The 281,172-nt window shown below is 48.5% G+C and overlaps 10 protein-coding genes, 1 long non-coding RNA gene and 1 pseudogene across 24 annotated transcripts; 5 read left to right on the top strand and 7 right to left on the bottom strand.

Moving 5' to 3' along the window:
• Positions 1–20,104: 20,104 nt before the first annotated feature.
• On the bottom strand, positions 20,105–28,421 carry TRIM56 (tripartite motif containing 56). Of its 2 annotated transcripts, none has more exons than XM_066274445.1 (2): positions 28,296–28,421; positions 20,105–27,221 (listed from the first exon to the last, which is right to left on the bottom strand). In XM_066274445.1, exon 2 carries the CDS (start codon positions 27,218–27,220, stop codon positions 24,929–24,931), a length of 2,292 nt encoding a protein of 763 aa, XP_066130542.1. In that variant the 5' UTR covers position 27,221; positions 28,296–28,421; the 3' UTR covers positions 20,105–24,928. The 2 variants fall into 2 exon arrangements, with proteins under 2 accessions (XP_066130542.1, XP_066130544.1); XM_066274447.1 differs by having other exon boundaries at positions 28,311–28,401.
• Positions 28,422–28,503: 82 nt separating this feature from the next.
• Positions 28,504–31,514, top strand: LOC136336402 (uncharacterized). The gene is made up of 3 exons (XR_010731444.1): positions 28,504–28,638; positions 29,912–29,999; positions 30,870–31,514. It is a non-coding gene; the product is annotated as an uncharacterized lncRNA (long non-coding RNA).
• Positions 31,515–57,479: 25,965 nt separating this feature from the next.
• MUC17 (mucin 17, cell surface associated) lies at positions 57,480–88,006 on the bottom strand. 2 transcript variants are annotated; one of them, XM_066274443.1, is made up of 12 exons: positions 87,885–88,006; positions 72,130–78,477; positions 68,458–68,649; positions 67,856–67,983; positions 67,482–67,540; positions 65,464–65,615; positions 64,923–64,991; positions 64,671–64,833; positions 63,492–63,653; positions 63,231–63,328; positions 59,721–59,800; positions 57,480–57,964 (listed from the first exon to the last, which is right to left on the bottom strand). In XM_066274443.1, exons 1-12 carry the CDS (start codon positions 87,964–87,966, stop codon positions 57,923–57,925), a joined length of 7,575 nt encoding a protein of 2,524 aa, XP_066130540.1. In that variant the 5' UTR covers positions 87,967–88,006; the 3' UTR covers positions 57,480–57,922. The 2 variants fall into 2 exon arrangements, with proteins under 2 accessions (XP_066130540.1, XP_066130541.1); XM_066274444.1 differs by having other exon boundaries at positions 68,458–68,646.
• Positions 88,007–108,070: 20,064 nt separating this feature from the next.
• MUC3A (mucin 3A, cell surface associated) lies at positions 108,071–123,568 on the bottom strand. The gene is made up of 12 exons (XM_066274442.1): positions 123,417–123,568; positions 113,590–113,702; positions 113,314–113,502; positions 112,212–112,327; positions 112,042–112,100; positions 111,253–111,407; positions 110,771–110,833; positions 110,272–110,434; positions 109,936–110,106; positions 109,756–109,850; positions 109,435–109,487; positions 108,071–109,256 (listed from the first exon to the last, which is right to left on the bottom strand). The coding sequence occupies exons 1-12, from the start codon at positions 123,446–123,448 to the stop codon at positions 109,215–109,217; spliced, it is 1,251 nt and encodes a 416-aa protein (XP_066130539.1). The 5' UTR covers positions 123,449–123,568; the 3' UTR covers positions 108,071–109,214.
• Positions 123,569–149,522: 25,954 nt separating this feature from the next.
• Positions 149,523–151,222, top strand: LOC136336400 (COP9 signalosome complex subunit 4-like; annotated as a pseudogene).
• An 11,672-nt stretch (positions 151,223–162,894) lies between these two features.
• ACHE (acetylcholinesterase (Yt blood group)) lies at positions 162,895–168,628 on the top strand. 6 transcript variants are annotated; one of them, XM_066274435.1, is made up of 7 exons: positions 163,788–163,921; positions 164,069–164,253; positions 164,556–165,642; positions 165,988–166,472; positions 167,247–167,416; positions 167,538–167,598; positions 168,288–168,628. In XM_066274435.1, exons 3-7 carry the CDS (start codon positions 164,578–164,580, stop codon positions 168,370–168,372), a joined length of 1,866 nt encoding a protein of 621 aa, XP_066130532.1. In that variant the 5' UTR covers positions 163,788–163,921; positions 164,069–164,253; positions 164,556–164,577; the 3' UTR covers positions 168,373–168,628. The 6 variants fall into 6 exon arrangements, with proteins under 6 accessions (XP_066130534.1, XP_066130537.1, XP_066130535.1 ...); XM_066274436.1 differs by having other exon boundaries at positions 164,553–165,642; XM_066274437.1 differs by lacking the exons at positions 163,788–163,921; positions 164,069–164,253 and adding an exon at positions 162,895–162,988.
• Positions 168,629–169,151: 523 nt separating this feature from the next.
• On the top strand, positions 169,152–169,759 carry UFSP1 (UFM1 specific peptidase 1). Its single transcript, XM_066274441.1, has one exon. The coding sequence runs from the start codon at positions 169,283–169,285 to the stop codon at positions 169,703–169,705; it is 423 nt and encodes a 140-aa protein (XP_066130538.1). The 5' UTR covers positions 169,152–169,282; the 3' UTR covers positions 169,706–169,759.
• Positions 169,760–169,897: 138 nt separating this feature from the next.
• On the bottom strand, positions 169,898–183,828 carry SRRT (serrate, RNA effector molecule). Of its 4 annotated transcripts, none has more exons than XM_066274431.1 (20): positions 183,519–183,828; positions 183,151–183,290; positions 178,023–178,151; positions 177,670–177,816; positions 177,234–177,422; positions 175,282–175,451; positions 174,966–175,150; positions 174,657–174,755; positions 174,456–174,573; positions 174,116–174,273; positions 173,341–173,402; positions 173,149–173,227; positions 172,340–172,528; positions 171,819–171,992; positions 171,577–171,730; positions 171,210–171,403; positions 170,876–171,032; positions 170,413–170,514; positions 170,170–170,296; positions 169,898–170,082 (listed from the first exon to the last, which is right to left on the bottom strand). In XM_066274431.1, the coding sequence occupies exons 2-20, from the start codon at positions 183,270–183,272 to the stop codon at positions 170,010–170,012; spliced, it is 2,628 nt and encodes an 875-aa protein (XP_066130528.1). In that variant the 5' UTR covers positions 183,273–183,290; positions 183,519–183,828; the 3' UTR covers positions 169,898–170,009. The 4 variants fall into 4 exon arrangements, with proteins under 4 accessions (XP_066130528.1, XP_066130531.1, XP_066130529.1 ...); XM_066274434.1 differs by having other exon boundaries at positions 170,413–170,502; XM_066274432.1 differs by having other exon boundaries at positions 183,613–183,828.
• Positions 183,829–184,999: 1,171 nt separating this feature from the next.
• Positions 185,000–189,477, bottom strand: TRIP6 (thyroid hormone receptor interactor 6). The gene is made up of 9 exons (XM_066274430.1): positions 189,038–189,477; positions 188,635–188,762; positions 188,417–188,542; positions 187,764–188,150; positions 186,674–186,767; positions 186,388–186,557; positions 185,750–185,928; positions 185,375–185,495; positions 185,000–185,266 (listed from the first exon to the last, which is right to left on the bottom strand). Exons 1-9 carry the CDS (start codon positions 189,144–189,146, stop codon positions 185,135–185,137), a joined length of 1,446 nt encoding a protein of 481 aa, XP_066130527.1. The 5' UTR covers positions 189,147–189,477; the 3' UTR covers positions 185,000–185,134.
• Positions 189,478–189,612: 135 nt separating this feature from the next.
• On the bottom strand, positions 189,613–200,900 carry SLC12A9 (solute carrier family 12 member 9). Of its 4 annotated transcripts, none has more exons than XM_066274429.1 (15): positions 200,691–200,900; positions 199,848–199,901; positions 199,252–199,474; positions 198,918–199,052; positions 198,331–198,462; positions 197,614–197,922; positions 196,872–196,979; positions 196,627–196,738; positions 195,924–196,081; positions 195,734–195,816; positions 195,441–195,565; positions 195,111–195,303; positions 194,801–194,975; positions 193,277–193,423; positions 189,613–190,897 (listed from the first exon to the last, which is right to left on the bottom strand). In XM_066274429.1, the coding sequence occupies exons 3-15, from the start codon at positions 199,430–199,432 to the stop codon at positions 190,008–190,010; spliced, it is 2,748 nt and encodes a 915-aa protein (XP_066130526.1). In that variant the 5' UTR covers positions 199,433–199,474; positions 199,848–199,901; positions 200,691–200,900; the 3' UTR covers positions 189,613–190,007. The 4 variants fall into 4 exon arrangements, with proteins under 4 accessions (XP_066130526.1, XP_066130523.1, XP_066130525.1 ...); XM_066274426.1 differs by lacking the exon at positions 200,691–200,900 and adding an exon at positions 200,195–200,314; XM_066274428.1 differs by lacking the exon at positions 200,691–200,900 and adding an exon at positions 200,191–200,303.
• Positions 200,901–216,702: 15,802 nt separating this feature from the next.
• On the top strand, positions 216,703–235,576 carry EPHB4 (EPH receptor B4). The gene is made up of 17 exons (XM_066274425.1): positions 216,703–217,207; positions 219,930–220,000; positions 220,591–220,878; positions 221,599–221,995; positions 223,674–223,829; positions 224,012–224,344; positions 224,660–224,784; positions 225,164–225,329; positions 228,189–228,291; positions 228,498–228,562; positions 228,677–228,790; positions 228,898–229,145; positions 231,673–231,888; positions 232,195–232,344; positions 232,745–232,938; positions 233,129–233,284; positions 234,498–235,576. The coding sequence occupies exons 1-17, from the start codon at positions 217,156–217,158 to the stop codon at positions 234,625–234,627; spliced, it is 2,964 nt and encodes a 987-aa protein (XP_066130522.1). The 5' UTR covers positions 216,703–217,155; the 3' UTR covers positions 234,628–235,576.
• A 1,869-nt stretch (positions 235,577–237,445) lies between these two features.
• On the bottom strand, positions 237,446–277,817 carry ZAN (zonadhesin). Its single transcript, XM_066276826.1, is given in 47 exon segments — positions 237,446–237,552; positions 238,395–238,461; positions 238,464–238,527; positions 239,871–240,005; positions 240,243–240,306; positions 240,309–240,432; positions 240,599–240,614; positions 240,715–240,844; positions 241,227–241,273; positions 241,474–241,598; positions 243,335–243,444; positions 243,447–243,524; positions 247,973–248,030; positions 248,087–248,342; positions 248,682–248,806; positions 248,987–249,151; positions 249,255–249,499; positions 251,055–251,199; positions 251,437–251,645; positions 253,107–253,283; positions 254,102–254,197; positions 254,613–254,723; positions 255,019–255,199; positions 255,410–255,657; positions 256,194–256,332; positions 257,913–258,115; positions 258,813–258,991; positions 259,093–259,200; positions 259,569–259,712; positions 260,318–260,463; positions 260,695–260,819; positions 261,665–261,781; positions 261,959–262,100; positions 264,976–265,160; positions 266,191–267,651; positions 268,120–268,204; positions 268,501–268,764; positions 269,664–269,818; positions 269,949–270,027; positions 270,208–270,299; positions 270,606–270,770; positions 274,156–274,308; positions 275,471–275,558; positions 275,737–276,008; positions 276,192–276,338; positions 276,828–276,890; positions 277,775–277,817. Coding segments are annotated over 47 exon segments (7,638 nt in total).
• Between the last annotated feature and the right edge of the window lie 3,355 nt (positions 277,818–281,172).

Here is a 281,172-nt window from a genome sequence, read left to right as displayed (position 1 = left end):
CTGGAGACCTTCCATACATCATGGTGCTGCTCAACCACTACTGCCCCCCCCCAAGGCCTCCCTGACCCTGAGGAGATCTCCCTGCAATGCCTTTCTCAGAATCTCGCCTAACTCAAAGGGCCATCACTTTCTCTCCTTTTCCTAAATCCAAACTACAGCCTTAACCCAATCACCTCTTTCACGCCTTGGCTTTTTTGTACGGGGTCAAATGGACAGAAAGAGAAAAGTCCCTGCTGTTGAAATAGCTGGATCTCTGATTTTCAGAGTCAGAGATAAGAGAGTGAGTTACAGGGCTGTGGGATTTTGGGGGAAGTTCCAGTTCCAGCCAACCGGGAAAAGATGTTCCCATCTGTCCTGCAGCAGGTGGTTTGTGACTAGACCACAGTCACACTTTCCATGACTGACGCCCCCCCCCCCACACCCACCCATGCCCCAGGAGCATGGGTTCAGTGGGGCCTCAGGGCCGCTGGTGTCAACCTCCGATCCTTCACCTCTTGCCCTCCAGCTGTCCTCTGTGTGCGCTGGGCTCTTCCCCTTTGCTTTTCCGTTGCTCTCCCAACACCAGCCATCTGCCTCTTTTTCACTTTCCCTTTCTTGACCTCTTCTGTTCAGCCCTCCATCTATTGTAGGGGGTTAGCGCCTATTTCTTCCCTAGCTCTTCAGGCCTCAGCCCTGTAGGCTCTCTCCCCATTTTCCCACTCTTTCCTTTCCACACTGTATGACTCAATCCCTCTTTCCCTCTCCTCTCCTCTTCCAGAATCCCTTTTACAGTCAAATGCTCTGTCCCAAGCCTTCCTGTAAGGAGGAGAGTGCTGCCTTCTGTCAGTTACACAGGCTCCCTGGAATGTCGCAGCAGGCCTCCTGATTCTTGGTGATTTCACTGGGAGATCCGGGGGTGGCAGAAGGACAGGGTCCGACTAATTCACAGCACTATTTCTGGCCTGGTCACTCTCCAAACAACACAGCACCAAAAATAGCCTGTGTTTGGGCTGGGCTACTCGTCTGCCTCTCTGGTAGGAGTGAGCTGGGTGAGAGCAATATGTCTCAGCCCCTTAAGCTCATGGCCTTGAGACAGCCTGACAGAAACAGGGACCCCTTGGCCTGTCCAGGGCTCTTCCTCACACTGCTGCCATGCCTGACTCCCCCTCCTCTGCCTCCATAGCCCCTCCCCATTCTGTGTTCTCCAGCCCCACCAGCCATGTCTCCTAAAACTTCTGTAAAGCTAAAACCTGTGTCTCCACAATGTAGCCCTTGCTTTCGGCGATTGCTTTTTTCTCCATGTATATCTAGAGTTTCAGGGGCAGGGAGGACTCTAACAACCACTCAATCTAGTCTTTTGAATTTTCAGGTGAGGGCTTTGAGGTCCAGAGAGGCTGAGTGATGTGTTTGAGGCCAGACAGTGACATTCCACAAATGGCAGAACAGTGCTCATTGGAGCAGACAGACCCAGCCTGCTCAGAGGCCTGACACTTAGCTCATTATGTGTCTGTAGGCAAAACCTTGGTGGGACTTAGTTTCTTATTTGTGGATAGGTGTGTAAATAGGGATTTATAGATAGGTAGATAATGGTTTCCATCCTTCGGGGCTGTTGTGAGGAGTGAATGAAATATTGTTTGTCAGTGTCCAGCACAGTCTAGACTCTCACTGAGTGGCAGCCACTCTTGGTTCGGGCAGAGCCAGGATGGGAACCTGGACAGGCTGAGCTGTTTTGTACAACACAAGCTCCTTATTTTAGACACTCTTTTTTACTTCCCCCGGCAATGAGCGGAGTAGATTAAATGCCTGTGAAGTGGATTGACTGGTTACCGAGAGAATGGCCTCCAGCCCCTCTTGTCCATTTCAGGCCGGAGCTTCCTGCTCCCGCCCTGGTGCTGACACACTCCCACAGGCCTCCTTTGCAGGTTTTAGATCCTGAGAAGATTTTCCTCTCTGGCTGCCGGGTCACAGGGGGACTCCCACTGACATTTGACACATGTCCTGATCCCTTCAGGGTGCTAGAAAGTTGGGGGGCGCTTGTTTTACCAACAGGGGAAACTAGAGCTGAGCTTGGCCTGCTCTCGGTCTCGGCCCTCTTGACCCACTCCCTGCCACCCATGTCTGCTCTCTCTGGTTGGTCCCTGTATTACATCTCAACCGTTTAACCACTTTTATGCACACCGTCCTGTCTTACACTAATTTCTTGACTTGTTCTTAAACTTACCATGGCCATTGCCATGTCTCATTTATCTTTATTTCCAAGGTTACGGGGAAGTATCCTCTTGAGGGGCCTCTCATAATGTCAGTGTTTGATGAGCACTAGAGACCCACACACGGCCTTCCACCCCCTACCCCACGTCAGCAGAAATGAGCCTCCTTTCTTGGGGGAAAGAGAGAGAGGGAACAAATGGGGCCCTGTAGGGCCACAGGGGGAAGTCTGGGGCAGGGAGGGTGGAGTGTGCGATGTATGGGTAGATATGACCACAGAGCCCGATGGTAACAGCCAGAATGAGGCAATGCAGGCTTCAGGGTCCCCTGCGCCACCCCCGCCTCATCAGATTCCGTCTGTCTCTCATTCCACTTCTCTTTACCTATGTGTCTGATTCCAACTCTGATTCACTTCTTGACCAGAACTTGTTCCTCATTCTCTATATTTCTGAATCTCCCTTTTTAACTCTCTCCGGACACATCTTGTTTTATTTTACCCTGGCTATTGTGTGAATCTTGGCTTCCCCAAAATGACCAAATATTTATTGGCAATCAACGCTCAGTAGTATGATTCAGAGAAATATAAACTTCTCCCTTTCTTGAGTGTATATTCTTACCAGGACAGAGATGGCATACATGCAATAACTATATAAAGATGTAAAACTGTCTATATGCTACACTGTAAGACCTAGGCTTCAGGATGCAGGTGGAGGGAAGACTTCTCAGAGGAAGAGGTCTGATGCTGGATTAGGAGGAAGAGGCAGGGTGGCCTCAGCAGGGAAGCAGAGGGCAATATGGCGGGCGGGTGGCAGAGCACAGAGCCCAGCAGGGGAAGGGAAGAAAATGTTCCTAGCCTCATTCCCCCTGTCTTCCTCTCTAGGGAGCAATCTTTCTCTTTCTGCCTGGGGCATCCGATCTTCATCTTGGTCTCTTTGTGGGCTTTTGTGTCAGAGGTCTCTTTCTGCGCCCTCCTCCCATCTTTTTGAAATAGGTTTTCTTATTCTCGTCTGGATCCTGGCTCTGGACACATCAGTGTACTGAGCTGGGCAGACGCCCAGAGAGATGATGACCCTGGGTCAGTGGGGAACCTGTGGGCGGCGGAGGTCCCAGGAATGAGGCAGCCTGGTGATGCTGCTCAGATGGAATTTGCCACTGGAGAGCCGGGGCCGTCCCTGACTCTTCCTCCTCTCTCCTTCCTCGCCATGTGGAAGTGGGCCCTTTCTCCACATCTCTTATTCTGAGTCACCCTGAGCTACCTCCGCTGGCTTGTCCAGCAGCAATGCAGTTGGGCTGCTAGCTTCTTTGCACCAACTTGGGCACAGAACTCTTCCCATGCCCCTGGTGGTTTGGGGCTGTAAGACCTGGGGAAGTGCGTATAGGTGTGAAGGAGAGGGAACAGGAGGACCTAAGCCAGGTCAGGGAGGTCAGGGCCAGCAGCCTTCCCCTGGTCTTCCAGCACAGCTGTCCTGGAGCAGCTCTGTGGATCTCTTCTGGTCCACATTTGATGTGACCTTCATGGATGTGAAGGTGGGCATGTCCTACCTTCAAGGAGCTTGGTCTGTCCTAAGCAGACCCTCTAGCCCCAGGCAGGCTGGAGGCCTCATGAAAGGACCTTCCCACTCTTCCCACTGGCACTTTCTCATCTCCTGTTTCTGTGCCCACCCCCTTCCCCTGAGCACCCAGATCCACTGTCCCCCACCCCTCTGTCCCACTGCTGCCTCCTTCTCCTGACCGTATAGAGCTACCCTGACTAGGAAAGGCCGCCCAAGGAGGGCCCCCACCACAGAGGATTGCCCTTCCTGCCAAGTGTTCAATCCAACCTGCTTACTGAGCCGCATGGGTTTGCTCTCAACACAGGATTCTCTGGTGGTCATTCTTGTGATCAGACGGTCCTGGCTCCAGTTACCAGGGTGACTGTGGGCAAGTCATTTTACCTTCCTAGAGCCTCAGTTTTCTCAGACAGATACCATGTGTTTGAATAAGAGTTTTTTTCTGAAGAAAGAGGCAGATGTGGCCTGAGGACTAGGAGGAAACTCTGAGCAACTTCCTTTATACCCAAGCCTTAATTTTCTCTTCTGCAACATGAGGAGAATGATGTCCTGCCTATAATACTGGAAGATTTTTAAAAATGGTGTGAATGAAATGATTAGCTATACGTATCCATAGAAAGTAAGTGATCAGCAAGTTTCAGTTGACTTTAAAAATTGTGTTGTGTGTGAGTGTGTGTGTGTGCCCTCTCTTGAGCCCATGGTTTCCTGAGGGTAGAGACAGGGCCTTGCGTGCTAGAGAGGGGTGAACTAATCAGGTCCTCAGTAAGGGATCCCAGACAGCCATTAGGTGGCGCTAACAGGGCCCGCCGAGGGCTCTGGCCCCTGTCTGGGTGGGAAGAGGAGACCCGGTCCTGCAGGTGCCTGAGGAAGGCAGATTACCGTGTTAAAACTTCTATCTAAAGCAGGTGCTCAAGGCTAGCAAGGCCTGCTGCTCCTCAATTCCCAGGACCCGGAATTATAACACGCCTTCCTCCTGAGACTGCTGCTTTTGGGGGGCTTGCTATGCACCCACAGCTGTGTCAGAAACTAACAGGACTGTGTGAGTAAAGGCTGATGCAGGCAGGATGAGTGTTATTCACAATGTAACTCTGCCTTGGGGGGAGACTGAGGTAGGGGCTGATGGTTGGGGTGAAGGGAGCTGAGGAAGCATATGTGAGGCAGTTCAGGTCTGACAGGGGGCTCCAGGGCTGGCAGGGCAGGCTGACCTGGGGGCATCTAACACCCCAGGAATCAGACGTGGGCTCTTACCTGGAGCTGGTGTGTAGGCTGGGGTCCAGGACAGGAAAGGGGAGGCATGAGCCCCACTCCTCCACACCTGCCTTTTCTGCCCACCTTGAGCAACCCTACAGGAAGTGCTATGGGCAGGGAAGTTGGCACAGATTGGACAGTCCTGCCCCCAGCCCCTGCCCTGTGACCACAATGGAGGTGGGCCTCAATCTTGGCCAGTCTGTCTGGGCTCCTTGCCTTTCCTGGTGCCAGGACAGTCTTGCACCAACTCTCAGGAGAAAGCAATCAGGGAGTATGAAGTCCAAGGTTGTAGGGTGTGTCCCCATCTGAATGGGACCTCCTCATGTGTCCACCCTGAGCTCACACTGCCCCACTGCGCACACTGCAGGCCTCACAGAAGAGGCCCCGAGACTCTGACCACTTCCTGCTTCCACCCTTTTCTGTCTTCAGCCCCTGACTCCCCGTGAATGGTCGAGGCCCTGGCTGGTCGCCAGCGCTGTCTGGACAGGAGGAAACCGGGAGATGAGGAATGGCGGCGGCGGCGGCGGCAGGAGCAACGCAGAACACTGAGTCCTCAAGGGCAGAAATTCCACCGGAAAGAAAACAATGCACAGGGACAGAGTCACCGTCCAGGGAGCACACAGGCAAGGAGAGGGACAGGGCTTTCCTGCCCCAAGCAGATAAACAAGCTTGTCCTGGGGAAGCCCCGCCATGAACCGTCTTCCAAGTATGGACGCTGCAGTGGCGAGGTGGGGGGTCTGGGTCCCACGTGGAGTAACTGGGAGAAATGGTCCCCAGCACCCTGTCTGCCCTTCTAAGGAAAGGAAAGACGGGGTCCTAGGTAGGAAAAACGGGGTCATCTGCTAAGGTCAGGAGGATTACAGGGAGGCTAAGGGCAGAATGGAAGATCATCTGGCAAAGAAAACTAGCTATAGCCACAGCCCCCAGGTGGCCAGCTGGCTGCCAGAAACCAAGTAAGACAACTCGAGGTTCTGGGGCAGGACTTTCAGAAGCTGGAAGCTGCAGGGGCTCCATCAGGGATGAAGGAGGTCAGGCCAAGTCCGCGTGGAAGCCTGCCCAGGGCTTCCCACTGTGTATGGTGCCAGAGGGGGAAGTTTCTTCCCCTTTCAGGGCCCAGAAGAAGTCTACATTTGGAAGAGACAGAAAGAAACAACCCCCCCACAGGGCTGCAGTGCCCCTGGGATCCCTTTCAGCCTCCTGGGCTGGTAATGCCTATGGAAGGATGGATGCTGAGGATCTGAAAATTTGTGCCAGGCAGACAGGATTTGTGTTTTGCCCCTGTTAATTTAATTTTATTTATTTAAGTGGTTTCTGTTCTGCAAATTCATTTATTTCTAAGGTGTTGTGGTCTACATGCCTTTTCTCGAGTTTTACGTAAAGCTCCCTTTCCCAAACTGCAACAGTAATGATGGCTAAGACTGGGCAAAGCAGCTGCCGTCTGCCAGGCCCTGTAAGATAGTACACACCTGATCTTAGTTCATTCTCATAAGGCTCAGAGACGGGGCATGGTGCTGTCCCCACTCTCTAGACAAGGAAACTGGCACCCAGATGAGTTGTGTCCCCTGCTCAGGGTCACTCAGCTAAGGACAGGAGCTGGCTCCAGTGTCCCCAGCTCTTAACCAGCCTCCACTCTGTTTTTGAGCACCTTGGCTGCTCCCCACCCCACCCCCATGTGCCTCACCTCCCTAACCCCCCAACACAGGAGAGGTCCAGGTCCCTCCCTCTGTCTGTGCCACTGCTCCCCTTTCCGTCCTGGCTCCCTCCTTCAGAACTCTCTGATCAAAGTGTTGTCCTCTCCCTCCCCCCAAAATCTGCTGCTAAGCAAGAAATGGATTCCAACTCAGGCCTTAACAAGTTACTGTTTTAAGCCTCCCAAGTGACACTCGCTTTAGAATTGTGACATTCCGCCTTGGTCCTGTGGCTCCCAGCCCAAGAGCACACTAGGCTCACCCAAGAGCTTTTGAAAAGTCCTGAGGCCTAGGCCCACCTCAGATGATTTGAATCTAGAATCAGAATTCTGGGAGACTGGTTTTGTCCTGGTTTTACTGGCTCCTCGAGTGCCCCCCGGGGTGAGAGCGCCCGAGCAGGTGGAGTGGACTTGCAGCCATCTGCTGCCTGGGGCGGCCGCGGGGGCGGGGCTCTCTCACCACACTGGGAGGCCGCCCGGCCGCTGAGGCTCCGTCCCTGAGGCCTTGGGGCTGGGTCACCTGCGGAAAGGGAGCAGGTGAGGACGGGAGGGGGACTTACCCAGCTGCCCTTTGACTCATTGGCTCAGTGAGCAGTTTTTGTGCCTTGTTCATGTCTGTGGGATGTTTTCCTGCTAGCCTTGGGCTTCAGGCTCGCCTCGGAGATGGGTGGAGATGGCATGGAGGAACTGTTCGCTTTCAGGGCCGGAGGAGCCAGAACACGCACTGACAGAACTGCATGTAAAATGCTCAGGAAGCTCCGTGTGGGGAGCTGACCCGTGACAGAGACTTGGGAGACCTACTGAAAATGCTCCTCTGCCAGCATTCCTGGAGACTGTTCTCACGGTGTTCTCTGCCCGCGGGGCCTGTGGAGGTGCTGGCTGGAGCTGATGGCCCCAGCCTGGAGGGACTCAGGGCCCGTTCCAGAGAGCAGAGGTTCCGAACAATAGAGTTCCTAAGAAGGGTTGCACCAAATGCCTCTTGAGTGACACCTGAGATCAGATATGGAGCCAAGGGATGTCAGAGCCTTGGAGCAGATGGGGAGAAGTCCGGGGATGTGACTTTTATGATGGGACAGAGGTGTGCGTGCGTGCGTTCGTGTGTGTGTGTGTGTGTGTGTGTGTGTGTGTGTGTGTGACACAGGGGTGGAGGAGTTGGGAAGACACGTCCACCTAGAGAAGTAGTCCTGTAGGGAGAAGCCGTGCGGGAGAAAGCCCTCACATGCAGCACACCACAGGGCAGGCCTGGGGATCTGCTCTGTGCGGGAGCCTGGCGGGGCCTCCCTGGGAGCAGTCCTGCGGGAGAAAGCCCTCACATGCAGCACACCACAGGGCAGGCCTGGGGATCTGCTCTGTGCGGGAGCCTGGCGGGGCCTCCCTGGGAGAAGTCATGCGGGAGAAAGCCCTCACATGCAGCACACCACAGGGCAGGCCTGGGGATCGGCTCTGTGCGGGAGCCTGGCAGGGCCTCCCTGCTCATCCATCAGCCACCCACCCAGACGCGCGCTCTTAGTCAGCCCCTGTGCCTGCTGCTCCTGCCCTTGCAGCTCTGGGGTGGTGATGAGGCCCCCGTTATTCACAGCCAGGACCGACAGCTGGCTCCCTTGGGCACACTCCCTCTTTCCCAGGATGCAGCCTGGCCTGCCAGCTCACCACCCTGTGGGCTCACCTCAGACCCAGACAGCCTCCCCAGGGCCAGCATTGGCAGGAGCCTGGGGCCCCTGTGGGTAGAGACCTCTCCCTCCTTCTGAGTCTTGAGCTGCACACTAGCCAGCTCTCTCAAAGGATGGGGTGGTCTCAGGAAGCAGAGGCATTTGCCTTATTTCCCAGGTCTATCTCCTGTAGAGGGGCCAGCAGTGGCTTTAGACTATAGGAAATTCGGGGACCCCTTCTCATTCTGAGCTCTTGCTTTAGACTGGCGTTAATGGAAAGCATTCTTCTCTGGCTGTATCAAGTTTGGTCCCTGAACTCATCTCCCAAAATGGGCTCAGGGGACCTTTGTTCTCAAGTCCTCATTTTTTCAGGAACTGGCATGGCAAACTCCATATTGCTCTTGTTTACTGGTGGTGGTAGCTTACTCAGGGAGATGGGGGTGGAGGTGGGAGGCAGCAGCTGAGCCCAGATGGAAAGCCCCTGACTCAGGAACTCTTTGTTATCACTTCTGAGAATCTCGAGGGGCTTGGAAGTGAGGGGAAGAGGTTGTGTTGTGTCTGGCACACTTGGCTGGTTTCCGGGCTGAATCAGGCTCACGGTCAGCGCAGCAGGTGGAAGGGGCAGGGCTGTCCCTCCTGGTGTGGGGCAGAGGCTCCCCGCCCTCCCTCCCTGAAAGGGCTTTCCTGCCTGGCAGACTGTTAGCTCTGCTACTGGACAGGAGTGTGTGTTTGGGTGCTTGGGCAGAGGAGGAAAGAGGTGCCAGGCTCCCTGAGTATCTTGGCAAGCCCAGGTCACCTGTGGGAAGATCGGCCGGAGCAGTCTGGAGGAAAGAGTGAACTGGGAGAGTGTTCCTACAGGGCTTGCCAGGGTCTTGATCTGCCACATCTGTCCCACTCCATCTACACCAGGGGTCTCAAACTCGCGGCCAGCCGAACAATTTTGTGCGGCCCGCAGACTAATCCACGAAGTTCAAAATATTTTGGATAAAATTAAGTAAGCCTAGGGGCCTACTTGTATTTTTCATTTCTCTAGCATCCTAGCTAGATATTAGCTTAGTTAACAGCAGTTGTGATGCGAACTACAGTTTCTGGTCGTTTTGTGACACTGAGTAAACTGCATGTACGATTGTGCTTGTTGTACTGATTTTTTTTGTTTGTTTGTTTTCAACTGCAATGAGAAAAGTGTTGTGTAACAGTTGCCTTTTGTAGACCTAGTGCGGCCCGCCGAACGGCTGTGATCTTGCTCTGCGGCCCACATGCTGAGTTGAGTTTGAGACCCCTGATCTACATGGTCTGATTTCTATTTTTCCCACCATCTCCAGGCCCTGGAGTGCACCACCTCCCCTGCTTTTCTTACGGAAATTAGCTGTCCATAGAGCCTCTCTGGGCGGCTTAGATTCCACTTTCCCCCAAAGCTCCCAGACTTTGGCCGGACCCTACACCATCTCTCGTTTGAACTTGAACACTCTCACAACCAGACCCACACAGTCAGACACACCATTGCATCACACGTGTTCATTTTGTTTTCCTTATGGGGTTAGAAACTAGGAGTAGGAGATGTTTGGATCTATAATTTGGTCCTGTCCTTTAATACTGCCCTGCATAGGTAGGACTCAGGGCCTGACAGCTATGTACCTTGAAGTTAACTTTGCCTTCTGAGAATTTAATTAGGAAGAAACTCAGTTTAGGAGAGGATATGAGCCCTCTGTAGAAATTACCTAGGAGACTGTCTGTGAATATCCCAAATCTAATGAAGGGGACCTGGGTGAAACCTCAGAGGTAAGATTGTGATTGCATGTTAGCAAAGTAACTGGATTGTCTTCCTCCTCATTGTAGGGGGAGACCCAGGGAGACCCAGCTTGGTGCTGGGCGGGAGAGTTGGTGCCCTGTCCTGCAAACATCAGGGACCAGGCCACGAAACAGTTATGTCCCAAGCTGTCACAGATGCCTCAGGCTGTCATCCAGCCATTAGATTTTCCAAGGCCTTGTCCTTGTTCTGATTCCATGCTCAATAATTATAATACATTTGGAGGTCCCTAGGAGTGCTGTGTCCCAGGGCCTGGGAACTGTGCCTCTGTGAATTACTAAGGCAGCGTTCTCGTTTGCTACTGTTTGTGTGTCCACTTCATGTTAGTCCTGAGATCGGTTTGTCCGTGGTCTGCACACAGTTGAGAACCAGGTGCTGGGCTCTGACAAAGCGCCGCAGTAAAGCCACCTTATCTAGGTGACCCGCTTCCTTCCCCAGCTGGCCATATCTTTCCCTGACATTTTTACACTTGCTGTTTACATTGGTTACTTAAAGGTGGGGCCCAATAACTACTTTCTGTGTGATAGACTGATGGATTGGTGCATAGGGTGGAGGGACACAGCCCAGCCTAGGTGTGTGGTCTCCAGAAGGCATGAGGAGAATCCCATGGTCTGCAGGGTGAGGAGAGGAATACATAAGTGGATGGTGATTGAACACCCCTCTGGGCCAAGCACTGGCTGAATGCCTTTGTATGCTTTATCTCACTTATTCATCCTGAAGGCCCTGCAGTGTATCTCACTGCACCCATTTCACAGATGAGGAATGGAGAGGTTCAGAGAGGTTAAGTAATCTATACAGAAGTCACCTGGAGAGTGAGTGGCAGAGCTGGGTAAATGCAGCTCTCCTCACCCTGGGGGTGGGGTGGAGAGAAGGCCCATGAGGGAAGGCCCACCTGCAGTCTCCTGTGTTAGAAGAGGGGCTTCTGGGTGGAAAGGTAGACGGGGCATGGAGGCCCTCCTGGAGGTCTCTGCTCCTCGCCCACGCCCAGTAAGTTGCCTATCAGGGACAGACTTGGCAGCCGTGGTCCTTGCTGAGGATTAAATGGTAGGAAATGAGCTTCAGGGAAATTCCAGTCTTGATTCTTCGATGAGGTGCAAGCTGGCACGATGCCCTGCCTGGGAACACCCTGGCAAGTCCCCTACCCCCGTGTGCTTACAGATCACAGACATAGCCCCTTCCCCTCGTCTAAACACCAGTATAGATGCCCTGCCGCAGCCACAGGCAGAAACCCTGTGAGTGATGCGTGGCACTGCTTCCCCAACACCAGGACAGAGTCTTCCCGACAAACCCCAATCCAGCTTCTGCCTCCCCTGACAACCCACGTGTAGCTGTTGCTCAGACCTCTCAGTTCCATGCCCTTCCTCTCTCTCTGCCCCGAGCTCCTGGATGAGGACAATATGGCATTGTATGTCCTGAGCATGGACATGTGTGGGCATCCAGGCTCTGCAGCCTTCTCCCTGCTCCTGATGTTCTTGGGTCTCCATTCTTTTCTCCAGGGATTACCTAAGAGCAAGTAGCTGGACAGAGGACAATGTCGACTGTCTGCCTTCACCACTCCTTGGCAAGGCACTGGATGTGAGGCCTTTCGGGGAAGCCAGACCCCACCGTTGGAATCCATGAGAGTCCGAAAGACCAGAGTAACAGGCTTTATTGAAAGGAAGAAAGGAACCCTGCTGGGCACTTCTCCTGGGGGAGAAGAGCACCAGTTACAGACTAGGGGCGAGTTATATAGTGTTTGGGAGAGCCTGAGGGGATACAGAGGCATGTGGGTGTTGAATCAAAAGTCCTGGTGTGTCCGGAGCCCCTCCTTGGGGCGGCTTCTCAGCTTTTTGGAATTCCTCTGTCTCAGGGGCAATAGTCCAGTAAGAGTGAGGTCTGACAGATTAACAGAACATCAAGAGGGCAGTTTGGAATTCACGTATCTATCACCCACCACATCACTTTGTTGGCGAATACTTTCCTTTATCTCTCTTCCCACCAACTTCCCATATGACCTCCTTCCACCCCTAAAACATATCTCTGCCTGAAGTGCAGCTTCTCTTCAGCAGGAGAACCATGGAAGCCTGAGGCAGTGCAGGGGCTGAGTAGCCTGGCCTGGCTCTCTCTGCTCAGGCCACGCAGAGCCAGGCTGGGAAGGAGGCAGAGTCACGGAGCCCTGATGCTTTGGGGTGGGCAGGACATTCCCTGTGTTCTAGTTCAGTTCTAGGCAGCAGGAAACCCACAGAGAACTATCTAGGGAGTTCAGCCTTCCCCCAGTTTGGGCCTGGCAGCTTCCCCAGCGGTCTGTGGGGTGGCAGGGAAGGAGATATTAGAGAGTGGGCTACAGGAACAGTGCGCACCCCCCCAACTGTGCAGGCCCAGGCAGGGAGAGCCAGACCCAGGGTCCCCAGTCCCCTTCTCTGTCCTCGGGCCTCCAAGACTCTCCCACCAGGAAATGTCTTTCTAGCTAAGAAGCTGCGCTTCAGGGCACAGATATCTTTTGGAGGTGTAATGAGGTCACGTAGGAAGTAGGTGGGGAGAAAAATAAAAACGTCAATCAGCAAAGATAATGTAGGGTGTGAGCTTCCCTGGAGGGCGCATGGGCAGCTCCTTGCCAGGGAGCAGCGAAGAGTTAGCCACAGGCCCGTACAAGTTGGTTCTGGCCACTGTCCAGCCACTTACCCAGTTCCTGGTGATCTTGTTCATGGTATATAAACTCTCTAACCTCACCTTCCTCACTTTAAAACCAGGGATGAGAGCATTATCTGCCTCTTACACCTGCTGGGGGCACTAACTGAGACGATGCCTGTAAAGTGCACAGCAGGCAGCAGGGGCACGCTCAGAGTAAATGCTCACCGGATACCATTCGTTCACTGTCATTCACGCACTCCCTTAGCACCTGCCTCATCCTGGGCACTGTTCTAAGAGCATAGGATATATCGGCGCACAAAACAGACCGAGTATCCTGTCCTTCTGGGACTTGGTTCTAGCCAGGGTGCACACTGGAGGAGGAGACAAACAGCAAGCAAGAAGCAGGATAAATAGCCTGACCTGTGGTGGCGCAGTGGATAAAACATCGACCTGGAACACTAAGGTTGCCGGTTCAAAACCCTGGGCTTGCCCGGTCAAGGCACATATGGGAGTTGAAGCTTCCTGCTCCTCCCCCCTTCTCTCTCTCTCTCTCTCTCTCTCTCTCTCTTTCTCTCCTCTAAAATGAATAAATAAAACTGTTAAGAAGCAGGATAAATAATGAAATGAAATAGTACGTTACACGGGTTAGCATGCTGTAAAACCAGTAGGCACGGCCAGGACCAGAGCCACTATCAGAGCAGCCCGACTCATGCAGGTTCGCATTGGATTCGGACAGTCGGTAAAGAAACCATGGAGCCAAAAACTGGTGGGCCATAGCCTTTAATCCTACCTTGCACCCGGCGGGCAAGTAAAAACACACACTGGGCTCCAAAACCCAGTCACACTCAGTGCTCACAAAGCCACTGACTTATCCGAGTTTCCTAGAATCAAAGGTTTCTAGCTCACCAGACTTATTCTCCTCAGTTCCCCATCTCCTTCCTTATCCCAAATACAAACTCTACACAAACTGGCATCTCACTCAGCACTCCACTATCTTGGCTGCTTCTCCTGGCCTCCTCCACGTGGCCTTTCTCTGCTCTCCTCTGCTCTCTCTTCTAATGATAATCTCAGGAACCAAGAGCGACAAACTCCCACTCCATTCCCATTTTATAGTGTAGAAATCCAAACCCTTAATCCAATATACATAATAGAGAAGTCTCTAATACAGAGTCACTTCTCTGAGGCATGATAGGATTGTACCACCTCACACCAAAAAGGGTGGGACAGGCTTAATCCCAAAACCAAGCCTCAGGCTACAACAATTCTCAACACACATTAATATCACCTGGGCAACGGCCTCCTCGTGTTATCTTTAACAAAGTGAGCATAATACATTTTATCTGCCCAACACATGCTGTGTAAAAAAAGTACAGACAAATGAGAATACTATCTTTTTTCCTGAATTTGGGTAACTTCACTTTTATTTTTGACTCGCTTCTAAGGAAAAGGATTAACTTCTTTTGCCTCAGGCCATGCCTGGTGGCAGAGTTGCCAACTCCTCCCAATACTGTATCTGACACAAATGAATGAAGGTGACTAGGTGTTAGCACAGATTCACTCATTTGTTCCTTGAACCAACAAATGGTTAGGGAATAGCTGGCTATGGAATGCTCAGCACTCTTGTCCAGCAGGTGAGGAAGGGTGTAGGGCCAGGAGCCGCCATCGTGGCCATTCACATGCAGGTTCCCATTGGATTCAGGCAGATGATAAAGAAATGGTGGAGTCGGAGGATGGTGGGCCATCCTATTTATTGGTGTCTCACCAAGACAGGCGAACCACAAAAGAAGACAAGGGAAAAGCAGAAAACCAGCTTTTCCCATGAAGGGCAAGGGATCAGGGAAGCCCCTGCAATTGTGATAGCAGGAACTGTGTGAGCCAGCTCCTGATCTGTCCCACACTATAGTGTAGAAAACCAAAATCCCTTAATCCAATATACAAACAAGGAAGTCTCTGATACAAAGTCACTTATCCGAGGCATAATTGGATTCCTCATGAGAGTGCGCCACCCAGATCATACAGTCAGTCAAGGGTGTGGGGAAAAGCCCAGTCTTAAAACTAAACCCTAGGCTACAACGACCCTGCCTGCCCACAGTCCGTCCCCCACACCCAACACAAACCACAAGCGAGCAAACACATATACCATATTTACAAACTCATTTGACCAACATTCCACCCCTTTTGCTCGCTTTACAATCTAAACCACAGGTTTCTTCCATGATGGTCACTGTGCAAGGAGTGGGATACATTGCATAAACAGAGATAGTACAAATACAGCAATAGGATTAACAGATCAAAAGCTATGAACGAAATGAGAGAGCTGTCAGTGGCACCAAGAGAGGCAAATCTTTTCCCTCTGGCAGAATACAGGCCAAAGTTTTGTCTGCAGACAGCACTGTAGCCCACATAGTTTTCTGTCCTGCATGGAGCAGGCGCCGGTGGAGCCACTGTGCCACATCACCTGCAGGTGCAGTCTCCAACCATTGCACCCTTGCCAACGTATCTGCCTCATCATTCCCAGGATGGGCTAGAGGGGCATGACCTGTGACATGATATACTGTCACCTGCTTCTGGTGTCCTATTTCCCATAAGTCCTGCCACATGGCCTGACCCCATAGTGGACGATGCATTACCATCCACCTGGTTAATGTGCCAAGTAGCAATCCAAAGGGTCAGGCCACGATAGACAGCCCAACTGTCAGTTACAGATCACCAGAGGTGAAGGTTCATTATGGGCAACTAGCCAAACAGCTCTTAATTCTGCCCATTGGCTGCTTTGGCCTGTACCCGTGTCCATCCAAATAGTCTCAGTGGCCGGATGGAAGGCGATAGCCATCCATTTGGCAGGTTGGCCCCTGCTGGAACCATCATTATACCAGGCATCCTCGGGGATGGGCACCCGCCTCTCCTGGTAGGGACTGACCTCAGGTTCTGCCTCCTGAGCCCCAGTTGCACCTGACTCTAAGGTCGCATAGGTGACTGGACCCAAGACTTCCTGCAGTTCTGCCCTCAATGGGCTGGTGCTAAGAGCACAGCGTTGCTGCAGGTAGGCACCCCACTTGGCCAGGGTGGGCATTTGGGCCATACCACTACGTGGTTTAGTTGCCCAATCTCTCACCCATCCAGCTATAGGGTATGTTGTTTTGACTGTAACTGGTGTTGTGGTTGTAATACTCTCAGTTGCCAGGAGGGCAGCATACACAGCTGCCAGCTGCTTCTCTACTAATGAGTAACGAACTTCAGCACCTTTCCACAATTGGGACCAAATCCAATAGGTTGCCATAGGTGCTCTGTTTGCTGCCACAAGCCCCATCCAAACCCTCCGAGGTTACATGAACATCCAGCTCACAGGGCCTGGCAGGAATCAAACACATTCAAGGCCTGTGCCACCTTGACAGCTCTCTTAGTAGCTGCAAATGAATCTTGCACGCTGCTCAGTCCAATCCCAGCGAAGCCCCCTTTCGAATAAGGTTGTACAAGGGCGTAGTAACTGAGCCAAATGCGGTATAAACTGCTCGCCAATACCCCAACAAACCTAAGCATTCCTGTAACGTTTTACCGTAGTGGGCACGGGGTATGCTAACATCTTATCTATAACTGCGTCAGGGATAACTTTTGTCTTACCCGACAGACAACTCCCAAGAATTTAACAGATAACCCAGGGTCCTTGTAATTGTTCTCGTTAACTTCCCAGCCACATGCTTTCAAATGGGATAGCAGGATAGGGACTGCTTGCTCCAATTCTGAAAGAGAATCACTAGTTAGCATAATATCATCAATATAATGGTACATGTGGACTACCTCTGGCTGTTTCCATTTAGCCAGGTCAGCAGCCACCAGCCCATGGCACAAGGTGGGGCTATGCAAATAGCCCTGGGGTAACACTAAAGGTCCATTGTCTCCCTTCCCAACTGAAGGCAAATTGGTCTTGACTCTCTGCGGCTATATCAATAGAGAAAAAAGCATTGGCCAAGTCTGCCACAAAGTGGTATGTCCCCAACTCATGGCTTAGCCGATCCATCATGTTAGCTATCGAGGGAACAGCAGCATGCAAAGGGGGGAACAACTTTATTAAGTTCCCTGTAATCTACTGTCATTCTCCAGGTTCCATCTGCTTTGCGCACAGGCCATACTGGGGAGTTGTAAGGACTGTGTGCTGGCCGGATGATCCCACCTTTTCTAGTTCGAGGATTGTCCCTGTGACTTCTTCATAACCACCTGGCAGGCGGTACTGCTTGGTGTTAGTCACACGCCGAGGGACGGGTAATTGCAAAGGGGAATGTGATGCGTGTCCCTGCAATCCTGCCGACTACGCCAGTTGTAGGGCCAGGAGCCGCCATCGTGGCCATTCACATTCACATGCAGGTTCCCATTGGATTCGGGTAGATGATAAAGAAATGACGGAGTCGGAGGATGGTGGGCCATCCTATTTATTGGTGTCTCACCAAGACAGGCAAACCACAAAAGAAGACAAGGGAAAAGCAGAAACCAGCTTTTCCCATGAAGGGCAAGGGATCAGGGAAGCCCCTGCAATTGTGATAGCAGGAACTGTGTGAGCCAGCTCCTGGTCTGTCCCACTTTATAGTGTAGAAAACCAAAAACCCCTAATCCAATATACAAACAAGAAAGTCTCTGATACAAAGCCACTTATCCGAGGCATAATTGGATTCCTCATGAGAGTGCGCCACCCAGATCATACAATCAGTCAAGGATGTGGGGAAAAGCCCAGTCTTAAAACTAAACCCCAGGCTACAACGACCCTGCCTGCCCACAGTCCATCCCCCACACCTAACAAACCACAAGCGAGCAAACACATATATCATATTTACAAACTCATTTGACCAACAAAGGGGCTGTGTGCAAGTCACCTAATGAGAAAGTGACCAGGCTTCGGAGAAGGGCTGGCAGGTGCTGGTGGAGAGAGGTGGGCAGTGTGTGCCCTACACGGTGTGTGCTGACCCACGCTGCCCGCCCTTCCCTGAACTCGGCTTGCTTTGGCCATTTTCTTCTGGTAAGTTTGACAGTCCCCAACTTAGCATGGAAGGGAGGGAAAATACACATTGTTATTTGTGAGGGGGGAGAGATATTTTCTAGGTTGGCCTTTGAGCAAAATAAAGACCTGAGATCCCTATCTCACCCCACCCCCACAGCAGGAGGGAAGTATTAGGTTAGACATGAGCCAGGACAGCCAAAGGGGGAAGGAATGAATTGCTCCCATGCATCCCTGCACGTCTGCAGGGTCTAGAAGAATCTTTAAGCCAGAACAGGCCTCACCACACCCAGACTGGTGAACTTGAGTTCCTTGATGCGGTATCAGCCGTAGCAGTACAATGAGGAAAGATAAATGAGAGGGAGGGCCTGACCTGTGGTGGCGCAGTGGATAGAATGTCAACCTGGAATGCTGAGGTCGCTGGTTCAAAACCCTAGACTTGCCTGGTCAAGGCACATATGGGAAGCAATCAATGAACGACTAAGCTAAGCAATTACTATCTTGCTCCCTTCTCTCTCTCTCCTTCTCTATCCAAAATAAATAAATAATTTTTTTTAAAAAAAGCCAGAGGGAGAAGCTGGAAAGGAAAAACAAACAAACAAATAAAACAGGAATAGGAAAGTCCAGGAAGTAGAAGCCCATAAATACCTAAATTCTGTAACTAATCGGGGCACTCATTCTCGTGAGTGAGCGGTCCGCTCGGGCCTTCCTGAGTTTGTTCCTGCACAGCCAATAAATACTTGCTTTGCTTGCTGTACTTTGTCTCTTGATTGAATTCTTTCTCTTGAGCAAGACAAGGATTGAGGTGTCGTCAATGCACCGGTAACAGTAGGATGCTGTGACCATCTGTGCAGTTGTGTGCCTGGCCTATGTCATGTCTCTGTCTCTCCACCCCTATATTCTGTCCTCTGTGGCCCTTATCTGAAGGCCAGCCTGGTTCTGGCAGAGCAGTGAAGGGGAGAGAGGCTGTATGGTCTGTGGCTGTGGCATCTTGCTGCAGATCCGAAGGCTCTGGGGCTGTGACTACTTAAATGCAAAGGAGGAGATACCCAAGTCTGAGGGAGGAGGCTTGGCCACATGGGTCGGAAACCGAGGCCGTGTGTGTGTCTGACCACAGAAGCAGATGCGCCGCCTTGGGGTTTGGAGCTGGGAACAGGCCGTTCTTCCCACAGTCACCACTCACATGGACCACAGTGATCTATTTCTCCTGCGCCCGGCCTCCTCAGCTGCTGAGTCATGCTCCCTGGGGTTTGCAGAGGCGCAGCTCCAAAGCCAGGCTGAGTCATCTGATGATGAATTGTGGAATTCTTATTCAGACTGTCACCACAGCAGCAGTGGGCCCTGATCCCCACCTCCTGCTCCCCCACCAAGCCTCTCAAAACATTCTCTCTTCACTTGTCATTCCTTCTTCATCTGGGGAGGGGGGCTGAGAGGGAGCACGAGACAGCAGTACGCTGCGTGAAGGTGTCTCTGGCTTCCCTTCTTGTGTCGGGATTCTGGACCTGTCATAGGGACAGGGATCTGCTCTGTCAGCTCAGGAAAAGACCGCAAATCTCATTTTATTTGACTCTCTCATCGACAAACAAGAAAGCAGAGGATTTAGAGTGGGTTGGAAGGGCAGCTTTGGAGTCGGGATCTAAATCTACTTACCACGAACAAGCCTTGCTAGGCTTCAGCGTCTCTGTCAAATAATGTTAACGTTTCTACTTTGTAAGGGCTGAGGCTGCCAGAAGTCATGGGTGAAAAGCACAGGGAGGTGGGTGCTCAAAAGCTGCTGTTTCATCTGTGTTTGATGGGGAGCCAGCAGCTGTACGGATTAGAAATAAGGACCTGAGGTCTTTCCTCTTCCTGCCCAGACATTGTGTGTGTGTGTGTGGGGGGGGGAGCAGGAGCTCCTGGAGGGGCTTGGGATACAGATCAGAACGGGTGGGTAGGACCAGCAGGCAGACACCCTACAGCCAGGTATCTCACAGCCCTGCAGGGGCCACTGTGAGCTTGCAAATGCAGCATGCTAGGTGTTTGTAGACGCTCATTTGGTCGTTCCCCAAACAGAAAGCAAGCAGAAACTAGTGAGGCACTGGCACCCTGACCTGGGTTCCTCACCCACACAGTCACACCTGTCCTGAGCGTTCATGTGTGTAGTCCTGCTGGGCCAATCACCTGCTGGCTCCTACCAAGGGTTGGCCTTGCCCAAGGGCCCCTCTGTCTCCTACAGGCAGGAGTGGTCCAGGACAAGTGGACCACAGGTGGTGACTGTGTCCCCCAAGTACTCTGTGTTGGCATCTTAGGAGCTACACCAGGGGTGGCCATATCATTTTCCCTTTGCCATCTGGATCTGCGTATCGACAGTCCTCCAAACCCATGAACCATGTGAAGAAAGGCTCAAAAATTTTTAAAGGCTTTATTAAGAATAAAGTATACAATTAAAAGAATGAGTTTACAAGATTTCTCAGCCCATTGCAACTAAGACAAAATTTATTGGGCTGACACCATGGATACCAAGGCCCAAATTCCATTCCATTCCATTTTCAGCCCTGTCTCTCTTGGCTGCTAAGCCAACCAGTTCAAACTTTCTCCTGAGACAAGTCAGGTGCCTTCTAAAACCTCCTCAAACCTCCTTCCTGATTGCCTCTTTATACAGGTCCTTCTCTGTTTGGTCCCAAAGATTCCTCACCTAGTGCTTCCGGTGAGGTCCACCCAACCAAAGGGGTCTGTGGCCCCTCGACGACCCTGTTTTGCTCTTGTCCTGATCCATTTAATTAAACTATATTCACGAACCAGTTGGGTAGGATGGCTCTACTACCTCTGGTCAAGTTACCAATCTTCCTCAGCCTGCATCGGAACTTAGTCTTTCTCTTGCTAGGAACATTTTCTTGAGTGCTCTCTCAGGCAGCTCTCTGCCCCAGCTAGTGCAAGACTGCATTCTCCCCAAAATAGAACTCTGCGCCCCTGTCCAATCTCCCACTTAATTTACTGAATAACTCTAGTTCCCAGCTGACCCACCAAAGAAAGATGGTCAAGCACCTTGATCCTGACACCTACCTTTGACCCAGCTCAGATTACCAACCTCACCAATTTCCTTGGAGGATTTCTGACTTCTCTGTTGGACTTCTGCCCCTGTGGAATTTTATCTCTGTAGATTTATTATATGGCCTGGCTTTATAGACACAGTAATAATAAGACTACAGTGAAAGGAGAGCTATTCTCTCCCAAATTACATTTTCTCTAAATTATCAAGAGATTTGGCCACTCTCACCATTTTGAACTTCTAAAAGTCTATGGTAATCAGTCCATCATTAGTACAGTCTGGTTCTCAGCTGCCTTTTAGGAATAGCATTGCGTCTTAGCAAGCTGCCCATTGGTCCCTTCTGTTCCTACAGTCATGGTTGTGTCATAGTATATGGCTTCTTCAAATAACTGCTGGAATGCAAAATAAAACAGTCTTCTCCAAAGGAGAAGCAGGTTACAGCTCTACACAGATGTTCTTGAGCTTTTACCTTGTAATATGTACACATAACATCCCATTCAAGCTTACACTGACATAAAAGTATTAGGCTACTATAAGTCAGTTAAACATTTTTCCAACCAATACCTCGGAGTTCAGCTTTATGGCATACAAAATACAAAATACTTCTCTACTTCTCACCCAGTCCTCACAACAACCCTGTGAGGTGGGCATGGTGGATATCATTATCCCCATTTTACTGATGTAGAAACGAAGGTTCGGGGAGGTTGGGGAGCCAGACCAGGATAACACAGCTATTAAGTAGAAAAGCCAGCACTCAACCTATGTCTCTGCATGCTCATTTACCTTTTTAGGTGCAAAGACTATGAAAGAGGTTTTCTACTCCCTTTCTCCCTACCTGAACTAATGGCATTCTCCTTTCATCAGTATGTGCACAATCCAGAAAGTTCCAAACAGGAAAAGGAATGACTGATCAGGTTAACTGTAGTAGTCCAATATGGGGTGAGGGTGTATCTTTCACCATGTTCCTGATTTCTTAAGATCTGTAGTTCAACCAAGAACTCTTTGTCTTGGTGCTGAGTGGTGCTTTCTGTGGTTTTCATTAGAATTCCCAGTCATAGCTAAAATGCTTAAGACTTTACCTCTAAATTGGCTCAATGCCGTACTTCCCATCTGTTTCATAATCTGCCAGTGTTCTGTGCCTTCCTACCCGTACCCCTTAATGAGGAAAATTTAGGATTTCTGTCAGTCTTCCATGCCTGGCTTCCTAGGAGGCTTACCGCTTCCAGGAAAGCCCTGCAGCTCCTGCATATCTGGAGCATCTGTGCTGTTATCCTCTGGCAGTCAGGTGACAGTTCCTTTCTAAAGGTCTCTCTCTATTCCTCCTTTGCCCGAGTGAGCCACCCCGCTGGAGTCATTCCAGCAGCCAGGCCCTCGGCACATGGTTCCTGTCCAGTTCTGCAGAGCTGTTGTTCCAACTCGAACGTATTTGACCCCCCAGGTCCCCCTCCACGCACATAAGCAGGACACCCCAATCTCTTTTGTGACTGAGAGCTGAGCTACTCTATGGGAAGCATATGGTGGACTGTGTCCACAGTGCTCCACTGCTAGAGATTTCCCATAAGCCAAGGTTTTGGACAACTTGGTTGGATAGGGCTATAGCATTTAAGGTGGCAAACCTCTGGAGCCTTACCACTGTCCCATCCCTTTTTACAAATATTAGTTCTTTTCATACACATTTAACTAAGCACCAACTACGAGCCATCATTTTAACTCTGCAGATAGAGCTGCGAAGGCAGACCCTCCCTACCAATGCAACTCATCCTATATATAATTGGTTCCTTAGAACTACCGCTTGGTTTCCAGTTGGTCTGAATTAGTTGGCAAACTCAGCAAGATGCTTCCCTGACTTCTGAACACTCCACAACTATCCCATCACCTTCAGGAACCACGTGACCTCTGTAAACCTTCCCGGGGAGGGTTCCTTGGTGAGTCACCAGATAAAGCCCTGCTGTGACGGCTTCCTCCCTGCCATGCCTACCAGCTGCTCCCCTCCCTCTGCCTCCTGCAGTCTCTGACTAGTTCAGTCTCATTTGGGCAGAGACACATCTATTCACAAATCCAGTAGCTATTCTTGAATATCATTTATAGAGGTGTACTTTTTAAGTAAATATTCAAGCATATATGTTACCTAATGGACAATAATAATAAGCAGAAATGTGCATATATGAATAATAGCACAAAATAACTCAGAAAGAACCCAATTTCCCAAATCACTGACTATTTACACAGTTTTGGACCTATCCCACTCTGTAACAATTCAGACATAATTTCACTTTGTTGCTATCATTATGTGATCAAAATCCAAAATTTTTTCCTTATGATTGCATCACATAACATAATCTTATAAATAGTTTTCATAGTTATCATACATGATGAAGGCAGGCGCTCACTGTCGTAATAAACCACAATCTATTTAGCTATACCCCCTGAGCTGAGCAGATTCCAGTCAAGACTAATTTATAGGGTGGCCACAAATACCTCTGTGCAAATACATTTTTTCTTTTGAATTATTTTCCAGAATGTATTCCCCAAAGGGAGATAACTGAGTCGTATAGTCATTTTTTTCTCTTACTCGTGTCAAATACTGCCAGATTTCTCTCCAAGAAGCATCACTTCGTAGTGCCAGGAGCCTATTTCTCCATGACATATTTTTTAAAAATATTTTTGACACACGGAAATGGCTGACTTTTAAAAACCTTTTCACTCAGTAGTCCTGGCCTGTGTGCATTTCCTGCTGGGTGCACAGCCTGTTTGGCCCTTTGACCAAGTAAGATATCTTGGTCACTGCATATAGTGGAGGCTCAGCTCTTATGCTGATCAATTCTACATATGTAGTTTTCTCACTTGATTGGTTTATTAAATCTTCATTTTCTTTGCTGTGTATACAATTTCAAAGTTTTATATAATTGAATTTGTCCATCTGACATTGATGACTCCCCCTATCACTTTAATAAACAAGTAATAACCTCCCCAGAAAAGGATTTTCTTTTCCCCACCTCCAATGCCCTGCGCTTTCCATCTGGACTTGCCCAAAATTCCTCTGGTTCCCATGAACACTCCATTGTCCGTGATCCCCACATTACAACTCTCTTAGGTCATCTCTCGACAGCCACCGGCAAAACCTGTCCGCCTCAGTCCCACCACTGCCATGGCCTCTGCAAAGGACCCGTGGGCGGCGTGGCTCACCTCCAACTAGGCCCTTCCCTCTGGTTTTCCCTCCTCCACCATCACTGGCCCACTGCTGACTTCTCAGGGTTTTCTAGCTGCTTCGTCTCCCCAGCCCGGTCCTGGCCTCCAGGGTTAGGCCTACCGAAGGACACATTCCTTCACCCCTTAGTTCAGCCAAATGAAAGCCAAAATTTTTCAAATGGAATTTTGCTGGAAAACTAAAAGGAAACTAAAAACAGACTCCAGGAAATGTAAAGATATCAACAGAGAATAGATTTTACATCCTACATAGGTCTTGGCTCAGAGGTGGCGGGCAGTCTGGGGGCACCCTTTCTCTTCATAGACCTTGAGGTAAACACCTCGTGGGCTCAGCTGGTGTCTGTCCTTGGTCCCCCTAAAGCCTACCCCTCACTGCACCGAGGGACGCCATTATCAGAGAAGCTCTACTTCCTGCCACGGCTGGTGGAAGATGCCTTTAACTGCCATTTCGAAATCCCAGGCCTCTTCTGACCTGGCGTGTCCCTGTTCCAATCTGAGGAGAACTGGTTCTCAGCTCTTCCAGAAGGCACGTGCCTGACATACCCTGAGCTCTTCTGGGCTCAGAGGACTTCTGCCCACCTCCCCAAGACTCGCTGGGCTCCTCCACCAGGAATGGTTTTGAAGAACACGGACAAGCTTACAAATCTCAGGAACTTAAACTATAACAGTAGCAGAGGGGTGGCTGCAATGGTGGGGCAGTCACCCACAAAAGCAGAAGGTGTGGTTAACTTCCAGCACCCTGCCAGCCCTCCTCCTCTGCTGCTGAGATCTACGGTCATGCCACAACCCTGGGTCCCTATCCCTGGACACCCAAACAGGGGTTGGCAGTGTGGCACATCACACTGAAAGGTTGCCAACACCTGCCCTCTGAGAAAGTGCCCTCGTCTACCACATCCCACAACAATCCTGCCTCCCTCCTCCTGCCCTGCTCCCACCCCAGTCCCACCCAGTTTCACCCCAGTCCCAGCCCTTTAACTGTCAGGAGAGCGTACACGGAAGATGTGGATGGTCCCATTACTGAGGGACACGACCAGGTACCTGCCGTCCACCATGGTCGTCACCCGGGGCTTTTCCAGGCCATGATAAGCTGTCAGGAAATCACCTAGCAGTGACCCCTTTGGGTCCAGGATCACCACCTTGTTGACCTCGCGAAGAGTCAGAAAAATGTAGCCCTTCTTATCCACAGACACAGAGCCCGGCTGGCAGCCATGCAGACCCGGTCCTCCATACTCCCCAATCACCTGACCCAGCCCGTCACAGACCACCACGCTATTCTGCTGCCAATCTGACCCCACAAAATTGCCCTGGGGGCTGGTGGTCAGAAACACCAGTGCCCGAAGGCCCCGGCTGGCCTTGCCACCAGGGATAAATCGGGTGGCCAGGCTGCCTTCCATGTTGTACACTTCCACGTGGCCCGACACGCTGACAGCCACCCGGTCCCCACTCGGCATTGCAGCCACGGCATGGCTGGCCTGGGAGAGGCTCAGGGCCCGGCGCCACTGCACCTCGCCGTCAGGGCTTATGAGGTAGAGCCGAGCCCCCGCTGAGAAGGCCACGGCACCCTGCAAGGCCGCCACGCTGCATGGGGAACAGCCCTCAGGGACAGGCACAGTGCCTTTGTAGTCACCATTAAGAGAGAAACGCTTAAGAGCCCTGTTCTGCTCATCTGCCACTAGGATCTCCCGGGGGCCAAAGGGACAGAGCCCAGTGATCCGGGGAGACCGCTTGTCCCCAGGCATCCGCGTGGGAAAGCTGCAGGAGAAGATGGGCCTGGGGAGGAGGCCAGAGCCCTCCAGGTTTGGCCCGGGTGCTGGGCTGGGCTCCCGGGAAATGGACCTGAGTCTGCCTTTGAACTTCCTCTTCTTGTTGGATCTGCCGCCCCTTGAGGTCTGGGCTTCTCCATCTTCTTGGGGCATCTGGGATCTGCTTTCTTTCAGGGTCTGGGCTCTCTCTGTCTTTGGGGTCTGGGCTCCATCTTCCTGGGGTGTCTGGGGTCTGTCCTCCTTTGAGGTCTGGGCTCCATCCCTACTGTGGAGCTGAACTGCACTTTTTCTCTCTGTCTTGGCTCCATCCTCTCTGGGGCTCTGGGGCTCCTCACCTCCCTGGCTTCCAGCTCCATCTTTCTCACTGTCCTTGGGCTGCTCCTTCTCAAAGGAGAGCCACAGCAGGTGGCAGTTCTTGTCCAGGAGCCCAGGATGGAGCTCCAGCTGGGGCAGCAGAAAGGGGGCTGGTCCAGACATCCAGGGACAACCCTGCAGCTGCCGGAGCCTCTGGGCAATCGCCCCCTCCAGCGAGAGTATCTCGGCCTCACGACCCAGACTGAGCACCCGCCGGGCAAAGGCAGCCGCCGCCTTGGCCACCTGCTCTCGGCTCTCCAGCTCCCCCAGCCTCTCCCGAGCAGCCTCCTCAGCAGCCTCCACGTGGGCCCGTAGCTGCCCCAGCACCTCCTTTTTCTGAGCCAGGAGGGCCCGGAGGACCCCCTCAGCAGCCTCCTCCACCTGTGTCCCCACCCTGGCTGCCTGCTCCCGCAAGCGGGCCAAGGCTTCCTTTTCTACCAGCCGGGCAGCCTCTAGCTCGGCCAAGTTCTTGTCCACACCCGCCAGTAGCTCCTCTAGGCCTGGTCTCCGGGCACGCACAGCTTCCGCCAGGGGCAGGCAGGGGTGGTCCAGGTGGGGGTCCAGGCGACACTCGCGGCACAGTAGCTGGGAACAGGGCTGGCACAGGAAGCGCAGGGCCTCCCCTGGGTGCTGGGGACACTGGGCTGCCTGGCGCTCCCGGGCCTCCTCGTCATACCACCCTGCCCGGTAGCCCACCAGGTCCACCACTCGGTGGGTGTGAGTCTGCCGAGTACAGCGGTGCCCATCAGCACAGGCCTGGCACAAATCATCAGCACAGTCGAGGCACCGGGCTGTCGCTGGCCCCCCGGCACTGGCACCGCCCCCCATCAGGGGGCACAGTGCACAGGCTGGCTTCCCCGCACGCAGGTCTCCACCAGCGCGGGCCCTCACCAAATCCAGGAGCCCATTGACAAAGAAGTTGGTCTTGAAGGCGCCCACACCTGCTGGTGGCACAGGCACGGTCTCACGGCACTCCGGGCACCGCAGGCGGCCGCCCTCGGCCAGCTGGGCAAGGCAGTCCTGGCAGTAGGTATGCAGGCAGGGCAAGGTCTTGGGTGCCCGCAACTGCTCCAGGCAGATTTTACAGGCCAGGAAGTCGCTGCTCAGGGCCTCCAGAAGGGAGGGCGAGGATCCCTGGGACACCATGCTGCAAGCAAAGGGTGCGGGTTAGAGGGCAGAGGGCACCCCCACAGGACCTCCAGCCTGCCCTCCTGCCTCTTCCCTACTCTCACGCCCCACCAGGTTGGAGGAATCACTTGAATGGCTAGGAATTTTCTTCTGGTCTTCCGGGTCCTCTGGCCACTTGAACTAGGGAGTTGCCCAGCGCCTTGCATACATTTAGCAAACGTGAAAAGGTCAGTGCTGCTTGCATGTGTGGCAAGAGAGGTAAGGAATGACAAAACCGAGAAGCCCCTGGCCTCTGAGAGCTAACAGTGTAATGATTACTATCTTCCACTGACAAGCCTTGCGGCAAGTGTGGTCCAAGCCCCCTGTGTGAATAGGTCCCGTGGATCCTGCTGGGGCTGAGGTGCTGAGGTGCTGAGGTGCTGGGGCGGGGGTGGGGGGTGGGGGGCACAGCAGAAAGTCCAGGTGGGCAGAGCTGTCTTGACTCCTGGCATTTGGGGCAACATAAGGGGCCCCAATTCCCCTGGTCCATACACCTGTCTTCTTCTAGACCTTGGGAGTGGCCTCGTGAGTAGTCGGCCCCACTTCCTGCCCTGACTTTCTGAGATGGGTTCTGGGGCAGGCAGCAGGGAGCTGAGAGAAAGAGGCTGCCCTGCCCTCTGCTTCCAGCCGCTGGACCTTAGGGTTACTGTAGCTTTTGCCTCAACTCCTAGAGCCTCTTCTTTCAGTCTTTCCTGCTGCGAGAGGCCCTCCTAGAAACCTCTGAAGGGTCCCAGTCGTGTACGGTTCGTCTGTGAACCCTCCCAGCACAGTAGCTGCGAAATACTTGATGAAGGGACTTGGGAATTTTCTCCAAACTTCCGGGAGGTGGGGGCTGGGAAGAGAGCTCAGAGAGTGGGAGGGGATCTTTCCCAGGGAAGCCTCAGCCCTCTGGCGCTCTGGGGTGAAGTGGGGGCTGCTCCCGCCCAGTCTCCCCTCTCCTCCTGGCTTCCGGGTCCCTTCCAGCACCCCCCCTCCTCCTGTGCTCTCTCTCCCTTCCCCCTACTCCCTGCAGTCCAGCTCTTTCTTCAGCTGCCCTTCCCCTCCCCCTCCTTACCTGGCCTGAGCTGACCTTGGTCCAGGAGCAGGAGTGGGGGGCTGAGACCAGGATACCGCTGTTGCAGGGTGCCTGGAAGAGAAACAAAACTGAAACTAATTGTACTTGTGCAACTTCCGTCCCAGCCCCGGGACACCGACTTGCACAGCCTCAGGCCCCGCCTTCTTCCCCACCCCGCCTGGACCTCTTCCTGGGGGGGCCCCACCCCCACCAGGGCTCGGCCCCCTCCAGGAAACTCCGGGGTCTGCCCATCTGTTGGAGCCTCAGGACTTGCTTAGCCAGCTAAGCGTGTTTGTTGCAAATGCAGGAAATCGCCTGAAGATGCGTCCTCTGAGGGAAAAAGGTAGAGCTCAGGGTGATTCAGACCCCAGTCCTCAGGTCAGGTTTCCAGTGCTGCAGCTTATCTGCAAATCCAGTCCTAGGGGAGGCCATTGGTGCCATACCTTCTGCTGCGCTGTAGGAACCAAATAAGAGACCTCCATCTGAGGAGGTCAGCAAAGGCTTCCTGGAGGAGGCATCACTCGAGATGAGTTTGAAGAGTGAACAAGGGTTTGGGGGTCGCTGGAGAAGAATATCAGGAAAAATGCTCTGGGAATCAGGAATAGCAAGTACATGGACACAGAGGAATGAAATGTCACAACCTTCCTGGGTGGCTCTAATAATTTAAGGTGGTTTGCGGGAAGGGGACATGTGAGCTAAGGCAGATGAGGTTGTAGAAGGAGGCAGCCTGGCCAGATCACAAAGGGCCTTATGAACTATGTGAAAGAGTCTTGAGTTTCATCCAAAAAAGCCAAAAGAAATCACTGAAGGATATTTTCCCCAACAGCTTACGAAAATTTTGAAAAACAATGAAATGGAAAGAATTGCCACAAAAGCCCATGTACCTGTGGGAGGCAGTTAGACAAACATGTGCAGAAGGACAAGGGGCCAGGTACAGAGGGGCACCTCGCAATGGGCACAACTGGGAAAACAAGGACTCTGCCCCCAGGGTCGCCTTTCCTTCCTTAGCATGTCCGTGGTCATGTGGGTTAGACCCCCTAAGATGGGGACAGCATAATAGCCCTTACCATTAAGCCCCCAGGACACGGAGGTTCTGACCTGCCTCAAATAGATCTAGGCCTCAGCTGTGTTTCAGCTCCAGGCCCAGAAAAGCAGCGAAATCAGATTGAACATTCTAATAAGATCCTCCCCTGGAACCTCCCCTTAGATCCCCCACTCTTAAAAGCCCTTGGGAGGGAAGATCCAGCACTCTCCCTCTTGGGGTGGCTTTTTCCTCCTCTTCTCCAAAACCCCGCAAGCACAGTCTTTACCCTTCTCTCTTAAGCTCCCCCTCCTTTTGCCTCTGTAACTTGTTTTCTTAGCCCATTGCTTCTATCGCTCACTTCTCCTACCTGTGACTTTCTAAATAAACTTCCTCTGATAGTTTGAGTCTTGGCTGTGAATTCTTTCTTAGCCAAAACTCAGGTACCGAGGTTCCTGAACTGAGGTCTAGTCTGACTCCACTGGTGCCATTTATACTGCTGCCAGCATACCCACCACTTCAATCCTGTAATCAATATTTTACTGTTGTTAATTCATCATATATCTACCCATGTACGCACGCCTTCATCCACAAGGACAGGATTTCAGCAGGAAACCCAACTGAAGAGAGCTCACTCTGGCAGCAATTGAAAGAATAGAGGAGAGCCTGACTACAGGACGCAGGTGAAAAGTGTGTGTGTGAGGGGGTGTTCTGAGCTGGCCTAGTGGGAAGAGGGACAGAGAGGAGGGTAGAAGATAGAAGCCGCACGTACAAATTATTGTTGAACGTGAAAAAGCCATGGGACTCGTGATCAGCCCTCGGAGGGAGCTGAAGGAAGGAGGGCAGGATGGCACTCAAGTTTTGCAGGGCTAGGCTGGCAATACCCAGGCTAGTGACTTTTCCAATGTGTATCTGCGGTTTTGACAAGGTCACTCAACAGTGTCCAAAGGGGGAAGAACAGGGCTGAGATGGTACTTATGGGGAACACAGAGGTTTAAGGGCAAGTGGAGGAACAGCTGGGGCTTGAAGGAGTCTGAGAAATAGCTGCCAAAGGGGTAGGTAGAAGTCCAAGAGAAAGGTCACAGAAGTCATAGCTGGAGAACGCTGCACTTCCGAAAGGAGGAGATGACCAGATGGTCAGCCAAGATGAGGACATAAATATGTACTGGTGCACGTATGCCCCTAAGTGTATGCGTACTCCTGCACATGCGTATGGCTGTGTGTGCTCGTTGTGCACATTCAGGAACGATTTGTTGAATGCCTACTGTGGTCAGACAGTGTGCCATGCACTGTGGAATATACAAAGATAAACAAGATATGTTCCCTGCCCACAGGAGTTTACAATCTAAAGGAGGGGTGGAATATGTACCTGGTGAAATATGATACAGTAAGACAAAATGTCATATTAAGGTATCAAAATAATCACCAGTAAATGGCTTCCTTTTTTATTGGGTATTTAGCACAAACTTGACATGGGGTGTTATAAACATAACGTGATTTAATCCTCACAATAGCCTGGTGAGATAAGTATCATTATTGTCTTCATTTTACAGGTGAGGAAACCGAGCTGGAGAAAAAGTGATTCACGGGAGGCCACATAAAGTGCTATGACAACACAAGAGAATGAGAATTTGATTTCTCCTGGAATGACGGTAGTGGTGTGGAAATCAGAAGGCTTCCTGAAAGAGGAGGCATTACAATGGCTGTCCTACCCCACTTCCCTTAATATTGAACAATTGTTTAAGGTGGTTATTGTGTGGCCAAGCCCAGAATGATAGTTTCTCTAACCTGAGAATAGGCTCCTAAACCAGGTGATAACTCAGCTCTGGCCGACTGATAAGCGTAGCCATGGAGACACGTGCAGGGGTAGAGGCATGGGGTTTGGGGTGGTGATAGTTGTTGCATGCTGAGGGTGCCTTATGATGACCCTTGGGGAAGGCAGTTGGTCTGATAGGACTGAAATGCAAGTGGATGGAGGATAGTGGCAGGTAATGGAAGTTGAGCAGGCAGACCAAACTAAAACTTCTTGTTTTTGTTTTTTTCCTGAGATTTCCTGTTTAGAATGCTATAAGGCCTTAAGGTAATGAGGAACTATTATAGAATTTGGGAAGTTTGGACTTTCTTTTGTAGGAACTTGGGGGAGAGTATGAGCAAAGATTTTTCATCTCAACTTATATAAATAATAAAAATAGTTTAAAATAAATTTTAAAACACATATCATCATTGTAACAAAGTATTTCTTCTGTATATATTTCCTTTGTTCACTGTCTTACAAAGCATATTTTACATGATTGTATTTATACTGTACATATACTTTTTGTCTACTTAATAACTTAATGTTATCAACATTTTCTCTGTTTTAACAGTCTTCATAGTTATTGTTAATGGCTGCATAATTATGTACCATAATTTACTTAACTAGTTAGTAATATGCTGGTAAGCCACCTTCCCCCCTTACCAGTTTCCATGATAGAAGTAGGGTACAAATATTCCCACCAGGGCTGATTTTATGCTACCAGTGATTTAACAACCGGCTCCACAATTCCTTTAATTTAACAATGACCTGTCAGGAGCCAGTGTTTTGGGGAAGCTTTTAGAATTTTCTCTTCGTCCCCAAAGTTCTGAATTTCTCAGTGAGTACATCTAGCTGGGCATTTAGTGCACTCTTTCACTCTGGAAACAGCTTCCCTTTGACTCTGGGAAATTTTCCTATTTTGTTGATGATCTTTTCCCGTTTTCCCTTCTTCCTCTTCTCTAACTTCCATCATTCTGATGTTGTATCTCTTAAATGAGTCCTCTAATTTTATGTGTTTTTTTTCTTGTTATTTTCCATTTCTTTCTGTTTTTGTACTACTTTCAGGGAGATTTTTTTTCAGTTGAAACCTTCCAAACTTTTTTCTATTGTGTTTTTCACACCTGTTGTTATGGTTCTAATTCATTCATTCCTTTTTTGTACTCGTGTGTGTGTGTGTGTGTGTGTGTGTGTGTGTGTGTCAGAGAGAGAGAGACAGAGAGAGAGACAGAGAGAGGGACAGATAAAAACAGACAGACAGGAAAGGAGAGATGAGAAGCATCAATTAACCACAACCCTTTGTTGTGGCTTCTTAGTTGTTCATTGACTGCTTTCTCATAATGTGCCTTGACCGGGAGGTTACAGCAGAGCAAATGACTCCTTGCTCAAGCCAGCGACCTTGGGCTTCAAGCTAGCAACCTTTGGGCTCAAGCTAGTGACCCTGCACTCAAGCCAGTGAGCCTGCGCTCAAGCCGGTTGAGCCCATGCTCAAGCCAGTGACCGCGGGGTTTCAAACCTGATTCCACTGTGTCCCAGTGTGATGCTCTATCCACTGCACCACTGCCTGGTCAGGCTGTACCTTATTTTTACTGTGTGGAATGTATACTTCTCCTATCTCTCAGGATATAAATGATACTATTGTGTGTGTGGTTTTAGTTTTCTTCACCTTGTATAGCTTCTGTTACCTACAAATTGTTTTCCTGCCCTCTCTTTCCTCTTTTTAGGTGACTGTGGTATTTATTATTTTGCGTTTTAAAATTAGTTTTCTGAGGTATAATTTACATATAATAAAAATCATTAATTTAAGTCTATAGTTGAATGAGCTTAGTAAATGTATATAGTTATCAACACAATCATATATAGGAATATAGTACAATATAAAGACAAGGAAATTGACATTGGAACAATATTATTAACTAGACTACAGCTCTTATTCATATTTCACCAGTTTTTACGTGCACTCAAGTGTGTATGTTCTACGTAGTTTTATGCAATTTTATTGTAACTGTAGATGCATGTAATCACCATTAAAATCAAGATACCAATGTCTGACCAGGTGGTGGCACAGTGGATAGAGAGTCGGACTGAGATGGAAAGGACCCAGGTTCAAAACCCTGAGGTTGCCCTGGCCGGTTGGCTCAGCGGTAGAGCGTCGGCCTAGCGTGCGGAGGACCCGGGATCGATTCCCGGCCAGGGCACATAGGAGAAGCGCCCATTTGCTTCTCCACCCCTCCGCCGCGCCTTCCTCTCTGTCTCTCTCTTCCCCTCCCGCAGCCAAGGCTCCATTGGAGCAAAGATGGCCCGGGCGCTGGGGATGGCTCTGTGGCCTCTGCCCCAGGCGCTAGAGTGGCTCTGGTCGCAACATGGCGACACCCAGGAGGGTCGCAACATGGCGACGCCCAGGATGGGCAGAGCATCGCCCCCTGGTGGGCAGAGCGTCGCCCCCTGGTGGGCGTGCCGGGTGGATCCCGGTCGGGCGCATGCGGGAGTCTGTCTGACTGTCTCTCCCTGTTTCCAGCTTCAGAAAAAAAAAAATGCAAAAAAAAAAAAAAAACCCTGAGGTTGCCGGCTTGAGCGTGGGCTCATTCAGTTTGAGCATGGGGTCGCTAGCTTGAGTGTGGGATCATAGACATGACATGGTCACTGGTTTGAGCCTAAAGGTTGCTGGCTTGAAACCCAAGGTCATTGGCTTGAACCCACGGTCACTGGCTTGAGCAAGGGGTCACTCACTCTGCTGTAGTCCCCTGGTCAAAGCACATTATGAGAAAGCAATCAATGAACAACTGTGGAGCTGCAACAAAGGACTGATGCTTCTCATCTCTCTCCCTTCTTGTCTATCTGTCTCTATCTGTTCCTTTCTCTGTCTCTGTCACACACAAAAAGAAAGATACCAAACTGTCCCATCAACCCAAAGAGACGTCCTTCCTCCATCTCCAACCCCTTGTAGCCACCAATCTGTTTTCCATCTCAATAATTTTGTCATTTCAGGAAGGTGTAAATTGAATCATAAAGTATGAAACTTTTGGAGATTGATTTTTTTCATTTACTGTTTTTGAGATCCATCCAAGTTGTTGCATTTACATAAATAATTCGTTGTTGTTGTTTTTTACTGCTGAGTAATATTCTATTAAGTATATATACCACAGTTTATTTGTTCTCCCATTGGTAGACATTCAGATTGTATACAGTTTTTGGTTATTACAAACATAACTACTATGAACATTTGTATATGGGTCTTAGTGTAAACATAAGTTCTCAAGTCTCTGGGATAAATGCTAAGAAGCATGATTGCTTGGTTGTGAGATTAGTGTATGTTTAGTTTTACAAGAAACTGCCAAAATATTTCCCACAGTGGCTGTCCCATTTTACCTTCCACTAGGAATGTATGAAGGGGCCATTTTCTCCACGTCATCATCAACATTTTCATTGTCAGGTTTTTAAATTTAAGTTGTTCTAATAGGTATGATATCTCATCATGGTTTTAGTTCGCATTTTCCTAGTGACTAATGATGTTGAACATATTTTCACATGCTGATCTCCAATCCACATATCTGGTGAAGTGTCTGTTCTTTTGTCAGTTTGTTAATTGAATTTTTAAAATTACTCTTGAGTTTCAAGAGTTCTTTATATAGTCTCAATAAGTCATATGTCAGATTTGCAAATATTTTCTCCCAGTCTGTACCTTCCATTTTCATCCTATTATCAATACTTTTGGCAGAGCAAACATTTTAAATTTTGATAAATACAATTTATCAATTTATTCTTTTATGGTTTATGTTTTGGTAACATGTCTAAGAAATCTTTGCCCAATGTAAGGTCACAGTGATTTTTCTCCTATGTTTTCTTCTTGAAGTTTAATAGCTTTAACACTGACATTTAGGTCTTTGATCCATTTTGAGTTACTTTTCATATGTATTTTGAGGTAATGTTTGTTTCCATATAGGTGTCTTGTTCCAACCACTATTTAAAAAGAAACAAAACACTTTTCTTCTTTGAGGTTTTTTTTTTTAGGGAGGAAAAGAGAGCAAACGAGAGAGAGAAACATCAACTTGTTGCTTCACTTAGTTTTTCCATTTAGTTGTGCACTCATTGATTGCTTCTCGTATGTGCCCTGACTGGGGATGGAACCCGTGACCTTGGTGCTCTGGGACAATACTTTTTTCTTTTTTTGTATTTTTCTGAACTGAGAGCGGGGGTAGGGTGGGGAGAGGCACACAGACAGACTTCCTCATGCACGTGACCAGGATCCACCTTGCATGCCCACCAGGGGGCGATGCTAGGCCCCTCTGGGGCATTACTCTACTGCAATTGGAGCCATTCTAGCGCCAGAGGTAGAGTCCATGGAGCCATCCTCAGTGCCTCAGGCCAACTTTGCTCCAATGGAGCCTTGGCTGCTGGAGGGGAAGAGAGAGATAGCAAGGAAGGAGAGTGGGAAGGGTGGAAAAGCAGATGGGCACTTCTTCTGTGTGCTCTGGCCGGGAATTAAACCCAGGACTTCCACACGCTGGGCCGATGCTCCACCACTAAGCCAACCAGCCAGGGCCTCTGGGACAATACTTTCACCACTGAGCAACCTGCCCAGGGTATTGAATTATTTTATTTTGTTTTATTTATTTATTTATTTATTTATTTATTTATTTATTTATTTATTTATATTAGCATCTTTGTCAAAAAGCAGTTGTCCATAGCCCAGCCCATAGTGACACAATGGATAGAGCGTCAGGTCAAGGCACATAAGACAAGCAATCAATGAACTACTAAAGTGAAGCAACTATGAGTTGATACTTCTCTCCCCCACTTCTGTAAAATCAATAAATAAAATGTTTTTTAAAAGCAAATGAGTCCTGGCCAGCTGGCTCAGTGGTAGAGCGTCGACCTCGTGTGTGGAAGTCCCAAGTTCGATTTCCAGCCAGGGCACACAGGAGAAGCACCCATCTGCTTCTCCACCCTTCCCCCCTCCCCTCTCTCTGTCTCTCTCTTCTCCTCCCGCAGCCAAGGCTCCATTGGAGCAAAGTTGGCCCTGGCACTGAGGACGGCCCCATGGCCTCTGCCTCAGGTGCTAGAATGGCTCCAGCTGCAATGGAGCAACGCCCCAGAGGGGCCAAGCATTGCCCCCTGGTGAGCATGCAGGGTGGATCCCTGTCAGGCACATGCAGGAGTCTGTCTCTTTGCCTCCACACTTCTCACTTCAGAAAAAAAAAAAAAAAAAAAGCAAATAACCATAAATACATTTATTTCTGAATTTCCTATTCTATTCCGTTGGACTACATGTCTATGCAAATGTCAAGGTCATGCTGTCATGATTACTGTATCTTCACAGAAAAAGATAGTCAGGTAAAGTCCTCAACCTTTCTTTTTTTCAAAACTATTTTGGCTATTCTGTGTCCTTTGCATTTTCAAATAAAGTTCAGAATCAGTAGGTCATTATTAAAAAATCTTTCTGGGATTTTCAGAGATTTCATCAAATTTATAGATCAATTTAGAAATAATTACAATCTTAATACTATTGAGTCTTTAATTTATGAACACAGTATATATCTCTCCATTTACAGGGTGGGGCAAAAGTAGGTTTACAGTTGTGATAATATGAAGCAGAGTTTATTCTTGTCTTATTATTTATTATTGTATTATTTTCCATATGAACAACTGTAAACCTACTTTTGCCCCACTCTGTATTTAGCTCTTCTTTAACTCTCTTGGCAATATTTTACATTATTTTTATTTATTTTTTTTTGAGAGAGAGATAGAGGGAAGGAGAGAGATAAGAAGGGAGAGAGATGAAAAGCATCAACTTATAGTTGTGTCACTTTTGTTGTTAATTGATTCTCTCTCATGTGCCTTGACTAGGTGGCCCAAGATGAGCCAATAATCCCTTGCTCAATCCAGGACCTTGGGCTCAAGCAGTGACCATGGAATCATTTTGATAATCCTACACTCAAGCCGGCAACCCAATGCTCTATCTGGTGAGCCTGCACTCAAGCTGGTGACCTCAGAGTTTCGAACCTGGCTCCTTAGCATCCCAGGTCGATGCTCTATCCACTGTACTACTACTGATCAGGCTCCCAGCAATATTTTTTAGTTTTCAGTGTATAGATCTTATACTTCTTTTGCTAAATTTGTTCCTAAATATTTTATTTTTGGATGCTTTTGTGAATGGAATTTTTAAATCTCATTTTTTTTTGTATTTTTGTATTTTTGAAGTGAGAAATAGGGAGGCAGAGAAACAGACTCCCACCTGCGCCTGACCAGGATCCACCCAGCATGGCCACTAGGGGGTGATGCTCTGCCCATCTGGGGCATTGCTCCATTGCAACTGGAGCCATTCTAGTGCCTTAGGTGGAGGCCATGGAGCCATCCTCAGCACCCAGGCCAACTTTGCTCCAATGGAGCCTTGGCTGCAGGAGGGGAAGAGAGAGATAGAAAGAAGAAGATGGGCACTTCTCCTGTGTGCCCTGGCCAGGAATCAAACATGGGACTTCCACACACTGAGCCAATGCTCTACCACTGAGCCAACTGGCTAGGGCTAATTTCATTTTTTGATTGTTTATTTTTATTCCTAATTTATAGAGATACAATTGGTTTTTATGTTTTGGTTTAATAGCACATAATCTTGCTAAACTCACTTATTAGCTGTAGGTGGGGTTTTTTCTTTTCTTTTTGTAGATTCTTTTGGATTTTTTATATACAAGGCCAGGTCATCTATGAATAAAGACATTTTTATTTCTTCCTTTCCCATCTGTATGTTTTTCACTTTTTTTTGCCTTTTTGTACTGGCTAGAATGTTCAGTAAAATGTCAAATAAAAGTGCTGAGAGCAGATATTCTTGTCTTGTTCTTGGCCATGGGGGAAAGCAGTCAGTCTTTCATCTTTAAAGTATGATGGTAGGCCCTGGCCGGTTGGCTCAGCGGTAGAGCGTCGGCCTGGCGTGCGGGGGACCCGGGTTCGATTCCCGGCCAGGGCACATAGGAGAAGCACCCATTTGCTTCTCCACCCCCCCTTCCTCTCTGTCTCTATCTTCCCCTCCCGCAGCCAAGGCTCCATTGGAGCAAAGATGGCCCCGGCGCTGGGGATGGCTCTTCGGCCTCTGCCTCAGGCGCTAGAGTGGCTCTGGTCGCGGCAGAGCGAAGCCCCGGAGGGGCAGAGCATCGCCCCCTGGTGGGCAGAGCGTCGCCCCTGGTGGGCGTGCTGGGTGGATCCCGGTCAGGCGCATGCGGGAGTCTGTCTGACTGTCTCTCCCCATTTCCAGCTTCAGAAAAATACAAAATAAATAAATAAATAAATAAATAAATAAATAAATAAAGTATGATGGTAGCTCTAGGGTTTTAGGAGATGTCCTTTATCAGCATGAGGAAATCCCTTCTATTCCTGGTTTGTTGAGAATTTTTCTTTCTTTGTTTCTTTTTTTTTGAGAGTTTTTATTTTGAATGGGTATTGAATTTTGTAAAAATTTTTGCATCAATTGAGAAAATTTTTTTGCTTTATTAATGTAGTATATTACATTAATTTATTTTTAGAGTTAAATCAATGGTACATTTTGAGAAAAAAATACATTAGTTATAGTGTACAATCTTGTTTATATGTTGCTGGATACAATTTGAAAATATTTTGTTAAGAATTTTTGTGTCTGTTTTTGTGTGATGTCTTTGTCTCTCTTTGATATCAAAGTAATATTAACCTCATAAAATAAGTTGGAAAGTGTTCAGTTCTCTGTTTCCTGAAAGAGTTTGTATAGAATTGATATTATATCTTCCTTAAATGCTTGATAGATTTCTCAGTGAAGCCATCTGGGCCTGGCCTTTTCTTTGGGAAAAAAAAGGTTTTAAAATCACTATTTTTTTTTTAATCAAGGTACTGATCAATTCAGACTTTCTTAATAGAGGTAGTTATGGTAATTTGTGTGTAAATAGGAATTTTTATCTCATCTAAGTTGTCTAAATTGTTAACATAAAACTCTTCATAACAATTTATATAATCCTTCTGATTATTTAGGGTCTGTAATAATTTCCACTCCATTATCAATGATTTTGGTGATCTTTTTTTTTTCTCTTTTTTTCTTAGTCAATCTTGCTAAAGACATCCAATTTTTTTTTTTTTTTTCATTTTTCTGAAGCTGGAAACAGGGAGAGACAGTCAGACAGACTCCCGCATGTGCCCGACCGGGATCCACCCGGCACGCCCACCATGGGGCGACGTTCTGCCCACCAGGGGGCGATGCTCTGCCCATCCTGGGCGTCGCCATGTTGCGACCAGAGCCACTCTAGCGCCTGGGGGAGAGGCCACAGAGCCATCCCCAGCGCCCGGGCCATGTTTGCTCCAATGGAGCCTTGGCTGCGGGAGGGGAAGAGATAGACAGAGAGGAAAGTGCAGCGGAGGGGTGGAGAAGCAAATGGGCGCTTCTCCTGTGTGCCCTGGCCGGGAATCGAACCCGGGTCCTCCGCACGCTAGGCCAATGCTCTACTGCTGAGCCGACCGGCCAGGGCCAAGACATCCAATTTTATTGGTCTTTCTAAAGAACAAATTTTGTTTTTACTAATTTTTCTTTGTTGCTTTTCCATTTTCTACTTATTGATTTCCACTCTGATTTTTATTATTTTTTTTCTGCTTAATTTGAGTTTGATATTCTCTTCTTTTTCTAGTTTCTTTTTTTTTGTTTGTTTGTTTGTTTACAGGGACAGAGAGAGAATCAGAGAGAGGGATAGATAGGGACAGACAGACAGGAACGGAGAGAGATGAGAAGCATCAGTCATCAGTTTTTCATTGCGACACTTTAGTTGTTCATTGATTGCTTTCTCATATGTGCCTTGACCGTGGACCTTCAACAGACCAAGCAACCCCTTTTGCTCGAGCCTGCGACCTTGGGTACAAGCTGGTGAACTTTTTACTCAAGCCAGATGAACCCGCGCTTAAGCTAGTGACCTTGGGGTCTCGAACCTGGGTTCTCCACATCCCAGTCCGACGCTCTATCCACTGTGCCACCACCTGGTCAGGCTCTAATGCATTTTTCATTTCAGTTAATTTACTTTTCAACTGTAGAATTTTCATTTGGTTCTTTTTTTATTTAAATTTTATTGATTGATTGATTGATTTTAGAAAGTGGAAGGGAGAGAGAGAGAGACATTGATTTGTTGTTCCACTTATTTATGCATTTATTGGTTGATTCTTTTATGTGCCCTGACCAAAGAATCAAACCCACAACCTTGGTGTATCAAGATGATGTTCTAACCAACTGAACTACCCTGCTGGGGTCACATTTGCTTTTTTTTTTTTAAGCAAGCAAGAGAGAAAAGGGCGCAAGATAAGAAGCATCAACTCATAATTACAGTACTTTAGTTGTCCATTGATTGCTTCTGATACGTGCCTTGACCTGGGTGTGTGTGTGGGGGGGAGGGTTCCAGCTAGCCAGTGACCCCTTGCTCAAGCCAGCGACCTTGGACTTCAAGCCAGCGACCTTTGGGCTCAAGTCAGCAACCATGAGATCCTGTCAATAATTCTACGATCAAGATGGCAACCCTGTGCTCAAGCTGGCGAACCTGAGCTCAAACCAGCAGCCTTGGGGTTTCCAACACTCTATCTACTGTGCCACCACTGGTCAAGTTCATTTTTTTTTTTATTGTTTCTGTTTCTCTGCTGAGATTTCTTATTTTTTGATTCACTGTCATCATATTTCCCTTATTTCTTTGCAAATATTCATAGCAGCTTTTTCGAAGAGTCTATCTGCTAAATATAACATCTGGCCCACTCAGAATCAGTTTCTGTTGCCTACGCAACAAAAAAGAAGAAATTCTCCTACAAACTTAACCCTTTACAAGGGATATCATAGCCAGCCTCTTATGTTTATGAGCCCAGTTCAAGGGGTTTACAGGCTTTTCTGTGGAACTCACACTCTCTGTCTCATTTCCAAAAAAAAATTACTAAATAAAGTCACCGCAGTGAAGACCAATGGCTGCAGGTTGACAAAGTCACTGCAGAGGAAAGGCACAACGATACTTCCCCCTTTGACCTTTTGAATTAATCTGGCCTTATATCCCCCCTTTTTTCTGGGTGTGTGCTATCATTTATGGCACAGGGATAATAGCTCATTTAGTTACTAAATAGTTTTATTTAGTAATTTCTTTGGAAATGAGTTTTCTGTGGAACTCACACCCCCTTTTTTCTGGGCATGTGCTATCATTTATGGCACAGGGATAATAGCACCAGGCTTTCTATAGAACAAATACTATATTTGTTCTCTTGATTGTGGGTCACACTTTTCCTGTGTCTTTGAACATCTTAGAGTATTTGGTACTGAGTATTGTTGCTGATGTTGCTGTTGTTTAACAATTCGACTGGACTTAAACTGTGGATTTTGTTTCTACAGTGGTGTGTAGTTACTGACATTTCTACTTACTTTTTCTGTTTTATATTTCAATCTGATTTTGGGATCTCCTGTGTATCTGCATAGCTTAGTTGTCAGGCAATAGTTTTGGCAGAAGTTGTTGGGGTCCAGCCCCGGGCGGAATCCAGGGGTCCCACAGGAAGAGACGGCATTGGCACAAATCGAGTGAGAGAGCCGAGTTCTTTTCTTTCTCTTTATTCTCTCGTTAGCATTTACTGCGAGGCATCTCTGCCAATGGCTGGTCTAACTTTACTTTTATACACACACACTAAGTTACAATCACATGATATTCTGAATACATTGATTAATCATTGTTTTTGTTTCACTATGGTTACATATTTCTAGGCAACAATTAATTCATTTCTATAAGCTATAAATCAGATGGTAAGTCATTTAAAGTACAGTTATACAATAACTTGAATAGCAATAACAATATTGGTACAAACTTCTAAAAGGTCAGTACTGATTAATAACTCTACCTTACCTAAGATTCTATTGTCTAGTCAAATTTTATTTATTTACTATATTCATACACTAGTTAAGTTCTAACTTTATTTTTCTCAGAGTGTTCCACCACCTGCAGGTCAGGTATGCAAGAAGAAAGGAAAGTTTCTCTACTTTACCACATGAAAAGGCTAGGGAGGTAAAGTGATGAATTAAGTGAAGGCTGAAAGGTGCTTCTGTGTATAGTTACTGTTTCCTACCTATTCATAAGTCACAATCTATTTTTTCTAACATGATTAATAAGAAGAAATTCTCCTACAAACTTAACCCTTTACGAGGAATATCATAGCCAGCCTCTTATGTTTATGAGCCCAATTCAAGGGGCTTACAGGCTTTTCTGTGGAACTCACACCCTCTGTCTCGTTTCCAAAGAAATTACTACGAATCTACAGGGAAAGCCCAGTGCTACTATCCCTGTGCCATAAATGATAGCACACACCCAGAAAAAAGGGGGGATATAAGGCCAGATTAATTCAAAAGGTCAAAGGGGAAGTATCGTTGTGCCTTTCCTTTGCGGTGACTTTGTCAACCTGCAGCTATTGGTCTTCACTGCGGTGACTTTATCAACCAGCAGCCATTGGTCTTCTCTGCTGTGACTTTGTCAGCCAGCAGTTGTGGATCTTCTCTGCTGTGACCTTGTCAGCCAGCAGTTGTGGATCTTCTCTGCTGTGACCTTGTCAGCCAGCAGTGGTTGATCAGCTTCCGACAAGAAGTTGTGTTGAACTACCTGGAGTCCTTCAGGCTTCCACCTTCAGCCAAGTGGCTGGTTTTGGGGCTGAAGGAGCACATTTGGAGTTCAGCTATTCTCAACTGTCCCTCTAGTTTCCCCAAGGACACCTGCAGGCAAGTCTAACAGGATACTTAGGAATATTTACATCCCAGACAAGTGTAATTAAAAAGAACCATTATATTCTAAAGGTAATGTTAAACAAAGAAGAGGTTTAGTCTGTGGTAAAGGACAATACCAAAGAAAAAATTTTTTATGTAAGCGAAAGGATTGCAATCCAAGAGATGCAGATTCAGGTACCACCCCCAATTGTGCTCTGAAGAGAATAAAAAAAGGTAAGGTTTTGTAGAGGCAAAAATCTACAAGTGTAATTCCCATTTGGGTCTTCATGCAAATGAAAGAGTAACAGGGATCGGATACATCCAAAGTGCAAACAAGGGAGGCAAAAAGCACAAGGAGAGGCGAAGTCCATGTGTCCAGGTGGCAGTTGTTCCAGGCTGTTTATGGCTCAGCCTCACGCTGGGTTTAACAACAAGTTAGCAACTTAATAACAAGCAGCCCTGAGAACCGGGGCACAAATGTGTGCAAAGGCCCCACTTCCCCAGTGACTTCCCTACTCTATTTTTAAGCAATTCTCTTAGCAATACTTATTCCATCTATTTTTTCCTTTATCAGTAGCTATGAGACAAGTATTTTAAAATAAAGTTACTGTCTGCTATTCGTATATATGTAAAATTATAGTGCTCGACCCAGTCTGTAGCACTGCCATTGGTGCTTCCGTCGTCCAGCACAGCGAACATGTGGGTTGGATGTCTGCTTGGGTGCATGTATATCCTAAACACATCAGGCTGCAGGTGTTCGCACTCATGGAGAAGCATGACCGATATGTATCTCGTGTTCCAAAGAACTCATTCTGATGTCCAGCTGTCCAGGGGAGACTGGCAGCAGTTCCCAGGTTCCTGCTCACCTTCTGAGTAACAGCTTTCAAACTCAGTCCCATTATTTTTGTTGACATGAAGCTGGAATTCAATCACCCTTATAGCAACCGAAATTGCTTTGAGTCACTCAAAATTCTTCTGGCCCCTGGCCAGCACCAAAGGCCCCAAGATCAGATTCCTAGTGACAGCAAATCCTGCATTGCGCCCAGGTTAACGGTAGTCTCGTTTTTCCTTTTACCCTACTAACCACTCTGACATTTTATTAATTTTTTTTTTAAGTCCCAGCCTCACTGTGGCAAGGAAGCTCATTTTCTGGTAGTTGGAACCTCATTAACTACTAGATGGAAATTTTCTAAAGGAATTTTGGCTTGGATTTTTAAAAGCCTCTGTCGTTTGCTCTTCTATCCTGAGATGAGGACCAAGGCTAAGAAACTCCTTTCACAAAATGTTATCTGCAGTGCCTGTCAGTTGGAGTGGCATCCTATCTCGTAGGTATTCCCATTTTTTAAGGATGCAAAATACTTGAAGAGGTTTACGTGTGTTAATTTACACCTCTTGCTGCACCATGTAAATTAATCAGGCCAGAGGTAAATGAGGCCTCTCTGGCATATGAAACTGTTGCTCATTCCTTTTTCAAAACTTGTTCATCTCTAGGCCTACGACCTTCCACCTCGGTTTCCCTTTAGCTACTCCTCAAGCAGCCCAACCGGCAGCACCAACCGCTCTGAGTTGTCTTTGCCATCCAGACCCACCAGAGGGAGCTCTCATCCAGCTGTAGCTGACTGCACTGCAAGACATGGACAACAACCAAGCCTAACACCACTTATCTTTGTTTCTGGGTTCTAGAGGGTGCCTGCCAGCCTGGGGATTGCTCTTGCCAATCATCAGAGGCCCTAGCCCCTTCTATTGTGATACATCCCCAGTTCCCCCTCCATCTCCTTCTTATACTAGTATATCTCCTACAAAGATTCCCCTTCATAGGACATTAGGTGCAAATTATAAAGGGGCACCAAGAAAACTCATTAATCAACCTAAATCTTTTGATACAATATTTAAAAAAAAAAAGTAACGCAAAATATCTAAAATTACCTAAAAAAAAAAATTTTAATTAAAAAAAAAAAAAAAAAAAAAAAAAAAAAAAAAAAAATTATATATATATATATATATATATATATATATATATATATATATGCAAGAAAGACACAGACAGAGACAGACAGGGCCAGACAGACAGGAAGGGAGAGAGATGAGAAGCATCAACTTGTAGTTGCAGCACTCTAGTTGTTGATTGATTGCTTCTTCATATATGCTTTGCCCACAGGCCTCCAAGCTGAGTCAGTGACCCCTTGCTCAAGCCAGCAACCTTGGGCTCCAGCCAATGACCTTGGGGTCATGTCTATGATCCCACACTCAAGCCGCCAACCCTGCACTCAAGCCAGGAACCTTGGTGTTTCAAATCTGGCTCCTCAGTGTCCCAGGTCAACTTTCTGTTCACTGTGCCACCACCTGGTCAGGCAAGACAGGATAAATATTACTGGTTTTTCCTTTTGCCTAGGCCTCAGTCTCTCTACCTTACATCTCTGCTCCACACTGCTGGGTTTCACCACCTGTCACTAACTCAAGGACTTCTTCCTGTACTTGCCTCTCTTCTACAACATTACCTTTCCTCTCTCCCGGATCCTTCTTTAGCATATCCTTTGTTTTAAAACTGTGAAGGAAAAAAGGGACCTCACAAGCTCAGGGCAGGCCTGCACGTCAAGCTTTACAAATTCAGAGACCTAAGGTAACCATGTAGGATGGTCTGAAATGAACACTTCCTGACTAAAAGTGAGTTTTGGTGAGTAGACGTGGCCAAGGCCAGTATCTTCCTTGACAAAGGTCAATCTTTATCTTAATTGAGCTTGTGTATTGTCTTTATGTATCTATGATGTTTGGAATATTAGAGTTATCTCTTTTTTCCCAGACTTCTCAGGGCACAATCACCGCAGCAATGCAGGAGACCACAGAACCCCTCATTGCTATTGTTATCATGTTAATTGTTAACTGTTAACTATCCTATACCCACCTATATAAAAGAAGTATGTGTCTATGTTACTTTTTATTTAATTCTAGGAATTTCTCCCACTTGCTTTTTCCCTCCTCACCTCCCTAATCTACCACCAATAGATTTTATATAACTCCTCTTATGTCTTCTCCGTTGATTCTGATGTATACTTCCTCTTTAATCCTGAAATATAAAATAAGTGGTAAGTCTGTCATTCTCTGGAACATCTCCTCAATCCATTGAGATTTTTGCTTTCCACAATTGTCATCAATTTGCCTCAAATAAACATAAATTTTCTTAGAGTTTTGGACATTTCTTATGTCAACAGTATCTGAAGTGAAGGGCTTAAATTTAGTGGGATTGATTTTTCACATTTAGGTCTGGATCTATTGGGAGTTTATCTCTGTATATAGTGAGTTAAAGATTTATATCCATTTCCCATTGCTGTTGTAACAAATTACCAGAAACTCAGTGACTCAAAATGATACCAATGTGTTATTTCACAATTCTGGAGATCAAAAGTCCAAAATGATTGTCATGGGGCTGAAATCAAGGTGTCAGCAAGGCTGTTCTTTTCTGGAGGACTGGGCATTTCCCAGCTTCTAGAGGCTGCTCACATTCCCTGGCCTGTGGCCCCTTCCTCCGTTTTTAAAGAACTTGTGGGATTGAACTTTTAACCTGCGGAATCTGAGTCTACCTCCTATCTCGGATAGATAGTGTCAGAATTGAGTTGAAGTGTAGGAATCCAGCTGTTGTCAGCAAATTGCCTGTTGGTGTAGGGAAAAACCCACACACACACACATTGTAGACTAATGATCAAAACTGTCACTTCCTTACAGAAAAAAAAAAAAAAATTAAACTCCCTTGAAGGACTTTGAAGAGGAGCTGGAAAAAAGGAGAAATATAGTACCTTCATAGATAAGATGACAGCACTGCAAAGATGACAATTCTCTCCAAGTTAATCTATTAAAGTCAACTATCAATTTGTATGGCAGATTTAAAGTCCTACATATATAAGAAAGTGTTGAAAAGGAAGAGTGAAGGAGGACTCACCCCACCAGTTTTAAAATATTTTAAAAAGCCATGGTAATAGCCTGACCTGTGGTGGCGCAGTGGATAACGCCTCGACCTGGAAATGCTGAGGTCACCGGTTTGAAACCCTGGGCTTGCCTGGTCAAGGCACATATGGGAGTTGATGCTTCCAGCTCCTCCCCGCTTCTCTCTCTGTGTCTCTCTCTCCCTCGCTCTCTCTCTAAAAATGAATAAAGAAAAAAAAAAAAAGATTAAAAAAAAAAAAGCCATGGTAATAAAAAATAAAATAAAACACCAAAATCACACTGATACTTGCACTGAGACAGAGAAATAGGGCAAGAGAGAGCTCAGAATCAGATCTGTGTGAGCACAACTACTTGGCATACATATGGAAGGAAGAAGTGATATCACAGATCAGTGGGGGGAAAGGCCTGTTGGTACACAGCTGGGAAAACTGTTTCTTTTTTTAAAATTATTTTTATTTATTTATTCATTTTAGAGGGGAGAGAGAGAGAGAGAGAGAGAGAGCGAAGGGGGGAGGAGCAGGAAGTTTCAACTCCCATATGTGCCTTGACCGGGCAAGCCCAGGGTTTTGAACCGGCAACCTCAGCATTTCCAGGTCGACGCTTTATCCACTGCGCCACCACAGGTCAGGCCATGGGAACACTGTTTCACTGTATGGAGCAAATAACCAAGCTAGGTGCCGTGGGAGGCTGAATTATGGCCCCTCAAAGATGTCCATGTCCTAAAAAAACCTGTGAACATGTCACTTTACATGACAAATGGGACTTTATAGATGAGTTTAATTCAGGGACTGTGAGATGGGGAAATTCTCCTTGAATATCCAGGAAGAACCAAACTAATCACGTGAATTCTTCGAAGTGAAGAAACTTACCTGTGGTTGAAGAGAAAGTTATGGGATGATGGAAGCAGAGGTTGGGGGGGATGTTCTTTAAAAATGGAGGAAGGGGCCACAGGCCAGGGAATGTGAGCAACCTCTAGAAGCTGGAAAATGCTTGGTCCCCCAGAAAAGAACAGCCTTGCTGACACCTTGATTTCAGCCCCATGACAATCATTTTGGACTTCTGATCTCCAGAATTGTGAAATGACACATTGGTATTGTTCTGAGTCACTAAGTTCCTGGTACTTTGTTACAACAGTAATGGAAAATGGACATGAATTCTTAACTTACTATATACAGAGATAAACTCCCAATAGATACAGACCTAAATGTGGAAAATAAAACTACAAAACTCACAGAGGTTGATGTAGGAGAACGTCTTTGAGATTGTGTACAGGGAAAGACTTTCTGAACCAGATCTGTAAAACACAAACCATAAATGGGAAATTTTTCTTTTCTGTTCAACAAAGGGCACTGCAGAGACAATTAAGAAATGGCTCTCTAGCTGGAAGAAGACACTTGCAATGCCTGAAATTGGTAAGGAATTAATACCTAATAAGCTCTTATAAATCAATTTTTAAAAAACAAGCAACTCAAAGAAAAACAGGCAAAGATTATGAAAGCAAAATGGCTAGCAAGCATTTTAGAAAATGCTCACTAGTGATTGGCAATTTTGCACCCATTCAATGGCATGACCATAGCGACATGGGAAGTGGTGGGACGAAGACAGGCAGACATTCTGCAGAGCCAGCTGGCAAAGAGCGAAACTATGTGGAAACCCGAAGCCCCAGCAATGCAACTGCTAGAGAAACTCTCACATGGAAAGGTCTTAAAAACCTAAAAGAAGAGAAACAGAAAAGAAAATGGAATCCACAGAGAATATTCATATACTTACATAGATAAAAACAATATAACTTTCAAGGCTACGTCAATATATTAAGGTATAATTAATATCCGTTTAGCATATCGGAGTGGGCACTAACGGAGGAGGGAAGAGCAGGCACAGAAACAGAGGGACAAATCTGATGGTAGCTGAGCCTTGGCTGGACTATTGACTGTAGGGGGATCTGAGCTACGTGGTAGATGTAATGAGTTGAGATGAGGTTACAGTGGAGCCACAGTGGGTCCCTAATCCAGTATGACTGGCATCCTTATTAAAAGGGGAAATATGGACACTGACATGCACACAGGGAGAAGACCTCGTGAAGATGAAGGCAAAGCTAGGGGTGACATGTCTAAAGGCAAGGAACAGCAAAAGTTGCTCACAAACCACCAGAAAGGAAGGGGGGGAGCATGGAATGATTTTTTTTTCATGGCTTTCAGAAGAAACCAGCTCTGCTGACACCTTGATCTTGGATGTCTGACCTCCAGAACAGTTAGGGAATACGTTTCTGTTGTTTAAGCCACTTTGTTTGGGGCACTATATTACGGCAGCCCTAGGAAACCATTACAGGGCCCTCCTTGGGGTGTGTTGGAGGGCTTGATTTGCTGCCTGGGGGGTGAGTCTTGTGAGGTCAGCCTGGCCTGTGCGCTGTCCTTGAGAAGAACTCATCATCAGGGTTGCCAGCTCCGCCGTCCACGCTGCAGGTGTAAGACTGAAGCTTCAGCAAACTCTCTGAATTTCTTGCACCAAATCCCAGGCCTGAGTATTCTCCATATGGGTCTCTGCAGTGCAGAAAGCTCCATTTTGGTGAGGGGAAGAAGATGAGGAGAAAAGAGTCATACCTTGAGTCCCATCCCTCACCCCCAGGAAGTTTTCCTCATCTCAGAGTGGAAGTGCTCAGGAGTATCTTCCTTTTTGTTTCTACCTGGTGTCCCTTGTGGCATAAAGATAGGCACCTCCAACCCTGTTGAAAGAGGTCCCCACCCTACCCAGGCAGACAACCTCCATCCTCGTAGACGGGTTAGGAGAGAGTTAGAAATTGTGAGCTATCGAGGTTGGACCTGGTGTTAGAGAGGGAGAAGTCTGCATTCCTTAAGGCTTGTTCACGATGACATGGGCTTGCTAACTAAGCGTGCCCAATGCAAACCTATGCCCTCCTCCTCACTGGGTGACCATAGGCAAGCCCTTCAACTCCGCAGTTTCCTTATCTGTAAAAAATGGAAATGAAGTACTTCCTCGTGGGGTGTTGTGAGGATTCAATAAAATAAAGGGGTGCTTTCAAGTCTCTTTTACCTGGCACAAGGGAAGATGATTGCATCGGTCAGCAGGAGACCATAAGTGACCTGTGACAGAGGGAGGTGGGTGTTGGAGGGCTGAGGGTTCGTACTCTCCACAGACTTTTTTTTTCTTTTCTTTTTTTTTTTTTCATTTTTCTGAAGCTGGAAACAGGGAGAGACAGTCAGACAGACTCCCGCATGCACCCGACCGGGATCCACCCGGCACGCCCACCAGGGGGCGACGCTCTGCCCACCAGGGGGCAATGCTCTGCCCATCCTGGGCGTCGCCATGTTGCGACCCTCCTGGGTGTCGCCATATTGCGACCAGAGCCACTCTAGCGCCTGGGGCAGAGGCCACAGAGCCATCCCCAGCGCCCGGGCCATCTTTTGCTCCAATGGAGCCTTGGCTGCGGGAGGGGAAGAGAGAGACAGAGAGGAAGGCGCGGCGGAGGGGTGGAGAAGCAAATGGGCGCTTCTCCTATGTGCCCTGGCCGGGAATCGAACCCGGGTCCTCCGCACGCTAGGCCGACGCTCTACCGCTGAGCCAACCGGCCAGGGCCTCTTTTTTTTTTTTTAAATAATTTTATTTTTAATGGGGCGACATCAATAAATCAGGATACATATATTCAAAGATAACAAGTCCAGGTTATCTTGTCGTTCACTTATGTTGCATACCCATCACCCAAAGTCAGATTGTCCTCTGTCACCTTCTATCTAGTTTTCTTTGTGCCCCTCCCCCTCCCCCTTTCCCTCTCCCTCTCCTCCCTCCCCCCATAACCACCACACTCTTATCAATGTCTCTTAGTTTCACTTTTATGTCCACCTACGTATGGAATAATGCAGTTCCTGGTTTTTTCTGATTTACTTATTTCACTTCGTATAATGTTATCAAGATCCCACCATTTTGCTGTAAATGATCCAATGTCATCATTTCTTATGGCTGAGTAGTATTCCATAGTGTATATGTGCCACATCTTCTTTATCCAGTCATCTATTGACGGGCTTTTTGGTTGTTTCCATGTCCTGGCCACTGTGAACAATGCTGCAATGAACATGGGGCTGCATGTGTCTTTACGTATCAATGTTTCTGAGTTTTTGAGGTATATACCCAGTAGAGGGATTGCTGGGTCATAAAGTAATTCTATTTTCAGTTTTTTGAGGAACCACCATACTTTCTTCCATAATGGTTGTATTACTTTACATTCCCACCAACACTGTATGATCTCCACAGACTTTTAACCCTTTTAGGACACACTGGGTTGAAGTGCCCAGGTTAGGCAGCTATGAATTAATGCAAGTGCATGTTTGGTACCAAGCCTGGCATTTACCACGGGCTCACAAATTGTTGAACTGTGACTGTTATCTGGACAATTTTGGAAGTCTGGAGAAGCCACCTGGCAGGGGCCCAACAATGGCCGGTAACAGTTGTGGAGAACAAAATCACTCAATCCTCACTAGGCATATGGGGCCCTCTTTTGCCAGTGATTCAGAATGTTAGTCCTGCCTGATCAGTGGATAAAGTGTTGACCTGGAACATTGAGGTCGCCAGTTTGAAACCCTGGGCTTGCCTGGTCAAGGCACATATGGGAATTGATGCTTCCTGCTCCTTCCCCTTCTCTTTCTCTCTCTCTCTCTCTCTCTCTCTCTCTCTCCTCTCCTCTCCTCTCTCTAAAATAAATAAATAAAATCTAAAAAGAGAAGTTAGTCCTATAGAAATGGGGGTGAGGAAGAGCAGACACAGCAGGTCGCAGCTCTATCCCACAAGCCAGAGCTCCAGGGTTTCCTGCAGCTCCCCTGCCAGAACCTGTGGCCCACGACCAAGATCAGCGCCAGCGAGCTCTGCTTGTGTCCGGCACACACAGCGGAGGCAGGGTCTGAGGGGACTGAGAGGGGCTGCTGCTGGCGGATCTTGAGTTTTAAACCTGCACAGTGCCTGCCCTTCAGCCAACACCCAGTGATGAGGAGCTGTGGCCACCCACCTCTGTCCACCATCCTTCCCCTCACTCCTGGCTTCTCCACCACCCGTGCCTGTGTCCCCCCCTCTCCCAGACTTTAGTCTGTTTGCTCTTACCTATCCTAACTCCCATGATTGGGTGACTGGGTATGGGACTTGTTTTCTCTGGATCTGCTTCGCTGTTCACATCTTGGGGTCTTAATCATTCTTGACCTTAGCCAGCCCTGGCCCCTGAGGTTCCACCTTGATACTGGCTGACCTGTCCTCCCACCCTACACAGCCTCCCAACCTTGGCTCTCTCCAGGAGACACTGAGCTAATCAGGCTGATTATCGCCCAGGTCCAATTTCACTTTCCCTGGCTACAACACGCAGTAAATTTCCTTAGCTGCCTGGCTCCCTGTGAGCCCTGTCTCTTGTCAGGCAGCCTGCCCTCGGAAGTCAGTACCTCCCTCCTCCCTCCCCACTCCCTCAGCCCGCCTGCTGTATCATCACAGATGAATCAAGCCTGTCTGACCCCAGGGGTGTCATCTAAACATCATCTCCAAAGTCACACCAGCCTCAGCAGCAAAACACAATTGTCACATCTTCCCAGGTCTAGTAAAATCTCTGGGGTTCTGAAGGCCAAGATCCCCTACTGTTTTTCAAGAGACTATGCTCTAATCTGTCTGTGAGAGAGCTGAATTTTAGAGCATGCTTTGGAAAATTATTTCCCTCATCTCTACACATTCTGAGGGCTGGTGGCATTAGTCTTAGTTCATCATCAGGGAATGGTCCTTGAACTTCCAGCCTCATATCATACTTGTCCCATCTTCAGGGTCTCTGGGTGACTGAAAAAACCTGAAAAGACCCAGAGAAAAAAAAGGGAGGAAGACCAGGACGCTGTACTTATTCCCAAACCCAGGGCTCCCTGTCTTGATCTCTCTGAGAAAGAGTGAGATTTGACTGTGGGAAGAAAGGAGGAAAAAAGAAATCAGAATGTGTAAGTGCCCTTGGCATGGATGACCTGTCCTAGATTCGGTGGCCTGGAATACAGTGTCTTCCATAGAATCAGAAACAAGCACGTTTGAAGCAATTAGAGAGAACAAGTAAGAATTTGATTATGTTGTTTTGACTCAGGCCAGAGAAAGATGGGATGAACGCAACAGAAGATACTTTAAAAACCTTTGTGGAGGTGAATCTTGATTAAATTAAATTTATTAACCATTAGTGGCATCTTCTATGCACAAGGCATTGCGTTAGATGCTGTGGGGTGCCGAGGGGAATGTGGCATTATATATATATATATATCAGTGTTAAGGAGTGTTCTGGCCTAAATGTTTGTGTCCCCCCAAAGCCCTAACTCCCAATGTAATGTCATTTAAAGATGGAGCCTCTGCCTTGGCCTGTTAGCTCACTGGTAAAGCATCAGCCTGGCATGTGGATGTCCCGGGTTTGATTCCTGGCCCAGGCACACAGGAAAAGAGCCTAGCTGCTCCTCCACTCTTCCCTCTCTCCTTCCTCTCTCTCTCTCTCTCTCTCTCTCTCTCTCTTCTCCTCTCCTCCTGCAGCAGCCAGGGTTCAATGGGCCTGAGTTGGCCCCGAGGAATTAAGGATGGCTCCATGGCCTCTGCCTCAGGTGCTAAAAAATGGCTTGGGTTGCAAGGGGAACAAGGGCCCCAGATGGGCAGAGCACCGCCCCCTAGTGGGCTTGCTGGGTGGATCCCAGTCTGGGCACATGCAAGAGTCTATCTCTGCCTCCCCCACTCTCACTAAAATAAACAAACAAACAAATAAATAAATAAATAATGATGAATTCTTTTAAAAAAATTCATTATTTTGGCCCTGGCCGGTTGGCTCAGCGGTAGAGCGTCGGCCTGGCGTACAGGGGACCCGGGTTCGATTTCCGGCCAGGGCACACAGAAGAAGCGCCCATTTGCTTCTCCACCCCCAACCTCCTTCCTCTCTGTCTCTCTCTTCCCCTCCCGCAGCCAAGGCTCCATTGGAGCAAAGATGGCCCGGGCGCTGGGGATGGCTCCTTGGCCTCTGCCCCAGGCGCTAGAGTGGCTCTGGTAGCGGCAGAGCGACACCCCGGAGGGGCAGAGCATCGCCCCCTGGTGGACAGAGCGTCGCCCCTGGTGGGCGTGCCGGGTGGATCCAGGTCGGGCGCATGCGGGAGTCTGTCTGACTGTCTCTCCCCGTTTCCAGCTTCAGAAAAGTAAAAAAAAATAAAAATTCATTATTTTAAAAATAAATAAACAAGTAAAGATGAGGCCTTTGGGAGCTGGATGAAGTCATGAAGGTGGAGTCCTGGTCTGATGGAATTAGTGCCCTTATAAAAAGAGACACCGGAGAGTTTGCTGCTTCCCTCCTCCCCTGTGTGTGCGTGCACAAAAGCTGAAAGGCAGTCATGTGATTACACAGCGAGAATGTGGCCATCTACAAGCCAGGAAGAAATCCCTTACCAGAGCAGGAGCTTGCTGGCACCCTAATCTTGGATTTCTAGCTTCCAGAACTGCAAGAAAATTAATGTCTGTTGTTTAAACCACCCAGTGTATGATGTTTTGTTATGGCAGCCTGAGCTGACTAAGACAGAGGGACATAGATGAGAGAGATTTATTGTGAAGAGTTGTACGAGAGAAGACTTCCTGGAGGAAGTGGAATTGTAGTTACAGGATGAATCAGGTTCCAGAGAGGAAGGTGTAGAAAGGGCATTTCGGGCTGAAGAAGCACCTGAGAGGAGAGGGTGGCATTTCGCAGAACACGCGGCAGAGAGACAGAGAGATGGTACCATGCGGGAAAGTGGGCCCCAATTCCAGGGGCATTGAAGACTTCTCTGAAGAGCGTGGACCTTGCTTTAATAGAGGTGGGGGCGTCAGTGTTTTTAAGCAGGTGAACAGCATAAACAGGAAGGAACCATTGGCTGTGGCAGAAAGGAGATTGGCAAGAGGGCAGGCCACAGGGAGACAGCCCTGAGACAGACAAAACAATATGCTGGGCCAGAGGCGGTGGCCCTAAACAGACTGTGGTCCAGCCAAGAGCAGCACCAAAAGGGAAGCCACAGCACAAGGAACTGTTATGTGCCTGTGGTAGTTAGTGCAGTGGATAGTGTTGACCTGAAACGTTGAGGTCACAGTGAACTCTGAGACTTGGGGGTGATGCAGGTGGCCAGAGGTGAGCCTGAGGGGTGGTTCAACTCAAACTCTTTTTTTCCTTTTAAGTCCCTCACCAGACCCTCTCTTCTCTGTGCCTTGATGTGTCCACCTCCAACCTTCTTTTGTGCATCTCTGTGCGTTTAGATTTCGCTGTTTCTGCGAAGTGGCAGGGCCTTCCTTTCATCTTTTTAAAATGAGTTTTTAACGTTTATTTATTGATTTTAGTGAGAGAAAGGGAGAGAGAGAGAGAGAGAGAGAGAGAGAGAGACAGGAACATCGGTCTGTTCCTGTATGTGCCCTGACCGGGGATCGAACTGGTAATCTCTGTGCTTCGGGATGATGCTCTAACCAATCGAGCTATCTGGCCAGCGTGCCTTCCTTTCATCGTGCCCCCAGTCAAACCCATTGCTCTTCTAAGGTTGGAAGAAGAGAGGAAGAAGAGACTTAACAGAGAAGGGCCGTAGAGAGAATTGTGAGGGAGAAAGCAGATGTAACAACAGCTAATGTTTTCTTTCTTTTTAGAATTTTCCATGAACCAGGTTTTGTTCCAAGGACTTGGCATGTATTAATCCAGTTAATCCTAAGAGCAGCCCCACAGGGAGGGCACATAGACATGACTGCTTTATAATCCCAGTTTACACCCATTGACTGCAGGATCTTGGGCAAGTTACTGGATGTCTCTTTGCCTCAGTTCCCTGTGTAACAGGGATGATCACAGTCCCCACTCCACAGGGTTGTAAGGAATAAACGAGTTAAAATATACAACACTTAGAATGGTGCTTGGCACAAGGTGAATGGTCACTCGGTTTTTACAGCTGCGAGGGCTGGGGTCCAGAGAGAAGTTACTTTCCCAAGCTCACCCAGGTAGATGGGTAGCTGCCCCTGGGTCAGCTATGTGGTTAGCTACTCTAGTTTGCCTCTTCATGGAGCAGATGTGAGAAGAGAGCAGGAAGAGGCTGAGGTGGGTCATGTGGTTTCAAACTGGATGTGGGTCTATAGACTTTTTAAATGTTCCCTCGCCTGGCCACTGATACCTGGGCCTGGAGGAGGCAGGAGATGGTTCTGGCAGTAAGACGCCTGAATTCAGTCCATGCTACAGACTAAATGTGTGTTTCCCCAACCAAAATCATGTTGAGACCTAGTTCCCAGTGTGATGATATTAGGAGTTGGGGTCTTTTGGGAGGTGATTAGGTCATGAGGGCGGAGCCCTCCTGAATGAGATTAGTGTCCTTATAATAAAGGCCCAGAGAGCTCCCTCATGCTTTCCACCATGTGAGAATACAGAAAAAGGACAGGTGTCTGTGAACCAGGAAGCTGGTGCTCACCAGTCAGTCCTGCCCATACTGTGATCTTAGATTTCTCAGCTTCCAGAACTGTGAGAAATCAATGCTTGTTGTTTATAAGCCACCTAGTCTATGGTATTCTGCAACAGAAGGCCGAAAGGCCTAAGATGGCTCAGTTTTAGGAGCAAATATGGGAATGAATCAAATGAAGCCTTAAGATCTCTAATGGGGGAGGAGGCCAGGAGAGAATAGCAGGAAGCTGCTGAATGGTATCTGCAGATGTTCTAAGCGTCCATGAGGGGGCAGCAGAGCCCAGGCTCTTTCTTAAATTAGTGGTTTAAGTGGGGGTGGCTTGTGGAAAAGACCTTCCAGCACAAAATGAATCCTGAGCTGCATGGCAGGAATAGTAATAAAGCATTCTTAAAATGTTGACAATAGCAATGATGAGGGAGACTTTAAAAAGAACTTAGTCCCGATTCAACAGAAGGCAGGTCAGACTGAATCTAAATGGTCAAATACGATTTCCCCAAATTTAACCAAGGGAGTTAATGAGAAAGCTCGAGATAGAACCCAAGACCTCATCTTTTCAGACCTATGGAAAGAGCCCATTTCCAGAAGGAGAACTTGGTCTCTCTCAGTAGGAAGTGAGTCCCTGAGTCATGTGAGTGAATGTGTGTGGGGTCCATGTGGCATCTTCAGTGGCCAGCAAGTGATGCCAGGGGATGTTAGAAGATGGTAATATTCCTGGCAGCATATTTCTCTTCTGTCATCTTGAGGCCAGATTCACCAGACCCTACATCCTGGAGAGAAGGGGAGGAGGAGAGCCTGGCAGGTGAGAGACAGAAGCTTGTGTATGGCATTGACTGGAGAATGGTATGGCAATCATAGGAATTTTTTTTTTTTTTTTTACAGAGAAAGAGAGTCAGAGAGAGGGATAGATAGGAACAGACAGAAACGGAGAGAGATGAGAAGCATCAATCATCAGTTTTTCGTAGCGACATCTTAGTTGTTCATTGATTGCTTTCTCATATATGCCTTGACCATGGGGCTACAGCAGACTGAGTGACCCCTTGCTCGAGCCAGTGACCTTGGGTCCAAGCTGGTGAGCTTTGCTCAAACCAGATGAACCTGTGCTCAAGCTGGTGACCTCGGGGTCTCGAACCTGGGTCCTCCGCATCCCAGTCCAACGCTCTATCCACTGCACCACCGCCTGGTCAGACACAATCATAGGAAATTTAATAAAATTTCTTGTGTTGTTTTTAGTTGTTTAAAATATGTACGACTATATTAACTAACAAAAAAAACCCAAACAGAATCTGTAGATAAAAAGAACTTTAAAAATACTTATAATATTATACACTAAAAAACAATATGTATTTTTTTAAAAAGTGTTCTTCATGAAGCGGGAATGCAATAAATCGTACAAGGTCATTCTGTATAACGGGAAGTGCAGTCCAGTGTTTGAAACCGATACCATTGTAAACCCATTGAAGTGAATGCTGTCCTTGGTGCTGAAGTTGGGCTCGGTGAAGGAAGAGCCTCCCAGAATGAGGAGAAGGGACCCGTTTGAAGTCATGACAAGCCCATTGGAGCTCCAACGGTGTTTCTATTTGAGAGATTCTTAGAATTGTGGTTTCTCTCTTCTTCCACCTTATTTCTTATCATGTTCCAATGCTCTCAGTAAGGAAATGTTCCACCAAACTTGGCTGAACCGAGGTCTCCTCATGTCTAGACCCCATGATTTCATGTGAAATTGCCTTTGCTTTAAAGGGATGTCATCACCGTCTGAGGCCTCCGAATTTTGATCTGGAAAGAGAGAACAACATGAGAGCTGGGCCCATGAGAAACCTGGAATTTGGAAGCATAAGAGTCTTGGGACAAGGGAAGCACTTAATTTAGAAGTTACTCTATTACCAGGAGTCTAGTACAAATCAACTGTATCTCTGTACTCTATCCAAACCCCAAATAAAGTAGGTTTAAAAGTATCCTGGCTATGAAGTTCATCACTGCAACGAGGTTGTCTCTAGGGATGAGAACTAGTGCCTGAAGCCAATCACTCTTCTGAGCTGTGAATAATTTGAGTGTATTTCTTCCACCCTCAAATATCCATCAGTTAAAATAAAAGTAAAAATCAAGGAGTTGTCACCCCTTACTCAAGGGGTGACTTGGCCTCAATCATAGTGAGATAATCTGACATTATGTACCTCTTAAAGTGATGCAATATCATTACCTATGATGTATGCTTAACAAAAATGGCTAAGCTGAGTTTAATAACCCTGTAGACCAAAATTTCAGTTTACAGGAAATACAGAGGTTTCAGGGACAAGTTAAATAATACCATAAGGAAATAGACACATCCAGAATGTAGGACGTTCCTTAAGACATCTTAGACTCTTACAAAAATCAATGTTTGTATGGAAAATAATGCAATAATAAGTAAATAATAATACAAGAATAAACTGTTTTATGTACTAACAACTGTAAACCTACTTTTGCCCACTCCTGTATATTAAAAAAAATAGATAAGAGCCAATTGTAAGTTAAAAGACCAAAGAGACACAACAGAAGTCAGTGAGTGAAATTTGTAGTATTCACATTTGAAAAAACTGGTAATAACAAATGTTCTTGGGTTAGTTGGAAAAATGGATATTGGATGATAGTCTAGAACAGGGATCAGGAACCTATGGCTCGTGAGCCAGATGTGGTTCTTTTGATGGCTGCATCTGGCTCACAGACAAATCTTTAATAAAAAAAATAGTAACATTAAAAATATAAAACATTCTCATGTATTACAATCCATTCATTTCCTACCGCTCATGTTCATGGTTGCAGGTGGCTGGAGCCAATCACAGCTGTCCTCTGGGACAACACCAAATTTTTATTGGATAATGCATAATATACATGGGTCGTTTATGGCTCTCATGGAATTACATTTTAAAATATGTGGTGCTAATGCAGCCGGTTAGCTCAGTTGGTTAGAGTGTGGTGCTAATAAAATATGTGGCATTCATGGCTCTCTCAGCCAAAAAGGTTCCCGACCCCTGGTTTAGAATTATTATCAACTTATTGGTATTGATAACGGTATTTGAGGTGTGTTCTAATGTGTTTAGCAATTCAAGTATCAAAATGTTTGCAAATTCCAAATGCTTCAGAAAAAGTTGATATGAATATATATAAATATAGCAACATGTTAAATATTGTTGATGTAGATGAGATATATAAGTATTTACTGCACTATTATTTTGACTTTAATGTGTATTTGAAAATTAAAATAACTAAATAAATTGACCATCAAAGACATACTTAAAGTGCAGAAGGAAAACTCTGAGCCTGAAGCCTTAGTGGCTTAAAAAAAGGTAGATCCCACCTTGCTGCTTAGATCTCTTCCCCACCTGCTGCCATCCTGAATTATGTCCATTTCCTAGCATTGCAGGCCTGGACGTTCGTCTGGACTAACACATCATAAACATGACTTTGCTTTCCTGAGGATCCTACCATAGTAGAAGGGGAGGTAGGGTCTCATAGCAGGGGGAGGTGAGCATCTCCTGTAGACCCTTCTTACCTTTCTTTTAGAATCTATGTTGTCCAGGGAGGGCTCGAAGTTACTATAGACGGAGTCCAGGTTGATGGAGTTCCTTGGTCCTAGACCGGAAGAAAGCCCATGGAAGTAGATGGTTAGGAAGACAAGCTCTCATCTCTCCCTCTAATCCTGCCCACTGCAAGGTGAAGGCTGCATCCCCACTTCCCAGAAACCTGAAAACTATTGCAAACATGAGAGGCTACCTCAATGATCTGACCTTAGCAAATAGTTTGATTGATTCTTGAAAGATGTAATAAAAAAATCACATTTAAAAATTTAACATAAAAAGGACAACCATAAGCCCTTTCTTTTCAAGCAGCTTCTCTTTTTCTTAATTGTTTTTATTTATTGATTTTAGAGAGAGGAGAGAGAGAGAGAGAAAGGGGGGAGAGGAGGAGCAAAAAGCAGTTGCTTCTTGTATGTGCCTTGGCCGGGCAAGCCCTGAGTTTCAAACTGGTGACCTCAGCATTGTAGGTTGGTGTTTTATCCACTGCACCATCACAGGTCAGGACAAGCAGCTTCTCAAGTTCATGAAATCCATTAGGATTTGGCCCTGCTTGGGGTACCATTTGATAGCTTTAGAATATTGACTGTCCCAATTCATAACTATGTGGCTTTTCTTTCATGTAAGGTATCTTCAATGTTTTTAAATAAAATTTTATCATTCTCCACTAAAAAGTCTTAAATATGCTTTGTTAAATATATTTATAGGTACTGTATATAGAGTATTTGTTATATTACATCATTTGTTGTTGATGCATAGACATGCAATTCACCTTACAAAAATTGATTTTATATCTGGCAACTTTGTTAAACTCTATTAATTTCAATGATTTAATATTCTTTTGGGGTTTTATTTTTTACTTTTATTTATTTTTTAGCGAGAGAGAAAGAGAGAGAGAGGGAGAGAGAGAAAGAGATACAGTGACAGACAGGAAGGGAGAGAGATGAGAAGCATCAATTCTTCGTTGTGGCATCTTAGTTGTTCATTGATTGCCTTCTCATATGTGCCTTGACTGGGGGCTACAGCAGACTGAGTGATCCCTTGCTCAAGCCAGTGACCTTGGGCTTCAAGCCAGTGACCTTTGGGCTCAAGTCAGAGACCATGGGGTTATGTCTAGGATCCCACACTCAAACTGGCGACCTTGGGGTCTCAAACCTGGGTCCTCAGCATCCCAGGCTATCCTTAGCTCTATCCACTGTGACACTGCTGGTCAGGCTTTTTTGGGTTTTATGTAAGACAATCATATTAACAAATGATAGATTTATATTTTTATAAGTTTTTAATTGATTGATTTTACAGAGAGGAAGGGAGAGAGAATGAGAGAAATATCAATTTGTTGTTCTACTTATTTATGCATTCACTGGCTGATTCTTGTATGAGCCCTGATCAGTGATGGAACCCAACCTTGGTGTATCGGGATGAACCAACTGAGCAACATGGACAAGGCCTAGATTTATATTTTTCTTTCCAATCTTTAAAATTTTTATTCTTCTTTTTTATTATACTGATTAGGACACCCAGGAAAATAGTTAATAGAATTGGTGATAGAGGATGTCTGTGACTTGTTCCTGGTTCAATATAGGGGTTGACAAAGTACCCCTTTGTGAGCCAAATCTAGCCTGCCCGCAAGCTAAAAATATTTCTTAATTTTTAAGTGGTGGATAAAGTTTTATTAGAACACAACCATACTCATTCATTCATTTATATAGTGTTTATGTCTATGTTCATCAGCAGAGTAGCTATGACAGAGAACATACAGCCCACAAAGCCCAAAATATACTTTTACAGGAAAAGTTTGCCAACGCCTGGTTAAGTTGAATGACTTTTAGTGTTTTATCATTGAGAGTGATTTTTGTGTGTTTGTGTGGATACCTTTATCAGGAAATAAACATTCTGTTCTTAATTGAATGAGTTTTTATGATGAGCGATATGGATATTGATTAAATGTTTTATTTTGCATCCATTGAGGTTATCATATTTTTATTCTTATTCTGGTAATGTGGTGAATTTGTAAATAAATTTTCTAATCTTGAGCAAATTCTGTTTGCTGAAATAAACTCAACTAGTTGTGTTTGTTTGTTTCATTCATATATATATATATATATATATATATATATATATGCCTGCTAGATTTGGGGTGCTAATTTTTTGTTTAGTATTTTTGTATCTATTTGCACAACTGAGTTTGGTCTTTATTTTTTCATTATTTTTTATTTCTTATTTTTATTTTTTCAGTGAGAGCATGGGGTAGGGCAGACAGGGACAGACAGGAAAGGAGAGAGATGAGAAGCATCAACTCATAGTTGCAGCACCTTAGATGTTCATTGATTGCTTTCTCATATGTGCCTCGATGGGGGGGGGGCTTCAGCTGAGCCAGTGACCCCTTGCTCAAGTCAGTAACTTTGGGCTCAAGGCAGCAACCTTGGGCTTCAAGCTAGTGACCTTTGGGTTCAAGCCACAGATCATGGGGTCATGTCTATAATCCCACGCTCAAGCCGGCAACTCCACTCTCAAGCTAGTGAGCCTACACTCAAGCTGGCCACCTCAGGGCTTCAAATTTGGGTCCTCAGTGTCCCAGGCCAACACTCTATCCACAGCACCACCACCTAATCAGGCATAAAATCTACTCTTTTAACTGGAGTGTTTAAGTCATATATTTGTTATAGTTGGATATATGCTATGGTTGGATTATTTTTCATCATATTTTGTGCTATTTGTCACACCCTTTCTTTTCTTTTTATTTCCTCTTTCTCGCCTTTTTATGGATAAACTAAAACATCATCCTCATTCCAAATTTCCCCTTCTTTAGAATTTAGAGACAATTTTTAGAAATAGTCTCATTTTATTTTTTCCTTCTTTAGAATTGAAATTCAATTTCTAGAAATTTTAACATATACATTTAATTTAACAAAATCTATAGTTAATCACTTTACTGAGCTATAACCTACCTGTTAATAGGCTTCCCATTCTTAGGTGCTTATCTGTGTCCATATAGGCACAATATTGTGTTCTGGAGAAATCTATGACCATCAAATAACCTGTGATACCACCATCCCCACCCATGTTCTAAGTATGCTGTGCCCATGCTTGTGCCCCATTCAGGGTCTTACAGGAGCCAGTGGTAGAAATAGGTTTGTGGCCTGACCTGTGGTGGCGCAGTGGGATAAAGCATCGACCTGGAACACTGAGGTCGCCGGTTCGAAACCTTGGGCTTGCCTGGTCAAGGCACATATGGGAGTTGATGCTTCCTGCTCCTCCCCCTTCTCTCTCTCTCTGTCTCTCTCTCTCACTCCTCTCTCTCTAAAAAAAAAAAATCAATAAATAAAATATTAAAAAAAAAGAAAAAGAAATAGGTTTGCAGATGAGGAACCAAATGTTTTGGAGATGAAAATGCTTTCCCCCTTTGCACCTTCAAACCCCTCCCTCATGCCTCAGATGTGTGTCTCTGGACTTTGAGATATTTTGAATCCACTGAAAATTTCTAATACCTTCACGGATGTCAAAGCCTTTGTTTTGGAAGGTGCCAGGCACAGGTCCACTATCCTCTTCATACCACTTGTACAACTCAGCCACTTTGGCCTTTTGCCTGTTGATAGAGACATAGGAGAGATCCCATTTTGAGCAGAGAATGGGAACAAAAATCTGGGGACTGGCTCTGTCCACCCCAAGGATAAAATGATTAAAGACAGAGGGATCAGAAACAGAAGAGTCGCAGGAGGTAAACAGAAGAGGCAGCAACAGTGGCTCACCTTCTCGCCTCTCCCTTGGAGCGGAACACGAAAGCCAGGAGAATGATGAGGACAACAAGCACCACTGCGCCCACTGTCCCGAGGAGCCCGTACACCAGACTCTTCTTGATGCTGTACTCACAGGTTTCCCCTCTGTACCAGTCAGTGTCTGTAATCAGGCAGCTGAGGTGGGGAGAGGCAGGTGGGAGGAGCCATTCAGAACCAGGGCCAGCCAATACCCACAGTTCCCCCGTCTCACAACCCGCCCTGACCCCATGAGTGCTTGATGAGAAGAAGTTGAAGAAGAGATTGCTGGGGTGCAGAGCAAGGAGCTCTGAGAGGATGAACAGAGACAAAGACCAGCTCCCGTGGCTGGGCTTTTTAATAGGCTCAATATCCAGCTCTAGGACTTTAGATTTTGCAACCCAAGACCTAAAAGGGTTGGCCCAATGCTGGGCTTCCCTGGGCTGCACCCAGAAATTTGAGGATCCAACAGAGACCCTTTACACACACATTGACCATCCTTGTTTTCAGCCTCCCTCCCTATCAGGAGAACAATGCCCCATGTTTGATCCAGAACACGCACTCCACTTCTGAAGCAATTTCTCCTCCCTGGAGACGACCTTTCTAAACCCTGTTCTCTTCCTCTTCTTGACAGCCTGTGAACTCCTCGTCTAGGAAGCCTTCCCAGAATAACTACTCAGGCCTTTGCGTATGTGTGACTCCTTCCCCCACGCCTGGAGCTCCAGACCTCTCGCTTTGGTTTAGTTTCAGCAGGCAATGCCTCCCTTTGCTCCCCTACTCCTTCGGCTTTTACAGGCTTTCCACCGTTCCCATGGAGGTGTGATCTCTTACTTCCATTTCACCGGCAGGGGTTGCTGAGCTCCCCCTGGAGGTAAGGCCCTGTCCTTCCCACCTGACTGGGAGCCTCTCAGGGCTGGGGCCTTCCTTCCGCTTCCTCTGAGCTTGACACTGTCCTCAGCCTCACTGGACACAAACCCCAGGGCAAGAAGAGCAGCTCCTGAGCCACTCTCAGCCCATTCTAGACCTGGCCTTGGGGCTCTGGCTCTGTGTGTCCTTTGTGGCTGGCTGCCCTCAGAACGGTCCAGCACTCATTCGATGACCGTGGCCTCCAGGTGGGATCCCCAAGGTGGGCAAGGAGGAGGGAAGCAGGCAGAGGTGGCGAAGTTGGACACTCACTAGCACCGCGGGCCACTGCGCTCCACCTTGCATTTCCCAAAGTGGCAGTCCATGGAGTTACTGAACTTAGGCTCGCAGCGGCTGATGCAGTGTGGTTTCTGGTCCTTGTACTCCACAGTGAAGTGGTCAGCAAAGTCTTTCCCAACCATCTCCCGGCATTCCTCTGGGGGGGGGGGCGTGGAGACCCATGATCAAGAGGCTGGGAGCGATGCCTGCCTCCCCCGCCCTCCCCAAAGCCCCTGGGTCACCTACTTTCAGGGCTGTATTGGGTAAATGAAACGCTTTGCACCTTGGTGGCAGTCTTATTGAAGCACAGTAAAGCTGTGAAGGAGACACAAAAGCCAGGATAAGCTTATTTAGCAGGTGTGGGAGGGGCGGGGGGCGGGGCTGTGACGGAGGAGGTGGAGATCAGTCTCCACAGAGAGGGCGTGCCAGCCTCACATCCAGCCCTCCAGAACCACGGCTCTCCAGGTGTCTTTCCTCTCCCTCCCCTCCTTGGCCAAGATCCTCTCACTGCTCCTCGTGTTGAGAACAACGTAGGCTGGGTAATAAGTCAGGCTCATACTCATTTTCTTGCAGACTCAGGATTTAGCACACCTGCCTCTGCATTCTCCCTTCAGAGTCTCTCTTGGCATCTGCCAGTCTGAGTGACATGCTTTGGGGCTGATCTCTGGTCTCTCTGTGTACTCCTGCTCCCCCATCTGCCTCTCTCTCCTTCCCCACCCCGGGCATGACAAAGCTTAAAGACTCTCTGAAGGTCTCCTGATGCCCCTCCCCAGAAATAGGAATTTACCTTTGCAGCCTTGATTATTCATTACTTGCTCTTGGGTTACATTCATAATTATTTTCTCTATGTTCTGGGTGGCGTTCTCCAAAATGTCCTTGTATTTTGGAGTGAAGTTGGCCTTCAGGAGGACCTCATGGTCCACCACCACACTGCCACACCTGAGGAGAGAGAGGAAGATGTTCTTGGTCATGCTCCTGGGTGCTAACGGGTGCTCACGGCTCTGACCCCTTCCCCAGGCAGGCTTTGCCCTCTCTGCCCCCGTGGGAAGACAGAACTGGGGGAGGACAGTAGAAAATGAACAACCAATATCTACTGGGCGAAAGCTGCAGTCCAGGCACTGTGCTGGACATGTCACTCTAGGACCCATATCACCTGTGCCTAGGAGGACCATCTACAGAGGTGGAAGACTCCGGAAAGGCTCTGGGCTGAAGATGGACAGAGGAATGGCGCCATGAGAGAGGTCATCCTTAAGGAGTTACTCTGTGTACTTAAGCAGGAGGCTAGACAGTTGCTGGCAAGGTATCCACGGTGGCCACTGGCCATGGAGGAGGAAGTTACACCAGAGACCCCTACAGGATTTATCATTTCCAGGTGGTAGGCTGGCTGCAGGAAGTCTGTGAGTCTCTTAAGACTGTATGCAGACCTGTGGTGGCGCAGTGGATAAAGCGTCGACCTGGAAATGCTGAGGTCGCCGGTTCAAAACCCTGGGCTTGCCTGGTCAAGGCACCTATGGGAGTTGATGCTTTCAGCTCCTCCCCCCTTCTCTCTCTCTATCTGTCTCTCCTCTCTCTCCCTCTCTGTCTCTCTCTTCTCTCTAAAAATGAATAAATAAAAAATTAAAAAAAATTAAGCCCTGGCCGGTTGGCTCAGCGGTAGAGCGTCGGCCTAGCTTGCGGAGGACCCGGGTTCGATTCCCGGCCAGGGCACACAGGAGAAGCGCCCATTTGCTTCTCCACCCCTCCGCTGCACTTTCCCTCTTTGTCTCTCTCTTCCCCTCCCGCAGCCAAGGCTCCATTGGAGCAAAGATGGCCCAGGCGCTGGGGATGGCTCTGTGGCCTCTGCCCCAGGTGCTAGAGTGGCTCTGGTAGCAACATGGCGACCCCCAGGATGGGCAGAGCAGAGCATCGCCCCCTGGTGGGCAGAGCGTCGCCCCATGGTGGGCGTGCCGGGTGGATCCCGGTCGGGCGCATGCGGGAGTCTGTCTGACTGTCTCTCCCTGTTTCTAGCTTCAGAAAAATGAAAAAAAAAAATTTTTTAAAAATTTAAAAAATACTGTATGCAAAAATTTCAAGGTGTATATGTTCATTTTTTCTATTCTCACAAATATTGATATTTTTCCATTCTAAAAGGAGTTCCTGATACCTAAAATGTTAAAAGTTCATGTCAAAAGTCTCTCCCTGCTCGGGAGTTAGGAGAATTCAAGGCCTCAGACCTGCTCACATCTTCCCTTTCCTGCCTCTCCTTTTCCCTAGCTCCCAGTCCCCCACTCTCAGCTAGAACCACCTCCCTGCGGCATGTCTCCCAGAGCCGGCAGAGCCCAGCCCTCCTCCTGTCTGCCTGAGGAGGCGGAACAGGCGAACACCACAGTGCCTCCAGGAAGGACCAGAAAGGGACTGGTTCACTGTCTGGTCCACAGAGCTATACTCCCTCTCTTCTCTTACCTGAGAGATTAAGGACAGGTAGAATACAAGGATGAGGACTGGCACTACAGAGCCCCCTACTCCCAGCCCAGGGGCAAAACAGAGCCCTACTGGGTCAACACACACCAGTCCTGGAGAGGAATTTTAGGGGCAGAAAGAAAAGGGCTGTTCTCTCCCAGTGGAACTGAGCTGCTGATGAGCAGACATGGCTTGCTCCGAGATTGGCCCCCGGAGCCATGAGAAATAATTATCTGTTGTCTAAGCCACCCAGTCTGGCATATTTTGCTATGACAACCTTAGCAGGGGATGTAGTTACAATGGTCTTTACAGGTATGACTATCGCTTCCACTCCATAGATCTTCTTAGAGAGGCTTAGATACTTACCTCAATCCTGTTATGTTAATCCCATTATATTCAGGTATGTTTCCATAAATTATGTTCATCTGAAAGGCAAGGAGGCCGCTGTGTTATCCCAGAGGCCCCACCTGGGGGCTGCCAGACCTTTCCACAGTGTCTCAGGAAGGCAAAGGGGGAACGTGCAGCATCTCCCAGTCCCCACCCCCAGCTGGCAGGGGCTCACTGTCCAGTCAGTGCTCTCTTGCTTTGTCTTTCTCCCCCCTTCCTGGTAAGCCCTGAGGAAATGGAGAGCCAAGAAACTCACACACCCCCGACATGGTCTTCATCTACCTTTTTAACCCTTAGAGACCCCTCCCTGGGGAGATCTGAGTGGCAATGGGGACTTGCTCTCCCAGGCCCACCTGTTCTATGAATCTCTCCTTGAACTTCTGGAACTCTGAAGAAGACCAATCGAATAAATCAGTGGTGCAGTTATAATTGGTCACTGTCACAGTCAGATTCATCATGGCAGAGACAGTATCCGGAGGCTCTGAGGGCGTCAGACAACAACATAAATTAGTGAGGGCAGCACGCACTGAATTCTTTACCAAGGAAACGCATACCTCGAGCAACTCTGCCCTGGGTGGGGTGGGGGGTAGCCAAGCCCCGACCCCCACTCAGGTCTCATCAGAGTGTCCCTGGAGAGAGGGGGCACGCTGTACTCCTCATGGCTTTGGAATGGAGCCCAAGGGAACGTGGGTCTTATATTCTATTAGAGAATTCTACACATTTTTTTCGATTCTCCATCATATACTTACTTAAGTATATACTTACTTAAGTATATTTTATGGTAAAATTCTATACCTTGATTTATTCATTTTTAAATATTTTTACTTTTTTACTGCTGGGTATAATGGCTGGGCCTGGAAGAGGCCATGTCTCTAGGCAAGGAGAAGCAGGAATGGGGGCCCCGCATGGAGGTGGGCCAGGGCTGGGGAAGAAAGGGCCCTGCAGTTTTACTCACTTATGTCAATGCCTGTGACCACATCCTCACACCTCGGTCCCTCGTAGACTTGGGTACAATTGCACTTGTCGTTAGCCCAGACACCGCCATTCTGGCAGTCCCCAGACACAAACTGGCACTGATTTCCTCCAAAGCCAGAGGGGCATTCACAGTCCTTCCCATTGAATGTCCCTCCATTGGAGCAGTGTGCTGCTGAAAGGGACAAGTCCTAGCTCAACCACATGTATTTAGACAGTACTTTATAGCTCACAACATATTTTCACAGACACACTCTAATTTATTCCCATCAGCCCCTGGGGTGGCCAGGACAGTATTCTCTCCACTTTACAGGTGGGATAAGTGAGGTGGAGCAAGGCTGAGGTTCCATGTGAGAGCAGAGTTGACCTGGTTGGGGAGTCCTATTTCCAGCATGCTTTACTTTAGCCCCCCAAGAACAAGGAAAGAGAAACCTGGTGCTGTGAGAAGTGGTTGTAACACAGTTAGGATTGAGGATGAGAAAAAGGGAGACAGAGGCTGAGAGAAACCAAGGGGACTTGGTCAGTCTGGAGTCCACCAAGCTTGGGAATAAGCATGTCATTGTCCCTTCGACGCCTGCTTCAGAAAAACTTGTCCTGGAAATCATTGCCGCTGTGACTGTTTATGACTCATTTTTCATTTGCTGGGACATGGAGTTTGAGGGAGGAGTGGAGATTTAGTTTAAATAGATAGGAAGTAGTTTTAGACAACTCTCAAATATCTATGCCAACCAACCTGAAAAATCAAAAGCTCTGTTCTTTTTGGCTGTTCTTAAAAAGAGCTGTGAGCCCTGGCCTGTTGGCTCAGTGGTAGAGCATCAGCCTGGCATGTAAATGTCCCGGGTTTGATTCCCTGCCAGGGCACACAGGAGAAGCACCCATTTGCTTCTCCACCCCTCCCCCTCTCCTTTCTCTCTATCTCTCTCTTCCTCTCCCACAGCCAAGGTTCCATTGGAGTAAAGTTGATCCCAGGTGCTGAGGATGGCTCCATGGCTTCTGCCTCAGGCGCTAGAATGGCTCCAGTTGCAGCGCAGCAACGGACCCAGATGGGCAGAGCATCGCCCCCTGGTGAACATGTCAGGTGGATCCTGGCTGGGCGCATGCGGGAGTCTGTCTGTCTGCCTCCCCCGCTTCTCATTTCAGAAAAATACAAAAAAAGAAAAGAGCTGTGTCTGGGTAGACCAGTACTTGCAGTGTGGTTTCTCTGGGGAGGCACTTGAGGTGCATATACTCCATGAAGACCTGGCCTGCATCTGCCTCCTTGTCTACCCCACCAGGCTCAGAGAGCAGGAGCCACATTTATGACAGTCACTTCACACAGCCTCTGTTTACAGCCTTTGTCCAAGGCATATGGGAACAATGGAAGAGATGACACAAAAGTCCTGGAATCACTGAAGACCCATAAATCCTCTCTTTCTCTCATGTGTTACTGAAGAATATTCAGACTTGATCTAAGTGCTTAAGCCCCATCTTGTGAGTAACCACAAAAGCAGCTGCTGGGATGTGTTCAGCTATTTCCCAACAGTTCAAAGAGAAAGCCAGTCTCCAAGGAATAGGGGGAAGACAGAAGGGGACCATCTGTCTTCAGGGAGATGACCAAAACTAGCTTGAGGCTCAGCAGTCATGCAGCCACCTGGCATTCGCTGTGAAATACCTGGGGGGCTCCCTGGGAACACAAGGTCCAGACCTGCCTCCTGAAGATGCTCAGCCCACTACCTGAGAACCAGAGAGAATTCACCAAGACAAGACACATTGGAGAGAAACCAGAGAACAAAGCCACAGAATAGAAAAGCCAGGCAAAGCAGAACTTAACAGAGGAAAAATTCACAAAACCCTGAGAAAATGCAGCAGCAGAAATTGCAGCAGTCAAAAGCTGAAGAACTGCCTTTCATCTTATCAATTTAAGAGATTTCCCGGCCAGGGGTGGTGGTGCAGTGGATAGAGCATCAACCTGGAACACTGAAATCGCCAGTTCCAAACCCCGGGCTTGTCCGGTCAAGGCACGTACCACAAGCAACAAGCAAGCAATGAACAACTAAAGTGAAGCAACTATGAGTTGATACATCTCACTCCCTCCTGCTCCTCTCCTCTCTCTGTAAAATCAATAAATAAAATCTTTAAAAAAATGAAAAAAGGCAGATTGGGTGGTGCCCTGGGCAGACACAGATCATAGGTCTGTGAGCATATCTATACTTCATTTAAATCAGTAAAGCTTTCAAGTATTTTACCTAGTGTACAGTAAGTACTCACTCAACACCCTCAGTAGGTTCTGTGAAGTACAATAGTGTATAAAAAAACCAATTATAGCATAAGCTGATTGATATAAGCAAAACTTACATTCTACAGTATATATAAACAAAAGTTAAGTTCCTACAGCATCTCATTAATGTTATAATAAAATGACGTTGAATGAGACATTATTTGAGGACCTGCTGTATTTTATTTAATACAGGCTAAATATTCTTTCCCTATCTGATAATAACACTGAATGGTACAAAGAGGATACCATATAATATATACTGATATAATATACAGTATATTATCACAGCAGGTACGGAGTGGGGCAGTTCTCACCTGAACGACAGCAAAGAGTTGAGTGAAAGTTCTAGAGTCAGAGAGAAGAACAGGAGGCATAAGGATAAATATTCAAGAACATGGAGGTAGAATTCAGGGCTGATAAAAGTGAATCTTCTTTTGCTTCCATGGTAAATGTTCAGAGGATAAGATGAAACAAAAGAAAAGTGAATGGTGGCAGAGAGACATTTGCCAAAGATACATGTAAACACTGAGGGCAATGGCCTCCTATAAAAAAAAACCCAAGGCCCTGGCCGGTTGGCTCAGCGGTAGAGCGTCGGCCTAGCGTGCGGAGGACCCGGGTTCGATTCCCGGCCAGGGCACACAGGAGAAGTGCCCATTTGCTTCTCCACCCCTCCGCCGCGCTTTCCTCTCTGTCTCTCTCTTCCCCTTCCGCAGCCAAGGCTCCATTGGAGCAAAGATGGCCCGGGCGCTGGGGATGGCTCTGTGGCCTCTGCCTCAGGCGCTAGAGTGGCTCTGGTCGCAACATGGCGACGCCCAGGATGGGCAGAGCATCCTCCCCTGGTGGGCAGAGCATCGCCCCATGGTGGGCGTGCCGGGTGGATCCCGGTCGGGCGCATGCGGGAGTCTGTCTGACTGTCTCTCCCTGTTTCCAGCTTCAGAAAAATGCAAAAAAAAAAAAATAATAATAAAATAAAAAAATAAAAAAAACCCCAAATCTTTGCACTTAATGAGCAAAATTAATGAGAAAAATAAAACTATAAAAAGACGTAAAACTGCAAATGAATGATACAAAGTTAATGAAATCATAGTATGTCAATGCAATGCAACAGGCACTTGCAGAGTACAGAGGGAGGGAATGAAATGTGTGGACACCTTACTGGGGATTGAAGGTGTCCAGGCAAAGAGAATAAATTGTGTGTATGAAACAACTACCGGAGTGAAAGAAAAACCATGGATACAGAGAAATAAATGATAGACTGATAGGACAGCAGAGATTTCTCTCTAACAGAAAACAAGTAATGCATCAGAACTGAATGAGTAAAAGTTTAAGAAGAAATAAACGGGTAAAGATAAAATAGAAATGCACGTTTCTAAAAGGTAAATTCAAAAAATTACTTACATTGTGTAGTTGAGTGAGTCGTGATGGTGATAACCTTAGCAGTGGTGGTGTTGTCACTAGAAGTTGTTGAAGATGCAGTAGACAGTGCAGACACTGACACGGAAGTGGCACTGTCACTAGGAGTTGTTGAAGATTGACTGGCTTCTGTAGATAGTGTCACAGGTGTGGCAGTGTCTGTTGGAGTTACAGGAGCCTGAGTAGAAATTGTCAGAGGGCTGGTGGCACCAGAAGGTATTGTTGAGAGTGCAGTAGTAGCTTCTGAAGATAGTGTCACAAGAGTGGTGCTGTCACTAGAAGTTGTTGAGGATACACTAGCCTGGGTAGACACTATCACAGCAGTGGTAGTGTCAGTAGGAGTAGTAGATTCACTGGCTTCTGTAGAGAGTGTCACAGGAGAGGCACTGTCTGTCAGTGATGTTGGAGTTACAGGAGCTTGAGTAGAAATTGTCAGAGGGGTTGTGCCACCAGAAGGTGCTGTTGAGAGTGCAGTAGTAGCTTCTGTAGATAATGTCACGAGACTGGTGCTGTCACTAGCAGTCGTAGACACTGTCACAACAGTGACACTGTCACTAGAAGTGGTTAGAGAATCACTGGCTTCTGTAGATAGTGTCACAGAAGCGGTACTGTCTGTCAATGATGTGGGAGTTACAGGAGCCTGTGTAGAAACTGCCAGAGGGGTGGTGGCACCAGAAGACCCTGTAGAGGGTACAGTAGTAGCTTCTGTAGACATTGTCACAGGTGTGACACTGTCTGTCAAAGATGTTGGAGTTACAGGAGCCTGAGTAGAAGTTGCCAGAGGGGTTGTGTCACCAGAAGGCGCTGTTGAGAGTGCAGTAGTAGCTTCTGTAGATAGTGTCACAGGTGTGCCGCTGACACTAGAATCTGTTGAAGATGCACTAGTCACGGGTGAGGTAGTGTCACTAGGAGTAGTAGATTCACTGGCTTCTGTAGATTGTGTCACAGGAGAGGCACTGTTTGTAAAAGATGTTGGAGATACAGTGGACTCTGTAGAAACTGCCAGAGGGGTGGTGGCACCAGAAGACCCTGTAGAGGGTGCAGTAGTAGCTTCTGTAGACATTGTCACAAGTGTGACACTGTCTGTCAAAGATGTTGGAGTTACAGGAGCCTGAGTAGAAATTGCCAGAGGGGTGGTGGAACCAGAAGGCGCTGTTGAGAGTGTAGAAATAGGTTCTGTAGACAGTGTCACAGGAGTGGTGCTGTCACGAGAAGTTGTTGAGGATGCACTTGCCTGTGAAGACACTGTCACTACACTGACACTGTCAGTAGAGGTTGTTAGAGATTCACTGGCTTCTGTAGATAGTGTCACAGGAGCGGTGATGTCTGTCAATGATGTTGATGTTACAGTAGCTTGTGTAGAAATTGCCAAAGGGGTGGTGCCACCAGAAGGCGCTGTGGAGAGAGCAGTAGTAGCTTCTGTAGATAGTGTCCCAGGTGTGGCACTGACACTAGAATCTGTTGAAGATGCACTAGCCTGTGTAGACACTGTCACAGCAGTGGTAATGTCACTAGGAGTAGTAGATTCACTGGCTTCTGTAGATTGTGTCACAGGAGAGGCACTGTCTGTAAAAGATGTGGAAGATACAGTGGACTCTGTAGAAACTGCCAGAGGGGTGGTGGCACCAAAGGATGCTGTAAAGGTTGCAGTAGTAGTGTCTGTAGACATTGTCACAGGTGTGGCACTGTCTGTCAAAGATGTTGAAGTTACAGGAGCTTGAGTAGAAATAGTCAGAGGGGTTGTGTCACCAGATAGCGCTGTTGAGAGTGCAGTAGTAGCTTCTGTAGATAGTGTCACAGGAGTGGTGATATCAGTAGAAGTTGTTGAGGATACACTAGCCTGTGTAGACACTGTCACAGCAGTGGTAGTGTCAGTAGGAGTAGTAGATTCACTGGCTTCTGTAGAGAGTGTCACAGGAGAGGCACTGTCTGTCAGAGATGTTGGAGTTACAGGAGCCTGAGTAGAAATTGTCAGAGGGGTTGTGTCACCAGAAGGCGCTGTTGAGAGTGCAGTACTAGCTTCTGTAGATAATGTCACAAGAGTGGTTCTGTCACTAGCAGTTGTTGAAGATGCAGTACCCTGTGTAGACACTGTCACAATAGTGACACTGTTACTAGAAGTTGTTAGAGATTCACTGGCTTCTGTAGATAGTGTCACAGGAGCTGTGATGTCTGTCAATGATGTGGGAGTTACAGGAGCCTGTGTAGAAATTGTCAGAGGGGTGGTGGCACCAGAAGGCACTGTTGAGAGTGCAGTAGTAGCTTCTGTAGATAGTGTCACAGGTGTGCCACTGATACTAGAATCTGTTGAAGATGCACTAGTTTGTGTAGACACTGTCACAGCAGTGACACTGTCAGTAGGAGTAGAAGATTCACTGGCTTCTGTAGATTGTGTCACAGAAGAAGCACTGTCTGTAAAAGATGTTGAAGATACAGTGGACTCTGTAGAAACTGCCAGAGGGGTGGTGGCACCAGAAGACCCTGTAGAGGGTGCAGTAGTAGCTTCTGTAGACATTGTCACAGGTGTGACACTGTCTGTCAAAGATGTTGGAGTTACAGGAGCCTGAGTAGAAATTGCTAGAGGGGTGGTAGAACCAGAAGGCACTGTTGAGAGTGTAGAAATAGGTTCTGTAGACACTGTCACAGCAGTGGTAGTATCAGTAGGAGTAGTAGATTCACTGGCTTGTGTAGATTGTGTCACAGGAGAAACACTGTCTGTAAAAGATGTTGAAGATACAGTGGACTCTGTAGAAACTGCCAGAGGGGTGGTGGCACCAGAAGACCCTGTAGAGGGTGCAGTAGTAGGTGCTGTAGACACTGTCACAGTAGTGGTAGTGTCAGTAGGAGTAGTAGATTCACTGGCTTCTGTAGAGAGTGTCACAGGAGAGGCATTGTCTGTCAGTGATGTTGGAGTTATAGGAGCTTGAGTAGAAATTGTCAGAGGGGTTGTGCCACTAGATGGTGTTGTTGAGAGTGCAGTAGTAGCTTCTGTAGATAATATCACAAGAGTGGTTCTGTCACTAGCAGTTGTTGAAGATGCACTAGCCTGTGTAGGCACTGTTACAACAGTGACACTGTCACTAGAAGTTGTTAGAGATTCACTGGCTTCTGTAGATAGTGTCACAGGAGCGGTGATGTCTGTCAATGATGTTGGAGTTACAGTAGCCTGTGTAGAAATTGTCAGAGAGGGGGTGCCACCAGAAGGTGCTGTGGAGAGAGCAGTAGTAGCTTCTGTAGATAGTGTCCCAGGTGTGGCACTGATACTAGAATCTGTTGAAGATGCACTAGCCTGTGTAGACACTATCACAGCAGTGGTAATGTCACTAGGAGTAGTAGATTCACTGGCTTCTGTAGATAGTGTCACAGGAGCTGTGATGTCTGTCAATGATGTTGATGTTACAGTAGCCTGTGTAGAAATTGCCAAAGGGGTGGTGCCACCAGAAGGCGCTGTGGAGAGAGCAGTAGTAGCTTCTGTAGATAGTGTCCCAGGCGTGGCACTGACACTAGAATCTGTTGAAGATGCACTAGCCTGTGTAGGCACTGTTACAACAGTGACACTGTCACTAGAAGTTGTTAGAGATTCACTGGCTTCTGTAGATAGTGTCACAGGAGCGGTGATGTCTGTCAATGATGTTGGAGTTACAGTAGCCTGTGTAGAAATTGTCAGAGAGGGGGTGCCACCAGAAGGCACTGTTGAGAGAGCAGTAGTAGCTTCTGTAGATAGTGTCACAGGTGTGGCACTGACACTAGAATCTGTTGAAGATGCACTAGCCTGTGTAGACATTGTCACAGGTGAGGTAGTGTCAGTAGGAGTAGTAGATTCACTGGCTTCTGTAGATTGTGTTACAGGAGAGGCACTGTTTGTAAAAGATGTTGGAGATACAGTGGAATCTGTAGAAACTGCCAGAGGGGTGGTGGCACCAGAAGGCATTGTAGAGAGTGCAGTTGTAGCTTCTGTAGATGGTATCACAGGAGTGGTGCTGTCACTTGCAGTTGTTGAAGATGCACTAGCCTGTGTAGACACTGACAAAACAGTGACACTGTCACTAGAAGTTGTTAGAGATTCACTGGCTTCTGTAGCTAGTGTCACAGGTGCAGTGATGTCACTAGAAGTTGTTGAAGATGCACTAGCCTGTGAAAACACTGTCACAACAGTGGCACTATCACGAGGAGTAGTTAAAGACTCACTGGCTTCTGTAGATAGTGTCACAGGAGTGGTGATGTCTGTCAAAGATGTTGACATTGTTACAGGAGTTGCATTGTCTGTAAAAGATGTTGAAGATACAACAGAATCTGTTGTCAGAAGCGTGGTGCCACCAGACGGCATTGTTGAGAGTGTCACAGTAGCTTCTGTAGATAGTGTCTCAGGCATGACAGTGACACTAGAAGTTATTGAAGATGCACTGTCCTGTGTAGCAGTGGCTGTGTCACTAGGAGATGTTGAGGATTGACTGGCTTCTGTAGATAGTGTCACAGGAGCAATGCTATCTGTCAAAGATGTTAGTGTCACAGGAGCCTGCGTAGAAATTGCCAGAGGTGTTGTGGCACCAGAAGGCATTGTTGAGAGTGCAGTTGTAGCTTCTGTAGACCTTGTCACAGGAGAGGCACTGTCTATCAGAGAGGTTGGAGTTACAGGAGCTTGAGTAGAAATTGTCAGAGGGGTGGTGGCTCCAGAAGGCATTGCTGAGAGTGTAGTAGAAGCTTCTGTAGTTGATGTCACAGGAGTGGTGCTGTCACTAGCAGTTGTAGACACTGTCACAACAGTAACACTGTCACTAGAAGTTGTTAGAGATTCACTGGCTTCTGTAGATAGTGTCACAGGAGCGGTACTGTCTGTGAAAGATGTTGAAGTTACAGGAGCCTGGGTAGAAGTAGTCAGAGGGGCGGTGCCAGTAGAAGTCATTGTTGAAAGTGCAGTACTAGCTTCTGTAGACAGTGTCTCAGGTGTGGCACTAACACTGGAAGTTGTAGATGCACTGTCCTGTGTAGACACTGTCACAGCAGTGGCTGTGTCACTAGGAGATGTTGAGGATTGACTGGCTTCTGTAGATAGTGTCACAGGAGCAGTGCTGTCTGTCAAAGGTGTTGGTGTGACAGGAGCCTGCGTAGAAATTGCCAGAGGCGTTGTGGCACCAGAAGGCATTGTTGAGAGTGCAGTTGTAGCTTCTGTAGACCTTGTCACAGGAGAGGCACTGTCTATCAGAGAGGTTGGAGTTACAGGAGCTTGAGTAGAAATTGTCAGAGGGGTGGTGGCTCCAGAAGGCATTGCTGAGAGTGTCACAGTAGCTTCTGTAGATAGTGTCACAGGCATGACAGTGACACTAGAAGTTATTGAAGATGCACTAGCTTGTGTAGACACTGTCATAGCAGTGGCACTGTCACTAGGAGTTGTTGAGGATTGACTGGCTTCTGTAGATAGTGTCACAGGAGCAGTGCTGTCTGTCAAAGATGTTGGAGTGACTATAGCCTGTGTAGAAATTGTCAGGGGCATGGTGGCACCAGAAGATATTTTTGAGAGTGCCGTAGTAGGGTCTGTAGAGAGTGTTACAGGTGTGGAATTGACACTAGAATCTGTTGAAGATGCACTAGCCTGTGTAGACACTGTCACTAATGTAGTGGCTGTGTCACTAATAGTAGAAAATTCACTAGCTTCTGTAGACAGTGTCACAATAGTCGTGCTGTCTGTCAAAGATGTTGGAGTTACAGTAGCATATGTGGAAACTGTCAGAGGGGTGGTGCCACCAGAAGAGATTGCTGAGAGTGCAGTAGTACCCTCTGTCGATAGTGTCCCAGGTGTGGCACTGAAGCTAGTAGTTGTTGAAGATGCACTAGCCTGTGTAGACACTTTCATAGTAGTGGCACTGTCACTAGGAGTTGTTAAGTACTCACTGGCTTCTGTAGATAATGACGTAGGAGTGGTGCTGTGTGTCAAAGATGCTGACATTGTTACAGGAGAGGCACTGTCTGAAAAAGGTGTTGAAGATACAGTCGACTCTGTAGAAATATTCAGAGGGGTGGCACTTCCAGAAGGCGTTGTTGAGGATTTAGCAGCCAATGTATTTGATGTCACTAGTGTGCTGGTTTCATTTGATGTTATTGATGATGTGGTATTTTCTGTTGAAGTTTTATCTTTAGAAACATTAGTAGAAGTTATTGAAGATGTACTCTTTCCCAAAATAGTGCTGTTGTTAACAGATGTTGTTGAATACACCGTAGTCTCTGTAGGATTTGGTGTAATATCAGAGGCACTAGCATCTGGAGGCTGACGTTTATCCCATGCACTTTCAGTCCAAGTGGCTCCACTCTGTGTTGCAGCTTTGGATAATGGTAACTCTGTAAGAGGTCAGAGGAGTCAGTGTCAGAAATAGTTATTATAGTTGGACTGTTTTCTGAAACAGTTTTCAAGGAAATTTTGGTGTCTGAGTTTATTGTCTGAAGTGAACTAGAAATAGTTGTCGCAAGCTTATTTGAGCCTCTCAACCTCTCTTCCAGACCCTGGTTGGTTTCTTCTATCCCTGAAGAATTTTTGTAAGGCTCTAGAACCTTACAAAAAGTAGCTATGGACTATAAAATCCATTTCTTTGGCCAACTTACCGAGATTCATTCCAACCCTTTCACATGAAGAGGCCCCCTCTGCTGTACTTCCAGGGCTGCTGTGCCTCACCGGCTTTGCTGCTCTTCAGGCTTGAGGTCCCCTGGAGGTCCTCCTGATATACACACTCTCCTCTATTCTCTCTCTACTAGAAAGCCCTGCCCTCACTTAAATCTGAGAGAAAGGGAAGTTAGTCTCCTGGGGCTATAACACTCCTTCCCAATCTAGGGATGTTTCATTCTCTCAAAACTTCTGGGAGTCCTCCCATCATCCTCTGGAAAAGGCCCTTACCTTGACCACCTTACTTGTTCCACAGTCTAGAAATCAGGCATCAGGACCTAGTTAACATAGAGGTGAAGCAAGAAAATTGGGGTTGGGGTATGAGGCTACACAGGTCTTTTGGGAGGTCAGGCAATGTCACATGATGCAGGTACAGGACAGGGCGCTCTCACCCAATTAGGGAGTTAGATTTCAGGGAAATAAGTGTTTACTTGTGACTAAGTCATTCCCAATGGAATTGTGAGCACAACTGATAGATGCCAGTTCCAGGCCTGGCCCATAAAACGTCCCTCGTGGTCCCAGTTGCTCTGCTTGTTGGAGACAGATGGTAAAGAGGCCCAAGGGAATCATGAAGCCTCAAGAAGAAAGGTGAACCCCTGGATCAGCACATGAAGGAAAGCTACCTGCAACCAGGAGTATCTGCCTTGTGTTGTTACATGAGCAAGAAAACACTTTCTATTGTGGTGGAGCCATACATTTGGGGCATAAGTGTTACAGCAGATACAAATGTATCTTAACTAACATAGTGAAGAGGTGGAACAGAGACAATTACTCTCGCCAGCCTTAAGAAATTCAAACCTTTATTATTAATATTTTTGTATTAAATAATCTCTTCACATTTAAGATTTCATATATTTGTAATGTTCAAGAGAAGTTGGTTTATTGGTGTAACATGCCAACCTTGCAGTTTCAAGTTAAAATATAAATTGAAAAAATATATATATAAATTGAGTGGTTGATTTAGACCAGTCATTTTACATTAAAATCTTTCTTGGGTTGTAAAAAGTATTTTAACACCTCACAGAACTTAAGATTTATCATATATTTATTAGGTATGAAAGTTACTTAAGTTTGGGGGAAGTTTTAAAATATATATATATTTAATGTATTGGGTTTATGGAGCTTCTTGTGTACTCAGAAAGGGTTTGTTTCATAAGCAAACACTTGAAGTCTTTAAATAGAAAATGTAATATTCTAACTTCATAAATGCAACTTTAAATGTTTAAAGAAACTTAATTAGTCAAGTATGTAAAACAATAAACACTAATAAAGATCACCATTAAAGCTATCGGATTTTCTTCAGGCCAAGGTAGAGTAATGGAAGTTGGATTTACCCACCCTCTCACTTAAAATAACATCCAGCCCCCAAATAACCATACAACCATACAGAGAATATGAAACAATGATTTTCAATACACTGGATGTCAAGCAACAAATGGCAGTGGTTCCTGAGAGACGGGAAAGAAGTGGGGTGAGCCCTATATTCACCCCAGCTTACTGACTTAAGGACAGATTCCAGGCAGTAGTGCAGGGAGAGAGAACCCAGGTAGAGACGAACAGGTTTCCTGAAGTAAGGAGACAAGAGTCTTGGGAGGCCAGGCAGCTTGAGCTCATAGGACAGAATCACTGGAGAGGAAAGAGCAGCTGCACAGAGACATCCTTGGAGATCCACAAAGAGTCCTTTGAGTATTAAGCACTGCACTGATTAGAGCTTGCTTATGGAAAGGTGACCCAAGAGCAAGGGAACACCACTAGAAAATATTAGAAGTGCCTGACCTGTGGTGGCACAGTGGATAAAGTGTCGACCTGGAACGCTGAGGTCGCCGGTTCAAAACCCTGGGCTTGCCCAGTCAAGGCACATACGGGAGTTGATGCTTCCTGCTCCTCCCCTCCCTCTCTCCCCACTTCTCTAAAATGAATAAATAAAATCTTAAAAAAAAAAAGAATAGTTAAAAAAAATCATATAACCTAAAAAAAATAATAATAATAATATTAGAAGTAACAGAACCTGGCTCTCACGTAAGGATGGGAACAGTGCTGTTCCCACTAACCAAACTGGAAAAACCTCAATTCACAGGGCACTGGGTGAAGTATTCAGGGCCATCGTGTTTCAGTAAAGGGAAATAGAGCCCTAGTCTGAGATTTATTAGGATCAACCTAAGAAAAGTGAAGAAAAGGAAGAGAAAAAAACAAGAAAGAGGAGGAAGAAACAAGGAGGAGAGGAAGAAGAGGGAGAAGAAAGGGGTTTGATTTTTAAATAATTGGTACACACATGGTACAAAACTAGAAAGGCATAGTCTGAAAAATGTCTTTCTCGTGCCTTTTCCCCTAATTCCCTTTCCTAAAACCAGCTACTATTACTGGTTTCTTGTGAAACTTTTCAAGGATATATACATTGTAAACACTTTTTAAAAAAACTCTTATGGTTGCATGGCTATGCATAGGGTTGCATGTCCTGCTTTTCTTCACTTATTTTCTGGAACATCCATAGCATATTAAGCTGCCTCCTTCCTTTTGATGACTGCACAGTGTTCCAGGGAATAAATGTACTGTAATCTGTTTAGTCAATCTCCTACAGATGGATATATGGGCTGTGAAGTAGGCACTTTTGGCCTCCATGATCTCCACCCTTGGTGTTACTTCTAAGAATATGTTAGTAAAAAGAACTTTGTGGGTATGATTAAAGTTAATAATTAAAATGGGGAGGTTGTTCTAGATTATCAGAGCAGGCCCAGTGTTACCACTTGAGCCCTTAAAATCAGGAGTTGGGAGCAGAAGAGAAATCTGACACATGAGGACATGTCATCTCTGGCCTTGCAGATGAAGGGGACCTCACGGCAAACTTGATTCTACGAGCAACCTGAATGAGTGTGGAAGAGGATTCCTCCACAGAGTCCCTAGAAAACAACACAGGCCTGCCAATCTCTCTCTCTTTCTTTTAATGTATTGATTTTATTTTATTTATTTATTTGTTATTTTTTGTGGCAGAGTCAGAGAGAGGGACAGATAGGGACAGATAGACAGGAAGGGAGAGAGATAAGAAACATCAATTCTTCATTGCAGCTCCTTAGTTGTTCATTGATTGATTTCTCATATATGCCTCGACCCGGGGGGGCTACAGCAGACTGAGTGACCCCTTGCTTGAACCAGCGACCTTGGGCTCAAGCTAGTGAGCCTTGTTCAAACTACATGAGCCCACACTCAAGCTGGCGACCTTGGGGTCTCAAACCTGGGTCCTCCACATCCCAGTTCGACGCTCTATCCATTGTGCCACCGCCTGGTCAGGCCAATCTCTTTATCTCAGCCTGGTGAGATCCTAAGCAGAGAACCCAGCTGAACCACACCTGCATCCCAACTTCTGGCCCATAAACTGTGAGATAATGAAAGGGTGTTGTTTTATGTGACTAAGTTTGTGGTACCTTGTTATGACAGCAATAGAAGACCAATAGGCAGGGTTTGTCCAGTGGATATTATCGTACACATGACTTTGTATGGGTGTGTGAGTATATTCATAGAATAAATTCCTGAACAGGGAAATTACTCATTGAAAGAGCAGAATCACTTAGCATTGTGTGACGTCTTTCTAATGACTTCTATAGAATTGTACTAATTGCTCCCCCTCCACCTCTCTGTGTCAATGCTCTGTCCCACACCCTCTACAATCAATATATCTTTGGATTTAGTGCAATTATCAAGAGTTGAATTATTTTTCCTCAAAAAGATAGGTTAACATCCCAATACCCAGTACCTCAGAATGTGACCTTAATTGGAGACAAATCTTTATATAGGTGATCAAGTTAAAGTGAAGTCATTCAGGTGCACCCTAATCCAGTATGAGTGGTATCCTTAGAAAAATAGGAAATCGACACAGAGAGTGAAGACAGTGTGAAGACACACAGAGAGTGAAGACAGTGTGAAGACAGCCATGTGATGAGGGATTCCTCTGTGAGCCACAGAACCCCAAGAATGGCCAGCAAACACCAGAAAGTAGAAGCAAGGAATGATCCAACCTAGAGCCACCAGAGGGAGCCGGCTCTGCTGACACCTTGATTTCGGACTTTTGGTCTCCAAAACTGTGGGACAATACACTTCCATTGTTTCAAGTCCCACAGAGTGTGGTACTTTGTTACAGCAGCCCTAGGAAACTGATGGGTTCCGGTCATGTAATAGGTTAAGGACAGTACTGTGGACTTTTATCTCTTGCCTGCACCGTCTCCTTTTTGAAAGACTCCTCTTGGCTTCTGGGCTCCTGCATGCTCTTGGTTTTCCTCTCATCCCTTGGGCCAGTCTTTCTGGACTTCTTTTGAGGGAATCTGGGCATATCCTAGGGTCTGTCTTGAGCTCTCTGCCTGCTCTCCCTACCAGGTGGAGCTTACAGCTTCACCCGCCATCCACATTCTGATGATTCCCTTCTTAATAGCAGGCTTGTGATTCCCATTTTCAACTTGACATCTCCAAGTGATGTTAATTAAGTATCCCAGACTTGTTCAAGACTGATTTCTCTTCCAGACCTCTCTCAGAACTCAACCCAGCTCCTCAGAAGTCATCCTAATTCTCTTTCCCCTTCACGATCATTTCTACTGTATCCACCAGGTCTGCTGGTGCTTCCTGCAGAACACATCCTGAACATGTCCACTTCTTTCTTTCTCTTGTAACCACTGGGTCAGTGCTGCTGTCCCTTCTCACCTGGATTATTGTCATGGCCTCCCGCTCCCTCTCCCTGCTTCCTATTTAGGTCGTCATGCCAACCAGCCCCTACATCACAGCTAGAGGGATCTCTTCAACACACGCACGTCAGGTTGCTTCCTGCTTTAAACCCCCTGTGCCCTCTGTTGTGGGTTGAATTGCGTTCCCCTCCCCAAACTGGCATAGTGAAATTTTAACCCCTAGTTCCACAGAATATGACTAACTGCAGATCTAATTAGCTAAAATGAGGTTACATGGAGTAGAGTGGACTTTAATTCAATAGGATCGATGTCCTATAAAAAGGAGAAATTTTGGACACAGATATACACACAGGCAGAACAGCATATGGAGACAAGGGCAGGGATGGGTGATGCATCTACAAGCCAGGGAATGCCAAGATTGCCAGCAAACCACCAGAAGCCAGGGGAGAGGCCTGGAATACATCCTTCCTGGCCACCTTCAGAAGGACCATGACCTTGCTGACATCTTGGTTTTAGACTTCTGGCCTCCAGCACCATGAGACAAAAATGTCTGTTGTCCTAAGCTACCCAGGTTATGGTAATTTGTTAGGACATCACTAGGACCCGAATGCACTTTCTCTCTGGTCAGCTGTTGTTGCAGAGGTGTGTTCAAGGGGAGAAGTTAGGGGAGACACCCAGAAGACTCCTCAGAGGAAGTCCTGATGGAGTGGGGATGGAAGGGTAGGCACTTGACTGTACGCTCCTTAGACTCTTTCAGGAGGAAGACAAAAGTAAGATAGTGGTGGAAACAAGGTGGGTGAAAGGACCCAGGACAGGAGTGGGCAGGGGAAGGTGGAAAGGGCACAGAGACATGTTAAAGACAGACAACTAAGCATCCAGACCTCGGTCCCACTCCTGCTGGGTGCGGGAGGTGAAAGAATCTTTCCCAAGGCTGGACACGGTAGGCTGGGTGGAGAGAACAGGACATTGCATTTTGTTGGTTTTTAATGTAACCAGGGTGTGCAGGAAGGAGGCGGGTTGGGCAGCAGTAAGAAGGTGTGTCTGCCAGGAAAAGCCGGGTGAAGGCCACTGGTGGGGGCATGCCCCATCCTGGCATCCCCATCCCAGAAGCCTGGCAAAGGATGTGGTTCTGGATGCCCAGAGAGGGGACATGGAGAGTCAGATTCACTCAAAGCTGTCCAGGGCTCTACAGACCAGCCAGTGCCAGGCCCAGAGGTGGGAACACAGAACCCTGAAAAGTAGGATAGAGAATTGCCTGACCAGGCGGTGGTGCAGTGGATAGAGTGTCAGACTGGGATGCGGAAGGACCCAGGTTCGAGACCCCGAGGTCGCCAGTCTGAGCGCGGGCTCATCTGGCTTGAGCAAAAAGCTTACTGGCTTAGACCCAAGGTCACTGGCTCCAGCAAGGAGTTACTCGGTCTGCTGAGGCCCCCCGTCAAGGCACATATGAGAGAGCAATCAATGAACAACTAAGGTGTCGCAACAAAAAACTGATAATTGATGCTTCTCATCTCTCTCCGTTCCTGTCTGTCTGTCCCTATCTATCCCTCTCTCTGACTCTCTCTCTGTCCCTGTAAAAAAAAAAAAAAAAGAGAGAGAGAGAGAGAGAGAGAGAATTGAAAGGCTTCATTTCATGGAAGTGGGAGGGACTAGGATAGAGATGCAATGAGACGCAGAGTGAGGAATGTGGGGAAGAGGTCAAAGGGTGGGGGGGGGGGAGAAAAGCCAAGAGAGGGAGGTGGAAGGCTACAGAAGGAACAGAGAGGGGAGGGTAAAGCAGGAAGAAAGGAGAGGGCAGAGGGTGGAGGAATGAGAGGGAGCCAGAAAGATCTTCCCCAACTAAAATGCAATTAGAGATAAAGTGACTATGAATCTGGAAGGTCCAGAAAGTTCCCCAGGAAGAGACTGTCATTTTCTTTTCTTTTTTCTTTTCTTTTTAGAGAAAGAGAGAGAGAGAGAGGCACAGACAGGGACAGACAGACAGGAAGGAAGAGAGATAAGAAGCATCAACTCGTACTTGCAGCACCTTAGTTGTTCATTGATTGCTTTCTCCTATGTGCCTTGACCCAGGGGCTCCCGCTGAGCCAGTGAGTCCTTGCTCAAATCAGTGACCTTGGGCTTAAGCCAGTAACCTTGGGCTTAAGCCAGCAACCTTAGGTTTAAGCCTGCGACCATGGGGTCATGTCTATGATCCTATGCTCAAACTGGTGATCCCACACTCAAGCTGGTGAGCCCGCACTCAAGCCGGCAACCTTGAGGTTTCAAACCTGGGTCCTCAGCATCCCAGGTTGATGCTCTCTCTACTGCACCACCACCTGGTCAGGGAAGGGTGTCATTCTTAATACTAACAAAATAAAATAGCAGCTCCTGGCAATGTCACTTTGTGTGTGGGGGGGAGTAGGAGGGGGGTTTATACCAAGTGGTAGTAGAGTTCAGGTCAGTGAGCCAGGCCTTTAGAGCTCGCCAAGCCACCGCCACACCCTTCCTCAGCCTCTCTCCCCTGCCTCCCTCATCCTCTTTACTATCCCCAGGCAGCTCTCAGGTTGGTCCCCGGGGAAGGTCTTGCCTCCTATGGGAAGGTTTGGGCCAAGGAGGACACAGTTCCAGGATTATCTCAGGTGTATTTTCTCCCCCTCCCCCACCCCATTTCCTCCTTGGAGAAGAGGTGGCTAGGATCTGGGGCCGGGGCACCAGAAGCTCCCACTGCTCCTAGCTCCATGAGCTCTGGGCAAGACAAAGTCCGCGACATGTTGGTTTGAGTGACATTCACAGGACCTGGTATGAGACCCCCGGCTTTGCCTCCAAACCCCCTTGTACCCCTACCCAAGCCACCCTGGGATGACAGTTCAAGGTCAGACCAAGCCCACAGTTTGTTTTCTGCTTTGTTTCCCTTCGCTCTCTTCCTGAGGGCAGGGAGGGCAAAGGGAGCTCCCGGAAGATCTGACAAGACCTGCTGCATCCTCTGCCGGCCTGAGTGTGGTCCCCGCAGTCCTGGAGCCCAGAGCAGCTCCAGTTGTAAGGACCCTAGCAGGCCCTTGTCCTTTGATGAAGGGAGGAAACAGTCCAGAGATAAATTAAGTTGTCCTACGGGGCAACTGCGGTTTTATGATAGGATTAGAATCTGGAGCTCCCAATAACCCATCTTGTGTCCATTTGGCTACTACAGTGGCCTTACTCTTTGTTCTGGGACACCTAAAGGGCTTGTGACATCCTCGGTCCATGAAGCAGGGTAAGGTATTGCAGAAATAACCAGGACAGCCTGACCTGTGGCAGCACAGTGGATAGAGCATCGACCTGAAACACTGAGATCACTGGTTCCAAACCCTGGGCTTGCCCAGTCAAAGCACATACAAAGCCCTGGCTGGTTTGCTCAGTGGTAGAGGGTTGGCCCAGTGTGTGGATGTCTGTGGTTCGATTCCCAGTCAGGGCACACAGGAATTCTTCTCCACCCTTTCCCCTCTCTCTTATGTCTCTCTCTTCCTCCTCTTCCCCTCCCACAGCCATGGCTCAATTGGTTCGAGCACTTCAGCCCCGGTACCGAGGATGGCTCCGTAGAGCCTCCACCTCAGGCATTAAAAATAGCTCGGTTTCAAAAAAAAAAAAAAAAAAAAAAAAAAGAAAGACAAGATAACCTGGACTTGTTGATCTTTGAATATATGTATCCTGATTTATTGATGTCGCCCCATTAAAAAAACAAAATTATTTAAAAAAAAAATAGCTCGGTTTCAAACATGGCCCCAGATGGGCACAGCATTGGCTCCAAATGGGGGTTGCCAGGTGGATCCTGGTCGGTGTATATGTGGAAGTCTGTCTACCTATGTTCTCTCCTCTCACTTAGAAAAAAAGGGGGGGGGCACATATAAGAAGCAATCAATCAAAAACTTAAGTAAAACAATTATGATCTCTCTCTTTCTCCCACCTTCTTGCTCTAAAATCAGTAATAAAATCTTGAGGGGGAAAAAGAAAAAAGAAAAGAAAATAACCAGGACAAGTTAGAGCAGAGATTTAAAGCATTTGTCTGTTATGGACATTTGTTGCAAAGACGGAAGGTGAGAGGGGGTTGAAAAGGGCACATTCACAAGGTAAGGATAGACCCTTAAATTGGTTGAACATCTGTCATACGCCAGGGATGTGTCCCGGAGAGTCCATCTAAATCCTAGCGTTAACAAGCTTTCTTATTCTCACTTTCTAGAGAGAAAACTAAGGCTGAGAGAGACTAACGTGGACGAGCATCAGAGCCCTTGCTCTTTCCCCAGATATCACTGGGAGGGTAGAAGAGAAGGCAAGGGGCATGGGGCCGTGTGCCAGGCAGAGTACCCCACCTATGCCCCCAGGAAGCAGCCCTTCATAGGGCCTGGGCAGAACTCAGAGATGCTGATGAGGCTGGGGCTGTGAGGGCAGCGGAACCCGGGGCCACTTACCTTCCCCAGCAGTAGCATGGCGTGACAGAAGCTGGAGGACTAGGGGCAGCAGGCAGAGCGTCATTGTCACCAATCTCGACATCGGAGCTCGGAGGGTAGCGCACCTGCCCTCCACCTGTGAGGGAATGAGCAAAATAAACATCAGCAAGGAATCTTAGAAATAAATAGATCTTAGAGTCCTTTGATCTCTGAGACAGTGGAGATCTGGGGGCAGGGCTGAATCTGAGTCAGTCTGGGAGCCTCGCACATGACAGGCCAAAGGGCAGAAGGAAGGGAGCCCTTCCCTGACCAGACAGCACATGGGCACACCCCAATAGAGGGGTAGGCGCAGGGTCCGAAGCAGCACGGGAGGACTGCGGAGAGGCCTGGAGGGACGAGTGGAGGAGAAGACACTGGGTCTGAGCAAAAAGGGAAAGGTGACCTGCGTTCGACTCCATCCCTCTGCCAAGCCCCCCTTACTGCTGCTGTGGGTATCCCTTCCCCCGCCCCAGACACGGGGGGCAGGTCATGGCCACACCATTCTGGGATGACGGAGCTCTTGGATCTGGGGGACCAGGGATCTGTGGGTTCACAGGTGGACACAGGCCTCATGTGGAGTGCCCTGGGCACCTCCCTTAAGGTCAGCAGAGCCAAATACTGGCTCCTTTGCTCTCACCCTTGACTCCCTAGGCCAGAGGTCCACATCCTTCCCCCAAACCAGACCCTAGGCTCCTCTGCTGTAGGAACCTCAGGGAGAGGAGGGCCTGGCCCTGCCTGGAATGGAGCAGGCAAGGAGCTCCATGTTCCAGATGTGGGCACAAGAAGAGGCCAAACATGTCCCACGTCCAGACTTGGCACCCAACCGGGGATGAGTGCTCTTCCCAGGAAGAATCTTTCCGGGAAAGATTCTCAGGCCTGCATCAGGTTCCTGCAAGAGAGGAATGAAACACACCACACTCTGTTCTTTAGACTTTTTTATTGGTAGAGAAATTCCAAAGGGAGAAGTCACTGTGGATAGAGCAAACAAAGCTGCAGAGGTGTGTGGGCAGCCTTGAGTCTCCTGGAGGGAGGGTGAGGGAGCTGAGCGGGGCTCACAGCAGGGGTCAGGGCCAGGCCCACCAGCTCCAAGCTGGCCCCTTGGGCCCTGATACTTGTTCACTCTTGACCTGCGGTATCCTCTCTGTTTGCTGTTGTCTCGTTGTCCAGATCTGGGCGAGGGTTGGGAGCCCTTGCCCCACTCACTGAGCAGTTGTCACCTCCTGGGACCTCTAAATGCGGGTCTGGGGGTGGAGAGATGAGGTAAGGACAAGAGGACCTGCAGTGATGGCCATGTCTAGTGGGAGGGACATGTCTCTGGACCAAGTGTTCCCTACCCTTCTCTGGAAACCCCGGGGGGGGGGGGCAGAGGTGGGGAAACGTGAGCAGCTCCTAGCTGGAGGCGGGCCCCTGAGTCACCTCTGTGGTGTGGCAACGATCATCAGGGAGCGCCGGAAGTGGTTATAGGTGGCTTCAAGGCTGAATTTGTCCTTTAAAAAATTCCGAGCCTTCTTCAAATTTTATCCTCCTCCAGATTCTGGAAGGTACTGGGGTGAGAGTGAGCCTAGGGAGGCTGGAGAGACAGCAGAGGAGGGAAGTTTTTCCAGTAGAAGGAACAGTCCCCACATGGTAGCTGTTGGATGAACATTTCTAGGAAGAGGGGGATAGCCATGAGCCTAGAACACCCATCAAGTAACCACGGCCCTCACACCAGTCTCACACTAGGTTCTGGTTTTTAATACCTCGTTTGTTTTTCCCTTTCCAATTTCTACATAATGAAAGTTGCCTAAACAGTGATGTTCTAAATGTTTTTGTATCGGAATAAAACTGTCATGTATGATTAAAAATTTTTAAAAAGAGCACAGTCCTGTATCTGCCTTGAATGGCACACCGACAGCCCATCCATCCTTCTGCCGTTGCAGTTTACCTATGAGGTGGGTCTGGACAGCTCTGGAGCCTGGGGAGCTGGCCCGAGTGTGATGCTGGGACAATAAGGAACCAGAGCAGCAGCACCCTGACGTGCCTTGGGGTCAAAAGTCACGCATGACAAGCTTGAGCCATGGGTGGGTGCAGGGTGACTGGGACTGGCTGGGGCAGGAGGAAGGGACCGCTCAGGGGTCACCAGTGCACACTCACAGCGACAGTAAGCTCAGCAGGCAGAAAATTGGCTTCTCATTCAAGTAGCTGCGCATTCAGCACCCACTCCCCCCAGAGGCGGATTTAATGGTGGTGGGTGCACCAGGCGCACGCCCTGGCCCCCGACTTCTGAAGGGCCCCACAAAACCCCAACTTTATACTTTTTCTAATGACAAGGGGCCTAATATTTTCTTCTGTGCCCGGGGCCTCAACAGACTTTAATCCGCCTCTGACCCTCCCAGTCCTTCAGGCTACTCCCTCCTCTGGCCATTCCTCTCTGGCCTCTTCCAGGTCGTCCCCAGGGCCCTGCCTGGGCCCTCCTCTCTTCCCATGCCCACATTCTGCCCGCAGGCCACAGGCCTCTCCTCAGTGCCTGAGGCGCCTCATCCCGTCAGCGCCCACTACAGCCCCACTCAGCGTGCCCCACCTGCTGCTTCTCCCTCCCTGCTGCTTCTCCCTCCCTGCTGCTTCTCCCCCCTGCGCCCTTTCTCGGGCAGTGCCCCTTCCCTCCCGTACCTAGGCCTGCTCCTTTTCCAAGCCTGCAAGCAAGGAGCCCTGCCTAGCTCACTGGCAACTGAACTGTTTTATTTGCTGCCTGCTCCTCTCCACCCCCACTCCCTCCACTCAGCCTCAGCATCCCTGGCCTGTGTCACTGTAAAGCCACTCTCTTGGACTCCTCATTTTGGCTCTGTCTCCTCAAATCCCCCAGAATGAGCTGCCCAAAATGCACATCTGGACCCCTCCCTTAAAGCCCCTGCAGTGGGCCCCCCACCACAGCCCACAAAGAGCTGCATGACCTGGCTCTGTCAACCTCAAATCCGCTGACCTGCCTGTAGTCCCAGCACAGGCCACGCTCTTTCTCACCTCCACGCCTTTTTTAAAGCAGTGCCCCCCTGCCTGGAAAGCGCTTTCCCTTCTCCCTGGGATATGGCCTTGCTCCTCACTGGACTCTACACTTATGGAAGCAGGAAGCACACAGCTAACACACTATCTCACAGGTAGAAATGCCCTGGGCCCACAGTGAATCAGAGAACCAGGAAACACCCTCTGTCCAGACTGGGTTAGGCAGACTTCTGGACACGACCCTATCATCCACTCACTGTGTGTCTCATGTCCTCACTAGGGGTGGACCCTGAGAGCAGAAGCCCCTCCATAGTGTTTTCCAGGAAGAACTGGGGAAGCAGGATTTGCTCAGGGGTGAGGACGGGGGTGGACAGTGGTGACATGAGTTATCTATAGCAGCTGAGCCTGGCACCGCAAGGGACTCTGGGAGCCAGAGGAGGCTGAACACACAGAAGTTGTGATGGACAGGCACTGTTTGGACCTGATCTTGGAAAGAGTGGGTTTGGGGGTGCAGAGACTTGGGCAAGGGGAAGAGGGAAAATGGGTGTGTGGGCTGCGCTTCAACTGGAGGAGCCAAGAAAAGACTGGGCTGTCCACGAGGCTCAAGGTCAGGAGGCTGCAGAGCAGCTGGCAGTCAGAGCAGATGTGGGATGGGCTGGCAGATGTGGGATGGGCCCTCAGCCACACCAGTTCTGGCTGGGGTGCCTTCTCTGCCTTTCACCCTCTAGTTTTGCCCCCACCTTAGCCCCAGACAAGAGGTACCTTCCCAAATGCCTGTGTTTTAAAAACTGCCAAGGATGGCTTCTCTTTGCCATTCTCAAGACACATTGTACTTCTGCCTGCCAGCAGAAAGGCTGGGGGAAGCTGGTGGTGGGGAGGCGGAAGAGGGGGCTCAGGAAGCCTCAGCTTTCAGAAAGGTTTGACCATGCCCAAGCCCTGAGTCATGGAGGAGCTGCCCCAAACAAACACGTCACCATGGCTTGCTCCTCCTCAGTCCCCTCAGTGAGCCTCACGTGTCTTTATCTCACAGTTTCTTTATCTATGAGATGAGAGCATTAGACTAGAGCCAGAGTGGCTCCCTTTGCTGAATGCTGGCCAAGGCCTGTGCTGGGTTGATTTTTATAGCAACCTTCTCAAGTGGATCTTGTCCATTTTAAAACTAGGGAAAGTGACACCAGACAGTGCATTCCCAGTGTCCTAGGGTGGCGTTCCCAGTGTCCCTGTATCCTTAACTCTGTGGTAGCCAAGGTGATTACAAACGCCAAGTAATTTCATTACATCATCAGTTTCAGTACATAAGTTTCACTTCCATTTCTCTGCCATACGGATATACCATATCAGACCAGCAGGCAGCTCTTTGCTGTACCCAGAGCTGGGAGGGGCTGGATCCTGTAGGCCTTAGCTGATATCCAACTGCTGAGCCAGACAGAGCAGAACCTTGGGATGTTCAAACTGTGGTCTCCTCACTAGCCCCAGCCTCAGAAGCTCACCTGTGTCTCCTTTGGGATCAGCCAAAGAAGACAGTCAGGGCAACCACCACAACCACTAGCAGCACCAGCATGGCCCCCACACTCCTGTACACCAGGCTTGTGCTGGAGCTTAGTTCACAGGTATCTCTCCAGCACCGGTGTGTGCCTGAGGTCAGATATCTGGGAACACACATGCAAGCTCAGGCCAGCCCACCGACATCCCTCACACCTAGTCTCCCAAAAGCAAAAGTCAACATCAAAGCACATGAAACCAGCTCTCCCTCAAGGGCAGGTGCTGGGTGCCCTCCCTGACTCCCCAGGGCTAAGGGGCAGTGAGCGGGTTGAGGGACCCCGGGACTGCAGAGCAGAAACTTAGAATCCAAGAGTGTTGGGTGCCTCATCCCAGACACAAGATGTTCACCTATCTAACCTTTAAGTAGTTGGCACCTTGATGAGCTGTTGTCATGTTTTAGCTTTTGTACTTTAATTTAGGGTCTCCCAAACTTACTGCTAGAGGTAATAATGGCACTGTGGCTAGGATGACATGGGAAAATGAATGATGGATATAAACTTGGAAATAATTGGAACTTTCTTAGAAAGGGGTCTGATCAGTCCCAGGATGCTCATTCTTATCATCTGTGTCTCCCCCTCCCTTGGGATGGTTGGGGGTGGGGTGATGGGAAACCTAGGTAACAGGAAAAGGGATGTAGAGGAGGGGGGAGGTGATGCTTTGAGAGCTCTGCCCACCTCCACACTGCCCTCTCAGATGACTATGTGAAGGGTGTGGCTCTTCCACCAGAGAGGGTGAGCACTGGGCTTAGAGGGGCTGGGCACTCACAGGCATCAAGTGGCACTTTTTTGCAGCTGACACTTACCCTGGTGACAGTTTAGTTTCTACTTCATCCTCATGGTGCAGTTGATCATGCAGGCCAACTTCTCGTCCACCTCACTCACGTACTAGAATTGGGCATAGTTTTTCACATACTTCTGAGTGCATTGCTCTGGGGGTAAAGGGTAGACAGCAAGAGTCAGTCTAGTTAATGTGCTCATAGCCCCCACATTTACTGCCCACATGCTGCAACCCATCCCCTCTCCCACGACTACATGGGGCTGCTTCCCTTACAGATCAAAGCTCAACTCCAAAGTCTCATTCATGGTAGTGACCTCCTCATTGAAGCATAGAACTGAGGACCCTGCCAAGGGTGGTGGAAAAGAACAAAACAGAGATACTGCCCTCTGCCCCCTGGGGATAGCCAGCCTCCTCTTTCTTCTATCCCAGTGGTTCTCAACCTGTGGGTTGCAACCCTCAGGTTGAGAACCGCTGTTCTATCCTATGATCTCCATGCTGAAACAAGACTACTAGAGTCTGGGCCCAACCCTAGAGGAGATACAGCTGGGCTTGTGAGCAAACTCAGCAGGGAACATCAAGGCTGGTGACAATCTCCGACCAGGAAAGGGAGGTGCTGCTGGGAGCGCTAGAGGGTCTGGGGAAGGCATCTGAGCCTGGCTTCTGGATCTCTTTGGAGAGGTCTCTGGAGTTCCAGAAGAGAGGAGAGATAGGGTAATGCAGGTAATGAGGCTGAGACCTCCTTAAGGGATCCCCTCCCATCCTTTCCCCACCAGTGACACCAAGGGGAAAAGTTGGAGAAATAGATAGTAATGGTGAAGCCCCTGGGTTCCCCAGGGAAGGTTGTGATGGTAGTGGAAGGCAGTAAGACAGAGCCTGATGAGGATGCAGGACTACCACTAGGAGTGGTAGAGGAAATGTTAACAGAAACTGTAGAACTGAACAAATCAGAAAAGGTGGTGTATAGAGTTAGCTTTTCCATGAAAACTGTGGCTGTTTGGTCAGTGACAAAGGTGGTAGGGGATTCACCAGTGCTTGATGTAGAAACAGTACCTCATGAACAGTGGTAGAGAAGGTGATGGCAGAGAGTGGGGTGAGACATATCAAATATAGTTGTGTAGACAGCAGCTGTTTCCAGAAGGGCTGAGGTTGTTCGCCCAGAGACCACAGTGGTGGAAATTAAATCACCGGAGCTATATGTAGAAGAATAATTTGCATTCTCAGGAGTATAGAAGGTATCACATGAAATTGTTGGTTTTGATGAATTAGAGAAGAGTGTAAAAACAGTGGATTCCACCATAAAGGATGTGGGTGTTTCCTGATACCTACCTGTATTAAAAGATCCTTCAGATTTTGTAAAGCAGTTTTCAGAAGAAGCAAATGCTTTGGTTATATTGGAAACAGTAGTGTAGACAGTTGACTCTTTTATGAGAATCATGTCTGTTTCTTCTGAGACCACAGTAGGGGTAGAAAGCAAACTGGGGCTTGATGAGAAAGCAAGACATGCATTGACTGTGCTATAAGAAGAGTACATAGAAAATAGTGTGGGCACGTCTGAGCTTGCTGTATAGAAGGTGGATCCTTGAGAAAAATATGTGACTGAATGTGCAATGGACATGGTTGTTTGTCCATCACCACCAGAAGTAGTACAGGATTCAATAGGACTTGATGTGGACCCAGTGCTCCCATCATCCTTGGTAGAGGTGGTTATTGAAGTGTCTGTAGGTTTAGAGGAACCAGAGACAATTTGTGTATTCTGTGGAGTTCTGGGTATCTGCAGTGGCAGTTGGTTTTGAGACAGCTGGGCTGATGGTTGACTCTGCAGAACTTGATGTGCTCACAGAACTTCCAGTGCTTATTGTACAAAAAACCTCAGAAGATACCATGAATTAATACATGTCAGAAACAAGGGTGGCCTGACCAGGTGGTGGTGCAATGAATAGTGTTGACCTGGGATTCTGAGGACCCAGGTTCGAAATTCCAAGGTCATTGGCTTGAGCATGGGCTCATCCAGCTTGAGTGCAGGCTCATCCAGCTTGAGTGTGGAGTTGACAGCTTGAGCATGGAATTGTAGACATGATCCCATGGTTACTGGCTTGAACCCAAAGGTCAGTAGCTTGAAGCCCAAGGTCACTGGCTTGAGCCTAAGGTTGCTGGCTTGAACAAAGGTCACTGGCTCGGCTGGAGCCCCCAAGTCAAGGCACATATGAGAAGCAATCAGTGAATAATTAAAGTGCCCCAACTACAAGTTGATGCTTCTCATCTCTCTATATCTGTCTGTCTCTCTCACAAAAGAAAGAGAGAGAGAGAGAAGAAGGAAGGAAGGAAGGAAGGAAGGAAGGAAGGAAGGAAGGAAGGAAGGAAGGAAGGAAGGAAGGAAGGTATAGTCAGTTGGCTCTTCTGTGAGAGTCGTGTCTGTATCTCCTGAAACCACAGTGGGGGTAGAGGCTTGATAAGAAAGCAAGACTTTCATTGTCTGTGCTATAGGATGAGTGGGTAGAAAATGTTGGTGTGGACATTTTTGAGGTGGTTGTAAAATTCCATCCTGGAGGAAAATATGTTGTTAATCCATCACAAGTGGTAAAGAATTCACCCGAGTTTGATGTAATGGCAATGGTGCTATCCAGGATAGCTGTATGTTTTGATGAATTAGGGATGTCTACAAATACAGCGCATCTGTTCATGAGGATTTTGATTTTTCATTCTGAGACAGCACCAGTGGTAAATACATACATAGCCAGGACTTGAAGGGGAGATAGCATTTCCAATCATCTGTGGTAGATAATATTCCAGAGGAAAAGGATGATTTGGATAAATCAAGCATGATTGTGAAGATAAAGGTAATGCAGTGTGAGTTGTAGCACTGTGTCCAGTAGTTAGAAAACTGGTAGAAAATATGCTGGAACTTGAAGGAGAAGAACTTGTAGGAAAAGATTGTGGATTCCATAGTAGCAGATGTGACTGATGGTCCTTCAAAACCAGAAGAGGTCAAGAATCACTAGAACTTGATGTGGACACATTCTTGGATTCTTGGTAAGGGTGGTTAAAGGTGACTCTGTGGGTTGAGGAGAATCAGAGATAATGCTGTGATCTGTGAGTTTGTCGTTGAGGTTAGTGACAGTCTTTCCCAGCCTGGCTGGGAGATAGCCCATAATACTGACATAGGTCTTTAATTTTTAGGGGTATAAGAAATGTCAGGAGAACCTATAGATTTGGACAGTATGATCTAGATCAGTGATTTTCAACCTTTTTTTTTTCATAGCACAAACACACACTAATTACTAAGATCAGTGCCCCTGACTAAATACAACCATTTTCATCTCATGGCACAAATAAATTAGTGACACAAATAAATTATTTACTAAGGAAGAAGAGGTCAGGACCCCTTTTTCTTTAGTAATTAGTTTATGAGTGCGTGAGAAACAAAGGTTGAAAATCACTGATCTAGATGTTTGTCTGTTCTGTAGAATGTTATAGTTTGTCTAGAGGGTAAAGTGTCACTAGATAATTTAAGGGGTGGGGTCAATTGTGATTGATGAGTTGAATTGCTAACAGTATGGCTATGAATTCTGACAAATCTGTATGGTTGTGTAGAAATATATATATAGTTCTGCCTGTACATTCCTCTCTGAGCACACTGGGACATGTTCATTTACTTGGTACTCTAGCATAAATTTGAGAAGGCAGTTTGACTCACACTAATGCCCTATGCACATTCATTTTGCTCCTCACATTCTATGATTTGCAGACCACACACTCACCTCCCATCATCTGGCTGATACTTAGTATGACAAGTCCTTCTTCCTTATCTTCCTTTACATCTGAGACTCCCCTCTATCCGAGCAGTTTCCACCAAGCCAGGAGGAGTAGGAGAGCTAAAGCACATTACCATGCACATTACTTCACTCTCTGTCCTTTGTCTCCAGAAACACTTATATAGGGCTAGCCACTATCCCTGGAATAGTCCCACCTCTATTTGGCCATACTATGGCCCTCACTACCTGTCCAGGTGAGCTCTTCTTCCACTCTGGGTCCTACAACCCATTCAATGGGCTACAGTTGTCTCATAGTGAGTGTGCTGGGCCTGCACTCTCGGACTGGAGGGCTTCCTCTGTCTTCTCTGTGACATTTAGAACATGTGACTGCACGTGTAGGACTCTCCTTACTTGTGTAAAATGGGACTATGATCCCTGGCTCCTCTTCACACTGCCTATGAAATGAATAAACATTCTTTACAGTATGGAAAGAATGTTTGTGACAACAGTGCCTTAAATATGGAAGTTATTAGAAATTCTACAGGATGGTTTATAGGGTATTTTCTTGAGAGGGAATGGCCCCTTGAGCCTCCTGTCTACCCTTCATTCCTCCCCAAAGATGCCTTGCAGCCGCATCTTTCTCAACTCCTTCCTTGGCCACTGGAAGAGGGAGTCATGAAGGTCATCAGGGCAGCGGCATCCTCTACCACCCCAGACAGACAGTCTCAGAGAGAGGACAGGAGCTGGACAGGACTGGAGGCCCGGATAGGCAGGGAATGAGCAATTAGTCAAGAGCTATCATCCACACCAACAGTTCTGGATCCTCGGCTTTGCAGACCACCATCAAAACATAAGGCAAAGCACACCATCAGTGGTTGATTAATGCAGTTGAGGTGGAAGGTGCAATAATGCCTAAGATTTTTGGAATTCTAAATTAGTGAAAAAAATTGAGAAGATCGTTTGGTTGTTTGTAAGCCAGTAGTTATGTTTGTTTTACCCTATCTTCTTGCCTTCGAGTTAGGATTGGTCTAATTCAACAGGGTGAAAGCAGGACGCTGAACTGAGAAGGCTGCCGAGGATGGAGGTAGGGGCATCCCTGAGTCATGGGTATGAGGAGGATCGGGGAGAAAGAGCACTTGCAGGCTCTGGTCAACCCAAAGCAGAGGGAGGCAGGGCTCAGGGTAAACCCAGGCTGTGCAGTAACACCTCAGAGCTGCCTTCTTCTCCCACCTGTCCCTCACTGGGACAGAGAGCCACTCTGCCCTCTTAGCCCCCGAGGAAGCTTCCGCCACTTGCCCCACAGAAGCCCCCTGTATCTCACCGAGAGGCAGCCACAGTCCTCCGCCTCCCTGCCTTGGTGCTCCCACAGAAAAACCACTTCTCAGCTCTGCAGCTCACCTGTTCAGCCTTTCATCAAACAACAGTTACTGTGACCGCCAGGACCATGCTAGCCCTGGAGATGGAGGACAAATGAGCCTCCGCACCTCACTGGGCTCCTGGCTCCTAATGCGGAGATAGCTGAGGCCCTCATGATGGGAGAGTGGGAGCTAACGGGGTGGGGGAGGAGGATGAGAGGGAACAGCCCCTCTGCCGCTCTTATTGAGGAAAGCTTAGAAAAGTAAATAATATTGTTCTTCTTTTTCTTTAAAAAGAAGTTTCACGGATTTAGGCATTATAAATTTTATTGAACTTTTTAAGTTATATAAGTAGACATGTCAAACAATGACAAGGTATATATAGGCAGTTTATGATCATGTTCCTAACTGAATCGTAAAAACTGAACAGGGGTGGGGAAAGGTGGCTTTTATGGGCCACCTCTCAGATTTACCCCATCAAGGCTGTAACTCAATGACTGTGGCTGCCATGGCTATGGAGTGCCTTTGTGCCTCTCTGAGAGCAGCCTCCATAGAGGGGAGAACACCCCTGCTCCCTTCAGCCTGACCCAGAGCAGGCGCTCAGTGAGCACTTCCGAAGTCAACGAATGCAGGAAATGCTGCCAGATGCTTTCTCTTATTTAACATATCCTGAGAGGCTGACAGCAATATTTCCGTTTTACACCTGAAATGAGATTCTGAGGGTTAAATACTTTTCTACTCCAGCCAGATGGTAAGTCAGAATCTAAACACAATCTAAAGGTGGCTTTAACTTTTAGCACAAGGAAAGTTCTTAAGTTGAGGGAACAGCACGTGTAGAAGCCCAGAGTACCTGCTTGGAGGAACAGCTAAACACTGAGAGACAAGCGAGGGCAGAGGGAAGCTGGCAGTGTGGGTGCCAGCTCTGTATGTGACTGAGCAGCAGTTAAAGATGTCCAGCAAAATGTCATGATTCCAACTGTGCCTGGATTGAAAGGGCAGTGAAGGCAGAAGCAGGGGGGTCAACAAGGCCTCAGCAGCCACATAGTGGGCCCCAGGGGCACCACTGAAAGCCGGCATACTCACTGGGAGGGGCGCTGGACATCCTGCTTGCTCTTGTCTTTATTCCTGGATTTATATACCACTTCCTTCATTTTGTTGCAGTTCAACCTGTCCTTAACCATCCAGATGTCTACAGTAGTCGCCTCTCAGGGCACATACACCATGAGTTCTGAGGGCCTGAGTCCCTGTCCGTCTCACCGGGTGCCCTTCCTCATCTGGAGTCTCTCATCTCCTCAGGTCCCAAGACACCACTACCTCCTACTCATCCTTCTCCTCACTTCTGATGTTCTCTCCTGCTTACTAAGTGGAATCCCTAAGCTAAGGGTCCCGCTGCAGCCCTCAGCCTCCAGGCCGATGACCCTTCCTGTGCGCAAGGTTTTGCTGCCCTGAATGGTCCTGGGTGAAAAGCTCCAGACCTTTCTTAGTCCAAGATTCTGGTGGCAATGGCATATCCAAAAGATGTGGCAGAGTAGGTGAAGCTGTCCTGCCCGAGTTAACCTCCAGGGATACTCAACTAGGAAGCTGAGCAAAGAAAGGGACATTCTCCAAAGAAAGAAACTCAAGTGGCCAACAAGCCTATGAGAAGAAAACAGTAAATCAACCTCACCAGTAAGCAGAGAAATTCAAAACAAAGCAAGATATGATTCATTTTTACCTATCAAATTGCACCCCTCGGTGATAATAGATAACAATAGCTAGTGTTGGTTGGGGCATTCTCATAGGATGCCAATGGACATTAACATTAATTTGGTAGCATATTTCTAAAGGATGATTTGAAAATATATATCAGGGACCACTCACAGAGTCCATTTAATGATTCCATTTCTAGTTACTGATCCCAAAATAAAGTAATCTGATGCAGATTAAGACATTTTATAAAAGATTATTTATTACATCATTATTTATTATAGTGAAAAAGTAGGGTGAACATGTCTAAGAATCACAGAGTGGAAGACTGGTTAGATAATAACTATGGCATTCCATAGAATGGAATACTGATCAGCCATTAAAATATGAACTTCCCATAGCCTGACCAGGCAGTGGCGCAATGGATAGAGCGTCGGACTGGGATGCAGAGGACCCAGGTTCAAGACCCCGAGGTCACCAGCTTGAGTGCGGGCTCATCTGGTTTGAGCAAAGCTCACCAGCTTGGACCCAAGGTCGCTGGCTCGAGCAAGGGGTTACTTGGTCTGCTGAAGGCCTGCAGTCAAGACACATATGAGAAAGCAATCAATGAACAACTAAGGTGTTGCAATGCACAATGAAAAACTAATAATTGATGTTTCTTATCTCTCCGTTCCTGTCTATCTGTCCCTGTCTATCCCTCTTTCTGACACTCTCTCTGTCTCTGTAAAAAAAAAAAAAGAAGAACTTCCCATAGAATAAATCTAAATTCATATTTGGAAATAGACCAAAATGTTAACAATGTTTATCTGAGTGGTAATTTAAACAAAATTTTTCTTCCTTTTGTCTATATTATCTAAATGTTCTACAACAAATATGCATTCACGGTATAATGTTTAAAACACAATAAATATATATGCTATTTTAAAAATGTCAGATGTGCCTGGTACATTGGAGAACCCAGGAAAAACCACTCACTCAAATTATTCCCAAGCTGGAGCTCTCCACACCCCTGTGGTCAAAAGGCCTAACAAAAATGATTTGCCTGGGCTGTGGTCACACTTGCCATCAAAAATACCGACTCTCCTACCAAACCAGTAAAATTGGATACTTCCTCGCCCTGTTTGTGGTTTTTATTGCTTCTTCACAATACATGTATTTACATTTCTCTTTAAAAGATAATCATTGAGTAAGGCAGTTGGTTTATGAGAAAGTCCTTCACCTGTGGCATTCTTGGGGAAGGGCCCTGCAAGGCACCTCGGGACAAGAAGTCTTAAGACCACCACTGCATTGTGAGGCTGTGCCCTCCTACCACCTCCGAAACCCGCTTTGGCTTGTGGTAAACTCAGTCAGCTGGGTCTGAAGGATCAGCCCCAAAGGGTGGGAGCCCAGACATGACATGCCTCCAGGTTAGCAGCTACACAGCTGCTGGGGGTCTTATGCAGCTAACCTTTTTGAACTTTCATTTCCCCTGGAAAACAGTGATGAATGACAGCTTCCTTGACAACACTGTTCATTCTCGAATATTCTACAAGAGAAGTAATGTGGGGGCCACTGGAATGTGCTTCGGTCATCCAGTCCTGAGGGCATGTTCAGCCCTGCCACACACACGCTCAGTGACTTGGGCCGTCTCCTCTTCTGTAAAGTCATTCCCACCAGGCAAGGTCTCAGTAGGGCTAAGACCAGGCCACCTTGGCTCTTTCCCTTCCCCCCTGCACCCACTTGTGGCAAGTGGACGGGCTTACTTGGCTTCCTAGCACCAGCAGGCAGTGCCACCTGTCCCTTGCCCCCTGTCTTTTTTTTTTTTTTTTTGTATTTTTCTGAAGCTGGAAACGGGGAGAGACAGTCAGACAGACTCCCGCATGCGCCCGACCGGGATCCATCCGGCACGCCCACCAGGGGCGAAGCTCTGCCCACCAGGGGCGACGCTCTGTCCACCAGGGGGCGATGCTCTGCCCCTCCAGGGTGTCGCTCTGCCGCGACCAGAGCCACTCTAGCGCCTGGGGCAGAGGCCAAGGAGCCATCCCCAGCGCCCGGGCCATCTTTGCTCCAATGGAGCCTTGGCTGCGGGAGGGGAAGAGAGAGACAGAGAGGAAGGGGGGGGTAGAGAAGCAAATGGGCGCTTCTCCTGTGTGCCCTGGCCAGGAATTGAACCCGGGTCCCCCGCACGCCAGGCCGACGCACTACCGCTGAGCCAACCGGCCAGGGCCCCGTGCCACCTGTCTTTCTGAAGAGACAGCCCCTCGTTGTTGTAGTGAATTGAATTGTGCCCCCCCCACCCCAAAAAGCTTTGTCCTAACCACTGGCACCTGTGAATGTGACCTTATTTGAAAATAGATTTTCTGAAATGTAGTTAAGGATCTCAAGATCAGATTATCTTGGATTTAAGATGGACCTTAAAACTGAATGCTGGTATCCTTGTGAAAGGGAAAAGAGAGATTTGACACACAGGAAAGGTCATGTGAAGACAGAGGTGGAGATTGCCGTTAGGCTACCACAACCAGGGAACACCAAGAGCCACCAGAAGCTGGAAGAGACCAGGAAGGATCTTCCCCTGAATAGAGTGGGCCCTGATGATACCTCACTTCAGACTTCTGGCCTCCACAACTGCAAGAGAATACAGTCCTGCTGTTTGAAGGCACCAAATTGTGGTAATTTGTTGCAGAAGCCTGGGGAAACTAACTCACATGGGTACCCCAGGTTATAGCAAGTGTGAAGAATATGGGCTCTGAGCCAGGCAACTTCAGTTTACGTCCTGGCTCCTCTGCTTGATGGATGGGTGACCTTGATCAAGTACTTTAACATCTCTGAGCCTCAGTTTCCCCACATATAAAACAGAAATCAGTAACAGCACTTCCTCCTGAGTTGTTGGGAAGGTTAAATGAGGTCATAGATATTTAGAATAGTGGCTCCCATAGAGCAGACCCTCAACGAACATCAGCAATTTTGATGATTAATAGCCAGACTACAGGGTTAGGGCAGCTTCACAACTTGTTGTATCCGAGGGGATTTTTAAATCAATGTTTTAATTCTCTCTATAGCTATGTATGCCTTTGTTAGTTCTGGATTTGTCTTAGGCCTTTGAGCAGCTATTAATACTTTCTCCCTGTACTACTCAACAGCCACCAAACTCCAATGCCACCTTTCCCTGCTCAGCCCAGGCAGGCACAGCTATGAGAGGCTCATCTCCACAGCCCTTCATCATCCTAGGCCCCTTTCAGAGCCTCAAACACCAGGCTTGGGTGGTGGTCTGCATCATCCCCATGCTTCCATCTAAAAAACTCACTGATAAACTTGTATTCATCCTGCCTCCAGAGCACCCAGCACCTGGCCAGGTCAAGCCAGACCTGGGAGTGTTTGCTAAATGAATGTTTATTACTCTCCATATAAGATAACACTTCCTTTTAACTGCTCTAAATTTATATCACACCAGTTTCAAAGGTTGCTCCTTTGTCTACTGTGAACAAATCTGTTCTTACCATTACCACTCTCTTCCCAATTTTGTACTTGTTCGTCATTTCTACCTTCACCTTTCTAGGCTACAGAGCTCTGACCTTCTAGCTCCTGCCCCAGCCCCTCCATGTCAGTCCCTGTCCCCTGTTGCCATCCTGAGGAGCTCTTCTCCCCCACCCTTATTGTGAGAACTTTATGTACATAAAACAGGATATGGATTTCAAACCTCACATTGATCCGGCACTGTCTGGACGTGGTGGCTCCTGCAGCTTATGAAGAAGGTAGAATTCAGGTGTAGCTGAACCACCTGGTCGTGGATGAGACATCGGGCGTGGTATATGTGGGGGCAGATTGACAGCGTCGAGCAGCTGCTGCCGCTGTGCCCACCAGGAAGGCACCTCCTCCAGTGGCAACCTTTCCACAAGGGCATCTGTGCCCTGGACACCCTTCCATCTCCCAGGCTCCCAGGCTCCCAGGCCGTACTTTTGCACTCTAATAAATCTTGATACTATCACTCAAAAAAAAAAAAAATAAGAATAAGAATAAGAATGCAGAATTCTATTCTTATGCTCCTTCCTGAGCCCCAGGCCTCCAGACCAGTTCCACCCAGAAACTCCATGGTCACCTCAAACTCAACAGGCCCACCTGGAGGCCATTATCAACCACCAGAAAGAGGCCCTGCCCTCCCAGTCCCACAGGATCCAGGACCATATATCTTGGTGCCCGTCATCAAACGGAACCTTCCTCTCCATTTCCAGGGGACTTGGATCCCCAGCTGGACCCTCATGGCCTCATGCCAGATGGCTCCTAGCACCTCTCCTCAGATCTGCCCTGCCACTGGCTGGGCAGGCTGCCAGGGGCGCCCCACCAAGTAGGTCCTTTGGTGTCTAAAAGCCTCCACTTGGCTCTAATGCTTCTGTCACCCAAAGATGCTCCCTCTGAAGTCACCCCATCGAACCTCACAGCTACCCAGTACCCGCCCCCACGCCTGGTCTCCTCACAGCCTTGCATGTGTTTCCCCTACCTTCTCAGGCTGGCATTCTTTTTCCTTGCTGTTCAGTTTGTCCAAAACCTCATCGGTCCTCATGGTGAGCCGGAGTACCTGGAGGAGGGCACAGCTTAGAGACAAAGAAAACTACCTGACCTGTGGTGGCGCAGTGGATAGAGCATTGACCTGGAACGCTGAGGTCGCTGGTTTGAAACCCTGGGCTTGCCCGGTCAAGGCACATATCGATGCTTCCTGCCCTTCCCACCTTCTCTCTCTTTTTCTCTCTCTCCTCTCTCTCTAAAAATTAATAAATGAAAAATTTAAAAATAAATATAAAAATAAAGACTTACAAAAACAAAGAAAACCACAGATGCCGCTGGTGGTCTCTGACCCAACACTTGAACCCTTTCTTGAGGCCCCAGAATCCATTCAGGGGAAGGGGCTGTTGCAGAACTCTGGCCGAGGTCCTCCAACGCGGAGGCAGGGCAATACAAACCCAGCATTAAATGGATAACATCATGCTAATTGTTTGCTCCGTGGCCCCAGGTAGGTCACTCACTCTCTCTGGGCCTCAATTTCCTGTCTGCCTTTACTTCATATGAGTCATATGAGCTACCTGCTCTGAAATGGCTTTGTAAATAGCAGAGCCCTCTGTGAAGGGGGCTGGCGGCCCCTGGTATCATCAGACTTTCTGGAGTCCCCTTGGAATGACTCTATTTGCCTAACCTACTCACCCCTGACAGTTCTCTGCACTTATAGACAGATACATTTTGACTTTGGCATGCTAATGAATTCGCTTGTGTGAAAGCCTTAGGAATAGGACCCTTTACTTCTGTGGATGGCAGTCTCTAATGCATGGCTGACACATGGAGGCTATGCATTTACTGACTGTTGGGCCCTTCATCATCACCATCATCATCACCACCACCATCTCTCTCCTCAAACAACCTGGCCAGAGAGAGGCCCAGAGTCCACATGAGCAGTGGGGACAGTCAAGATCCTTCCTAAGATCGACTTCCTCTCCCCACATAGCTCCCTATTCTCTGTTTATTACCTTAAAGCTAATATATCTGTAATTAATGTATTTTTATAATGTCCCTAAATCCACACACTTGATACCCAGAGCCCTCACTCCTCTCCCCTTAGCTCCTCTGGGCTCCACTGCTCCCCAGCAGGTCTGGGTAGGAGAAAGGAGCCATGTCAGGGCATGGCAGGTTGTGGTGGACTCTGGGGGCCCACATTCCCTCCTGCAGAGACCCCCGCCCACTCGCCATCCCTCCCTGACACCCTGCAGGTCCTTCAGCTCAAGAGTTGCTTCCTCTGCCGAGGGCCCTGGGCTCGATCCCCCATTGCTCCTGGCCCCAGTGTCTGCCCTACCCATCCCTTCCCCCGAGCTCCTCTTGTCTCTGGGACTCAAGAGTCTGCTCTTCATGAGAGAACCCACTAGCAATCAGCTTATAATCGGCCACTTCCCAGACAAATAACCCTGACAAGGTTCAACCAGGACCCCAGAGCCCGTATACTCCTCAGCCCTTCAGCCATGTCTAATGAGAGCGGCTTTTCCAGGGACCCCTGCCCAAGCAAGCATGGAAGCTGCCAGATGCCCATGGACCCCTTCCACGCCCCCGCCCCCCAGCCAGGGCTGGCAGCCTGTATAGTGAATGTCTCTGTGAGGTCAGAAAGACCTGGCCTTCTGGGCAGAAGCAGCCCCCAGGATGGGGCAGGCAAAGACTACTGTCTAGATAAAAAAAAAAGTCTCTCTACTCCCAGGAGAAGCCTGGAGAGCAGAATGGGTAGACGCCATCCCCCACTCACTCCCTGGGCCAGGGGCGTGGTGCTGGCTGTCAACTGCACCATAGGCCACGCCCTTCCTCTGCACCCACAGGTCTCCAGGGTGACCACTCTAGTGCTTCCAAAGGCAAGATGAGATCTTGGCTGGTGTCCAGCCCTTTGGCAGTCCCCTCCCCAGCAAAGGGAGGGAGGAAGGGAAGTAGGGAGGCTGGCATGTGCCAGGATCATCAGGGAACTCCAGGCCAGGCTGGGTCTCACTCACCAGGTGTCATGGCAGTGATGGGTGCCCAAGGTCAGAAAGCCAGCAGCAAGATCCAAATCACCAGCATCTCCTACAGAGCAGGTCCTGGGCTACAGAATCTTCCCCCATCAAGAGGGACCAGGAAATGAATGCCTTCCAGGGAGAGGTCAATTATAAAAAGGACCCTGGGGCCTGACCAGGCGGTGGCGCAGTGGGTAGAGCGTTGGACTGGAATGCGGAAGGACCCAGGTTCGAGACCCCGAGGCCGCCAGCTTGAGCGCGGGCTCATCTGGCTTGAGCAAAAAGCTCACCAGCTTGGACCCAAGGTTGCTCACTCCAGCAAGGGGTTACTCGGTCTGCTGTAGCCCCATGGTCAAGGCACATATGAGAAAGCAATTAATGAACAACTAAGAAGTCACAACACACAACGAAAAACTAATGATTGATGCTTCTCATCTCTCTCCATTCCTGTCTGTCTGTCCCTGTCTATCTCTGCCTCTGTAAAAAAAAAAAAAAAAAAAAAGGACCCTGGGGACCTTTGCCTCGGGAAAGGACAAAGGTGGTCCAGGGTGGGGTATAATATAATGGGGCTGGTTGAGTGGTGCATTGTGATCACAGGAGTTGGACAAAAGGCAGCCTGTCAACCCTCCTCCTCTCTAACTCCTGGAGAGCTGACCACCCAGAGCCAGGGTCTTTCCCGGAAGCTAGAGCACAGGTAGGGCAGGGCCAGGGGAGAGACTGGAAGCCAGAGGTGTGAGTGTGTGATGGTTACCAAGAGGCAGGGGCCAAGAAATGCTAGGAAGAAGGTGACTATGGAGGGAGGGAGGACAAACCCTGGACGGAACAACCAGCAACAGGCAGAGCTGAGTGAAGGACCCTCCACCCCAACCCCTGAGAGGTCCTCTTTTCTCCAGCCCTCCTTCCCAGCATCCACCTCAAGCTGACCCCTTTCAAAGTAGAGCACACCTTCCTCAGAGCCTCCAACCATCAGCCTCTCTCCTGGGTGGGGCTCCATTCACACCTGAGGATTTATGGTCCTGGTCTCCACCCCTGGACACTGCCAGTCCCTTGACCTGGGAAAATGTTCCAGGAATCTTTCCCAAACCCCACCCAAAGGACTTCACACTATAGTCCCGACCACCCTCAGCTCCAATCTGGCATGCTTGGCTACCCACACTAGGGGCAACAGAAGGGCCCAAGATCCAGACATGGCAGGCTCTGGTGTGTGTGTGTGTGTGTGTGTGTGTGTGTGTGTGGCTGCCACCCAGACTTGGGGAGGTTCAAGGCTCAAGATATTTGGGAAGGCCCAGCTTTCCTGTCAGCATAAATGGAAACTCATCCGGTCTGGGCTACCCGCCTCCCTGACCCAGCCCTGAGCTCCTGATGTCAAGAAGGGAAGGGTAGAGATAAACCCACAGGCTTCCATGTGCTGCTGAGGGAGAGGCATCCCGCTCCATAAGACAATCGGTCCCCAATCTCTGTTCCCTATGAGAGACCCCTTCCTGCTTCACTGGGGGCAACTGGCTTTCCCAGGCTCTCCTACAACATTTCCTCCAGATGTTCCTGTTCTCCAACCAAGTGGAAGCGAGAAGGAGAAAGACGCAGAGCAGTTTCTTTTATAATAAATATTATATTGAGTTCCATGGGAGAATTGAAGACTTGCAGATGTCCTGTTTCCAAAAGAGACCTTCCTGCTCAAGTGGTGAGGGGCTGCTGGCCTCAGAGGATACTGCAGGGGCAGGCAGGGGTGGGAGCAGGAGGAGGGTGAGGAGGAGGAGCTAGGAAAGGGTAGAAAGGGGGTGAAGCAGTAAGGGAGAAGAGAGAGAGTGAGGGGAGGAGGAGGGGCTGAGGGAGCTTCTCCACCTCAGGGTCCACTTCCCCTCGCCCTTAAGGCCCTGGGGGAAACCCTCATCCCAACCCCCCACCCATGGGGATCCAGGGTCCTTGAGGGGAGAGGAAAGGATGGAGTCACAAAATGGGGAACCAGAACCTGGGGAATACAGTCTGGGGGTCCTAAGATGACAAGGTATCTGTACCTAACTAGGAACGGGGGTGGGGGAGGAAGGCAGATTTAAAACTGAGATATGGGGGTGGAGAGCAAGGACTTAGGGCTGAGGGCGTGAGGATAGGGAGGGGAGACTACAGATGCTGGGGGAAATCAGGGCTGGGGGCTGGGGTTTGGGGAGGAGTGACTTAAATGGGTTCAGAGGGTGACATAATTTAAAGAATGGGAGCAAAGGGTATGGCAGGGAGTTATATAAGGAGGGAAGGAGGCTGGGATGGACTGCTGGCTGGCTACAGGTACGGGGTGACGAACAGGCAGTAGGAATGCTCACAGTAAAATAGAAAATAAGGCCTGAGGTACAACCGAAGATGTGGTGACTGAGGATCTGAGAGAAGCCACCTAAGCACGAGGGCTGACACAGGAAGCTGCCTTGGAACAGAGAACTGACTGAGCACTTCTGGTCTTCACAATAACTGTACAAGGTATCAGAACACGCATGCTACACTACTTTTACAAGTCTGGGGAAGTTGCTACTTGCCCAAGGTCCAACAGTGGAAGAGCCTAGACCTGAACTGCACCTCCAGGTGCATTTAACATGAAGAGAAGGATGGGGGTCAGAGGACGGTCTGATTTTGTCCAAGGAAACCAGGACACTGAGCTGCTTGAGGACCGTGGGCCATCTCTTGAAATAGACGCAGTGTAGGTGGTTTCTTCCTGCATCTTGGGTAGTGTGGAGGGTCGTGCAGAGCTCACAGCCAGGACGAGGCCACCTCAGGTCTCTGTGTGTGTACCTGCCACAGAGTGTGTGAGAGAAGGAGTGAGAACAGGAGCCACCTGGCTCAGACTGGCTGGGAGGTCTCTGCCTCCTGGTCCGAGCTCAGCTCCCTGGCCTTGGTCAGTGGGTGGGGGCGCACGTGGAGCTGGACCTGGGAGAGTTCTCTACCATCCATCTCCCCTCTGCCTCCTCACCCTCATATTGGTGTCCACAGTCTCCAAGGCCACATGGAAGTTTTTCTCCTTGACTAAAGAGAAAGGAAAGAGGAAGGAAAAACAGGGGGAGGAAAAAAAAAGTGAGTTAGGCAAGGTTCAGGGAGCTCCTGCACCCCTGTGCCTGCCCTGCTGGGGTGGCCTGTGCAGGACGGTGGCCTTCCGCAGTAGGGACATGGGCTGCAGGTAAGCTCCCTAGCAGGAGGTATATGTCCGTCCTGGGCAAGGGAGATCTTTGGGTCTGGCCAGGCCACAGTGGTGCCCAAGAAAGCCCCTGCCCATCCCCCAGGAGGCAGGACTCACTCGATCCGCTGTCCTCGAAGCCTACGTTTGTAAAAGTTCCCACAGTGTTTTCATCGCATATGTCGAACCATTTCTCGTCAGCGTCGTCCCAGGACCTGAATCAGGACGCACGTGGTCTAGCCAAACCTGCCCCATCTGAGACCCCTTTGCCACCCTCGCCTCTATGGGTAGAGCGCTCACCGGCCTCCGCCGTGGCCAGGCCTCCTCCGGGAGCGCACCAGGAAGACGCTGAGTGCCACCAGCAGCAGCAGCAGAGCCGCGGCCCCCGCGAGGCCCCCAACCAGTGCCTTCCAGGCGACTGACCTCTCGCAGCGCGGGCCCGAGAACCAGTGCGTGTCCGTGGAGAAGCAGCTGGTGGAGGGGGGCACAGGTCACAGACTGTCACCACCTCCCTGGAGGGGTCGGTCCATTGGGCACCTGGACCCCGCGGGCGCTAGCAGGTGGGCGGGGATCCACTTTAAGACAAATGGGTGGGGCGTAGAGGGGCGAGGCCCTGGCTGGGTGGGGCCGACTGACCGGCAAGTGGGTCCGCTCTTCTCTAGAAGGCACTGGCCCTGGTTACAGTCGATGTAGCCTTTCACGCCCGACGTGCAGTTGGTGACGCAGCGGAGCCGGTTCTTCTCCACCAAGGGGAAGTAGAAATCCTCATAACCCGGGGCAGCGGACCGGCGACAGATGGCTGGGGGGGGGGGGGGGGGGCAGACAAACAGGGATATCATACACTCTACTCAGGAGCCTGGTTATAACGATTCTGAAAGTGGATGGAAGGACTGCATTTCCGAGAATGGGGTGTCGTGGGTAGACACTGGGATTAGATTAGGGGAGGGCAGACCTCCAGGATCTCCACCCTCTCCTCACCTTCCCTGCTGCCCCAGGAAGGGCAGTCCTGGGGGGACCACATCACCTGCTTCCCCAAAAGGTCTCCCCAACTTCCCCAGGGAATTTCAATGGGCAGTGTCCCTGGTGGGAGGGGTTTTGGCCTCCTGGGTCCACTCAGCCCTCTGCCCTTTCTCACCTTTCGGTGTTAGGTCCGTCTTGGTGTTGTTCACTTTGATGGAGTCAGACTTAAAACACAGGGCTGTGAGGGACATAGACCCAGGGGGAATTGGTTTGGGAAGGTCCAGGGCTCAGGGCTTGGGAAGCAGGGCAAGCACCGGGAAGGGCAGCGAGGGCTCTGTCAGTAAGGAGAGTGGGCTGCCAGGGAAGGCTCCTTTGTCCCCCCTAATTTCCCCCAAATAATCAGAGGTCCTCATCCATCCTGAAAACCTTGAGAACTCTCAGGGGGTCTCTTCCCCAACTCCCAGGTTCTGGAAAGTTCCTCCTTAGCCCCATTCTTGACCCAGTTGGCTGCAGGCCCATGTCCCTTCTCAAAACCTGCTGGAGGTACCACAGGGCTGGCACCTGATCCCAGGAGACCCCTGTCTGAGCTGGAGCAGAAAGCAATGGTGGTTGTGACCGACGCCTCCCTCTAGCCCGAAGCCCCTGGGCTCAGCTCACTCTGGTTATTCTGGCAACTGTTCTGGTTCTGGTCCTGGCTGGCATTCTGGAGCTTCTCCTTCAGAACTGTCTTCACTGTCTCGTACTTGTTGTCCAGCTGGACACTGAAGGGTAACTCCAACAAGACCAGATAGTCCACCACAATGCTGCCGTTTCTGAGGGGGTCAAGGAAGTCAGGGGACCTTAAAATGTGCCCAGGTCTGGGGCACATAGATCCTTAGTAGGACACCTTCAGGACCAACCATGGGTGCACAGGTGTTGGGGTGAAGGGGGGCAGGGACAATGAGTTCGGATTCCAGACACATTATATTCAGAAGTAGATGCCAGAATCCCTGAGGTGGTCAGCCTGGGAAGGCAGGACAAGGAATGACTGCTGTTCTCTTCCATTGTCTCAAGCCATTACCACACCAGGCCACCCTGGGCTCTCTGCCTCACTCATGCTGACCGACCTAGCAGGCCAGGTGCCATCCAGAGAGAGACCACTTACAGTCCCGACACCAGGCTTCCCACCAGCCCTCATGCACCACCTTGCTGCATATTTCATACAATCCCTCTCCTTCCGATGTACTCAGAAAGTAGGGGTGGCATCCCTCTTACAGAGAAATTATTGAATACCTCAGAAAATGATCTCAAAAGTCCCCCATGGAGTGACTCCCTTGCATACATTCTTCATTTCTTTCTTTATGAAATATAATGATTCCAAAGCAAAAGATGTCTTCTTCAGCCTTTCTTTGCACCTCCTTCTCCCCCACCCAACACTATCTCCATGGCCCCAGCGGAGTCTCCTACCTCAGAAACAAGATCTCCACACTCTTAAACTCCGGCATGTTTTGGCAAACCTCCCGCATCTGAAATACCAAGGGTCCCTGGGCTCACATCTGGATCTCCAGATCTGAAGTCACCCAGCCCAAGCTCAGCTTCAGGTGAGGACCCTTGAGACCCCTCCACTTTCCCCTCACCTGATTCTGGAAGCTGTTGTTGAAATCCTTGAAGGCCTTGGAAGTTTTGTCATTGAGATCTGGAGAGAATTTCTGCTCGACAGCCACCTGCATGCCTACTTCAGCAGCCACGGTTTCTGCACATAGCATGCCCTGTTCCGGTCACTTCACCATCCGCTCCTCTGACATCACCACCCCCACTCCAACCCAGCAGGCTCCCCCTGCTCCCTGAGGACTGACTAAATAAGCAGGAGGGAGAGAAGTAGGACTTCTGGGATGAGTTGTCCTGAGATGAGGGAAAGTGAAGTCAGGATGCACCACAGTCAGGCCTGTGGTCTCTCTATTGTCTGCCCCAGTGGGAGGCAGAGTAATGGCCCCAAAGATGCCTATGTCCTAATCCCCGGAACTGTGAATATGTTATGCTACGTCACAAAGAGGAACTAAAGTTACAGATGTAATTAAGGATACTAAACAGCTGACTTTACTATGTGAAAATTACCATGGACTATCTTGGTGGACCCAATATAATCACAAGGTCCTTAATAGTGGAAGAGGGAGCAGGAAAGGTCAGAATCAGTCAGAGGAAGACATGCGTATGGAAAAAAGTCATAGAAGCAATATCATTGGCTTTGAATATGGAAACAGGGACTTGAGACAAGGAATGTGGAAGGCTTCAGCAGCTGGGAAGGTCAAAGAAATGGATTCTTTGATAAGAAATGCAGGCCTGCTGAAACCTTAATTTTAGCCAGTCAAGACCCATGTTGGACTTCTAATCTACAGAACTGTAAAATAAGAAATGTGTGTTTCTTCAAAACTGTTTGTGGGAATTTGTTACAGCAACAATTAGAAACTAATATAGTTCTGAGCAGCCCAGACCGGGAGGAGGTCCCGGAAGAACTGTGGTACCAGCCACCTCTGGGAAGTGAAGGTGGAGGAAGCATGAGGTGGTACCAGCCACCTCCTGGAAGTGAGGGTGGAGGGGAAGGGCACAGGAAAGAAGGTAGGGATGGAAGGATTGAACAAAGCAGCATGGGTGCCTCCCTGCCAACCACAGAGCTGGGCCAGGAAGAGTCAGTGCCACCTTTCAGGAGAAAATGCATAGGGCAGGACCCTGGTGACTCACCCAGTTCCAACTCATTTGCACCATTCTCGCAGCGGGAGCCAGAGAAGGTACTGGGGCATTCACATGAGAGGCCATTCCATTGACCCCCATTCTGGCACTTCACCTCCAGGAGTTCACAGCGGTCCCCAGAGAACCCTGGGGGGCAGAGGCAGTGGCCCTGTATCCAGGTGCCATTATTGTCACAGGAGCCTGGGAAGTACAGAAAGAAAGGGAAGTTCAAGATACAGCCTGACATTTTTGACACAGGAATTTAGTAGAGGAGAGAGGAGGTCCAACCTGGTGTGGTAGTCATCTTAGGTGGTGTGGTCGTCTGAGTAGTGGTCAAAGTTGTCCTGGCTGATGTAGAAGTGGTGGGAGTCTGAGCTGTGGACACTGATGTCTCCAGAGTCCTGGTGGTGGTTGGGGTGGGGTGTGTCAACTTGCTTGATGTCATCATGGCAGTTGGCAAGCTGCTGCTTGGTTCTGGGGTCATTGGGAGGCTAGTGATGCTGGACACACGTGAGGTGGTTACAGAATACGTGCTCAACCAGGTCCCACTGGTAGGTCTTTGTGTGCTCATCGAAACTGTGTTAATAGGGACAGTCCCAGAGCTGATAGAACTAGGAGCCTCAGTTATGGCATTGGTGGGGTCACTTGCCAGAACTGAAGTAGAAGTGTCTGTATGTGTAGGAAATACACTTGTCATACTGGTGAAACTAGGAGATGTGGTGGCCATCTCAGGAGTAGAGGTAAAGACTGATGATGGTTTGGTGGGTGTAGAAGTAACTTTAGTGTTTGGATCAATTTCTATACATGGAGTGGTGGGAGAGGTAGGCACTATTGTAATGGATATAGATTCTGGACATGAGGTAGTAGAGGAAATAAGAGAAATGGGGGTTGTTTCAATAGAAGAAGTTATTAGAGAAGTCACGGTTGGAGTCGTTCTTGTAGTTTCAGATGAAGAAGTAGGGAATGCAGTGGCAGAAGACGAGCCTGTACTTATTGTACTAAGAGGATGTAGGGAGGTAGGGAAGCAATTAGTGGTAGTAGGAATCGTTGAACTTCCACTGGTGGGGCAGAGAGAAGACGACATTGTTATTTCAGGTATTGAAGACGAGATGATAGTACTAAAGGAGGTGGTTATTGCAGTTGTAGATGTATGCACTACACTTGTTGCTGTGCCAGTGGTTAGACTCCTGGTACTTTGAGGAATCGAAACACTGCCCAAACTTGGGGAAGAGGTAACACTTGCAGTGTGAGTGGAGATTTCATTTGGGGCCCTAGTAACAGTACCAGTGACAGAAGGAGATGTTGGACTAGAGTTGACAGGCAGCGTGGTAATAAAAGTAAACACAGATGAAGTTTTTGGTGTGAAAGTAAAAACCGGTTGAGTGGTTGAAACAGGTAAAGAAGTTGGAAGCACACTCATGGTCGATGTCAAGGTACTGGTGGTGGTCACAGGAGTAGAGGTGGTAGATATCAGAGCACTGCCTGTATTTGTGAGGGTGACTGAGGCTGTCATTGGGGGCTTAGATGTTGTCTCTGTTGTGACAGACTCTGTAGAAATGTCACTGGTGGGATTCAGTGTGGTTTTCCAGGTAGACGTAGCATAAGAGCTTGTTTCAGTTGTCCTTCCTGTCTGTGTAGAGGCTACAGTGGAGGACAGTGTTTCTGTGGTTGTGGCTGTGGCTGTTGAGTGTGGAAGGGATGTAGTGGCTGCCATGGTGGAGTGAGTGGTTGTGTGCCCTGTATTGGTGCTGGTTGCAGATGAAGTGGGACTCACTGTGTGAGTGGTGCTGCTACCACTGGGGGATACAAAAGAGGACTGAGCAGATGTCACTGAACTGCTTGGTGGAAGGGAGGGAGCTGGAGTGCTGAGGGTGACTGTGAGCGTGGGTGTCACAGTAGGCGTCGCTGCCGAGGTTGTAGTGCCAATGGGTGTTGTTTTGGTATTGTGGTTGGTGACAGATGATGTGATAGTATGAGCGGGGGTTGTTGACTCACTGGAAAAAGTGAGTGTTGAGGTGAGGTCGGTGGTGGTGGGCAATGACCCCGGTGTACCTGTGGGTGTGGAAGTGATCTTTGTGATAGTGGCAGTAGGGATTTCAGTACTAAGAGAAGACACGCTGGTGGCTGGGGATGTCAGCGTGGTGCCGGCGGTAGGGGCCGATGGGGTTACTGTGGCTGTGGGTGTGCTTGCTGTGGAGGAGCTCTCTAAGGTTGTCATGCCTGGAAAAGGTTGAGTTTCTGTTGAGGAGGGAGTTGTCTCTGTGTCGACTGAAGAAGTCGTGGTTGTTGCTTTAGTGGAGGGAGAGAGTGGAGTAGCTGTGATTGAGGTGGCAAGGCTTGAAGTGTCTGGAGAAGTGGTCACTCCTCTGGTAGTCGTGGTGACAGTACTGGAGGAAGATGAAGGGATGGAGGTGGCCCGGGGAGTAGAGTGTGTAGTAAGCAAGGTTGGCACGGGGGTGGTGTTTGAGGTAAAAGGTTGCCCTGGTTTTGTGGTTGAAACAGGTGTAGAGGTGGGAGACACACTCATGGTTGATGTCAACGTACTGGTGGTCACAGGAGTAGAGATGGTAGATATCAGAGCACTGCCTGTATTTGTGGGAGTGACTGAGGATGTCATTGGGGGCTTAGATGTTGTCTCTGTTGTGACAGACTCTGTAGAAATGTCACTGGTGGGATTCAGTGTGGTTTTCCAGGTAGATGTTACATAAGAGCTTGTTTCAGTTGTCCTTCCTGTCTGTGTAGAGGCTACAGTGGAGGACAGTGTTTCTGTGGTTGTGGCTGTGGCTGTTGAGTGTGGAAGGGATGTAGTGGCTGCCATGGTGGAGTGAGTGGTTGTGTGCCCTGTATTGGTGCTGGTTGCAGATGAAGTGGGACTCACTGTGTGAGTGGTGCTGCTACCACTGGGGGATACAAAAGAGGACTGAGTAGATGTCACTGAACTGCTTGGTGGAAGGGAGGGAGTTGGAGTGCTGAGGGTGACTGTGAGCGTGGGTGTCACAGTAGGCGTCGCTGCCGAGGTTGTAGTGCCAATGGGTGTTGTTTTGGTATTGTGGTTGGTGACAGATGATGTGATAGTATGAGCGGGGGTTGTTGACTCACTGGAAAAAGTGAGTGTTGAGGTGAGGTCGGTGGTGGTGGGCAATGACCCCGGTGTACCTGTGGGTGTGGAAGTGATCTTTGTGATAGTGGCAGTAGGGATTTCAGTACTAAGAGAAGACACGCTGGTGGCTGGGGATGTCAGCGTGGTGCCGGCGGTAGGGGCCGATGGGGTTACTGTGGCTGTGGGTGTGCTTGCTGTGGAGGAGCTCTCTAAGGTTGTCATGCCTGGAAAAGGTTGAGTTTCTGTTGAGGAGGGAGTTGTCTCTGTGTCGACTGAAGAAGTCGTGGTTGTTGCTTTAGTGGAGGGAGAGAGTGGAGTAGCTGTGATTGAGGTGGCAAGGCTTGAAGTGTCTGGAGAAGTGGTCACTCCTCTGGTAGTCGTGGTGACAGTACTGGAGGAAGATGAAGGGATGGAGGTGGCCCGGGGAGTAGAGTGTGTAGTAAGCAAGGTTGGCACGGGGGTGGTGTTTGAGGTAAAAGGTTGCCCTGGTTTTGTGGTTGAAACAGGTGTAGAGGTGGGAGACACACTCATGGTTGATGTCAACGTACTGGTGGTCACAGGAGTAGAGATGGTAGATATCAGAGCACTGCCTGTATTTGTGGGAGTGACTGAGGATGTCATTGGGGGCTTAGATGTTGTCTCTGTTGTGACAGACTCTGTAGAAATGTCACTGGTGGGATTCAGTGTGGTTTTCCAGGTAGATGTTACATAAGAGCTTGTTTCAGTTGTCCTTCCTGTCTGTGTAGAGGCTACAGTGGAGGACAGTGTTTCTGTGGTTGTGGCTGTGGCTGTTGAGTGTGGAAGGGATGTAGTGGCTGCCATGGTGGAGTGAGTGGTTGTGTGCCCTGTATTGGTGCTGGTTGCAGATGAAGTGGGACTCACTGTGTGAGTGGTGCTGCTACCACTGGGGGATACAAAAGAGGACTGAGTAGATGTCACTGAACTGCTTGGTGGAAGGGAGGGAGTTGGAGTGCTGAGGGTGACTGTGAGCGTGGGTGTCACAGTAGGCGTCGCTGCCGAGGTTGTAGTGCCAATGGGTGTTGTTTTGGTATTGTGGTTGGTGACAGATGATGTGATAGTATGAGCGGGGGTTGTTGACTCACTGGAAAAAGTGAGTGTTGAGGTGAGGTCGGTGGTGGTGGGCAATGACCCCGGTGTACCTGTGGGTGTGGAAGTGATCTTTGTGATAGTGGCAGTAGGGATTTCAGTACTAAGAGAAGACACGCTGGTGGCTGGGGATGTCAGCGTGGTGCCGGCGGTAGGGGCCGATGGGGTTACTGTGGCTGTGGGTGTGCTTGCTGTGGAGGAGCTCTCTAAGGTTGTCATGCCTGAAAAAATTTGAGTTTCCCTTGAGGAGGGAGTTGTCTCTGTGTCGACTGAAGAAGTTGTGGTTGTTGCTTTAGTGGAGGGAGAGAGTGGAGTAGCTGTGATTGAGATGGCAGGGCTTGAAGTGTCTGGAGAAGTGGTCACTCCTCTGGTAGTCGTGGTGACAGTACTGGAGGGAGATGAAGGGATAGAGGTGGCCCGGGGAGTAGAGTGTGTAGTAAGCAAGGTTGGCACGTGGGTGGTGTTTGAGGTAAAAGGTTGCCCTGGTTTTGTGGTTGAAACAGGTGTAGAGGTGGGAGACACACTCATGGTTGATGTCAAAGTACTGGTGGTCACAGGAGTAGAGGTGGTAGATGTCAGAGCACTTCTTGTATTTGTGGGAGTGACTGGGGCTATCATTGGGGGCTTAGATGTTGTCTCTGTTGTGACAGACTCTGTAGAAATGTCACTGGTGGGATTCAGTGTGGTTTTCCAGGTAGATGTAGCATAAGAGCTTGTTTCAGTTGTCCTTCCTGTCTGTGTAGAGGCTACAGTGGAGGACAGTGTTTCTGTGGTTGTGGCTGTGGCTGTTGAGTGTGGAAGGGATGTAGTGGCTGCCATGGTGGAGTGAGTGGTTGTGTGCCCTGTATTGGTGCTGGTTGCAGATGAAGTGGGACTCACTGTGTGAGTGGTGCTGCTACCACTGGGGGATACAAAAGAGGACTGAGCAGATGTCACTGAACTGCTTGGTGGAAGGGAGGGAGCTGGAGTGCTGAGGGTGACTGTGAGCGTGGGTGTCACAGTAGGCGTCGCTGCCGAGGTTGTAGTGCCAATGGGTGTTGTTTTGGTATTGTGGTTGGTGACAGATGATGTGATAGTATGAGCGGGGGTTGTTGACTCACTGGAAAAAGTGAGTGTTGAGGTGAGGTTGGTGGTGGTGGGCAATGACCCCGGTGTTCCTGTGGGTGTGGAAGTGATCTTTGTGATAGTGGCAGTAGGGATTTCAGTACTAAGAGAAGACACGCTGGTGGCTGGGGATGTCAGCGTGGTGCCGGCGGTAGGGGCCGATGGGGTTACTGTGGCTGTGGGTGTGCTTGCTGTGGAGGAGCTCTCTAAGGTTGTCATGCCTGGAAAAGGTTGAGTTTCTGTTGAGGAGGGAGTTGTCTCTGTGTCGACTGAAGAAGTCGTGGTTGTTGCTTTAGTGGAAGGAGAGAGTGGAGTAGCTGTGATTGAGATGGCAGGGCTTGAAGTGTCTGGAGAAGTGGTCACTCCTCTGGTAGTCGTGGTGACAGTACTGGAGGGAGATGAAGGGATGGAGGTGGCCCGGGGAGTAGAGTGTGTAGTAAGCAAGGTTGGCACGGGGGTGGTGTTTGAGGTAAAAGGTTGCCCTGGTTTTGTGGTTGAAACAGGTGTAGAGGTAGGAGACACACTCATGGTTGATGTCAACGTACTGGTGGTCACAGGAGTAGAGATGGTAGATGTCAGAGCACTGCCTGTATTTGTGGGAGTGACTGAGGATGTCATTGGGGGCTTAGATGTTGTCTCTGTTGTGACAGACTCTGTAGAAATGTCACTGGTGGGATTCAGTGTGGTTTTCCAGGTAGAAGGAGCATAAGAGCTTGTGTCTGTTGTCATTACTGTTTTGGTGGAGGCTTCTGTGGTTCGCGGAGGTTTTGTTTGTATGGATGTCATGTGTGTTTCTTTAGTTGTTGGTTTTAAGCTAGATCCATTGGCAGTTGTTGTTATGAGTGTTCCTTTTGTAGTGGCACTGTTAAGGGTAAATGTTGTTTTAATGGATGTCATTGTATTTAAAGATGTTGTTGGTTTACTTTGATCAGTAATTTCTGTGGAAGTTGATACAACAGTTGTTTTAGATGTTGTAAATGATTTGGTTGTGGTAGGTGCTGGTGTGTTGGCATTTGATGTTTCCAATGCACTCGTTGTGTTGGGAATTGAAGATGTGGAAGTAATGAAGGTACTGCTGCTAGTAGGGAAGGAGCTTTTATCAGTTAATGTCATTGACTGTGTTTTTGTAGTAGTTAGCAAAGGTGTCGTCTCAGAGGTAGAAGTGACTATTGGGGTAGGAGACTTGGTCGTATGGGCACTTGCAGTGGTCGGGATAGTTTTTTTTGTGGTACCAGTCATAGAGGAGATCAGAGTATCGAGGGTTGTGAGTGTGGTTGGGACAGAGGAAGAGGGTGCGGCCATGGTTGTGGTACTTTTCTCAGGAGTGGTGGTAGTGGGAGAAGAGATTATGGCTGAGGTGACTCTCTCAGTAGTAGCTGCAGGGTAAGTACTGCTGATGGTTGTCCCTGGCTTCCCTGTCACAGCTGTAGTGGTAAAAGAACTGGTGAAGGACACTTGGGTCATTGTCATGCACGTAGTGGCGGGATAAGTGGTGCTGATTACAAATGTCGTTGGGTTGATGCACTCCGTAGTGCCCTTATAGACAATGACAGTCGGTGGGGTGGTTTCTACCTTGATGACAAAGTTGGATGTTGGGGTTTTTGAGGTGTTGGAATGGATTTGGGATTTGAGCAATGTTTCAGAAATGGGTTGAAGGTATGGAGAGGTAGCGAGAGTCATTGGCATGTGTTCCCTGCTGCCAGGAGCAGGAGAAGCAGTTTTGTGGGTGCTGAGCAGCCACCCGGGTATGTCTTTGGACCATGAGGATTTGCTAAGAGCAGTGTGGGCTGCTTCTCCCCTGGGGAAAAGTGCATTAGAAGTGGATGTGGCCATGGATGAAGTTCCTGCAGTGGCAATAGAACAAATGAATTCATTTTGTAACCATAATACCACATAGATTATTTACTACTTCATTTTCCAGATACATATCATAGCAGGAAGTGCTACAGCTTATTCCCCAGTCAGAAGCACTTTGGGGCTGGGGCCTTTCAGGTTCTGAGAGCCAACATCTGTCTGCTCCCCAGGGCAGCATCTCCAAGGGAGGTGAGGATACCCTCAGACCTTGCCAGCCTCATCTGAGTGTCTGACACTCCAGCCCTGGGATGGCCGCAGGCAGGCTCAGCAGAGGTTCCTGCCTCCTCCCATCACCACCCCCACCCTTTCCTCCTCACACACCCCACCCTTCCATTACTCTGCTTTCTCCACCCTCCTCTACCTGTGGCCCGGAAGTCCTTGTCCCTGCTGGCCCTCTGCCCTTACCCTTCAGTCCACCTCTGCTCCTCTCCCTGTGACTCAGAACTCTCTGGGCTGACTTTCCTCTTCAGGAGAAAAAGAGAACCCAGCCAAAGTGGAACTGGGGATGGGGACACATCACGAGCACAGGGACAAGAGTCAGAGAGAGGAAAGCCTGTACCAGGGGTCGGGAAACTTTCTGGCTGAGAGAGCCATGAACGTCACATATTTTAAAATGTAATTCCATGAGAACCATACAACGACCTGTGTACATTACGCATGATCCAAGAAAAATTTGGTGTTGTCCCGGAGGACAGCTGCGATTAGCTCCAGCCACTCGCAACCATGAACATGAGCGGTAGGAAATGAATGGTAAATGAATTACAATACATGAGGATGTTTTATATTTTTAACATCATTATTATTATTATTATTATTATTATTTGCATTTTTCCAAAGGTGGAAACGGGGAGGCAGTCAGACAGACTCCTGCATGTGCCCAACCGGGATCCACTCGGCATGCCCACCAGGGGGCGATGCTCTGCCCATCTGGGGCATCGCTCTGCCACAATCAGAGCCATTCTAGCGCCTGAGGCAGAGGCCACAGAGCCATCCTCAGTGCCCAGGCCATCTTTGCTCCAATGGAGCCTTGGCTGCGGGAGGGGAAGAGAGAGACAGAGAGAAAGAAGAGGGGGAGGGGTGGAGAAGCAAATGGGTGCTTCTCCTGTGTGCCCTGGCTGGGAATTGAACCCGGGCCTCCTGCACGCCAGGCCGACGCTCTACCACTGAGCCAACTGGCCAGGGCCATTATTATTTTTTTTATTAAAGATTTGTCTGCGAGCCAGATGCAGCCATCAAAAGAGCCACATCTGGCTCGCGAGCCATAGGTTCCTGACCCCTGGCCTATAGAGAACAACAAAGGGAAGATTCTACTGAGATTGAGAGACAAGGAGAGAGGACCACACAGGCTGAGGGACAGGACAGAGCAGGACATTTCCAGAAGGAGATACCTCGGCAGGCAGGCATGAGTCCTGGAGACCTTAAGCTTTACTTATGTTAGTAATAAAAATAGACAGTTTCTATTACCTACTCTGTTTTGGCCACTGGGTAAATCAGTTTACAAACATGAACCTCTCACTCTATAAATATCATCAATCTCACTTGACAAGTGGTAAGAGTGAGGGTCAGAGTTCTCCTAATGCTAGGGGTGAGTAGCAGAGAAGACGCATGCAGCCACAGCATATGCAATCAGGAGCGCCTAGACCACCTATCCACTCAGGGTTAGCTTTCTCCTCGTCTCAGACCCAAATATCTTTGCTCTGAGAGCTGAGGTTCCTGCCCCCACCCTTTGGCTCATCTCTCAGCCTAGCGTGGGGGTTTCAGGGAGGTGGGGAGATTGTGAAGATTCCTGGACTAGAGTCTTTACAGCCAGGAGGTAGCCCTGGAGGTAAGCAAGAGGGTGGACTGTGGGCCTTTGTATCTGCAATGTCTAGGAATAGCGGTCAGGAGCAGACACCAGGAAGTAGAGGAAAGGTCATTGCAGAGGAATTGCAGAATTTTTGAGGGGTGGGGGAGAAAAAACACAGGGTCCCACACCTGCTGGTCTCAGACCCACCCTTTGAGAACAAGGCAGACTTCAGGATCCCTCACACCAGCCCTGCCAACAACACTTCTGCCCAGACATACAGGCCCAGTGGGGTTGGGAGAGTTGGAGGCAGAGCTGGAGAAGGGGGCACCAGGGACCAAAGCTATAGACACCCCAGGGAGAAAAGGGTGCCCAAAGGGCAGCAGGGGGACCTCACAGAAGTGTGGGAAGTGTGGAAGTTAAGAGAAGGACAGTCTGACCAGGTGGTGGCGCAGTGGATAGAGCATCAGACTGGGACGTGGAGGACCCAGGTTCGAAGCCCCAAGGTCGCCAGCATGAACGCAGGCTCACCAGCTTGAGCACAGGCCACTGGCTTGGTGTGGGATCATAGACATGACCCCATGGTCCCTGGCTTGAAGCCCAAGGTTGCTGGCTGGAGCAAGGGGTCACTCACTCTATTGAAGCCCCACCAGGCCAAGGCACATATGGGAAAGCAATCAATTAACAAGCAATCAATGAACAACTAAGATTCCGCAAAGAATTGATGCTTTTCATCTTTCTTCCTTCCTGTCTTTCTGTCCCTATCTGTCCCTCTCTCTGACTTTCTCTGTCTCTATCCAAAGAGAGAGAGAGAGAGAGAGAGAGAAGGACAAAGTCCAAGGTGGCAGGAGCCCCAGGCTGGGGAGAAGGGTCAAGAGAAGAGGAGAAGATCTCAAAAAACTGAATCAAAGTAGAAAGAACCCTTTTCCAGAAAAAGTTTATTCCCACCCTCCTGATTCTAGTGCAGACCCCTACAATCTGATGGTGAAGAGCAGTACCAGCTGGACCCAACTGCCCTCTTCTCCCTCTGCCTCAGTTCTCCTTACAAGTGAGCTCTGAGGGACCCTTCCTCAACCTCCTCTTAGGCCTCAAAGCCAACCCCCAACATCCCTGCCCTGGAACAGTGGGAGGGTCTTTCCAGCATGCCCCCCCACCTCACCCCCTCACCTGTGGTCCCCAGGGATGCCCCGAGCATCCATAGGAGGCTGAGAAACCCACGTAATTGCATGGGCCTGTTGTGGTGAGACCTGGGGCAGAGCAGGCACCAGCTCCGGGACAGCAGCAGGGAGGCAGCCACAGTGCACCTGGCAGCATCCAGCTCGAACTGGAAACTGTGGTTATCTGCCCTGCTGAGTATAGGGATTGAGCATATAGTCTCTTCCTTTACCTTTGTACCTACCCCATCTCACCCCACTTCTTCCCTTCTCCCCATATCTGACTTTATTATTGTAGAAAGGAACACAGAGGAGATAAGACAAGCTTAGGAAGTGTCAGACAGGTGGCCCCACACACATACCCTGCCCCCAACCTCTGCCTGGCTGGCTTACTCAGAGCAGTTCCTGGAACACTGACTTTTGCCCCCCCTGCTTCCCACCAAGAATTAGCAAAACTGGATGGGAAATAACTTGGCCAAGACCTTGGACTCTAGAATCTGGGACCAGCTCTCAAAGCCTCTTTGTTTCAGTTCCAGCTGCAGAAAGGAAAGTGGAACCTCACTTTCCTTCAGTCCTGCTGCCATTTGCTCTTTCCTCTCTCTATTTTGCCATTAGTAGTACTCTGGAGCTGTGACCCTCATAGCCAACGCCATGGGAGCGATGCAGAATCCAATCAGAAGACATTTTACTATCTGAGGATTTGGGCTGGGTCTCAGAAAATAAAATACAGATGGCTGCGGAAACAAATTGACTAGTTTTGACCCAACTGATTAGCAACTATCAGGAAGTTTGATTCCATCAGTGTTGGAAACGGTGTGAGGAGTAAACACTCTTACCCAGTTGGTGGGAGTGTAAGTGAGTTGAGCTGCTTTAAAAAGGCAATTTCATGGCATCTAATAAAATTTTAAATGTACACTCAAGGACCCAGTGATTCCCCATTCCATCTCTGTGTTAAAGAAACACTTCAAAGAGGCATTCATGAGGATGATTATCACCATGTAGTTTATTGCAATTCCAAAAGAAATTGGAAACAACCCGAATAATCCTCAGTAGGAAACTGGAATAACTATGAAATAGTCACACCATGCTTCAAATCCAAAAAGGGTGGTACCATCACAGAAAGATTCTTGGATCTCTTCAGTCAAACCAGTAGACAGTTTTGTTAAATAACTGTATATATTTCCTATGAATATATATACACACACGTGTGTGTGTGTGTGTGTGTGTGTGTGTGTAAGTTCATTCAAAAATTGGAAAAAGGGCCTGATCAAGTGGTGGTGCAGTGGATAGAGCGTCGGACTGGGACATGGAGGACCCAGGTTCAAGACCCAAGGTTGCCAGCTTGAGCGCGGGCTCATCTGGTTCGAGCAAAGTTCACCAGCTTGGACCCAAGGTCACTGGCTCGAGCAAGGGATTATTCAGTCTGCTGAAGGCCCATGGTCAAGGCACATATGAGAAAGCAATCAATGAACAACTAAGGTGTCGCAACAAAAAACTGATGATTGATGCTTCTCATTTCTCTCCGTTCCTGTCTGTCTGTCCTTATCTATCCCTCTCTGACTCTCTCTCTGTCTCTGTTAAAAAAAAAAAAAAAAAATAGGCCTGACCTGTGGTTTCGCAGTGGGATAAAGCGTCGACCTGGAACACTGAGGTTGCCGGTTCGAAACCCTGGGCTTGCCTGGTCAAGGCACATATGGGAGTTGATGCTTCCTGCTCCTCCCCCTTCTCTCTCTCTCCCCTCCCTCTAAAAATCAATTAAAAAATCAATAAAAAAAAAAAAAAAAAAAAAAAAATTGAAAAAAGGCTCACCTACCCCAATAATAAGGGTAAGGTTATCTCAGAGAAGCATGAATGAACTAAGGTTGGGAATGACAGGTAGGTAATTCAGGGTCTATCTGTAGGTTTTACTTTGACAATGATTCTTTCCTTAAAAAACCCTAGCCAGTGTGGAGAAAAAGGAACCCTCATCCACTGTTGGTGGGAATGTAAAGTAGTACAACCATTATGGAAGAAAGTATGGTGGTTCCTCAAAAAACTGAAAATAGAACTACCTTATGACCCAGCAATCCCTCTACTGGGTATATACCCCAAAACTCAGAAACATTGATACGTAAAGACACATGCAGCCCCATGTTTATTGCAGCATTGTTCACAGTGGCCAGGACATGGAAACAACCAAAAAGCCCGTCAATAGATGACTGGATAAAGAAGATGTGGCACATATACACTATGGAATACTACTCAGCCATAAGAAATTATGACATCGGAACATTTACAGCAAAATGGTGGGATCTTGATAACATGATACGAAGCGAAATAAGTAAATCAGAAAAAACCAGGAACTGCATTATTCCATACGTAGGTGGGACATAAAAGTGAAACTGAGAGACATTGATAAGGGTGTGGTGGTTACAGGGGGGAGGGGGGAATGGGAGAGGGAAAGGGGGAGGGGGAGGGGCACAGAGAGAACAAGATAGAGGGTGACGGAGGACAATCTGACTTTGGGTGATGGGTATGCAACATGATTGAACGACAAGATACCCTGGACTTGTTATCTTTGAATATATGTATCCTGATTTATTGATGTTACCCCATTAAAAAAAATAAAATTATTTTAAAAAAAACAAAACAAAAAACAGAATCTTCACCCTTGCAAAAAAAAAAAACAAACAAACCCTAGCCAGGATCCTCTGAGCCCTCTTCTAAACTAAGCCTCAAACTTGGCCTATGAAGACTTGTACAAACAGTAACATAATTTCTAACAGCTCAAGGCAACATCCTTAAGATGACCCTAACCCTCCTTAAGGTGCCTGCCTAAGAAAACTCAAGGCCGCCACACTAACTGACTGTTCCAGCCAACACCCGATGACAGGGCCCCTGCCCCAGCCTGTGAAGAGAGCAGGAGCCTGACCTTGATAAACATCACTTAGCAAACAAACCCAGTTGAGCTTCACATGGACCAACCCCCTTCCTGTTTTTATTTTTTACTTTCTCAACTCTACTGAACCCCTGCTTGCCTATCTCCTTATTCCCTACTCTCCCTTTAAAATGCCCATTTACCTCTCTGCAAATTGAAGCAGAGTTCAGCTCATGCTAGGCTCTTTTCCTATTCCAATAATATATTACTGATTAAAAATCTGTCCTTACCACTTTTAACTAGTGCCTGGCTTTGTTTATCTTCAACAACTTGGAGACTATACAGTGTGTTCATAAAGTCATGGCGCACTTTTGACCATCACAGGAAAGCAACAAAAGACGATAGAAATGTGAAATCTGCACCAAATAAAAGGAAAACTCTCCCAGTTTCATACCTATTCAGTGCAGTTCGATGTGGGCTCACGCACAGATTTTTTAGGGCTCCTTAGGTAGCTATCCCGTATAGCCTCTACAGACTCGTCACTGACTAATGGCCTACCAGAATGGGGTTTCTCCACCAAACTGCTGGTTTCCTTCAACTGCTTATCCCACCGAGTAATGTTATTCCTATGTGGTGGCACTTCGTTATAAACGCACCAACATTCACGTTGCACTTTGGTCATGGATTTGAATTTAGCGAGCCACAGAACACACTGAACTTTCCTCTGTACCATCCACATCTCAACTGGCATGGCCGTGGGCTGCTCCGCTGTATACACGGTGTTACATCATCATCTGAGCATGCGCACATGCTGCCACATCATCCTACAGAAACTGGGAGGGTTTTCCTTTTATTTGGTGCAGATTTCACATTTCTATCATCTTTTTTTGCTTTCCTGAGACTGGTCAAAAGTGCACCATGACTTTACGGACACACTGTATTATGTGTTTGAAGATAATTAAAAAATAATTTAGAGGAGGATTCTAGGAAGATGTCGTGGTAGGCAGGGGAGTCACACAAGGAATTCATCTCCCCACTGAGACAACAATTGCACTGGCAAAGTCTGTCTAATGTAATAATTTTGGAATTCTAGAGTCTATTGAAGACTTGCAACTTCCAGGAGAAGACCTAGACAGTAAGTTGCAGTTAATTATGGTTAATTTCAGCTTTTAGCGCAGTAGCAGCTACCCATCCCACACTCCCAGCCACATAGCAGGCATCTGTGCACATGCCCTTAAAGCAGCTTGCCCACAGCTTGTGGGAGCTAGGGTAGGTAAAAATAGCATGTATTCCAAATATCTTGGATCTGTGTTCTAATCACTAACTGCTACTTTTGATAACAAAGGTGCAGTAAAAGAGACAAATAGCCATTGTTGTTGTACTTTTTTGAATTCTTGCAATTGTCTCCCCCTCCCCTGGAAATGACTTCCAGGTGATTTAAATGGTCCCCTTTTATTTTTTGCTTCTCCTCTTTAGGAGTCATAAATTAAAGACAAGAACATTCAAAAACAACTGTATTCATGGGGAAAATTAGAAAGTGACCGTGCATGCTTAGGGAAAGGATTAGAAAAGGCTTGGAAAGACTTTACACCCCATGTCAATCCTTGGAACAGCAAACCCTAGAAAAGGAAAACACTCTAACTCCCAAAGAAAATCTGACTCCCAATATTGCTACACTATTAAATTCAAATGTTCAGTGTTCAACAAAAAGTTCACAAAGCATACAAAGAAATAGGAAAGTATGATCCATTCAAAGAAAAATAAATAAATAAATAAATTCACAGAAACTCTCTGAAATAGGAAGATGTAGAGAAAGTCAAGAAGATGACACGAGCCCTGGCTGGTTGGCTCAGCGGTAGAGCGTCGGCCTGGCGTGCGGGGGACCCGGGTTCGATTCCCGGCCAGGGCACATAGGAGAGGCGCCCATTTGCTTCTCCACCCCCCTCCCCTCCTTCCTCTCTGTCTCTCTCTTCCCCTCCCGCAGCCGAGGCTCCATTGGAGCAAAGATGGCCCAGGCGCTGGGGATGGGTCCTTGGCCTCTGCCCCAGGCGCTAGAGTGGCTCTGGTCACGGCAGAGCGACGCCCCGGAGGGGCAGAGCATCGCCCCCTGGTGGGCAGAGCATCGCCCCTGGTGGGCGTGCCGGGTGGATCCCGGTCGGGCGCATGCGGGATTCTGTCTGACTGTCTTTCCCCGTTTCCAGCTTCAGAAAAATACAAAAAAAAAAAAAAAGAAGAAGATGACACATGAACAAAATGGAAATATCAATGAAGAGATAGAAAACAAAACAAAAAAGAAATTCTGAAGCTAAAAAGTATAATGATTGATATGAAAAATTCACTAGAGCAGTGGTTCTCAACCTGTGGGTTGCGACACCAGCGGGGTCACCTAAAGCCATCGGAAAATACATAATGCATATCAGGTATTTACATTCCAAATCATAACTGCAGCAAAATTACAGTTATGAAGTAGCCACCAAAATTATTTTTTGGTTTGGGGTCACCGCAACATGAGGAACTGTATTGCGGGGTCACGGCATTAGAAAGGTTGAGAACCACTGCACTAGAGGGAGTCAAAGGCAGACTTGAACAGGCAGAAGAAAGAATCTATTTGAAGATAGGACAATGGAAAGCATTCGAGTCTGAAAAACAAAAGAAAAAAGTGTCGGGAGCCGATCAACAACTGCTGGCTGACAATGTCACAGCAGGAGAAGACCCACAATTGCTGGCTGACAAAGTCACAGCAGGAGAAGACCCACAACTGCTGGCTGACAAGGTCACAGCAGAAGAAGATCAAAAACTGCTGATTGACAAAGTCACAGCAGAGAAGACCAATGGCTGCTGGTTGACAAAGTCACCGCAAAGGAAAGGCACAATGATACTTCCCCCTTTGACTTTTTGAATTAATCTGGCCTTATATCCCCCCTTTTCTGGGTGTGTGCTATTATTTATGGGACAGGGATAATCGTACCGTGCTTTCCCCATAGATTCGTAGTAGTTTCTTTGGAAATGAGACAGAGGGTGTGAGTTCCACAGAAAAGCCTGTAAGCCCCTTGAACTGGGCTCGTAAACATAAGAGGCTGGCTATGATATCCCTCATAAAGGGTTAAGTTTGTAGGAGAATTTCTTCTTATTAATCATGTTAGAAAGGATAGATTGAATAGATTGTGACTTGTGAATGGGTAGGAGGCAGTGGCTGTGCACAGAGCACCTTTCGGCCTTCACTTAATTCATCATTTTTCCTCCCTAGCCTTTTCATGTGATAGAGAAACTTTCCTTTCTTCTTGCTTACCTGACCTGCAAATGGTGGAACACTCTGAGAAGAATATAGTTAGAACTTAACTAGTGTGTGAATATAGTAAATAAATAAAATTTGACTAGACAATAGAATCTTAGGTAAGGTGTAATGGAATGGCCCATTGCATGGCCTGGGATGGGAACGCAGTCAGCAAGAAAAGAATGTTTTGCTAAGAGACTTGTTTTATGACTGAAGGCAGTTGCTGGGCTTTCTCAGTGAGACACTCTCATGAGGTTTATGTACTTTCCAAGATTTTTTCTTCAGATAATGAGAGGAATGTGGGGGGATCCATAGAAGCAATAGCAATTAATGTCTTCTGAAATTATGTTGCTACTAAGCTATCTTGCAAGTGCACTCTATATATCTTTAAGTAAAAGTTACTCTTAATGTTATGTCAATTTCTTAATGGGCAAGCCTTTTGAAATCTTGTGAGAAAAATTAGGACACTGCATAAACTCAAAGCCATTTGCCTGAGCAAGCGGTGGTCCTTTGCTAATCCTTAATGATTTCGTCTGTTAATCTCTCTCTGCCCCTTGACTCACAACAACAGTAAAGTTGAGTTATTAATTAGTACTAATCCTTTAAAATCTTTTATCGATGTTGTTATCGCTATTCAAGTTATTTTATAGTTGTACTTTGAGTGATTTGCCACCTGATTTGTAGTTTATAGATATAAATTAACTGTTATCTGGAGACATGTAAACATAGTGAAACAGAAGCAATGATCAATACCATGTAATTGTAACTTGGTGTGTGTATAAAAAAGAAGCTGTACTAGCATTTGGCAGAGATGCCTGGCAGTAAATGCTAACCAGAGAATAAAGAGAAAGAAAAGAATTCGGCTCTCTCACTCGATTTCGCCGACGCCGTCTCTTCCTGTGGGACCCCTGGATTCCCCCCCGGGGCTGGACCCCGGCAAAAAAGAGCGAAGACAAAGCCTAAGGGACCTGTGGGACATCAGACCAACATTGTATTGTGGGAGTCCCAGGAGAAAAGAGGGACAGAGATAATATATGAAGAAATACTGACTGTAAACTTCTCAACTTTAATGAAAAGGAAATAAATAATAAACATCCAGGAAGCTCAACAAACTCCAAATAAGATGACTCAAAGAGACCCAAGACACATTATAATCAAACTTTCAAAAGACAAAGTAAGAATCTTGACAGCAGCAAGAGAGAAGAAAAATGTCATGTACAAGAAATCCTCCGTAAGATTACTAGCAGATTTCTCATCAGAAACTTAGAAATCCAGAACACAATAGGCTGTTATTTTCAAAGTGCTTCAAATAAAGAACATTAGTGTTAAATCCAAGAATTTGCTAAAATTCATGTGGAATCTCAAAAGATTCTGAATAGCCAAATCAATCTTGAAAATGAAGAACAAAACTGGAGGACTCACACTTCCTGATTTTAAAACTTACTACAGCCTGACCAGGCGGTGGCGCAGTGGATAGAGCATTGGACTGGGAAGCGGAAGGACCCAAGTTCGAGACCCTGAGGTCACCAGCTTGAGCTCGGGCTTATCTGGTTTGAGCAAAAGCTCACTAGCTTGGACCCAAGGTCGCTGGCTTGAGCAAGGGGTTACTCAGTCTGCTGAAGGCCCGTGGTCAAGGAGAAAGCAATCAATGAACAACTAAGCTGTTGCAATTCGCAACAAAAAACTAATGATTGATGCTTCTCATCTCTCCGTTCCTTCTGTCTGTCCCTATCTATCCCTCTCTCTGACTCTGTAAAAATTTATTTATTTATATATATATATATATATATATATATATATATATATATATATATATATACACACACACACACACACACACACACACACACACACAAACTTACTACAAAGTTACAAGAATCTTGTGGGTCAAGTTGGACAAAGTGGACAAAGGAATGAAAAGAGATGAGTTGGAGCCCAGAACCAGACAGCAACACCACAGATGCAGCCCTGGGGAGGGGGCTGACAGAGGGCCAGACCATTCTGTGGTCCCCCACTTCAATTTCTTAACACATTTGACCAGTTTGTGAAGCATTAAAATACTTGTTTTTGAAAAGTTTTGTTGCTGATTTTCAGAGGTGTCTCTGTGGGACTAGGGCTATGTGGTCAAACCCCAAGGCTGACCAAGATGCTGTAAGCAAAGCACAAAATTTGAGCTATGGTGCTGGAGACACAGGCATGAATGGACTCCTGGTGTAAGGGACACCAGGCTCCTGAGAAGTTAGATCCTGATCCAACTTCAGGCTCCCTGATTCCTTCCCATTCACCCTTTCAAATTCATTTCCCTCTGCTGCCCAAACTTTCTTCGGCTCCACCAACAGGCCTCTTTGCCTAAGGCTTTCCTACCTCCAGGCCTTTGCTCAAGATATTTCCTGCACCAGGAATGCCCTCTCCATCTCCCTTTCTCTTTCTTTCTGCCTATAAAAAGTCTACCCACCATTTACTGCTTTGCTCCTTTCTCTCCTCCCACCAGGAAACCACATATGATCAGGAAATGACTTCTCTCACTCCTGAACTTATTTTCTTTTATTTTTTTTAGGGAGAGAGACAGAAAGACATGAGAAGCATCAACTCATAGTTGCATCACTTTAGCTGTTCACTGATTGCTTCTCACACATGCCTTGACAGATGGGGATGAGCAGCTCGGGCCGAGCCAGTTACCCCTTGCTCAAGCCAATGACCTTAGATCCAAGCCAACAACCATAGATGGGATCATGTCAATGATTCCATGCTTAAGCTGGCAACCACATACTCAAGCTGGTGAGCCTAGGCTCAAGCTGGTAACCTCAGGGTTTCCAACCTGGGACCTCAGCATCCCAGATCAATGCTCTAGCCACCACCAGTCAGGCTCCCACTCCTGAAATGTAATGGTGCTTACTATTGTTCTCTCTTCCAAGGCACTTAATTATCATTTAGTGACAATTTTATAGCCTAAGCTGGGTCCATGGCCAGGGGAGACCCCACCTAGTTCAGAGTGGATATAGTCAAGATAAGACTGCTGAAGCCCTCTTGCTGCTGTCTAAAACAGCCCCACCTTCATGCTGTGATTCAGCCTTACCTTGCTGTAGGCTGTTCACGTACAACTAAGACCCAGAGGTGGCTCCAGAAATAAATATTATCCCAACCAAAGTTTGAAATGGACAAAAGAGCTGCTGGTGAGGGGATAGTGGCAGAGGTGGGAAGACTGGGGACTGAAGATGGTGAGGTTGGCCCGATCATTATTTACATCCACCATTGGGCCCCTTCACAGCACCTCACTCCACTGACGAGGTAATATTACAGTGAGGTTCATGTGAGAACAGTGAGGAGCACTGGGCTCTCTCCAAGGTCTCACCATTGTTACAGGGGCTTGGGGGAAGATATGAATCCAGGAAAGTAAAGGCTGGGACCATCCCCCAAATGTCAAGGCCTAGGAACATAGTGTTGAAATAAGGTCAGGAATAGGTCACTGTTTCTCTCCACAGTAGTGAGTCAAGGCTGGTTGGGAATGTTAGACCAGTGTGCTCATCATCCTCTACTGTGTCATGATCTGAATTATGGTTGCAGTTGTCATTGAAGGTGTGAGGTGGTGAGAGTCAAGGTGCTAACCAGAGTTGTCTCTGAAGTCATGATGGGTGGGGTAGAGCACTATCGATTTGCATATAATAGCTGGTACTAAGTGGAAGCCAGTGATGGTTAGTATATCAGCCAGGAGATGTCACGTTATATTGAGATAACAAACAATCTTAAGGCTCAGTGGCTTATAACAGCAGAGTTATAAGTTATAAGTACAGAGAAACAGTACTATTTCTCACTCATAGTACTTGCCCATCTCAACATCTGGGCAGTCCTTCACTTGAGTTACCAGGTTGATGAAGCAGCCTCTATCTGGGACACTACCAGTCATGCAGTATGTTTATTTTGTTTTATTGTGGCAGTGGGAAATGACAGATGGCAAAACCATAAGCTGACAGTTTAAAATTTTTTTCCAGAGATGACATGCATCCCTTCCAACCACGTTTTGTTGTCCAAAGCAAGTCACATGGTTGTACCTGAGTTTGAAAAGACAGGGATATAAAATCCTTCATCAGGGAGGGGCACCACAGGTCTGACGCCAAGCCTGATATCAGTGGGGAGGGAAGGTACAATCCACCGGAGGGAGGGAAAGCAAATAATGTTGAACAATAATAAAACCTACCATAGCTGGGATCCTGCCAGTAGTTATGGTTTATGGTAATCAAGAGCCATCAATGACATCAGAAGACAGAATCAAACCCCTGGTGGATTTTTATGTGCTTGTCAAACAAAGCTAATGGAGATGGTCCCTCTCATAATAGAATTAGGAAAATCAGATGGGGTGCTAGTGGGTTCAACCCCAATCCCAGTAGTCAAAAATGTCAGAAAACTACCCACAGTGAAGGAGGGGAAATCCTAATACTGGAGAAATGGTACACTGCTGTAATATTAGAAAACGGGCAGTGGGCAGAGCTGAGGAGATTTGGCAACATGCTCAATTCGTAGCTGCAGCACTTTAATTTTCATTGACTGCTTCTCATATGTGCCTTGACCTGGGTGGGAGGTGGAGGGTTGAGGAGCTCCAGCCAAGACAGTGACCCCTTGCTCAAGCCAGCAACCTTGGGCTCAAGCCAGCAACCTTGGGCTTTAAGCCAGCGACCTTAGGCTGTGATGTTCAATTTCTTAAGCTGGGTAGTGAGTACATAAATGTTATTTTATTATTCTTCTTTAATCATGTGTGATTTTCCACACCTTCTCTGAATATTTCTCAAAAAAATAATTTAATAGAATCAATAGTAACATAACACAGTCTAAATAATCAAATACTCAAGCTATTTTTTTAAATAAAATATAAAAGAAGGATGCTCACTATTTCCATTACCATTTCAACATTGTTTTAGGAATTTTAGCTAATATAATAAGGCAAAAATAAATAGTTGGCATAAACAATAAAAAAAGTTAAATGCTCCCCTTTTTTGCTGATGAAATTGTATAATTAGAAAATTCAAAGTTGCCCTGGCTAGACCTGACCTGTGATGGCGCAGTGGATAAAACACCAGCCTGGAATGCTGAGGTTGCCGGTTCGAACCCTGGACTTGCCTGGTCAAGGCACATATGGGAGTTGATGCTTCCTGCTCCTCCCTCTCCCTTCCCTCCCTCTCTTTCTCTCTCTTCTATAAAATAAATAAATAAAATCTTTTTTAAAAAAACCCCAAAAACAAAGTTGCCCTAGCTGGATATCTTGGTTGGTTACAGCATCATCCAGAAGCAAAGAGGTTGTCGGTTCAATCCTGGGTCAGTGCACATAAAGGAACAGATTGATGTTCCTGTCTCTCTCTCTTCCTCTCTCTAAAATCAATATAAATAAATAAACATTAAAAATTTTCCAAAAAGAAAGAAAATTCAAAGTTGCTAGTGGGGAAAATGTTACTATATGAATGCGAGACTTTAATAAGGTGACTGGATATAATATAAAGTAATTTTCTTCATTCTAGAAATCACCAGCTAGAAATGAAAATCAAAAGAAATGTTCCATTCATAATAGAAACACAAATGGGAAAATATTTAGGGACAAATTCAACAAAAAATAGTATATCTTATGTGAGGAATCTGTAAGATTTTATTATTCAAGGTCATAAAGCAAGAGCTAAACAAATGGAAAAGATCTATCAAGTTCTTAGGTATAAAGATTTTTGTAACAAAAATATGTCAAGTTCCCTAAAATTAATGTATACATGTAATGCAATTTTAATTTAGATCACAGCAGGGCTAAATATTTTTAAATGGATACAATTACCTTAAATTTCATGTATATGAATAATGTCTAAGAATATACTAGAAAACAGAAAAAGAAATTGAAGTGCTTGCCTTGTCATATACTAAAACATAATATAAAACTACTGTAATCCCAACAATATGGTGTTGTCATAAGAATAAGCAATTATGCCTGACCTGTGGTGACACAATGGGTAAAGCATGGACCTTGAATGCTGAGGTTGCTGGTTCAAAACCTCGTGCTTGTCTGGTCAAGGCATGTATGGGAGTTGATGCTTTCTGCTCCTCCCTCCCTTCTCTCTCTCTCTCTTTCTCTCTGTCTCCTCTCTCTAAAATGAATAAATAAAATCTAAAAAAATGTTTAAAAAAAAGAATAAGCAATTGACCCATGAATCATGAAAAAGTCAGAAATATAGCCAATTATTTCAATATACAACAAAAATAAAATTCAGATGAATGGTTTATTTAAAAACACAACTGAGGCCTGGTGACGTCACGGAAATGGTGCCGTGAGCAGCACGTCTGACAGATCTCCCCAAAATCTCAACAAATTTATCAACTAGAAACAGAAAAATTTATCCTCGGAGCATTCCGGAGTTCCACACACACTGAAAGCGAAAGGACTGTTATCACTTGAATCTGAGAGAAAGGTCGGAGCTGAGGGTGTGGAAGAAGCTAACTACCGCGCAGACGTTCATTCAAGCCGAGGAGGGAGTAGCCTGTGGTGAGTCAACCCACGCTGCAACTGCCCGCCCACACTCTGCGAGCAGCCGCCAGCGTGCCATGAGAAACAGCCCGCGCGCCCCATGCCCCGGCCCGGTTGCAGAGCGAGCTCCCTTGCACCGCGAGCATCCCCAGCGGCTGCACACTGAGAGTGAGAGTCCCAAGCCACCGGAGTGCCCCATTCGCTCACGTGCCCTGAACGTCCCACTCGCCCACACGCCCAGAGTGCCCCATTCTCTTGCACGCCCAGTGCACCCCAGCCGCCAGCGGCAAGGCAAGCGGGAAGGGCGCCAAAGCTATCTTCCCTACTCCGGAGATTCTCTCCGTGGGCAGGGCACCTCACCCAGCCATTCAAGCTAACAATCAAGCATTGGGGGAGGGGCGTGCGGGCAGCTTGAAATACTTTCTGGAGCACAGCTGCGGATCCAATCACTGAAATTAGCTTAACCCACGAAATCTGCGCACCCACGGGGCTCCAATTGATAAGATCTCTCTCAGTTCAGCGATCCAAGACAAGAGGCGTGATATTTTTTAGTGCCTCTCGCTAAAGGGGCGGGGGCAACTTCTGATTGACAGAGCCTTCATATTCAGGGATATACGCTAACAAGAGGGACTTGGCAGATGTTAAGATCTATACAGCAAGCAGTGACTAGTGCCTCTTCTTCCCAGCCAAAACAGGCTACAAAGTGTGGAAAGCCTGGGTTGAGTGGTCCAACTGAATGCTAGGCGCTGAACAGTCACCTTGACAACAATTGACTCCCAGCCCCGCCTGATTACGCTGGAGGCTCTGACTGCCAGAGCCTTACCCAGAGCCTTGCGCTGAGTGGGGATAGAGTGGAGATTTCCCAGCTCTTTGAGCCTTTTACTCCCCAGGCAGAAGCAGTGGCAGCCTCATAGCTAGATCACCAGGCTGCTAATTCAGTAAGGGGAGACTAGGAGAGAGACTCCGGGAAAGCAAACTCTCTCATTGTTGGACCCTGCAAACGCCAACAAGCCTTGACTACCAACGAGACTAAAGCCAATTATATGACATTGCCATAGAATCCCATCAACTGCAAATCCCTACCTAAGGGTGACACAGGGGCAGAGCCTGGGGTACAGAGTCACCGACCAGAAAGAGGGAGAGAAAAGAAAAAGGAAGAAGTTAACCTCTCAAAATCAAGAAAAATCCACAGACTTTATAACTTGTTCCACTATTTTTTCATTGTTGTTGTTTCTTCTATCTTATTGCCTTTATTATTATTACTTCTATTTCCTCCACCTCGGTCCTTTTATTCTCTGCCCATCTTATGCTTCCCTTTTCTTGAACTACACTACCCATGAGTGTTACATTTTATTTCTTTTCTTCATCCTTACTCTCCTTTAGGGTTACACTCCAAAACCCTTAACTCTCACTCTTTCCCCTTTTGTTTTTTTTCTTCCTTTGTTTTTCTCTTTTTCTTATTTTTTCCTTTCTATTCGTTTCTTCTTTTCCTCCCATTCAATCCACAATCATGAACAAATTATTTAATTTGAGACTCAAGTTTTTTTTGTTTTTTTGCTTTTGTTTTTGGTTTTCTTTTGTGGCATTTTGGGTACTTTTTACTTTGCTTTTTAACTCATTAGCATTCCTCCCAACCCAAGGTCTCCATCGTATTTAGTCTTTGCTCCACTTAATACAACAGATTTTTACTTATTATTTTATTTTTTCTTCTTAATTATTTTTTTTCTCCTTTTTTCTGTTTCCCTCTTATCCCTCTCATTATATCTCTTAGTCGACCATCACTTACAAGCAAATCATTTTATACTTGTCTAAGATTTTCTCCTTTTTTTGCATTTAGTAGGTCCCTACTCCCTTTTTTGCCCCTTGAATTCTTCACCCCAAATCAGGCCCTCCGTTATAGGCAATTTTTGTTCCATTTAGCATAATATAATTCACAGGTCATCACGATATTTCCCTAAGGAGGGGAGAGGAGGGGAAGAGAAGAAAGAAAAAAGGAGGAAATAATAAATTATTACTGTGTTTTTTTGTGTGGGGTGTTTTTCTTTTTTCCTTTTTTTTTTTCTTTTTCTTTTTTCTTTTTTCTTTTTTTTTTAACTTTTTATTCTTTATTAATTCTAATTAGTGCTATCAACAAGACCACCCTCAGATGCCAATAAGAAAAAGGAAATAGAATATTATGGATACAAAAGATAGAGAGGTAGCACAAATAGATGTGGAAAAACCTATGGAGAAAAGATTTAACATATTGGAAACCTTGGAGCTAAATGACAGAGAATTTAAAATAGAAATCCTAAAAATACTCAGAGATGTACAAGAAAACACAGAAAGGCAATTTAGGGAAATCAGAAAACAACTCAACGATCACAAAGAATATATTACCAAGGAAATTGAAACTATAAAAACAAATCAAACAAATGAAAAATTCAATTCACGAGCTGAAAAACGAGATAACAAGCTTAGCTAATAGAACAGCCCAGATAGAAGATAGGATTAGTGAAATAGAAGACAAGCAACTTGAGGCACAACAGAGAGAAGAAGAAAGAGACTCAAAAATAATAAAAAATGAGAAAGCCCTACAGGAATTGTCTGACTCCATCAGAAAGAATAACATAAGAATAATAGGTATATCAGAGGGAGAAGAGAAAGAAAATGGAATGGAGAATATACTCAAACAAATAATAGATGAGAACTTCCCAAGCCTGTGGAAAGAATTAAAGCCTCAAATTCAAGAAGCAAACAGAACACCGAGTTTTCTTAACCCCAACAAACCCACTCCAAGGCACATCATAATGAAGATGACACAAGCCAATAACAAAGAAAAAATTCTCAAGGCAGCCAGGGAAAAGAAGAATACAACATATAAAGGAAGGCCTATTAGATTATCATCAGATTTCTCAGCAGAAACTCTACAAGCTAGAAGAGAGTGGACCCCAATATTTAAAGCCCTGAAAGAGAGAAACTTTCAGCCAAGAATACTATACCCATCAAAGCTATCCTTCAAGTACGAAGGAGATATAAAAACATTCACAAATACAGAAAAGATGAGAGAATTTATCATCAGAAAGCCCCCACTCCAGGAAATACTAAAGGGGGTTTTCCAACCAGATTCAAAGAACAAAACAAAACAAAACCACAAGTAACAGCTCCACCAAGAACACAATAAAACCAAATTTATACTGTGACAACAAAAGAAAAAAAGGGGAGAGAGGATGGAGATTAACAGTAGCAAAGGACGATGAAGCACAGAAATACTCATAAGATAGGGTACTACAATGAATATGGTAGGTACCCTTTTCATTACTTAATGGTAACCACCCTTGAAAAAACCACCACAAAAACACTTGACTTAAAAAAGGTAGCAACAGAGGAAAGAAGTATGGAATACAAACAAACAAAAACAAATGATAGAAAAACAAAAGAGAAGAATCAAACAAGATACAAAACTAACAGAAAGCAATTTATAAAATGGCAATAGGGAACCCACAAGTGTCAATAATTACACTAAATGTAAATGGATTAAACTTACCAATAAAAAGACACAGAGTAGCAGAATGGATTAAAAAAGAAAATCCAACTGTATGCTGCCTACAAGAAACACATCTAAACAACAAGGATAAAAACAAATTCAGAGTGAAAGGTTGGAAAACAATACTCCAAGCAAACAACACCCAAAAAAAAGCAGGTGTAGCAATACTCATATCTAATAATGCTGACTACAAGACAGAAAAAGTACTCAGAGACAAAAATGGTCATTTCATAATGATTAAGGGGACACTGAATCAAGAAGACATAACAATCCTTAATATATATGCACCAAACCAAGGAGCACCAAAATATATAAGACAGCTACTTATTGACCTTAGAACAAAAACTGACAAAAATACAATCATACTTAGAGACCTCAATACACCGCTGACAGCTCTAGATCGGTCATCCAAACAGAGAATCAATAAAGATATATTGGCCTTAAACGAAATACTAGAACACCTGGATATGATAGACATCTACAGGACACTTCATCCCAAAGCGACAGAGTATACATTTTTCTCTAGTGTACATGGAACATTCTCAAGAATTGACCATATGTTGGGCCACAAAGACAATATCAGCAAATTTAGAAAAAATGAAATTATACCAAGCATATTCTCTGATCATAAAGCCTTGAAACTAGAATTCAACTGCAAAAAAGAGGGGGGAAAACCCACAAAAATGTGGAAACTAAACAACATACTTCTAAAAAATGAATGGGTCAAAGAAGAAATAAGCGCAGAGATCAAAAGATATATACAGACAAATGAAAATGACAATATGACATATCAGAATCTCTGGGATGCAGCAAAAGCTGTAATAAGAGGAAAGTTCATATCACTTCAGGCCTATATGAACAAACAAGAGAGAGCCCAAGTGAACCCCTTAACTTCATACCTTAAGGAACTAGAAAAAGAAGAACAAAGACAACCCAAAACCAGCCGAAGAAAGGAGATAATAAAAATCAGAGCAGAAATAAATGAAATAGAGAACAGAAAAACTATAGAAAATATCAATAAAACAAAGAGCTGGTTCTTTGAAAAGATCAACAAAATTGACAAACCCTTGGCAAGACTCACCAAGGAAAAAAGGCACAGGACTCAAATAAATAAAATCCAAAATGAAAGAGGAGAAATCACCACAGACATCATAGATATACAAAGAATTATTGTAGAATACTATGAAAAACTATATGCCACCAAATACAACAATCTAGAAGAAATGGATAAATTCCTAGAACAATACAACCTTCCTAGACTGAGTCATGAAGAAGCAGAAAGCCTAAACAGATCAATCAGCAGGGAGGAAATAGAAAAAACTATTAAAAACCTCCCCCAAAATAAAAGTCCAGGCCCAGATGGTTATACTAGTGAATTCTACCAAACATTCAAAGAAGACTTGGTTCCTGTTCTACTCAAAGTCTTCCAAAAAATTGAAGAAGAAGCAATACTTCCAAACACATTTTATGAGGCCAATATAACCCTCATACCGAAACCTGGCAAGGATGGCACAAAGAAAGAAAACTACAGACCAATATCTCTAATGAATACAGATGCTAAAATACTAAACAAAATACTGGCAAATCGAATACAACAACATATTAAAAAAATAATACATCATGATCAAGTGGGATTCATCCCAGAATCTCAAGGATGGTTCAACATACGCAAAACGGTTAACGTAATACACCATATCAACAAAACAAAGAACAAAAACCACATGATCTTATCAATAGATGCAGAAAAGGCTTTTGATAAAATACAACACAATTTTATGTTTAAGACTCTCAACAAAATGGGTATAGAAGGAAAATATCTCAACATGATAAAGGCCATATATGATAAACCATCAGCCAACATCATATTAAATGGCATAAAACTGAGGACTTTCCACCTTAAATCAGGAACAAGACAGGGTTGTCCACTCTCTCCACTCTTATTTAATGTGGTGCTAGAAGTTCTGGCCAGAGCAATCAGATAAGACAAAGAAATAAAAGGCATCCATATCGGAAAAGAAGAAGTAAAGGTATCACTTTTTGCTGATGATATGATCGTATACATCGAAAACCCAAAGGACTCCACAAAAAGATTACTAGAAACAATAAACCAATACAGTAAGGTCGCAGGATACAAAATTAACATACAAAAGTCCATAGCCTTTCTATATGCCAACAATGAAATATTAGAAAATGAACTCAAAAAAATAATCCCCTTCACGATTGCAACAAAAAAAATAAAATACCTAGGAATAAACATAACAAAGAATGTAAAGGACCTATATAACAAAAACTACAAGGCATTGTTAAGAGAAATAGAAAAAGACACAATGAGATGGAAAAATATTCCTTGTTCTTGGATAGGAAGAATAAATATAATTAAAATGGCCATATTACCCAAAGCAATATATAAATTTAATGCAATTCCCATCAAAATTCCTATGACATTTTTTAAAGAAATGGATCAAAAAATCATCAGATTTATATGGAACTATAAAAAACCCCAAATAGCCAAAGCAATCCTAAGGAAAAAGAATGAAGCTGGGGGCATTACAATACCTGACTTTAAACTATATTATAGGGCCACGATAATCAAAACAGCATGGTATTGGCAGAAAAATAGACACTCAGACCAATGGAACAGAATAGAAAGCCCAGAAATAAAACCACATATATATTGTCAAATAATCTTTGATAAAGGGGCCAACAACACACAATGGAGAAAAGAAAGCCTCTTCAACAAATGGTGTTGGGAAAACTGGAAAGCCACATGCAAAAGAATGAAACTCGACTACAGCTTGTCCCCATGTACTAAAATTAATTCAAAATGGATCAAAGACCTAAATATAAGACCTGAAACAATAAAGTACATAGAAGAAGACATAGGTACTAAAGTCATGGACCTGGGTTTTAAAGAACATTTTATGAACTTGACTCCAAAGGCAAGAGAAGTGAAGGCAAAGATAAATCAATGGGACTACATCAGAATAAAAAGTTTTTGCTCAGCAAGAGAAACTGATATCAAAATAAACAGACAGCCAACTAAATGGAAAATGTTATTTTCAAACAACAGCCCAGATAAGGGCCTAATATCCAAAATTTACAAAGAACTCATAAAACTCAACAACAAACAAACAAACAATCCAATAAAAAAATGGGAAGAGGACATGAACAGATACTTCTCCCAGGAAGAAATACAAATGGCCAACAGATATATGAAAAGATGCTCAGCTTCATTAGTTATTAGAGAAATGCAAATCAAAACTACAATGAGATACCACCTCACCCCTGTTAGATTAGCTATTATCAACAAGACGGGTAATAGCAAATGTTGGAGAGGCTGCGGTGAAAAGGGAACTCTCATCCACTGTTGGTGGGACTGTAAAGTAGTACAACCATTATGGAGGAAAGTATGGTGGTTCCTCAAAAAACTGTAAATAGAACTACCTTATGACCCAGCAATCCCTCTACTGGGTATATACCCCAAAACCTCAGAAACATTGATATGTAAAGACACATGTAGCCCCATGTTCATTGCAGCACTGTTCACAGTGGCCAAGACATGGAAACAACCAAAAAGCCCTTCAATAGAAGACTGGATAAAGAAGATGTGGCACATATACACTATGGAATACTACTCAGCCATAAGAAATGATGACATCAGATCATTTACAGCAAAATGGTGGGATCTTGATAACATTATATGGAGTGAAATAAATAAATCAGAAAAAAACAAGAACTACATGATTCCATACATTGGTGGAACATAAAAACGAGACTAAGAGACATGGACAAAAGTGTGGTGGTTACCAGGGGTGGGGGGAGGGAGGATGCAGGAAGGAAGGAGGGAGAGAGTTAGGGGGAGGGGGAGGGGCACAGAGAAAACTAGATAGAGGGTGACGGAGGACAATCTGACTCTGGGTGAGGGGTATGCAACATAATTTAATGACAAGATAACCTAGACATGTTTTCTTTGAATATATGTACCCTGATTTATTAATGTCATCCAATTAACATTAATAAAAATTTATTTTTTTAAAAAAAAGAGAATGCCTGTGTGCTGCTCAGTTAAAATAAATTAAAAAAAAAAAAAAAAAAACCACAACTGACCCTCCAAATAGCAGAAAATAAAGTTAGATCTTATATTACAACATTAAATTTTAAAGCGAACTAAATCAAAGACATAAAAAAAAACTTGCTTGACTAGTGCTGGTGCAGTGGATAGAGCATCAACGTGGGATGCTGAGGTCCGATGTTCAAAACCCGAGGTCACCAGCTTGAGCACGGGCTCACCAGCTAGAGCGGGTAATCATCAACATAATCCCATGGTCACGGGCTTGATCCCAAATGTCGCTGGCTTGAGCCCAAGGTCACTGGCTTGAGCAAGGGGTCACTGGCTCAGCTGGAGTCCCCCACTTAAGGGACATAGCAACTGTGAGCTGATGCTTCTTATCTTTCTCCTTTCCTGTCCATCTCTCTCTTTCAAAAAAAAAAAAGAAGAAAAATAAAAAACTAAAAATTCTAGAGGAAACTTTATAAGACTATGTGTATAACTTTGGAGCTAAGGAAACTATTTTTTTTTAATTTATTGTGTTTACATAGATTCTAGTGTTGCCCCGACTGCATCCCCCTCCCCTGTATTCCCCTCAACATCTCCATTGTCCCCACTCCCACAGCTCCCTCCCCCCTTCCCTTCAGGTTTAATTCCGTTCCTCAGTTCACATTGTTCCTCGGATTCCTCAAATGAGTGAAGTCATATGATATTTTTCTTTCTCTGCCTGGCTTATTTCACTCAACATAATAGTTTCCAGGTCCATCCATGTTGTTGCAAAAGGTAATATTTCCTTCTTTTTCATGGCCCCATAGTATTCCATTGCATATATGTACCACTGCTTTTCAATCCACTCGTCCACTGACGGATACTTGGGCTGTTTCCAGATCTTCGCTATTGTGAACAATGCTGCCATAAACATGAGGGTGCATTTCTTTTTTTGAATCAGTGATATGATGTTCTTGGGATATATTCCTAAAAGTGGGATGGCTGGGTCAAAAGGCAGTTTGATTTTTAATTTTTGAGGAATCTCCATACTATTTTCCACAGTGGCTGCACCAGTCTGCATTCCCACCAGCAGTGCAGGAGGGTTCCCCTTTCTCCACATCCTCGCCAGCACCTATCATGTGTTGTTTTGTTAATGAGCACCATTCTGACTGGTGTGAGGTGGTATCTCATTGTAGTTTTAATTTGCATTTCTCTAATAATTAGTGATGTTGAACATTTTTTCATCTGTCTATTGGCCATCTGTATGTCAAAATGTATAAAAGACTTAAATGTAAGTCATAAAACCATAAGCATCTTAGAAGAAAACATAGGCAGTAAGCTCTCTGACATCTCTCATAGCAATATTTTGCTGATTTATCTCTACGGGCAAGTGAAATAAAAGACAGGATAAACAAATGGGACTATATCAAACTAAAAAGCTTTTGTACATCTAAAGACAATATGAACAGAATAAAAAGACAAAGCACACAATGGGAGAACATATTCGACAATACGTCTGATAAGGGGTTAATAACCAAAGAACTTTATAAAGAACTTGTAAAACTCAACACCAGGAAGGCAAACAATCCAATCAAAAAATGGGCATAAGAAATGAATAGACACTTCTCCATAGGAAAGTATTTTAATCAAAATGAGAAACTCAAAAGCTATAAAAATAAAATTCTACATATCCTACTACAAAAAAAGTAATTTTTTGTGTAGCAAGAAAAGATGCCAAGCCTGACCAGGCAGTGGTGCAGTGGATAGAGCGTCATACTGGGATGCGGAGGACCCAGGTTCGAGACCCCGAGGTTACCAGCTTGAGCACAGGCTCATCTGGTTTGAGCAAAGCTCATCAGCTTGGACCCAAGGTCTCTGGCTTGAGCAAGTTCTGCTGAAGCCCCATGGTCAAGGCACATATGAGAAAGCAATCAATGAACAACTAAGGTGTCGCAATGAAAAACTGATGATTGATGCTTCTCATCTCTCTCTGTTCCTGTCTCTCTGACCCTATCTATCCCTCTTTCTGACTCTCTCTCTCTCTGTCGCTGTAAAAAAAGAAAAAAGAAAAAAAGAGAAAGATGCCAAAACAATAGAAAGTAGACAAAATAGATTGGGGGAAATTATTTGTGATGTGAATGACAGATACAGGGTTAATATCTGTAATATACAAAGAGCATTCACAAATTTATATTTAAAACAAATTGTTCAACTCTATCTTCATGGGCACTATATATTTAATGTCTCCAAAGATACTTTCAGGATTGACACTATTTTATTTTTGGTTATTTAAATTCCTGTAATATGTTTATTTTGTTTTGTTTTTATTTAGATATAATCGACATATAACATTATATTTGTTTCAGGTATACAGTATAATGATTCAATATATGTATATATTGTGAAATGATCACAATAAATCTAGTGAATATCCATTACCTCACATAGTTACAAACTATTTTGTGATGAGAATTTTTAAGAATTTTTACAGAGAAAGTTCTCTCTGTAACTTTCACGTGTACAATACAGTATACTTAACTGCAGTTACCATGCTGTACATTATATCCACAGGACTTATTTGTTTTATAACTGGAAGTTTGTACCTTTTGACCACCTTCATCCATTTGGCCCACCCTTCACTCACTACCTTTGGCAACCACCAATCTGTTCTCTGTATCAGTGAGTTTTGCTTTGTTTTGTTTAGATTCTTCATATAAGTTAGATCATATGGTATCTGTCTTTCTCTGTATGAGTTATTTCACTTAGAATAATGCCCTCAAGTTTCATTCATGTTTTTGCAAATGGCAACATCTCTTCTTTTATGGCTAAGATTCTATTGTGTATACATACATCACGTCCTTTTTTTTTTTTAACCATTAAAGTCTCCTAAGTATTTATTTTAAAATAAGTACAACCTTACATAAATTCTTTCATCAAATAGAAAATGAGGGCAACTTTAACAATATTTTGTGTTAGGCAACCATAAACTTGACACTAAAACCTGTCAAGAATAATAAAGGAGGCCCTGGCCAGTTGGCTCAGTGGCAGAGCACTGGCCTGGCATATGAAAGTCCTGGGTTCAATTCCCAGTCAGGGCACACAGGAGAAGCGACAATCTGCTTCTCCATCCCTCCCTCTTTCTCTCTCTCTCTCTTCTCCTCCCACAGCCATGGCTCGAATGGTTCGAGCAAGTTGGCCCTGGGCACTGAGGATGGCTCCATGGCCTCACCTCAGGTGTTGGAATGGCTCAGTTGCCAAGCAATGGAGCAGCAGCCCCAGATGGGCAGAGCATCACCCTGTAGGAGGCTTGCCAGGTGGATCCTGGTTGGGGCGCATGTGGGAGCCTGTCTATCTGCTTCCCCACCTCTCACTTAGTAAATAAAAAAAAGAATAATAAAGGAATATTATAGGATAATTATTTCCATAAGCATAGTGCAAAATTTTTTTGAAATTACCTAATATTATCCAGGGATATATAAAACTCATTATATAGAACAACCAACTGGGTTTATTCTATGATAGCACAGGTAATTAAATACTTAGAAATTAATAAATATTATCCATTACATTTTTATTAAATTTATTGGGGTGACATTGGTTCACAGTGCACAGGTTTCAAGTACACAACTCAACAAAACATCATCTGCGCACTGCACTGTGTGCCCATCACCAAAAGCAAAAGCTTTTTACATCCTACACCTCATTTTCTTTATCTATTCATCCACTGATTGACACTTAGGTTGTTTCCATGTCTTGCCTATTGTAAATAATGCTGCAATGAACATAAGGGTGCAGGCATCTTTTCAAGTTAGTGTTTTTTCTTTATCTGATAAATATCCAGAAGTAGAATTGCTGTATCACATGCTAGTTCTGTTTAATTTTTTTGAGGACCTCATATACTGTTTTCAGTAGTGGCTGCACCATTTACATTCCCACCAACAGTGCACAAGGGTTCCCTTTTCTCTATAGCCCCCAACACTTGTTATCTCTTATCTTTTTTATAACAGCCATTCTAACAGGTATGAAATCCAAATCTCATTATGATTTGGATTTGCATTTCCCTAATGATTAGGGATGTTGAGTACCTTTTCATGTACCTGTTGGCCATCTGTATGTCAATAGTGTGTTTATGACATAGAAATGTCAGGGGTAAATGTTAATCAATTTTTGAAACTTCTGTTTCCATGTAACTTTGTTCCATGTGAAATTTTTTCCATTGATGTTTCTCTCTCTCACTTCAGTAAAATATTTCCAAATAAAATCTAGCAATATATAAATATATCTTGAAGATATAATATATAACACATATGAAGATATGAGTAATAAATATGCACCAATTTACCAAGTATCAACATTTGTATAGCTAAACCTATACAAAATAGAAAAATAGAAAGAAACACATGGGTAATAAAAAGTTTTAATTCATTTCTTTCAGCCCAGGATAAATCAAATGGGACAAAAAAGAAATGAATGTAGAAACAGTTGCATATAATGTAAAAAGTCTAAATAACACTGTAAGGCAAAGCTAATAGATCTATACAATGAATTCTGTATCCTGAAAACAGAGAATAGATCTCTTTTGCAGGTGCCAATAGAACATTTACAAACTCTATCATGCATTAAAACCAAAAAGAAAACACATTTCTGCCCTGGCTGGATTGCTTAGTTGATAGACCGTCAGCCCAGCATGCAGATGTCCCGGGTTTGATCCCAGGGTCAGGGTATACATCAGAAGCGACCATCTGCTTCTCTCCCCCTCCCCCTTCTCTCTCTTTTCCCCTCTTGTAGCCAGTGGCTCTATTGGTTGGAGCACTGGTGTCAGGCTCTTAGGATTTGAGCATTGGTCCTAGATGGGGTTGAACTGGAGTGCATGCAGGAGTCTGTCTCACTATCTCCCCTCCTCTCACTTAAAAAAATAAAATACATGTCCAAAAGAAGAAATTATACAGTATTTCATTAGCTCTGAGGTGCTTATTTTTTTCACATTGATGGCTCTAAAATGAGTGTCCATCTTACAATTGACTGTCTTACATTTGTCATTGGCAACACTTTTTTTCTTTCTTAGTGGTATTTAAAATAACGTTATGATAGTTATAAATTACAAAAATAAAAACTGTAACTTTATAGTTGAGAAATCTGGCAGACACCTCCTTAACCAAATGAATAAGTCATATAATTTGACAAGTCATATTGAATGGCATCTGTGGGTGGTGTGGGAGAGGGACCTACCTAGCACAGGGGCCCTGGTGGCTATCCCTCTAGCCCTCCCCACAAAGCCACACAACCCAGTCTCTCCTCGTAAGACTCCAGTCTGCTCTGAGTCCCCTCCCCTTGGCTGGAGCTCAGGGAACCAAGCAGAGCCTAGCCAGAGTGTGAGACATGGGCACCGCAGCTTGACCCAGTTGCCTACCTGAGGTGCCCAGGAATAAAAACAATTCAGAGCAATGAGAAACTGCTGTTCAGAGAAGTTCATGTGGGACTTCAATTTATTGCCAAGATGAAATAACAAGTATAGGATTTACCTTCCCACTTAAAAACAACCACAAAAACAGTAACAGACAAATACACAAAGAAACAGTGTTTAAGTTACTAAATATCAGACAACAAAGGACTGGGATTACTGAGAGATGGGAATTAAATACAGTGAGCCCTGTGATTGTCCAACTTACTATCTTAAGGTATTTTCTGAGCTATGGCATAGTGAGGGGGAATTGAGGTAAAGGCCTCAGCTGGGATAAACGGATGCAGCTATAAGTCTCAAAGACTAATGAAGCTAGAGAAGAGAGAGCTGCACAGAGAACTCTGGAGATCTGCAGAGGGCCTCCCTTAAGTACTCAGCAGAGTAGTTAATAGCACATGTATGAGGAAACTAACCAAGGCTGAGAAAGAGCCATCTAAAAAATCAAAGGAGTCCCTGCTGAGCTGGAAGAAAGATGGCAGCAGCTGTGTGACAGGATTTGGCCCAGCTCATGAATTCTAGCGACTCTCGTAAAGATCTGGCAGGGAAGTATCAGATCCTGAAGAAAAAAAAAAAAAAGCTATTCAATTATCCAGGGCAGAACAGCTAGAAGCTTTGAAAGCTTTTGTGGGAGCAATGGTAAATGAGAATGTCAACCTCGTGATCTCTCGACAGCTGCTGACTGATTTCTGCACACATCTCCCTAACCTGCCTGATAGTACAGCCAAAGAAATCTGTCATTTCACCTTGGAAAATCTTCAGCCTAGGGTCATTTCATTTGACAAGCAGGTTGCTTCCATAAGACAGCATCTTGCATCCATATCTGAGAAAAAAAGAAGACTGGAGAAATGCAGCCCAAGTGTTGGTGGGAATTCCTTTGGAAACAGGACAAAAACAGTACAGTATGAATTATAAACTGAAGATGTACCTGAAGATTGCTGGGCTCTATCTAGAGGATGATGATCCAGTCCAGGCAGAGGATTATATAAATCGAGCATCATTACTTCAGAGTAAATCAACCAACAAACAATTACAGATACATTATAAGGTACGCTATGCACATTATAAGGTATGCTATGCTTCTTGATTATAGAAGAAAATTCATTGAAGCTGCACAAAGGTACAATGAGCTCTCTTACAAGACAATAGTGCTCAAAAGTGGAAGACTGAAGGTCTTTTTTTCTTCTTTTTTTTATAGAGACAGAGAGAGAGTCAGAGAGAGGGATACACAGACAGGAACGGAGAGATGAGAAGCATCAATCATTAGTTTTTTGTTGCGCTTTGCGACACCTTAGTTGTTCATTGATTGCTTTCTCATATGTGCCTTGACCGTGGGCCTTCAGCAGACCAAGTAACCACTTGCTCGAGCCAGCAACTTTGGGTCCAAGCTGGTGAGCTCTTGCTCAAACCAGATGAGTCCGCGCTCAAGCTGGTGACCTCAGGGTCTCGAACCTGGGTCCTTCTGCATCCCAGTCTGACGCTCTATCCACTGCGCCACCACCTGGTCAGACATAAAGGTCTTAAAATATGCTTTGCACTGTACCATCTTAGCATCAGCAGGACAACAGCACTCTCAAATGCTAGCTAATCTTCTTAAGGATGAAAAGTGCCAGCAACTTGCTGCTTATGGAATCCTAGAGAAAATGTACCTGGATAGGATCATCAGAGGAAATCAACTTCAAAAATTTGCTGCCATGCCTGACCTGTGGTGGCGCAGTGGGATAAAGCATCGACCTGGAACACTGAGGTCACCGGTTCGAAATCTGGGGCTTGCCTGGTCAAGGCACATATGGGAGTTGATGCTTCCTGCTCCTCCCCCTTTCTCTCTCTCTCTCTCTCTCTCTCTCTCTCTCTCTCTCTCTCCTCTCTGAAAAAAAAATGGAATAAATAAAGTCTTTAAAAAAAAAAAAAGAATTTGCTGCCATGCTGATGCCTCACCAAAAAGCAACTACAGCTCATGGGTCTGGCATCTTGGATAGAGCTGTTCTTAAACCCAATTTGTTGTCTGCAAGCAAGTTATAACCTTCAAAGAACTTGGAGCTCTTTTAGAGATCCCTGCAGCTAAGGCAGAAAAGATAGCATCGCAAATGATAACGGAAGGACATATGAATTGATTTATTGATCAGATTGATGGCATAGTTCATTTTGAAACTTGAGAAGCCCTGCCAACATGGGACAAACAGACCCAATCGCTTTGTTTTCAAGTGAATAATCTTTTGGAGAAAATTAGTCAGACAGCACGAGAATGGACAGCACAGTGGCTCAGTGAACCCTTGCAGAACTACTGTGCCCGCTACATCTTTGTCCATGTTGTCTAGGTTAATTTTACTCTCTCCAAAGCATCTGCATCATGACTGTATATATCATACTTCAATCCCTTTTACGCTGGATTCCATTTAAAGAAAATATTATTAGAGCAGGAAGTACAAGCATTTAAAAATATATAGTTCCCATATTTCAGGGTCTCTGTGTATCAAGCTAACTCATATGTTTTGAAAGCTTTTTCTTCAAGAAGAGTGAGAAATCTGTGGCTAAAAAGTTTGAGATTTGTGATAACTTTGTAGTCATGTAAAACTTAAATGCTTTGTGCCCTTCCAAATGTGGTCATTCTAATAAATGGAGGAGTGAGCCAAATAAAAGCAGTACTTTTTAAAAATGTAATTAAAGAAAACTCTTTGCTACTCGCTCAGGGCTGGAAATAGTACCTGTTCCCAACATCCAGAATGGAAAAACTCATATACAGAAGGTCATTCCTCAGTAGTGGGAAACAAGTAGCCCTAAATTAAACACTGCTCCAGAACCAAATAACAAATCATAAAAGCAAGCCCATAACGATGAAAATATTTCCAAGTAAATTAACTGCGTCATAGAATAGGCTCAGGAGTGGTTTTAGAAATACAATAATATCCAGCAGGCATCAAGGTGAAATCACAATGTCTGGCATCAAATCAAAGATTTACAGGCCCTGGCCAGTTGGCTCCGTGGTAAAGCATCAGTCCAGTGTGTGGATATCCCAGGTTTGATTCACAGTCAGGGCACACAGGAGAAGTGACCATCTACTTCTCCCCTCCTCCCCCTCCCCTTCTCTCTCTCTCCCCTTACCCTCCCGCAGCCATGGCTAGATTGGTTCAAGCACATCAGCCAGATGCTAAGGATGGCTCTGTGGACCCTCTGCCTCAGGTGCTAAAAATAGCTCAGTTACAAGCATGGCCCCAGAGGGGCACAGTATCGGTTCCAGACAGGGGTTGCCAGGTAGATTCCATTAGAGCACATGTGGGAATCTGTTTATCTCCCCTCCTTTCACTTGGAAAAGAAGAAAAAAAATTTTTTTTAATTTTTTTTAATTTTACTTATTCATTTTAGAGAGGAGAGAGAGAGACAGAGAGGGAGAGAGAGAGAGGAGAGAAAGACAGAGAGAGAAGGTGGGGAGGAACTGGAAGCATCAACTCCCATATGTGCCTTGACCAGGCAAGCCCAGGGTTTCAAACCGGCGACCTCAGCATTTCCAGGTCGACGCTTTATCCACTGCGCCACCACAGGTCGGAAAAAAAAATTTTAAAGACTTATAGCAGGGGTCAGGAACCTATGGCTCACGAGCCAGATGTGGCTCTTTTGATGGCTGCATCTGGCTTGCAGACAAATCTTTAATAAAAATAATAATAACATTAAAAATATAAAACATTCTCATGTATTACAATCCATTCATTTCCTACCACTCATGTTCATGGTTGCAGGTGGCTAGAGCCAATCACAGCTGTCCTCCAGGACAACACCAAATTTTTATTGGATAATGCATACTGTACACGGGTTGTTGTGAGGTCAGGAAGTAAACTTCCCTCCTTTTAATCAAGTAGTCAGCTAGCTAATTGCAGAAACCCTTTTGACGAAGAAGATGGCTAAAAGAAAAAAAGATGAGGAGTATCGTACTTTTCAGCAGAAGTGGACAGAGGAATTCACCTTTGTGGAGAGAGCAGGTTCTGCAATGTGTCTAATATGCAATAATAAAATTGCACCGATGAAACGGTCAAATATAAAGCGGCACTTCAACACACGCCATACTACATTTGCATTGAAATATCCAGCGGGAGACCGCAGAAAGAAAGCATGTCAAGAGCTACTGTGCAGAGTGCAAGCTAGTCAGCAGCAACTCCGTGTTTGGACCCAACAAGGTGACTGAAATTCGGCTAGCTTTGCTGGTGCTTTAGCAATTGTGAGAAACGGAAAGCCATTCACAGATGGGGAGTATGCCAAAACATTCATGCTTGATGTTGCCAATGAACTTTTTGATGACTTTTCGGATAAAGACAAGATAATCAAACGAATAAAAGACATGCCTCTGTCGGCAAAAACTGTTCACGATCGTACCATCATGATGACAAATCAAATTGAGGCAACACAAGTGAAGGACATAAATGCAGCACCATTCTTTTCTCTCGCTTTGGATGAGTCAACAGACATAAGCCATTTATCCCAGTTCAGCATGATTGCAAGGTAGGCTGTTGGTGACTCACTACTTGAGGAAAGTCTTGCTGTTTTTGCCAATGAAAGAGACAACAAGAGGGGAGGATTTATTCAAGTCTTTCACTGAGTTCGCTAAAGAAAAAAATCTACCAATGGATAAAGTTATTTCGGTGTGTACTGATGGTGCTCCGTGCATGGTGGGGAAAAACAGAGGATTCGTAACGCTTCTTCGTGAACGTGAAAAGAGACCCATTCTAAATTTTCACTGCATCCTACATCAGGAGGCACTTTGTGCTCAGATGTGTGGCAAGTAGCTTGGTGAGATGATGTCACTGGTCATTCGGGCGGCCAACTTTATTGTTGCCCAAGCTTTAAATGATCGCCAGTTTAAAACACTGCTAGATAAAGTTGGGAATAATTATCCTGGTCTGCTTCTGCATAGCAATGTGTGCTGGTTGTCCAGAGGGAAGGTGCTCAGCCATTTCACAGCTTGTCTGAGAGAAATCCGGACTTTACTTGAAATAAAAAACATCGAGCATCCTGAGTTAGCTAACACTGAGTGGCTCCTGAAGTTCTACTATCTTGTGGACATGACTGAGCATTTGAACCAGCTCAATGTGAAAATGCAAGGCGTTGGAAATACAGTCTTATCCCTTCAACAAGCAGTGTTTGCATTTGAAAACAAGCTGGAACTCTTCCTCGCTGACATTGAAACAGGTCGTTTTCTACACTTTGAAAAACTGGGAGAGTTTAAAGATGCATGCACAGCAAGTGACCCTGCTCAATATCTCGATCTCCAGCAGCTAGCAGGCTTCACATCTAATCTCCTGCAGTCATTCAAAGGGCACTTTGGAAAATTTCGTGAGCGCACTCATCTTTTTAAGTTCATCACCCATCCACACGAGTGTGCAGTGGACAGCGCCGACCTGAGTTACATCCCCGGTGTCTCCGTCAGAGATTTTGAGCTACAAGCTGCTGACCTGAAGGCCTCAGATGTGTGGGTGAATAAGTTCAAGTCACTGAATTAAGATTTGTAAAGACTTGCACGACAGCAAGCAGACTAGGCGAGCAAACACAAGTGGGGAGAAATAAAAAAACTTCAACCCACGGACCAGCTGATTGTCAAAACTTGGAATGCGCTTCCCGTCACATACCACACATTGCAGCATGTGAGTATTGCTGTACTGACAATGTTTGGCTCTACGTATGCATGTGAGCAGTCTTTCTCACATCTAAAAACTGTTAAGACCAACCTACGATCACGTTTAACGAATGGAAGTCTCATCGCCTGCATGAAGCTTAACCTCACCACGTATCAACTAGACTACAAAGCCATCAGCAAAACCATGCAGCACCAGAAGTCACATTAATGGTAAGAAGTACTTTATTCATCATTGGTTAGCAACAGCATAACAACGTTATTAAAAAGAATTCAGAGACTTATTGTACTTTAAAAGTGTTGGTCTTACATAAAATGCACACATTTACTTGTATTTAGTGTTAAACATATTGTATGGCTCTCAAGGAATTACATTTTAAAATATGTGGCGTTCATGGCTCTCTCAGCCAAAATGGTTCCCGACTCCTGACTTATAAGCATGCAAAGAGGCAGGAAACATATCCATAATGAGGGAAAAAATCAACTGAAACTGACCCAGAAATCACATATATGTTAGAATTTGCAGAGGACATTAAACCATTTTTATAACTGATTTTTTATATGCTCAACATGTTAAGTAAAAAAAACCAGATTTTTTTAAATGACTCAAATCAAACTTCTAGAGATAAAAATTTCAATGCGTGAAATTAAAAGTACGCGGATGGGATTAGGAAGATTGTACATTGCAAAAGAGAGATTATTGAAATTAAAGGCACAGAAATAGAAACTACCCAAAAGGAAACACAGAGAGTAAAAAACAAGATAAAATTTTACAAACCGGAGCTGTGGGATAACTTAAACGGCCTAATATTCATGTTTGGAGTCATAAAAAGGGGGAGAGAGATGAGTGGCGGGGTGGTGGGGAAGCATTTGAAGAAATATTGGCTGAAAAAATTACAAATTTGGTAAAAACTACAAATTCACAGATTCAAAAAATTCAATGAACTTCGAGTACAAGAAGCATGAAGAACTCTACACTTAGGCACATTATGATCAAATTGCTTAAGACCAATGATAAACAGAAATCTTAAAAATAGCCAGAGAAAAGGGTCTTATTATATACAAAGTAACAAAGATAAGAATGACAAGACATTTCTCATGGGAAACAAAGCCAAAAAGAATTGTGTAGCAATATCTTTAGAGTATTGAAAGAAAAACCTCTCTCAACCTAGAATTCCACAAAATTCAAAAAATCTTTGAAAAGGAAAGGCAAATAAAAACACTTTAGACAGCCTAACCTGGCGGTAGCGCAGTGGATAGAGCATCAGACTGGGATGCAGAGGACCCAGGTTCGAGACCCCAAGGTCATCAGCATGAGTGCGGGCTCATCTGGTTTGAGCAAAAACTCACCAGCTTGGACCCAAGGTCGCTGGCTCAAGCAACGGGTTGCTCAGTCTGCTGAAGGCCCACAGTCAGGGCACATATGAGAGGACGACCGACCGATGAACAACTAAGGTGTTGCAACACGCAACGAGAAACTGATGGTTGATGCTTCTCATCTCTCTGTTCCTGTCTGTCTCTGTCTATCCCTCTCTCTGACTCTCTCTTTAAAAAAAAAAAGGAAAAAAAACACTTTAGACATACAAAAACTGAAATGCTTTATCACCAGGAGCTTCTCACTATAAGAACAGGTAAAGGACCTTCTTTACAAAAAAGAAAAACCACACCAGATAGAAATCTGAATCTACACAAAAGAATAAAGAGCACAGGAAATGGTAAATATATGAGAAGAGAGGGAAAGAGATCTGCTAAAGATAATTGTTTAAACCAAAGTGATAATTCTGTATTGTGGAGTTCAAAACATACATAAAAATAAAATGCATAGCAATAAATATCATAAAGGCCAGGAGTGGAGAAAAAAAGGTATGCTGTTATAAGATTTTTATTAACATATGTGAGATAATATATCCCCTGAATGGAAAATAAAGTCATATCAACATCCTGTACCCCCCAATATGAGGTACTGTGAAGGATACCAACATAACTTCTGCAGTATTCTGGCCAACAGTGAATAAACTTCATTTAATCATGAGGAAATTATCAGACAAGCCCAGATTGAAGGACATTCTACAAAATAACTGGCTGGTATTCTTCAAATGTGTCAAGGTCGTGTAAAACCAAGAAAGACTGAGGAGGAACTGTCTAAACTGGATGAGACTAAGGAGACATGACAGCTAAGTAGAATGGGTGATTCTGAATTAGCTCCTGGACTAGAAATGGAACATTAATGAAATAATTGCCGAAGTTGAATAGGTCTGTAGATTTTTTTCCATAGTATTGTATCAATGTAAATTTCCTAGTTTTGATCATTGTATCATAATAATGTAAGATGTTAATACTTAGAGAAGCTGGGTGAATGATATACAGGAACTACTGCCACCACACTGCTTAAATTTTTTCCCCTCGTCCTCAAACCCCAGGGTCCCTGTGGGTGTCAGACCCTCCTTCCCACTTTCCCCCCAAGAGCCTTCTAGCCTACAGAGAAGGAACTAGGAGACAGGCATCCTGTCCCCTTCAATCTCAATCCCTGAAAATCATGGAGCCCCAGGAAAGGGGTGGGTAGTCTGGGTGGAATGAAGAGGCTTCAGAAGTGGCCCCTGAGGTGGGCGTGGTAAGGGAAGGGTCAGAGAGACGGGCCTGGATGCTGCAGGACTGCTGCCATGCCTGTGGGTTCAGGATGGGATGGAGAGACTCCGTGGGCATTAAACTCCTCTGACCATGGTGGAGACTGTCCTCAGGCCTTGGCCTGGCTGAACAGGGCCCCGTTCTACTGTCAAGAGAGCCATCTGAGTATGGGAGTGAAGTGGAGGTCTGATGTCCCACGTGGAGAGGAGGAAAGGTCCCTGAAAACTGCAGAAACTATTACCTGAGGTAGCTATCCTTCACCTGCCTTTCCCCTTCAAAATGCAGGAGCAATACTCAGGCACCTGTCACCCAGGCCTGTTTTCATGGTCCAAGATGGCTGGAAGGTCTGATAGGCAGGGTCCCAACTGAGGCCTAAGAGGGAGAGAGAGAAATGGAAGTAGGGAGGAACAAAAACGGGGGAGAGAGGAAGGGATAGTGGGAGGCAGATAGAAGCTGTTCCAGGAAACTCATGTAGGGACCCACCACACCCCTTCTTCCTTGAACTAGAAGTGCGTTTTCTGCAAGTGCCAGAGGAGGTGAGCAGCTCTGAACACACCAACACCCCAGCGCAGGTCAGAGTTCTCGTCAAAGTCCAGACTCTCCACTTACCAGCGAGTAAAAGCTTAACCTATCTGGGTTTCAGTTCCAATTTCCTGGCTGTTCAATCGTAAGGATAATAGGGTGTGCCCCGTGGAATGTTGTAATCAGAAAGTAAGTGGGATGATCTTCTAGAAAAGTGTTCGGGCCAGTGCCTGGCAAGCAAGGCCCCAGCAAATGCCAATGTGAAAGTAGCACTGGGTCTGGACTAGTCACCAACCCACTCTGCTGTCCCTGATGTTGTGGCCATTGACCTGGGCGCCAGCTGTCCACAGGACTGTTGGCCATGAGGCCAACCTTGCAGCCAGCCTGCACTGTTCCCAGTCAAGGTGGAGGAATCCCAAGCAAGCCCTCCCCACCACTGCACCCCTCCTGTGTGCAATGCTTGGTGTCCCTGGAATCATAGTGAGGTTCATCCAAGGAACCTCTGTATTGGAATGCTCTCATTGGCTGGCTAACACCTGCAGGAGCAGCTGGAGACAATTGCAGGAGCTTCCAGGGGCTCCAACATAGATAGCACATAGTGCAAACTAGCTGTTCCCAAACTGTCATCCAAAATGCACTACTAAATATTTAAACCAAAACCAGCATCAGGGTTGGCTGGAGCCAGGGTCCGTGCAGGCAGTGGGTCTGCACACCAGGGTCATACTCTGAGTCATACTCCAGTATCCTGAATTCCTTCAGGCTTCTGACACCATGGCAGACAAATGGTAACTCGGAATAAAATGCACTCCTGGCAAATTTAATTATACATTTCACTCCTTTCAGGACCATTACAGCTTACGGACAGAAACCAACCTGGGAAGGGAACCGATGTCTACAATCCATCCAGAGCACTGGATATGAAACCCCGCTCCATCCCACCCCCAGCTAGAAAGGGTGCGAGAATAAGCAGAAGGATGTCTAATGAACTACATGGGAAATACTGTAAACTGGTTAAATATTTAACAGAATTGTAAAAAATAAATTTAGACTATCCAGAGACAGGCTAAAAATGTGTGAAATGATGAAAACTAGCAAAGGAACAAAAAGTTACAAACAAAACAGGATGGATGGATAAGTCTAAGGAGGAATTATGTGAAATAACGTAACGGGTTAAGTATGAATTTAAGATCTTCAGAAGGGTCACAGGAAGCAGTAGGGAAAGTGGAGGCAAGTTTCGTGCCTTGCTCAGGCTCCCAACTCTGCAGTTCCACAACCCTGCTTAACAGGGGCTAAGGGCAGTGGCCTCAAACAAAGGCTACTCCCAGTATCTGCCCTCTCTTCTTCCTTAGAATTAGGACAGCAAGTTTTTAGATGACTACACATGTATCCAGAACAAAAAAATTACACTTCTGAAACTCTGCATAGCCAATTATGACCTCAGGGTTAGGTTCTGGCCAGTGGGATATAATTGAAGGGGTGTGTGTATGATTTCTTTAAATGTCTTTTATTTATTTATTTAGAGAGAGACAGAGGGAGAGAGAGAAAGAGAGAAGGGGACAGACAGGAATGGAGAGAGATGATAAGCATCAACTCATAGTTGCTGCTCATTGATTGATTTTTCATATGTGCCTTGATCAGGGGGCTCAAGCTGATGACCTTGGGCTCAAGCCAGCGACCATGGGATCATGTCTATAATCCCACACTCAAGCCAGCAACCTGGGGGTTTTGAACCTTGGTCCTCAGTGTCAAAACCCCAGGCTTGTCTGGTTAAGCCACATATGGGAGTTGATGCTTCCTACTCCTCCCCCTATCTTTCTCTCACCCCCCTAAAATGAATAAATAAAATCTTTATAAAAAAAAAGAATTTCCTGTCAGAATAAAAAAAGGAATAAATTTTTTAAAAAGTGTTCCTTTAAATTATGTAAAACCCAAAATGTTGGTGTTTTATATGGATCACAAGTGTAGTAGTCCTTAATTTATTTGTCCCAGTTGTTATTGAAAGAACCAAGCATGTGTTACACATGAAAACATTGTGATCCTTTTCTCTTAGTGTAAACAAACTCCAAGGTAACTGGACTTCTAAAGCACCTTTCTGTTTACCTGATATCTACTTTAGCAATAATTTTTTACAAACCTCTGACTCAACAAAGTAAATAAAGATATACATTATCACTGTCTAAAAATAAATAATCATTTAAACATTTTTTAAAATAAAACTCCGAGATGGAAACACAATCTACCTGGTCTCCTCCATCTGCACAATCCCAGGACAAACTGCAGACTGAGGACATACCTGTGCCCCATAGGCACATGTCCCAGAGCTGCTTGCAGCTATGGAACCCGGCCTCCTGCAACACCTACCTCCCAGGCACAGGGCCGGCATGACCTAGAACTCCATGCAGTCTTGCAGATTCATGACTGGTCATTCAACTGACCCCTCTCCGACCCAGGGTCTGAGGAAACAGATCAGGGACTCCAGGAGAAGGACACCCTTCTCAGATTGCAACCTAATCTCCCAACACCTCCCCACTGGTATTGGGCCTGCCTGTCCTTCCCATCTCCCCAGGCTTAGGGAGTGGGGAGGGGATATTGACATAAATGGCTGCATCCTCTTCCTGCCCCAGATTCTCCAGCATCTTTGGAAACTACATTTCCCCTTCCCTCTCCTGCTGGCTGATTTTCCATAGTCCCCACCCACACCTACCCCCCGAAAAGAATAAAGTTCTGACTGGCTTCAGAATACTCCACAACCTGCCTTGCCCTTATCTCCCATGGATCCCTCACAGGTACTGGCTTGCTAATGCCATGCCCAAGCAGGCAGGAATTGCCCTCGGCCTTGCTCCCCACTCCAGCCCCTACAGACACATCTGAACACCTTTTCTGGCTAAATCTACTTACCACCACTCAGATGCATATAGGCTCTACCTCCCTGGGAAAGTCAAGTCCACCAAGGTTGTCCTGTCCTTGACTCCAGCAGCAGGTCCAGGCTGAGTTCAGCACTGACCTCTCTGAGGCAATCTGCTGAACCAGCTCCTAAAACCTGTCCTGTCCTTTTACCTTCTAAACTATCTAAAGTATCACTAGTTTATGATAACCCTGGGCTATAAACTGTCCCTGCCGTCCCTCTCTTCATGGTACAAGCCCAGGGACTGCTGGCTGTTGAAGTCAGGAGAGGCGCTTGCAATGGCACAGCCCTTTTTGGAGAATTACAGGGAAATAAAGCCCCCATCACTGTCAGGGACTTGACAGGCCAAAATCTCCACAGCCTTAAGCCTGGAGCAGGCCTCTGCTCATTCATTCATACTTGATTTTTATCGTTCTAATAATTTATTATAATTCCCACTTTGGGTTAACCTGCCTCAATTCCTTTTCTCCCACAGCCACAGTGACTGCCCATTTTCTGTCCCCTAACCCCACCCACAGCCCTAATGACTGGGGACGTGGTCTGACCACTGGGAAGCCCTCAACCAGTGGGGCCAAGACGCTGAAGGACAGGTGCTGGGAACCTCGATATCCTTGCAGGGGATTTAGGGTGCCTACAGAGTGGAACGCGAAAAGCCAGAACGGTGGGGAAGAGATGACTAGGGATTTGTCTCCGCATCCCGTCGCAGTCTCCGAGGCCGCAGAGGCTGCCTTCGGCGCCACCTGGCGGCTGTCGCTCTCGAGAGGAGGAGCAGACTAGACTCAGCGAGGGTCGCCGGCCCTGCGGGGGCCGGTACCCGCGGGGTGCATGAGCGGGCTAGGGCGCACCCAGCTTGAAGAACCAGGACCGTGCAGCACAGGGAGGGGAACGCCTCTGAGTTCCGGCGGACCCCTCAACACTCCCGATATCCTAAAACCGGTGCCCTTGGACTCTTACGGCGGCAGATGTGGGACCCACACGCTGAGAGATGCTAAGCCACTGAGTGAACGTGCGCGCCCGCGCGCCCGCCTCACGAGGCGCCCCGCACCGCCGCGCGCGCGCACGCACTCCAGGACGCTAGTCCGCGCCGGCGGGTCCTCAGCTCAGCTGGCCGTAGGTTCCCAAGACGGAGGGCACCTCAAGAAAGGAGGGCACCTTTGCGCAGCGTAATCATGCGGGCCCAGCCTCACACTTTTTCGCTCTCACCTCGAGCGTGAGATGCTGCCGCGGCCGCATTTCCCCGCGGCATCCTCCGGGTGACACTTGGAGGATGGGACATGGGGGTCCGTGCGGCTCCGGGCCCTCAGAACAGTCTCGGGGCGCCGAGGCCAGGCCGCTCCCACCTGCCCGCTGCGGCGGCCAATGAGAGCTTGGCCTAGTGATGTCATGCCCCTACCGGACCCTAGTGACGAAAATCCGAGGTTACCCGTTAGGGAACCAGCGCAAACCCACCCGCGGAGGTTCCGGAAGTTTCCACTGCGGCGGCGGAGTGCGGCTTCGCACCACAACCGAGCCACCACTTTGACCTTCCCCCTGGGGTGTCCTCGAGTCACTTCTTCCCCCCCCACACACACACACACTCAGTGTTCTATATGGGAGCCCTTCATTTCCACTCGTGATCTCATGTTCACGTCTTCATTTCCACAGGTGTTCCCTCGTTCCCAAAGTGTCCCATGTCATCTTTTCTCCACCATTGTTACCCAGTCCTCTGAGGGGTTCCTCAGCCACACTTTTACGTGCCGGTTCCCCCATGTCACCCCTGCTGTGTGGTGGCCAGAAATGTTCATTTATTCGGCCTCCAGCCCCGACAGAGGCTGTCATCATGTCCAAGAGTGTCCGTCCGTCTGTGAATGTCACTGCGTTTGTCAGTGTCTGTCACTGCATGAGACGGTCCGTCTGCGTGTGTCTGTCTCCTCGGGCTTCTGTTCGTCTGTCTGTGACTGTGGGTGTCTGCTCTACCACTGCGAGTCTTTTGGTCGTGTCGGTCACCGGGTGTCTGTTTGTAGGTGTCTGTATACTGGCGTTCGTCTGGGCCCCGGGGTCTCTGGTTCTCGGCTCCGAGGGAGGGAGAGAGAGAGGAGGTGGCAGCCCTGGGTGGTGGGGAGGGGCTAGGGCGGAGACAGTGGGCGGGGGCAGGGGCGAAGTGCGGGGCCGGAGGGGGTGTGTGCGGGGGGCCGGAGGCGGTGGCTGTCAGAGTCAGCTCAGCCTGCGCCGGGGAACATCGGCCGCCTTCCAGCTCCCGGCGCGGCCCTGCCCGGCTCGACCGCTTCAGGTGAGTCCCCCGCCCCTCCCGGGACCCTCCCCAGGCCCGCGGTCCCTTCCGCATCAGGGGCATGGCACGCTCCTGGAGGGATCGAGGCCCCCAAACCCGACGCCCACTGCACCCCCGGGCCTCCCCAGCGACTCCCCCCTCCCGCCCACACTCATCCTTAACTCTTCGCTCGCCGCTGAAGACTCGGTCGCCAGCGCGGGAGCCGGCACCCGGAAGGGCGGGCCGCTGCCTCTTTTCTCGATTTCCTTTGGGGACCCCGAGCGCCCCTTGCCCCAAGTCTGGGGCTACTGGAAGACGCCCCCTGCTTGGGGCGGAACCCGGGCTGCGCAGGTTCCTGGCTCCTGGCTGCCATTTCCCCCGCCCCACCTCAATCTGGCGACCCCAGGGCTCCGGCGCAGCGCCCAGCCGAAGCCCCCTGCCAGGCTCAGGCATCCCCCTTCCGCGGGGACTCCGTCTCTATTTTGGAGCTAGGGGAGGCTCAGCGGAAGCCCCAGTTATAATTAGCCACACTCGGGTTTCCTAGTTAATCTCAGCACCAGCACTACCCCGGCTCAGGGCATCCGGGGCTGGGTGAGGGGTGACCGGCGCGAGAGCGGGGGGGAGTTCCGACCCGGGGAATTTTGATCCCTTGGCTGGAGATGCCGGAACCGCAGCAGCTGCTGCCCCAAAATAGCGCCCCCGCCCCTGCAGCCGGGGATCTCTGGAGCTCCAAGAACACAGGCGTCCTGGTTCGCCCTTCAGACCCCTCCGCAGTGCCCTCAAGCTCTCAGACCCCCGCCCCAAGTTCCTGGCTCCTATACTCCGGGCGGGGAGCGCCGCAATTTCCTCGGTCTCTACTGCCCCCCGCTGGCGACAGCATGCACATCAGCATTGGACGGAAGGGGGACTGGGGTCCAAGGCTGACGAACCGTTTGCTGAGGCTAGGTGACTGGGGTGCGCAACGACGGGCGCCCACGGGTACAAACGTGCTGTGCCAGACAGTGGATGCGGCGGGCTGGGCGGGGCAGGGTGGAGTAGGAAGGGTTTGGGATGCCCCAGGGTCTGTGGCTCCACACCCTCAATGCCCAACCCGCCCTCCAGGGCCCTGGCCCTGGCCAAAGGGGAGAGGCTGCGCCTTCACGCCACCGCAAGCGCCCCCATCCGCGCCTCCGGTCAGCAAGGGCCCCGCCCCTGTCGGGTGGCCTGTAAGTGGACTGCGGCCTTTGGTGCGGGTGCCGCAGGGCTAGCACTGGACCCAGCCCAGTCCGCCCAGCTGGAGGAAGAAGGTGAGGGCGCTGGGTCCTCTGTGACGGCAGGGGATGGTATTGCTTGGCAGGTCTCATCTCTGTTCCTTACATTTGTCTCTCTGGGTGTGTATGTGCCTGATCTCTGTACCCTCTTGCTTCTCACTGTCTGCCTGTGTTCTTGTCTCTGCTTGTCTGTCTCCCTCGCTCCATTTCTCTCCTCCTCTTTGCCAACCTGCCCCACCTCCTCTGCAACTCAGCGATAACCCCTGGGCAAGAATCTCTCCTAATCTCCCTCCTGGCAGTCTCAGGCCTTCACCCTCTGCCTTTCTTTCTCCCAGCAGCCGCCTGCTTGCCTTGGCAGCCATGACGCCCCCATGGTGTCCTCTGCACACTCCCTTCCCAGCGTCCCCACTTCTCTTTTTCCTCTTCCTCCTGGGAGGATGGGCAGAGGCTGAGTACCCGGAGGACCCAGAACTGCTGGTGACGGTGCGTGGGGGCCGGCTTCGGGGCATCCGCCTGATGGCCCCTGGAGGCCCTGTCTCTGCTTTTCTGGGAATCCCCTTCGCAGAACCACCCGTGGGCCCCCGTCGCTTTCTGCCACCGGAGCCCAAGCAGCCCTGGCCAGGGGTGCTGGATGCCACAGCCTTCCAAAGTGTCTGCTACCAATACGTGGACACCTTGTACCCTGGCTTTGAGGGCACCGAGATGTGGAACCCCAACCGTGAGCTGAGTGAGGACTGCCTCTACCTCAATGTGTGGACACCATACCCTCGGCCTGTGTCCCCCACCCCTGTCCTTGTTTGGATCTATGGGGGTGGCTTCTACAGTGGGGCCTCCTCCTTGGACGTATATGATGGCCGCTTCTTGGCCCAAGCAGAGGGCACTGTGCTGGTATCCATGAACTACCGGGTGGGTGCCTTTGGCTTCCTGGCCCTGCCAGGGAGTCGGGAGGCCCCAGGCAATGTAGGTCTCCTTGATCAGAGGCTGGCCCTGAAGTGGGTGCAGGAGAATGTGGCAGCCTTCGGGGGTGACCCAATGTCAGTGACTCTGTTTGGGGAAAGTGCAGGTGCCGCCTCCGTGGGCATGCACCTGCTGTCCCCACCAAGCCGTGACCTGTTCCACAGGGCTGTGCTACAGAGTGGTGCACCCAATGGGCCCTGGGCTACAGTGGGCATGGGAGAGGCCCGCCGCAGGGCCACGCTACTGGCCCGCCTTGTAGGCTGTCCTCCAGGTGGGGCTGGTAGCAATGACACAGAGTTGGTTGCATGCCTGCGAACACGGCAAGCTCAGGACCTGGTGGACCACGAGTGGCATGTGCTGCCTCAGGAAAGCGTCTTCCGCTTCTCTTTTGTGCCTGTGGTGGATGGAGACTTCCTCAGTGACACACCTGAGGCCCTCATCAATGCTGGAGACTTCCAAGGCCTGCAGGTGACTAGTGGCTGGAGGGGTGGAGCTGGTTCCTCTAGGCCTTTTCTCCCACCTGCCCTCCCCCTGGGAACCCAGGTATGAGGGCTCTGCAAGACCCACTCCCAAAGGCCCAGGCTTCTCTTCCCTGAGGGCTAGATCCCAGGGTGGCTAGTGGGACAGAGGAAAGAAAATGTGGCTATATTTTCTCCTTCCCTCCATTCATTCCCCAATCTCATATGCTCTTCTTTTGTGGTTCTGGGTCTGTAATTGTTCATCTCTCTGGCTCTTTGTCTGTCCACCCGTTTCTGTCTGCCTGTCTGTCTGTGTCCATCCCCTACTCCCCATTCCTTCATCCTGTTCCCCCAGGTGCTGGTGGGTGTGGTGAAGGATGAGGGATCCTATTTTCTGGTTTACGGGGCCCCAGGCTTCAGCAAAGACAACGAGTCTCTCATCAGCCGGGCCCAGTTCCTGGCTGGGGTGCGGGTCGGGGTGCCCCAGGCGAGTGACCTGGCTGCCGAGGCTGTGGTCCTGCATTACACAGACTGGCTGCACCCTGAGGATCCAGCACGCCTGAGGGAAGCCATGAATGATGTGGTGGGCGACCACAATGTTGTGTGCCCTGTGGTCCAAATGGCTGGGCGACTGGCCGCCCAGGGTGCTCGGGTCTATGCCTACGTCTTTGAACACCGTGCGTCCACACTCTCCTGGCCCCTCTGGATGGGGGTGCCCCACGGCTATGAAATCGAGTTCATCTTTGGGCTCCCCCTGGAACCCTCGCTAAACTACACCATCGAGGAGAGAGCCTTTGCCCAGCGACTGATGAAATACTGGGCCAACTTCGCCCGCACAGGGTTAGCAGTGCCAAGGGGAGGACTGCCTCCGGGAGCCGGGGAGGCAGGGGGGGACCAACAGAGAAAGAGAGGAAGACAAGCAGAGACAGACAGGAAGGGCCAGAAAGAGATGGGAAACTTCATAAAGAAAAGAAGACAACGGGGGAGAGAGAATGACAAAGGAGAATACAAGAGAGAGGAAGGAGGAAGCTGGGTGGCAGGTCCTGAAGATACAAGGACAGCAGCATAGGGAGGCAAAGTGAAAAGATGGACAGAGACAAAGGCATTACCATAGTAGTTAAGAGCATGAACTGTACAGCTGGATCAATTGGACCAGTGATTTTACGTTGTGACGTGTGCGCGCGCACGCACACACAGAGTTTACCTATATATGAAGGGGACAATATATCTAACATTACGTGGGTGTTGTCAAAAGTAAATGTGACATTTGTAGTGCTAGAACTGGACCCAGTTATATAGTAAGAGCTCAATAAATCAATTGTTTTAAATGAGAGAAACAAAGACAATGATAGAGCAGGAAAAACTGAGGGAAAGGGAGAGGAGAGACAGAAAGAAGGTAGGAGGCAGGGGAAGACTCCAGATGATGAGGGATACTGGAGAAGAGAAAGAAGGATTAAAGCGGCAGTGGGAGGGAAGGGATGGGATTCTCCTTGGAGCAAAGAGGGCATGGGGTCTGGAAGCAACCTGCCTCCTCCTCATCCTCTCCACCTCCATTCCCCAACCCCAGGGAGGGGCGGGCAACCCTGAGGCTGAGCCTTCCCTTTCCTTCCACAGGAACCCCAATGACCCCCGGGATCCCAAGGCCCCACAGTGGCCACCGTACACAGGGGGAGCGCAGCAGTACGTAAGCCTCAACCTGCGGCCGCTGGAGGTGCGGCGGGGTCTGCGCGCCCAGGCTTGCGCCTTCTGGAACGGCTTCCTACCCAAATTACTCAGCGCCACTGGTACGCAGGGGCCAGCGGGCAGAGGCTGGGCAGAGGGGGAGAAATAGAATGCGGGGGGGGGGGGGAGAAAAGGGGGGTATTGGAAGCCGGCGGGGTATAACCCCTTTCTTCTCCCCACCAGCCTTGGAGGCTCCCAGCACCTGCCCAGGCCCCGCCCACGGGGAGGCTACCCCGAGGCCCAGGTCCGGCCTCCCCCTACCCCTCTTCCTCTTCCTCCTCTCCCGGCTCCTGCGGCTGTGACCACAGCCTCTTCCCCCTCCGGCCTCAAGGGGCCCCTCCTCTAATGAGTGGTCGGACTGTGAGGAAGGGCCCCACTCAGGGATCTCCTACCCAGCGCCCCCTCCCCCCCCAACCGAGATTCAAACGGAACCACGTGTAGGGAGGGGTGACCTACGACCTTTCTCAGGGACGCACACGCCTTTGTTGTTTAAATGGAAATGAAAAAGCCAATTTATATATATATATATATAAAATTATTCCTTGGAGCCTGAGCCTGGTGTTGGGGGGAAAAGGAAGACCTGGGGCTAGATAGCGTCTCCCAGTGGGGCTATAACCGTCAACCATTTCTGTCTCTTCTCTTTTCCCCAACAACCCACTGATACTCCCCCTCCTAATCCCTTCTGTTCCCCTGGTCTTCTGGTCACCACCCCTTCCCTCCTCCTTCCCACCATCCTTCTCTGGCCCTACCTCTACTCTCATCCTCTCTGGTCTTTCGTCTTTCTCTTATTCTCCTGATCCTCCTTCCACCATTTCACGGCCTCCTCCTACTTACTCCTTGTGTCCTCCTGCACTCACGCCCCTCACCCAATGTCCGTTCCCCGACCTTCCCCACGTCCTTCTCCCACCCACTTGCCGGGCTTCCTGGCCGCAGACACGCTGGACGAGGCGGAGCGCCAGTGGAAGGCCGAGTTCCACCGCTGGAGCTCCTACATGGTGCATTGGAAGAACCAATTTGACCATTACAGCAAGCAGGATCGCTGCTCAGACCTGTGACTCAGGCGGGACCCCCACGTTCCGCTGCTCTACCCGCCCCTCCAGGCCCCCTAGCTGTACATACTATTAATCTAAGGGCTGGGATATAACAGAGGAGCCCTAGACCCTGCCCACCCCGACTTCCCCCCGAGGCTCCTGGTCCTCTGCATGTCTCGGCCGAGCCCCCTACCCTACGGTGCCTTCGCCCCTCTGGGCTGCCAATAAACTGTTACAGCCAAAGGCGTGTGCGCGACTGGGAAGCGGGGGTCGGCAGAGTGCCTAACCATTGGGGCCGAGGAAAAGGGTGGTCACTAGAACCGGCAGTTGGTCCCACTCAAGTTGGACACAGGACGCGTATCCACAGCCCATCCCGCGAGGTGGAATTCGCGTCTGCGCGTTAAGAAGGGCTGCGCAGGCGCATCGAAGCAGGGCAGCGGTGCATTGTGGGAAGCCCGCGGGTCAGCTTGGTCCCTATCACCACCAGGATTGCCCTCCATTGCTTTGTTGTACCCAGCGAGTTCGTCGCCAGAACTTGGGCGCCGCTCCTGCCGGTAACTAGCCAAGATCGGGGCCAAGAGTAAGTACTGGAACCTGAGTTCTCCCTGGAGTTCTCTCGACGCTGCAGACGCAACATCTGCCCTGCCTCGTCAACCTCCGCCCCCGCCTACCGCCCTGGAGCCGCTGAAGGACGTCCACCTGGGCCTTTCTCCACCCGGCCGCGGTCGCCTGGCCATTCTCTCGGGCCACTACCTCTACTATCACTACGGCTGCGACGGCCTGGACGACCGGGGATGGGGCTGCGGCTACCGCACTCTGCAGACGCTGTGCTCCTGGCCAGAGGGGCAGCCCGGGAGCGTGCCCTGCTTGGCGGATGTGCAGGCTGCACTTGAGGATATGGGCGACAAGCCCCCTGGGTTCCGGGGCTCCCGGAGCTGGATCGGCTGTATAGAGGCCAGTCTCTGCCTTGACCATTTCGGAGGGCCCCAGGGGCGTATATGCCACATTCCCCGCGGAGCTGGACTTCAGGGAGAACTGGAGAGGCTTTACTCCCACTTCGCAGGGGGCGGGGGGCCTGTAATGGTTGGGGGAGATGCGGATGCCCAATCCAAGGCCTTGCTGGGAGTCTGCTTGGGGCCAGGCACTGAAGCCTACGTACTGGTGTTGGACCCTCACTTCTGGGGTGCTCCGAAAAACCCCAGTGAACTACAGGCTGCTGGGTGGGTGGGCTGGCGAGAGGTGAGCACAACCTTTGACCCCAACTCCTTCTACAACCTATGTTTCACCAGCTGTAACTCCAAAACGCAACTTCACACCTAAGACTAAGACTATCTCTGGTCCCTCACACTCGCTTGCAAAGGCAGAGGCTTAGAAACTGCCCAACGTCAGGCCCCCAGGGAAATCCCAGTAGAACCTGGCAACTTTGGCATCAATCAAGTAGCAAGGCCCAGCTTAACTACTACCCCAGCCAATATTTGGGAGGCTCTAGGAAGTTATATACTCAGTGAGGAGTCACTATGGAAGTGCTTTTATTGGCAGTAGGGCTGGATGTACAAAAAATTCTGAGCTGGATGGGACAAGGCAGTCAAAACTATAGATGATACTGAGAGGAAAAGTAGATGGCTCAAAAGAAATCCACGTCATCTGGAGCATCCAGGTCACGGTATTCCACAATGGCCCGTGGGTCACGGGCCATCCTGTGACGAGAAAGAGGTAAAGTGGGATGAGAGTTGAGGGTCCCAGATTGAAGGCAAGAAAGCTTGGACATCTTAGCTCATTCTCACCTGTTGCGAGGTTTCCCAGGATAACCTCCCTGGCCTCGGAAGGCATCATAGTTCCCTCGACCAGCACCATAAGGGGCATGGGGATATGGCGGCCCTCCTGTGGGGACTGCAGGGCGGACAGCACCAGCTAAGAAAAAGATCAGTGTTGATTTGAAAACCTATGACCTCAACTACATCTTATCTGTATTCTTTCTCCCAACCCCTCACAACCACCAAGCCCTTTCAAACCCCTCCTATACTTACCTCCATAGCCCAAAATGGGGGGCCGGGGCTGACCATAGGGCATCAGGCCCTGGGGAGTCTGGTGTGGGTAGGGGAGTCCTGGAGTTAGGCCTGGGGGGAGTACAACACAAACAGGAACATGAATTACTGGGTAGGGGGTTGAGGGGGGAAGAAACAGTGACAATAGACTTTTAGGAATATAGCCTGAGGGTAAAGCAAAAACTTTACAGGGGACAGCCCTAGCTGTATGTTTCAGTGGATAAAGCATGTCCTGGTGCACCAAGGTCACAGGTTAGTTCCCTGGTTAGGGCACATATGAGAAGCAATCAACACGACTAAAATGGAACAACAAATAACGTTTCTCTATCCCTTTCAAATCAATGACCAAAAAAAAAAACTTTTCAGGGGACAACGGGATAAAAAACCAATCCTTGACTAGCCAAGAAAGAGGGAATATGGCAGACCCTCATGGATCGTATCTTACTCTGGGCTGGGCCAGGTGGCTGAGCTGGCTTGATCTCAGGCAGAGCTGGGCGCTTAGCATCAGTAAGAAAGTTGTTAAAAAATGCCACCTCCTTCTTCACTTCCTCAATTTTCTCTGCATGCTTGTTGAAGATATGTTTGCGTACAAACTCAGGGCCCTGGACACCAACAGAAGAGGGTCAGAACTGACTAAGAGGTCCCTAACTCCCCAGACCCCAAGATAATCACTCTTCTCAACTGATACCAAAAAGCAATTTCCTCCCAGGCCTGGAGGCAAATTCTTGGCTCCAGCCCTTCCTCCCACTTGTTCCACAACACTCGTAACATTCCCAGACCTTGAATTTCTTGCCACTGAGAGGGCATAGCCACTTATCCTTGCCCAGTTCCTGGGTGTTAGAGGTAACAAACTTTTCCACTTCCTGCTCAGGATCTTTACGACCCATCTTCTGGGCCTCTTCCTCGGAAAGAGATTCCCGTACACTCAGCAGCGGAGTTAGCTTCTCCTCAAATGTCTTCTGCCACTCCAGTACTGTGGTTTAGGAGCAGACACAGACAGCAGATTGGAGCAGGGAGCCAGAAGCAAAGAATAAGCAAGGAGGGGATTAGAGGAAAAGGTGACAAAGCTCTGTTCCAGAGCCAAACTAAAACCAGAGGCAGCTGGGGAGACAGGGGAACCTAAGGGGAGTCAGGCAGGGAGCTCACCTTCTCCATGACTAATGCGGTTGGGTGGCATGGGTCCCCGAACATGGATGATGCCGCAACGGTTGGGCATTTCATCCTCATTGGGATACTCGCATGTGTTATAATAATCCAGGGAATGCACAATGCGCAAATAGAGGAGAAGTTTATCCAAAACCTAAGAAAATTAAGAAGCTGTGAATACCACACTTGCCTTTTACCACCCCAAGCCAGGCTGTCATCCTACGCACTACTCTCACTAGCACCTTGATCAATTTCTCATCTCGTTCCACGTTAATCTCCGCTGGGTTTCCTTCCTTAGGAGGCTCCTCAGGGGGAGCCCCCCCACTGCTCCCCAGCAACTCCTCTTCCTCAGCACTCACTTCCTCAATCAGGTAGTCAGTGATATTCTTCAAGATTGGGTTCTGAGAGGGCAGACTCTAGTTAGGAGAGAGAAGAGAAAAAAGTGAGGCAGAGAAAGTCCCTCAGGGCAGGTAGCCTAGGAACCTCATCTGAAAACATAAGGTGAGGCTGAAAGAATTCAAGGGTCACTTGGCCTGTTATCAGTGCCTCAGGATTTGTTTTCATGTTTGTATTTGTTCTACTTTAGCTAAATAATCACTAACACCAATCTGTTCTGCTGGAAGCTGGAGGTGCTACCCAGATAGAGAGGGGCCAAGTGGGTGGGTGCAAGTAGTCAGCTACAGATCTTGTAAGACCAGAGGTGCCCACAGCAGATGAGGGGATAATGGCGGCTTTTGAAAAAGTTCTATGGAGAGTCACTGACTGTTGGCAGAGGAGGTGTCCCAGGTTCAGAGGCCCAGAGCTGGGTCCTGTCATCCAGCGTATGGATCAGCTTGGCTGCCAGCTTGATGTCATTGCGCACTATCTGCTTGTGCTGGGTAATACCGTTGATATTGCGGACGCGACGTGTCAGGTCTCTGTTCACACCAGGACTCAGCTCACACTCCCGGAGCTGGAAGGAACAGAAAGCTTAACACTTGCTCAAGAAGCAGTAACTCAAAATACTGGCCCACTTGAGAGCACCAATGATTAGACCAGCGGTCCCCAAACTACGGGCCGCATGCGGCCCCCTGAGGCCATTTATCCAGCCCCCGCCGCACTTCCAGAAGAGGCACCTCTTTCATTGGTGGTCAGTGAGAGCAGCATAGTTCCCATTGAAATACTGGTCAGTTTGTTGATTTAAATTTACTTATTCTTTATTTTCAATATTGTATTTGTTCCCATTTTGTTTTTTTACTTTAAAATAAGATATGTGCAGTGTGCATAGGGATTTATTCATAGTTTTTTTTATAGTCCGGCCCTCCAACGGTCTGAGGGACAGTGAACTGGCCCCCTATGTAAAAAGTTTGGGGACCCCTGGATTAGACTAAGAGTTCCCTGAGGACAGCGATCAGGTATATTCACAACAATCCCAGGGCCTAGCCCCAAGACAACAGTACACAATGTGAACAGACTGAGTGGATGAAGTAGGGGACAGAATGAAGAGAAGCAATAAATGAACAAAGCAACTGGGGGTGTGCAGCACAAAGAGCCACACCTCTTCCTCAAAACAGTCCTGTTCCCATCACTTACTCGGATATTCTGCAGATTCCAACAGATCTCTTTAATGTTAACACTGCGGTCAAATGTCACCCAGCCGCGACGGAAAAACCTAAACAACAAAGATGTCAACATATTCCTGGGGTAGAGGTAATGTTGGTCATTAACCTTTCCCTACACCTTTTCTCCAAGGTATCCATGGTCATACTTTTCTCCATTCCTCACCTCCTCTCTGGCTGGGGCTCTGATAATGCCACACGCATAAAACCTGGATATCTTTTACAAAGCTGGAAAAGTAGAGAAACAGAAACCCCATTTAGTGATTCAAGGGTAACTTCTTTCAATCCCATGTACTCAGAACCCTATGGAAGTGCCTTTGAGTCTTTATTCCAACAAGGAAAAACCATCAAAGAGCTTAAGAATAACAGCACTTGGCCTGGATGCTGGTAGGTTTGGGTGGGGCAAGGTGAACTTCTGGGCTCAGCTGTTAGGAGTGGGGGGGGGTCCTCTGATAAGGGTTAATTGGGAGATGGTCATCCCAGTGACTGCCTCTGGGATGGATAGAGCATTAACTTGGGACACTGAGGACTCAGGTTCAATACCATGAGGTCTGCTGGCTTGAGCACAGGCTCAGCAGCTTGGGCATTGGGTCATAACCATGACCCCATGGTCACTAGCTTGAGCCCAAAGGTCACTGGCTCAGCTTGAGGCACAAATGAGAAGCACTCAATGGACAACTAAAAGTGACACAACTATAAGTTGATGCTTCTCATCTCTCCCTCCCTGTCCCTGTCTGTCTCTTGCTAAAAAAAAAAGTAACAGTATATGAAAGCAAATGGTATAACCAGAACCAGTGCTTGAAAGACATGGGCCTGTAGGAAGAGCCTCCCTCTCAGGGCAACAAGGTTGTATGTCAGCAGTTCCAGATTATCTTCCCCCCACCCCAGAAGGATGAAACCTGGGTGTCATCCCCGCCCCCAATGCCATTTTCCCTACTCACAGAAATGATCTCAGCCCGGGAAATGTTAGGTGCTATATTGCGCATAAAGAGAGAGCAAGTCTTATGCAGAGGCCGTGGTTTACATTCCAGCCCAGGTGCCTCCTTGGGCTTCTCCCTTTCTTCTTCCTTGGGCTTCTCCTTTTCCTTGAGTGCTTCGTCTACATAGGAAGTGGTGAGAGTTTTTATTGTTGATTTTGGAAGAGGATAGAAAAGCTGTCAACTCCTACCCTACCCCCCAGTCTCTCCTAAGAGGCCATTCTCCCATGGATTTCACCAATTTCTCTCCTCCCCAACCCATTCATAGGAAGAGAATGGACTAGAAACAGAAAATAAAACCTACCAGCCTCCTCCTTCTCCTCCTCAGCTTGGCCACTCTCAGACTCTGACTCCGACTCAGACACACTGCCTTCGTCAAAGCTGTCATCACCACTGTGCTTCCTATTCCGCTTCTTGCTGCTCTGTGGGAGCCACAGCAAAAGGAAATGAGCCAGATAACCAAGACCCCAGCCTTGATACTGACCTCACGTAAGAGATTCCCTACCTTTTTGGCTTCTTTCTCAGAGTCTTCTTTCTTCTCTTCCTTGTCCCCATCACCCTCAGATTTCTTCGTTTTGTCATCACTAGAACTGCCATTTTCAGCCTACAGGTAGAGGCAGTCACTGGGATGACCATCTCCCAATTAACCCTTATCAGAGGACCTCCCCCACTCCTAACAGCTGAGCCCAGAAGTTCACCTTGCCCCACCCAATACATAGCTTTCTAGTTCCAGTTTCTGGGGACCCCACCAACATCGAACAGCTTTATTTCCCTGGTACTCACCAGCAGCACCCAGAGGCCCCAGCATTCAAACCTGTTTGCCATCTTCTTTCTTGTCTTCCTTTTCATTGGCCTTGCGCTCTCCATCCACCAGGCCTGGTCCAGCCCGGCCTTCCTCTTTCTTGCTGGGCTCCCCAGACTTTCCTGCCTGTTCCTCTTCCTCCTCCTGCTCCAGGATGCGTAGATCGTTCTCTGTACCTCCTTCCATCTTAATCACAGCTACCAACAAAGGGAGCATAAGTCACAATCCAAGCCCTGGCTTTCAGCTTCTGGCTTTCTGTCAAACTACTTCTTTTTCCCAACCAATACCTTGATCATCAGACACCCACTGCCCCAACCAATTCACACACCTGCATCCAGCATCTTGACAATGGCATCAGCTTTGTCTATGTCTAGGAGAAGATTATCAAACCAGCCACTCTCCATGAGGGACAAGAACACCCTCAGTCGGTTTTGCAGAGCCCCCCGGGCCTCCTGCCGACGCTTCCCTACCTCATCCGGGTGGTACTTAGACCGAAACCTATAAAGGAAGTGGGGAGGGAAGAGACAAAATAGTCACTGGAGGCCAGAGCCAAAACATGGGAGGGTCCCAGGAAAATCAGGACTTTGCCCCCATCCTCTCACACCCACAAAAGATCATAAAAGCAGACAGATTGGGTAGAGGGGTATAATAAAACATCCAACACCCCCAAAGGAACCAGAGGTTATGCTCTGAGAAGACCTGGGGGACAGCCAGGAACTAAAAGCTCTGAATTTGGAAGAGTAATGACTACAGGGTTGCCAGGGTTGGAGAGGCAGACTATCTTAAGCCTCTGGGAAACAGTTACTTAAAAAGTAAAGCTTCTGAGAGGAAGGCTAATTAATTAGTAGGCCCCAAAGAACCTCCCTCTCCTTGCCAATCCCAAACTAGAGTCATTAAAAGGACTGCTCCCACCAACTCCCTCCATCCCTAGGTGGAAGACAGGGGTAAACCTGAAATGCACCAGATAGGAAAAGCCAAAAAAGGCAGGATACCATTATTCCCCTCTTTGGGAAGATAAGCAGATGGTAAAGGGACAGGGAAAGACCAAAGGGAGAAAGTAAAAGGCCCTCATAACCTCAGGTACTGCCCACAGGAAGAGCGAGAAGAGAGGGGTAGAGGATTAGGATGGAGCATGAAAACATTTAAAATAGGACCTTGCGGTAAAAAAGCAAGAAATTAGGAGTATGAGAAAACGGAGAAAGTGAAAGTCCCAGATATCAAAAACAAAGGGAAAAAACTGAACACCAGACAGAAACTGGGAAACAAAAAAAAAAGGTAGTATTAGATAGGGAACAAGAACAGAAACAGGGAGAGAAAAGTACATGAGAGTGAGACAGAGAGAAAGAAAGAGGACAGTGAAAGACAGAACCACAAGTTGAGTATTAGAGGAAAGAAAAGCTGCAGGCGTCACCTCCAGGATCTTTACCTTGGCCGCTTGGTCAAACAGAGCTCAAGATTTAACTAGCGCCCAGGGCCCATGCTGGCAGGTGGGCCACCGGCTGGCTCCTGGCTGGGATGTCCCGGCCCGGATGCCCCACCCCCGCGGGATTCCGCGGTGGGGGCCCTGACTGACTAACTGCCTGAGTGATCACATTCAGCTAAACTGCTGCATTGTGCACAGCAGTGCCCTGCCTGTCTGCCTGGCCGGGGCAGCGCGGCTCAGCCCAGGGGCTCATGTATGGGCTGGGTATGGTGGGGGTGGAGGTGGGTTTGCTCCGAGCTCCGACGATGAGCGGGTGTAGTTCCCAGTTCTGGCTCTTTTCAAGGAGGAGGAGCAGAAAGAGAATGAGGAGGAGGAGGAGCAGGAAGGGGGGAAAAGATGGTTGATTAAAATTAAAACATCCACAAAAAGAAAAAATTAAAATTCTTTTTCTGTCAAATGACCCTGAGATCTTTGCTTTTCTTGTCTGGATTCACTCGTTGCTTTAGGGAGGATGCCACAGCCACACAGGGTCCCGGCGATCAGGGATGACAATGCCCCAAATCCAGCAAGTGGAAAGCAGTCTGTCTGCTGCCCCAAGGGAACAGGTGGCTCTGGCAAATTGCCTGGAGGTGTCCCACTGACTGAGGACAGTGGGGAAGGGAGATGGGTGGGGGGCCGGGGCAGACATTGAAGTGAGGAGGAGAACCCATCAGCCAATGCTGTTGTAATTCCCATCCCCCACCCCCAGGAAGTTCTGGATTGGGGAAAATGGAAAAAAGGACAGGGCTGCAGGCTCCACTGGCAAGGCCAGGGGAAACATGCTAGGGAAAAGATAACAAGGAAGTTGGGGCACTTACCACTCCTCATCCTTATGAGCCAGGAAGAAATCCTGCATCTGCTGCCTTCGAAAATCCAGCTTGTAATCATTATAGCGCTTAACTGCCTCTGTCTCATCCACAGAGTCATCCAACGACAGGAGAAACTCCTTGAAGGTCTTCATCACCGGTGGGGGCACACCCAAGTCAATCTCTGCGATGCTACCCAGCCTAGTGTGTGTGGGGCCAGTCAGGAAGTCTTGGATGTGGGGGAGCGGGGGTTGGGGGGACCAAGGTAGCCAACTACCCCTCTGCTTTGCCCACAAGGACCTCACCCCAGGAACCAACTGCTACCCATCCCACAGGCACTGCTGTGTATGTCTAACCCACTTCCTAACCACCGTCTTCAGCAATCCCAATTATTCCCCAAGCCCAGTAACTCCCTTCTCCCAAGAACCCTAGAACCGCAGGTCTTTACCTGGCCTGGATAGGCAGAACATGATGCTGCATGATGTGGACGTCTGGGTGGCCCCAGGGCTGAGGGGGGCCATAAGTTGGGCCCCCACCCCCCCCAGCATAGGGCATCTCATAGCCACTGTGGTATGGGTCAGAGCTGTGCTCATCCCTGAGGGTGAGGGACACAAAAGTCAGAGGAGAGAATCATCTCTCCAAAGCATGAAGGACGATGGAACAGAGGGAGGAGCATATGGAATGTGGTCTTTCACCCAAGGGTTTAAAGGGTCAAAAAAAGATGGGTTTATAAAGTTTCAGAAAAAGACATGACAAGTTCTCAGCAGAAGTGAGGGGAGACAAAAACCACTGCCATCTCACCAGTCTCGCCTCATGCGCTTTTGTGGGGGGCTGAGCTCATGACGAGGTGGAGAGAAGCGTTCTCGCCGATTTCGGTCATAGTCACGATATTCACCCCGACTACGGCGCTCCCGGCCACGGTCCCACTCTCTGGAAATAAGAACAAGTAACAGTAAATAAGATACAGCTGGATATCCCAAGGTCACACTCCTAAACAGGCCCTTCCAATCCTGAGATGCCAAATTAAAAGACTAAAATTATAAAACTACCCTCTAAACAGAAAGACTTGCCTACTTTCATCACTTCAGCCATTAACCACAAACTGATGGCTCTCAACTCTTCTTCCAGCCTGGCCTTTTTTCTGAGTGCCAGACTAACATTAATAATCTCCTACTAGATGGCATTGTCACCTTAAATTCAGTATGTCAGAATATTAAGTGGGGCCCTGGCCGGTTGGCTCAGCGGTAGAGCGTTGGCCTGGCGTGCGGGGGACCCGGGTTCGATTCCCGGCCAGGGCACATAGGAGAAGCGCCCATTTGCTTCTCCACCCCCCCCCCTTCCCCTCTGTCTCTCTCTTCCCCTCCCGCAGCGAGGCTCCATTGGAGCAAAGATGGCCCGGGCGCTGGGGATGGCTCCTTGGCCTCTGCCCCAGGCGCTAGAGTGGCTCTGGTCTCGGCAGAGCGACGCCCTGGAGGGGCAGAGCATCGCCCCTGGTGGGCGTGCCGGGTGGATCCTGGTCGGGCGCATGCGGGAGTCTGTCTGTCTCTCCCCGTTTCCAGCTTCAGAAAAATACAAAAAAAAAAAAAAATTAAAAAAAAATTAAAAAAAAAAAAGAATATTAAGTGGGACACCTGAAACCATGTCAACACAATAAATTAAAATTTTTAAAAAAATTGTTTTTAATTTCAACACGTCAGAATTCAGTCTATTATTCCCACTACTATGGGACCAAACTTGCTTCCCAACTCCTGTTTCCCATGCTAGGTATATCAATATACCACCATGTATCCAGTTATCAAGTATCGCCCTCACCACTACTTTGTTATCGGTGTGTTAATCCTCTGTCTCAAAGCCTATCAAAGCTGCCCTCTTCCTTTTTATCTCCTGGTCATTGCTCCTGTAAATGCAGCATTGGTTCTGCTTATATGCCTCTGGGCTCTCCCCCTTCTCTACAAAGTAATCTTTCTCAAACACAAATCTGATTGTGCCATGGCCCTTTTTAAATGCCAGTATACAACACTTCAAAACCTTGGTTTCTGGCTTGACTAGTGGCGGCACAGTGGATAGAGCATTGACCTGTGACACTGAGATCCTACGTTTGGAACATGGAAGTCTCTAGCTTGAGCACAAACTCATTCAGCTTGAGCGAAGGCTCACTGGCCTGAGCATGGAATAATCAACATTATCTCAAAATCAATGGCTTGACACTCAAGGTCGCTGGCTCAGCTAGAGCCCCCACCCCCACCCCCATCAAGGCATGTATGGGAAGCAACCGATGAACAACTAAGAGTGCCACCACTACAAGTTGATGCTTCTCATCTCTCTCCCTTCCTGTCTCTTTCTCTCTCTTGCTAAAAAAACAAACAACAAAAACAACCTGGCTGTCACCCCATCCTCCCCACCAGTCACCAGACGCTCCCATCTCCATCACAACAACAAATCCTTTGCTCTAACTCAGTGGTTTTTCTTTTCTTAAATTAATTGAAGTGTTGTTCTGTTTCTCTCTCTCCTCTCTAAAAATGAATAAATAAAATTTTACAAAAAAAAAAAAATACAGCGAAAATCTGACCTCTCACTGTATGTAGTTGGAAAAGGAATACTTTAATAGCCTTTTCAGAGGACTGGGAATATTCTTTGATACCACCCAAAACTTGACAAGAGGTAGTTTTCTACATTAAAATCCATTGTTCTACCTTGCTCTTTTAATATATCTTGACACATCTCATTACACAATATCAAAAGACCACATTCATTAGTACTGTATCTCCTCAGAAAAGTCTTAAAGTAGTGGAAAGTTGTCAAGCTCACATTAGCAAATGTAAGTTTTCCAAAACTTCAGTTTTCACTGGAAAGCTCCATTTCCTTGTTGCCAAAAACACTGACAATTTTTCTTGAAGTTCTCTTAGTTTTCAAGAAAATCTCTGCCAAATAAGAGTAACTGCTTTTTGACAGTCTTTCATTCAGATTTTTTAAAAAGGCATCTCATAAAACAACAAAAACAAAACAAAACTGGTGCTCGCTTTGGCAGCACATATACAAAAAACAAAACAAAACTGTTCTTCAGCTGCCATTTCAATCCCACAAATACTCTTCCTCAAGATAACCACTTTACTCCTATATGCAGAAGTGCTTTATGCATGTGTATTAAAAAGGTGTGTACTCAAGAATCCAATTTAATAAAACTTTTACTGTTTCATCAAGGATGTGAAATGAAACTAGTCGTGCCCCCCCCCCCCCCCGTTTGGTGCTACTGTCTTTTTTTTTTGTATTTTTCTGAAGTTAGAAATGGGGAGGCAGTCAGACAGACTCCCGCATGCACCCGACCAGGATCCACCCAGCATGCCCACAGGGGGCGATGCTCTGCCCATCTGGGGCATCCCTCTGTTGCACCCAGAGCCATTCTAGCGCCTGAGGCAGAGGCCATGGAGCCACCCCCAGCGCCAGGGCCAGCTTTGCTCCAATGGAGCACTGGCTGCTGCGGGAGGGGAAGAGAGAGACAGAAAGGAAGGGAAGGAGGAGGGGTGGAGAAGCAGATAGGCGCTTCTCCTGTGTGCCCTGGCTGGGAATTGAACCTGGGACTCCTGCATGCCAGGCCGATGCTCTACCACTGAGCCAACCGGCCAGGGCCCACTGCCTTGATTTGTACACCAAGACAAGCGGCAGTTTTACCTACCGTTGCTATAGCAAGCACATCAATGCAAACGTCAATACAGTGAAAACAACAATACTTAGTACTATGTAGTATAAAAGTAGCTGTAATCTCTCACACATCCCCTACAGTCTGCGGACCACATTTTGAGAACCACTACTCTAAAAAAATCTAGAATATGTGCTCTTTTCTGCACCGCTATATCCACAACTCAAAGCTGTTCACACCACCTGTGTCTGGGGAATTCCCACTCAGCTTTCCAAGTTTTGCTAAGTGTCACTTTCCTATAGCTCTCCCTGATACACCACCTTCATCACGCCACTCCCTTAAAACATCTGTTCCCTTAATGCTTGCTTACCATCTTTATGATGATCTCTCATACATACTCATTTGTAGTATACATTTTGCTCCCAAGACTGTAAACTCCATAAGAGCAATAACTACATCTTATTCACCTTCAGAACTCAGAAGAATACTTTTCCTTCTTAGAAAATACCAAGGAAACAAAGTACCAGAGTCTCCACAGTGAAGAGATACATGCAATGACTTTTTTTTCTTTTTCTTTTTACAGAGACAGAGAGAGAGTCAGAGAGAGGGATAGATAGGGACAGACAGACAGGAACAGAGAGATGAGAAGCATCAATCGTCAGTTTTTCGTTGCAACACCTTAGCTGTTCATTGATTGCTTTCTCATATGTGCCTTGACCGTAGGGCTACAACAGACTGAGTAACCCCTTGCTCGAGCCAGTGACCTTGGGTCCAAGCTGGTGAGCTTTTGCTCAAACCAGATGAGCCTATGCTCAAGCTGGCGACCTCGGGGTCTCGAACCTGGGTCCTCCACATCACAGTCTGACGCTCTATCCACTACACCACCACCTGGTCAGGCTACTAAATTTATTTTTCAAAACCACATTAAATGGCCTAACCAGGCGGTAGTGTAGTGGATAGAGCGTCGGACTGGAGTGTGGAAGACCCAGGTTTGAAACCCTGAAGTCACCGGCTTGAGTATGGGCTCATCATGTTTGAGCAAGGCTCACCAGTTTGAGCCCAGGGTCGCTGGCTTGAGCAAGGGGTCACTTGGTCTGCTGTAGCCCCCCAGTCAAGGCACATGTGAGAGAGCAATCGATGGACAACTAAGGTGTCGCAATGAAGAATTGATGTTTCTCACCTCTCCCTTCCTGTCTGTCTGTCCCTGTGTGTCCCTCTCTCTGTCTCTGTCACACACACAAAAAAAACACCACATTAAATGAATAAACACTATCAAAATAAGTCAGCAAAAATATTTTTTTCTGGTAATGTTTCAAGCCACTGCCATCAGCTAAGTGATTAGATATTAGCAACACCTTATATTCAAAAAATTTTCCACAGTTCCTCTTCATCTAGATTACTTTATTTGAAATTACATCAAATGTTTCTTAATGGAAACACCCTAACTATAATTAATTCAAAAATATACCAGAAAACTAATCACTAGCAAATCAAGCCTAATTTTCATCATTTTCAAACTCAACCATTACTATCCAAAGAACTTTCTGATTTTTCAAGACAATTACAAGAAATTTAATCATATTTTGTCGAGGAACTGGTCTGACCACCTCTCCATTGAGTCAATTCTTTTTTCTGTTCTTGTTTTAGATTTTATTTATTCATTTTTAGAGAGAGAGAACAGGGGGAGGAGCAGGAAGCATCAACTCCCACATGTGCCTTGACCAGGTAAGCCCAGGGTTTCGAACTGGCAACCTCAGCTTTCCAGGTCAACACTTGATCCTCTGCGCCACCACAGGTCAGGCCCAGTCAATTCTTTTTTTAATGTTTTTATTTATTAATTGATTTGGGGGGGAGAGGGAGAAAGAAAGAGAGAGAAAAAGAGGTAAAGGGAGATAGGGAGGGAGAAGAGGAAAAGGGAGAAGGAGAGAGAGAGGGAAAGGGAGTTGATTCATGTATATGCCCTGACCTGGAATCGCTCAGGACGACGCTCTGGTCAACTGACCTATCAGGCCAAGGCGTCAAGTCAATTCTAAACTACTTTTTTTGAATCAACTTTTTTTTGAGGTATAATAAACAACAATAAAATCCACACTCAAATTCGTAGGTCTATTGCTTTGATATCATGGATATATCAGAAATCTCTGGTCAACAGCAAATAAATTGAATGAATCACATGAAACGGTCCACTATGAGCAGTTTCATACGGTTTGCCCTAACTAAATAATATAAAGGAAACCCAGTGCGGGTGGAGTGCAACAGAACGAGACGGGACATTAAGGAAAAGTGTCTTACCGATCATTCCAATCGTCCCCTCGACGTCTTTCATCTCTTTCCCGCGAACGGTCATAGTCGCTGCGCTCTCTCCTAAACTTGTCTCTGCGTCTTCGATCGTACTCGTCATCACTGTCACCCATGGTACAGTATGAGGAGGCCTGGAGCCCAGACAGGGGGTACTCAGGGTGCGGGACAATGACAAGAAGAGGAAACGTTCGCCCCTCGGGAGCAGCACACCCGCCTCTCCCCACAAAGGCCAGCCTTTCGCGGCCCCCGCCATCCTAAGCCCTCTCTCCCGGCAGGTGGACAGTCCCGACACTCCACTCGCCCCAGGGGTCGCCTCGCCCGCCTCAGCCCCGGGTCTCCAGGCCCCTCCCCTCCCCCACCTGGGAGGGGTCGCGGCCGTTAGTCTCGCGCTCGGGCTGGCTAGTTCTCTGGCGGACCTGGGTCCGCCCCCTGCCTCAGGCGCGCGAATAGTACCAGGAACAGGGTGAGAGGAAGACCTAGGGCTCTCAGCTACAAAGCCGAGGAAACACGAAGAAAGTGGGACAGCCGCGGATGGGCGGTCGGCACGCGCCGCTCGCGCAGCGCCTGCGTCACTCACAGAACGGCTCCTCGAACTACAAACTACTACCCGCGCGGCCCTAACTAGAACTAAACCAAAAAGAGAAAGGCCAGGAGCACCAAAGGCTGATGGGAAGGGACTAGGACCCGGAAAGCTCGCGATCTTTCCAGGACGAGAACTGAGAGACAGAGAACTACGGAGGCCGGACTGGGCCAAGTATAGTCCGCTGAGGGTGGTAGAGTCGGCTGGGCTTGTCTCCCACGGAGGTTGAAGTTCGCAATTAACCGGAAGTGTCCGGTTCTAAACCATCTAGGCATTGTTCCCAACCCCCTTGCACGGGGTACCTGGGATTTTCATCCGGGGCATATCCCCACTCTCCACGCACGCCAGGGGCTTGGGTGGGAGCGTTTAACAGGATAGAGCAACCATTTTAAAGCATCTCCCACCATTTTGTACTCCCACCAGATAACCAACTTTTATTGGTGGTTGGTATGTGCTACCTGGAAAGCCCATTGTTCCTGCTCTTCTTCAGCAAAGGTGCCCACTTTTGTAAGCAAATTGGCAAATCTCAGCCTCATCCTCAGCCAGTGCTTTGATAACACAGGTTGTAGGTTGACTTCTGATCCAATAGGCAGTATCTGGCTTGCCCCAGATTAATTGCACCACCACCCTTGCTCAGTAAGTATGGAGACTACTTAGAAAATGCCTCCTGGGAGCATGCTGGTGCCTTACTCCCAGCACTGAGAGGAGCGGTGTCTTTACAGCACACTACATTAAAAAGTGTATACAGGCATCCCTTTGGTGTACCTTGGTATTGCAGGGGATTGATTCCAGGACCTCCAGGGATACTAAAATCTGCAGATGCTCAAGTCCCTTATAGTAAATAGCATGTAACCTGTACATATCCTTCTGAATACTTTGAATCATTTCTAGATTATTTATAATACCTAATACAATATAAATAGTTGTTATACTGTACTGTTAAGGGAATAATGACAAGGGGAAAAGTCTACATGTTCAGTATCAGGTACAACCAGTAGGCCTAAGCACATAGTCCACATTAGCAAAAAATAACTTTTTTGCAAATAATTTCTATCAGTTGAGTGAACCCAGAGATACAGAGGACCGACTGTAGTAAAAGAGTTGCAAAAAAATGGACCAGGGCTAAGAAAACCCAGGTTCTGCCACTTGGGAACCATGCAGTCTGGGAAGTCACTTCTCAGCTAAAAATGCGGACAGTCACAATAGTTGTGTTCTGTTGGGCTGCTGTGAGAATCAGATGAGACAACAGACTTGAAAGTGTCTTGTAAACTCTTGAGAGATTATTATTTCATGATTGGAGGAAAAGGAGACAGCATTTGGTGACAGTTGTAAAGACAGATGTCAGGGAAGGTGGTGGATGGGAAGGGAGAATGCAGCAGGAGTTTCTGGGAAGACTCAGCAGTCAGTGGTGACGGTGGCTGAGAGCTCCTGGATGCGCCAGGCACTGCAGGCCTTGCACAAGATGTGTCCATCAAGCGGGTAGCAGCCCTGACACTCACCCTCAGAGGAGAGTAGCAGCCCACACTCCTGTTAGGAAAGAAGCAACAGCTTTCCATCAGACCAAGACCCCTGGGTTCCACCACCCTAAGTGAGCCCAGACCCCAAGAACGTTTCCCCTTGCCCAGGCCCCCTGACCTCACACTTGTAACAGCCGATGTGAAAACTGCGATCCAGAGCAACAATTCTCACTGTCTCCTCCTGACCTGGCTCAGGCATGATGGCCCCACCACACACTGAGCATCGTGGAGCAAACTTCCTGGAGTAGAAGAGACCCAAAGGGCTTGTCAAGCCCTGGGGTTGGAGGGGACTAACACTGCAGCCACAGAAGGTGGGATGTGGGACAGAAGGGGAGAGGCCAGAGGTATGGATCTTGGAGAAGAGAATGATGTTAATGAGAAAAAGGCATGGCAAAGGTGGGAAACAGGAGAGACTGTGGTGGGACATGAAGAAGAAAGGAGAAAGAGAGGAAAGGCAGACATCCTGAGACAAAGGTGGGAGATCCAGCCTGACCTGTGGAAGTCCTCAATGCAGTGGATCTGGCTGGTGGCATCCACTGTGAAAGGGATGCCATCAAGGCCACGGTGGCACACTACACAGGTGAAGCAGCCAGGGTGGTAGGCCTTGCCCATAGCCCGAAGGATTCGGTCCAGAATGGGTTGAGAGCATGTGGAACACTTCTCCAAAGTGGCCTGTTGGGAAGGAGGGCAAAAAGGTTGGCGGCTGAGGAGACCCACAGCAGCCCTACAGGCATCCTGCCAGCCCACCCATCTGTTTATGTAGTCCCCTGCATGGGAGTGAAAGGTGCCCTTGAACAGATCTGAGTGCAGATCTCAGTACTGCAGCTTCCCAGACAACTTATGTAATCTCTCTGAGCTTACTTTTCCTTCAATACCTGCCTTACAGTATATTGTAGGAATTTAACACTCTCTCTTAACTCTAAAATAATGCCTCACATTTGTAAGGGGCTGTTGTCCTTCCCCTCCAGCAGCCAGTATTTAGCAACCTAATTCCCCCCCTTTTTTTATATCAGTTTTAGTTACCCCAGCCTTGAGCCCTGTTCCTCTTTGGGACATGGACATCTAGTTTCCACCTTGGACAAAAGCCCCCCACCTCCTTGCTGACTCCAGCCCCCAGTCCCAACCACTCACCACATAGCAGCTCTCACAATACGCCCTCCTCTCCACGGCATAGAAATGTTGGCCCCGAAGCTGGGACCGGCATGTAGAACACACAAAGCAGCCAACATGAAAGACGCGGTCCAGGGCCACAACCCCGGCCCCATCCCCAACCACATCTTCTCCACAGCCCCCACACCGGCCTGGGGACAGGGAGGGACAGGGAGGGACAGAGTCAACCTGCATAGGCCAGGAAGCCAGATCCGCTGTCCCTCTGACTCTCCAGCCCCCCACCCTTTCCACCCACCCTTCAGCTCACCGAAGTACTCCCCACTGGGCGGGTGGCTCATGTCATGCACCAGCTTCTTGGTCAGCCTCTCAAGCTCCTCCTCAGGAGGCTGGCTCAGAGGGACCTGGGAGGTGAGAATCAGGGATTCAGCATGTCTGTAGTTTTTGATGCTGTCAAAATACCTGAGGGGGCCCTGGTGGGATGATCAATGGATAGAGCATTGGCCCAACATATGGAAGTCCCAGGTTCAATTCCTGGTCAGGGCACACAAGGAGAAGCGACCATCTGCTTCTCTCTCCCTCCCTCTCTTCCTTCTCTCCCTCTTCCTTTCCCACAGCCAGTGGCTTGACTGGTTCGAGTCTCAGCACTGGGCACTAAGCATAGCTTGTGGGTCTGAGCATCTGCCTCAGGTGCTAAAATTATCTCAGTTAATTCAAGCATCTGCCTCAGATGGGTTGCTGGGTGGATCCTGGTCGGGGTGCATGCAGGATTCTGTCCCACTATCTCCCCTCCTCTCACTTAAAAATAAATAAATAGCCTGACCAGGCAGTGGTGCAGTGGATAGAGTGTCAGACTGGGACACAGAGGACACAGATTCAAAACCCCGAGGTTGCCGGCTTGAGCACAGGCTCATCTGGTTTGAGCATGGCTCACCAGCTTGGACCCAAGGTCGCTGGCTTGAGCAAGCAAGGGGTCACTCAGTCTGCTGTAGCGCCCTGGTCAAGGCACATATGAGAAAGCAATCAATAAACAACTAAGGTGCCACAACAAAGAATTGATGCTTCTCATCTCTCCCCCTTCCTATCTGTCTGTCCCTATCTATCCCTCTCTCTGTCACAATAAATAAATAAATAATAAAATAAAATTAAACATCTGACAGTGACCAGGCAATTTTACACAGAAAGCTCATTGGAGAACATCTCAGCCCAGGGTCCAAGGGCATGCCTTGAGGAGCCAGTGTGTCACTCCAGTGCCTTCCCTCCTACATTTCCTGACCGGCCTCACACCCCTGGCAGTAGAGAGGTCCAGAGCTCTGACACCACAAACCTCTGAAAACCAGGCCTTAAAACACTACCCCACCCCACCCGACAGTCTCCAAATCCCAGTGCCTGGGGCTTACCTGGTGCCCGTAAGCGCTTCCTCTTCCTCCTACAGGGCTACAGCCCCCAGCAGCCTCTTCTTTACCCCCAAGCCCTGGCTCTCTGTGGCTCCTATAGCCAGACCCCCAGACATCACCTCGGCCTGGGAGAGGAAAGTGTGGTCCTGGTGGAGGCCCTGAGGCTTGAGAGGGCCCCCCCCTTGGGGGGCCACAGCCTCTCACTGGCTGTGCTACCTTCACTTGCACAGGAAAAGCAGGGCCAGCAGGAGTGCAGGCTGTAGCATAGGAGGCTGGAGTAGGGCCCCCATAGGGGGATGCTGGGAGCAGCAGGGGAGGAACACCTCCTCCATTTGGCTTCAGGGAGCCTGATCCAGGGCGGTAGGTAGGGGGCTGAGGGGGTTCATAAGCCTGGGGAGAAATGCAGACCAAAAGGATTGAGCAGGCCTATTATAGGACACACACTTGTGGAAACCCTTTCCCACCCCATGTGGTTTTTGCCAAGGACCCAGCCTTGAGTGGCTGACAACCCATTAAGCTCTGGTGGCCCAGCTCCTTCAGTGTTGGTGTGTGCATCACTACACAGAGGATGAGGGGACAGGAGTGGCTGAGTGAACAGAGAACGGACCAGGCTGGGGACAGAGGACAAGGAGCAGGGGAGGGATGGGGTGGGTCACCTGCCGGTCAGGCCTCCGTGGGGGATGACCACGACCCCCATCCAGCTCAGCCAACATGCTAGTCAGGGAATCTATCTCAGCATCCAAACTTCCTGGGCGCAGGCCCCCCCTGTCTGGGGGGAGTGCCTAGGGAATAAGAGCAAAAGCAAGGAGAATGTAAATCACACGGCCTCCTCTCCTGCCCTGGGTGCCATGCACCCTTCAATCCCAGTTTTTACCTGTGAGCGCTGGGGTGCTCCATGGCACCCCACCCAGGCTGGCCCCCGATCCTCCGTTCCCCCCGGAGCCTGGTAACACTGCTCAGATGGAACCGGGCAAAAATTGACCCTGGGATGGGACTGGAGTGCTGGGGTGAGGGAAAAGAGAACGAAGGTGGATATGGGGAAGACAACAAGGGTGACACTTGTGGAGGCTGCCCTCTCGTCCCTCTTCTCCTCTTTCGCCCACCCCACCCCTACCCACACCTGGGGTCCGAGAATGAGCCAGGAGGCAAGAAGGACCACCGAGAGAGCAGGGACCGCTGGTTCCAGCCCAGCTTCGGGAAAGGGGCGGCAGGCGCAGGATCCGCAGGATGCAGAAGCCTGCCAGCCGGTGGCCTCCGCCGCACTGGGGCTGCCTTACCTGTTCCGTGAGCTGGCGGCGGCCCCGGGACGCCTCGGGGGAGAGCTCGGCCCTGAGAGGCTCTGGCAGGCTCTGGCTGCTTGGGAGGCAGCCAAGTGGGTCCCGACATGGCCTGGAACAGGGGACTCGAGATAGCGGTCAGGGACCACGAAGCCCCGGGCCTCTGGCCTTGAAACCTTCTTCCGCCACACACCTCGTTTGGGACTCCAGGAAAAAAAACTTTTTCTGGCTTTTTTTCCCCTCTTCCTCCCCAATTTGGGGGACGGCCACGCCCCCGGTGACGTCAGCACATTCCTGGGGGAGAGTCACGTGGCTCCCTAGGCCCTAAATCACGTTCCTCCCCCCCCCTTAGTCGGCCCCCTGCTGCCCAGCAGGCTGGGCTTTCTGCGGGAGCCCCAGGCTGGGGTGATGTGGACAGACTCCCATTTTCACGAGTCCCCCCAGGCTGGCGCCCCAGGTCTTGCATGTGGTCTCCTCCCCACTGGGCCATTCCTTTCCCCACATTCCCCCATACAGCTCTCTCCCTTTTCCTGTCCCACCTACCCTACCCTCGCACCAGCAGTGTTCAGCCAGCCTTTAGTGTTTTGGTCTTTTATTCACATTCAGCAGTTAGAAAAATAAAACAGAACAAAAACTTCACAACCTCAGAGGTCAGTGAGTCTGTCAGGTGAGGGGGAGACTGAGGTAGCCTAGAGTCACAAGCAGAGACCCAGCCCCCATCAAGGCACCGGTGATGGGAAGGAGGGGGCACAGCAGATTCCCTCCCCTGGCGTCGCAAGAACAGCTGCCCTGCATTAGTGCACCAGTGCCCCTCTCCTAGAGATCTAGAGATGCCCTAGCCCAGGATCCCCTAATACCTCCACCCTGCTCTGTGTCCAGGTGCAGGGTAGGCAGGAAGTGGCCCTTCCCTTCTTCATCAGATAATCAAGATGGGCTGCAGACCTGGACAATCTACTTCAGGAATGGGGCATCAGAGATCAGTGCAAGTGACAGGGGTGACACCATGAATAAGCAGCGTGGGGCCCAGATCTCGACTCAGAATCTCCAGCAGCGCCAGGTAGCGGGGATATCGGGCAGGATCAGCTGGTGGCCGTGGCAAGTACAGGAAGGTGAGGGCTGTGGCAGGCCCCTGCTCGCCATCCCTACCCTCTGGCCCACCAGGCCCCCCTCCTCTGCCACGCCCCTGCTGGGCTCGAACTAGGGCGTTGGCGCTGCATGCCAGGGCCTCTGCATCGGAGTCTCCCTGCCTGCCGTTCACAAAATCCCCTTCCTCCTCTTCCTCAGCCTCTCTGGATCCAGCCCCATCACCCCACACCACCTCCTGCACCTCAGCCCGGATCCTCAGCTGGCTCAGCAGTGCCCGGAGTCGTTCCTCAGCTGCCCCAGGGGCCTCTTGAGGCCCCAGGCACAAGAAGATCCGGAGCCGGGCACTGTGCCAAGCAGGCACCATGCCTAAGATAGTTGCCATCTGCAGCAGGAAGAGGCCGCAAACATCCACGTAGCCAGGCCCACCCCGAGGCCGCAGCAGGTTGAGGGGCCACACATCCACATGATGCAACTGAGAGGTGCCCCCGGACCCCCGGCTCAGCCGCTCAGGGGGCAGGGCACCGCAGGCCCGTGCCAGAACCACATTCTTGTTCATCTTGAGGGCATCAGCCATCGTGGCCACGTAGTCCTGGGGACTTAGAGACCGTGGGCTCCCAGGAGCCCGGGGTGGAGGGAACAGGGTACTCAGGGCTGGGGACCCGCCCTCCTGGGTGCCATCAGCAGGCTCAGAGAAAGCAGGATCTGTCAGGAAGTGATCCTGGGGCACAGCATCATCGTAGAAACCCAGAACCAATGTGTTGGGCTTCATGCCACCTGGGGGCAGAGAGGGGGAGGTAGAAAGTAACCAAGAGGAATCAGACTCACCAGCTGAGTTTACACCACACTATACACACATCCATTCATACATGCTGATGGCAACATCAGGTATGACATTTGTTTGCACTGTGCTTGGGCTCTTAGGACAACATTATGCAAGTTTGATATGACTTTTAGTTTTCCCAAATACTTTCTCATGCATTTATTTGATTTACTTCCAAGACCAATCTTCCCCATTTAAATAGGCAAAGTTCACCTTAGTATTCTTTTAACTAATGAGCATTTTTGGTGGTAATAAATGTATTCACTCCAAGCTTCTACCAGAATACTTTTTTCATGATGGGAGATGAGTCTGAATACACTGAGCAGACCAGACTCCTAATTAGTCAAGCTTATGGCCTCGATATCCAAGGAAACAGCACCCAGACTCTGCTGGAGGAGGAGGAGAACCCAGCGCTGGGGCTGTGCAATCTGTTTCCCTAATGACGGCATATCCCAAGCACGGTTCCTGGAAAAGAGACAGCTAACATCTGCATGCTAACCACGGCCATGTCCTGCGGAAAGTACTTTGTGTTTTACTTAACTCATTGACACTTGAAGCAAGGCTATTACGGAGGGACTATTTATTCACTCCCTTTTACATATAAGGAAACTGAGGCACAGAACAGTGAAGTCACCTGCCCAAAGGTTCACGACTGGTAGATACTGGAGTGGCAGGTAAACACAATGTACTCAGCACCTAAGCCCATTCTCTGAGCCTTAGGTGGCTCCAAGTCTCTTCCAACAGCTCCTGGTGTTTAATTTTTGAATACCCAATATGGAATCAGATAACTTCCTCCCTTTAAGAGGGCTGACTATACAGAAAGACTCTGAGACCTTTCTTTTTTTCTATTTTTTAAAATTTTTTCTTCAACTTATGTATTGGTTTTATTTTTATTTATTATTATTTTTTAATTTTATTCATTTTAGAGAGGCAGGAGGGAGAAAGAGAGAGAGAGAGACAGAGAGAAGGACGGGGAAGGAACAGGAAACATCAACTTCCATATGTGCCTTGACCAGGCAAGCCCAGGGCTTCAACCAGGGACTTCAGCGTTCTAGGTCAACGCTTCATCCACTGCGCCACCACACATCAGGCTATTTATTATTTATTTATTTATTTATTTTTATTTGAGAGAGAGAGACAGAAATATTGACCCATTCGTGTATGTGCCCTGACTGGGAATTGAACCTTCAACCTTTTCATATTGGAACGATGCTTTAACCAACCTAGCTATCTGACCAGGGCTGTGTATTGATTTTAGGGAGAGAGGAAGGGAGAGAAAGAGAAACAGAAACATCAATCTGTTCCCATATATGCCCTGACCAGGGTTCAAACCCACAACCTTTGTGTTACAGGACCATGCTCTAACCAACTGAGCTACCTGGCCAGGACCTAAGACCCTTTCTTTGAAACAGATGGGTTGCCAGGAGGATTACTATTTAAAGGAAATCCTTCTCCTTTTATTTGAATCATTTTCTGCAGGATAAATTTCATGAAGTTAGTAGGCTCTTGGCACAGGCTTCCCCACAAATGAGACCAGACCCACAGATGCTCCAGGGTCTAAATCACAATGCTTGATAACATCCCAAAACACTTCAGCAGGTGTGAATTCTAGCCGATCCTGACAATTAAACTAGTCACACCCCGTCCTGAGCATTTGCCAGGGTTCTGATTTACACCAAACAGGGCAATGTCCAACAGTTGATCTTTAGCCAGATTCTAGGTGGAGAAAGAAGCACTCAGAGAGGGGACAGATACCAGTCCCGAGCTTAAGAGCGAAGGAGGCAGCTAAGCACAGATTGGAAGGAAGCTGAGGTGCAAGACCAGAGGCCTCAGCACTAAGACACAGTCACAAGCTGAGCATCTTCCGCTCTACCCCAAAGCATCAGCCCCACACACCCTTTGAATCTTTGCAGAAGCCATGTTACACCACTCCCTATTTCTTCATCCCTTCCAAGGCCCAACTGAGATACCATCTTGTTACAAACCTTTGCTGGCACATAAGTGCATAGTGGTCTTCCTTTCTCTGAACTCAGGTGGTTAGAAACCATCTGCCATAGATTTGATGGGGCAGCCACCAGCTTTAAATAATACTTCCATTGTCCCCAGAAATACAATATGCTCGTTAGTGCCTGTGCCCCTATTTTTGCATCAAAAAAAATAATGTCATTCCATCTCTAGCCCTTAAGCATCTCTTCAGGCCCTGATCACATACTACTATCTTTGAATGCCATGTCTTATCTGCAGTAGACTGTGGGTTCCTTTGGAGTTTGCAATCTGTGGTTTACTCTCTTGGGTGGTGGAGGGGAGGGTAGTGGAGACTGTAAAAGGCTCACCAAGGCCTGAGATCCGCAGCAGATGCTGAGCTCCCTGTCGTACAGAGGGTGAGAGGGTGAGGTCCACAAAGGCCTTCACTTGGGCCCTGTCCACAAGGCTCAGCCATGCCCCATACTGTGGCTGCACAGGATCTGAGGGTAGGCAATCTGCAGAAAAAGAAGGCAGCAAATGTAGACCAAACTCATGCACTTTCTCCTATGGTCCAAATCACAAGTGAGCAGAAGAAAGGGGTCTGGGCAGCCTGACCTGTGGTGACGCAGTAGATAAGCACCAACCTAGAATGCTGAGGTCACTGGTTGGAAACCCTGGGCTTGCCCTGGTCAAGGCACATATGAGAAGCAACTACTACAAGTTGGTACTTCCCACTCCTTCCTCCCCAACCCACCTCTCTCTCCTCTCTCTAAAATCAGTAAATAAAATCTTTTCCTTTTATTTATTTTTTTGAGAGAGAGAGGAACAAACAGGAAGGGAGAAAGATGAGAATCATCAGCTCTTCATTGTGGCACCTTAGTTGTTCTTCATTGATTGCTTCTCATATGTGCCTTGATGGGGAAGGGGGGGAAGGTTCCAGCCATGCCAGTGACCCCTTGCTCAAGCCAGTGACCTTAGGCTCAAGCCAGCGACCTTGGGCTTCAAGCCAGTGATGTTGGGCTCAAGCCTGCAACCTCAAAGTTTTGATCCTGGGTCCTCTGCATCCTGGGCCGACACTCTATCCATAGCACAACCACCTGGTCAGGCTCTTTCTCTCTTTTTCTTTTTTTTTTAAGACAAGTCGCTGAAGGGGTCACTGGCTTGGCTGGAGCTCTACCCCTCCCCCATCAAGGCATATATAAGAAAGCAATCAATGAACAACTAAGGTGCCATGATAAAGAGTTGATGCTTCTCATCTCTTTCCCTCCCTGTCTGTCTATCCCTGTCTCTCTCTCTCTCTCTCTCTCAAAAAAAAAAAAAAAAAAAAAAAAGAAAACAGAAAAAGAAAGAAAGACTGGCCCTGGCCGGTTGGCTCAGCGGTAGAGCGTCGGCCTAGCGTGCGGAGGACCCGGGTTCGATTCCCGGCCAGGGCACACAGGAGAAGCGCCCATTTGCTTCTCCACCCCTCCGCCGCGCTTTCCTCTCTGTCTCTCTCTTCCCCTCCCGCAGCCAAGGCTCCATTGGAGCAAAGATGGCCCGGGCGCTGGGGATGGCTCTGTGGCCTCTACCTCAGGCGCTAGAGTGGCTCTGGTCGCAACATGGCAACGCCCAGGATGGGCAGAGCATCGCCCCCTGGTGGGCAGAGCGTCGCCCCTGGTGGGCGTGCCGGGTGGATCCCGGTCGGGCGCATGCGGGAGTCTGTCTGACTGTCTCTCCCCGTTTCCAGCTTCAGAAAAATGAAAAAAAAAAAAAAAAAAAGAAAGAAAGACATCTGGACAGGGCTGTGTGCTGGTTGGAAGGGTTGGCTGGGAAGAAGCATGAGGCCTCTGGACACAAAGAACACCAAGAATATCTGAGACCGAGATGGAAAGGAGGAATGGAGGGCAGCTCACCAAGGTCTCCCAGGGTGACATGGCCCAGCACATAGAGGCCTCCCTTCTTGAGCTGGTTGGCCAACCGAAGCAGAGGCAGGGCACCCCGGGGGTTCCCCACCAGGAGCAGCAGCTGAGGTCGCCAAAATTTCACATGCTCCTTCCGCACGTCCAGTCGAAGCAGGTATTTACGAACCTGGAGACAGGGTGAGGTGGTGGAGGGAAGAGCTCCAGTGGGCAACCCACATTCAACAACTCACAGACAGGAGCTCTAGGCGGGTTTTCCCAGATTGCCTCCTCCCCTCCCCACCCTCCGCTGCGGTCCCCCAACCTGGTGGAAAAGCAAGGCCTGGCTAACATAGCCCCAGCTGCTGGGGCCACCTCGAGCTGTGAGCAGGGCAGCAAGCAGGCCCATGAGTAGTAGAGAGCCGCCAGCAGCCCCAGGGCTAATGAGAAACATCATGAGCAGGCAGGAGGCTACCCCCAGCAAGCACGTGTGCCAGGAGAACAGGTTGAAGGTGGGGCTGCAGGTGGACAGAGAGAAGGAAGGACATTCAGGGCCAGCCCTGAACACCAGGCCACTTCATTCCATTCCCAGCCTCACCTCCCTTGGTCTTTTCCATTCCTACTTCTTTTTGGGGAGACACAGTCATTCTCTCACCGGAAGTTGGGGGCCGATGCCCACTCCAGGCTCAGACAGGACAGGTCCACGGCAGCATAGGCCACCAAGTAGAAAACGGTGACCACAGCAGCCAGTGTGTTCAGCTTCCCAGCTAGGAGCACCAGCTGGACAAGAACCAAGAGGCTCAGCATTGGGCCACCCCCATCAAATGCCAATATATCTTGCCTTTTCATTTCCATCTCCCAGCCCACTCCTAAGCTCTTCCTGGTCCTGCAGGCATAGCCAGGAGGGTTTAGGGTAAGGGGGAAGGCAATTTAAAAAGGAAGGCTTACCTGTACTAGGCCCCACGAATAGAGCACGGCTCCCCAGGGGTTTCCCCCTCGGGACACCACCTTGGCTGGCGCTAAGATCACTCCTGTGCAAACAGAAATGCAGCAGACACATCAGCCTGGGCAAAGTACAGACTGAGACAGACACAGAGGACATGCTCAGAGCTGGGTAAGGAGGCAGGGGGCAGCATACCAAAGAGGTCGTCCTGGGCCAGGGCGTGGAGGATGCGGGAGGCACCGATAAGGGAGCTCATGGAGGCTGAGAGAGCTGTGGCATAGATACCAATCAACACCAGTGGGGGCCATAGGCTGATGGCACGAAAGAACCCATAATCCTCCTGCAGCAGGATCCTACAGGAAGGGAAATAGGAGGGCACAGAAAATAAATATGCAGCCATTTGGGGTCCTCGTGAGAACAGCACTCACAACAACATTGTGTGAAGTTAAGAGCTGGGCATTCTCAACTGATCCAGCCCCCTCTCTCAAGAACCACGGTAATGGATCAAGTGTGCTGGGGGATAGACTTGGCATTCATTGGTTATCATTGGGCTGTTTTGGAATTAATCACGTGACAGATATTCCCAATAGTATAAGCACAAGGAACCAACTGTTTATGGAAAACCATTCCCCAGCCCCAAACCAAGTGCTTACAACAGTACCAGGCACATGGCAAATGCTGGCTGTGAGTTATCTAGCACCACTTAGCCAGCCCTCCCATCAGTAGCAGCAGCTCTATCTCTCTCCCATGGGAGAAATAGTTCTCATTTTCCCTGCACCCCAACAACTTGGGTAACTTCCCCCCAGCCTGTCTGATCTTTGGTGATCCAGATGCATCAACATTGTCCAAACAATCCCCTCACCCCTTAGAAGACCAGGCTCACCCCCTCCCCAGGCACCTGTCACAGGTGAAGCTAGAGAGGAAGAAAAGCAGGATGTAGATCAAAAAGGTGTAGGCAACAGCCACAATGGTGCCCAGAGGAATCGCCCGGCTGGGGTCCTTTAGTTCCCCTGGTTGGGGGGGAAGTAGAGGAAGAGAAGTCAGCCCTCCACCATCCCCTACATACCTGAGCCCTCAGCAACCAGATAGGAACACAGGGTGGCAGCCCCACACCCCCAAGAGGAGGTAGGCAGGGACTCTCACCAGACATGTTGGCCCCAGCCATGATGCCCGTGCAGCCATTAAAAAGGACAGCAAAGACGCTGGCAAAGGTCATCATGGCCCCTGTCGTGTAGTCCTTGGCGTAGCCAGCTGAAAAGGGATTTTTCTCAGGGAGGAGAGGGTGTCAACATCCTTCCTAGTGATCCAGACATCTTGGCCCTGCCACCTGCTCCTCATAGTCCACAAACCCCCTTCTTCCCCCACCACCTTCACCAAGACCTCATCCCTGACCCACCAATGGACCTGGCTCAGCTCTTCACCTTCTTCTCCTGTATACTCTGTTCCTCTCTCCAGGCCATATCCATACTCTTTCCTAAGACACCTACCCTCCCCACCTTGGGCCACCTCCAGTTCCTCCTACTCCTGCCCTCCCCGGCCTATACTCCCATCTGGCCCTTCAAAACTCCTCTGTGATTCTTGTCTACTTGAATCACATTCAGTCTAATATGGTATTTAATTGTTTCCTGAATGTAATCTTATCTCTCCAATTAAACAAGTTCCTCTAAGCCAGTGACTGTCTTGCGGTCAACTCTTGGGCCCTACTGGAGACACAGCAGCCAATACATACTGAACAGATCTTAATTAAAATGCTCTACTTCAAGGTCCAGATCTCCTGCTTGCAAGTCTCTCTGACATCTGTTCTCACGGAGGAATTCCTAGGGTGCAGCCCCACACGTGCTTGCCCCTTGCCCTGAGAATCCCAGCACCTCTGGGCCCAGCTTACCGCCTAAGTTGGCCTTCAGGGTGCTGCTATTGAAGCCAGTGAAGTGGCCGGCCTGGGCTGGCAGGGATGAGCCATTGGGGCCAGGCCGAGGGGTCAACTGGATGACCCTGGGCCCCACAGCAACAAAGCTGACCAACACCGAAGCCAGGGAACCAGAGACCAGAAGGAATGTGAGGAAGGAGGCACGGGCATAAAGGCCAGCCCCCAGTGTGCAGACCCCACCCACCAGTCCCAGCAGCAGGGAACCATAAAGCAAACTCCAGCCGTAACCCTGGGGCAGGACTCGGAGCCCACTAGACGCTGTGGCATCTGCAGAGGAAGGAACAGAGTTAGAAGTCCAGCCCCCAAGAAGGAACCCCAACCATAACACAAAGCAGGAATATACCCATGCTTTTGCCCACCTGTCCTCAGAAAGGCCATCTTCCATATTCCTTCACTAAACTGAAACCCAGCATCCTAGCCCTGCCTGGTGAGTACCACCAATCTTGCTATCAATTTTAGGGTTATTAACTTATCCTCCAAACTAGATGGTAAGCTCACTGTGGCCCAGGACAGTCTCTCAGACATCTACACATGGCTGGGCACATGGTAAAAGCTTGAGAAAGACAAGCTAATGGAGCACTTTGCTCCTCTCCTGGAGAGGGCCTCTCTTTCTCATAATCTCAGCACCCCAGACCCTGCAAATCCACAGTTTCCATGACCAGGGAGAAGACAGACCAGCCCCGAAGACATCAAGCACGGCCTCCACCAGCCCCAACAGGGAGACAGCACAGCCACAGACATTAGCCAGGTAGAACATGAGGCCAATACTGCCTCCAACTTCAGGCCCCAAGGTCCGGCTGATCATGACTAAAAGTGGAAGCAGGGGGTGAGTGTTAAGGGAAAGGAGCATGAGGAAGGGCCCTGGCACAAACCACTCTGCAGCTGGCCCCCCAGTCTGAGGTATCAGAGGCAACGTGTCCCGGTGCAGCCATTCCCAAATCATGTGGCTTCACACAAGTCCCTAATGCTCTTAAGTTCTAGTTTCCTCCTCCATAAAATGAATGCGACCTAATTGACAAGACTGTTAGGAGAACCAAAATGACAGCTGAAAGACACCTGGTGGACTAGAAAGTGGCACTAAAATAGAAAGCCATGTTGGTCTCTTTCCCCACACCATCTTGCTTTTGGAATATTCATTAGAACCTGCCTCCCTTTTGCCGTACTCCCCCCCGGCCCCCCGCCAGGGGATAGAGGAAGGGGCCCTTCCTCCTCCCTACAAGATGGAAGAGCCCAGACCCCAGTCCATCAATGTTGGAGGATACAGTAGGCTCCGCCACCCCGAACAGCTCCATTGGTGGCAATGGCACAGACAGAGAGGACGGTAAGCGCCAGGATGAAGTAGGCAACCAGGAGCATGGCCAAAGCCTGCAACAGCCCAGCATGGCCCACCACGAACCCTGGGACAGGAGTGGCAAAGCAGGTCAAAAGGTGGCTCAAAAAACAAAACAAAACAAAACAAAACAAAAAAAGGTGGCTCACACCCCCACACCCCCCCTCACCCACTGGTCCTCAGTTACCTCCAGCCCTTCCACAATCTCATCCCAGACCCCTGCTCCCCACTGTACCCCCTAGTAAGCTCCTCCCCCATCCACTCACCAATCCTCAGGAAGACAACTATACTGAACATGGACAGGACTGTGGGCACCACCACACCCAGGAAGGTAGAGAGCTTCCGGGCAGATTCACCTCCAGGCCCTCCAGTCCCATTGGCAGGGAAGGTAACCCCCTCGTCCCCCAGGAGGCGGTAGGCCAGCAAAGGAGAGTTTTCACTGGCCATGGCTGAGAGCAGGTAGAGGAATACAGCAGTGGATTATGAGGCCTGCACAAGAGAATGTGCTGATTGGAAAGCAGCTCTTCTGACCCCCTCAAAAAAAACCCACCTCTAAGCCAATACCCAGAAGCCTCACCCAAAGGGAGAGCTGCAAGGAAGCACACACACACACACACACACACACACACACACAGTTAGTGGGGGGTTGACTGGCCCTGGTCACTGCCCCAACAATGGAAGAATTTGGGTATCAAGGCCCCTTTCGGCTCCAGAAGGTCACCCACCCCTTCCCCCATATCTCTGACACTAGGGATGGCAGTGATTCTGGAAAGAGGCAAAGATCCTCTCACTTAACTAGCAGTAGAAGAGGAAGCAAATCCTCTAAAAGGGAAGTGAGTTATGAGCAGGAAGCCCTTCTCACCTCTCCGCAGAACTGAGTCGCAGCCCCCCAAGCTCCCTGAAGCAGTCGCTTCACCTAGGGCAACAAGAAACTTCCAAATCTTCCCACGCCCCACCTTCCCTCTTCTTCAACGCATCTCCTCTCCTTAGCCTCACCAGATCCCTCCCACCACATGAGACACCCCCCAAATATACCTCTCTACTATCAAAACAGAAACACAAGCAGGCAAGACAAAGTGGGTCCTCCGTTCCCACCGATTCCTGCCCACTTTCTCCCGGGGCGTGTAGGAGGGGGCCGCGATCCCCTTCTCCCTGGCCAGGCGCACCCCCACAGCTCGTTTGCAGCAAAGCGCTCACTCACTCACCCACCTGGAGGACGCAGCTGCTCGGGGGTGATTCCCGAGAGCTAAGGGGGTCCGCTACGGGAGGAGGGAGCACGGGTGCGGGAAAGACAGCTGCGGCTACCGGGATGCCAGGCCTGGAGCCTGCCCACCAAGCACGCGCATCCCATTGGTCCCTAGGACGAGCCCCGCCCCGTGGGCGAGTCTGGGGAAGCCACGCCCCTTCGAGGCTCTAGTGGCCCGCGGGTCTCCCGCTCCACGTGCGCCTAGGATGCTGCCGGGTTACCCCTGAGGCGCGCCCTGTGGGCCACGGGTCTTACACCGCCCTGGGGCAAACAAGTCTCCGTCGCCCGGTCAGGACCCTACTCCGAACTCGAAGGCGTCCCGAAGAGCCACCGCTGAAAGGGGTGTGTGTTAACGGCGTCAGGCAGCCTCAGGTGGGCGGGGCCGCGACACCTAGCCCAGGTGCGTCGCCGGCAACGCGGGATTTCGTCACTTTACGCCTTCGAGGGTCCCACTCCAACCTCTGGAATGCCAGGGATGTCCGTCCCGGTGCCCTCTGGTCGCGCGCAGTCCAGACCACCGGCTGCTCTTTTTTGCTTCATCCACCTGAGGGAGACATTGACCGCTCATCCAGACGTGACCTGGAGGCTCAAGTCGTTGCCTGTCCTCTCCGTCTACCGCCTGCTTCCGAGCGCTCCCGTACGGTGTTCTCCCCGGAAGTTAGGACGCCCTTTTCACTCTTCAGGTACCGGCAACATCAGCACCACCTAGCAACGCTTCTAATATGTAAACTGGTGATTAATTACAAGCTCCCATGTTAGGTTCTTCTGATAGTTAAACGAACTAGAAGGCACTTGAGAACAATGCTGAAATGTTCAATGTTATGCAAAATGCAATACTACATTAAATATGCATAACCACTCTGTGAGGGAGGTTGGTGCTGCTATTATTTACATTTTTCATTAGGAAATTGAAGCTTAGAGAGCTTCAGTAATAACTGAACTTCAGTAATAACCTAACTTTCCTTTATGGTTATACTGTCATTTGAGCCTCAGGAAATGAACACCACTTTCCACTGGTCTTTGGCTGTAGGTTATCTGCAACATTTCATTAGGAGAGGAAGGGGCTCAAACAGGCCAATATGTGGCTTTGCCAAGGAAAGGTCTCATGACCCTCAATTGTCATCTCTGCTGCCCACAATAGAGTGTGGCTCCTGGATCTCTCTAAAACCACCCTGGACACAATTTTTGGTGATTTCAATATCCACATTGATGAGACTTCCAACACCCTGGCCTGACAGTTACTTAAATTTCACTTCTGCATAGATCTTACCCTCCACCCTACCCAGTGGTCATGCTTAGACCTTGTCCTTACCAATACCTGCAAGTCCTTCTTTCTGTTCATCTCATTTAGTAGGCGTGTTGAGAAAAAAAAAAGTGAATCAGCTGTTTGTTAAACAGTAATGAAGACTTTTTTCAGGACTACTGCAATACATGTCAAGACTATCACAATAGAGGAGAGAGGTGAAGTTAACCCCCAGATACAGCAAAGACAGCTAGGGATTTATATCTAACAAGGCAGAATGAGGGGACTAGTGAATAGAAAATTACCAAGAGGAAATGCCAAGCATAGGGGGATTCTAGCTAAACAAACTTAACAGGATTCTTGCTGAAGGCAAGCCAGGGTGATCAGATATCAAGATAACAGGTATCTTCTAAATTGGGCTGGGCAGGCCCAGCAAGGATGGGGACCAAGGTCAAGACCTAGTCCAGCCTAACCAGGCTGTGGCGCAGTGGATAGACCGTCAGACTGGGACACAGAGGACCCAGGTTTGAAACCCTGAGGTCGCTGGCTTGAGTGCAGGCTCACCAGCTTAAGTGCAGGGTCACTAGCTTGAGTGTGGGATCATAGACATGACCACATGGTCGCTGGCTTGAAACCCAAGTTTGCTGGCTTGAGCCCAAGGTCGCAGGCTTGACTAGGAATCACTGGTTCAACTGTAGCCCCCCAGTCAAGGCACATATGAAAAAGCAATCAATGAACAATTAAGGAGACAAAGGAGCCACAACAAAGAATTGATGCTTCTCATCTCTCTGCATTCCTGTCTGCCTGTCCCTATCTGTCCCTCTCTCTGTCTCTGTCACAAAAAAAAAAAAAAAGACCTAGTCCAGAAGAGGTCTTTATCATGTTCTGACCCCGACAACCTCCACCTTACCCACTTTACAGGATCTGTTGATCCTGTCCTCTTTCCACTGTCCTCCATTCACTTCCCTTTATACCAAGTTTAAAAGTCATGGTCAACTGTGGTGGCGCGGTGGATAAAGTGTTGACCTGGAACACTGAGGTCGCCAGTTTGAAACCCTGGATTTGCCTGGTCAAGGCACATATGGGAGTTGATGCTTCCTGCTCCTCCCTTTCTTCTCACTCTCTCTCTTTCTTTAAAATGAATAAATTAAAAAATTCTAAAAAAGAAAAAAAGTCATGGTCAGTGAAAAGCACTCCTTGCCCTTCTCTCACTTAGTTACACCTCTTGGCAAAACCACAGCCCTGGCCTGACCAGGCGGTGGCGCAGTGCATAGAGCGTCAGACTGGAATGAGGAAGACTCAGGTTCGAGACCCCCAAGGTCGCCATCTTGAGCGCGGACTCATCTGGCTTGAGCAAAAAGCTCACCAGCTTGGACCCAAGATCGCTGGCTCGAGCAAGGGGTTACTCGGTCTGCTTAAGGCCCGCAGTCAAGACACATATGAGAAAGCAATCAATGAACAACTAAGGAGCCACAATGAAGAATTGATGTTTCTCATCTCTCTCCCTGTCTATCTGTCCCTCTCTCTGACTCTCTCTGTCTCTGCCACAAAAAAACCAAAAAAAAACGACAGCCCTGGTAAACATCTACCCTTAGCCTGCCCACACAGTCGAATGTAGCTGGCAAAAACACCCAACCATGGCAGCCAGTCTCATTTCAAGTTCGTGACCATGAGCCGTAAATGGGTCCTTAATGCTGCCCAGCATTCAGACAATTTTTCTCTAGTCCATTTACTCTCCTACACCCCTAGATGACTATTAAATCTTCAAATCTCTCTTCAAACCTCCAGCGCTTCCCCCACTGTTCATACTCTCAGTTCACTGCCTTGCTTCCCAGTTGAGAAAACAGAAGCCATCAGATGAAACTCTAAAACCTCATATCTACCTTCCACACTTTGCTCTGCCCTACCTCCTGTTCCTAGGGATAAATTAATTGATTATGCTCCCATTTAAGGTTAACCTGCCACTAGGTCCCATGTCATCATCATCTTGTTTTTCCTTTCCATTGGATCTTTCCCATGCTTTTATTATATGCTTTTATTTCTCTTCTCTTAAAAAGAAAAAGATTTTCTTTAATCTACTACACCCCTCCCCATTATCACTCTATTTCTTTGTTGTTTCTTCCTTATAGCAAAACTTCATATATGAGCTGTCTATACTAGTCATTTCCAGTCCCTTCCTCTGTTTCTTCTTTTTTTTTTCCCTGAAGCAGGAAACAGGGAGAGATAGTCAGACTCCCGCATGCGCCCAACCGGGATCCACCCGGCACGCCCACCATGGGGCAACACTCTGCCCACCAAGGGGCGACACTCTGCCCATCCTGGGTGTCACCATGTCGCGACCAGAGCCACTCTAGCGCCTGGGGCAGAGACCACAGAGCCATCCCCAGCGCCTGGGCCATCCTTGCTCCAATGGAGCCTTGGCTGCGGGAGGGGAAGAGAGAGACAGAGAGGAAGGCGCGGCAGAGGGGTGGAGAAGCAAATGGGCACTTCTATGTGCCCCGGCTGGGAATTGAACCCGGGTCCTCCGCACGCTAGGCCGACGCTCTACCACTGAGCCAACTGGCCAGGGCCCTCTGTTTCTTCTTAAACTCACTACACTTAGGCTTTTGTCCCTCAGCAAAAGGGAAACTGCTCATCAAGTCATCAGTGACTTCTATCTGGTCAGTCCATGGGTCATTGCTCAGTCCTCATTTTACTAAACTACCAGCATCATTTCATATACTTGATCACTACCTTCTCCAACACTTTCCTCATGTGGCTTCTAGGACACCACACTCTCATAGATTTTCTCCTACTCACTCCCTTTTCCTGGTTCTTCCTCATCTCTCCTCTTAACTCAGGAGCACCCCTAGGTGTTGTTGGAGGAACAACCAACAGGTCACTGTGGACTGGAGGCTCTGAGGACTGGAACCTCAATGCTCAAACTTCTTTTCCCAATTTAATATTATTATTGTTGTCGTTATTATTAGCACCATGCTCTAACCAACTGAGCTAACCTGCTGGCAGTACCATTTATACCCACTCTCTTGATCTCATCCATTCTCATCATTTTATTTCTTTCTTTATTTATTTTTATTTAGTTTTTACAGAGACAGAGAATGAGTCAGAGAGCGGGATAGACAGGGACAGACAGACAGGAACGGAGAGAGGTGAGAAGCATCAATCATTAGTTTTTCATTGCGCGTTGCAACACCTTAGTTGTTCATTGATTGCTTTCTCATATGTGCCTTGACCGCGGGCCTTCAGCAGACTGAGTAACCCCTTGCTGGAGCCAGCAACCTTGGATTCAAGCTGGTGGGATTTTGCTCAAACCAGATGAGCCCGCGCTCAAGCTGGTGACCTCGGGGCCTCGAACCTGGGTCCTCTGTCCGACGCTCTATCCACTGCACCACTGCCTGGTCAGGCTTATTTATTTATTTTTTGTTTGTTTGTTTAATTTATTTATTTATTCATTTTTTAGAGAGGAGAGGGAGAGACAGAGAAAGAGAGAGAGAGGAGAGACAGAGAGAGAGAAGGGGGGAGGAGCTGGAAGCATCAACTCCCATATGTGCCTTGACCAGGCAAGCCCAGGGTTTCGAACCGGCGACCTCAGCATTTCCAGGTCGATGCTTTATCCACTGCGCCACCACAGGTCAGGCTATTTATTTATTTTTTAAAGTGCTTTATTTATATTGGTTTTACAGAGAGAAGGGGGACAGGAACAAGAACTATCAACTTGGCCCTGGCCAGTTGGCTCAGTGGTAGAGCGTCGGCCTGGCGTGCAGAAGTCCCGGGTTCGATTCCCGGCCAGGGCACACAGGAGAAGCGCCCCTCTGCTTCTCCACCCCTCCCCCTCTCCTTCCTCTCTGTCTCTCTCTTCCCCTCCGGCAGCGAGGCTCCATTGGAGCAAAGATGGCCCGGGCACTGGAAATGGCTCCTTGGCCTCTGCCCCAGGCGCTAGAGTGGTTCTTCTGGTCGTGACAGAGCGACACCCCGGAGGGGCAGAGCGTCGCCCCCTGGTGGGCGTTCCGGGTGGATCCGGGTCGGGCGCATGCAGGAGTCTGTCTGACTGTCTCTCCTCGTTTCCAGCTTCAGAAAAATACAAAAAAAAAAAAAAAAAAGAACTATCAACTCACAGTTGCTTCACTTTAATTGTTCATTGATTGCTGGTTATATGTTACTTAACTGGGCAAGCCCAGGGTTTTGAACCGGTGGCCTCAGTGTTCCCAGTCGAGGCTCTATCCATTGCCCACCACAGGCCAGGCTCCATTCTCATAATTTTAAATACGATCTCTATAATAGTGCTCCCAAGGTTGTATCTCCAGCCAGATCTCTATTCTGAATTTCAGACTGTATATCCAACTACATACTAACATCTCTACTTGGATCAATCAGGCACCTCAAATTTGGTATGTCCAAAATCACACCTCTATACTTACCCCACAGCCTACTCTTCTTGTGATCCTCCCACATTTCCAGTTGCTTAGGTCAAAAACCTTGGGATTATGTTTGCATACTCTTTCTCACGCCCAACATCCAACCCATCAGCAATTCCTTAATTTTTATTTTAGTTATTCATTTTAGAGAGGAGAGAAAGAGGGAGAGAGAGAGAGAGAAAGGAGAGAGAGACAAGGGGGAGGAGCTGGAAGCATCAACTCCCATATGTGCCTTGACCAGGCAAGCCCAGGGTTTCGAACCAGCGACCTCAGCATTTCCAGGTCCACGCTTTATCCACTGCGCCACCACAGGTCAGGTGCCACCATCATTTTTATTTTTATTTTTTTAAATTTTTTTTAATTTATTCACTTTAGAGAGGAGAGAGAGAGACAGAGAGAGAGAAGGGGGGGAGGAGCTGGAAGCATCAACTCCCATATGTGCCTTGACCAGGCAAGCCCAGGGTTTCGAACTGGCGACCTCAGCATTTCCAGGTCGAGGCTTTATCCACTGCGCCACCACAGGTCAGATGCCACCACCATTTTTTACCTGCATTATTGCACTAGCCCCCTGACTGGTTTCCTACTCTACCTTTGCCCCAGTAGTGTATTCTCTACAGAGCAATTAGAGTGATGCTGTTAAAGCAAATATTAGTCATGACACTTCTCTTTTCAAAACTCTCCAATCGGTTTCCATTTTCCTCAAAGTGACAGCCAAAGGCCCTTATACATAGGGTAGCCAACCAGACCCACCTCCTGATTCACTGACTACAGTCCTACCACACAGTTTATTCCTGTTGCCTTGACATATATATTAACAGCATTTTCTTTGTTTAGACGTGACCCAGAGTGGTCTATATATTGTATGGTCAACCCGCCCATGAAGCCCTACCGGATCTACATCCTTTCCCCACCTCTGTTAATCTCCTGTTCCTGCCCCCAAATGGCCTCTAGACTGGTACCTGAAAAGTGCTGTGGCTCTTAAGGCATGAGCCTCCTTTGTCTTCTGGACTCAAATATTATATTTGGTGAAATCTTTTCCGCCAACCCCATTTCAAATCGAGCCACATTTTCCTTCCCATCCCTTTTCCTATTTCCCCATGTATGTCTTATCTTGTTCATTGACTCTCTCCTCCTAGTATAGTTAATCTCCACAGTAGGAACTCGTATGCTCTTTGCTTAGCTTCGGTGCTTCTAGTAGTCCCTGACATTCGAGCATCCCTTAATAACCGTTCTTTGACCGACCAAAGGAACTTGAAGACCTGAGCTTTATTTCTCACGTGACTGCAGTGGCCCCGCCCCACCTTCTGGGAAGGAAAGATGGCGGCGCCTGCGGTGGCCTCAGAAAGAGGGCAACCAACGAGAGGGCGCTGGCCCACTAGAGCGTCCACACGGCCACCTACTCTGCGGTTGCTTCCAGGGAAGGCGCGAATTCTACGGCTGTGTGCTGGTTTTCCTCCCCACCATTTTTTAAGGGAGAAAAAAAAATAAAAGCCACTTTTCAGAGGTTGCTTGGTCAGACCTGCCTGCCGCCTTTCCACCGATTGGGATCCCCGGAATCCGAGGCGTGTAGGATGAGGTTGTGGGATTCAGTATCTGGGTTTTTCTCCCCTGGTGTTGGCTCCCGGGTCATATTAGGTGATTTCGGAGTGTCTGTCCAGTCTCCAGTTCTAAGGATCCCCCAACACACACCCCGTCCGCCAGTCAGGGACAAGGACATCCAATCAGCTCACCCCCGGGGTACCCCACTTTGAGTTCAGGCTCTAAATGCTAATTGCTAATTACTGGCGATCCACCCTCCCTACCCCAGCATTGAGGCCCCCAAGATTAAATCTAGTGAATCAGGACATCCCCTCCCTCAGGCCACTGGGGCAGATGAGCTCTTGGCCACCGCCCCTACAATTTCCTGCAGACCCAGCGAACAAAAGGCTCGGAAAGAGCTGCGAGGCTGAGCAGGGCGCCCTTCCTGCAGGAACAGCTGATGGAGCAAACTGGCCCTGGAGGGAGCGGAGGGGAGGGTTGAAATTCCAGGGTCCCTGGAGGACTGCAGTGGGAGGCCAGATTCCTACATCTCTGGGAGGTAGGGAGTCCCGGGAAATGGATGTAGAGAGCCCAGGCATATCACCTGAGTTTGCTGGGTTCTGTTAGATGCTTACTGCCTTGGTGGGAGTGATGTCAACCTTAGGGAATGGAGGGGGTGGGGGAACAAAGGTTCAGGTGAGTTCTCAGGCCCTGCTGAGGCTGGAGTGGTGGGGGCTGGGAGAAGCCTGAAGCCCTGCGTCATCTCCTCTGGGGGCCCAGCCTACAGCCCCCTGGCCTGACCTGCTACCCTCTGTGCTGGCCCCACCCAAGCCAGACTTCCTGCTCCTCCCCAGGCATAGAGCTTTCCCTTGCCAAGCTCCATGAACCAGCCCAGGAGCTTCTTGTCCCTTCAGGACCCTGGTAGCCTATCCCCCAACCACAAATAGTTCTTTTTAAATTCCCTCCCAGAGCCAATACCCTTGCCCCATTCTTGTCAAGAACACAATGGTAAGGGAAAGGCCACATCCAGCCGGTGTGTGTGGGGGGGGGGATGTTGGCATGGAGAGGGGGCTTGGCCTCATAGCCTGTCCTGCAGCCAAGGGAAGAGAGGAAACAAAAGACTTCCCCTTGCTGGGACAATGAGCCTCCCACTACCTTTCTCCTCCCCCTCTCAACCTCTCCCTTTTAGCTCTGGCCCCCAGCCTTTTGCCTCCCTTCTTACCACCTCCTTGTCCTCTGGTAGCCTTGGCCTCTGCTGTGAGCTCTGCTCTTTCCCTTCCTTCCTTCCTATCAGGTCCCACTGATGCCCACCCCCAGTCCTAGCTGTTTCAGTCCCCTGCTATCCTATCCATGCTCAGGGTCCCTTCTCTATCCCCAGTGCCAAGATTAGAGGCTGGATGGGGAAGGCTCTGATGAATGTTAGGGGGAAATCACACCCCTTTAAGGGCTAGTGGAAAATAGAATTTCTGCAAGAGAAAAGCTCCAAGTCGGAGGGAAATGCCCTCTGCCTGGCATGGGTAAGAAAGGAAGTAAGAAAGGGCCTTGAAGTTGGGCTGAAAGGCTGTTCTGGGAGCTGAGTGCAGCAGAAGAGCAACCCAGTGGAGTCAGGCTGACCTGCCGATTACTAGTGAGTGCACTGGACAGGTCACTTAACCTTTTGAACCTCATTTTTAAAGTAGATGTCATAATGCCCTCCTGCCCCAACAAGGTTCTTATGATGATTTAAATATGATAATGTTTGTGTTAAAACAAAAGATGAAATAGTAAAGCTTTCCTCAGTCTTCCCAATCTATAATCTCCTTCATACCCCCATTTCCACTCCCTGCAGCTTCTATCACCACTAATGCCAAAAACTCCCAAACCTGCATCTCCAGCCAAACAGCTGTCTTAACTCCCAAATAGTACACAGGGATCTCAAACTCAACATGCTCATCATCTTCCTCCCATGATGGTCCATTTCACTAGCTCCTACCAAGCTGCGGAAGTTTGAAACTTGAACTATTGTTGGTTTCAGTCTCCCTCACTCCTGTAGCCAGATTCTAAGTCTCGCCTACTCTAGCTTTTAGACATCTCTTAAGCTCTCCCCTAAGAGAGAGAGAGACACACACACACACACACACACACTCCTATATTGGTTCAAGCCTTCCCTCACTGTTATTTTGAGAACTGCATTTGGTTTCTCTGCCTTCAGTCTTGATCCCTTTCAATCTATTCTCCAAAGTTGTTTAAGTGAGATCTTTCTAGACAAATCCACCAATGTTGCGTCTTTGCCTATAACACTTCAGTGGCTCCCAAAGTATTCAGGGCAAGTATGTACTCCTGGCAGGTCCTATAATAAACAAGGCTGGCCCTTGCTTACCTCTCTATATCATCCATTGTCACTGTCCTTATACTCTGTACCCTGGCATTGTGAACTCTTGGCAGTTTAAGGACAGTCTCACCTTGTTCATGTTTTTGTATCTGTTCTTTCTGCCTTTAAAGCAACCTTTCTTGCCAGCCTCCTGTAGGACTCATTCAGACAGCAGCATCTTCTCCAGAAAGCTCACCTTGACCCTGCAGGCCGAATTAGGTGTGTTTCCTTCCTGATCCCATAGGACTGTCTGTATGTCACTATTTATGCTCAACACATAGTCTTCTATATTAGAAGTTTCATGGCTATTTCTATCCCTGAGCTGACAAGTCCTGGAAGGCAAAGTATGACTTTGTGTCCCCAGTCCTGGTCCATAGTAAAATGTTCAATAAACAATTGCTGAGTAAAAATTTTTTTTTCATTTTTCTGAAGCTGGAAACAGGGAGAGACAGTCAGACAGACTCCCGCATGCGCCCGACCGGGATCCACCCGGCACGCCCACCAGGGGCAACGCTCTGCCCACCAGGGGGCAATGCTCTGCCCATCCTGGGCGTCGCCATGTTGCGACCAGAGCCACTCTAGCGCCTGAGGCAGAGGCCACAGAGCCATGCCCAGCGCCCGGGCCATCCTTGCTCCAATGGAGCCTTGGCTGCGGGAGGGGAAGAGAGAGACAGAGAGGAAAGCACGGCGGAGGGGTGGAGAAGCAAATGGGCGCTTCTCCTGTGTGCCCTGGCCGGGAATCGAACCCGGGTCCTCCGCACGCTAGGCCGACGCTCTACCGCTGAGCCAACCGGCCAGGGCGTAAAATATTTTTTAAGACTATTTATTCATTTTAGAGAGGAGAGAGAGAGAAAGGGGGAGGAGCAGGAAGCATCAACTTCCATATGTGCCTTGACTGGGCAAGCCCAGGGTTTCGAACTGGCAACCTCAGCATTCCAGGTTGATGCTTTATCCACTGTGCCACCACCAGTCAGGCTAAAGATTTTTTTTATTATTATTCATTTTAGAGTGGGGAGAGAGAGAAGGAGAGGAAGAGCAGGAAGCATCAACTCCCATATGTGCCTTGACCAGGCAAGCTCAGGGTTTCATACCGGCAGCCTCAGCATTCTAGGTTGATGCTTTATCCACTGTGCTACCATAGGTCAGGCTGAATAAATTAAAGAATGATTAGTCAATGCCCTGGCCAGTTGGCTCAGTGGTAGAGTGTCGGCCTGGCATGTGGATATCCTGGGTTTGATTCCCAGCCAGGGCACACAGGAGAAGCGCCTATCTGCTTTTCCACCCTTCCCTCTCCCTTTTCTCTCTGTCTCTCTCTTCCCCTCCCATGGCCAAGGCTCTATTGGAGCAAAGTTGGCCCCGGTGCTGAGAATGGCTCCATGGCCTCCGCCTCAGGTGCTATAATGGCTCCAGTTGCAACAGAGCAAGTCTGCAGATGGGCAGAGCATTGCCCCCTTGTGGGCATACTGGGTGGATCCCAGTTGGGCACATGGGGAAATCTGTCTCTCTGCCTTCCTGCTTCTCACTTCAGAAATATACCCCCCCCAAAAGAATGATTATTCAAGCCTGACCAATGGTGGCACAGTGGATGGAGCATTGACCTGGGACACTGAGGTCCCAGGTTCGACACCCCAGAGTTGCCAGCTTGAGAACAGGTTTATCCTTCTTGAGCGCAGGCTCACCAGCTTGAGCAAAGGATCATCAAAATGATTCCATGGTCACTGGCTTGAAGCCCAAGATTACTGGCTTAAAAATCGGGTCAGTGACTTGGCTGGAGCCCTTTTACAAGGCATGTTTGAGAAGCAATCAATGAGCAACTATAGTGCCACAACTAGGAGTTGATGCTTCTCATCTTTCTCCCTTCCAGTCTGTCTCTCTGTCCCTCTCCCTCTCTTAAAAAACAACAAACAAACAAAAAAACCAGAATGGCTAAGTCAATAAAGTATAAAATAGTTAACTGCCCTGGTCAGGTAGCTCAGTTGGTTAAAGCATCCTCCTGACATGCCAAAGTTGTGGATTTGATCCCCACTCAGGACACACACAAGGATCAACCAATGAATGAGTAAATAAGTGGAACAACAAATTGATGTTTCTTTCTCTCTCCCTTCCCCTCCAAAAAATCAATAAATGTATTTAAAAAAATTTTTTTTAAAGAATACTGTATATAGTTAGCCTGACCAGACGGTGACGCAATGGATGGAGCATCGGACTGGGCACAGAGGACCCAGGTTCGAAGCCCCGAGGTCGCCAACTTGAGCGTGGGCTCATCTGTGTTGAGCAAAAGCTTACCAGCTTGAGCCCAAGGTCGCTGGCTTGAGCAAAGGGTTACTCGGTCTGCTGTAACTCCTTGGTCAGGGCACATATGAGAAAGCAATCAGTGAAAAACTGGGGTGCTGCAATGAAGAATTGATGCTTCTCATCTCTCTCCCTTCCTGTCTGTTCCTCTCTGTCTCTCTCTGTCACACACACACACAAAAATTTTTTTTAAAAGAATATATACTTTAATATTTACTGAGTATTTACTATGGGTCAGATAGTACATGTTGAGTATATGTTGTACCTGCTTTCATAAATTTTAGGGCCACATACAAGTAAATAAACAATCTAATAAATTATTAAAGGCCTTTATGTGTGTCTAATACAACTCTGTATATGATGAGTTCAGAAAAATTGTGGTAATCAGATGAGGCCTGGATTTAGGTTTTGTGATTCCTGAAGTTTATACAATTTGGGGACCCTTATTAAGAAAACAAAATTATGCCTGACCTGGCTGGTGCAGTGGATAAAGTGTTGACCTGAAATGCTGAGGTCGCCGGTTCGAAACCCTGGGCTTGCCTGGTCAAGACACATACCACAAGCAATCAGTGAACAACTAAAGTGAAGCAATTATAAGTTGATACTTCTCACTCCCCCCACCCCCACCACTCCTCTCTTTGTAAAATCAATAAATAAAATCTTTAAAAAAACAAAAACAAAATTATGAATATAAAATTAGGTACAAAAGTGAATGTTTATTTAGATTGAGGAATCACAACCAGTTGCAAATGTTAAGGTGACAAATACCATAAATATTATAAAATATGTAAGAGCTCATTTATGACTAAAGATGTTAATTATTTATTATGCATTACAAATGAAATACCATGTATTTTGCTATCATTTTTACTGTGGTGTTTATCTTTTGGTTGTACAAAAGTTGTGTGACCTGGCTGGATTGCTCAGTTGGTGAGAGCATTGTTCCGAAGCACAAAGGTTGCCAGTTCGATTCCTAGTCAGGGTTCATACAGGAACAAATTGATGTTCCTCTCTCTCTCTCTCTCTCCCTTCCTCTCTCTCATTAAAATCAATCAATAAAGCCTGACCACGCAGTGGCGCAGTGGATAGAGCGTCAGACTAGGATGCGGAGGACCCAGGTTCCAGACCCCGAGGTCATCAGCTTGAGCGCGGGCTCATCTGGTTTGAGCAAAAGCTCACCGGCTTGGACTCAAGGTCACTGGCTTGAGCAAGGGGTTACTCGGTCTGCTGAAGGCCCACGGTCAAGGCACAAATGAGAAAGCAATCAATGAACAACTAAGGTGTCTCAATACGCAACGAAAAACTAATGATTTTGATGCTTCTTATCTCTCCGTTCCTGTCTGTCTGTCCCTATCTATCCCTCTCTCTGACTCTCTCTCTGGCTCTGTAAAAAAAAAAAAAATCAATAAAAATTTTTTTAAAGTTAAAAAAAAAGTTGTGTGTTTAAATATAATCATGTACTGATTTTTAAAAGGCTAGATGAATAACGTACTTGTAGTAAATAACTACATGATACAACACTATGATACTTCTTACAGGTGTACTGTTTGACCACCCCTTCATATGATGATGATTTTGTATTATTTTCTATTCTCTCTATCTCAACCTTCCCTCTAGTATGAACAATTTAATTTTTCCTTTGATTATTGAGTTCAGAAATGTCTCTTTTGGGCTTTGAGTTTCCAAGCATCTCTTCAACCATTATTGGTAAGGTCAAAACCTTTATCAAATTCCTTTCCTACAGGAGTTATAAGATTCCAGACCATTTCAAACATTCTCAGTCTGTGACTCACCTCCAAAACTGTTTAAATTGATGGCACTGATTCACCAGGGCTGTGGGAGGAGTTAGGCAGGTGAGGGTTGCCAAAGTGTAAACTTCATGAGCTTCTAGGTAAATTTAACTAGACTTGACAGCGTTATATAGGCCAGAGAATGGAGTCTGGGATATGTATGCAAAGAGGAGTGACAATTTCTACAATTTATGGTGAAAAGAGATGATTGTTTGTTTACTATGTATATGAAAAGTCCTAACTCCGAGACTGCTTCAAATAACTATAATGATGTGTGGATAGCAAAAAGAAAGCCCCACCAGCTATTAGGGAGTGGGGTGGGTGTGCTCCACGTAGGTACTGCCATGGTGATGAGTGACAGCAGCATATTGATCATGAGCAGGGGATAAGTTCACAGCCTAATGTTTAAGGTGGGAGGACAGTGAAGTGCCCTAAGTGTTCTAATAGCAAAGAAAGGAGGGGCTGAGATTTGTTTAGGGCAATTTAGGTAGTGACATGGATGCTCACCTGTTTAATATAATTCAGTAGATACTGAATTAGCTTGCCTAGGAAGTGGTACTGGGTGGTCAGAGGGTGGAGGAAATGACCTCACACCTACAAAATAGACTGAGGGTGATTCCTAAATGTTAAAGTGAAAATCTCAGCTTATCATCTCCATAGAAAGGGGAAGTAAAGGGATTTCTGCCAGATTATGTGATCTTTGAGGCCAGGAGCCTCAAAGATTTGTTTTACAAATCTTGCAAACTAGCACAGTGATCACCCAGCACATAGTAGGTGCTCAATAATTTTATTTATTCTTTTCCTGATATACACTAGGTACTAAAAACTGGATTATACCGGGGCGGGGGGGGGGGAGCTGAGGACCCAATGATACAGGATTGGCTGGGTATTTTCTTTTTCTTTCTTTCTTTTTTTTTTTTTTTAGTCATTTTAGAGAGGAGAGGGGGAGAGGGAGAGAGGGGGAGAGAGAGAGAGAGAGAGAGAGAGAGAGAAGGGGGAGGAGCAGGAAGCATCAACTCCCATATGTGCCTTGACCAGGCAAGCCAGGGTTTTGAACCGGCAACCTCAGTGTTTCCAGGTTGACGGTTTATCCACTGCGCCACCACAGGTCAGGCCAGCTGGGTATTTTCTTACTGAAGCTGCTCTCTTCTCTAGCTGAGGAGGGCCTGATCTTTAAGGATCAGAAACACAGGGTCCAAGTCTGTGGTGAGCTATTCCACTATTCCACTCCTCTGTCCACCCTGCCTCATTTTTCTGTGCATCTTGGTCTCTACCATTTAGGCCAATCATACCCCCACCTCATCATGATAATCATGATTCATCTGTAATAAGTGCCCCCCACCACTACCAAATGAGAAAATTCAAGCAGAGCCCAGGAGGAGACATAACTTTTAGAGGGGGCAGAGGAGAGTGTAACCTGAAGGAGAAACTGAATAAGAAAAGGGAGACTGGACTTAGATCAGGGAGGGAGGAGGGTGGTATTCCCAGCCCAGACCTGGTCTGCCTGGCTCCAGCCAAGCCGGCTGTTTCCTGCCCTTTGTGACCCCCCACCCCGGAGCAAGACCCAGGCAGGGCAGTGAGGAAGGGCAGGGGCGTGGGGAGCACCACTTGTGGCAGGAAGATAAGTGAGCTGGGACAAGAGGTCACTAGAGGCCTGGCTGTCTTCTCTGGGGGTGGGAGGCAGTTAGAGGTGCTTGGCAGGCCCCCAGGCATCCCTGATTCCTCCTTCCCTCTCTTTTGGCTCCTCAGCTCCTCCTGACTCTGTATCCCTTAAATACTTTCTAAACTCTTTCCTTCCATTTATTCCACTGGAAGACTCCTGCAGCAACCTCCATCCACCCCATGATTCACATTAGGTGCCCTAATGCAGAAGGGGTCTGGTGGGAGGTTCACTGCTTTTCTGGACCCTCCCCTCTAACTGATGGGATGGGGGGAGGGTGGTGGCAATGAGAGGAAGGGCCCGGGCCCTCCCAGCCATCCCGAGGGCCCCCAGGAGCCAGACAGGAAACAGCCTCAGGAAAGACAGCAGCAGTCCCGGTCTCAGCCCCAAGGGTCAGGGCTGCGGGTTGCGCGGAGCCCTCCCAAACCGCGAGAGTGAGAAGGAGGACGGTGATTTGGAAATCCACTTGGACCCTTCACTCTCTCAGACACCACCTACCTTTTATTTACTCTTGCTTCCTTGACTTTTCTATACTCTTCCCCGCTTCAACCTAGTTGCCTCTCTTCCTCCCGGCATTTTTCAGCGCTGCGCTGAGGGCACACAGTAAGTCCCTAATACTTAATGTTTGTTGAATGATTGTGTGAACGTTCGCTCCAGGGTTATCTAAACTGAGATCGCTGCCTCCGGGCTCTCAGCGCCACCTTTAGTCCTCAAAAACTTCCCCAAACACGGTCCACTGCGCCAACTAGGGAGTAATGGGCTAAGCCTGAAAAATCCGAAGTCCGCAGGAAGAGAATGTTCACTCTACGGGGCCCTCCGTGCTGCTAGGTGTGCTTCTCTGCTCTCTGGTGTCCGCCGGGTTTGGGCCTGGCACGGGGGTCCCTGGGCCCCAGCCCAGACACGCGTGATCCGAACCAGGGTACACAGCCCCTGTGCACATCTGGGCGGTCCCTGGGCTCCGCGCCCGCCACCCCTCCCCCTTTCTCCAAACTTTCTCCCAACTTCCCGACCAGCTCCGCTCCGCGCCCCATTCCACTTCCCTCGTGAATTATTCAGCAGCGCGTGGTCCAATCAGCGCACCTTCCCCCCCACCTCAGGCGGAGCTGGGGCTGGGGGCGGCTTCCCCAGCCTCCCGCGCGTCCCTCCCTCCTTCTCCCGGCGCCGCCCGGCCCTGTCCTAGCCCGGCCCAACCCAGCCCCGGCCGTCCAGCCCCGTTCCGCAGTCTCCCTCCCTCTCGCTCTGTCCCCGCTCCGGCTCCCACCCTCCCCGCCCGCGCTAAACGCACTCGGCCCCGCGGCGCGAGCAACGCCACTCCAGGGAAGGGGGGGAGAAAGCGCGAGACGGGCCCACCCTCAGCCAGCCGTGGAGGGAGGGACCCCGAGGCTTCGGAGGGCCCCGGACTCCAGCCACGTCTCTCTCTGAGTCCTCCCGGCGCGTCCTCTGCAAGGACGCCCCCCGCCCGCTGGCGCGGCGGGGACGCGGGGCCACACCTGGGCGCCACTGCCCGGTGCCCGGCACACCCGCATGGGCCCACGCTGAGACTCCGACGAGAGTTCCGTGCGGGGAGTCGGGGTCTGCCCGCTCAGGGGGTCTCAGAACTGGGGGGGCTAGCGCCCCCCAAACTCAGATCAAATCCAACCCGAGTGAGGCGGCGCCATGGAGCTCCGGGCTCTGCTCTGCTGGGCTTCGCTGGCAGCCGCTTTAGAAGGTGAGTTTCCTTAGGGGCATCTCGCCACTCCTGGGGCCCCCGAAGTTGGGTCTCGGAGTGGAGGGGCCGACCCCTCTTGTACCCCTACCCCAGCACCTCAACTCCGAACACTTCGGACCAATAATACTAGACCGGGCGGGGGGCGGGGAAGAGGCGGCCCAGCGGGGAGTGGAGTTTTCTTTTGTTTGGGAAAGAGATGGAGTCGGGCTCAGTCCCGGGACTTTGCACCTAACCCTGGCTCCCAAAACTCTCCCTCCTGACTCTAGACGCCTTTGGCGGCCTTTTCTTTTCTCCCTACTCCAATCTTCAAAACTCTCTTCAAAGTTTCCCACCCTCTTCCCACCTCGGCTAAAAAGAAGTCAAGATTTCTGGAGAAACAACTTCAGAATTTTGTGCTAGGCCATAAAATGCCCCCATCCCTCACTCCTTAGCGTTCACACCTTGATCCTACAATTCCACTCGAGGCTGTCAGGATGGCCACCTGCATTTACACTCCAAACAAATCTCCCAAAGCCAGGGCCCCTGCCACAGAGAGGCCCCCTCCTGGCTTCCCTAGGCTGCACCCCAGCCCTTTAAATGCTCTCTTGACCCCAACACTGCCCAAGTCCTAGACAAGTCAGCTTTCCTCCAGACCTACAGTTCAGCAGAAACTGACCGTAATGTACATCCCCTGTGTTGCCCTGACTCAGCCTAATGACCACCTACCTCCTCATCTCTCTTAACTTTATAATTTTTCTAATATATTCCCCCCCAAATGTTCCTTTATTCATGAGTCTCTCCCCTCCCCTCACCCCCTAGAGGGGGAACCAAGAGCCCTATAAACCCTCCTCCTACTGCCCTAATCTCCTCTCAATGAGCTGCCTCCTCCTCCCCTTCACTGCCTGGAATCAAAGGGGTCTCTAGGGAGGGGGCTTTGGGGGGCTTGCTGAGGAGGAGGAGGAACCCAAGGCAGTTAGAAACCCTTCTCCCCAGGCTGGGCTGTGCTGCTCTGGGCTGGGGATCAAAACCGGTGTGTGGGGAGAGAGAAGACTGACCTGGCTCAGAGAAAGAAGAGGAAAGACTGAGAGAGAAAGGAAAGCAAAACTGGGAGAAAACACACCAGGATGAATTGGGGTGAGAGGGAAAGAAAGATGCAAAGAGGCAAGAGGGAGTCACTTCTAATTGCTGTTGCCAAGTGCTTTCTAAGCCCCAGGCCCATGCTGAGGGCATTATATTTTCATGTCTCCCACAGCCCTGGAGGTGGGAGGGATTGTTGTCCCATTTTACAGATGAAGAGCCTGAAAGCTTAGAAGAGTTAAGTAATTTATACAAGGCCAAGTACCCTAGCGAAAGTGGAAAGTGTAAGACAGAAGAGAGAGAGACAGCAAGAGAAATGGAGGTGGAGAGGGAGCTGCGGAGAGAGGTGAGAAGCAGGAGAACTGACAGAGCGGGAGGAAGAGGCAAGACCAAGGGCGAGTAAGAGAAAGTGAGCTGCTCAGAGCACAGGGGACAGCCCTGAAACAGAGACAGTGTGTAAATTGGAGACAGGAAAACACTATCCAGGCTGGAACAATGGAGGGTGGAGACGGCAGCCTCTATCCACCCCTTTCCCAGAACCCGGGCATCCTGTCCCCAGCCTGCTGGGCCTTCTCCCTCCACCCATGGGGACCAGAGCCTTACCTGGGGCTGGCCAGTCTGCCTGATCCCTTGCCCTCTGTGGATGTCACTTGGTCCCTAGGAGGAAGCTGCCCCACCCACCTGTCCTCCCTTATCTCCAGCAGCCCCCATGCAGAAGACCTGGTCCCAGGTGTGCTGCTAGTTCCCTTGGGGGCCCCCTCTACTCCTCCCAGGTCAGGCAAGGAAGGGGGCACATTGCCCTGGCCTCCAGGGGTATTCCCCAGCCTCCCTGCACCCTCCCCTGCTAGGGCCTGTGCAGTTTACCTTAATCCCCCCTCTGCCAGAGTCCCACCCCTTTCTAGTTCCCCTCCCCCAAGCCTAGCTGAGCCAGGTGTGTTCACCGCCCCCCATACATACACCCCTAAAGTCTCCTCCCCTTTTCCTCCCCATAACCAAATCCAGATGTGAGGCCTCCGCAGGCAGGGGCCAGGGCGGGAACCCAAGCATCCTGGCCTCCAGTACTTCCTTCTCTGACAGCAGTGAGCTGAGGGAGAGGGGAGGGAGTGGGAGTACTGGCTGGGCCTCTGGAGCTGAGCACCACCTTCCTGGATCTGAAGGAATGGACTGTTGGGTCCCAAAAGAAGGAGGGACATGGAAGGGGAGTAGAGTTGGTTGCAGGAAGGCAGCAACTTAGGAATTGAGAAAGGGACTGTGAAGGCCCTGGCAGGCCCTGTAAAGTAGGGGTATCCCCATGCTGTTAGCCCTTTGCCCACCAAAGGGTCAGAGCCAGTTCAGGGCTCTAGTTTAATCCTTTCTGAGCTGTTTGCCTTTCTCCCCTTCCAGTGTTTGCTCCTTCCTCTCTCCTCCAGGGTACAGTGGTTCAGGGAGACCTAGATCTGGGCGTCCTGAGGGGGCAGCAAGCCTGCCATCTGTTAGGCGTTGGGTTGGCATTCAAAAAAGAGGTGAGAAATGGAAGGGCAGGGCTCACTCCTGTCCTCATCTCGTCTCAGTCTAACTGACCCCTAATTCAGAGCTAAGAAGACCCCCCTGTCTCTGTTCCCAGGAATCAGGTCTTCCCAGTGTCTCCCCTAAGTGCTGACTGATTCTGTCTGTCTGTCTATCTTAGAGACCCTGCTGAACACAAAATTGGAAACTGCTGATCTGAAGTGGGTGACATTTCCTCAGGTGGAAGGGCAGGTAAGAGCTGGGGTTCAGGGCCCTGGCAGTTGGCTCAGTGGATACAACATCACCTAGCATGCCGCTGGCCTGTGGCATCCCGGATTCAATCCCTGGTCAGGGCACACAAGAGAAGCGACCATCTGCTTCTCTTTCCTTTCCTCTCCCCCTTCTCTATCTCTTCCTCTCTCGCAGCCAGTGGCTCAATTGGTTCGAGCCTCAGCCCAGGCGCTGAGGTTAGCTGGGTTGGTCTGAGCTTCGAGCATAGGCCTCGGGTGCTGAGCTTGAGGGTAGCTTGGTTGATTCAATCATAGACCTCAGACGGGGGTAGCTCTGGGGCTGCCAGGCGGTATGGGAGTCTGTCTCTCTGTCTTCCCTCCTCTCACTTAAAAAAGAAATAGCTGGGACTCAGAAGGGAAAATAAGGGCTAAGCAACACCAGTGCTGACCTGCTTTCCATGTCCCTTACATCACAGCAGCAGGAACCAGTGTCCTCTGAGCTCTTGCTCTCAGAGGTCCCCTCCCCTAGTCACTGCTACTTGATGACAAACACCCTCCCACTGACCTTTAAGCCAGTCAGCAGCCCCCATGCTGACCCCCTTCTGCCCACAGTGGGAAGAGCTGAGTGGCCTGGATGAGGAGCAACACAGTGTTCGGACCTATGAGGTATGTGATGTCCAGCGGGCCCCAGGCCGGGCGCACTGGCTGCGCACTGGTTGGGTCCCCCGGCGAGGTGCTGTCCACGTGTACGCCACACTGCGCTTCACCATGCTCGAGTGCCTGTCCCTGCCCCGGGCTGGGCGCTCCTGCAAGGAGACCTTTACAGTCTTCTACTTCGAGAGTGACGCTGACACAGCCACAGCCCTCACACCAGCCTGGATGGAGAACCCCTACATCAAGGTATCCAGGGTACAGCCATGGGCCAGGGCGGGGCTAGGGCGGGCCTGTGGCCTAGGGACAATGGAGGCAAACTTTCAAGACCCTTGGTTGGGGCACTGGAAGCAGGAGCCTCAGGTCTGGGTAGAGCAGAAGGTGGTCTGCTAGGTGGAGCAGTAGCGTGCAGTTGGGCTGCAACCTGGCCCCCGGGAAAAGTCCCCTCAGTCATTCTAATCCACTGTACTTAGGCCACCCCATACATCACCCTGTATCCCCCTGCCCTTCACCCGGGAATGCCTTCTCTCTGCCTCTTCTACCCACCTGCTCTGTCTTCTGAGTTCCAGCTCCTAGGTCTCTCTTGGGATGCCTTTGCCGAGGTGCCCGCTCTGGAGTCCCACCTGTCATAGCACTCGTCACACACTTTATAACTTATCTGTATTTCCTTCGTTTCCGTTTCCTCCGCACTGAGGTCAGGGCCTGGCATAGAATAGGTGTTGATAAATTTTTGTAGGATGAATGAATGAACGAAAAGGGGGTGGTGCAGGACAGAGGCTGGACACATACAGAAGCTCAGCAAGTATTTGTGAAAAATGTTAGAGGAGGAGGAGGAGAATGTGGGTTGAGAAAGCGGGAGAAAAGGTTCTGGAACAAAGGAGAGAGGGTAAGCTAAGAAGAACAAGACAATCCACTGGGTCCTTGGGGAGTGGAGAAGAACAACAGCTGAGTCTCTTCTTGGGCCGGCAGGTAGACACAGTGGCCGCTGAGCACCTGACCCGGAAGCGCCCTGGGGCTGAGGCAACTGGTAAAATGAACGTCAAGACACTGCGCCTGGGCCCACTCACCAAGGCTGGCTTCTACCTGGCTTTCCAGGACCAGGGCGCCTGCATGGCCCTGCTGTCCCTGCACCTCTTCTACAAGAAGTGTGCCCAGCTGACCGTGAACCTCACCTACTTCCCGGAGACCGTGCCTCGTGAGCTTGTGGTGCCAGTGGCAGGGCGTTGTGTGGCTGATGCCATCTCGGCCCCCGGCCCCAGTCCCAGCCTCTACTGCCGCGAGGATGGCCAGTGGGCCCAGCAGCCAGTCACGGGCTGCAGCTGTGCTCCGGGGTTTGAGGCCGCCGAGGGAAATACCAGGTGCCGAGGTAAGGGCTGGCATGACCCTGAGAAAGCGTTGCCAAACCATGAGTAGGAGGTCCTGTACCCTGCTCATGGCCCCACTTCTTAAATTTCCATTTTGAACATTTTTTGCTCTCCTGGGCACTCAGTTCCTGGGAGGGCCTGTTTTTATCTCTGCTCCCTTCCTCTAACTCCTGCCCATCCCCAGAATAGTTCCACATGCTTTTCCCTATATCTACTGCTTTCTGGACATGGGAGGCTGTCCAGGGATGCACGACTGTCCCCAGGTGGGGGCACCGTAGTGAGCTCAGAGGACAAAGGTGTCATGGTCTCTGTTGTTCATTATGGTTCCTGGCTATTTACAGAGCCCATTATGACAGATAATGCAAAAATGTCAATGATGTGTTTACTCTTCGCCACTATCATTTTAATAAAGAAGCACACACATTATTATGTCACAAACTTTTCTTCATGTTTTAATCATTGTATTTCAACTTACTTGGTTTACTTTATAATCCAGTGCATTTTGTGTGCTTTTTTTTTTTTTTGTTAGCGAGAGAAACAGACAAACAGGAAGGGAGAGAGATGAGAAGCATCAACTTGTTGCAGCACTTTAGTTGTTTATTGATTGCTTCTCATACATGCTTTGACTGGGGGTGGGGGGATAGGGGGTGTTCTAGCCTAGCCAGTGACCTTGGGCTCAAGCTAGTGACCATGGGGTCATGTCTATGATCCTGTGCTCAAGTTAGTGACCCCGCACTCAAGCTGGTGAGCTTGCACTCAAGCTGGTGACCTTGGGGTTTCGAACCTGAGTCCTCAGCGTCCCAGGTTGCAATGCTATGCAGTGCGCCACCACCTGCTCAGGCTTGTAGTGTGTATTTTAAGTCATTATTTTGAGCAGCAGTCTTTGGGTTTTACCAGACTGCCATGGGTTAGGGTTGTGGGTGTTAGGGTTAATCTCTGACCTGGAGCAGGTCTCCTCTTAGAAGTGATGTTTCTGAGTTCTTCCTGCCCTGTTTCCCCCTTTGTATTTCATGCAGGCTTAAGAGCAGCTGCATGTTTGTTTGTTTGTTTGTTTTTATAAATACATTTTTATTTTAATGGGGTGACATCAATAAATCAGGGTACATATATTCAAAGAAAACATGTCCAGGTTATCTTGTCATTTAGTTCTGTTGCATACCCATCACCCAAAGAGAGATCATCCTCCGTCACCCTCTATCCAGTTTTCTTTGTACCCCTCCCCCTCCCCTTCCCCCTCTCCCCCCTTCCCTCCCCCCATCCCCCATAACCACCACACTCCTGTCCATGTCTCTTAGTCTCGCTTTTATGTCCCACCAATGTATGGGCTCCTGCAGTTCTTGTTTTTTTCTGATTTGCTTATTTCACTCCGCATAATGTTATCAAGGTTCCACCATTCTGCTGTAAGTGATCCGATGTCATTTCTTCTAGCTGAATAGTATACCATGGTGTATATGTGCCCCATCTTCTTTATCTAGTCTTCTATTTTTTTTACAGTGATTAAAAGCCTTTAAGCAAACTCTTGGCCAATACAGCAAGAATCCATAAAAGAGTAGTGTCCTTAATTAACATGTTCACCAAGTCCAGATTGGCCCCATCACCATGCCAAATCCCTGAAAAATGCAACCCAACAGCTGCATGTTTTTGATGCGTGTTTTGGTGAATGCTTTCTCTCTCTCTCAGCCTGTGCTCAGGGCACCTTTAAACCTCTGTCTGGGGAGGGGTCCTGCCAGCCATGCCCAGCCAACAGCCACTCAAACACCATTGGCTCATCTGTCTGCCAGTGCCGCGTAGGATACTTTCGGGCCCGCACAGACCCCCGGGGTGCGCCCTGTACCAGTAAGTGACCAGTGACCCCTGAGATGGACCCCCACCCTCAACCCCATCTTCCCAGGCCTTCCTCCTTTTGACCCTGGCCTGCTGGTGCCCAGCCAAGTCAGTCCCACTGTCTCACTGCCTATCTGTCCAACTGCCCACTCCTCACATCTGCTCAGCCTGTCTGATTCTCTGGTTTCCTGCAGCTCCTCCATCAGCTCCAAGAAGTGTGGTTTCCCGCCTGAATGGCTCTTCCCTGCGCTTGGAGTGGAGTGCCCCCCTCGAGTCAGGTGGCCGGGAGGACCTCACCTATGCACTCCGGTGCCGGGAGTGCCGTCCTGGGGGGTCGTGCACACCCTGTGGAGGAGACCTGACCTTTGACCCTGGCCCTCGGGACCTGGTGGAGCCCTGGGTTGCAATTCGTGGGCTGCGTCCTGACTTCACCTATACTTTCGAGGTCACTGCCTTGAATGGAGTATCTTCCTTAGCCACTGGGCCTGTCCCGTTTGAAGCTGTGAATGTCACCACTGACCGTGAGGGTGAGACTAGGAGCTGGGGGAGGCCCGAAGTCAAATGGGGGAGATGGTGGGAGAGTCCAGGGAGGTCTTAAAGGAAAAAAGGCAGAGGCTGTGGAGTGGAGTTCCTAAAAAGTATGGAGAATCAGGGCTTTGTGGGCAAGAGGCAGAAAGAGAGGGAAAAAGATGCAGAGGAGTCTGGAGAGTTGAGGATGGGAGCTGGAAGGAATTCTTGAAACATCTGGAGGACCAAGAAAAGTGTAGCCAGCAGAAGAGTTGGGAAAGATAAGAGACAGACCTGCCACGCGGAAGAGCCCCAACATGTCCTGTCTCTCACAGTGCCACCCCCAGTGTCTGACATCCGAGTCACTTGGTCCTCACCTAACAGCTTGAGCCTGGCATGGGTTGTTCCTCGGGCACCCAGTGGAGCAGTGCTGGACTATGAGGTCAAGTACTATGAGAAGGTGAGACCAGGTGCTCCCCTGGGTTGGGGTGGGCAGTGATGTGTGCTCCAAGAGTGGGACACCTGAACTGCAGGCCCTTGAATTCCACACTGCCACTAGCTATACGTGGAATTTGGGCCAGCCCCTCCGCTTCTCTGAGCTCAGTGTCCCTCTTTATAAAATAATTGTGATAATGATACTATCCCCACAGAATTGCTGCAAGGATTAAATAAGACAATGAATGCAAAACACAGCACAGTGCACATAAGAGAGCACAAAGGCCTCACCTGCTAAGTAACAGGACCAAGATGCTAGTGATAGGGGTGCAGGGTAGGGGGAGATGGGAAGAGCAATGGGAATGGGGCACCTCTACTTATAATCAGCCCCTTCTCCTGGACAGGGTGCAGAGGGCCCCAGCAGTGTTCGGTTCCTGAAGACATCGGAAAACCAGGCAGAGCTGCGGGGGCTGAAGCGGGGAGCCAGCTACCTGGTCCAGGTGCGGGCCCGCTCTGAAGCCGGCTACGGGCCCTTCGGCCAGGAGCACCACAGCCAGACCCAGCTGGATGGTGAGCTTGGGAATAGGCACGGGCAGGGTGCTGCTCCTGAAGGACCCACAAAGTCGCATCCCCGTGTTCTCTTTCTCTCAACTAAGAAGCATTTTGGCTCAGTAAGGAGAGCATAGGATGTAGAAACCCAAACCAACACTGAGTGTGAAGACATGCTCAGCAGCCTTCCCTCAGCTGTTTGACCTGATGTAGCAAAAACTTGACCCCTCAGCCCCAGCTCTCTCATTTAAAAAAAAAAAAAGGAAATATGAGGCCTCTCACACAGGGCTCCAGGGAATAAATGTGATGACACCTGTTGTAATATGCTGGCCCAGGGGTTTTCTAAACCTTTTAATTTTTTTAAACGGTTTTTTGAGATACGATTCAGATACATACAATTCATCCATTTAAAGTGGCTTTTCATTCATTGGCTTTTAGTGTATCCACAGAGTTGTGCAACCATCACAATTCTAGAACATTTCAGTACCCCAAAATTAGACCCTATACCCCTTCTATCACCCCCCAGCCCTCGGCAAATACTAATCTACTTTCTGTCTTTGAATTTTTCTGTTCTGGACATTTCATACATGTGGAATCATATGGCCTTTTTTTTCTTTCTTTTTTTTTTTTATATATAATTTTTTGTTTGTTTTTGTTTTTTGTTTTTTGGATTATTTTGGATTTACAGAGACAGAGAGAGGGACAGACAGACAGGAATGGAGAGGGATGAGAAGCATCAATCATTAGTTTTTCGTTGTGACACCTTAGTTGTTCATTGATTGTTTTCTCATATGTGCCTTGACCGCGGGCCTTCAGCAGAGCGAGTAACCCCTTGCTCGAGCCAGTGACCTTGGGTCCAAGCTGGTGAGCTTTGCTCAAACCAGATGAGCCCGCGCTAAAGCTGGTGACCTCGGGGTCTCGAACCTGGGTCCTCCGCATCCCAGTCCAACTCTCTATCCACTGCACCACCGCTTGGTCAGGCTTTTCTTTCTTTTTTAAGAGAAAGAGAGAGATGGAGGAGGATGGAGATGAAAAGCATCAACTTGTAGTTGCTATACTTTATTTGTTTACTGATTGCTTTTCAAACATGCCTTGATGGGCTGGGGGTGTCTCAAGCTGAACCAGTGACCCCTTGCTTAAGCCAGCAACCTTGAGGTCATGTCAACGATCCACACTCAAGTCAGTTTCCCCACCCTCAAGCTGGCAAGGCCATGCTTAAGCTGGTGACCCCAGGGTTTTGAACCGGGGTCCTCCACATCCCTAGCCAATGCTCAGTCCACTGTACCATCACTGGTCAGGCAATGTGTGGTATTTTGTGACTGCTTCCTTCACTTAGCATGTTTTCAAAATTCATCTATGTTTTAGCATGTATTGAAATATAGAAAAGAGCCTGACCAGGCGGTGGCGCAGTGGATAGAGCGTTGGACTGGGATGTGGAAGACCCAGGTTCGAGACCCCGAGGTCGCTGGCTTGAGCACGGGCTTATCTGGTTTGAGCAAAGCTCACCAGCTTGGACCCAAAGTCACTGGCTCAAGCAAGGGGTCACTCAGTGTGCTGTAGTCCCATGGTCAAGGCACATATGAGAAAGCAATCAATGAACAACTAAGGTGTCGCAACAAAAAACTGATGATTGATGCTTCTCATCTCTCTTTATTCCTGTCTATCCCTCTCTCTGACTCTCTCTCTGTCTCTGTTAAATAAATAAATAAATAAATAAATAAATAAATAGAAAGGTTCTTACCATGAGTAATTTTTGGTAGAACTTAAGTTTCTCTAAAACAAAGATACTTTTAGCAGAGCTTACTTTTTCTAAAAAGACTCCCTACCCCTGGCCTTGAGGTTGGTTTCCCAGGCTGTGGCCTGAGATAGTCTGCAAGGTTGCAGCTCTTCCTGGAATGTTTCTCCCTGAATTAATCTTATAGATCAGTGGTCTCCAACCCCCGGGCCGTGGACCGGTACCGGTCTGCAGATAAATAATAAATAACTTACATTATTTCCGTTTTATTTATATTTAAGTCTGAACGATGTTTTATTTTTTAAAAATGACCAGATTCCCTCTGTTACATCCGTCTAAGACTCACTCTTGACGCTTGTCTGGGTCACGTGATACATTTATCCATCCCACCCTAAAGGCCAGTCTGTGAAAATATTTTCTGACATTAAACCTGTCCGTGGCCCAAAAAAGGTTGGGGACCACTGTTACAGATAAACATTATAAGAGAGCTTGTAGCTTGTGTCACTGCTTTGTTTTACTGCTTACTTATCCTCCCCATTCCCCAATCAGTAAGTAATTTTGTCTTTAAAAGCTATCCCCAAACTGTGTTTGGGGCCGCATGATTTGGATGACTTAGGTCTCCATGTAGTCACTGGCTTTAAATAAAGACTCCTTAATTTGGCTACTTAAATGTGTGGCAAAAACATCTGTTTCTCGCTGTTCTGATACAACAGTATCAGTGCTTTATTTCCTGTGGCTGAAAAAGATTTCACTGTGTGGCTGTGACACATTTTATTTATCCATTCATTCACTGATGGACATTTGGGTTGTTTCCACTTGGGGGCTATAAACACTTTTACTTTATTTAACCTTTGGAACCTTTCATTCAAATAAGACATTTCGTGGTCACCCGTACTTTAGAACAAGATCAAACCTGCTCTGGCAGTAATATGACTGGGAAACTTCCTCCCTTGCCCTAACGGTCTGGAGGGCCCCGTGGCCCATGACAAGCAGTTTGGAAATCACTGTGCTTCCCCAACCCTGGCTTTCCTTCATCCTCTCCCACCTGCCACACTGTTCTCAGGGAACCACAGATCATTCTCGAGACTGGTGCAGGGCCCCTGAAGGCCATCAGGTTCTCCTGATCATGTTTTTTTCTCACCCAGAGAACGAGAGCTGGCGAGAGCAGCTAGCCCTGATTGCAGGCACTGCGGTGGTGGGCGTGGTGCTGGTCCTGGTGGTCATTGTCATCGCTGTTCTCTGCCTCAGGTGAGGGCTCTGGGCACCTGGAGGCCCCTGTGAAACCTGTATAGATGGCCACCTGCCCTCTTGCTCCAGAGCAAGCCTCCCTCGGTGCCCCAAGAGCCCGTTTCCACTTGGAATCCTTTTTGATCCCTGCTCCTCTCTTCCCATCCTGTCCCTCTGGGAACATAGATATGTGACTCAGTTTACCTTTTTTCCCCTATTGTCCATAGGAAGCAGAACAATGGGAGAGAAGCTGAATACTCAGACAAACACGGGCAGTATCTCATTGGACATGGTAGGTAGGCCTATCCTGAAGGAAACAGGGCTAGGGCAAGGCTGTGGGCCAAGAACTAGGGTATCTGAGTGCAGGGGAAGTTACTTGGCTAATGGGCCCTGCGTGGTTCCTCAGGTACTAAGGTCTACATTGATCCCTTCACTTATGAAGACCCTAATGAAGCTGTGAGGGAATTTGCAAAAGAGATCGATGTCTCCTATGTCAAGATTGAAGAGGTGATTGGTGCAGGTGAGCGGAAAGATGGCTAGATAGATGCTTGGGAGGGGAATGGGGTAGGGAGGGAAGGCAGGGCCAGACCAGGAGGAGGCGAGCTGATCCTTGGCATTCTTCCTAAGGTGAATTTGGGGAGGTGTGCCGGGGGCGGCTCAAGGCCCCCGGGAAGAAGGAGAGCTGTGTGGCTATCAAGACCCTGAAGGGTGGTTACACAGAGCGGCAGCGGCGGGAGTTCCTGAGCGAGGCCTCCATCATGGGCCAGTTTGAGCACCCTAACATCATCCGTCTGGAGGGCGTGGTTACCAACAGCGTGCCCGTGATGATCCTCACTGAGTTCATGGAGAACGGTGCCCTGGACTCCTTCCTGCGGGTGAGCTCCCCTGCCCCAGCCTCCTGAGTCCCCCCGTGCTCTCCCAGTGCAGTCCTGGGAGCTCAGAACCCAGGACAGATGGGTTCCACATCGTTCCCCCTTCGCCCTTTATTCTCCCTTCGGGAAAGGTTGAGTCCCTGGGACTGGCCCTTCCCAAGGCCGTGGGTGGAGCTGGCCTCTGTGCACCTCCTGTGTGCCAGCCACTGTCCTCAGCCCTGGGAATAAAACTGAATAATCTCTGCTCTTGGGGAGCTGACAGTTAATGGAGAAGACTGAAAACTAACAAGTAAACAAACAAGCTTTTGTAAAAAGTTAATAGGTAGTTCCAGATGTGAAAACAAACAAGATCATGGAAAAGTGGGCTAGAGATAAGGGAGAAGAGCTTATTTTTGTCACTTCAACAGGTTTTACTCAATTTTATTGTTTTGCTTAGTTTAGATTGCATTGTTTTTTAAACCAAAACATTTTTCTACGTAGCAAAATAATACTGCATTTAATAAAATTACAGTAATTCCTTGGCATCCTTTGATAGTCAGTTTATATCCACATTTCCCCAGTTGTCCCTAAAATGTCCCTAACTGCTGGCTTATCCAAACCACCATCCATTTCAGGATCAAGCATTATACCTGGTCGTTATCATTTTTGAGCCTCTTCTAAAGCCAAGACTGTCCTTTGTCATGGCCCTGACATGTTGAAGAGCTGGGCTACTTGTCCCCATGAATGTCTCACATTGTGGATTAATCAGATTCTTCCCTGTGCAGTCATTTGCTTGTTTCTCCGTATTTCCTGTAAGAGAAGTTATTTGCAATATTTTTTTAAAGCTTTTATTTATTCATTATAAAGAGGGGAGAGAGAGAGAAAGGGGAGGAGCAAGAAGCATCAATTTCCATATGTGCCTTGACCAGGCAAACCCAGGGTTTTGAACTGGCAACCTCAGCATTTCCAGGTTGACGCTTTATCCACTGCGCCACCACAGGTCAGGCTATTTGCAATATTTTGATACATTCAAAATTAAATGGTGGCCAGCCTACATTGGGGGTGCTGTAACTTCACAGAACACCCCATCAGGTGACACAGGCCACCTGGCTGTCATCATGAGTGATGCTGAAGTTGAGCTGGAGTAGTGTGAGGATGGCCTGACCCTCCATTGTGGACACAGGAGTCTGTCCCATGGGTCCCCTAAGATCCAGTTGCAGGGAGGGGAGGGGTCTGTTTTAGAAGAGATGACATTCGGGTAGATGGGAAAGAGCCAACCTTGAGAAGATGGGGGACAATCCTGTTGGAGGCAGAGAGTAGAGAACCACACCAGGCAAGAACTCAACAAGATGCAGAAAGGCAGGTGAGGCTGAACCTGGGGAGCAGGGGGACCATGGTGGATCTTGATGTAGGTGGCGGCCCTGCCACATGGGCCTCATGACCTTGGTCAGGAATTTTGATTTGATTAGAAGTTTAACGGGAAGCCTTTGGCTTTAGGCGACCCCTGTGTTTTGGTCGTTCGACCCCCGCCGGGGTCGCGACCCACAGGTTGAGAACCGCTGCTTTGGAGGGATCTCAGTGGGAAATCCCTTTGGTGAGAGCTGGGGAGCGAGAGTGGAAGGAGGCCCCAGGAACCAGTGAGAAGACTTGTAGTGAGTCAGGCCATGAGGGTTATGGTGGGTACAGAGAAGAGCTTGGACTTGGGGTATGTTTTGGAAGCAGGGCCAGCAGAACTTGCTGATGGATTGTAAGTGGTGGGTGGTGGGTGGGGGGGAAAGACAGGAAGACTCCGAGGTCTATACTCTGAGCACCTGGCAAATGATGTTTCCATAAACAGATTCAAGGCCTGGGGTGAGTTCAGGCTTGCCTCTAAGCCTGATTCAGAATTTGGTTTTGGACTCTGTATCCCAGGCCCTGTAGGACAGCTGAGGGTCCCTGCATGCTAGCTAAACTAGAAGATGGGATTAGTTAACCTTTCCTGACTGATTGGTTTACCTGGTGAGAGCAAACTGTAAAGGGCAAGGTTGGGGTTTAGACCTTGGTTTTGGTGCCGTGGTTGCTGACTGTACCCTGATTCCTCACTGTTCTCTTGCATACTATACACAGCTGGTCCAAGAAGGCTGAGCTAGAATTTAGCTGAATTGGCACAAATGTGTCTTTACCTGTAGCTCAGAGCACACTCCTGTCAGAACTCTGTTGCTATTAAATAAAAAAACATATTAGATCAAAAGCATTTGTTGAGTTTGTCCTGGGTATAAAGCACTGTACTAGGTTAAAAGGAAGAAAAACTGTAAATCTCTTCCTATATTCTAATTCAGAGAGCATGAATGCATATATTTGAAACTGAAACCGTTACAAGCAGTGTAGTAAGTGCTCAGAGAACTCAGGATAATAGAAAGGAGGGGGCCTTACCTGGGAAGTCTGGGGGTCTACTCTGCAGGTGAACGTGAGATGAGTCTGGACGTGCTAATACGGTTCAGAATGTGGAAGGCAGGGGGGAATGCAGAGTGAGCTGCCCTAACCATGCTCCTCTCCCTTGTCGGGTCTCCAGCTGAACGACGGACAATTCACCGTCATCCAGCTGGTGGGCATGTTACGAGGCATTGCCTCGGGCATGCGGTACCTCGCTGAGATGAGCTATGTCCACCGTGACCTGGCTGCCCGCAACATCCTGGTCAACAGCAACCTTGTCTGCAAGGTTTCTGACTTTGGCCTTTCTCGATTCCTGGAGGAGAACTCTTCTGACCCCACCTACACAAGCTCTCTGGTGAGACTGAGGGACTGACATAGGTACTTAGGGACAGGTGGGCAGGGAAGGTTGAAAAGGTGGGAGGGAAGGTTGAAAGGGGGGTTGACAACTCTGGTCCAGAAACAAGTTGTAGGAGCAGAACACAGAGAGAGCGGTCATCTCAGGGAAACCAAGTTCTGGGTGTCTAGGAAAAGAATGGAGTTGGAGAGCTGAGTGCTTGGGTCCCAGATAGGTGGCCTGAGCTAGGAGGAAAAGCAAAGGCTGGGAGCAGAGAGCCTGGGTCCTATGAGAACCTCAGCTCATCTTTGCTTTCCTTATCTTTAGGGAGGAAAGATTCCCATTCGATGGACAGCCCCTGAAGCCATTGCCTTCCGGAAGTTCACATCTGCTAGTGATGCCTGGAGCTATGGGATTGTGATGTGGGAAGTCATGTCTTTTGGGGAACGACCGTACTGGGATATGAGCAATCAGGATGTAAGTGTCCCATAATCCTACCATGTTTGCTTGGCATGTTCTCTCCTGGGATCTGGGTGGAGGTCAGGTTCCCGGAGAGCTTAACACTGCTGGGTCATTGAGATGATGAGGGTGACACAAAGAAGAGTTGATCTTTGTATCCAAGGATGATATAGCATGTTTGGTCACAGGAGGACACAGGAATAGAGAACACAGTTGGGAGATTACACATCTGGATCATAGCCCAAGAACTACTAGGGTGTTGAGCCATAGCCAGCCTTGGCTTCAGCCAGGAGGACCCCCAGATTTACCTGGAAGCCTATAGCACCCATCCAGCATCTGTTAAGTCTCCATCTCCTTGGGGTGCTTTGACATCCTTATTCTTCCTGAACAGCCTCACCCACTGCTTCTGTCATTCCAGGTGATCAATGCCATTGAACAGGACTACCGGCTACCCCCTCCCCCAGACTGCCCCACCTCCCTGCACCAGCTCATGCTGGACTGTTGGCAGAAGGACCGGAATGCACGACCTCGCTTCCCCCAAGTGGTCAGTGCCCTTGACAAGATGATCCGGAATCCTGCCAGCCTCAAAATTGTGGCCAGGGAGAATGGCGGGTGAGGACCCCTGAGAATGGGCCCTCCTTGTTGCACTCTGCTACCCCCAGCCCCCCAGAACCTCCCAAAACATATCTGTCCCTTTGGTGGTATGTGGGATTGTCCCTGTCTGCTCCTCCAAGGCTGGGCTCAACGTTGCCACACTGACAGCCCTGTTACTCAGCACATCTTCCCCGTCCTTGCTTCCCAGGGCCTCACACCCACTCTTGGATCAGCGGCAGCCTCACTACTCAGCTTTTGGCTCTGTGGGTGAGTGGCTTCGAGCCATCAAGATGGGAAGATACGAAGAAAGTTTTGCAGCTGCTGGGTTTGGCTCCTTCGAGCTGGTCAGCCAGATCTCTGCTGAGTAAGTCATGGCAGGAGCTGAAGTAGGGGTTAGAGCCAGGCAGTCAGAGGGCCACATGGGGACCAGAATCCAGCCCACTGCTTCAGCAGGGGCCTTTGGGGTCAACTTCTGGTGCCAACTTTTCTAGAGCCCCCCCACCCCAAAGCACTAACAGCTGCTGGGGCTGAGAGCCCAGAGTCTTCCAGGCCAGCTCGGCCACCTCACTCCCTTGCACCAGTTCAGCCCTGGGCCATCTCACTCCCTGACTGGCAATCTGTGTCTGTCTTTGTGCATCTATCTGCATTCCAGACCCTGCTCTCACATTAACAACGTGTCAACTTTGGATGTTTTCCCATCCATAAAAGGAGAAGACTGGACTAAGTCTCGAAGAACCTTTCCAGCTTTAATGTTAAATGGTTTTATGATTTTAGCGCTTCCCAAAACTGTTTTCTTCCCTAGTTGGCCTTTCTCTGATACTACTCCTTCCTGCTTTCCCATTTCTCTCCCCAGGACACTTCTGGCCCCAGATTTGAATAACAGAAATAAAAGGAACAGAAATCTGGAACCAGAGGGTCCTGGAGGCCCCTGCCTAGCATGGCAGGTCAGGTCACAGGCCAGTCTGCCCACTGTGCCTGCTAGCTGTCCTCCCAAACTTGTTCCAACCTCTCTTTGACACAGGTTTATGCTGTTTCCCCCTCTCTTCTTTTTCTCCCTTATCTCAGTCTCCAGGCCTCAGGATGGAGCAGGGAGGTAGTTTATTTCTTTCCCTCCCTCCCCTTCCTCTTCACCCAGCCCTTCCTCTCTCTCTGGCCTTTTCCCTTCTGCTGTCGCTTTCTCCTCTACAGCAATCTGTGCAGCCCCTTCCCCCAACCTCAGTTTGTGGGCCTTTCTTTCTCCTTTCTCCCCTTCTCTGATTCTCTGCCTTAATCCTTGCTGGACATCCATCCAGTCACCAGACCCCTACCCCCACTCTCACTTCCCGCCTTTTGACCCTGGCCCCCTTGGCCCAGGGCTGAGGGATACCTAAGTCCCATCCCCTACTGCGCCTGTGCAAAAAGACTGGCTGGGCTCCTAAATCCTCCTGAACTGCCTAGCAACTTTTGACGTATGCCCCTCCCCGCTGGCTTTCCTGATTGGCTGACAGTCCCTAGTCAGTGACCAGGTTTCTGGAACTAACCGAGGAGCGCAGCCCCAGCACTCCAACAGCCTCATGTAGCTCTCTGTTCTTCCCCAGGGACCTGCTCCGAATAGGCGTTACTCTTGCGGGACACCAGAAGAAAATCCTGGCCAGTGTCCAGCACATGAAGTCTCAGCCCAAACCTGGAGCCCCAGGTGGATCGGGAGCACCAGCCCCCCAGTACTGACCTGCGCTTCCTCACCTGGAGCAGCAGGAATTCCCATGCTAGGGACACGGTTCCCCTTCTTTTGGGGGCAGAGTTGGGTGGGGACCCAAGAGGCCCCCATGCCTACGCCCCATCGGATTGCACTTTGAATCTATATGGGGGTGGGGAGCTGGCAATTTGGAGAGACAGGATTTGGGGATTCTGCCATTTGGGAGTATAGAAATACTGCGCTCCCTAGGTGGGGAACCCGACAGCAAGGGTGTGGGAGCCCTTCCCTCACCATTGGGTGTGCCCAGAAGGAAAGGAAGTGCCCCAGATCTGCCAGCTTCCCGGTGGTGGTTGGGTACAATCTCTGCAGCCTCCCTTTAATCCCCAGTTAAGGCCCCTGGGTGCCCCTCCTCACCTTGAAGGGCCTCAGACCAAAGAGAAGAGGGTGACAAGCCTTTAAGCTCGGGAGTGGAGCACCACGGTGGGAGGCGGGAAGGGGTGTCATGGCCCAGTGACAAAATCATTGGACTCGGATGTCCTAACCTTGCTGCTGTCTCCACGGAACTCAGTTTTCCCTTGTAAATGCCCCTCCCCTATCTGTTGCCTTCATATTGAAGGTTTTTGAGTTTTAATTTTTATTTTTGGTATTATTTTTTCTTCTTTTTTTTTTTTTTTTTTTAGTTTTTGTTTCTGGTTTGTTTTTTTAACTGTTATTGTCATAACATTTTGTGTTGGAGGGGACCTGTTTCATCACTTGAAACGGGGACCCATCATTGTGTCTTATTTCCAAAACAGTGCCTTGGTCACACCACAACCCCCAGACATTGCCCTGCCCCACCAAGTACCCCTAGCTGTGTCCACGAGGGGGTGTGGGGCGAGGTGGTGGTGGAAACCAGAGACAGACACCGGTGCTTGGAGGGGTTCTTAAATTATATTTAAAACAATTTTTTTTTGTATAAATAAAAGAAAATGGGAAGTGTTACAGCTCTGGGGGTGATTGGGAGTGGGGATGGAATAGACTCCTGAGGAAAGTGGAGTCTGGGTATGGAGGGGTGGGAGGTCTAGAGACAGGGCTGGGGAGGCCCCTGGTGCTTAGTTCCCAGCCCCGGGGTGTGTTGGAGGTGGTGGGGTGGGGGCAATGGGAGATGAGTCATTGGCAGCTGCTTCTAACGGCTCCAGATGGTTCTGCCAAGAGCCTGGGGCACCTCCGGGGTGGGGCTGCCCCCTCCTCTCCTGCCCTGAATCCCTTGTCCTGGGAGGGTGCTTGTTTGAGGCAAAGAGGAGGCCCTGAGCTTACAGCCCCCTGAAGTAGGGGGGAGCATCCACTGAGATGGGGGTCCTGTCAGATGCAGACAGATGTGGACCAGATGTTGACAGCTGGAGTTGTTTTAAAGGCATGGGGGAAAGTGCATGAGCTGTGGGGGAGGTACAGAAAACTGGCCTGGAGGATGCAGGCCCCCATGTGTGTACACGTACACACACAGATGCTGGGCTGGGTCAGGAGGACAATTCCCCCTTTCAAGATGCTGCCCAGGCAGGTTTTGCCAGCCTCAGGAAGGAGAGGGGGAAACCACCTGAGTGTCTTCCCCCTACCCCTTCTCCCTCCCAAACTGGAAGGTGAAGATGGAGTCAATCCCTATTGTTTTTCTCTGCCATCTTGTTTCCTCTCCCCCCAGTCAGCCCACCCTCAGGGACACCTGCAGGGGCAGGCCTGGACTGGAGCAGCTTTAAGTGGAGCAACCAAGTTATTTCTTCATCTCAGTTGCCCCTGTTGTGTGGGAGTTGGTGCAGGGTCCTAAATCAGCTCTGCCTCTCTCAGCCCAGGGAGACTTGGACAGTGATCCATCTCCAGCTTCCTACCTGTATAAGACTCTTGTGGAGTCCCTAATCCTCTGGGCTTCTCTGTCCCCTCACTTGATGAGACAGCCCCTATATTTCATACCTCCAAGAGAGGGAGGGACTCAGTCCTGCCAAGGATGGAAGATGTCTGGGTCTAGAAGGAAGAAGTCTATCTGGCGGATGCCAGCCCAGGCCACCGCCTTCTCCTGACAACCAGACACCTGGCTGGATAAGGTGATGTTAGGTCAAGTTCTCTGAGAAGGTGGATCTGGTTGGGGGTGGGGGGATGACACGTGCAAGCTTTTCTCCTGTGTCCCAGAAGCCAGAGGGCTCACCCTGATGTGGTTTGGCCTAAAAACAGACTTCCCTGCTCAGACCTCCCCACTCTCTGGACATTTTGAGGGGCACTGAACCCTATGTCTTCACACACCTGTCTCCCTCATTTCTCCCCCCTAGACTCACAGACCCTTCTTCCACCATGATTATGTGGAAATTCGCATCTCAAAGATAAATATACTGCTCACAAAAATTATGGGATATTTCAAAATGAATATGAAGCAATAAAAAAAAGCATTTGATTTTTTTATTAAGAACATCAGAAAAGCAAACGATAAGTCAAAGTTGTTCAGTTATGCAAATGAGATGCAAAACCAACTTATTTCATTGGTGAAAACGCACTGTACAAAAGGCTGAAAGTACTAGAGTATCTGCACATTCCCTGACCCCCTCATTTTTGTGAGCAGTGTAATTTTATTTTATCTCTTTTTGAGGACAACTCAAAACTAAGTGGCTTTTGAAGGCAGGCTCTGGAATAAAATCTGAGGAGGAAGTGAGAAAACTTGTAGTAGGCTGACTTAACTCCCTGTGGCCGAGCTTCTGGGCAGTGGGGCTGGTTCTCACCTGTCTGCCAGCCTGTCTCTGTTCTGGCTCTGTAGGGGAGGGTGGGGAACAGAGAGGGTCAGTGCCCACTCCCCATGTTCACTCACCCCAGCTGCCCCTCATCTTTCAGAACTCATCTCCTCCTCTTCCACTTGGAAACACATTCTCTGGTCACTGCCAGCACAGTGACCACCACAGTCACCAGCATTCCCGACAGAATGGCCACCAAGTTGGACACTTCTGGAATGGGATAAGAAAGGGCAGAGGAGGAGACACTGCCTTTTGGTCTTCTGTGCCACCTTGAAGTGCCTGCATCCCCCTACATCCCTGGTTGTGGCTGGTTCTCCCTCTAGGGGGCTGTTGCCCAAGGGCTCCAAGGCCTTTGTGCCATCCCCAGGAATTCTTTGTTTCTGGGCACACAACGCCCATCAGCCTTTGAGGGGGATATTCATCCAGTTAGTCCCTGGAGTGCAGGGCATCATCTGGGCCAGTGCTTCTCAAAGGGGAATCCTGGAATCACTTCTACCAGTCACCTGGGAGCTTGTTAAAAATGCAGATTTCTCGGCCCACTCTGGACCTCCTGAATCCGAATCTATGGGTGAGTCCCAGATCCGAAAATGTGAGTTGGAGATGGGCACAAGGACTCAGATTCTTTGAGAACCCTGTCCTGTTCATCTCTAGGGATCATATTATTTATTATTTTTTTAATTTTTTTAATTTTTATTTTATTTATTCATTTTTAGAGAGGAGAGAGAGAGAGACAGAAAGGGAGAGAGAGGAGAGAGAGAAGGGGGGAGGAGCTGGAAGCATCAACTCCCATATGTGCCTTGACCAGGCAAGCCCAGGGTTTCGAACCGGTGACCTCAGCATTTCCAGGTCAACCCTTTATCCACTGTGCCACCACAGGTCAGGCATTTATTATTATATTTTTTATATTATAGATTACATTAATACTATGTTACCAATCTGTTCTATGTTTATAACGCCTATCTATTAGATATGAATATTATACACATGGATTAGTGGCAGCTGGTGGTGGGGAAGGTGTGAGGAGACGGCCTGGGAGGAAGCTTTTACCCGGCTTTTCAGTGGAATGACATCCTGACACTTCATGCAGAGGTCTCTCCCATCACCAAGTTTGCAAACACACAGGTGAAGTGGGCGCCATGCTCCTGACAGTGTCCATCATTCTGACAGGGGTTCCATAAACATGGACTTTATACAATGATGAAGAGGGTTGAGGGAGGAAAAAAAGAGGGGTTGTGGGAGGGGCGACTCTGGGAGGCACCCACAGTCAGGGAGAGGGGCTGGGAGCTGGGGCCCCAGGGAATCCAGCAGCTTCCATTCCTGGCTCTGCACTCACCAGCCCTGGGCTCTAGGGAAATTGTTCACCTCTGGACTCTGTTTAACTCATAAAATGAAGAGACTATGCTTGCTACCAAGTGCTAAGTACAGACTAAAGGAGATCGTGGGAAGCTGATGCTAAGTGTTCAGCAGATCGCAGATGCTCAGGACACATCAGGTCTTTAACTTTCGCCCTCCTAGAAAAAGGAAGGGGCTAAGTGAGGAGTGGAATTAAATGGCACAAACTTCCTGGCATTGATGGGGAGGAGTCCCAGGCATAGGATTTGAGAAGAACAATCACTGGTCCAGGGACGCCCGAGGTGTGCAGGCAGCTTAAAGTCAAGGCGCAGTTTGAGCTCGCCTCAGAAGCAGCCACAAGTGAGTTCCCAGGGTGCAGACTTCCCCAGCGCTGCAGCCGAGAGGCTCACACAGCAGGGCATCTGAGCTGGCGCAGGGCAGCGCTGACAGCAACCCTCAGTCCCAAGCTGTCACCCCACTGCAGAGGGAGGAAGAACTGGGGAGAAGGGCCGGTTTTCCTCCTCTACATCTCCACCTCCTAGGGCCTCCCAAACCCTCCTGACCTGGTACTAGATGCCATTGTTGGTGCAACCACAGAGGATCAGAGAGAGGCTCTGGCACCACTGTAGATGTAGCCTGGGAGGCTGGCACGGCTTCCCACACAGGGGCCCTCACAGTTCCTGGGGGCTGCAGGTTGGCACAGGAGGTGGGGCAGGGTGCCATACAGCTCTGATAGATAGTATTGGCTGGGCACACCAAGGCTGAAGGCACAGTCATAGTCAGAGAGTGTCCAGGCTGGAGCAGGCTCAGCAGGTGCGGGGAGTGTGGGGCTGGAGGGGGAACGAGGTCACTCACAGAACACAGCTTGGTATAGGTAAGGAAGTCAGACTGTGGAGCAGCTCTGAGTGTCTAGTGTTCTTGACATTAAACCATGTCAAGGAACTGGATGAGCAGAGGTGGGCATTGGTGAGAAGGAGCAAGATTGGTGACAGCATTGGGGGAGAGGCTTCCCTGGCAGGGGCAGCATGGGCTTAGGTTGGGAGAGGACGCTGACACAGTGAGAGTTAAGGGATGGGGAACCCAGCTGGGAAGCCCCAAGTGGGGGCAATCAATGGTGGTGGCACAGAGCTGAGCAGAGGTGAAAATGGCTGAGAGGGGCCGGGGCCAACTGCGGAGAAGGTCAGTTGCCTCTGCATCAGGTGGGGTCCCGCCAGTTGGCCAGAGTGGTGCCTGCCTCCTGGCAGGTGATGGCATACCCGCTGAGAACCTAGCAGTACAGCTCCTCTCGCTCTTTGGGGTCCTGTGCAACATACAGATCAAACATCTAGTGCCTGAGGGAGCAGTGAGGACAGCTGAGGGCTGTCAGAGAGGGGGCGAAGGAGGCAAGGACACCCAGCCCTGTAGAATAAGGCCTGGAAGCCCCAACAGAAAGACATCAGGCAGTGTGGGGTGGGGTCACAAGGAACAGAGGCCACAGAGAGAGAAGTGAGCCAAACAGCAAAAGTCAGAGACAGGCAGCAGGACCCCGGGAGAAAGGCAATTCCCAGGGTCTTGGGCCCCAGGCTCACTCCTGAAAGGACTCTGGGGCCACAGGCTGGTGGTGTCAGGTAGCAAAAGAGCCTGGGGGTTCACCAGCACCCTACATGCCTAGGTGCTGTTGATGAGCTCCAGCTGCTCCAGATGGCATTCTATCATGTGGAAGCCTGACTCCTCCCTTCTCCCTCTTCCTCTTCCTCTTTCTCCTCCTCTCAGATGGCCCTAGGGTGGAGAGAGTCAAGGGCCAGGGGAGGCCCATGAAGCCTGTGAATTTAGGAAGAACTGAAGGGAACATGTAAGAGGAGGGCACAGGCCCAGACCAAGATCCAGAAGGCAGGTGCCCCTGCCCAGGATTAGAAGAATCAGGCAAGTGTGTCTGGGCACTCACCTGTGGGTTTCCTCCTCTGCTGAAGATGTGGGGGTGAGTGGAATGTGGACAGATATTGAGCTGTTGCTCATGCCTCTGGGCCTGAACCTCCCTGCTCCAAGCCCCAGCCCTCTCACTTTGAGAGGCGGGTGAGGCCTCCTTTCATCTTCACCTCCCAACTGCTGCTGAAATTGTTGAGGTTCTAAGCAAGGGTGCCATTGGGCAGCACAAACTCATTCTTTTGGTTCTTGTCAAAGTTCCTGCACATTGTAACATAGGAGGTCCAGGCCCGGAAAATTTATCTGTTGTTGTTATGAGATCTCAAAGAAACCACAAGGAGGACCAGATGGGGCAAACATAGCCTTTATTACTTAGATACAGGGGCAGCACCCGTGGCGGCAGGTTAGGGAAATCTCATTCCACTGAGAAGGGCCACAGTTTTTTATAGCTAAGCTTTGAGCAATTGCTCAAGTGAAACTCTTTGTTTATGAACAAGCCAGCAGGTAAGCAGGCAAGCAGAGGGTAGGGGGGAAGCATGTGCATCCTTCTTTGCTATTTCTCCTCGACAATATCTTGTGACTCAGTTCCTTTGTCCTTAGTAAAACCTTAGCTACAGTTCTACTACCTTCTCTTCCATAGCTTGTGGCCAGGCTGTGCACAAGCCTCTGGTATGCACTGGGAAGAAAGATCATTGCAGGAGGAAGGGGGCATCAGAGCAAGACTTTCCACCTCTTCGCTTTCCCACCCCTCCTGGGGCCTCCACTGGAATTAGGACCCCACTCCCAAGCAGGGATCCTCTCACTATGCTTGGTCTGTCTAAAATGCGGTCCTCTTCCCACACCCTCATCCCAGAAATGTCCCTTCTGTTCTCCTGTCCTTAGCCTTGGGTACCTACATTGTTTCTTCCATCAAAGCTGACAACCAGCTCAAAATCAGTGATCAGATACAGCTGATGGCCCCAAATGGTAACCTGCAGATACTTGTTGGGGTTGTAGGCAATGGCCACCTTCTGGTTGTTAACCTGGGGAAGAAATATAGGAGCCACAGAGAGTCCTGAGTCAACCTGCCCCTAAATGCCTCTCTGGGTCTTCATTCCATGGAATAAGATATTCCAGTAGCCTTTGCTATCTGCATGACGAAGTCTACCCTGCAGCGCCAGCTCCTACTTTGCAAAACCATTGGCAGAGGGATGCCCCTGGTACTTCCTTAGCTCCAGCTTCACACCGTGGGCTCTTTCCTTCTCTCTTATCCCCTGTCTCTCTCTCCAGCCTTTTGTTTAACCTATGCTCTTCACCATCTCTCCCCGTGACGTGAGTGTGACACTAACTCTGACTTGTATAACCAGGCAGCTACTGCCAGGAACTTCCCAGGGAACACAGAATTCTGGCTTCACCTGCTCCACGTGTCCTCCCATGGCCCAGGCTGCCTCCCCAGAACCTCCCAGCCTGGCTTGACTCTTACCACAACAACTTACAGTTCAGCCTGGAGCTAGACTATATAGCCATAAATCATCACAATGATTTCGTGCAGAAGATCGGGCCCAGGGGCATGTACATTTTGTTGCATCTTCTATGACCAGAGAGCCATGCCGTTGGAGAGTATGCCAGTGGTCTTGATCAGAGTATAGGTCATGCAGCCCTAGAAGTGGCAGTTGAGGCCATCTAATATACGGTAATGGGTATCTCCAAAAATTTAGCATTGTTCCAACTCTGCCAAGAAGGACCAATGCTGAGAAGGCACCCTGCCCAGATATAGCACCCTCCAGAGTTCCTTGCCCACCCTGATGTCTCCTGTCACGCTCCCTCTTAGCCTTGAACTTCCTGGATACTTGAGCTGCAACTCTGCCCTCTCCCAGACCCATTAAAATCGGAAGAGGATCTCCTCTTCCAATTTCCTCTTTTACCCTTAATGGCGTGAATCCCAGAGAGGGTCATGACTTGCAGGTGGTGGCCACAGAGCTGGGGAGACTCAGAATGAGAACCCAGGTCCACCCCATGTCTGAGCTTGGCCTCCTCTTTCCAGAGCTTCCCAGCCTCAGCATCTCTGGCCTTGCCTCTCTGTCTCCTGCCTACATGCCTCTCTTGCTGTGGGGAACCCATCTGCTGTTGCCGTTGGAGTTGGCTGGCAATGGGAGCCAGAGGGGCAAATGAAAGCCAGCACTGAATGCCCCCCACTAGGCAGGTATAGCTCTAGGTGCAGTCACCAGAGAGCCGGTTTTCCCTGCCTGTGGAAGTTGAAGGAAGACCAAGGGAATGAGAAGGGAGGGACCAGATCTCCCTCTCACTCCTTCAGCACAAATCCACAATCTTAATGGCTGAATTGGCACAGGCCAGAGGCAGTTATGGAGCCAACCACACACTTATGTCTGTTTTGCTCCCTAGAGGCGTTGTGCTTGGTGTCTTACATGTGTTGTTCAGGAGGTAAACACTGGACCTATATTACAGATGAGGAAACTGAGGTAACACAGTCCTCTGAGCAGTACTATCAGGATTCATAACAAGGCCATGTTCTTCCACTACAGTGGGCAGTATACCAGGTTTCAGATTCCTCAGATCAGAATCCACCCCCACCCCAGCCCAGGCTTAGCTGGAGACCACCCTGCCCAGTCACCAGCCTTCACACCCCAGGCAGGGCCAGCTATAGAAACATCAGCACCCCAAGCTGATAGAGATTGAGGAAAGGAGAAAGCGCCATCCACAAGGTGTGTTGTTCCCACTCCAACTTCTGTCCTCGTTCATATGAGGAGTGGCCCTAGGCATCCCTGCAGCCAGACTGAGTCCTGGGCACACACTTTTGCTCACTGAGAACATAGCCAGGCTGACAAACGCAGCCCTCCTCACAGGTGGAAGGGACTTGGTGTCCTTGCTCTGGCCTTCCAGGTCCTAGCGGGAAGGTGAGCAGGAGGGAAGGCAGGACACGTAGGTGCTGTGGGTGGGGCATTCCATAGCTGGGGGGAGGGGTAGACTTGGTGAGCAAGGGCTAAGTGCCAGGGCCCAAGGGGAGAAAGAAAGAATGGCTCTCCCTATTCAGCATGGAAACAAAAGATTGGAAACAACTACAAACTCCATTGATAGAAGACTAGTTAAATAAATTATGACATAATAATGGAATATTCCTCAGCTGTAAAGCAAAATGAAATGTGGCTATCTGATATGGAAGAGAATATCTTACATAAAAAGATCTCCAGCCTGACCAGGCAGTGGCGCAGTGGATAGAGCGTTGGACTAGGATGCGGAGGACCCAGGCTCGAAGTCCTGAGGTCACTGGCTTGAGCACGGGTTCATCTGGTTTGAGCAAGGCTCACCAGCTTGAGTCCAAGGACGCTGGCTTGAGCAAATGGTCACTTGGTCTGCTATAGTCCCCCGGTCAAGGCACATATATGAGAAAGCAATAAGTGAACAACTAAGGTGACACAATGAATAATTGATGCTTCTCATCTCTCTCCCTTTCTATCTGTCTGTTTCTATCTACCCCTTTCTCTGACTCTCTCTCTCTGTCTCTGTCAAAAAAAAAAAAAAAAAAAAAGATCTCCAAGTTAGACTGTCAAGTGAAGAAAATAACAAGCGCAGGCCTCTTCCTGGTCACAGTGAACCCGGGTTGGAAGAGGCTAGTCAGGTCTCAAAATAGAGGTGAAACTGCTGCCTGGTTGCCCTCAGCCCTATTCTGGCTGCCACTGCCAGGTAGTTGGGGGGTAGAAGGGTGGAAAGGTGGGGATTTGGGGGAGGGGATAGGGTTTGTGGAAGAGGGTTTGGAGGGAGGGCCATGATCCAAAGAAACCAGAGCAGTTGAGAAAACTGTTTATTGGTGTTCTGAGCTTTGAAACCACAGCTGATAGTTTAGGAGAACGTTTTGAGAAACGGGGCACACACAGAGTGTGTGGTGGTGAGAGACACCCTCGCCAAACAGAACATTCCCAGGGCTTGGTTTTGTGACTTACTCTCTGTGTTGAAGAGGTGGATGCAGCAATGTGTGCTGACCACACAGGGTTGATGGACATGTATTGGAACAGAAGAGCTGTTTCTAGAAAGGATTCTGGAAAGCCTGGAGCCCAGCCAATAGTAAAGAAAAATTTTGGTGGTATTAAAGAAGATACAGAAGAATATAATTTGAGAGACTACTTTGAAAATATGGGAAAATTAAAACCATAGAAACTATGGAAGACAGGCAGAATGGGAAAGTAAGAGGATTTACTTTTGTAACATTTGATGATCATGATACAGTAGGGAAAAATATTGTTCAGGAATACCACATTATTGCCTGACCAGGCGGTGGCACAGTGGATAGAGTATTGGACTGAGATGCAGAGGACCCAGGTTCAAAACCCAAGGTTGCCGACTTGAGAGTGGGCTCATCTAGCTTGAGCATGGGTTCACTGGTTTGAGCGTGGGATGACAGACGTGACTGCATGGTTGGTGGCTTGAGCCCAGAGGTCGTTGACTTGAAGCCCAAGGTCACTGGCTTGAGCAAGGGGTCACTCGCTCTGCTGTAGTCCCCCAGTCAAGGCACATATGAGAAAGCAAACGATGAGCAACTAAGGTGCTGCAACGAAGAATTGATGTTTCTCATCTTTCCCTTCTTGCCTGTCTGTCCCTATCTGTCCCTCTCTCTGTCTCTGTCTCTCTCACACACAAAAAAGGAAAGAAATACCACATTATTAATGAGTATAATTGTGAAGTGAAAAAGGCCCTTTGAAATGCAGTCTGCTGGATTGCAAAGAGGCTGTGAAGGTGCATCTGGCAACTTTATGGGTCGTGGAGGAAATTCTGGAGGTGGCGGAGATAACGTTGGCTGTGGTGGAAACTGTGGTGGAAGAAGAGGCTATGGTGGTGGAGGTGGCAACAGAGGTAGTTATGGAGGAGGTGAAGGTGGATATAATGGATTTGGAGGTGATGGTGGCAACTATGGTGGTGATCCTGGTTATAGCAGTAGAGGAGGCTATGGTGGTGACTGTGGACCAGGATATGGAAACCAAGGTGGTGGATATGGTGGCAGTGGAGGAGGATATGTGGTTAGAATGAAGGGGAGGATTTTGGCAGTAACTACAGTGGTGGTGGGAACTGTAATGTTTTTGGAAATTACAGTGAACAACAGCAATCAAATTATGGACCCATGAAGTGGGACAGTGTTGGCAGAAGAAGTTTGGGCAGTCCCTATGGTGGTGGTTATAGATCTGGTGGTGGAAGTGATGGATATGGTAGCAGAAGGTTCTAAAAGCTCAGCAGAAAAGGGCTACAGTTCTTAGCAGGAGAGAAAGCGAGGAATTGTCAGGAAAGCTTTAGGTGACTTTGAGACAGTTGTCCCAAACACATTAGAGGAACTGTAAAAATCTGCCACAGAAGGAACAATGTCAGAAGAGTTACTGCCGCTTAAACAGGAAACTCTTCTTGTTCAGGACGGTCATAGCCGAAGTGACAGTTTGCAAAAAATGCAGCTCTTGATTAATACAATGTAGTGTTAATTAAATGTACATTTCTGAGGTCTTTTATCTGTTGTATCTTTGTCTTTTCATTCATTCATTCATTCATTTAGAGAGTCAGGAAGGAAGAGAGAAGAGAAGGAAAGGAGAGAGTTGAGAAGCATCAACTCCTAGTTGCTTCACTTTGGTTGTTTATTGATTGCTTCTCATACATGCCTTGACCAGAGGAGTCACACCAGTGACCCTGGGCTCAAGCCAGCGACCTTGGGATCATATTGTTGACCCCATGCTCAAGCCAGTGACCCTGCGCTCAAGCTGGCAAGCCCTCACTCAAGCTAGTAACAACTGCACTCTAGCGGGTGACTGCAGGGTTTTGAACTGGGGACCTCAGGGTCCCAGGCCAATGCTCAATCCACTGCACCACCTTTTTCTTTTTATTATATCAGGTATATTGTCCTGTAAATTGTGGTAGTGATACCAGGAATAAAAAATTACAGAATTTTTAACTTTTCAAAAAAAAAGTAATAACAGTTAAGTACTAAACAGTGTGTCTCAAATGTTATTTGTAAGAAAATAAAGAAAGTTTGTCTTTGTTTGTATATGCATAAATAAAAGACCTTTGGCCTGACCAGGCGGTGGCACAGTGGATAGAGTATTGGACTGGGATGCTGAGGACCCAGGTTCGAGACTCCGAGGTCGCCAGCCTGAGCGTGGGCTCATCTGGTTTGAGCAAAAAGCCCACCAGCTTGAACCCAAGGTCGCTGGCTCGAGCAAGGGGTTACTCGGTCTGTTGAAGGCCTGCGGTCAAGGCACATATGAGAAAGCAATCAATGAACAACTAGGGTGTTGCAACGCGCAACAAAAAACTAATGATTGATGCTTCTCATCTCTCTCTGTTCCTGTCTGTCTGTCCCTGTCTATCTCTCTCTCTGACTCTCTCTCTGTCTCTGTAAAAAATAAATAAATAAAAATTAAAAAACATAAAAGACCTTTGGAAAAATACTGATATACTGATAAGAGCAGGCTGGGAACCGGACCCATAAGGTCAGAGTTGGGGGGAGATTTTTCACTGGGATTATTTTAATACATTTAAAATTTTTAAATCCTATGAATGTACCACATACTAAAAACACTTAAATCATTTAAAAATTTTATTTTATATTTTAAATTGATTTTAGAGAGAGAGGTAGGAAGGGAGGGATGGGGAGAAGGAAAGAAAGAAACATCAATCTGTTGTTGTTCCACTCATCCATGTATATACTGGTTGACTCCTCAGTGTGCCTGGACCAGGGATTGAACCTGCAACCCTGGTGTATCAGGATGATACTCCAACCAACTGAGCTACCTGGCCAAGGCTGTTTGAAAATTGAAAAGGTTCAGGAATTAGATAGTGGTGATAATTGCAGAACCTTGTGAAGATCCTAAAAACCAGCGAACTGTACATGTTAAAAAGGGTGAATATGGTATGTGACCAATCTTTTTTTTGAAAGGAAAGTTACAGAAGGATGCCTAACAGTGTGCCAGGAGGGGAGGAGAATTTTCCAGGTGCAAGGAGCAGTGTGTATAAAGGCAGGGAGAGATGTGGAAAAGCAAGGCCTGTGTGGGGAATGGGGTTCTTTGGTGCAGGTGATGGCAGGTGTACAGGAAAGGGATGAGTGAGGAGAGGCTGGGACAGTGTGCGGGATACCGCACATTTCAGACAGGAACTTGGACTTAATCTTGCAGGCAACAACCATGCAGGGGAGTAACACAATCGCATATCCTTTGGAAAGACAGTGTTAGCGAAGTAGATGAGAAGCAGCCTGTGCTGTCCTGGTGAGAGGGGCACTAGTTAAGAGGTATTATAAACAGTGCTCATCAGAGACAGTAAAGGGTCAGAAATAGGTTGGAAATAACTGGAAAAACAAGGCAGCTTTAAAGGATCCACAGACAGAAACAGGGTTTAGGGACTATTTGGGGTAACCACGGGGGACACTCACGGCAAAAACTGCTGTTTCTCCAGGTTGGGGGCTGGAGGCCCTGGGCCCGGCAGGCAGTCTCAAAGGCTGGCAGTTTCTCCAGGTTGGGGGCTGGAGGCCCTGGGCCCGGCAGGCAGTCTCAAAGGCTGGCAGAGACTCACAGAGGGCACGAGTTAGGTCTCTGAACTCACAGAGCCTGCGTATACAGCTGAGCAGAAAGGGACTAAGGGCCACATGGGTGGCACACTGTGTCCAGGCTGGAGCTCGAAAGGCCACTTGGCATTGCTCCGGAGCTACCGCCAGGTGCGCTGGCTGGCAGTTTGCAGTCCACCTCTCCTGATGTTCTGCTTTGGTCTTCGTCTGGTCATCGTTTTGGTCATCTTGTTGGCAACTGGGAAGGGAAAGGGTCATCATAGGGACAGCCACTGCCCCACCTATGAAAATGATTTGGCATTCTCAAACGACCCTGAAAATGCCTCTTGTCTTCACTGGGAAGCTGGTTTGAGCTCTGGTCACCTTCCGTGCAGCCTCGTTCCCTCCCGTGTTTAGAAGCCAAAACAGGAAGACTTGCAGGTTTCCCCAAACAGGCTCTCAGAACCCAGAAGCCATTCCAGGTCAGGTTGCACACATAAAGGAAGCGCTCCAATTTCCCTACCCCAGGTCTGTCACGTGATCTAGAATCCCAATTCTTGTTCCTATGAAAAGGCAGATGGATATTGAGGACAATTACTTTGGGTTGGCCTCCTTATCTTTCCAACTATCCACAAATTCAATGTCATCCTGGGCTAGTTTGTCACTGGGCATCGTTAGTTCGTCCTCTTCCTCACCATTGAAGTTTCCACACATGCCACAGACCTGGGTGGGTAAAGGGGAATCTCACCATATGGGATGGGGGGCAGGAGAACAGTTCTTATTGGCACCTTCTTTTTCCACTTTAAAGAGAAAGAAGCACACAACATCCCTCTCTTGCTCTGGGGAGTGACCCCTTTCCAGGAGACTGGCTCCCCTGGGAGAAGAGCCGGGTGCTTTCCTCACCTTTCTGTGATAGGCTATAGGCAGTTCAATCTCTAGGAACCCGCTGCCATCAAACTTGACTTGCAGCCCAATGTAAATGCTGAGCACGGTGTAGATGCCACTGGCAGAGATGCTAACACCCCGGATTCGGTTGGTTGAAGGAAGGGTGACCTGTTTGCCATTGATCTACAGAGGAGGACGGAGCACGTGAGTAGGAAGAAGGACCAGAGCCCTCTCCCCAGAGCTTGCTTCCTTTGTCCCTGCCCTTGCTCCTTGCTGCTCAGCTCACCAGCACACGGTGGCCCTTTTGCAGGGTGACCAAGGAATCAAAGATATTAATGTTGAGCTGGCTGAGGTAGAACTCAGAGGATTGGTCTCTCTTTCTATTCTCACCACTGATCTTGAAGAAAGGCAGGTCCATGGTGAAGTGGCACGTTTTCACCAGGACGTAAGTGCACGTGCTCCTGACGGCATGGTAACTGCCATCAAAGCTCACAATCTGGGAGTTATCTGAGATTTGGCATACTCCCATACCTGCAGGAGAGAGAAGTGGCTAAAAGTGCCCAGCCCTATCAAGAACAGGTGCTCTCGTCTGACCCGTGGTGGCACAGTAGACAGAGCAATGATCCAGGTCATGGAGGTCCTGATTCAAAACCCCAATGTCGCCTGACCTGTGGTGGCACAGTGGATAAACCGTCGACCTGGAAATGCTGAGGTCGCCGCTTTGAAACCCTGGGCTTGCCTGGTCAAGGCACATATGGGAGTTGATGCTTCCAGCTCCTCTCCCCCTTCTCTCTTTCTGTCTCTCCTCTCTAAAATGAATAAATAAAATTTAAAAAAAAATTAAAAAAAAACAAAAAACAATGTCACCAGCTTGAGTGTGGGTTTGCTGGCTTGAGCATGGTATCATTGACATAATCTCATAGTCACTGGCTTAAACCCAGAGGTTGCTGGCTTGAGCCCAAGGTCGCTGGCTTGAGCAAGGGGTCATTGGCTTGGCTGGAGCCCCTCCAAGGGGCTCCTCAAGGCACATAGAGAAAGGAATCAATGAACAACTAAAGTGAAGCAACTATGAGTTGATGCTTCTCATCTCTCTCCTCCTTCTCTCTTTCTCATTCTCTCTCTCTCATAAATCAAGAGAAAAAAAGAAGAACAGGCGGTCTCCCCACCTTCAAGGAAAGGATGTAAAGATGAGAGGGCCTCCAAAGGGAACAAAGGAAAGAAAAGAATCAAGACACCAGGGCCAGGCTGACGTGAGGCTAAGGGGTGGAATAAATATTATTCTGTCAGGAAGAGATGTGTAATGTCCCATCTAAGTTCATGTCTGCTATGAGAGAACCATTAGTGGCTCCAAGGAAACCTTCCCAACAGTGCGACGGTCATCTTTCTCCACCAGAAGCCCTTCGGTACAGCAGGGCCATGAACCAGAGTGCTACAGATGGCAGTGAGAAGAGTACGAGGGGAAATTGGAGAGAGCTCTTCTTTTTTTTTTTTTTAAAGGAACTAAAAACAATTTTTTAAAATTTATTGATTTTTAGAGAGAGAGAGAGAAACATTGATTTGTTGTTCCACTTATTTATGTATTCATTGGTTGATTTTTTTAAAATTTAATTTAATTTTTTCTTTCTTTTTTTTTTTTTTGGCAGAGACAGAGAGAGGGACAGATAGGGACAGACAGACAGGAAGGGAGAGATGAGAAACATCAATTCTTCGTTGCGGTTCCTTAGTTGTTCATTGATTGATTTCTCATATGTGCCTTGACCACAGGGGCTGCAGCAGACTGAGTGACCCCTTGCTCGAGCCAGCGACCTTGGGGTCTTGCTCAAACTAGATGAGCCCACACTCAAGCTGGCGACCTCGGGGTCTCGAACCTGGGTCCTTCCGTCCGCATCCCAGTTCGACAATCTATCCACTGCGCCACAGCCTGGTCAGGCCATTGGTTGATTCTTATATGTGCCCTAACTGGGGATCGAACCTGCAACCTTGACATACTGGGAGAATGCTCTAACCTACTGAGTTACTGGCCCGGGCAGGAGAAAGCTTGTCTTGGTGGTTGTGGGGTCCTCCTGCATGCTCAGTGGCCTCATACCTGCAGCCCGGTAGCATATCAGCCCATCCAAGGGTTGGCATATTTGGCTAGACTTGCAAGAGGTTTGGAGGCAGGAAATGTTATTGTAGGTGAAGCAGGAGCAGAGCCTGGAGCAGGAGTTGTCCGTGTACCAGCTCTCCTCAACCTGCAGGGCGTGGGTATGCAATAGAAACTTGGAAGCCAGAGACGGACTGGGCCCCTACCACCCCGAACTGCCCATGAGGCTCACTTCGCTCAGCGGTTACCTTCCTTGCTACCCTTTCCCAGCCTTTCGGTTCTGGGCTTGCTCCTCAACCTCCAGCATTGGCCTGCCCTATACCTTCTGGCCCCAAACTTGTAGAGCTTAGAAGAGCAGGGCACGCCTTGCGGTCTGGCCTCTTACCGGGTAGTAGGAGCCCCTAGGGTCGGTGCAGCCACACTGGCTGAGGGGCACACAGGAAGTTCCACTCAGGATGTGACCTTTGTGACACTCGCAGCTCTCAGCACAGGGCAGTGCTTCGGGGCAGTCCCGTGGAGTGTACAGACTGAGGCAGGTAGCTGGGCAAGGGTTGGCACAAGGGCTGTAGCTGCTGCCAGATGGGCACTTTAGAGCTAAGAACAAACCAGTGTTAGAAAAGGCTGAGGGATTTCCAGCTCCCTGATTTTGGGGTATCAAGAATTCCTGGGATTGTTTATCAGATGACTGGATAAGAAAAATGGAGTCAATACACACAATGAAATATGATTCAGCCTTAAAAAGAAGAAAATTCTAGCACATACAACTTGGATTACCCTTGATTACATTATGCTAAGTGAAAGAAGCCAGTCACAAAAAGACAAATGGTGGGTGTCTGCAGTTGGGGTGGAGAAAATGAGAAGTTCGTGTTTCAGTTTGGGAAGATGAAAAAGTTCTGGAGATGAGTGGTGGTGATGGTTGCACAGTGATGTGAATGCACTTAGTGCTATGGAATTGGACATTTAAAAATCTTTAAAATGGGAACTTTTACAATATGTATACTTTACCAAAATTTTTTTTAAAAAAGAGTTCTGCCTGACCAGGTGACAGCACAGTGGATAGAGCAGGGGTCCCTAAACTACGGCTCGCGGGCCGCATGCAGCCCCCTGAGGCCATTTATCCGGCCCCCGCTGCACTTCCGGAAGGGGCACCTCTTTCATTGGTGGTCAGTGAGAGGAGCATAGTTCCCATTGAAATACTGGTCAGTTTGTTGATTTAAATTTACTTGTTCTTTATTTTAAATATTGTATTTGATCCCTTTTTGTTTTTTTACTTTAAAATAAGATATGTGCAGTGTGTATAGGAATTTGTTCATAGATTTTTTTTATAGTCCAGCCCTCCAATGGTCTGAGGGACAGTGAACTGGCCCCCTGTGTAAAAAGTTTGGGGACCCCTGGGATAGAGCATTGGTCAGGGACGCTGAGGACCCAAGTTCGAAATCCTGAGGTCGCTGGAGCATGGGGTCGCCAGCTTGAGCATGTGATCATAGATACGAACCATGGTTGCTGGCTTGAGCCCAAAGGTCACTAGCTTGAAGCCCAAGGTTACTGACTTGAGCAAGGGGTCACTGGCTCAGCTGGAGCTCCCAGTTTAAGGCACATAGGAGAAAGCAATCAATGAACACCTATATGTGCTGCAACTATGAGTTGATGCTTCTCATCTCTCTTCCCTCCTGTCTGTCTGCCCCTGTCCCCCCCCCCACCTTCTCACATACATACATACATACAACGAGATTGTTAAAAAAAAGAGTTCTTGGGAAAGACAGGAAGAAAGCTAACAGAGCTGGCCTATATAAGAGATAAAAGATGCAGTACACAAACGAGGGTGGACATTTTGGTGAGCTGAGAATCAGAGGAAGCCCCAGTGCAAGGAGCCAAGTAGAAGATGAGGGTTGGGCTTGGAGAAACTGGAAAGTAGAGTACAGAGGAGGTGCCTTCTGGGGGCTGAGGACCAGGTTGTGAAGGGAAGAGCAGAGGAACAGAATTTAGGGAAAGGAGGAGAGGACAAGGTTCAGGGGGACTCCTCCAGGCTGCAGGAGTGATGGTCAGGTGACTCACGGCAGAAGGTGCTGTTCCGCCAAGCAGGGCTCCGGCCAGCCTGGGCACACAGGGACGCATAGGCCTGCAGGGAGCAGCACAGGGTCAGGGCGTCACCCTTGGTTCCACACTGGCCATGCACACAACTGGTGAAGCTGGAGTGTGGGGGTACCACCTCGTGGCACTGGGAGAAGGGTCCTGGAGGTAGAAACCACAGGTGTGTAAGAGCAGAAGCCTAGGAAGGAAGCAGAACCAGGCAGCTGCTTGAAGTGAATTCAACATCCATTTCCATCAAAATCTCTATTTACAGAGAATCTACTTCCTGAGATGCAAAAAAGGCTTATCTTTCAGGCTCCCAAGAAGGTGCACACCGCCTGACCAGGTGGTGGCGCAGTGGGTAGAGCGTCGGACTGGGATGCGGAAGGACCTAGGTTCAAGACCCCGAGGTTGCCAGCTTGAGCGCGGGCTCATCTGGCTTGAGCAAAAAGCTCACCAGCTTGGACCCAAGGTCGCTGGCTCCAGCAAGGGGTTACTCGGTCTGCTGAAGGCCCACGGTCAAGGCACATATGAGAAAGCAATCAATGAACAACTAAGAAGTCGCAACGTGCAACAAAAAACTAATGATTGATGCTTCTCATCTCTCTCTCCGTTCCTGTCCATCTGTCCCTGTCTATCTCTGCCTATGTAAAAAAAAAAAAAAAAGGTGCACACTACCTCTGCATTTTCATTTGCCTTCCTCCTGACTGCCTATTTCTTTTTATTTTTTTAGATTTTTAAAATTCATTTTAAAGAAGAGGGGAGAGAGACAGAGAGGAGGGGGGAGGAGCAGGAAGCATCAATTCCCATATGTGCTTTGACCAGGGTCCCTCTGTTCCAGGTGGACACTTGATCCACTGCGCCTCCACAGGTCAGGCTGTCTACTTCATGCCTCACTCTTCTTCCCTCCCTGACCAGTCTCCCTCCTCTTCCTCTTATCCTGGAGGAGGAAAATGGGGCCAGCAGGGAATGAGACTTACCCAAAGGGTTAATTAAGATATTACAGCTTTTATTCCAGATGTCTGCCACTTCATTCTCCTGGCATCTGGGAGACCTGGCACCCTCAACGAAGCAGCTAAATAAAAAGAGAGGGGAAAGGATAGGAATTTAGGGTTGGAGAAAACTTCCCCAAAACTGGAGCAAAGTGGAGAGGAAAACAGGAACATGAATAAAGACAAGAGAAGAGAACAAGGTGGTGCCCTCAAGTAGGAAGGTCAGAAGATACAGCAGGAAGGAAGAAGGTTAGATCTGAATACAGACTTCCCAAAAGGGTTCTCCAAAGAGACAGATTAGTAAGCACAGGAGAAATCAGTAGGTGGGGGCATGGGAGGTCCGAACAATCTTTTATCCACTCCAGTCTCGGAGAGACTGAGGACACACAGGGGACACATGCAGGCCGCCTGCTGAGGCTCTTCCCCAGGCCCATCTCCCCGTGCCTGGCACCACTATTCCCAGCTCACCCATGCCTGGCACCCCTATTTCCAGCTCATTCAGGTACGGAGTAGTCACTGGACTTCCAGGCAACCCCCAGGTGGATGGAGTTCCCTGCAGGCTTTCTATCGGGTTTCAGATTGTCATCTAAACTGTTGTTGTTGTAGTTTCCTGGAGGAGGGAACAGTTACCAGGGACCCCAGAAGTAACCTGCCAGCAGACCCAGCCCCAGGACCACTATTTCCCTTCCCCCGAGGGGCCCCTTACTCTGCACTCTACTGACCAGGGTTAACTTTTTGTTCAGCTTGAGCTTCTCCTTAACATTCACCCTCATTCTCAATGCCCTCCATCCATGAAGTGGTGGACAACACTTTAGGACACCTAATTATGTGTGTGTGTGAGCAAGGACAAGGACAGGCTCTTTCCCATTGTCATGGCTTTGCCTGCAGGTGCCCAGGGAACTTACCACATAGCCCACAGAGCTGGCCAGCATAGGTGGAGGGCACTGTCACTTTGACCAGGTGGTTCCCATCATAGCAAACTTGAAGCCCAAAATCCGTGTAGAGGAGAATAAAGGAGCCACTGGGCCTTATGCTTACCCGACCTTGTGCAGTCCACACAGGCAGAGTCACCCGGTGACCATTCAGCTACAAAGGCAGAGAGGACATGGTAGAGAAAGGCATTTGGAATAAGGACAGCAACAGGACCACGACCGATGAGCAGGAGGGAGCCAGAGGTTGTGTCTCAGGAACCGGGGCTGGGTTTACTGCAAGGAAAGTCCCCAAGGGGCCCTCAGAAGCAGAGGTTCTGAGCAAGCTGGTGCTGTGGGGTCTGGGGAGGTAGGCAGAGGCACATACCACAACCTTGTGGCCTTTGATCAGTGAGATTCTGAGTTTGAAGACCTTCACGTGGACAGCTTTCACATAGGAGACCTCCAAGTTCCCACCACGGAACTCGTGGGTAGTGCTCACGACAAAGTAGTTCTCCAAGGACTTTGACAAGCAAGGCTGGGTCAGGGTGTAGCTGCAAGTGCCCATGAAGTGGTGCAGGGCTCCGTCAAATGTCAGGTAGTGGGGGTCCCCTGAGACAGTACAGGTGGCAGACCCTGGGAAAGGGGACATGGAGTTCGGAGGCACATTGATGCTGAGGTGCCATCTTGGTAAATCCACATTGGGGGGGTCCCCATAGCTCATTGGGCAGTCAGATTGGCTTGGAGAGGTGAAGAACAGGGGCTAATGCATGGCCTGTGGTGGCACAGTGGATAAAGTGTTGAGCTACTGTAATGCTGAGGTCACTGGTTCGAAACCTTGGGCTTGTCTGGTCAAGGCACATATGACAAGTAACCAATGAACAACTAAAGTGAAGCAACTATGAGTTGATACTTCTCGCTACCCCCAACCCTACTCTACCTCCTCTCTCTGTAAAAGCAATAAATAAAATCGTAAAAAAAAAAAAAAAGAACCGGGGCTGCCCCAACCTCACTCTCTGGGTCTTTGAAGACACTGCTCTGGTTCTGGGCAACTGCCTTCCAGCCCCTGGACATGCTACAGCTCTCTGGGGAGCCTGCTTTAGGGCAAGGCCATGCCCGTGCTTCGTGCTGCAGGGGCAACCCCCCTGCTCACCTTCCACCCGACTGCTCACCCTGGGCATGGCAGCCATAGATGCCACCCTGCTGACCACAGACCTCCTGGGCTCGGCACCTCCAGAGCATACAGCGAATATTTTTTCCTTCACAGATGCAGCGCTGTCTGCATCCTGGCTTGAACCAGTGCTGCCCTACCTGAGAGAAGAAAGGAGGGAAGAAAAAGAGGTTATTCCCAAATTTGACTATTGTCAAATTTGTTATTCAGATCATTGGCCTGCTCACTGGGGAGGCATTCCTGTTTCCCCAAAGCATCAAGATTAGTTGCGCCCTGGCCGGTTGGCTCAGCGGTAGAGCGTCGGCCTAGCGTGCGGAGGACCCGGGTTCGATTCCCGGCCAGGGCACACAGGAGAAGCGCCCATTTGCTTCTCCACCCCTCCGCCGCGCTTTCCTCTCTGTCTCTCTCTTCCCCTCCCGCAGCTAAGGCTCCATTGGAGCAAAGATGGCCCGGGCGCTGGGGATGGCTCTGTGGCCTCTGCCTCAGGCGCTAGAGTGGCTCTGGTCGCAACATGGCGACGCCCCAGAGGGGCAGAGCATCGCCCCCTGGTGGGCAGAGCGTCGCCCCATGGTGGGCATGCCGGGTGGATCCCGGTCGGGCGCATGCGGGAGTCTGTCTGACTGTCTCTCCCCGTTTCCAGCTTCAGAAAAATGAAAAAAAAAAAAAAAAAAAAAAAGATTAGTTGCAAAAGTTTGGAATTCACTCAATTATTCAGTCATTCTATCATTTGTTTCTTCCTTCACTATTCCAATAGATATCTACATCTGCATGGTGCCAGGCATTAGGAATTCAGTAATGAACTAAATGGACAACATCCCTGCCCTAAGAGAACTCATGACCCAGTGAGGGCAGGAAACATGTAAACTGATAGATCGTGTGCTCCAACACAATATGCACCCAAAGAGGACAAGCAGGGCACCCAGTGAGTTTCCTGCCCTCTGTACAAGCAGTAAGCACTTGCTACAGAGATTAGAGGGGCACTTTCTGACTTTGCCTATCGAGAAGCCTTGAAGGAGGAGGCAGCATTTCAACAGGACCTCAAAGGAGGTGAAGAACTTCAACAGGTATGGGTGATTGGGTGGCTGGAGGCAGAGCAGGATGAAAGGGGCTGAGAAGAAGGTGAAACTGAGAGAGGAAGGCATGGACAGAGAGCATTCAATGGGCCTGGGTCCGGGACTGATGGGAGGACATCCAAGTGGACCTCAGGTGGTAGACAGTTTTGATGGATATCAGTGTCATTTCTAGGACCTGGGTGAGCAACAAGTAAAGAAGGAAGAAAGAAGTGACACAGAGGAGTGTCTGGCTCCAAAAGCTGCCTCTGAGAAGTCTGTGAAGACAGAGGCCCAGGAGGGAGCTGCAGTCCTTCAGCAGAGAAAGGGGACTTGGTAGGAGAGAAGATGGTGTTTGGAAAGAGTGCAGGGGACACACAGATGCAAGAAAGTGACTCAGGGACATAGAGGGCAGGGAAGATGGGAAGGAAGAGAAGCAGGGGTGTCAGGCTCTGCTGGGAAGTGTAGGCAGTAACTGTATGATCCCATCCCTGTCTGTGTGAAAAGAACTAGAGCTGAAGAAAGGAAAAGGGAAAGGAGATCTGAGCCAGAATTTCCCCAACCCCAGCCCTGCAGGTCCCACCCAGCCCCTTCTCTCTTGCTGCAGATTTCAGATCCTGGAGGAGGGTTTTCTAGCTGCATGGCTAAGAGGCCCCCCCTCAGGGGCTCACCATGAAGTAGTGGCCCGTGGGGTCAAGGCACCCACACTGGGATTGGGGGATGCACTGGAGACTACTGAGGACAAAGCCGGGGTTGCATTCACAGCCTTCCACGCATCGGTCCTGGCAGGACCTGCCAAAGAACTTAGAATGGCAGGTGTTGGGGCACATCTTGACACACACGGTATACTTGCTGTTGGGTGGGCAGTCCAGAGCTGGTGAAGGGAGAAGCACAGGTGAGAAGGGTGTGAGGCAGGCCAAGGACAAGAGAAAGAATGTCTGTAGCTAGTTTGTAGCCCAGAGTTCAGAAGATACACAGCTAGAGGCCTCCGCACCATGTTGAGAAGAAGAGAGGGACCAGGAGAAGCATGGCCGAGGAACTCAGCTTCCACCCTAGGCCTGGAGGAGAGGCCGGCAGGGAGCCACCAAGAGGCAGGTTCTTAGGATCAGACTGATCCAAGAACCTCAACAGTGCTGCTATGTAGACATGCCCAAGATAAATGGTCAAGGTGGAAGAGGAGCTGGAAGAGCGACCATGGGGCCTTGATCAAGGACATGGCCCTGCCCTAAAGCAAACTACCAGAGAGCTGGGTCATAATCAGCAGCTGTGCGGCAGTCCTGGTGCAACCTCCCAACCACAGATCTGTGTTTAATGTGTGCGTCAGGCAACCTGGGCAGGTACGCGCCCAGTTGTTGCTCTGCATAGCCTCAGGCAGCTGAAAAGGCTTTCTGAGTCTGCAGGTAACTGATTTTCTCAGTGGATATTTCTGACTGTGCAGATTTCCCTGTCCACATGTGGAAGCAAAGGGGTTCAACCAAGCACCCCCAAGCCTGTGCTAACACTCTCAGATGCTGGCCCTCTGCTCCCACATGTGTATGAAGACAGCATCCTCCTTTCTTGGCACAACTCACGGCAGAACTGGGGTCCTCTCCAGGATTGCACTGCGTAGCCAGCATCCTGGCAGGCCTCAGTCAGGGCCGCCATATGGGCACACAGCATTTGCGGCAGCCCCTGGAAGTTACACATGTCAAACATGCAGTTGTGGAAGAAGACAGAGGCCAGGTAGTGAGGCAGGTGAAGCAGGCACTCCCTGAGGAAAGAGGCCAGATCAGAGGGACTGAGGGGGCAGAGAGGGCAGAGCTTCTTGCCTTGGAGGACCCAGATGCCAAGCTCCCCCCACATCCATCATACTCAAAGGGTCCATGGGAGACAATAAGCCGTCCACAGAACTCTAGCCTGAATAGAGTGCTCTGCAAGGTTGAGTTACAAGATGGAGGATTTGTTTTGTTCTTCCAGCACCTGGAAGAGACCCACCCCAAACGCCCTAAGGGCCAAGGCTTGCCTCCATTGGCCCTACCCTATTAGTCTCCCAGCTCTTAGCAACTCCTAGTAGAGGACATTTAAACACCAAACCCTAAAGTGGACGAGAAACCTGGGCTAGGCCAGCAAGAGGGGGTCTGCTCACAGTTGCCTGAGGGCCATTGATGGTAGGGGTGAGCATGTGAGCATGTTGGCACTAAGTTCGTGAACTTCGCTGGGACAGAAGTGGGGGTATGCTGAAGAAGAGAGAAGAGAATAAGGGTGATGCCAGTCAGAGTGCTGGGTCCTTAGATGGAGCAAAGGAGCAGGAGGGCAGTGCAGAGAGGGAGGGGGCTGTCCTCACTCACTCCTTGTCCAGACTCTCCGTTGTCTGCCAGCTGTTGCCCAGCTCCTCCTCATCTCGTGCTGGCTTGCCCTCAGGCGTCAGGTTGTCATTGCTACTGTCACCATCATAGTTGCCACAGAAACCACAGAGTTTGCTAGAGTAGGTGCTGTGGTGGGCAGGGCGAGGAGGAGGTGTCAGTGGATAGAAGAGGCTTTAGTCATCAGGGGGACCACTGCAGGGCAGCGTGGGATGAGTGAGGCAGAGAAATACGAGGTGCAGACCCAGACCAAGGGTTCCATGCGAGGCGCCAGGCACATGTACCCCACAGTCCTCATCCCCAAGCCATCTGTACCGTCTTCCCTCCTCTCCGTCTGCTCACACCTCATCTTCCAGCCGTACAAACCTTTTGCTGGCCCTAAGACATTCCGGTTTTTTCTTGCATTTGCTGTTCACTATTTCTACAAAGTCTTTCTTCCCTTTGTGAGCCCCTCTTTCTTAGGGACTGGGGTCAAGTGACCACTCTTCTGAAAGTTCCCACAACCCATTAACTACTCCTTCCAGCACATTCCCAAAGCACTGTGAGTATACCCTGCTATTATCCACTGCCCGGAAACTATTTCCTCCTGTCTCCTCATCCAAAGGGAGGCCTGCCAGTTGAGTTAGGTGCCTCCTACCTAGACTGAGAATTAGTGCCTAGAATGGGAGGGGAAGAAGACTGGAGGGTCCTGGGAGAGGTGGGTGCAGAGCAGGAAGAAGTGGCAGCTGCCTCACCTGGGCACACGCACGAACAGCTGCTGGTCACCATCCCATCTCACCCGCAAACCAAACTCAGTCTGCAGCTGCACAAACCGCCCACTTGGAGCCAGGAAGATGCCTTTAGAAGGTGTGGTTGGGAGAGTGACTTGTTGACCCCCAACCTAGAAAGTAGGGCCGAGGAAAGAGATAGACAGATATGAGGGTTAGGAAGACTCCCACATCCACCCTCCACAATAATCCTAAAGACCTCTCTACTCAGAGCGCTCTGGAGCCTGTCCCTGAGAGGGTCTGGAGGCTGCAGGAACTGGCCAGGGCAAGGCTGCAGCAGCCCACAGGACAGGCCAAAGGTAGGCCTAGTGGCCCCAGCAGAGCTGAACAGAAAATGGACTCACCAGTGTGCACCTGCCCCTGAGCAGAGTGATAGTGGTCTCAGTCAGCATCACGTAGACTGTGCTCAAGCAAGACATGCCTTCCCGTCCTCGTTCCTCATTCTTCCCCACCACCCTGAAGAAGGGCTCTGGTTGGGGAAAGGAATGAAGAGTGCCCAGGGACTCATTCAAAAAGTATTTCTCAGATTTGACTGAGGGAAGCACCCACACCTGCCCCGGGGGGATAAAGGACCACAGAGACACCGGCTCTGCAGTTCAAGAGGGAAGCTCCGACCCACATGGGAGTGGGGCCTGACTGACTGCCTCTTCCAGAACAGTCTGTCATGGCGTGCCACCAATCCATCTCCCCTTAGTGGACTGGGATGTCCTCCAGGGTGGGCATTTGTGGTACTTCTCTCATTCTTTTGTTGCCACTATGCCAGGTGAGCCTCTCAATAACACCTGGCCAAGCCTGACCAGGCGGATGCCGAGGACCCAGGTTCTAGACCTCAAGGTCACCAGCTTGAGCGCAGGCTCATCTGATTTGAGCAAAAGCTCACCAGCTTGGACCCAAGGTCGCTGGCTCCAGCAAGGGGTTACTCGGTCTGCTGAAGGCCTGCGGTCAAGGCACATATGAGAAGGCAATCACTGAACAACTAAGGTGTCACAATGCGCAACGAAAAACTAATGATTGATGCTTCTCATCTCTCCGTTCCTGTCTGTCTGTCCCTGTCTAACCCTCTCTCTGACTCTCTCTCTGTCTCTGTAAAAAATAAATAAATAAATAAATAAATAACACCTGGCCAAGGACACAACTGATAAAGAGAAGTGTCTTGCGGTGCATTTTCCCCAATAGCCTGGTCTTGAGAAGGTCCTGGTTCTAGATAGACATGTCAACCCTTACTTTCCCTGCCTTTCCCATTTGCTTTCATGCCAAACTGTTCTGTCAGACCCCTCCCTCCCCCAGGCCGTGTGAGCATCTTCAGGACCCTACCTGTCGAGTTGCCACAGGGTTGGGCCAATATGTAAGTGCATTTGCCCATGAATTTAAAGTGCCTCCCATCAAAGGTGATATAATGAGGATCTCCATAGACAAAGCAGGTGGCAGTGCCTGCCGAGGGAAGAGAGGAGACCATGGAAAGCAGGTTCACCAGGGCCGGTCCCGCAGCCACCTCACGCACCCAGTGGCATGCCCCAGCTTCTCTTGTCAAGGGAGGGATTGGAACCCTGCTGTCACATGCACTCTGAAAGGTTGGCAGGCAAGAAAAGAATGAGAGGAGAGTCTTACCATAGGGCCGACATCCATACTGGCCGTTCTCTAGCTGGCACACCGTGTATGTCCCGCACTGAGAGATCTGGCACTTCGTCTCACTGCCAGGCCAGCAGTGACAACGTTCTGTGCAGTTGGGGCTGAACCACTCTGCCCCAGGCTGGGAGCAAAGGATCAGGGGTCATAACACTATGTAGCTCTTGGGTAGACCCTGTCCTCCCATGCTATAGCTCCCTTCTCCTCCACCGAACCTGTCCTAACCTTGCTCATACTTTTTCTTCTTCCCACCCCCTACTAGATATTTATGCCTACCAAAGGACATTTGCACATGCTTCTCTCTCATTCTAGACTGCTCTTCTTCTCCCCTTTCCAAATGTTTCCTAGGCAACCAGCAGGTTCAGTTTAAGGGACACTGTTTTCTTAGGAAGACTTTCCAGACTTCCCTCACTAGGTCATCCTCATAGCTCTGGGTACTTTTTCTTCCAAAAACTTACCACAGCTGCACTTTTATATTTATTTTGGGGGTTGTTTGATTATAATCCTGTCAGGGATCATGTCTATCTTTACTCATTAGTCCCAACACATGGCACAGTGCCTGGCAGAGAGCTCTCAATAAATACCTGCTAAATGAAAGAGTGAACCAAGACCCTACGTATCCCAAAGAATCCGACAGGATTAGAAGAGCGAGGATAATGCTGTATTCATGGTGACACCAATGCCAAGAGGGTTCAAAGTACTCAATAAACATTCATTGAATGTATAAGTGAATATGTAATAAGTTAATACACGTCTCTCAGGGAAGGCAGAGATGCTTGATGCTGGCAACTATGACAGGTCTTTCCACCCAGGCTGCAGCTGAAGCTAATTCCAACACTGACACGGGGACACCCAGGAGACTGGTTAAGGGGGATGGAGTGGGAAGTAGCCCCCAAAGAGACAAGTAGGAACTCTGACGACAAAAAGGAAGAACACCCAAAGCCGAGATGAGGCACTGAACACCAATAAATAACTAAATGTATTGTTAATTAATAGGCTACGTCTGTTATCATAAATTGCTAATAATAATAATAATTAATATTTATTAAGTAGTTGGTCTGTGCCAGGATCTAATTTCATCTCACAACTATCTTATGAAGCAGGACATCTTATTGTGCACATTTTATAGATACGGAAACAGATTTGAGGAGGTAAAGAACCTTGCCGAAGGTCACCCAGCCAAATGCTGGAGCCAGTATTCCAGCTCACATTGGCCTGACTCCACAGTGGCTCTGTTCCACACAGCGGCCCCTGAGCTCTTGAGATGTGCCTGGTTCAAATTCAGATATACTGCAAGTGTAAAATACACACTGGATTTTGAGGACTATTAATTTTGAAAAAAGGGGAATATAAACAGTCTTATTAGTAACTATTGATTACATGTTAAAATGAGAATAACTGGGATTGAGTAGATTATTGTAATTAGTTTAACCTGTTTCCTTTTACTGTTTTTTTTTGTTTGTTTGTTTGTTTTTTGTATTTTTCCAAAGTTGGAAACGGGGAGGCAGTCAGATTCCTGCATGCGATCCACCCGGCACGCCCACCAGGGGGCGATGCTCTGCCCATCTGGGGCGTTGCTCTGTCACACCCAGAGCCATTCTAGCGCCTGAGGCAGAGGCCATAGAGACATTCTCAGCGCCCGGGCCAACTTTGCTCCAATGGAGCTTTGGCTGTGGGAGAGGAAGAGAGACACAGAGGAAGGAGAGGGGTAGGGGTGGAGATGCAGATGGGCGCTTCTCCTGTGTGCCCTGGCCAGGAATCGAACCCAGGACTCCTGCACACCAGGCCGATGCTCTACCACTGAGCCAACCGGCCAGGACTCCTTTTACTGTTTTTAAGAAAGAGTTTATTTTATTTTATTATTTTTTATTTATTTATTCATTTTTTAGAGAGGAGAGGGAGAGAGAGAGAGAGAGAGAGAGAGAGAGGAGAGACACAGAGAGAGAAGGGTTGAGGAGCTGGAAGCATCAACTCCCATATGTGCCTTGACCAGGCAAGCCCAGGGTTTCAAACTGGCGACCTCAGCATTTCCAGGTCGATGCTTTATCTACTGTGCCACCACAGGTGAGGCTACTTTTACTGTTTTTAATGTGGTTATTAGGAATCATAAAATGATGTGTGGCTTGAATGCTTTCCCTTTTAGTATGTGTGCTGCCGAAGCAAGAACTAATGCTATCCCTTTTGATAGTGCTGGCCCAGAGCCTGTGCCCCTTCTGGGCCTCTGCTCTTGACAAATGTCTCCCCAGAGGGGACATCAATGAGGGGAGACAAGAACAGTGACACCTCTTTTTTTACTTATTCTATCAAGATTTGCAAGTCCCTTTGGAAGATTCTGAAATACTTTATTCTTCCCTGAACGCGCCAGAAGCTTTACTCAATATCCAGGTGTCTCTCTATACCCAGAAACCCCAACTTGCCTCAGGATGGAGGTAAGGGCCCTGCATCACTTGATTGGTCTAGTGTTTAATGTATCAAGACTGCCAGTATTGGCCTGACTTGTGGTGGCGCAGTGGATAAAGCGTCGACTTGAAACTCTGAGGTCGCCGGTTCGAAACCCTGGGCTTGCCCAGTCAAGGCACATATGGGAGTTGATGCTTCCTGCTCCTCCCCCTCCTCTCTCTCCCCCTTCTCTAAAATGAATAAATAAAATATTTTTTTTAAAAAAGACTGCCAGTATGGAGCAGAGAAGCACAGAAATATTAAGACAGTTAGGAGCACTTAGCACAAAACCACAGGATGACAGACCCATCTGTACAGCCTAGCATCATGCCTGGCTAAAGTGGGTGTTTAACAAATAATTATTGTATGAACTGAGATGACAATCAAAACCACATGCCTAATGAATGACTCCACCATTGTGTAACCAGTGTTTGAGAGCTGACCCCTTGGGACTGTTCCATGGATCCAAATTCATATCACTTGGGGAGCAAATGGAACCAAAACCCAGGCGTTCCTCTCACAATCTCCCTCAAGGGATCTGGGCATCCCAGCAGTCTTACCTTATAGTAATTATTGTTGTAGAAGCAGTTGCAGGAAGAGGCATTGATGCAGTGAGAGTCACTAAATAAAAAGCCAGAATTGCAGACACAGCCGGGCTTGCAGAGGAGCTGGCATTTGGGCTTGGGACTGTGGCAGGATGCTGGGCAGGCGCAGGGTTCATAGTGGGCATTTGGGGGGCAGCTTGCTAAGGGAAAACAGCCTCCATCAAGCCTCCACAGTACAGCTTTGTCAGGGACACTTCCTGTTTCTCCTCTACCCCCACACTCAAGGTCCCTAAAATGTAGGTCTATATTATTCAGCCATAAAAAGAATGGAGTCTTAATAGAAACTACAACATGGATGAACCTTGAAAAATATTAAGCTAAGTGAAAGAAGCCAGTCACAAAAGACTCCATTTATGCCTAAAACGGGTAAATTCATAGAGACAGAAAGTAGATTAGTGGTTGTCAGGAATTAAGGTGTTGGGGGGAATGAGGAGTGACTGCTAATCAGTATTGGGTTTTTTTAGGGTGATAAAAATATTCTGGAATTAGAAAATAATGATGGGCCCTGGCCATTTGGCTCAGTGGTAGAATGTTGACCCAGTGTGTGGACATCTCAAGTTTGATTCCTGGTCAGGGCACACAGGAGAAGCGACGATTTGTTTCCTCTCTCTCTCTGTCTTCCCTTCCCAAAGCCATGGCTCAATTGGTTAGAGTGCATCGACCCTGGGTGCTGAGGATGACTCTGTGAAGTCTCCACTCCAGGTGCTAAAAATAGCTTGGCTGCAAGCATGGCTTCAGATGGGCAGAACATTAGCCCCAGATGGGATTTGCCAGGTGAATCCCGGTCGGGGCATATGCGGAAGTCTGTCTATCTCCCCTCCTCTTACTTAGAAAAGGAAAAAAAATGATGATGTTTTCACAAACTTGTAAATATACTAAAATCACTGAATTGTACATTTTAAAATAATGACTATTATAGTATATAAATTGTATTTTAATTAAAAAAAAGGAGAAGAAATTCTGGTGCTTGGTTCCCAAATGCTTCCACCCACTGTGCCCTACTGTCAGGGTAGCTCAGGGTAGTCAGTCCTCATTTCTTCTTCTAAAGTCACCATGTCTAATTCACCTCTCTTCTAAGACTGCAGTTTTCTACTAGAAGCATCCCTTTCCCTAATTCTCTTTTCTAGTCATTTTCTCTTACTTTCAGCTCTTTGTCCGGTGATCACATACCTGGAGGTCTAGGGGTTGGAGAGGTGGCCAGGGTCACAGTGGTCATGGAGGTACTTGGATCACTAGGAGGCATCACCCAAACTGTAGGCCCAGTGGGTACAAGTGTGGTAGATGCTATGGGCCTTTCAGTGGGGACAGTGGGCCTTTCAGTGGAAATGGTGGGTTTTTTGGTGGGGACCATGAGTTTTTCAGTGGGGATAGAGGGTTTTTCAGTGAGAATGGTGGTTTTTTCAGTGGGGACGGTGGACCTTTCAGTGGGGACATTGGATTTTTCTGTGAGGACAGTGGGTTTTTCAGTGGGGATGGTGGGTTTTTCAGTGGGGATGGTGGGTTTTTCGGTGGAGATGGTGGGTTTTTCAGTGGGGATGGTGGGTTTTTCGGTGGAGATGGTGGGTTTTTCGGTGGAGATGGTGGGGTTTTCGGTGGAGATGGTGGGGTTTTCGGTGGAGATGGTGGGTTTTTCGGTGGGGACCGTGAGCCTTTCGGTGGGGACATTGGATTTTTCGGTGGGGACGGTAGGCTTTTTGGTGGGGATGATGAGCTTTTTGGTGGAAATGGTGGGTTTTTCGGTGGGGACTGTGAGCCTTTCGGTGGGGACGATGGGCTCTTTGGTGGGGACAGTGGGTTTTTTGGTGGGGATGGTGAGTTTTTCAGTGAGGATGGTGGGTTTTTCGGTGGGGGCGGTGGGCCTTTTGATGGGGATGGTGGGTTTTTTGTTGGGAACTGTGGGTTTTTCAGTGGAAATGGTGTATTTTTCAGTGGGGATGGTGGGTTTTTCGGTGGGGACCGTGAGTCTTTCAGTGGGGATGGTGAATTTTTTGGTGGGGACGGTAGGCTTTCCAGTGGGGACTGTGGGTTTTTCAGTGGGAATGGTGGGTTTTTCGGTGGGGACCATGAGCCTTCCAGTGGGAATGGTGGATTTTTGGGTGGGGATGGTAGGCTTTTTGGTGAGGATGGTGGGTTTTTCAGTGGAGACAGTGGGGTTTTTAGTGGGGATGATGGGTTTTTCGGTGGGGGTGGTGGGTTTTTCAGTGGGGACGATGGAGCTTTCAGTGGAGACTGTGAGCCTTTCAGTGGGGACGTTAGATTTTTCGGTGGGGACAGTCGGCTTTTTGGTGGGGGCAGTGGGCCTTTCAGTGGGGATGGTGGACCTTTCAGTGGAGACCGTGAGCCTTTCAGTGGGGACATTGGATTTTTGGGTGGGGACAGTAGGCTTTTCAGTGGGGATGTTGGGTTTTTCGATGAGGATAGTGGGTTTTCTGGTGGGAACTGTGAGCCTTTCAGTGGGGATGGTGGGGTTTTCAGTGGGAATGGTGGATTTTTCGGTGGGGATGGAAGGCTTTTCGGTTGGGATGGTAGGCTTTTCGGTGGGGCCAGTGGATTCTTTTGTGGAGAGAGTAGTCTCAGAAGGGCCAGTAAGGGGAACTGGAAATTTGGAAGGAAGTATTGTTGGCACAGGTCCTGCAAAGAAAAACAATATCCGTGGGATTTAGTCAAAATCATACCACCACCCTCTTTATTCATATCTAACTGGAGTGGAGGAGTAACTTATTCATACTCTTCCTTCCACTCCCTACCACACCTGCACTCACTTAATAAACACTCAAAAACCACTTCTCCTAATATATGTCAGCAATTGTGCCAAATACAAAAACCACAAAGTAAATAGGATATTGGTCCTCTCTTCAAGATCACCATTCCTTAGGTAAGGAGTTCTGGATCTCACCATAGAAATTCATGGCATCAAGTCATTTAAGCAAGCATCCTGATGGAGCCAGGAAAAGAGAAGCAGGCAGAATACAGAAAACAAAGCTATCTGAAAACTCAGGCACAGAGAAGAGTTGCTTTTTAACCAGTACGTGTAGCAAAGCCCGGGAGATGATCATCCAGAGCCTGGCCCCCTTTCTGAGGTCTTGGGTCTTGTCTTACCTTGACAGGTCCCATGATTGATCCAGATGAAACCCACAGCAACGACAAAGGACATGTTTGTACCCCTGATGGCCTCAAGTATCAGCTAAAGGTAATGAGCGGAAAAGAGAAATGGAAGTGAAACTCTGGCACCTCAATGATTCTGCCAGGCATAGAGTCTGCCCTCTGCCAAAATGTCACCCTGTTTCAGCCTCAATAGTCCAACTCTCCCCTTGCCCCTTTCTTGGTGCCAGAGAGCTTTCTCAGGAAGTTCTACCAGGTTCACCTCTGCTCTGCTCTCCTTCCAGTGTGCCTGGTTATGCTCCCAGATACCAGGCATTGTGTCACCCTTACCATGCCCCACGCAGACACTTATAGGGCCCACTCTCTCCAAATGCTCACCTGCAGGGGCTGTTGATGTCCTGAAGGGATGGTGATGGAAGTGTTCAGCCAGTCATGGCTCTGAGACCCAACACGTTGCCAGAGAGAAGTTGGGGAACTGCCTGCAGGACTCTCTAACAGGAGCTTCAGCTCAGTGCCCTCTCCGATGCCATACATGTGGTAGGTTAGTAACACACAGATCATACCCGGAGCACAGAAGGGCTGACTCACCAGTCTGAAAGACTGGCCTGGCTTGGAGAACTTGTCAGCTTGAAGGTAGATATAGTCACGTTCTGAGCAAAAGAAGGGAATGGGCAAGATGAGAAACCTCCACAAGACAAGTCTAGTGCTGCTTTCTTTAGCAACATCTTGCTTTCCAAATGGAGATTTGATGCAAATACACAGATTCCTCACATTATAGTGTTTTGGGGTTCTGTGTGTGTGTGTGTGTGTGTGTGCTCATTTTGGATTTTTTTTTTTTTTTTACAGGGACAGAGAGAGAGTCAGAGAGAGGGATAGATAGGGACAGACAGACAGGAACGGAGAGAGATGAGAAGCATCAATCATCAGGGTTTTTTTGTTGTTGTTGTTGTTGTGACACCTTAGTTGTTCATTGATTGCTTTCTCATATGTGCTTTGACCGTGGGCCTTCAGCAGACTGAGTAACCCCTTGCTTGAGCCAGCGACCTTGGGTCCAAGCTGGCGAGCTTTTTGCTCAAGCCAGATGAGCCTGCGCTCAAGCTGGTGACCTTGGGGTCTCGAGCCTGGATCCTTCACATCCCAGTCTGATGCTCTATCCACTGTGCCACCACCTGGTCAGGCTCATTTTGGATCTTTTTAACTAACAGGATCAGAAAGAAAGGGAAAACCAAACCAGCAACCCAGATTCCTTTGTTGGCCACACCAATAAAGGACTTAACTAAAAATGAGACAGTGGATTTTGAAGTCTTGGGCTCAAACTGAGATGCTTGGATTTTGGGGGGATTTCAGTGACTCCACAGCCATGTGAATCCTCACTTCACTCTACTTCTGTCATCTCCACAGTTCTAGCCCCACGAGACTTCCCATTAAACACTTGCTGACCGATCTTCACAACCTACAACATCTTCTTCCATCAATCACACCAGCCAACCTTCTAGCTAGGAGCAAGATTCAGTAATTCATTGGCTTGAGGGGTCCTCAATATACTCACCTCTGTTAAGAGACTCTCCAACAAGGCCTGTACCTTGGATGGACATATTTTTATTCCCCCAAGTCCAGTGTCCACCATCCCTTGATGTCTGGACCCAGTTACAGAAGGGATGGGCAGCATCTTGAAAGTCGCAGCAAGGAAAGCACTCTAGGATATAAAAATGGGACTTTAAGAAAATTTGAAAAGAAAAGTAAAGAAAATTTGGCCATCTCTCTATTCCTCCTCCATCCCAATCCTGATTCTATGTGATCTGGACCTCCCAGGGCATTGCTCTTACCCCCACAGGGAGCAATGCTGATTGCATCCACTGCCAAGGCTGGTTCTGGGATCTTTCCAAACATGCCCACCAAAGTGAACTGAGGAGAGAGGGGTGGGGACTGGGCATGAGAAACCAGCTTAAATACCTAAGACCCCATCTGATTTTATTCTATTCAGAGACCCAAGCACCTTGTTCCCAGTGCCCAGGCCCTCAGTCCATTTCAATATCTGGGGTACCTATCATGGGCAAGAAAACCTGACCTCTTGCTCCTCTGTACCTGAATCTGTCCCTGGCCGGTGTAATTGACAGAAACACGTTGCCAGTTGGATACAGATTGTCCTGAGAAAAGAGTGTGTTTCTGGATGCTGCCTGCAATGGAAGTCATCCGAGGAAGTGAGATTAAGAGGACTGGAAAGTGACTTCAAACCTGTACTCAGAGGGATGAGTAGTAAAGGAAATACTTGGGGTGTATTCCTCTCCCCCAGATGCAAGCACCTCCTTCTCTCTCATCCAGCACTCTATTTTTCCAGAACCCAGTGCCTGGCCAGCTTCCTGATTCCATTCTGGAATAGTCTTGCATATAGCCCAGATTTCTCTAGACCCATATCTCTCCATCAACAAAACCCTGGGAGATGAGCCTCAGGTCAGTAAATCCCGGGACTTCGCCACTCTCACCCAAGACAGAAGCATAGATGGTGAAGGCTGCGCCAGGAGACTGGCCATGGAGGATGTAGTGGAAAGACAGACCCAGACAGCCTAACGACTGGCTCATGGGGCTCAGGAGAACAGATTTCTCTTTTGGTTTTGCATTCTTGGGGTCCAGGAGCATGTAGAAGCCACCTGCCAAGAAAAATGTCAGTAAGATGGGGTGGCTGAAATTGGGGAAGTACGGCACAGTGATAGGGTCCTGCGAGGGTAGGGGTTCTGGCCGTGGGGAGCCCCAAAGCTGCTTAGGATCAGCCAGAGCTGAAGCAGATCAACACACTTCTCATGACTGACTGTGGCCTTTAATCCTTCCAGAAGTGCTTGGCAGGGCTGGGTAAGGACGTGGGCGTCACCATATGTAAAATCCTCTCAGAAGCAGCAGACAGAACCTTGTTCTTTGGCTTCTGACTTTTTATGTCCCCCAGAGTCATATCCTCTCCCTTATCTTGACCCACTGGACATAGCTGATTCACACACACCGGTGAGAGAGAGCCTGCCTGACAAAGATGAGCTGTCATCTCCCCCACCTACTTTTGCCACCACCTCAGGCAGCCAATCAGCCTGGACCTCGCTCCATGACACAACTGGTAGCCAGGGGGAAATTAAGGCAGCCACTGACAGCATGCATGTTGTTCGCGCCCAATGTTAGGAGTCCTGCCTGGTGAGCGCGTTCACCGCCCAAGAAAGTGGACTTCAGAAAAGGGGAGCAGAGGGCTGAAGAGGAGAATAAGCAGGAGTGGGAGAGAAGAGAAAAAAACAGCGACGGAGAAGGCAAAAGAAAAGAAATGGTAGCCTGACCAGGCGGTGGTGCAGTGGATAGAGTGTCGGACTGGGATGCAGAGGACCCAGGTTCGAGACTCCGAGCTCGCCAGCTTGAGCCCAAGGTCACTGGCTTGAGCAAGGGGTTACTCGGTCTGCTGAAAGCCCACCCACAGTCAAGGCACATATGAGAGGGCAATCAATGAACAACTAAGATGTTGCAACGCGCAATGGAAAACTAATGGTTGATGCTTCTCATCTCTCTCCATTTCTGTCCCTGTCTATCCCTCTCTCTGACTCTCTCTCTCTGTAAAAAAAAAAAAAAAAAAAAAAAAAAGAAAAGAAATGGTAAATGGTGAAAGAGAAAGCAAGGAGTGGTGACATTGGGACATGTGAGAGATGGAAAAGAAGAAATAGGAGAAAAAGGAAGGTGAAAAAAATAATAGAGCAAAAAAATGGAAAAAAGGAGAGAAAGTAAAAAACAGCAACATTTTCTGAAACTACTAGGCATGGGATACAGTGCTAAATGCAGGGGTGGGGGAGTTACGGAGATGGGTGGCCCTGCCCTGCTCTCCAGGGACTGAGAATGAAGGTGTACTGGGGGTTTCTCAACATCTATCTGGAAGGCAAACCTCGGGCAGCAGGAGAGCTAGGAGGAATGAGAGCATGGAATTGGACGGGGCAGAAAAGAATATAGAGTAGGGAGAGGGAAAGCTGGAGACAAAGAGAAAAGAAATAAAATAAGCCCTGGTGAGGTAGCTCAGTTGGTTACAGCGTTGTCCAGATATGACAAGGCTGCATGTGTGCAACCCAAAGCAAAGTAAGGGGGTTGGGATACGCTGTCTGGATACGCCAAGTTTGATCCCAAGTTAGGGCACATACCGGAGTCAAGTAATGAATGCATGAATGGGTGGAACAACAAAGCCAGGTTTCTCTTTCTCTCTCTTCCCTCACCCTCCTCTCTTAAATAAATCAACAAATAAAAATTTGAAAATGAAAATAAGGTGGAAGGAAAAGAATTGAGAGTGGAGAAAGGCAAAGGGAAAGAGTAGAAAGAAGAGGTAAAAACTCAAAGAGGAAATTAGTGAGCATGATCTTCTCTGTTTGACCTGCAAAGCTTGGCAGAGCATGCACACAGTGATGGCTAGAAGTGTGTGTTGTGTGGAGCAGGTTGAGAGGAGGTGGCTGGTGTGAAGGAGAGAAAAGGAGCCAAAGTGCAGGGAAGGAGGGAAGGAAGGGTGGAAAGAGAGGGAGGAAACAAGGGAAGAGGGAGAGAGGGCAGGAGGAGAAGGAAGAAGGAGAGAAAGGAAGAAGGAAGGAAGAAAGGAAAAAGAAAAAAGAAGAAAAGCCCAGCCCAAAGCACAGGGAGGTGGTGAAAAAGAAGCTAAGGATAGACACGGAATAGAAGAAGTAAAAAGAGTATCACCCTGGACTATTGCAAAGCCTCCTAAATGGCCTCCCTGCATTCCCTTCAGTGGATTTTCAACAGAAAAACCAGGTGATTCTTTCCAACATAAGTTAGATCAAGGCACTCCTCTGCTCAATATCTGCAAAGGCTCCCATCCATGTAAAATAAAAGCCACAGTCCTTCTAGGCTCCACATAATCTGTTACTCATAGAACCTACCTGAGCTCATCTTCTCCATTCCGGTCATATGGCCCCTTGCTGTACCTCAGCAGCCCCTCAAACCACCACCCCACCAGCCCACTGTACCTCAGGGCCTTTGTGTGACTGGCCCCTCTGGTTAGAAGGTTCTCTTCAAAATTTTCATGCCTCGCTCCCTTACCTCCTTCAAGTTTGTTCTCACATGTGACCTGAATGAGATCTACCCTGACCACCCTACTTAAAACAAACAGCCCACCATACCCCTGCACTCCCAATTCCTTACTTTATTTAACTTTTAATATTTTTCTGACAGCACTGCTCACCTTCCAACTGTATAACTGCTTCTTTATTGTTTCAGGAACTGCCCCTTCTACCACCTTGGCCCCTCACTGCTCCTTGTTTGTTTTATAAGCTGATGTATTTTAACTGCCTGGGACAGTAGGTGCTCATTGTAGGTGCTCAAATATTTCTTGGTGGGTTTTTTTGTTTTTGTTTTTTGTATTTTTCCGAAGCTGGAAACGGGGAGGCAGTCAGACAGACTCCTGCATGCGCCTGACCGGGATCCACCCGGCATGCCCACCAGGGGGCGATGCTCTGCCCATCTGGGGGCGTCGCTCTGCCACAATCAGAGCCATTCTAGCGCGTGAGGCAGAGGCCACAGAGCCATCCTCAGCGCCCAGGCAAACTTTGCTCCAGTGGAGCCTTGGCTGCGGGAGGGGAAGAGAGAGACAGAGAGGAAGGAGAGGGGGAGGGGTGGAGAAGCAGATGGGCGCTTCTCCTGTGTGCCCTGGCCGGGAATTGAACCCGGGACTCCTGCACGCCAGGCCGATGCTCTACCACTGAGCCAACTAGCCAGGGCCTCAAATATTTGTTGGATGAATGAAGAGTAAAAGGGGCAAGGGAAGGCAGACAAAGAGCAGGCTGTGCTGGTTCTGCCAGGTAGAGCTTGTGAGGTGGCAGTGGGAGAAGCTGGCTGGCAGCCTGGAGTTTGCTTTCTACCAGACAGTTCAGGCTGATAGAGGTTTGAGATTGCTGGGGTTCACCCCAGACCTCTCCAAGTTCAATTACTGTACAGTTGTCAGGCAAACCTCAGAAACTCTTGTGAGGTCACTAGAAGTCCAGGAAGTCAGAGGACAGGAGCATGGCCATTACTTACTGCCAGGGCTGGAGAAGTCATCCTTAGGTCCCACATTTGGCACTCCTGATGACCCCTTCTTCTGGACCCACTTGGCCCCAGAGTCTGTGGGGATCCAGCTCCAGCCACAGAGATCATTCTGAGTGTCGAAGCTGCACATTTGCATCATGCAGACTGAAGGGAATGAAAGAAGGGAGGATTTAGCATTTCCTAAGAGGACACACTTCTGAAAAGTATGCCTCAGTCTGGAGTCAGACACCCTAACCCTAACCCTGGAGGACTCTCAATCCAGCTATAGTTTTGCTTCCTAGTGGCTGTGTTCTAGGCACAGATTACTTAAACTGCCCAATCCTCAGTTTCCTTATCTGTAAACTGGTAATCACAGCATCCATCCACATATTCTAAACTAGATTGTGTGGGGGGAGCATCTAGCATAGTACTTGTGCTTAGTAACTCTCAGTTCCTTGCACACAGCTTCTGGAATTGTTCTTCCCTTGAATTTGCTCCCCTCAAATTTCTAACATTAGTTTAGAGGGCTAATTCGGGACAGAGCTGAGGTAGCAGCCAGAGTGACCAAACATTCAGGTTTGCTCAGGACAGAGGGTTACCTGAGATGTAAGACTGTCAGTGCTAAAATAGCAACAGCCCAGGGCAAACCAGCGTGGTTGATCACTCCAGCACAGGTATCACCACAACTCTGTGTGTGTTTTTTTTGTTGTTGTTTGTTTGTTTGTTTTTCTGAAGCCAGAAACAGGGAGAGACAGTCAGACAGATTCCCCCATGCGCCGGACCGGGATCCACCCGGCACTCCCACCAGGGGCAACGCTCTGCCCACCATGGGGCAATGCTCTGCCCCTCTGGGGCGTCGCTCTGCCGCGACCAGAGCCACTCTAGCGCCTGGGGCAGAGGCCAAGGAGCCATCCCCAGCGCCCGGGCCATCTTTGCTCCAATGGAGCCTTGGCTGCGGGAAGGGAAGAGAGAGACAGAGAGGAAGGAGGGGGTGGGGGGTGGAGAAGCAAATGGGCGCTTCTCCTATGTGCCCTGGCCGGGAATTGAACCCGGGTCCCCCGCACGCCAGGCCGACGCTCTACCGCTGAGCTAACAGGCCAGGGCACAACTCTGTGTTTAAAGAGAACTTCTCACCTCCGTTGGGATACCCCCTGGGGGCCCAATGCTGCCAATGTGGCTGCTTCAGGAGTTCAAAGGTACAGGGTATGAAGGTAAAGAACAAGTGGCCTCAACTTAGGAAGAAACCAGGGTCCTGGTCGCTGAGCTGCCCCAGCTACCTCAGGGCGATGGTGGGTGGAGAGAAAGAGGAGGAAAGGCAGGGACTCACCCCAACTGCAGGAGCCACGATGGATAGAGACAGCATCCAGAGAGATGCCCACAAAAGCAGTGCTGTCCCTCACTCCTTCAAATATCAGCTGTGGAAAGGAGAAGGGATCAACCACCCTGTGAGCCCCTTTGCTTCAGGCTCCCAGTGTCCTGCCTGAATTCAGATGGCCCAGCCACTCCCACACGCCCTTATTGTCCCAGTCCCTCCTGGGTTCCCCTTGATACCCAGATTCCCACTTGTGCTCCAGGCTCTGCCCTCAGCCTTACCTGGTTGGGCAGGGCATGCCCCTTGGGCACCGTGACAGCAGTGGACATCCAGGAGGTGCTCTGGGTGTTAACGTGTTTCCAGAGCAGGGTAGGGTGCTTGTTCTCGGTGCCCGTGAACAATAGCAGTTTGAGTTGGGCACTCCATGGCATCCCGAACATGTGATAAGCAAAGTGTACACACAGGGGGCCTTGCTCCCATATGGGGGAGCTGACCAGGCGGGTCACCCCACTCCAGTGGAAGGGATTCAAGTCTGTGTGCAGGTAGTAGCCCTCTGAGGAGGCAAAGCCCAGGTTGATGAGCCCTGCCACCACCCTCTTCTCCCCCCACCCCGTAGGCTGCCCCCAACCCTTTCCCAGAGCCCTGGGGCCCACTCCAAGCTGCTTCCCTGCTCCCTCCACCCAGATCTGCCTATGTCCACCTCCCAGGCACCTCCCTGAACTTTAAGCTTTCTCACCTCCATTGGGATACCCCCCGGGAGGCCCAGTGCTGCCAATAGGAGAGGACCCACTGGTTCGAATCCAGTCCCCATCATCTGTGGATGCTTGAGTCCAGTCACAGAAGGGTTTGAAGTTGTCCTCAAAATCACACTGGTTGATAATGGCTGGGAAGAAAAGGCCACTGTGAGGCCCAGAGAGGGAAGAGGGCCAGCTATAGAGCCAAACTGGTGATGGGGGAGAGGGGGGTAAGGGAAGGGGTTAGCCAGACTGCTGAACTTAGAGAAGGCAGAGTCCAGAGCAGAGATTTGGCAAAGAGAATGTGAGAAACAAGTCATCTCTAAGGAGAACCTCAGGGCAGGAGGGAGAGTAGCAGAATGTCTAGGTCTGGAATCACAAACTGAGGTCCAGGGCGCTGGATTCAGGGGGCAGGCAGGCTTTGTCTGGGCAGCATCCACTTTGTTGTTGTTATTAACTTGAATGTGAATCTTTTGGGCAGGGTTTGTATTCCTCCACAGTTCCCTTCACCCTCTGTCGTCTAAGGGCTACCTTGTAGACATTTATTACATGTTTATGTTATTGCCCGGCCCGGAGGGCGCATGGGTGGCCACCCTAGGAGGAAGAGAAATTCCAAGCAGCCCTGGTTTCCAACTCACAGTTGTCCCTAGAACTGTGGGCGACTGGCTTCTGGCCTGGAGGTTTCTCTTTCCTGGAGGTTGATTTGGAGAAAGAACAAAATGTAATCTTTGTCATTATCAAGAATTTTAAGCCTCAGTGACTGCGAGCTCACCTTAGGTTCTCATCTACGAAACTGTCTTCCAGGAGAGGTCTTCACATCCCCTCCAGTACCCTCCATCCCTCTATGCCGTGGACGTTGGGTGTGATGGAGGCTCAGGTGAGGAGGAACCAGTTTAAACCTGGGGAATCTCCTTTCTTGGTGTTGAGATCTTATCCTATAACCCATGTTTTCCCCATGAAGTGGGGACTCTATGGATTCCCTGTTTGCAAGTGTGGGCAGGACTGGTATCGCCTCAACTACATGCAACTGAGCATAGAGAGGACTGACAGAAGGACACCCCTCCTCACCCCACACATTCTACAGAGAAGTCCTTGTCCCTCCCCAGGTGGCATGGGTCATATAAAACAGCTGTTGGTTTTAGTTTTTCAAATTTTACTTGTTCAAATCTCCCCAAGCAAGCTCCAGGACACTGAGCCATCTATCGCTTCTTGCTTCTCCTACGCACTGGGTTTGCTCTAGGTTCTGTCCATTTTTTGAGGGCTTGGCCTCTCTCTCCTTCCCTGCCATCCTCAGACCTGTCTTTCCAGTTTTGCACCTACTCCCTTTTTCCTCACATTTTGACTCTGTCTTGCTCACACTGAGCTCCCACACCACTCAGTTCCTGGTTCTGAGGCTGTAGAGTCTCTCATTTTGGTCCTCTCTCCATCCCATGGGGCTCCCGCCTTCCTCCCCAGGACTGTGCTCTTCATCACTAGCCTGCTTATCCCCTCCCACTTTGTCCCTCACTCCTCCTCAGAGCCACTCCCATTTACTCCTTGAGCCCAGCTTACCAGACAACGGTGGGCATGTGACCCTGGCTGCAGGCAGCTGCCATCATTAGCACCAGAGTCCAGACTGGTGGAGCCATGCAGGACCTCATAATCGGCTCTCAGGGAATAAGGGGAAAGGCAGAGTAAGGAGCCCAGGCTGCTTTAGACACCCCAACCCTCCTCACTGGGCATCCTTCCAAGGATGCCATGAAAACTGAACAGAGAACTGAAAATAAAAACTATGAGGGCTGAAATTTAAAATCCAATAGAGTTATAAATCAAAATTGAGAGAAATAAAATGAGAGTGAGAGAGAGAAAGAAAAGAGAATGCCACTTGGAGAATCAGTCTAGGATGTCTAACGTCCAACCGAAAGAATTCAACAAAGAAAACACAGAAGAAAAATTTACTCGAGGAAAACTACACAAGATTTCCCAGAATTGAAACATGGATCTTCTGATTAAAAGGAGTCTAATATGATGAGTTCAGAGAGACCCATGAAAAGCATGTCATAAAATTTCAGAATATCGGCCCTGGCCAGTTGGCTCAGTGGTAGAGCATCAGCCTGGCGTGCGGGGGACCCGGGTTTGATTCCCAGCCAGGGCACATAGGAGAAGCGCCCATTTGCTTCTCCACCCCCACCCCCTCCTTCCTCTCTGTCTCTCTCTTCCCTTCCCGCAGCCAAGGCTCCATTGGAGCAAAGATGGCCCGGGCGCTGGGGATGGCTCCTTGGCCTCTGCCCCAGGCGCTAGAGTGGCTCTGGTCGCCGCAGAGCGACACCCCGGAGGGGCAGAGCATCGCCCCCTGGTGGGCAGAGCTTCGCCCCTGGTGGGCGTGCCGGGTGGATCCCGGTCGGGCGCATGCGGGAGTCTGTCCAACTGTCTCTCCCCGTTTCCAGCTTCAGAAAAATATACCAAAAAAAAAAAATTTTTTTTTCAGAATATCAAGGGTGAACGGAAAATCCTGAACACTCAGACAGAGAAAAGTAGGTCACATACTAAGTATCAGAAATCAGTCTGGCATTGGACTTTTCAATAGCAACCATGGATTCTAAGAGGCAACAGAACCTTGTCTGTAGAATTCCAACAGAAAATCATTTCAAACCTAAAATTCTATTGCTGGCAACAGTGGCAGAGGCAACAGGAAGGTCAAGTAAAGTGAGGACTGAAATGCTTATTGACAAAGAATTAAAAAGGACAAGTCACAGAAGAAATGTAATCAGCCAGTAAACATTAAAAAGATACACTGCTTCACTAGTGATAAGGGAAATGCTAAACAAATGAAACTGTCATATTGACAATTTATTTATTTTAAAATTTTTATTGATTGATTTTAGAAAGAGAAACATCAATCTATTTCTGTATGTGCCTTGACAGGGAATTGAACCAGCAACCTTTACATGTGAGGATGATGCTCTGTCTAATCAAAGGAGCAATCTGGCCAAGGTGTATTGACAATTTAAAAGATTGATAGTTTGACCTGGAAATGCTGAGGTCACCGGTTCGAAACTCTAGGCTTGCCTGGTCAAGGCACATATGGGAGTTGATGCTTCCAGCTCCTCCCCCCTTCTCTCTCTCTGTCTCTTCTTTCTCTCTCTCTCTCTCTCTCTCTCTCTCTCTTTCTCTCCCTCTCCTCTCTTAAATGAATAAAAAAATTTTTAAAAGATTGATAGTAATGAGTGTTGGCCAATATGCAGGTAGATGTGGAAGAACAGTATATTAAAAAATATATGAATTTGAGCTCAAGTGAACATGAACAATAAGGATCACTGTATAGCCAGTAACCACGGCCACCATCATAGCCGCCTGGCCAATGCAGGTTCGCATTTGATTCAGACAGACGGTAAGGAATCAACAGAGCCAAAAACTGGCAGTCCATATTCCTTTATTCTAGCTCGCACCCGGCGGACGAGAAAATACACATACTGGGTTCCAAAACCCACTCCTTCAGCGCTCACAAAGCTACTGACTTGTCTGAGTTTTCCTGGAATCAAAGGCTTCCACTTCATCAGTCTTATTCACCTCTGTCCCCCATCTCCTTCTCCTCCATGAACTGGCTTCTCCTTCCCCATTCCACTATTTTGACTGCCTCCTCCACGTGGCCTCCCTGCCCTGCCTCCATGGGCTCTTCCTCTCTACAAGAACACAACCACTCTCTTCACGTGGCCTCCTAGCTCCACTTTTTTTTTTTCTAGCTCCACTTTTTAAAATCTTTTGGTGTGAAAGCCCTCCCCCAACACACATTAGCACAGCCATACCCCTTCCCAAACAAGAAGTGCATTAATATTATCACCTAGGCAACAGCTATCCAGGTGGGCAGTGCCATCTTTAACAAAGTGAGCATAATATATCTTATCTGCCCAACAGTCACAAAGAATGGTTACCGGAATGACTGAGTCATTTACTCAGGGTGGGGTAAGACATCCTGCTGCAGTTCCCCCTGAAGCCAGAGAGGATGTTCTTATCACTCGACTGCTGGCCTAGTTAATTATTCCAGAATGTGGTGACCTTTCTTTGTTCCTAGAGGCTATGCACAAAGGTCCCTTGTGTAATAACCTCCAGCCAAAATTTTCCCCCCGTAAAATAGGTAGGGTCTCAGACCACCCCTGAAGCTAGAGAACTCTTCTTTGTGGATGCACAGGATGGGTGGCCCACTTTGGAGCCTAGGCTGAGACCTCCAGGTCTGGTGATGTGTTCCTCTGTAGTTTGGTGAGATGTGTACATACGTACTCATGAATCTCTTTTTATTAGTGTATTACTCTAGAGCAGTGGTCCCCAACCTTTTTTGGGCCACGGACCGGTTTAATGTCAGAAAATATTTTCATGGACCAGCCTTTAAGGTGGGATGGCTAAATGTATCACGTGACCGAGACAAGTGTCAAGAGTGAGTCTTAGACGGATGTAACAGGGAATTTGGTCATTTTTAAAAAATAAAACATCGTTCAGACTTAAATATAAATAAAATGGAAATAATGTAAGTTATTTATTCTTCCTCTGTGAACTGGTACCAAATGGCCCATGGACCGGTATCGGTCCGCGGCCCAGGGGTTGGGCACCACTGCTCTAGAGCCCAGGTTGATGTTTCTCCATCTGGTGATGCTGTGTAGCTTATCATTGCATTGATTCTTTTTCTTTATTCTACTTGAGGGTTACATAAGTTCAAAACCCTTTTGATTTTGCCTGACCAGGCGGTGGCCCAGTGGATGGAGCGTCAGACTGGGATGCGAAAGGACCCAGTTTCAAGACCCCGGGGTCGCCAGCTTGAACATGGGCTCATCTGATTTGAGCAAAGCTCGCCAGCTTGAACATGGGCTCATCTGATTTGAGCAAAGCTCACCAGCTTGGACCCAAGGTCGCTGGCTCGAGGAAGGGATTACCTGGTCAGCTGAAGGCCCGCAGTCAAGGCACGTGTGAGAAAGCAATCAATGAACAACTGAAGTGTCACAACAAAAAACT

This window comes from Saccopteryx bilineata, chromosome 4 (genome assembly GCF_036850765.1).
Source record: "Saccopteryx bilineata isolate mSacBil1 chromosome 4, mSacBil1_pri_phased_curated, whole genome shotgun sequence".
Taxonomy (NCBI): Eukaryota; Metazoa; Chordata; class Mammalia; order Chiroptera; family Emballonuridae; genus Saccopteryx; species Saccopteryx bilineata.
Note: the sequence above shows the minus strand (reverse complement) of the source record. Positions and strands in the feature narration are given on the sequence as shown.

Bases quoted from the DNA above. Each gene is read 5' to 3' on its own strand.
- ACHE (XM_066274437.1), top strand. From the start codon at position 164,578: ATGACGCCCCCATGGTGTCCTCTGCACACTCCCTTCCCAGCGTCCCCA. The intron at 166,473-167,246 runs GTTAGCAGTGCC...TTCCTTCCACAG, and splicing joins GCCAACTTCGCCCGCACAGG to GAACCCCAATGACCCCCGGG. The intron at 167,417-167,537 runs GTACGCAGGGGC...TCTCCCCACCAG, and splicing joins CAAATTACTCAGCGCCACTG to CCTTGGAGGCTCCCAGCACC.
- TRIP6 (XM_066274430.1), bottom strand. From the start codon at position 189,146: ATGTCGGGACCCACTTGGCTGCCTCCCAAGCAGCCAGAGCCTGCCAGA. The intron at 188,151-188,416 runs GTGACCCACCCC...ATTTCTCCCCAG, and splicing joins CACGGAGGCCTGACCGGCAG to GCTTATGAACCCCCTCAGCC. The intron at 185,929-186,387 runs GTGAGTGGTTGG...CCTTCCCAACAG, and splicing joins ATTGTGAGAGCTGCTATGTG to GCCACTTTGGAGAAGTGTTC.
- TRIM56 (XM_066274445.1), bottom strand. From the start codon at position 27,220: ATGGTGTCCCAGGGATCCTCGCCCTCCCTTCTGGAGGCCCTGAGCAGC.
- SLC12A9 (XM_066274429.1), bottom strand. From the start codon at position 199,432: ATGGCCAGTGAAAACTCTCCTTTGCTGGCCTACCGCCTCCTGGGGGAC. The intron at 196,980-197,613 runs GTAAGCTGGGCC...ATCCCTTTTCAG, and splicing joins CCTGAAGGCCAACTTAGGCG to CTGGCTACGCCAAGGACTAC. The intron at 195,566-195,733 runs GTAAGCCTTCCT...GTTCTTGTCCAG, and splicing joins ATTCGTGGGGCCTAGTACAG to CTGGTGCTCCTAGCTGGGAA.
- SRRT (XM_066274431.1), bottom strand. From the start codon at position 183,272: ATGGGTGACAGTGATGACGAGTACGATCGAAGACGCAGAGACAAGTTT. The intron at 175,452-177,233 runs GTAAGTGCCCCA...CTTCCTTTATAG, and splicing joins GCTCATAAGGATGAGGAGTG to GTTTCGGTCTAAGTACCACC. The intron at 171,033-171,209 runs GTCTGGGAATGT...GTTGGTGTCCAG, and splicing joins TCAGTGGCAAGAAATTCAAG to GGCCCTGAGTTTGTACGCAA.
- MUC3A (XM_066274442.1), bottom strand. From the start codon at position 123,448: ATGGATGCTCGGGGCATCCCTGGGGACCACAG. The intron at 113,703-123,416 runs GTGAGGGGGTGA...AACCACCACCAG, and splicing joins GGCATCCCTGGGGACCACAG to GACTCTGGAGACATCAGTGT. The intron at 110,435-110,770 runs GTGAGAAAGGGC...CCCCCCCCCCAG, and splicing joins GACGGACCTAACACCGAAAG to CCATCTGTCGCCGGTCCGCT.
- UFSP1 (XM_066274441.1), top strand. From the start codon at position 169,283: ATGGGCGACAAGCCCCCTGGGTTCCGGGGCTCCCGGAGCTGGATCGGC.
- EPHB4 (XM_066274425.1), top strand. From the start codon at position 217,156: ATGGAGCTCCGGGCTCTGCTCTGCTGGGCTTCGCTGGCAGCCGCTTTA. The intron at 225,330-228,188 runs GTGAGCTTGGGA...TTTCTCACCCAG, and splicing joins CAGCCAGACCCAGCTGGATG to AGAACGAGAGCTGGCGAGAG. The intron at 228,292-228,497 runs GTGAGGGCTCTG...TATTGTCCATAG, and splicing joins ATCGCTGTTCTCTGCCTCAG to GAAGCAGAACAATGGGAGAG.
- MUC17 (XM_066274443.1), bottom strand. From the start codon at position 87,966: ATGTCGAGATTGGTGACAATGACGCTCTGCCTGCTGCCCCTAGTCCTC. The intron at 65,616-67,481 runs GTAAGTATCTAA...CTCTCTCCTCAG, and splicing joins ATTAACATAACAGGATTGAG to GTGTGGCAGTGTGGTGGTGG. The intron at 64,992-65,463 runs GTAAATTCCTAT...TCTCCTTCACAG, and splicing joins GAATAATCAAGGCTGCAAAG to CTTTACTGTGCTTCAATAAG.